At 40.9% G+C, this 282,516-nt stretch overlaps 14 protein-coding genes, 2 long non-coding RNA genes and 6 other non-coding genes across 28 annotated transcripts in view; 7 read left to right on the top strand and 15 right to left on the bottom strand.

Annotated features, from left to right (window-relative positions):
• Positions 1-8,376: 8,376 nt before the first annotated feature.
• hhex (hematopoietically expressed homeobox) lies at positions 8,377-20,980 on the bottom strand. Its single transcript, XM_088323508.1, has 4 exons — positions 20,340-20,980; positions 11,707-11,885; positions 10,531-10,581; positions 8,377-10,442 (listed from the first exon to the last, which is right to left on the bottom strand). The coding sequence occupies exons 1-4, from the start codon at positions 20,764-20,766 to the stop codon at positions 10,182-10,184; spliced, it is 918 nt and encodes a 305-aa protein (XP_088179634.1). The 5' UTR covers positions 20,767-20,980; the 3' UTR covers positions 8,377-10,181.
• A 10,487-nt stretch (positions 20,981-31,467) lies between these two features.
• Positions 31,468-37,633, bottom strand: trub1 (TruB pseudouridine (psi) synthase family member 1). The gene is made up of 8 exons (XM_088323681.1): positions 37,442-37,633; positions 37,269-37,373; positions 37,122-37,177; positions 34,838-34,919; positions 34,676-34,748; positions 32,081-32,220; positions 31,941-31,997; positions 31,468-31,876 (listed from the first exon to the last, which is right to left on the bottom strand). The coding sequence occupies exons 1-8, from the start codon at positions 37,584-37,586 to the stop codon at positions 31,713-31,715; spliced, it is 822 nt and encodes a 273-aa protein (XP_088179807.1). The 5' UTR covers positions 37,587-37,633; the 3' UTR covers positions 31,468-31,712.
• Positions 37,634-37,846: 213 nt separating this feature from the next.
• lrrc45 (leucine rich repeat containing 45) lies at positions 37,847-52,853 on the top strand. 3 transcript variants are annotated; one of them, XM_088323291.1, is made up of 19 exons: positions 37,847-37,956; positions 39,214-39,312; positions 39,400-39,486; positions 39,666-39,727; positions 39,811-39,881; positions 39,967-40,145; positions 40,356-40,484; positions 40,551-40,663; positions 40,844-40,902; positions 41,016-41,093; positions 41,177-41,312; positions 41,389-41,466; positions 41,552-41,663; positions 41,729-41,799; positions 43,872-43,964; positions 44,093-44,185; positions 48,176-48,349; positions 48,521-48,668; positions 52,155-52,853. In XM_088323291.1, exons 2-19 carry the CDS (start codon positions 39,267-39,269, stop codon positions 52,352-52,354), a joined length of 1,929 nt encoding a protein of 642 aa, XP_088179417.1. In that variant the 5' UTR covers positions 37,847-37,956; positions 39,214-39,266; the 3' UTR covers positions 52,355-52,853. The 3 variants fall into 3 exon arrangements, with proteins under 3 accessions (XP_088179417.1, XP_088179416.1, XP_088179415.1); XM_088323290.1 differs by having other exon boundaries at positions 39,214-39,486; positions 41,022-41,093; XM_088323289.1 differs by having other exon boundaries at positions 39,214-39,486.
• On the bottom strand, positions 45,390-46,391 carry LOC148347612 (uncharacterized). The gene has a single exon (XM_088324232.1). The coding sequence runs from the start codon at positions 46,389-46,391 to the stop codon at positions 45,390-45,392; it is 1,002 nt and encodes a 333-aa protein (XP_088180358.1).
• Positions 52,854-53,533: 680 nt separating the features above from the next.
• rac3b (Rac family small GTPase 3b) lies at positions 53,534-67,722 on the top strand. Its single transcript, XM_088324112.1, has 6 exons — positions 53,534-53,758; positions 59,712-59,783; positions 61,355-61,472; positions 62,892-62,954; positions 63,365-63,524; positions 65,145-67,722. Exons 1-6 carry the CDS (start codon positions 53,724-53,726, stop codon positions 65,273-65,275), a joined length of 579 nt encoding a protein of 192 aa, XP_088180238.1. The 5' UTR covers positions 53,534-53,723; the 3' UTR covers positions 65,276-67,722.
• Positions 67,723-70,658: 2,936 nt separating this feature from the next.
• dcxr (dicarbonyl/L-xylulose reductase) lies at positions 70,659-79,336 on the bottom strand. The gene is made up of 9 exons (XM_088323492.1): positions 79,313-79,336; positions 79,149-79,211; positions 78,211-78,308; positions 77,053-77,207; positions 74,981-75,023; positions 74,804-74,903; positions 74,662-74,726; positions 71,727-71,844; positions 70,659-71,646 (listed from the first exon to the last, which is right to left on the bottom strand). The coding sequence occupies exons 2-9, from the start codon at positions 79,198-79,200 to the stop codon at positions 71,543-71,545; spliced, it is 735 nt and encodes a 244-aa protein (XP_088179618.1). The 5' UTR covers positions 79,201-79,211; positions 79,313-79,336; the 3' UTR covers positions 70,659-71,542.
• Positions 79,337-80,725: 1,389 nt separating this feature from the next.
• Positions 80,726-96,117, bottom strand: rfng (RFNG O-fucosylpeptide 3-beta-N-acetylglucosaminyltransferase). The gene is made up of 9 exons (XM_088323965.1): positions 95,839-96,117; positions 90,857-91,432; positions 88,620-88,668; positions 88,447-88,549; positions 88,224-88,377; positions 86,016-86,101; positions 85,784-85,949; positions 82,838-82,923; positions 80,726-82,757 (listed from the first exon to the last, which is right to left on the bottom strand). The coding sequence occupies exons 2-9, from the start codon at positions 91,337-91,339 to the stop codon at positions 82,682-82,684; spliced, it is 1,203 nt and encodes a 400-aa protein (XP_088180091.1). The 5' UTR covers positions 91,340-91,432; positions 95,839-96,117; the 3' UTR covers positions 80,726-82,681.
• Positions 96,118-100,035: 3,918 nt separating this feature from the next.
• On the bottom strand, positions 100,036-131,025 carry LOC148347607 (V-type proton ATPase 116 kDa subunit a 1-like). Of its 2 annotated transcripts, none has more exons than XM_088323116.1 (22): positions 130,937-131,025; positions 129,273-129,402; positions 129,119-129,197; positions 128,912-129,009; positions 127,858-127,986; positions 127,704-127,786; positions 127,495-127,621; positions 127,333-127,415; positions 127,060-127,153; positions 125,419-125,631; positions 124,412-124,562; positions 123,160-123,299; positions 122,915-123,078; positions 122,690-122,780; positions 122,467-122,585; positions 121,841-122,057; positions 121,590-121,697; positions 119,197-119,397; positions 116,684-116,701; positions 114,236-114,353; positions 109,606-109,777; positions 100,036-101,370 (listed from the first exon to the last, which is right to left on the bottom strand). In XM_088323116.1, exons 2-22 carry the CDS (start codon positions 129,387-129,389, stop codon positions 101,277-101,279), a joined length of 2,616 nt encoding a protein of 871 aa, XP_088179242.1. In that variant the 5' UTR covers positions 129,390-129,402; positions 130,937-131,025; the 3' UTR covers positions 100,036-101,276. The 2 variants fall into 2 exon arrangements, with proteins under 2 accessions (XP_088179242.1, XP_088179243.1); XM_088323117.1 differs by having other exon boundaries at positions 119,197-119,304.
• Positions 131,026-132,590: 1,565 nt separating this feature from the next.
• On the top strand, positions 132,591-157,365 carry cavin1b (caveolae associated protein 1b). The gene is made up of 2 exons (XM_088323972.1): positions 132,591-133,319; positions 154,818-157,365. Exons 1-2 carry the CDS (start codon positions 132,810-132,812, stop codon positions 155,694-155,696), a joined length of 1,389 nt encoding a protein of 462 aa, XP_088180098.1. The 5' UTR covers positions 132,591-132,809; the 3' UTR covers positions 155,697-157,365.
• Positions 157,366-163,632: 6,267 nt separating this feature from the next.
• On the bottom strand, positions 163,633-163,705 carry trnar-ccu (transfer RNA arginine (anticodon CCU)). The gene has a single exon. It is a non-coding gene; the product is annotated as a tRNA-Arg (tRNA).
• Positions 163,706-166,235: 2,530 nt separating this feature from the next.
• trnar-ccu (transfer RNA arginine (anticodon CCU)) lies at positions 166,236-166,308 on the bottom strand. Its single transcript has one exon. It is a non-coding gene; the product is annotated as a tRNA-Arg (tRNA).
• Positions 166,309-170,429: 4,121 nt separating this feature from the next.
• trnar-ccu (transfer RNA arginine (anticodon CCU)) lies at positions 170,430-170,502 on the bottom strand. The gene has a single exon. It is a non-coding gene; the product is annotated as a tRNA-Arg (tRNA).
• Positions 170,503-171,127: 625 nt separating this feature from the next.
• Positions 171,128-171,200, bottom strand: trnar-ccu (transfer RNA arginine (anticodon CCU)). The gene has a single exon. It is a non-coding gene; the product is annotated as a tRNA-Arg (tRNA).
• A 3,017-nt stretch (positions 171,201-174,217) lies between these two features.
• LOC148347600 (uncharacterized) lies at positions 174,218-197,365 on the top strand. Of its 2 annotated transcripts, none has more exons than XR_015847949.1 (4): positions 174,218-174,467; positions 182,827-182,905; positions 193,449-193,508; positions 197,151-197,365. It is a non-coding gene; the product is annotated as an uncharacterized LOC148347600 (long non-coding RNA). The 2 variants fall into 2 exon arrangements; XR_015847948.1 differs by having other exon boundaries at positions 196,968-197,365.
• LOC148347601 (protein Tob1-like) lies at positions 180,955-186,137 on the bottom strand. Of its 2 annotated transcripts, none has more exons than XM_088323382.1 (2): positions 185,903-186,137; positions 180,955-182,882 (listed from the first exon to the last, which is right to left on the bottom strand). In XM_088323382.1, the coding sequence occupies exon 2, from the start codon at positions 182,768-182,770 to the stop codon at positions 181,808-181,810; it is 963 nt and encodes a 320-aa protein (XP_088179508.1). In that variant the 5' UTR covers positions 182,771-182,882; positions 185,903-186,137; the 3' UTR covers positions 180,955-181,807. The 2 variants fall into 2 exon arrangements, with proteins under 2 accessions (XP_088179508.1, XP_088179509.1); XM_088323383.1 differs by having other exon boundaries at positions 185,928-186,137.
• Positions 197,366-213,808: 16,443 nt separating the features above from the next.
• LOC148347599 (uncharacterized) lies at positions 213,809-231,645 on the top strand. Its single transcript, XR_015848170.1, has 3 exons — positions 213,809-213,840; positions 222,262-222,454; positions 225,734-231,645. It is a non-coding gene; the product is annotated as an uncharacterized LOC148347599 (long non-coding RNA).
• Positions 217,731-260,925, bottom strand: spag9b (sperm associated antigen 9b). Its single transcript, XM_088324289.1, has 29 exons — positions 260,356-260,925; positions 246,116-246,236; positions 241,626-241,696; positions 241,052-241,152; positions 238,134-238,281; positions 233,717-234,086; positions 233,554-233,647; positions 231,431-231,555; positions 230,925-230,982; positions 229,850-230,002; positions 229,713-229,770; positions 229,499-229,629; positions 229,355-229,411; positions 227,896-228,075; positions 227,660-227,792; positions 226,681-226,761; positions 226,349-226,510; positions 226,098-226,269; positions 225,855-226,034; positions 225,708-225,783; positions 223,618-223,746; positions 223,471-223,551; positions 223,330-223,397; positions 223,118-223,266; positions 222,810-222,981; positions 222,623-222,736; positions 222,294-222,470; positions 222,061-222,177; positions 217,731-219,652 (listed from the first exon to the last, which is right to left on the bottom strand). The coding sequence occupies exons 1-29, from the start codon at positions 260,653-260,655 to the stop codon at positions 219,531-219,533; spliced, it is 3,900 nt and encodes a 1,299-aa protein (XP_088180415.1). The 5' UTR covers positions 260,656-260,925; the 3' UTR covers positions 217,731-219,530.
• Positions 260,926-265,316: 4,391 nt separating this feature from the next.
• Positions 265,317-271,777, bottom strand: daglb (diacylglycerol lipase, beta). Of its 2 annotated transcripts, XM_088323860.1 has the most exons (16): positions 271,514-271,777; positions 271,160-271,384; positions 270,889-271,040; positions 270,591-270,765; positions 270,253-270,520; positions 270,066-270,188; positions 269,861-269,988; positions 269,662-269,788; positions 269,498-269,581; positions 269,176-269,253; positions 269,015-269,095; positions 268,757-268,884; positions 267,126-267,194; positions 266,880-266,952; positions 266,554-266,807; positions 265,317-266,475 (listed from the first exon to the last, which is right to left on the bottom strand). In XM_088323860.1, exons 2-16 carry the CDS (start codon positions 271,252-271,254, stop codon positions 266,280-266,282), a joined length of 2,031 nt encoding a protein of 676 aa, XP_088179986.1. In that variant the 5' UTR covers positions 271,255-271,384; positions 271,514-271,777; the 3' UTR covers positions 265,317-266,279. The 2 variants fall into 2 exon arrangements, with proteins under 2 accessions (XP_088179986.1, XP_088179985.1); XM_088323859.1 differs by having other exon boundaries at positions 271,160-271,777.
• A 165-nt stretch (positions 271,778-271,942) lies between these two features.
• trnaq-cug (transfer RNA glutamine (anticodon CUG)) lies at positions 271,943-272,014 on the top strand. Its single transcript has one exon. It is a non-coding gene; the product is annotated as a tRNA-Gln (tRNA).
• Positions 272,015-272,023: 9 nt separating this feature from the next.
• mrpl58 (mitochondrial ribosomal protein L58) lies at positions 272,024-275,802 on the top strand. The gene is made up of 6 exons (XM_088323858.1): positions 272,024-272,324; positions 272,653-272,680; positions 272,749-272,808; positions 272,884-272,966; positions 273,049-273,218; positions 275,642-275,802. Exons 1-6 carry the CDS (start codon positions 272,160-272,162, stop codon positions 275,724-275,726), a joined length of 591 nt encoding a protein of 196 aa, XP_088179984.1. The 5' UTR covers positions 272,024-272,159; the 3' UTR covers positions 275,727-275,802.
• A 1,206-nt stretch (positions 275,803-277,008) lies between these two features.
• trnar-ucg (transfer RNA arginine (anticodon UCG)) lies at positions 277,009-277,081 on the bottom strand. Its single transcript has one exon. It is a non-coding gene; the product is annotated as a tRNA-Arg (tRNA).
• Positions 277,082-279,945: 2,864 nt separating this feature from the next.
• LOC148347593 (cerebellar degeneration-related protein 2-like) overlaps positions 279,946-282,516 on the bottom strand; it is a 10,262-nt gene continuing 7,691 nt past the window's right edge. Inside the window, exon 6 of the mRNA XM_088323417.1 lies at positions 279,946-280,769. Within this exon, the coding sequence (XP_088179543.1) occupies positions 280,047-280,769 (723 nt within the window). The 3' untranslated portion in view covers positions 279,946-280,046. The remainder of the gene's footprint in view (positions 280,770-282,516) is intronic.

The following is a 282,516-nucleotide window of genomic DNA, read 5'->3' as shown; positions in this document are numbered from 1 at the left end:
TCTTTTGAATGAATTGACTCATGTACTATTGCAAAGGTTGTACGGCCTACAAACGTTGTTTGTTCTTACAATTCTTTCACAAGATACCCATTTCTTTTTATTTCCTGATATATTTTGTCGCATAATATTAACATTTTTGGGGGCTTATTTAGTCGGTTGTAAGATACAGAACTGTACTTAATCACATTTTTTTGTGGAAGTACAATGTTGGCAACAAGATTCACTTGATATAATTGGAAATTATTTGAATGCAACACAAACTTTTTCTTCTTTTTTCTGTGTTTTTTTCTCCTTTTTTTAAAAATTCTTTTAAAAAAAAATCTCATTGTGTTTATTTTTTCCGAGCTGTTACTTTTTTCTTTTTGTTCTCTATTTACTTTTTTATTTCTTTCTTTTCTTTTTTTCCGGGTCTTTTCTAAATTTTTCCTTCTTTTTTTTCTCTTCCTTTTTTTTTTTTTCTCAGCTTTTCACTACATTTTCATGTTGGTATTACTTTCTTTTTTGTTCTATTCCCCCCTTCCTTTAAGTCATTTTTTTGCATAATTTTACATAATATTTGGTCATGTTGGGATTAAAGAAGCAAAAACAACCTGAAGAGCCGTTTAGGACCCGAAAGAGCCGGTTCCTTTTAGTGAGCCGAGCCCAAGAAGCCGGTTCTCGACAAACTCTACTCACTTTACTCAACTTCGTTCTACTTCGACTCGACTTCAAAATACCGCATTTAGGACACAACGTCAGGGGAACCCGTGTATTTTTACCTACATGCACTTTAACTTTGACTTAAATCGCTTCTTAATTAGTAATTTTGAGCCCTCATTTTTGCGCACTGGCTAGATTTTCTTGTGCGCTGAGAATGTGCGAGCAGTGCGCAATTGCGCACGCGCGCAGCTTAGAGGGAACACTGCCTATCATTATTACAGATTTTGATTTGAATTCTAAACTAACTTCAGCCGGTGCTTCTTTGTTTGCCCCGATTGTATAAAGCACTCTGTAGGTGAGAATGGTTGCCTCATAAAAAAGGTCGAGTCAAGCCCTGCGACCCCTGCGGCAGCTTTTTGAGCCCCAAAGATTTATTATGATGATCCGGGCGCTGTTTGTGCAGCTAATTGCCCAAATGGACTCCACGTAAATTGAACGGTGAAGCAGAAAATCCGGCGCTCCTCTAATTGCCGGCTGAATAGGTTTAAAAGCCGGTCCTCTTCCATCTGGATGAGGCCTAATTGGAAAGTCAATAGCTGACGCGGTCGCATCCGCTGGCCCGTGACGCGAGTGACATCTCCTTAGCTGCCGTAGGAATGGCACGTGTGTCTTGTTTAGGTTGTCCATTTTGCAGAAACACATTTTGCCATTAATCCAGTCATTTGACCCACAGACATTTATAGCAAAAGTCATGTTTCTAGGAAGCGAGCATTCCAGTCGAGGTTAATGGGCCTTTTGTTTTTGAGTGTTATCTTTTCGGGATTACAATCAGGCAGCAACAACATTCATCAGAAGCTACTGTTTTGTCGGGCCTTCAAATTCGTTTGTTGGGGGGAAAGCGGATGAAGACTTTCAAACAATATTTGACTCTCATTTTCAAGCATTATCCCTAAAATTGCAACTTTCGGACCCCAGTAGGCCATGAAACACGATTTTTACAAACTCGATGGGTGTTCTGGTCAATCTGAGGTTTCCAACCTAACAAAAAAAAAACAATAGAAAAACATGAAAAATCCATTAAAAAGACGTTAAAGGAAATCCAAAGTTACATCCTAAAAAATCATTCATTTGGTTGTAAATGGATTGTTGAAAAAGGTCTTCATCAAGACTGACAACTTAACATTTCGGGGGATGAATTTAGACCACATTAGGGGAGGTAGACACAACAACTAATTTTGGAATCCAGTGGAACCTCGGTTCGCGACCATAATCCGTTCCAGAACCCTGTTCGAAAACCGATTTGTTCAATCACCGAAATCATTTTTCCCATTAAAAATAATGTAAATCGTTTTAATCCGTTCCAACACCCTGAATGTTTACCTTGAATGTTTAACGTAAACTTAAAGCTAACCCAGGCTAATCGTACGTTTGCGTTTTCGTAATCTTCCATACGAAAGATTACGCTAACATGAACGTGTAAAAATAAAAAAATCAGGTCGTTTACAAGTCATTTAGCACCCGGGTTTCCACAACAAGTGGTGAGCGGTTCATGGGAAAGGGGGCTCCGTTCCAACACCCTCAATGTTGGGCTCCGTTCCAACACCCTGAGTATTTACCTTCAATGTTCAACGTAAACATAAAGCTAACCCAGGCTAATCGTACGTTCGCGTTATCGTAATCTTCTGTACGAAAGATTACGCTAACATGAACGTGTAAAAATAAAAATAAAAAAGGATAAAGAAAAGAATTATGAATAGGCTTTCTTACCTTTGTGGTGGTCAGCAGAAGGCGCTCGCACACCTCCTTCATATTTTGTTATTATTACTTTCTTAAATGCAATAGTTGTACGCACTACTTTTCTTTTTTCACCTGTAGCAACTTTGCTGCTTGCACTGACTTTCTTCGGAGGCATAATTAGGAGCTAAAACACTTCGTACACCTATATTAAAAGCGAAAGCAAAACGAAGCACGTCCGCACGCGATAACAGTTGGTCACGAAAAGAGCGATCTACACCCGTACCCTAGCGTACGCACTCACGCATTACCGGCGTTCGAACTCCGATTTTTTTGACCGATCAGCGAAGCAAGAATTTCCCGAAATTTTTGTTCGGACTGAGAGGCGTTCGAAAACCGAGGTTCCACTGTATATCTAGTCCACTCTGTATGGGCTTAACACAACTCTTAAACACAGCTCGTAAAACATTGATTTTTTGAATAAATTGTGGCCTAAACAGAACAGAACCAGATTCAACCAAATTCCAACATCCAAAAGACAGGGCCTAGGGGTTGTTTCTCTTCCCTGTCAGTGGCTTTTCTCTTGTACCCCACCCCTGGTTCCTCCCCCCTACACTGTCTCTTTAACTGGTGGCGACACGATTATCGATGCAAACAGTGTTTTCTCTCATTAATTTATCAGCTCAGTGGAAAGGGTGGGAGATAATGTCTTTCATTTGGCCAAGGTCAACAATCAACGCATTCCTCAGTCGTTTAAATAGAAGCACACATTAACTCGTGTACTCCGACACACATACACACGCACTAACACACATAGCTTCTAGCTTTTCATTGCTCTGTGCCAACACTGTCCTGCAGCCATAGAGGGGTTTTTTCTTGTTTAAGAGGTAATACAGAGTAACTGATCCCTGCTGAATACATCAGTAAACCCCGAAACTGATTAAATAAAGCACCAGAAGAAAGGAATCAGACTTTAAAAGCATCAAGAGTTGTGTTTAAAATATTTATCTATCTTTCCTTAGTATAGAACAATTGCCACGACCAGCACACAGGGTAGACCCAATAAGGTTTTCTCACAATTTTATTGAAAAGAAAGAGGAAGGGCTGCGCCCGCGATGTTCGCTGGACGCGGGAAGCAAGTCGCTCTCGTACTTGGATTGTGATCCTAACACGGAAGTGTATCTTCCGTAGCGAGCGATGGCGGTGTCAGGGAAGGACAAACTGGTCGGTAGCCGGGACTGGGAGAGCAAGGCGTGGTCGGGGTCGGAAACGAGTCGTAAGACAGAACAGGAGAGACTTAGTCGGGGACAAAACAGGTCGTGGCCGGAGACAGACGGGAGCAAAAATGAGACAGGTGGGAGTCAGGGTCGAAAAGGGTTGCTTGGTATACACCAGGGGTGTCAAACTCAAGGTTTAACTCGGGGGGCCACACGATAGAACAAACATTCTGTCGGGGGTCGGACTACTAGATTGAAGAGAAAGAAAAAGAGGGATAAAAAAATTAGAGAAAGAGGGAGGGAAAAGGAGAGGGGGGGCAAAGAAAGAAGAGAGAGAGGGAGAGAGTGTGAGAAACAAAAGATAAAAAGTCTGTGAGAGAGGGGGAAAAGAAATGGAGAGGACGAAAGAAATCCAAAGAGAAGTAGAAAGACAGAAGGAGATAAGAGAGAAAAGAAAGCGCGGAGGGTATGAAGAGATAAAGAGAAAAGAGATTAAAGGAAAAAATTAAGTTAGAGCAAAAGAGGTTAAAAGACACAGAGAGAGAAAGAGACGAAGAGCAACAAAGGAAGAGAAAAAGAGAGACACAGAGAGTCAAAGAGACAGAGACGAAGTGTGAGAAAAGGGGTGGAAGAAAGAGAGAGAGAGAGAGAAAGAGAGAAAGAGAGAGAGATAGAAGTAAATACAAGTACAGTGTTTTTGTGAGAGATACCTTGCTTTGGCAACATCAAGTTGACATATTTCAACCGGCAGCTTGTTTTTCTCTTGCGCTTCTCTGAGTGTCGTCTCACGGGTCGGATTTAATCCCTTAGCGGGCCTGATCTGGCCCACGGGCCGCCTCTTTGACACCGTGCTATAAATGAAGATACATGCTGATAAGTCAAAGCTCTTTGTACTCGTTTGGGTCACTTTTAAGAATTCTATAAAGAAGAATTCTTATAAAATACACGTTATTTTTTTGGCGGGACGCCTGTTTGACACCGGTGGTATACACTGAGGTTCGCAGACGGACTGACAACAGGGCACAGACAGGACTGGGTTCAAATAGTAACAGGGAGCCAATCAGAACCCGCGGCGGTTGACGCCAAATAGGCGGGCACAGGTGATTCAACTCTGTAATCATGACAATAATAAAGTCAAACATGGAAAAGACCAAACTAGACAAAAAAACAACAACATTTTTACACTAGATTGGCAGATCACACAAAAGGCAATTAGCTACTCAACTGATTCGAAAAAAATGTCAAAAGCATATAAAAAATTATTCAATACTGTCAGCTTAAAAAATGGCCCCCAAATAGCATTCAAATATGTTGTAGTCACAGCAAAGATAGTGCCAACGTTTTTGGTGCTCGTGTACGAGTGTGTGTGCTATCTATCGAACGTTTCCCCGTCGACTTGTCCAATTGTTGACTTTACCCTGCGAAATTTGTGAAGGATTACACAATCCAGTGCAGCTCCACTGTTGGTTTTGGCCGGGTCGACTGCGTTTGGGGCCGTCGACCCTCTCGAACGCATCGTGTACATGCAATTATGACCTGGAAAGTAATGCTGAGCGGCCCTAAAAGCTCTCCATTTTTTGTGTGTCCCGAAGCTGGCCGGCAGCCGATCGATAAGCTCTTTTCTATTTCTTCGACAAGCATCATCTATCCATCTATCGTCTGCTGAGAAATATGAACAAATATCGTAGGATCAATGAGTAGGCCGGCTATCTGCTGCTGTGGTTGCTCTTCTGAGAGTTGGCTAAATTATTAACCTAATCTTCTTACTGCAAAAACTCCCACTCGCTTTGTTTGCATGAGGTCTCCGTGATAAGATGTTTGAAAAGTTGAATGTGGTGATGGGATGGTCGTCCGTATTGACATTTTGCTCATCTGCTTGAGAAAAAGCTCACTTGAGTTCACGGTTAAATTTCAGATTTTTTTTTACCCGATATCGTTCTTTGATAAGCTGAAGGCCGATAAGCTAGCTAACTGCTGGCGCTTTTCAAAGCCGAGTGCCTTCACTTCCATTTACTGACGTCACGTTGATGTTTAATACAGGGGTGGCAAACCAGGTCCTCAAAAGACGTATATCCTGCATGTTTTAGAGCAGGGGTCGGGAACCTATGGCTCGCGAGCTATATATGGCTCTTTCTATGAGTACCTATGGCTCAGAGACCAATTTGATTGCATGCAAAATTTCTCCATCTTGTTCAAAACCGAAATTGTTTATCCTATTTAGGCACACGTAAAGCCAAACCAAAGCTAATTGTATAGGAAACACTTCGCAGTTTATATAGGGCACGTTTTTCACTACAATTTACAGTCAAGGTGTCACACAAAAAAAGGGGGGGAAAAAAACTTGTTTTGGCTGTACAACGCTAAAGAATCCTTTATTTAAAAGTTCACTATATAATCTGTGTTCAGTGTTCAGATACTTTATGATGAATCCACAGAACTGTAAATACGCCAAAACACCGGAAGAGAACTTAGTCATTTGATTGGGTGAGTGGGAGGGATGGGTGGAGCTATGCAAAAAGTACAAGCGTTCCCTCCCATCTCTCGCCAAAGGTAAGCACACAAGGCTCCCTATTCTCAGAATGTTGTGACGTTTTTACAAAATAAATGCTTGCATCTGGTTTTGAAACCAATATGTATGAAAAAAAGGGTCAAAAGGAGTTTAACCGATCTTGAGTCATTGCAAGAAAGAGACAAGTTTAAAGTGGTCTGTTTGTTGAATTTGGGACAGGGGCTCTGGCATTATTCTCTTTTCATAATTTTGATCAAATCATCAAAAATAAATGTGCTGAAGACTAAGCTTTTGTCTGGGGCGCCGGTTTAGCAATTTAGTAAATTTGTCTCATAATATATGGTGTGGCTCTTTCCCAAAATAAAATTAATATTTTTTGCTTTTATGGCTCTTTGAGGCAAAAAGGTTCCCGACCCCTGTTTTAGAGGTTTCATCGCCAACTCCAAATTTTCAGCTTGATGATGATCAAGGCGATTGGAATCTCCAATGTTGGAGCGGAGAAACTCCAAAAATACGCAGGACACGGGGTTCTCGAGGACTGGCTTGGCCACCCGAGGTCTAATATAATTTCTTTGTGTATAAATTACAAATACAGTGGAACCTCGGTTTTCGAACGCCTCTCAGTTCGAACAAATCGGTGTCCGACCAAAAATTTCGAGGTGTGCGAGCGCCTTGCCTCCTCCGCCTTCCCTCCCTGCGTGGGATTTTCCTAATGATTTGATTCGATTTCGAAAAATTCTTGCTTCGCTGTTCGGTCAAAAAAATCGGAGTTTGAATGCCGGTAATACGTAAGCGCGTACGCTAGGGTGCGATGCTGAGCGGCGTACGGGTGTTTTAGCCTCTTATTATGCCTCCAAAGAAAGTCAGTGCAAGCAGCAAAGTATCTACAGGTGAAAAAAGAAAAGTAGTGCGTACAACTATTGCATTTAAGAAAGAAATAATAGCCAAATATGAAGGAGGTGTGCGAGCGCCTTCTGCTGACCACCACAAAGATAAGAAATCCTATATATAAGATTACGATAACGCAAACGTATGATTAGCCTGGGTTAGCTTTAAGTTTACGTTAAACATTCAGGGTGTTGGAACGGAGCCCAACATTGAGGGTGTTGGGACAGAGCCCCCTTTCCAATGAACCGCTCACCACTTGTTGTGGAGACCCGAGTGCTAAATGACTTGTAAACGACCTGATTTTTTTATTTTTACACGTTCGTGTTAGGGGAATCTTTCATAAGGAAGATTACGATAACGTGAACGTACGATTAGCCTGGGTTAGCTTTATGTTTACGTTAAACATTCAAGGTAAACATTCAGGGTGTTGGAACGGATTAAAACGATTTACATTATTTTTAATGGGAAAAATGATTTCGGTGATCGAACAAATCGGTTTTCGAACAGGGTTCTGAAACAGATTATGGTCGAGAACCGAGGTTCCACTGTAAATGAATGAATCGGCATTGCCTGGCATCTTGGGGAGGCTTTTTGGGTTACTTTGAATATTTGGGTAAAATCGAGGAATTGCGTTACCTTTTTTTTCATGATTACTCATTTCCCTCACCTGTGTCCGCTCGTTTGGTGCCAGCTGTTGCTTGTGGCCTGATTAATTCCCCTCCTATTTATACCCAGTACGCCAGTCTCTACCTGTCAGTCCGTCAGCGAACCTCTGCGTACGCAAGGCAAGCACTTTGACTCCCGTCGGTCCCGTTTTCATCCGTATACCACTCGTCTGTTCCCGACTCCCCGTTCGTCTACGGCATCGACCCGTTTTACCCTTTTGACCATGTTCTGATCTCCCGCTCCGGCTATCGACGCGTTTTGCCCGTTCGACCACGCTACGATCTCCCGCTCCGGGAGATCCACTTCCGCATTCTGCCGTTTATTTTTCTCTATATCTCAATAAACTCGTGAGTAAACGTTACGCATCTGGGTCCTCCTCCTGTTCTGGTTCTGACCTTTTTGTACATTGTCGAGTTCGGATGGAACACATTGAGGAAATCGAAATGAGTAAAATGTCAACGATTTACAAAGAAAATGACATTTATTTTATTTCATACATTTAATTTATTGTGACAAAACAGTCAAATGTTGCCTGTAGGCCTAATTGGAGTCTTTCAACCAGGAACAAATAAAAAGTGAAATATGGTTTACTCTGTATGCACATGTCGATGTCATTGTTTTTCTTGTGTTTGTGATGTTTTTTTTCTATTCAAGAGCACAAAGTTTATCCGTATCGTTTTTTATTTGTATAGCACTTTTCAGACATTGAAATGTAACTCAAAGTTCTGTATAAAGACATTTAATGTACAATAAGACAACACAGGTACATAAAGCCCCCCACCCCCTCAGCAAGAATGTCTGCTATTTTTGCATATTTTTTCTTTAAATAGAAAGAAATTAGTAGTAATTCAATATTACTCTGAATCCAGATTTATTACAGATGTTGTCACGTGGGCGGCATTAGCGCAGGAGCGCTCGTCTTGGGATCAAGCGGTCGCAGGTTCGATGCCTGGCTCCTCCGTGTTGTATGTCCAAGTGTCCTTGGGCAAGACACTGAATCCCTAATGCCCCCAATAAGCAGGTAGGCGCCTTGCATGGCTGACTCCCTATTGGTGTGTGAGTGTGTGTGTGAATGGGTAAGTGTGAAGCACATTGTAAAGCGCTTTGGGAGGTCTTCATTGACTTGAAAAGCGCTATAGAAATGCATTTTTATATTCTAAATACTGCAATATGTGAAAAATGTCCAAAATGGGAACGTCTGTATCAAACGAAAGCAACGATATCCAACTCTTAAGTAGTCTTCAATAGAATGATGATACCAGTACATAAAATTACTCAAAAGTGAAACCGGTCTTCTGTAGATGGCATGACACAGCCGTCAGCAATTCTAAATATTGAAAGTAAAGTGGAAGCAGTATGAAAACATCATTTTAAGAACAGTTTCCCGTCGTTCCTGATGATTTTAGTACAGTGGAACCTCGGTTTTCGAACGCCTCTCAGTTGGAACAAATCGGAGTCTGACCAAAAATTTAGAGAAATTCTTGCTTCGCTGTTCGGTCAAAAAATCGGAGTTCGAACACCGGTAATGCGTGAGTGCGTACGCTAGGGTGCGATGCTGAGCGGCGTACGGGCGTAGATGGCTCTTTTCCTGACCAACTGTTATCGCGTGCGCACGTGCTTCGTTTTGCTTTCGCTTTTAATATAGGTGTACGAAGTGTTTTAGCCCCTTATTATGCCTCCGAAGAAAGTCAGTGCAAGCAGCAAAGTTGCTACAGGTGAAAAAAGAAAAGTAGTGCGTACAACTATTGCATTTAAGAAAGAAATAATGGCGAAATATGAAGGAGGTGTGCGAGTGTCTGATCTTGCCTGCGCCTTCTGCTGACCACCACAAAAGTAAGAAATCCTATTCATAATTATTTTCTTTCTCCTTTTTTTTTTCATTTTTACACGTTCATGTTAGCGTAATCTTTCATACGGAAGATTACCATAACGCGAACGTACGATTAGCCTGGGTTAGCTTTATGTTTACGTTGAACATTCAAAGTAAACATTCAGGGTGTTGGAACGGAGCCCAACTTTCAGGGTGTTGGAACGGAGCCCCCTTTCCCATGAACCGCTCACCACTTGTTGTGGAGACCCGGGTGCTAAATGACTTGTAAACGACCTGATTTTTTAATTTTTACACGTTCATGTTAGCGTAATCTTTCGTACGGAAGATTACGCTAACGCGAACGTACGATTAGCCTGGGTTAGCTTTATGTTTACGTTAAACATTCGAGGTAAACATTCAGGGTGTTGGAACGGATTAAAACGATTTACATTATTTCTAATGGGAAAAACGGATTTCGGCGATCGAACAAATCGGTTTTCGAACAGGGTTCTGGAACCGATTATGGTCGAGAACCGAGGTTCCACTGTATTTTAAAAACGACACGCAACACATTTCAATGGTAGCCTATATGTCATCCCTTCACTGTAAACAATTGTATACAATTTGATGAGGTTTCCTCAGGTCATTAAGAGTTCAATTTTTATTTTTGCAGCGGTTTCTTCATGTTTAGTAGTCCACTTGAGTGCATCAACGTCCATCAAAGCTGCTGGCTCGAAACGAAACCTCCATGCTCGTCGTCAACGTCCAGATCTGTGTCGTCCCCCCCGTCGTCTTCCGAAAGACTCCACTGTGCGTCGGTGGCATTTTGCGTGGGGGACGTGGGTCCTTGCGCTCGTCGACCCGCTTGGAGCGCGCACGAGCGCGTATCCGGCGCACCAGCTTCACCTTCACCGCCGTCGTCGCTCCTCCCTGCGGCGCTGCTCGCCTCCTCCGCCTTCCCTCCCTGCGTGGGATTTTCCTAACGATTCGATTAATATCCAATTAACAATCCGGATCGAAACAATAGTCGCAATTTAGCATGGAAACAGTTGAATAAAGGGACAAACCTGCTTGAGTCGTCGCCACTTTGCTCGTCGATTCTGGAACCAGGTTTTCACCTAAAATGAATCAAAATATAGATAATTACTTTATTTATAATCGGGGCTTTCTGTCTTATAATTCATCGCTATTAAATTAAATTTTTATTTATTGTCATGGGTAAGAACGTATAGTGAACATTGTTTACAACAGAGGTGTCAAATTTATTTAAAAAAAAAAACATTCTCATCGGGCCAGAATAATAATGAATGGCATAAAAAATGTGTGTTAGGTGGAGGGCTGGGGGTCTTTTCGGAGGTTCACAATTAAATTATGATTCAGGGGTGTAAGATTTGATTATAAAACAAATATAGTTTCTTCTACTACGATGTAATCTCTCGTGGTGTTTATTAACACGTTATATTGGGTATTTTTGTATTCTACATCTTTTATTTTATTGTTTTATTGTTTTATTTTATTTTTCAACACAATGATACTGCTGGAAGTATGAATTTCCCTACGGGGATAAATAAGGTATCTATCTATCTATCTATCTATCTATCTATCTATCTATCTATCTATCTATCTATCTATCTATCTATCTATCTATCTATCTATCTATCTATCTATCTATCTATCTATCTATCTATCTAACTGTGTATTAAAAATACATTTTAAAAAGCAAGACGATAGAGTCGAGATCACATTTATTTTTTAGGTGTTAAATTAACATCGGTTATTTCGCTGTCCCCATTCCCTAAATATGAAATATAGTTTGTAGCGGGAAAAAAATACAATAATTACGCTTACAGGATGGGAGGTACATCAAATAAATCAATTGAATACCCATAAAATGTTCAACTTTTATTTGCTCAACTGCCTCATTCCCTAAAGCTATTTTTTACCGTTTTTCGTTAATTGATTTTCGTTGAGAATTCCGAGTATATATCATGAAGAAATGTTGAGTGCGTGGTGCACGGTTTCCTTGTGAATGTCTTTTGTTTGCTGCTATTTTGGCTAATAATAATCACTTTTTTTTGCATTGAGTTAAACAAATGATGAGTTCATCGAAATTTAAAAAAATACGATCGTTGCTTAGTTTATAGGAGCAGTAGCAAATTATTAGAAGCCATCAGGAGAAAAGAAAACGTGTTATGGATTCGACTCGTGTCTATATAAAATCGATTATCACTGATGATGTATACCTGTCGTTCACTGAGCTGCAGCATCTTGGCCAGCCTTTTCCTCTCCGGGGGCGAAAGGTACTTCTGGGTGTCGAACTTTTTCTCCAGTTCGATGGTTTGGTCGTTGGAGAAGCGGACCTGGCCCCCTTTCCGTTTGTGCAAGGGTCGCTGAATGAAAGGGCTCCATAGCAGAGGTTTGCCTTCATTTGCATAACATGTGAAAGAGTTTTCGTTAAGATAAAAAAATATATATGTATACTTGCACATTTCCGTATATTATTATTATTATTATTATTATAATTATCTTTTTCATGCATGACGCAATGTGTTGTTTTCAAATACGCGTCTTATTGTTTTCGTTATTGCTGTTTGATTTATGTCCACCTGTCACTTAATTCACAAAAAAACAATAGTGCACATTTCATCATAAATTGTTAACATAAAAAAACAAATTTATCTATAGAGTATACGATTTGCTTTTAATCGATTATAAAATCATCAAAAACTACCCAACTTCGGAGTGTTTTTTTCCTAAACACTATACATTCGTTTAAAATTACCTTCTAATTTTTATCTTTTATATATTTATTTACTATTTATTATTATTATTATTATTATGTTTTGTGATCGAAATACAAATGAACACACTTTTGCGTGGTTTGTTTTCTTTCAAAATGACAAATTTGTTTATAATAAAACTCATTTTTTATTTATTTGGTCATTTATGTGTGATCAAAAGACCAACTTTTGGTTGTTTCTGAATTTAAATGTATGTAAGTGCTTTTAAAAACCCTTTATCGATAAAGTTTACAAATTGCATCTAATCATTTTTTATTCATTCACTCAACTTTGGGGTGTTATTTTCTTTTCATTATTTTTTTAATTCTGTTTAAAAAACAAATTTTCTGCGTGTGTTTTTCTGATAGTAAACAATGATCCAATTTTGGGGTACTGTATTTTCTTTTCTTTCGTATTTTTTTTAAAAATTGTAAATGTTTGAAGAAATATCCCTCTATTTTTTAATCGAAAAATGAACCAAAAATTTGATGTTTTATTTATTTCACAACCATTAGAAAATTGTTCATTTGTTTATTCTTTGTAAATACCCCCGTTTGTCTTTATTAGTTTTCGGGTGTTTTTAAATTGACTGTAAATGTATATAAATACTTTAAACAACTTTAAATGTATCAACAGAGTCAAAAAATCGTGTTTAATCATTTTCTATCTATCTATCTATCTATCCATCTAAACACATACGAAACAAAGAAAATAAAAAAGGGGAAAAGTAGCAAAAAACACACACGAAATTTTTGGGGACCATGCCCAAACACCCAAACAAGTTAAGCACCTCGGCACCCAAGTTGGTCACGCTTTTGTCCCTCCAACACACTCTTCTGTTCTACAGCAGGGCCCGACAGCTTTCACCGGTTTACCCCTGCTGCATCATATAGGTGCCCTGCCCATCCCATTTTCTAATTATTATTTTAAAAAAATGCTCAACTTAGTGTTGTTATTCTTTCTTAAACACAAAATGAATGAATCAACGAAAGCATGGTGTTTTTGTCATCATACAAGTGTGATACATTTGGAAGGCTTCTCCTTTTAGTACAGGTAAAACAAATGAAAAAGGTAAAGTGGTGCAAAACGCATAAAAACGTTAATAACAATATATTTATGATACATAGTAAATATTTACACATTCAAATTTAATTTGTTTGAAGTTTAGGGTGTATTTTCCTTTTGTATTAAATATATAAAATGCAATTTAGTGTAAAATAACCCCCATTTTAAATGTATTTATTTATTTTTTATGGAGCCAACGTTTATTCGTTTTAAAATGTGATTGAAAAGTACATTTGTTTAAAAAATAAATCCCACATTCAACTGTTTTATAGAGTGTTGCACTTCATTTCAATTGCAAAATGCAAAACGGCCGTCAGCCTGCAAAGGAAAGGCAGTGGATCGAAATGTGCAAAAACGAAGTGGCTTCCTTCGAAATTTACTTTCCTGTCATTAATAGCAAAGACCAAACAATAGTTTTTGCAGCTGTGCTTGTGTCTGCCCGCCACGTTTTTTTTTTTTCGGGAAAGTCGTGACTGAGACTCAACTATGGGCAAATATCCGCTTCATGTGTTTCCTGCTTCGTGGCGTGATTACGGGCGACAGACAGACAAGCACGCATGTCCTCTTCTCATTTACACAATCAAAGTGCAGTGGGCGAAAGTGTAAGCCTGTTTTCTTTCATTTATGTTTTCATTATCTTGGAACCGAGCGCACATTTTAAGAACACTTGAGCCCTTAAACCTTCCAAATGGGATAAATAATGGACCGATCCTCTACTTACACTCTTAAAAACACTGAAAAATAGGACCAAATTTATATTTTTGTGTCACATGACTCATTTTCGGTGTCGTTTTACTCAAAGCAAGCCAATTATTTGGGTTATTACAAACAAAATGGTCCAGACTCTTTTGCACAATATGAAACCATTTTCGGGGGTGTTACTGTGGACAAAATGTTATTTTTAACAGATTTTTTTGTACCTTTACACAATTATTGTGGGTGGTTGTTTCTGCAAAAAAAAAACAGGACTTTGGGTTCAAACAGTGCTTAAGAATTATTTTCTATCACGCCTCCTCTCGAAATAAGAAATCCTCTCGCAAATCACAAAATATTGGTGGGTACAGAACAATGATTGCTCGATATTGATATTCAGTCCAAACTAAGCTTTTCGGCACAATTTCGCTGAGAAAGAAACTCAAATGTTATATCAGCGTGATTAAATTGTGATGTGTTTATGTAAGACCTTAAATTATTTGGTTTCGCGCTGTCCGCTACCAACATTTTTAACATTGCAAGGAGAACGATTTTTGCCTGTCTCCCTCCGTGGTCGCAGTGAAGTGCTACGTATGCTTAGTCAAACTTCCTCGTCTTAGCTTTCGGGAGGGGACTTTTGTTTGTCTCTTTACCCTGTATATTGCACCTTGTTTTCAAAATATTCCCGTGTTGTTGTTTTTCCACGAGAAGGCCTACTTTTCTAGTCATTCTACATACATTTTTTGTAAGTATTTAAAATAAATACGATTTGTTCGCTCCCGCTTGACCTATTGTTGATAAGGGCCTTAGAAAATGGATTTATGGATGGATTTGTTTGCTCTGTTTGATATAAAACAGTCGTTTTGTTTATCTATTTTAAGAAAAGAATGAAGTTTGGGCTGTTGTTTTGTACAATATGACCCAAACTTGGGTGTGTTTTTAACGAAACAAAAATTTAAAATAAATTGGAGGGTGTTGTTACTTTAATCAATTTGTCACTTTTGGATTAGTTGAAAAAAACAGAACCAACTAAGGTGTTTTGGCCAAATCAACCCAGGAACGGATTCGTTCATGATTCGTTCAACAATTCGATTATTGTTGACCTAAATGATTTCCGAGTATGTTTGGCTGAGAATTTGGTGAAATATTAATATGATTAATACGATATTTCGTATTGAAATTGACGTCAGTTAATATTTGCCAACTTTGGGGCTATTTTCCACTCTAAAAATACTTAACATTGGGTTAAAATACCCCAAGTTTGGATCAAAGATGAACCAACCCTTCAGTTGTTGAACCGTTTCACACAAAAAGACCAAATTGTTTGGCTATTTTTTATAAAACGAACTATTATTTTATTTAAACAAAAGCACACTTTTACAGAATTCCCTTGTCCCCAAAAACTAAAACATTACACAATTTTTAAGGGTGATGTTACAGCAAAACAACACAGGATGTTGGGTTAAATCAAATCAAATATAGGGTTGGTCCATTTTCGATCCAAACTGTAAAGTTTTTTTTTTTTTGCAATGGGTTCAAACAAAGGGGGAGCTTTTTGCAATCATAAAGCAAGTGAGTCACATCGTCAGCAACGGCCCCGCAGAGGAAGTGCAACAATATGCGAAAAAAAAACGGATCCCGGCCTATCGGAGGCCGAGTGTTTCCTGAATGCGTCTGTATTGAGGATGTCGATAAAATAATCAGCAGCGTGCAGCGGGCTGCCGAGGAAACGACACGGGAAAACCATTGGACAGCTCCCGAGAGCAAAGATTGACTCCTATCGACAAACGAGCACATTCTTCAACCCAACTTGATTGGGCTGCAAAGTCCCGGTCCACTTGAAAGCCCTTTATCGCGGCTGATATCGGAACCGGCCAGCTTCGAGTCCTTTTAACAATCATATCTGCATGTAATGGAGGAGACACGCTATAAAAAAACGTTGACACTTTAAAAAAAAAAAGGGGGGGGGGGCTCACTTTTGCAAACGTGCTCCTCTGATCTTTTGGAACAATAGAAAAGCAGGAAAACGAGTCAAGGTTGCCACATATAGCATAGAGCCGTCCACAAAAACAAACAGGCCTCGCTAGAACCCAAACTCCCTTCCAGGGGCGTGTCTAGCTGAAGAAGTTGAAGGGCTTTGAGCTTGTGCCAGGGAGGAGAAATGGAACTGTGTCTAAAATTTCTTGCCTGCATTTATTAAAACAGGATTTTAGCCCAATGGCAGAACGGCAGGGCAGTGGTTAGCGCATGTGCGGCACAGTTCTGAGGTCATTAGATCGAGCCTTTCTGTGTGGAGTTTGCATGTTCTCCCCGTTCCTCCCACATTCCAAAAACATGCGTGTTAGGTTAAGTGGCCGGTCCAAATTGTCCCTAGGTGTGAATGAGCGAGTGAGTGGTCTGTCTCTGAGTGCCCTGCAACTGGTTGGCAACCAGTTCAGGGTGTCCCCTGCCCACTGCCCGAAGACAGCTGGGATGAGCTCCAGCACCCCCGCGACCCTACTGAGGATAAGCGGTGCAGATAATGGATTTCGGCCCATCGCTAGCACCTTCAATATTGAACAAAACCACTTAATTTAGAGGTTGTTTTCATTGCAACGTGAGACCCTTTGCTTTATTCTAGGGGTCTCCAACGTGGTGCCCATGGGCGTCAGGTAGCCTCCTGAACACCTGACAAGCCTGCAAACTGGTTCTGAAATGAGCTCACCAGTGATGGGTCATTGTGACTTTCCGGGAAATGTGATTTCAACTGACATGGTGTTTTAATAGTCGAGTGAGCCTATATTTCAATTCGGCTTCCAATAACCTGGTAATGACTACATTAAACATGGTACATTAATAATTCTTCCAAAAGGATTTTCAAAACCATAGCCTCTCAAGGTCCCTTATTTCAGAGCCTATTTCAACCCTACTTCTAATTATTACAACATGGTAGTAACATAATAATAACATCGTAACAACATAGTAATAACATGATTAGTTGTCAGTTTAGAATTGCATTTCAGTTCTTTTGAACAAATCAACTGTTTTGGAGGGGCTTTCAAAAGAAAACACTGAATTGATGTTTTAAATACAATCCAACAATATATGACCCTTAAAAAATTGGGCTTTTTTAGAGATAAAAAAATAAACCCTACATCTTAGACCAGTATCCAAGCATCTAGTTAATATTTTTGCTTATTAATTTTGTTTTAATCCTATATATTTTCGCTTTTAAGACTTCAATGTGTGTTAATCAAGAGTGTCATGTCTAATTTTGTTATAAATAAGGTTAATGTCGTAATCAATGACCACAAAGTAAAATGTAATTGGAAGTTGGTTCAACACAACCCCAAAAATCGATTGCTTAACTGTTGACCCAAACCGGGTTATGTTTTTACCCGAATGTTTAAAATGCATAGGATTATTGGAAGTTTTTTTTTTTTCATTTTCCGATGAGAGTAAAGTGCCACCGTCTTTTGACGTTTGTGGGAGAAACTGTTGTTTTGTGAAACCCTTGAAAGTGAAACAGCGTCGAAGCACTTTTGTGTTCTCCAGACCACTTGATGTGCAACCATCATCGAGCAAGCGTGTCGTTCTTCAGTTAAAAAGCAGTCACGAGTGGTCAAGGAGGTACCCACTCCAATGACTGACTTCATTAGAGGTCTCCTGTTCAGGTAAAATCAACTTTTTACAGACTAAAAGGGAATTTGGGTCAAAAATAACCCAATTTTAATAAAGTGTGCATGGACAGATCCATTTCTTTATGACCCAACCTCCTGGTTTGCGCTAAAAACAAGTCAAAGTTGGTTATTATTTTGTTTTAAATGTTAAAAACATCATATATTCGTTTAAAAACATGGCCCAAAATAACACAGTTTGAGTTAAGCGTAGATCCATTAGGTTAACATAACCCAAACTCCTGGGTAGCAATGAAAAAAATCAAAGTTGATGAATGATGTATTTTTTTAAAGCAAACAATTGGGTTGTCTAGTTGTATTTTTGTATTTTTATATTTTCTCCAGAAAACCCTAAAAGATTGGGTTGTTTTTAAAAAGCAACTCAGAAACTTGGATTAAATTGATCCAATACATTGGTCCAATTTTAACCCCATTTTGGGTTAATCGGAAACGAAAAGTGTTTGTTGAGTGTCAGTGATAGGTTAAAGAAATTGTTAATAGAACTAAAATTGGTTTGCTTTAAGAAAACGGGATTATAGGTGTTTTTTCATCAAAAAAAAACAAGCAAGATTGGGTCGATTTGTAAAAAATAAATAACCCAGAAATTGGGATTAAATTGATAGACATATTGGTCCATTTTGGATCCCATGTTGGATCATTTTTCATTTGAACTCAGGTGTTTTAAGCGTCACGTCTTGTCCTTGATAGGTTCAAGAGATATTTGAACTAAAATTTGGTTATTTAAAAAAAAAAACTTTATAATTTGTGGAGTTTAAAAAGAAATCTCTATTATTTCTTAAGAACAAACGAGACTGAGTCCATCCACAAAAAATCAACCCAGAAACATGGATTCAATTATTTTCAGTGATGGTCATTTTTACCCCACCTTGGGTTATTTTTGACCCAAATATTTTTCAGCGCAACATTTGTTCAATGATAGGTTCAAGAGGCATCAAATACACATTAAAAAGAGCTAAGGTTTTGTTCAAAGGATGTCTTTATTTGGTAGAAAAGTCAACTTTGAGGAAAAAACGTCTCATTGAACCTGTTGAAAGGACAATCTTTAGGGGGTCAACTTGAGACCCTACACACATAAAAATAATAATTCCGTACTACATTTTGTGCTCACCTTTGATGGTCTAAGTATATTTCCAGCACTCTGAGAGTACCCTTTTCCATATGTATCTCAACCCTGAAGAACATTTATGATCTCGGGCAAAAAGAAAATATTTAAAGAAATAATTTTGGCTTTTTGTCTGAGGTGCTAGGTAAAAGTTGAGAAAACCCAGTGATTTATTAGCCGCAACATCGTAGTCCTGGATCTTTTACCCGGGGGCAATTGTGAACGTTGTTCCTTTGTATAACGGTTAAGTTGACTCACTTATGAATGACTTTAATACTGCTGTGGTTAGTGTTTATTTCCTAGAAAAGCATTCAGATGATTAACACGTTCAGAGAAACTATATTAAATGAACTAATTCCAGTATAGTGCAAATGAGATACATGGGAACTGATACTGATACTATTTCTGTTACCAGTGTGAAACATATACCACATGAACTCATATTGTTGGGATATGATATAACGAAATTGTGTGTGTAATTGCTGTTAAAAATGTCGAAAAAAATTGTTAAAACGTCATATTGTCAGATATAACGAAATTGTGAATAACAAAATTGTGAATATGCTTAATTGCTGTTAAGATTGTCGAGAAAAAATGTTCAAACCTCACATTGTTTATTTGCTGTTAATAGTGTCAATAAAATTGTTCAAACCAACAAAAATGTACCACATGAAGTATATCTGAAGTCCTGTACTGCTCTATAGAACACTAATTTTACTGCAAGTGTGGAAAAAACCAAGAAAAGTGCTCAAATAATTGTTTGTGTAGTTTATTATCTCCCTCCATTAGTGACTTCATGTCGTGGATGACAAACTGCTGAGGGAAAATACGATAGTCATTGTGAGTAAATGAACAGCATTATTTAAATGATTACCGCACTTTATTCAAACACATTGTATTTGTTCAAACTAGATTTTCTCACTTCAAGCTGGTATTGTGTCCCTGAAAGTAAGGAATGGGCAAATATTTTGATTTCTAGACTGCAACGGGTTAGAAATTTGGCAGAAGGAGCAAAAAATGTTCTCCTATCGCTGCACCTATTCCAAAAAGGCGAATTACATTTTTGGAAACCTTCCATTTGTGCAAAACATGATAAATAACCAAAAAATTATAGCATATGAATAACCTATTTTTTTTTTTTTTTGCAACATCCGTTACAGCCTGGTCATCCTGAAAGGGGGATTATGTGCAGTCCCTTCTCAAGGTTTCTTCATTTTCCTCATGTTGAGGTTTTTGAGTTTTCCCTTGCCCTCATGTTGGTTTCAGATCAGGGGATGGTGTAATAATAGTGTGCAATAACCTGTGCAGCCCTCTGAAACTCTTTGTGATTAAGGGCTATACAAATAAAAATGAGTTGACTTTATTTGTAAATACTATAATCTTGTTCACAAAAACTATATTTCTTTTTATTCGACATAGTCTGTCTTGCTGTGAGTAAATGGGTGCCGTGTTGCGTTTGTCATATTTAATTTTGGTTAAAAAGGGAAATTGCAATTATTAATAAGGTGAGTAATTTGGTGAGTATGACGGGTATGAGTTATTACCGGTCGGCAACTCACCGAGGGGCTCGTGTCTGAGTAAGGCGTGCGCGTAGTCCCCCCACGCCCGCTGCTGTTGTGGGTGTTGGAAGGCTGTGAAAGCCCCTGCAGGGGCGTAGGCCGCGGCTGCAAAAGCCGCAGCGGCGTGCACTTGCGCGTGCTGCTGGGAAAAGGGCATCGGCATCGGCAGGGCCCCGAGGATCGGCCTGGGTTCATATACGGGCGTCCGGTAGGCAGAGACGAAGTGGCTGAAGGAAGAGTTCGCTGACGGGAAGGTGGGCGTGGGGGCAACGGGAGTGGGTTGAGATACGGGCGTGAATGAAGACGACGGTGACGAGTGGCTGACACCGGGGTCCGAACGAGGCCTCCCGTGCAGGATGTCCTCGATGGAGAAGGGAGTGGGTTGAATTTGTTGGATAGCGGTCGGCGCGTAAAGAGGGGCGCTCATGATGGTCGCGCTGCCTTTCTGGCCCCGTGATCGATTTTGCAGCCGGAGCTTGGCGTTTTTGCTTCTTCTTTGCGTCCGTTAAGGGAAAAGGTTCGATTTGGGTCGTGTCATGTGGGTTGGTCGCTTCAGGAGGTCCCGATCCAACTGCTTGGGTGTTATCTGGCCGCAGGCAGGCGCATGAGGGAGGAGATAAAGACACGAGTCACTTCCTCCAGGTGGGCAGCCCCCGTTTGGGATTGGCCGCCCACCGGTTGCCTTGTCGTCTCGAGTCCCTCGAAGGAGACAAATTGCTCCGATTATTGCTTAAAACAGCTTACATATACGTGTCTGCTTGCATCAGGACAAATACATGTCGACCTCAGCCAACTGCATGTTCCCCATAGTGCTCTGAGTCCTAACTTGGGTGCTGTGTTCCAGCTTTTTTTCAAGAAAATTGCAGTATCTAGAATAGAATAGAATAGAATACACCTTTATTGTCATTGTTACAACATGGGATATATTGTGACAACGAAATTGGACGTGGCACTCCAGTTCCACGTTTTACAGTGAGGATAAGGAAACAAAGAGATAAAGGAACAAAGAAGATGTTTTGTTCTGTCCTTGTTGTATAGGCTTTGTTTTCCTCCGGAGGGGGGTGTATGAGGGGGTGAGGGACAGACAGAGATGGCCGGATCCAACTAGATGTTTGATCTTACTGTACACAAGGTCCAGTGGTTTTTTCACTAATTGCTATCTAGAGGGTTTGGAAAAAAATGCTAATTTCCAGGATATAACGCATGTATTTTAACAATAATTTATAGATCAATTAATATTTTCGGACACTTTCATGGAAAAATAACAGTTTATGCATCACTTTTCACTGAACTATTTATATTTGACCCCTTTGAGACCATTTATTTTATAATTAGGAGACATTATAAACTATAAACATATCACGTGATTGTAATAATTTTCTCAATGATTGCAATACAATTAATAAAAACGTGTCTTATTGAACGTTATTTCAAGTCAATGAGTTAAAGATTGCAATTCCCCCTTTTTAAGCATGACAACAAATGTGCATTGTGCAATGCGATACTCCACATTTCGGAACAAAATGCAGGGATTTATGGTCAAATTGTCATGATCGCCGATTGAGCGCAGCTGCAGCGGCTTAATTGGCGCCAACAGCCCGGACAGCTGATTGGCTGTCACTCTCTTTTTAAACCCCCGGCTTCCAAGAGGAAGCCGTCAGATCGTTATGGAAACTGTTGTCTTCAGCTCAGTTAGCCTTTTCGTCCGACTCTGTTTTTGCCCTGCATTTTTCTGCCTGATCTTTGTTGCCAACCTGTTTCTGGACCTGATTACGCCCCGTTCTGCCTGCCTGTTACCTGACCTGTTTTTCCCCGTTACCTGCCTGCCTCCTGCTGCCTTCCTTGCTTACGAACTCGACATCGCCTTTGATCTCCAGTCCCGGTCAACAACTTGCTATTCCCGCCTGTCTCCGATCCTCCTCGCCAGACACTGCTCGTTCCTTTTGTCCGTCAGCCATCGGATCGTGGAAGCAAGCCCTACTCTCCCTCTTTTTCAATAAAAACTGAGAAAACGAGCGCTATTGGGTCCCGTGTCCGTTTCTGGTCCATACTTACTTACTTACTTATTGCTCCAGCGAAGGTCGGGGGGTCCCGTCCCTGTGCGTTGAGCCGACCAGATGAACCAGGTTTTTCCAATGCTGGCGGTCTTGTGCCAGCTGTTCTGCATCCTCTACGGCAACTCCGTGTTGTTGGAGGTCGCCCGCAACGACGTCGAGCCATCGAGTGCGGGGTTTCCCTCGTGGTCGTCTCCAGCCTGCGGCCTTTGGGTCAAACTGGAGAATGGCTCGTGTCGGATGGTCTGGTGGTAGACGAAGGACATGGCCAAACCAGCGGGTGCGGCGTTGTGCGACCAAGGAAGATGCTTGGGGCTGGCACGTGCGGGCTCTGAGCTCTTTATTGGAGACTCGCTGGGGCCACCTGATGTTCTCGATGGTTCTGAGAGCCCTGCTATCAAAACCATCGATTCTTGTGGCCAGGGTGTCGTTCAGGGGCCATGTTTCTGAGCCATAAAGCAGGATAGGGAGTACGGCGAGGTTGTAAATGCGGAGCTTCGTCTTGCGTGCGATGGTCTGGTGCCGCCAGAGTGGTTTCCAGAGAGACTGCAGAGCAGATGCTGCCAGGGCTCTTCTGCGGAGAATCTCTGGTTTTAGGTCCCCATTGTCTGTCACCATGGACCCCAGATATACAAAGCTCTTGACAGGCTCTACGATGTCGCTACCAATTTGGATGGGAGGTGGATCTGGTCCATCACCGACATACATGAACTTGGTTTTCGTCCAACTCACTTGCAGGCCAAGCCGCGCTGCCTCTTCGCTGTAAATGCCCAGAGCGTCTCTCAGCTGGCTGTAGGAAGTGCTGAGAATGATGGTGTCGTCAGCATACTCCAGGTCAGTCAGGTGGTAGTTGCCGAAAGACACTCCGGGGATGCGCTCACTAACCCTGAACATCAGATGGTCGATGATGCAATTAAAAAGGTCGGGAGCAGCCACACAGCCTTGGCGAACGCCGCTGGAGATAGCAAACCAGTCGGAGTCAATGCCGTTGATACGGACACAGCTCTCTGTGTTGCTGTAGAGCAGCTTGAACAGGGCTATGATCTTGGGTGGTGCTCTGAGAGCTTGGAGGATGTTCCACAGTGAAGAGTGGCAGACGGTGTCAAAGGCGGCCTTCAGATCAATGAATCCGATATATAGATGGCGATCTTTACGGAATTCACGGGTCTTTTCTATCAGCAAACGGACGGCAGAGATGTGGTCCGTTGTGGAGCGGTTGGGCATAAAGCCAGCCTGCTGGGGACGGCGGCAGCTTCTGATTGCTGGAAGGGCACGGCTGAGCAAGATCCTGGTAAAGACCTTGCCCGGGATGGAGAGTAAGGTTATGCCTCTGTGGTTTCCACAGACAAGCCTGTCGCCCTTGCATTTCCAGAAGGGCAAGATGACTCCTCTGGTCCAGTCGGTGGGCAGCTGCTCCGATTCCCACACCTGGTTGAATAGGCGGGTTAGCCACTCCACCATGCCATCACCGCCGGCCTTGAGCATCTCGCCGGTAATGGCACAGATGCCGGGGGCTTTCTTGGTGTTCAACTTCTTCAGAGCAGCTCTCACTTCCTCGGGTGTTACGGGGTCTGTGCAGCAGGTGTCGTTAGGAGGTGCTGTGCTCGCAGCCCGTAGGAGGGTGGGATCAGCCGGGATGGTGCTGTGCTGCAAGAGGAGGCTAAAGTGCTCCTTCCAGCGCTCGAGGCAGTTGGCTTCTGTCATGATGAGGTTGCCGTCTGAGTCCTTTACCAGGGCTGTCTTTATGTGTGGGCCGCTACGGGCTTGGCGTAATAGACTGAATACGCGGCTCATGTTGTTGTTGTTGGCCGCGGACTCAAGCTGTTGGGCTTCTGCCTGCCAAAACCTCTCCCTATCTTCAGCAATGGCCACATTGCGCAGGCGATTCAGTCTCCGATACTCTGTGAGGTCGCCTCGGAGTCGGGCCTCACGCCGCTGGTCTATGATGTTTAGTGTCCTCTCTGATATCCAGGGCTTTCTCGGGGAGGATCGCGGGCGTCCGAGGACATTGTGAGCAGACTGGAGGACACTTTCCTTGAAGGCCGCCCAGTCTGTCAGCTTGTCAGGAGCCAGGGTATCAAGAGAGCGGCGGATGGAGCAACTGAAGTCTCTGGCGATGTTGGGGTCGCTGAGTCGGGAGGAGTCGGGGCGAGGCAGAGTCTTGTGCTGGTTGGCTCGGAGCTTTAGCTTGAGCTGGGCCACCAGCAGACGATGGTCTGTGTTGCCAAGCTGTGCTCCTCTGAACACCCGGCAGTTGGTTACAAACGACTTCCAGCGTCGTGATATCAGGATGTGGTCCAATCCCTTCCTGGTTCTGCCATCTGGGCTGTACCACGTCCAGTGATGGATGCATTTCCGGGGAAACCAGGTGTCAGCAACACAAAGGTTGTTTTGGTGGCAGAGGAGGAGGAGGCGGTTGCCATTGTCGTTTGTTGTGCTGTCAACGAAGGTGGTGCCGACAGGTGAGCCGGGGGACCGATCAATGCTGGATAGAGTGGCGTTGGCATCAGTGAGGATGATGGTGACGTCGTGTGGTGGGGCTTGGTTGACAGCCTGGTGGAGTTGGTCAAAGAACGCGTCCTTCGCATCCTCATCAGCGACATCGGTGGGGGCGTAGGCGACGATCACTGTCATCTTGCCGTGATGGTGGAGGAATCGAGCAGACAGTAGTCTGTCACTTATTGGTGTCCAGCTGATGAGGGACCTCCGGAGGGCTTTTGGAATGGCAAGAGCCACACCGTAAAGGCCGGTCCGACTCTCGGGGCCACTCCAGATGTAGCAATGGTTGCCAGCTGTTGTTTCACCATTGCCTTGCCATCGTACTTCACAGAGCCCTGCCATGGTGATGTTATAGCGACAGAGCTCTCGGGACAGCAGGGTGGCAGCTCCGGGGCGAAGGAGTGTCTGGACATTCCAGGTGGCGACACGGGTCTTATGACGAAGATCGATCCGTACTCGTTGGTCGGGGGCAGGCTGGGGTCCGTTACCGTGTTGGTCAGTCCGGCTTCTTTCTCTGGTCAGTTTCGTAACAAAGTGTGTTTCTCCTGGGTGAGTTGTTAGCCCTCCGCAGGATAGTCGGTTGGTGGGGCTGCCACCTCACAGCGTACTGACACGCTGGGGTCTTTGTTTGTCTGGAACCTACCCCGGAGACCGGCCCGCCATGGGTGACCCTACCAGGAGCAAGCTCCCGACGGTATCGCTCTCCAGGGTCACTGGAACACGCAAGCCCCCTCGCCGCATCAAGGCCAGACCCATCCGAGGGGCCACTCCAGATGTCCATAACACAAATATATTAGCCTGGAGCGGGATGAGCACCACCAGGTTGTACTTGCCCAAGAACCACTACAGGAAATGGTACCCCTATGACCGTAGAGGATCCAACCAACCATCAGCATTGTCGCCCAAACACCTGTCAGTGAGGTCCGGCTCATCTCTAATGCGTGAGATGACACTGTAAACTGGAAAAGATTGGCGACCAGGGGATGAAGGTGCTGTATCTGAGTCAGATAAGGAGGCTTTTCTTGCTAATGGTAAGCATTGGAAATTATCCGTTTCATTTGTGGTAGCATACTCCTACGCAAAAAAAACGGCCTGGAGAGGCCAGGCTGTACTTGCCCAAGGCACACCACAGGAACACCCTGCCGGTTAAGGGATCAGAGAGCCGTGAAACCTTACAAACGAGATCCAGATTAAAGCCCAATGGTCAAGACGAGCTCGGTCTAAAAGAAAGTATAGGAGGAAATTAAATCTGAAATATATGAGGGAGCAAGTCCATAGGGCTTCACTTGTACAAGGTTCCATCTGTGGGCTGCCTATCTTGAGCTGGACAGTGGACAACCGTAGTTACTGGGGGATCAGAGGCCTGATTTTTAATTTATTTTCATTTTATTTTTGTTATGTACATAGACAACATTTTTACATCTTGTTGCTGAGGTCTTCTTCCTCCTCCGACTGTCTAACCTTTAAGCCCCCCTTGGTAAATTGTGAATTGGAACGGTTAAAACTTGTATTCTATTTGTTTTTTCTGATAGACTGAAATTATAGTCGGTAAACGTGACTGATTACTACAGTAATCTTTAAAATTGGATGAGTAAAATTTTCCGCTGCACAACTGTTATTTAAGGTCAACAAAAACACAGTGCCAGAAAACATCCATGAAAGAGGGAAATTATAATTTAAGGAATTGTAGTAAATTCGTAATCCCAAAGGTGAGAACAACCAGGAAAAGTATGCATGCGTCAGCGTGTGGAGTCAAACTTTGGAACAATTTCCAAGACGAGATCAAACAATGTCCAACTATTCACTTGTTCAAATTTAAATACAAAAAAACATTAGTGGCGGAATACAGAGATCAAGAAAATTGGTATGAGTGATTGCGAAAAGTGCGTCTACAACTATGGTTAACTTTATTGTTATTATTGCTATTGTTATATCACAACTGTTATCATTAATATTATTACTATTGTTGTTATTATCATTGGTGTATTTAATAGGGAAGATGAAGGGGTAGGGGAAATAAGCGTCTGCTTCTGACTACCACTTTCGAACATGTTATATAACATTATTTTATTGTTGAGTTATTGTTTTTGTTCTGTTTTTATTTTAATGTTCGAAATAAAGTTTCCATTCATTCATTCATTCATTCAATTGAGCAGATGTCCGTTATTGAACGCGCATGGTGCAAATTGCTCTTTGGCTAATCAAACAAGCCTTTTAGTTTTATCTCGAAGCTGTAATAACCTCAAATTGTCCAGCGTGTTCGCGTGTGATTAACTCAGCGTTTCAAGATTAGCCGCAATCTACACCGTTATCTTTGGAAACCATCCTCGACTTCCAGCATTTTTGATAAGGATGACGTCCGTCATCGGGTCTTTGATTGAACGTTCAGTTTTGGATAAGGTTGGTCGCCGCGTCTTTGATTGAATAGCGTGGGCTCTGGTCACGTGACGCGGCGGTAAAAAAATAAATAAGAGACGCTTCTGGTCTCCTTTCATGGAGGAGCTTCACTTGCAGCTTAACTGCTGTAATTTAGATAAAGGTGAGCAAACAGCCTCCGAAGACATGAAAGAAAGCAGCCAATGGCTAATATTTGGACGGAGACTCCAATGACGGCTCGTCGATACCGTCGGCGGCCCGAAAACGCTTGATATTTGTTTCCAATAGGCGCAGCAGCTGGCGCCACAAAATGTTGTCCACCAAACGTAGACAAATTCTTTGAATGATTAAAGAAAAGACTGGGTCATTATAAAGCCTCCATAAAACAGAGTTGATTCGAAATGTTGTCTAAAATTAAAGGTGAGATGCGTCATTTTCAGGTGTCTAAGAAAATGGAAGAATAAATGTGTTACTGGTGAATTTGATTTATGTATCAATTTGGCACAGTAACGAGAGGTAAAGAGATCTAGTTGGATGTTTGGGTACATATATGTGTACTGTATGTATATATGTGTGTATGTGTATGCATATAGGATTGTATGAGTGTAAAAGCATGTGTAGCCAATGGTCGCTGGTTCGCGCCTCGGCCGAGTCATACCTAAGACTTATAACATTGGTAAAAATGGCGGCGCCCTCTGTTGGCTGCGGCTGCATCAGCTCGCTACAACGGGTCAGGTGTATCGACATTTCGTTCTGTGTACATTGTTACAAAGAATGACAATACAAAGGAAATTATTATTATTATTATTATTATTATATGTATGTATGTATGTATGTATGTCCGTGTATATTTGTAACTGTGGTGTACCTGTCCCACCAGATCCACATTCACGCTGGACTGGATGACGAGGTTTTTATCACAGTTGCTGCAAATGAATGAGTCACAACACAACACGTGGTAAGCTTCGCTGCTGGCTTTGATGTCGTTGGCAGCTCGTTGTAGACTGCCAAAAACATAAAAGAGCTTTCTTTTCAGTTTACATAAAATATATTTTAGAATATCAACCATCACAACAAATTTTTACATCCATTTTAACAAGATACTTTTAACAAGAAATCGTATGGTGTTTTTTTTTACGTTTAAAATGAATTCAACATATTTATCTTTAAACTGAATTTTAACCAACATCATCCTTTTTATATATATGAGAAAGTAGAAACAATAACAATAACGAGTATAAAAACAGGTACAATTTACCTGCAAATGAATGAGTCACAACACAACACGTGGTAAACTTCTCTGCTGGCTTTGATCTCTATAAGAGGAATTAGCATTTTAGCACAACATGCAACGTCCGGCAAAACTAACATAAAAGGCGACAGAAACAAAACGAAAATAAATCCAAACAGCTTGACAACATCAATCACATTCCTGTGCATGTTGAGAGATTTGTCAGCTGTGGTTTTAATGTTTAAAATTAACTTTTTTTGCGGGGCACCAAAAGTTCGTTTCTTACCGTTGGCAGCTCGTTGTAGGCTGCCAAAAAACCCCACCTTCCTGTCGCAAAGTCTAAAGCCAAACCAAACCTTACCACATACAAGCAGGTGGCACTGTTGGACTCATCATTGCAGGACACTTATACAGAAACTATACAACATATTTCAGCAGGAATTTCAGTAAAACAAACATTATTATTACACCCGTTACATATATGCACATGTGTATGTTGTATATGAATGTTTTTGTTTTGTAAAGGGATGAGAGCACTAGTATCAAATGCCATCTAGTGGCTATTGAACTGTCATGATAGGAATATTAAATCAACTAACAGCACGGCAGGGCAGTGGTTAGCGCGTGTGCAGCACAGTTCTGAGGTCATGGGTTAAAATCCAGCTACCAACCTTCCTGTGCGGAGTTTGCATGTTCTCCCTGTGCTTGCGTGGGTTACCTCCTGGCACCCCGGTTTCCTCCCATATTCCAAAAACATGCATGTCAGGTTAATTGGCCGGTCCCAATTGTTCCTAGGTGTGAAGGAGCGAGCGAATTGTCTGTCCCTGTGTGCCCTGCGTCTGGCTGGCAACCAGTTCAGGGTGTCCCGTGCCCACTGCCCGAAGATGGCTCGGATGGGCTCCAGCACCCCTGCGACCCTACTGAGGATAAGCGGTGCAGATAATGGATGGATGGATGGATAAATCAACTAATTTGAATACTAATGAAACATTGTTGTGTAATTCAACATCCATTAAAGCCTGGTCATCCTGGAGGGTGCTACCTCATGTGCGGCGCCTTCTCCAGGGTTCCTCATTTTCCTCATGCTAAGGTTTTGAGTTTTTCCTTGCCCTCATGTAGGTTTTAGATGAGGGGTGGGTGGAATAATAGTCTGTCGTTTGATATAAATAACACATGAAGATGTCTGCATAAATATTTTTTCATGGATGGAAAAAAATTGGGTAGGTCACCAGGATTGGCTCCATGGCCAAATTTTCTAAGCCTATGCGGCCAGAGTCTCCAAATAATTGCCCACCCCTGCTTTAAAGGGACAGTGTGTGTTATTTGACCACTAGTTTTTTTCTGTAGTGTTCTAAAAAGCACAAGCAAGAATGCAAACTCCAGAGACTCACGTGAGCAAAACGCATCATTTTCTTCTCATTTTTTTGCCCCGAATTTTTAAAGTTTAGGGGTACCTGTGGTGGCAAGATGGTCGATAATTATGTCAGACCTCTACGCTCGAAATTCAACCTTCAAGTCAAAAAACAATTACATGTTTATATCATAGTTCATGAAATGTGGCTTATTTCTTAAATCAAGATTTTTTAATGAATCCATTTGAACAAATTAATGATTTTCGTACCTCTAGGGGGCGCTCAATAATACACATGGTCCCTTTAACACAGTGGTCCCCAAACTACGGCCCGCCTCCACATTTGGTCCGGCCCCCTGAGAAATACCAGAAGGCATTTTGATTTTTTTTTTCTTATATGTGTATTTGTATTTGATAATAAAGTTGGACTTTTGCATTAAAATGTTCCTTAGTTATGAACTATTTTCATTATTAACTATTAGTAACTATTTTATACGGCGTAACAAGGGTTGCTGACTAGTTAAAATGTTATATTTTGGGATTTTGGTGTTTTGTGAAGCAGAAAAAGTGAAGTACCAGTATATCACCACTAGATGACATAGTCTCACAGGTCAGAGAAGGGTGTTTGGGGCAAGTCTCACGGTACCTCACGTTATTTTGTGAGACTTGCTCAATAAATCACTCTTAATGGCAACAAGTAAATGGTGTCGTGTGAGACTGACATTTACCATCTATTTTGCAGGTGAGATGTTTATACTGGTAACACACTTACTGTGAGGAGGATAATATGTGGAAATATGTTTGTAAAGGTTGTTTGTGATATCTGTAAAGTTTAAAAAAAGTGAAATACGAGTGAGTCGTCCGTTAGCATAAGCAACAGAGTGAGGTATGCTACGTTATGCGGGGCTGGGTTAAGAGTGTACTGTGATGTTAATATGTATATTTGGTTACCATATAACACAAAGTGAGTTGTTTTGGAAGGTACAGATATGGTGTTTTTTTTAAATGATTCTTGAAAAGTACCAATTGATGGCAATGTTATTTTGTATTTATATGTTAAAGGGGACCTCACTTAATTTAATGAGATTTGTTCAATAAATCACTCTTAATATTAACAAGTAAATGGTGTCGTGTGAGACTGACATTTACCATCTATTTTGCAGGTAAAACAACAAGAACAATATATATCTATATATATATATATATATATATATATATATATATATATATAAATAAAACAAATGAACCCAGAGACGGTTATGATTTATCTCATAAATAGTGTTATTTATTTCCTGGCTTTTTTCTGTGAAGAGCCTATAGAGAGTTATTTGGTTATTATTTATTTCATTAATAGTGTTATTTATTTTCTGACTTGTTATGTGAAGAATCCAGAAAGGGTTATTTGCTTTCTGGAAAACAATACATCTTTACATTTAGGCACTCCTGCAATCATCACACTTTTTCTGTTACAAACTGACTGCGGCCCCTCATCAGAGAAGGGAAAAGTTATGTGGCCCTCACAGGAAAACGTTTGGGGACTCCTGCTTTAACACTTTCAAGCTTCAAACCTGCCTCAATTTTAGATTGCAGATAAAGAAAACAGTCAAAATGCATGTGGATTTCTGTGCATTAAATAATAATTTCATTTTAAGGAAATGTTTACCTTCATAACAATGCCAGGAAATAAAAATATTCTCACTCAATGGTGTATTGAAGTGAAATATGATGAAGAACATGGAACAATGCAGTCCACCACACGTCATTAAGTAATACACTATTTTGGAATGCTGCAAAATGATGAGTCTGCAAAATACACAACAAAAAAAGGAAAAAAGCTGGAAAACGATGGGTTTTCTCCCCCCTCAAGTCGGGCCCGAGGGGGCGGGACCATCCTCGCCGCAGGTCTGCAGCGACGTGAGAACGTGCTCCAGCATCCAGCGGTCCTCATGTAAGGCGTGGTCCTCTAGCGTGAAGGGCCCCTGCTTGGTGCGGACCAGCTCCTTCACGTGAGCGCACGATTCCAGTGCTGCAAACAAAAAAAGGCCTTCTCAAAACAATGTCGGGCGGCGGCCGTTTTCAACGCTCGCCACCTTTTCCCAGGTCGTCCACCAAGCTCCTCACGTAGAATCCGCCGCCGCATTCTATATCTGCCGGGGAAGACGATAAGTCGGTCATCTTTGCTCTCTTTAAAGTAAGCAATGAAACAGCCTGATGTAAATTAGGAACCGACCTATAGTGACCAGGGGGGGCTTGAACTCCCGCAGAGTCAAGTTGTAGACCGTGACGGGTCGGGCAGGTTTGGCCTCCACCTTGTGACCCTTTTTCAGCAGGACAGACATTCGCTGGCCATCTTTTTTCAGTGCCGAGTATCTGAACGTTTCAAAATTTAGCACTCACACTTACTTTTGAAGAACATTTGAATCAACATTTTCTTAGCAGGAGGTCAACGTTTCCGGTCAGACTAAAGCAATGAGCCGAGACTTTGAGCACCCCCTGGTGGAGATTGTGATACTGTTTGGTTTTATTGCAGTGTTTTGGGGGCCCGAACAGCAAACTCGCAGCGACGACCTCTTGTTTTAAACGAGGGTTCTCCAAAGTGATGCCTGCTAACACCGGGGCGCCCTCTAAGGACAGCTGAAGTGCCTGCGGACCTGTTCTGAAAATAGTAATATTCTCGTAAAATTGTGTTTTTGGGGGGTTGTCTTAGTCTATTTGCCTCTACTTAAAAGAACTAACCTGGTAATAACCAATGTTGGGTAGGGTTACTTTAACTGGATTACTTTCAATTACTTTTGGATTACTCCAATACCAAATATGCTAATAAAAGACAAAAGAAACTAAATATGAATACAATTATGACTCACAACACGCGCTAAGCTTTCTCTCCTGGCTTTGATCTCTTTGATCTCCGGCAAAACGAACATAAAATGCGACAGAAACAAAATGAAAATAAATCCAAACAGCTTGCCAACATCATTTTTGCCGTTCCATGTGTTCCGTTACTCCCCAAGGCTGCACAAAATTTAGTCATTTCATTCATATTTAGTTTCTTTTGTCTTTTATTAGCATATTTGGTATTGGAGTAATCCAAAAGTGATTGAAAGTAATCCAGTTAAAGTAACCCTACCCAACCCTGGTAATAACATGATAAGCTGTTAATTTAGAAATGCATATAAACCTGAATACCCTTAGCGATAATTTTAAACAAAAAGTAGCTCTCAGTTTAGAAAAGGTCAGAGAACCCCTTTTGAACCCATAATATAGTTTTTAAGTTTTATTCATTTAAAGCGATTTCGAGTAGACATACTCAAAAACTATAGACTCCTCAGAACTGGTGATAATATACGTATTCTGAAGTAGACATGGAAAAGTGTGAAATAACGACTTAATAGCGCCTCCGGAGTAGTAAAACGAAAATCGTCACTCATGTTTAGAACCCTGAGAACTGCGAGAAATTCTATTCCTGATGCTCCCCTACTTACAATCAAGATATGTTCCCGACGACAGTTCGTATGTTGAATTTGTTCGGAAGTTGCTTCAGTGCTATATTTTGTATGTTATATGAATATGTTTAAGGCTTGCTTAAGTAACCTGTATTGTTTTGTACTGAAAAATAGGCATTTCATAAAATAATATGCTCTATAAGGATAAATGGGCTTCAAGAGTTAGGCGACTTCCTCCTCGGTGGTAGAAAGTGGCCAAAAAAAAGCGATCCGACTTTTTTCTCAACCGCATCAAGCTTTCTTATTCCACTTTCATTTAAAAAAAAAAAAAAAAAACAGCTCGCCTCTTCTTAACACTATACATCAACCATATTGAATGGATGCGCGAGATTACTATATTACGATACATAGTAATGTTTACACGCGAACTAGGAAGAAGAAGCGGATTTCTTCTTCGGGGTGGATGCTGGGTGATGTCTCACAGCGCCACACGCCGGTAGCGGCGGAAAGAAGCACTACAGTATTGTCCTGTACTCGGAAAAAGGTGCACACAATGCAAAATCTAACTTACAGCAATGTCCCGATATTTTTTGATATCCCGAATTTTTTTTTCTTATGTACTGTTGTTCGTAACTCCAATGTTCATAAGTAGGGGCGTCTGTAAAGTCATCTCCCAAATTGCACAAGAAGTTCATTATTACTTTTTGAACATCCAATTTGGGGTAAATATCGGACATTTACGTGAGTCACATTGTTTCCCCATTTTCATTAACGATTTACTGGATTGACTTCAAACTTGGGCTGTATTACTTCAAGGCTTGAGGCAACAACTGGGATTAAAGTCAGCAAATTTCATAATACTATGAAATGAAATGATCTGCATTTATATAGCACTTTTCAAGTCAAGACTTCCCAAAGCGCTTTACATTGTGCTTCACATTTCCCAATAGCGGCCGTGCAGCCATGTAAGGCGCTAACCTGCTTATTGGGGGTATTAGGGGTTCAGTGTCTTACCCAAGGACACTTCGACATGTAACACGGAGGAGCCGGGATTCGAACTGCGATCTCTTGATCCCAAGACGAGCGCTCTACCTCCTGAGCCACTGCCGCCCCCTAAATAGATACTAATACTACATGACAAGGCAGTGATCAGAATTTTGGATTTTATGTTTTCATGGCCACAAATGACAATATGCTTAATAATGGTTATAGTATGCTTAAAAACTCAGGTTCAAAGAAATCCTGAGATAATAGCCGGAGATGCATGGGACACAAGGCCCTTCCTAACCCTTTAACTCGGTTAGATTTTACCCCTGATGGAGCAGACGAACGCGACTATTCATATACAGAACATCAGCTGAAAGACAATGCTGTCAACTTACAGCGGGGGGACTTGCATGATATCACCAACAAAACTGTTGAGCTTCTCCTCTAAATCCGATTTGGTAATATGTTCTGGGGAAAAAAACAACAGGTATAAGACTTGATCAGAAACTTCGCAATATAAAATCAGAACTTGTCATTGCAAGTGAACTCATACTTACGAAAATCTTTCTCTTGGGTAATGCTGCCGGTAGCATCAAGAGTGTCCGTGGCTTTTCCAAACTCTGCTACAGCGAGGTATTTCTGACACACAGAGTAAAACTGCCTACTTTAATCTTGGAAATACGGTAGTTCCCGCTTAAAAGGATGCTACTTGGAGATGATTGCGGTTTTATTTGAAGGAATATTCAAAACGATATTTTATCGGGTAAATATATCAATACCAGTGATATAATGATAAGTCAAGTCATGTTTATTTGTGACGCCCTTAATCACAGAGTCTCAAAGGGCTGCACAGACCACAGATTATTGCAAACCACCGACTATTATGACACCATCCCCTGATCTAAAACCTACATGAGAGCAAATAGTACACAGATAGATCAGCAAAACATACTAAAACATTCAAATATGACAGGCCTTGTGTACAAAAATAATATTGTGGGTTGTCAAACAATAATATCCCTGAAATAATTGTATCACATCAGGATATGCAGCCTATCATGGCGTTATAGTTAACACCACAAATGTGAACATCCCAATTGACTACACATGGTGGTGTAAAAAAACTATCTGAACCTTTTGGAAATTCCAGAATTTTCACTGCCACAAAACAACTCAGGTGCGTGACTTAAATTGTTACACTAAATTTAAAGAGTTTAAAGACGAATATTTATTAAGTATGTGTAAACAATGCTCAACTGAGTTCAAACAGCCTTTAGATTTTTTTCCCACTGCGCCTATCTGCTTTCATCTTACTTTTACCAACGCTGTTCTGGGTCTTGCTACACATGAGGTAGGAGCAAAGAAAGGGGATATGGAGAGTGACTTGATGCTTATAATCGCAGTTTTTGTTAGTGCAGCAAGAAAAAGGTAAATGTAAGAACGCCTGTTTTAATAACAGTCCAAACGCCAACCAAAACCCCAAAAAAGATCAAAAAAGAAGAATGTATTCAAGCGCGTACTCAATGTCTGAAACTCGTGACAAAAAGTTAGCGGCCACCAGGGCAGACAACTCTTAAAAAGTTGCCTGCCCAGTCATAAAGTTGCCTGCCCAACTTTTCACAACTTGAAACACAATAAGACAACTAATCGCAAAACAACCCATTGTTGCAAAGTATTAAGGATTGATAATTAGAATATATAACAGAACAAAACTTTAAAATTAAGTTTATTATAAATCTACTACTATCAGTGTGTACCTGTATTTACTCATCTTCATTCATGCAATGTTTGTGTTGCGTCGTCTGCTACAAGCCACGTGAACTCCTCTTTCCACAATGCTTTTAATGTACGTTTACGTTTTGTATCGTCATCAATTTTGTTAACTTCTTTTGAATCTTTCTTCTGGGGCTGAGGTTTTGGCTTGATTCCTAACCACTTCTCAATTTTTCTTGTTATCTGTGCTTCTACTTTGGAAATTTATATGCAAATGCACGACCTTATAAGGCTCGGGAGAGTCCGGAAGAACAAAGTTATTCGATGCAGGCTTCTGATTGGCTGTCGAGTATGCAAATTGCCAAACGAACCGAAATTTCCAAACCCAACGAAGATTTCGAAATAGGAATAAAGCAAACGTTGGTTTTGAAAAAAAAAAAAAAATCTTTTTTTTTCCCATGAAAAAGTTGTCGGCCATCCGGGCGTAGACGTTTTGTAAGTTGTACGCCCGACGTATAATATGCACTCCCCGGGCGTCCGGGCAGACGTTATTTCAGACACTGGCGTGCTCATGAATGATCTAACTAAGGCTGCAATTCATGACTTTAAGCCAGGAGGTAAAATACTGAATAATGGCCTGATTTCTTTGGAAAGATAAAATTGGGCAAATTCCAGCGGCACACTAGACAAGGTCTCACGGCACACTGGTTGAAAAACACTGACCTACAAGACTAATCTTGTACAGGGTGTTCTTTTTTTGCTCTGTAATATGAGGTCTGAATTCTGAGTGTCTGAAATTCTGCATGTAGAACTTCTTCACTATAAGACAGGAGCCGAAACATTCTCGCAATGCCTTTTTAAGGGAGAACGCGTCTCCATAATTTGGTTCGGAGTGCTTTCAGATTTTGTCTTTATTTTGAAACTTTGTAATAAATGTCCTCAACTGAATTGCTTCTCTCTCGCTATATGTTTGACTTTTCATCTGTGTGATTTTGACAAGGGTCAGATAACATTTGATGGAGATTTTATGCATAACCACGAGACATACCAAAAGGTTCACTTTTTTTTCCAAATTTCACTCCATAATTTATTGTCCTGATGTGATTTTATCCTGTTAAGATAACTCACCTTGGAACCTGCTAACATCGTGCTGAGCATTTTTGTGCCATTTCCAACACCAACAACTACAAGAAGAGAATGACGCACATCGTCTCATATTATTTAAAAAAAATAATCCTGATAAATCTGTGGTGAAAATGAGGGAAATGGACATACCCAGCACACCACTTGCCGAACTGTCCAACGTTCCTCCGTGACCCATTTTCAGACTCTGTTTCTTTCTCTTCTTGGGGTTTGGGTCTGGGTTCTTCTCACCGGCTTCTGCGATAATGAATACAAGGCAATTGGGTTAGTGTCCGTAAACAAAGCGCACATGTGACGTGCTTTACCTTTGAGTAAGGTTTCCTTGAGTTTATTCAAAACATCCGCAGAGGTGGGCCCTTGCTTTTTATAAATAGCAAACAGCCCATTCAATGACTGCAGTTTTGTTAGAGAACTTTTGACGGGTGTTGCAACTGTGCTACTCGCAGCCATGCTTTCTGTTTAATCTTCTTCGTTGGTTTTAGAAAACCATAACCGGATGACTACCCTCTGCTGGTTGTAAAAGAAAAAAACATTTCACGTAATATTTGACGTAAACTACCTGAAATTTAATGAAATCGTATGAATTATTTCAAAGGAAAGCATATTAAAATTGAATTATTTACCAGAATATGCGCTTGTGGAAACAGAACCAAAAGGTGTGTATGTTTTAGTGAATTGATTATAAGACTACATTGACCATAATGCATCATGCCATCCTCCCAAACAATCACAATAGGACTTCCTTGTTACTTACTCCTCTTTCTGTTTCTTTTTCTTGTCAACGGTTTGGTGTTTAATATGCAGGAATCACGTTTCCAAGGTTTGTACTTATGTCGAGTTTTATAAAAGGTAGTGTGAACTCGTGTAATCACTAACGGGTCTATTTTTTTTTAAACTATTTCATAGGCATAACGTGTCTGGCCAGAGCGTAGTAGGGGAGCATTCAAATCAGTGGAAATGAAAATTGTGTTGGAAAAGGATTGTAATGACAGAGCCAGCGTCGATCCACTCTCACAATTTGAACAAAAAAACCTTATTTCTTAACAAAAAAACAACTTTTGTTTATGTCATGTGCAAGTGACAGTTAGGACCGTTAAAAACTCCTCTCTGAGAGCAGAAGTTAGCGTTAACAAGCCTTTTTTCATTCTTTCTTATGTTCAATATTTTACAACACCAGTACTAAATAAATAAGTATATTATTTAAAAATAATCTAACTCAATTGTCCTTTTGAATCTTTGCGTTTTATGGTGGATTTTATTATCTCATCTTATTAGCCGTACCGCTTATCCTCAATAGGGTCGCGGGGAGTGGGGGGGGCTGGAGCCCATTCCAGCCATCTCCGGGCAGTGGGCAGGGGACACCCTGAACTGGTTGCCAGCCAATCGTGGGCACACGGGGACAGACAACTCACTCGCTCATTCACACCTAGGGACAATTTGGACCGGCCAATTCACCTGAAACTCCGCACAGGAAGTCTGGAGCTGGATTTGAACCCACGCAGGAGGTTCCCATGACATGAACTGTGCCGCACAAGCGCTAACCACTGCGCTGCCGTGTTGCCCAGATTTTATTAGATCTCATCTCATCTCATTAGCTGCACCGCTTATCCTCAGTAGGGTCGCGGGGGTGCTGGAGCCCATCCCAGCAATCAGTGGGCAGGGGACACCCTGAACTGGTTGCCTGATTTTATTTTATATATATATATATATATATATATATTATATATACCAGAGCCATGCCCCCCTAGTGGGAGGTGGCTAGAGTCTTTTTCTGACTCTTTCTGGGAAATCGATACAGAGGAGGGGATTCCCAGCCCCCTCGCCTAACCCAACTGATGTGTTGAGAGTCATTAGGTGACCAAACCCCCCAATTCCAACCCTTAATGCCGAGCGCGAAGCAGGGAGGCAATGAGTACCAATGTTGTAAGTCTTAGGTATGACCCGGCCGAGGATTGAACCAGCGACCTCCCAGTCTCAGGGCGGGCTCTACCCCAAGGCCACCGAGCTGGATTTTATGATTCAAAGAAAACGTTTTCAGATTTACCCATCATCAACAAATCTTGTGTCTTTTTCTTAGTTTTGTTGAGGATATGAAGAAGTAGAGGGCCAAGCAGAAGAGTGCTCCCCAGGATGGAAGAATTCTGCCAGGCTTACTCAGACCTGTGCCAAGAAAGAGGTTTTGATCCCCAAGAGAGCGTCCTGCTCAAAATACAGCAATGTAGGTCTCCCCGACTAGACCTGAGCGGCCTGAGTCTCTCCACAGATACATGCGCACTCCTTGGCCGGGTTTTTCAAAAGGACACTTTCTTTACTGAGGTGTCACTCAGTGACTGCATGCTTGGTGACGAAGGTGAGTTAAAGACACTGAGCAAAGTTGCCTTATGTTTTTTTTCTCTTGCTAACAACACAGTCACTGCTAAAACAGTACGAGGGAAGTCAATTTCCAGACTTCAACCTTATTAAGCATGGATTTTACTGATCTCTAATGCTAAAATGTTTATTTTTCCCTCCTTGTGTCTTGACTCTTAGGGGCCAAAGTTTTCTTGAACGGTCTTTTTTACAATACAACTGTGAAAGTCTTGGATTTAAAGGTATCCCTTGTCAAATGAAAGTATTGACTCTTATTGCTGTGTTTGTTTAATTTTCAATTAATTTCCATGCAAAACCCGAGCAGGGAAATAACCTGAAATCTACAGGGGCTGAAGCTTTGGGAAAGTTATTGGCTCGTAATCATACGCTCATTCGGTGAGGACTGTTTTTAAAAACAGTAACATGTGTAAAACTGACTAATACAATGATCAATGTTGTCCCCTCAACATATTGCTTGCAGGCTAGTGCTAGATTGGAACGCTTTGGGAATTTGGGACGAAGCCTTCGCTGTTTTTTGCGAGGGTTTGGCTTCCAACACGACGCTGACGCATCTTGACCTGCGCAACAATCAGATCAACCATCAAGAAATGGCAGCGCTTGCTCAGACGCTCAGAAGAAACAGCAGCCTTAAAGTACTTGGTGAGTCCCGTGTTTTTACATCAATAAATACAAAGAATAATGACAATCTGGATAGCATTACAAGATCATAAAGAATGCAAAACAACACTAGGTCTGTGACAAACGCTTTACAAATAGTCAGATTGGGGAATATGTCCACGACAGTATTTATAGAAGCTATCCTCAAAAGGGGATTTGCCAACTCTATTGTTTTGGGTTGTCTGTTGTCAGATCTGAGGTGGAACAACGTGGGTCTCCTAGGGGGCAGGTGCCTGCTGGAAGCCCTGCAAAGCAACCAGAACCTTGAGCAGTTAGAGCTGGCCGGGAACAACATACCCAGCGATACACTCAAAGCGCTCGGTAATTGTGGGCGCCGTCCTTCTGTTTCTGGCATGTACCGCCTACATTGTGTCTGTTACACCTCAGAGCAAGTCGTCGGACGCAACACAGATCGTCAGTCCACCTTAAGAGAGAGCCACAGCAGAACCCAAGTCCTGACCAAGGAGATTCAGAACCTTAAGCAGGAGAAAGGACGGCAGGTAGCCGACCTCCTCTGAAACAACCAACATGTTAATTTTGCCTCTCATTTGCTGCTGTTAACGACTATAGACATCAAAGATTGGATTATTTAAGGGTGGTTGTGAATGAGTTACAGTGTCATTTTAATACTTTATCTTTAGACAGTAGTTTTTTAATAATTTGTCCTGCACTTTTTTCAGTTCCAGAATTTGATGGTGACCATCGACAGGCAGCGAGAGGAGATGGGAGTGTCAAACCGGTGAGAAGATCAGTTGGGCCTTATTTATTTTCACAGAACATTTCAGAAACGTTTTAAGTCATGTCTTGAAAATTAAACATGACAGCATAGTTCTCTCTTTTGTTTGACTTGAGGTCCAGTTCCATACAGATTGGTCAACTCCAGGAAGCTCTAAATGAAAGGAAGTCTGCAGTCAATTCTCTCACTGCCAAGTAAAGTGTCCTTTCATTCCAACATGACGAAACAAAACAAAAAATGCTGTTTATGTATCTGCCTTATTTGAATCGGTGCTCAGAGTACAAATGACGGAGGCCGCCCTCGCACTCTCCAACCAGAAGAACCACAGCTTGGCTGAGCTGATTGCGAGGCTTAAGGTCGAGAAGGAACAGCTACTCGAGAGCCACAGCAGAGATAAGAAAAAAGCGCAAGAGGTGCCAAGACGACAAAGCCGGACTGAATTGTGCTAGTAAAACTTTGGATTCTGATATTTTTTGTCTGATGCTCCAGGACTTAGTTTCCAGAGAAGGAAAGCTTCTTAGGGAGATCCAAAACATGACTGACACCAACGTCCTGCTAAAGAACAAGGTAATACAATTGTTTGTTTTTTAGAGAGACACGTCTCCGTTTTACCAGTAGGCAGACTTATATTGTTCTGATGATTTTGCGTTAGGTGGAGGAGGCGGAGCGCAAGTGCAAGTCACAGCAGCAGCAGCTTTTTGAGCTGAAGCAAGAATTGACCAATAGCACAGCAGAACTCAAGCTCAAATTAGCTCAAGCAGAAGGTAAACCATTCAACGGCTCCGCCGTCACATCACGAAAATATGGATTCTGTCTTGACCTCTCACAGACCGCCTGGAAATGGAGAAGCGCCGCTTCAAGCAAGGAATGGAGGATGTCAACCACTTGCGACAGAGAGAGGTGCGATTACAAATTGCTGTATTTTCTGCATTAAAAATACACTATTTGCTTGTTTTTTTTACAACGTTTAAGTGTAATGAATCGAGGGTGACAACATTTTACACTTATATAACTTTGCAGTTAAATACTGTAACATTTACTGCGGAGGCGTTAATGTATTTAGATTGTGGATCGCGGTTGGCAACCTTAAAAAAGGTCGGCTTATGTTGGTTAATGTAAATGTTTTTGAGATAAAGTGTTTGAGGAGTATGTTAGGAATGACAAGATTGGATAGATTAAGAGATGAAACTGTGAGAGACAGAACTGGAGTAGTAGTGGAACTGAGCAAGTGTGTGGATAAGAGAGTACTCGGTCGGTTTGGACACATGGAGAGGATGGATTAGGAGCTAATGTTGAAGAGGATCTACAGAGCAAAAGTAAATGGAAGGACACCAAGAGGAAGGCCGCGATTGACGTAGATGGATGGTGTTATGAGTGCACTGCAAGAAAGAGGTCGAAATCTAGTGGATGCTAGAGCTCTTGTTGGTGATAGGAATGAGTGGAGAGGTGTTGTAAAAGGATAGTGGGATGTTTGGACGCGTTCTAAGGGATGGGCAGGGCACCCGTATGATGCGGCAGGGGTAAACCAGTGAAAGCTGTCGGGCCCTGCTGTTGAACAGAATTGTTTTGTGTCACCCTGACCCGAGTGACATGGCCGTTTTCTCGTGTCCCGTTTCATCTGCAGGGACAAAAGCATGACCAACTTAGGTGCCGAGGTGCACAACTTGTTTGGGTGTTTGGGCTTTTGGGTTGGCCATGGTTTAAAAAAATGTGTGTGTGTTTTTTTTGCCTTTTTATTTTATTTTTATTTTATTTTATTTTCTTTATTATTGTATGTTTTGTCTTGTTGTCGGTCACCCCTCTTGAGAGATATGACCAATGTAGATAGATAGATAGAATGTTGGTTAAAACTCGCAAGAGGAGAGAAAATATGCCCTAAGAACCTACCTGGGCAAGGCTTGGAATTAAACAGACTGGTAGGATTTTCCGTAACTTTGGCTCAGACCGATTAAGAGTTGAGCGGTCTGCATCATCCTCACATTAGATTCCTTTACCGGCAATATGCAAAACTGTAATACAGGCTCTACTACATATCCCTGCTACAGAATGTTGAAACAATAACCTCGTTCTAACTGTACGAAACATGAAAGTGATAGAATGCTGGCTGTTTGGGAATACCATCCAGTTCAGTTAAAACACAAGAGACAAGGTCACAGGGTACATACTCAAACATAGATAAAACAACTACATGATGTTCTAACACAAACCAGCTCTCACGGAACAAAAAATGAAAGAGGATGGAACCAAAAAAATTCCCACACATTGTCAGAAAAACCGTGAGAGTGCCATGACGACGATACCGAGAAATATAACGCAGGCACATAAACTAGCGTTAAGTGAACAAAACACGAAAGGGAGAGAACACACAATGCATGGGAATACCAACTAGTTTTAACTGAACAGAACACAAATGGAAAGAAAATGGGGACATACTCACTTGTGCATAAAACTACTACATAATAAGAAATATTTCACAGATTGACAGAGCAACAATGACTGTGCCACGCCGACAAGACCAATAAATATAATGTGGGAACATTTTCTTAGCTTTAACTGTACTAAACAAGAAATAAATACCGCACAGAATATCTTGCAACAGTAACAAGCTCTTAATCAACAATACATGAAAGCGAGACAAGTAGGGTGTGTACTCACTTGTGGTTAGAACCATATCAAAAGAGCCAAGACGACAAGACCATGAACCTAAATGTTGGGATACTAACTGCCTCTAACTGAAAAAAATAAATAAATAAATTGAGACAGCACAGGACATAATGTATCATTATGAAAAACATTAACCTACTCGCGACGGTGATTGAGTAAAATACTGTCATTTTTTATCTTATTTGACATCTAACTTCTGTTACAAAGCACACAATGAGAGACACTAAATGTCAATTTCATTTAATTAAATGTATTATTATTTTTCTCCGCAATCATACATTACTGATTAAGGTTTCTCCCGTACTCAGGTAGACCATGTTCACCGTCACCTGGAGGAAAGTGAGAAAGCCTTGCAGGAACGCATCCTCAAACTCGAAGGTCAACGGATTCAACTAGAAGAGGTTTGACCTAATGCATTATCAAGCGTCCATGCAAAGCTTGCTGGTGTATGGAAGCCCATAAGTTGGAATCCAAGTCCCCTTGATTACTTTTCTAGTCCCGTGAGAGAGCTATGCCTCCTCTGCTTTAGGACCTGAGCAAGTCGAAAGCAGCGTGCGTGGCTGAGAGAACCCAGGCCGAGGAACAACTGAGTAAAGTTCGCGTTCAAATACGCCAGGAAGAGGTAACCTTTCGCCGCTACATTTTTTCAATATGAGCTTACAATCACGGGAGAAATAGGCGAGTCAAATCGATAAAATTTAAAATCACAATCCTTTTTTTTCATAATACAATAGACACCTGGGACAGGACATTGATCAGTTTTAAGCTAGAGATCCCCGTATAGTTCGGGATAGAAACCTATGGTAATTCGCTATGAACCGCTGGTAAAAAAAAAAATCAATTAAAACAACTAAATAGTCCAAAGTAAGTACTATCCATCCATTATCTGCACCGCTTATCCTCAGTAGGGTCGCGGGAGTGCTGGAGTCCATTTTCGGGCAGTGGGCAGGGGACACCCTGAACCGGTTGCCAGCCTGTCAGAGACGGACAACTCACTCGCTCATTCACACCTAGGGACAATTTGGACCGGCCAATTAATCTTACATGCATGTACGGGGATAATATGCAAACTCTACACAGGAAGTATGCATATGGGATTATATGACTGTAAGTTAGGGTGGTCCTTAATGGGGGTCGAAATTTTTTTGGGGGAAATATTGGGCTCTGACCCCCCGCATATGTTCTTATATTGATAAAAACACACTGTGTGCAATTTTGAACAATTTGGATAATATTTAGAGGTAGCTCAACGACTTTGAAATTTCCCAAAATGGTAAAATTTTGGCAATTTTCGAGAAAAAACGGAAATCTTAACCCTATGTGTACGGCGTTTTAGAACATCCAATTTCAGTCCATTGCTTATAATTGTAACACAAGAAAAGTTACAAGTAAATATAACAATATTGTATTTATTTTTACCTCAACAGCCACCACCCTTTCGAGGTGTCATTCACTGTGCGTGATCGGCATTTCCAAATAACATCCAAATTTGGGCGTCAATAAAATGAACTAAATTTGCAACTTCACCAACACAGATCATGTGCATTATGCAAAACAGTGTGAAAACAAATCTTACAGTTTGATGTGCATACAGTACAAAAACAATATGATAAGTGAAAATAGAACCAAGCCAACACCAAACAGTCTACCGAGTAATAGTCGAATAATAATTTCCAAATCACCAGTTCAGAGTTCACATAAAACAGGCCGATTGTCTTTGGAAAAACAATGCATTTGCTCTCAGTTCAGCAATTACCTCAACGAATCATTAAGTTTATCATTGTAACATAGCCTATCATCAAATGTTGTGTATGTTCACAAAGTGTTCATTTCTGATTCACGATGGTCTGTTTTTGAGTATTCGGGAACCTTTTGCGATGTTCTACAACCACCAGTAACAGGTACTGTAATTGTTCTTCATTGTGGGTGAGACGACCATTGAAGTTTTGAATCAGTGCGACGCCTCGCTCTGCGTGGTCATTGATGACAGACAATGCTTTCACCTTGTCACATGCCTCTCTATAATCAATGCGGCCATTCCATGTGGTCGGTTCTGCATCCAAGAAGCTGGTGGAGATCTCGAGAAGCTGCAGCAGCTTGATGGTATTAGTGGTTGCAAAATCTGCGAGTTTCTTGTCATTGACGCACTTCAGATCCACCTGGCCTTTAACTTCTGGTTCTTCCGCTCCTGGGTTTGACTTCATGGCACTCAAGATGTCAGTTTTCGTTTCATGCGATACGTCGGGATCAAAAAGGGACAAGCCAACAAGGACTTCAGAAAGATACCAGAGATGAGTTGCAAACTTTTTGCTTGTCGCTTGAGAGAGGGCTTCGTTGATGTTCCCATAGTTCACCAGGTCCTTTAGAAAAGCGAGATCATGGCGAGGAGCGCTGGCTGCCACAGGACACAGGAACCAAGCCCTAACATATATCCTAGCATAGAAAAGACACACGTCACGAAGACCTTTTTCCTCACGGGCAGTCAGTCGGAACTGGTGTCGAAACATCCACACCTTGAATGAATATATCACCTTGGCCATCCATCTCGCCTGATGCATCGCCCCTGGTGCCATAAACTTCACTTCTCGCTCAGGTATGCCTCCGAGATAGACAAGGACAAGCTCGAGCAACTCCCGGTAGTCGTCTCTTGGTTGGTTCGCTTGAAGGGTTTCAGAAATGAAACCGTTGAGGCTGTCTCTAACATCTGCGATGTTCTGTCTGGTGTACTCATCACTGTTTGCATTCTGAAAGTCACTGGAGTCGATGAAGCTCCATTGCGTTTTAAATCGCTTGAAGATTTGGATTTCTGGACTAGAAGACGATCCCATGCACGTCCAGTTTCTCAACTTTTTTCACCATGTCTTGTGTGTGACGTACAGGAATCCGTGCTCTGAGCCAGAAAGATGTCAATTTCTCTACACTGGCTGTTGCTGCAACTCTGATAGTCTCTTTGCATTCGATGTGTCGATACAAAAAATAACCCAAAACTTGTTGAATCGAAGGTAGTTTACACCCTGTTATATCCTCTTCATGAGGCAGAAGATATTTTTTTGATCTCTTCGATGAAGCCATCTTGATTTTTGTGACACGTTTGACAATCAGAACTCAGTGTGGTGAATATCTGAAACCACTAAGGCACTGTGATACTAATCGATAATAGAAAGCCAGTCAAAACGAATGCCACAATAATCCCAATCCATTTTGTGACAATTGTTCTCCTTGAAATCCGAAAGACAGTCAAAATTATTTACTGGTGTGGTCAGATAAGTATTTCGTTGACATGTATTTATGCAGTTTTATTATTGAACAATTATTTATTGTGCCAGTAACTTTGTACACTAGGTCTGATATAATGTGCGAAAAATCCTTATTTTTCATACCAAAATTTCAGAGGCCTTGAGCCACCTCTAAATATCCTTTGATTTTGATGAAACTTTGCCTAATTACGTTTTGTATATATTGGAACATATTCAAGGGGTCAGAGCATGAAATTTTAAAAGTCGAAAAATAAGGACCACCCTACTGTAAGTGCATGTATGTAGGTAGCCTATCTACTGCTAAGGCCGTGAAACACATTAGGTAGGAGGAAAACGAGGGGGTTTCATGGTGACTTTATGCTGGTCACCGCAGTTTTTGTTAGTGTAGCATGAAATTGGTGAAAGAATAAGAATAAAAACGAGAACAATAAGTGTACTTTTAATATGTCAATACATTGCAGATAATTTGCAGATCAATCAAGTAAAACGGAACTATGCACAATTGTTTCTTTTAAATCTCATGACCTCAGAACTGTGCCGCACACGCGCTAAACACTGCGCTGCCGTGCTGCCCATGAAATAACTTTAAATTAAAAAAAATGAAACACATTTACCTTAAGTGTGATCTGACTTGAGCTATTGAGTGGAGTAGGGTGGATGCAGTGGGGGAACAGATGGCAACAGCACATTAAACATGAGACTGATTTTAAAAACTTCCAATTGCGAGGATATTAATGGCTTATCTCCTCTCTATTTTGATAATTGTCCCAATCGCCGATTGATTATTAGAATTATAATTGTTTTTATTGTTATCAATGACAAAGTTGTGAACAGAGTTTACAAGATTAGACATGACACTCCGGAACCTGGCCATGCCATTTAGCGAGGGTATCGATTTTTGCACTTGTGTAATTATTTCTCGATAGTCGCAAGCTTTGTTTCCATGGTTATCATGTTTTTTTTCTCCCTTAAGCATGACTTCACGAAAATACAGTAGGAAGAGAGAGAATAAAGAAAAGGAAAGGCATTGTGGGTGGAAGTTTAGCCTATGGAGAAGATGTATTGATGCCATGACGCAAACCAAAATCTGACCAGCATTTGATTTAACATCGACCAATAGTAGACAGGCATCTTAAAGACATAACTCGTCATACACATGAACACAGAAAAGTTTATAGTGTGGAAAATGCTGCAAAGAGGGGCCAAAAAAACGGATTCCACATCATAAAGTGAAAACATTGTACTATTCGGATGCCGTATCCTAGGTATCTACTGCATACACAATATACAGCTTACTAATAGAAATGATTAATTTGTAATAAATTATACTTCATTTTTTTTTTTTTGTTGCACAGCATGAACGCGTGACAGCGTTGGAGGAGAAGCTTCGTGTGACCCGGACCTCCATGCAGGAGGTCCAGCTGCACGTTTCACAACAGAAGCAGATCATCTCGGAGCAACAGGCCAAGAACAGTCAACTGAGCATCGAGGCCGACTCCCTGCGTCGCAGAATTGAGGAGCTACAGCAGGTTTGCGCAACAAACAACTCTTAAATGGAGCTCAGTCGGTTTTAAAAAACAAAAGGTGGAACCATTTACGACAACAAAAAAACAGTCAAAACATCTTATCGATGCAATAAAGTGATTCAATGAAGCTCACCGTAAGATATGCAAAAATCTACTTGGAATTTCCTATTACAGGAACTGACGGGGAAAGACCAAGAGAAGGTGGCTGAGGTGAGCAGGGTGAGGGTGGAGCTCCAGGAACAGATCGGTCACCTGGAGGCTGAGAGGATTGCACAAGGAGGCCTCAAAGAGAAGATCTGTGCCCTGGAAAGAGAAATGAAAGGTTTCGGTTACTGCCCTTTTCTCTATAATTGAGAGTATAGTCAAATTTGATGACAATCCAATCACTCGTTACATTTACATGCAGGCGATTAGAAACCATCAATACCAACCTTTTGACATGAAATAGGGTTGGACGTTATCGCACACTCTATTTTTATGCACAAAACACGATCCGTCTCCAGAAGTGGCAAATTTTTACCAAAGCGGAAATCGGATGTGATCGTTGGAGCGATTTATTCACGCACAAATTCTTAGTCTTGCTTCAAATGAAGCAGCTGTAGACTTAATAAAATACTTCTCTCGAGTCAAGGTTTTTCTTATGGTGAAAAAATAAAAATAAAAAATCAGTCTGTGTTTTAAAGGGGCGAAAAGTGGTAGTCGAATGCGTAAAGCAGTAGTGTCTCTATGTATTGGAAACTGAATACAGACGCTGCCATACTTACGAACATGAAAGGTTCCGGACGATCGTTGAATTTGTTCTTAAGTTGCTTCAGTGCTATATTTTGCATGGAATGTATGTTTAAGGTTTGTATAAGTAACCTGTATTGTTTTGTACTTAAAAAAAGCATTTAATGAAATATTATGCTCTATAAAGACAGATAAAGTTGAGTTTAACTTAAATTTGGAAGATGGGCTTCAAAATGTTCTCCTCCGTGGTAGAGAGTGGACGAAAAAAAAAGCGATCCTACCATTTTCTCAACCGCATCAATCTTTCTTATTCCACTTTCATTTCAAATAAAACGTCTCGCCTCTTCTTTACACGTAACACCAACCATATTGAATGGATGCACGAGATATTAAACAATAAAAACGTCAAAGTTCTTAGCGCGCTGGAGATACAGTATAGAATGTTTACACACGAACTAGGAAAGGGAAGCTGGATTTCTTCTTCGGGGTGGATGCTGGGTGAGCTCTCACAGCGCCACACGCCGGTAGCGGCGGAAAGAAGCGCTACAGTACTGTCCTTTACTCGGAAAAAGGTGCACACAATACAAAATCTGGCTTACAGCAATGTCCGGATATTTTTCGACATCCCGAAAATAAATTTAGTATCTAATGTTTTTCGTACGGCGAATGGTCTGTATTGCCATTATTCCGATTATCTAAATGCACTAACGACTGGGAGTATTCCTATTGCTCTTGTGCGCGTTTAGTTTCTCTCAGCCTGGATATTTTTATACTCCGATGGATTTAGGACTTGATCCACTCAAAAACCTGGCTTACTTGCTAAAAAAAACCTTGTGTAATGATTGATTTCTCCTTTTATTTTTATTTTCCGCCCCCTACAGGGAAAATGCTACCGGTGTATCCATCTAGCCACCAATGATTACATTGTGTAAACACACTAGTCGCAGCACTTTCGGGGCACAGAGGGAAACCCGCTACTTTGTGGAATTTGGTGACATGAACAAAATCATTACATGCAGAAATAGCGTCTATTATGTATAGACGGGGTTATTCGTTTGTCACTAGACATGTAAAGCATTCATTTGGATTGCTCTAGAATTCTAATATTCCATTTCCAATCGGATTATTGCCTGCATGTGAATGCAAACATAGTCGCGTAATATAGAAAAATGTCAGATTTTTCTCTGTTTTCTTTAATGTTTCAAAATTATTAAAATATGTTATATTTGCAGATGATACTAACATTTTCTATTCCAATGATAATTATATTAGTTTAGTAACAAATAGTAATTGTTAATTAATTAACCTGCAAACATCCATCCTAAAGTGATAGTCTTTGGTTCTCACAAACCATATCTAGACCTAGCGGTGAAAACGGACGGTGCAGTCTAAAAGCAGTTAGATTATTAATGAAGCCCAATTATTTTAACCAATAATGCATTGTATTTATTATATTGTTCTCTAATTTCGCCATATTTAGCATTCTGTGTGGACCCCCTTTAGCAGCAAGATACTACACCACAAAACAGTCAATTGTCACCATGAGCACCAATGAAAATGCTCATTATTATAATAGATACTCTTATTATACAGTATGCTGAAATGGTATGGAGACAGCATTGATGATAATGGTGATGATAATGATGAAGTAACCTATGTAAATATGTATGTTCATAAAGTGTTTGTTACATGTGAATACACCAGAGATCTAGCCGTAAGACACAATTATTAAAAAGGTTGAGGGGGTTGGATTAAAAAAGAATATGCTTCTTCCTATTCCTTCATGGACATTTTATGTTAACACACGATTTTCCATTCCACCCTTCTAAGCAGACTCTCTTCACTTGGTCTGTCCCACACACCCCTCTAATGGTTTCACTCGTATCTCTCTGGCCGCACTCAATTCATTCAACTCAAGTCCCTCTTCGCTGACCTCTCTCTTCTCCTTAGGTGTTCCCCAGGGTGCTGTCCTGGGGCCCCTCCTCTTTATAATCTATCTTCCCCCCTAGGCCATATCTTCAGGAAATTCAATATTTCCTTCCACTGCTTCGCGGATGACACCCAGCTTTACCTTTCCTGCAAACCCAACTCGATACTCCCACCACCTGACCCTAACTCTTGCCTCTCTGAAATAGAATCATGGTTCACCGTCAACTTCCTAAAACTGTACACCAATAAAACGGAATTATTTCTCATTGGCACCAAATCCACCCTCTCTAAAGTTGACTCCTTCTCTCTTTCTGTTGACAATTCCTCAGTTTTTTCCTCCCCTCTGGTCAAGAGTCTGGATGTCATCCTCGTTGGCACACTTTCCTTTAACTCTCATATAAATAACATCAGAAGTTCAGCCTACTTCCACCTGCGCTCCATCAACCGTCTCCGCCCCTGCTTCTCCCCAAACACAACAGCCATCCTCGTCCATAGCCTTGTCACCTCACGCCTCGATTACTGCAATTCCCTCCTCTACGGTTTACCTCAAAAGTCCCTCCATAAACTTCAGCTGGTCCAAAACTCTGCTGCACGCATCATCACCAAAACCCCCTCTCGCCATTACATCACCCCTGTTCTTCAGCAACTCCACTGCCTCCCAATCAACCATAGATCAATTACACCCCCCACACACACACCTCTCTGACTTCCTTCACCCTGCCATGCCATCCCTCACCCTCAGATCATCTTCCTCCCTCCATCTCACTATACCCCCTGCCCGCCTCAGCTACATGGGGAGCAGAGCTTTCAGCCGTTCTGTCCCCCAGCTCTGGAACTCATTTCCTCCTTACTTCCAGAATTCTGCAACCCTGTCCGCGTTCAAATCTGGACCTCTTCAGATTTGCCTTTTCCTGACCATCAGCCTCACACACCACCCCTCTTATCTCTAATGTGTTTTAATGGCTCGTGATTACTTGCTTGCGTTACTCTTAGTTTATTGTTGTGTCCTACTCCTATGTACAGCGATGTTTGGTGTACTAAAAGGCGCTTTGAAAGGCGAAATATTATGTTTAATATTATTCTAACATTTTTTGGACTTGTTTTGTTTTTAATTTGGTTCTAATTTGTGATTTGATGCCCTGTCACGCAGTATTGAGCAGTAACCACCGAGAGGCGCTGCTGGACAAAGACAGCGAGATGTCTTCTTTGCTGGAAAAGCTCCGACTCAAAGAGGGGGAAATCAAAAGGATGAGGGACGACGAAGCTCAAAGAGCCACATATCTACACAACGCCATTCTCACCTACGTACAAGGATCCCCCCTGGCGAAGTACGGTAGCCCCCAAAAGTGACTTGGATGCAAAATCATGCAAGCATCTATTTGGAGCCTTGGTGGACCAAATCAAAAATGAAAACATGAGAAATTGAAACACTGTTGAGTGTTCCTACCCTTTAAATGTTTCATCTCAATGCCATCAAAGACCTTGGATGACTCCACCATAGCCTACTATTCCATGAAAACATCAAGGCTTTTATCCATGTGGAAGTCACAAGACGTTGAGATGTCTTTTGATGATAACGGGTGTGGTCGTACATCATTTTTAAACCAGTTTTCAACGCAAATAATATATTTTGGAGCAAGGAATATGTTCAGGGGTCGTTTTTCAAACTTTTATACTGTGCCAGCTTTATCATCGTGTCTGTTGAATTGCAAATCTGTTTAAAGTACGAACATGCATTGTATTTAAAATGTAGGTACTGTTCCGCGACCCTACTGAGGATAAGCGGTGCAGATAATGGATGGATGGATGTTTTAAGACCCTATTTCATAGTAAATGAATGTAAACCGAACTGCGTCTTTCTCTCCGTTGAGTGTGAAGTGGGTTTGATGCATTACGTCATTTGTTTCACGAACCAAATATCTTTGCTGGTATCAAGATAAGTCACTACAGATTCAAACTCGGATTAGCTGACGTATTTTATACTTGTTTTGATCATTTCATAGTGTACGCGATTAAGCAATATTTTGACGGGAGTTTATTTAAAAAAAAAAAGTACTCATACGTATAATAAGCAACAGTGGATATACTCGAAGTGGGGAAAGAAGAAAGATCGTTACATATTTGTATGTGATGATTATTTGGTAAATTAAACAGGAGTGTTTCCACAAACTATTTTTGGTTTTATTCTTAATGGTCTGTCTTTCCATGAATAAATAGGTGCCTCGTTGTGTTTGTAAGGGTTATCATCGCTCATTAAATGGGGATTGTAATCATTAAGGCAGGCAATTGGCTGGGATAACGTCATAGCATGCCTTTAACTTGTTAGCTACTTGAGTGACACGACAGTCTTTCAAGTATGTCGCTTTTAAGTTATGTATGTTTGAAAATTATTATTGATGTTAGTAAATGTCAATAATGTCACAAAACGATCGTTTAGGGAGTTCTAAGGTTCATGTTTGGCAACTTGAGCAAAACCGGAAGTTCCCGGTGGTTATTAACTTGCCCCGTACGAGAGAAAGGGGCTGCTTTCTGCTTTGTGCTCATCGTTCGGTACTTTCCGGAACCGCTCGGTTTCACTCGTCGCCTCTCCTTTCACTGCAGCGCCTTTCGCCTAGCGGACCGGCCCGCTGCTCTCATCCGAGTCCGAAGCGCAACCCTTTAGGATCTTGGAAAGACGAAAAGTGCCGGTTCCCCTAGACGCCCTCAGCTTCGTGCACAAATGCAAGCCATCAAATGCGTGGTGGTCGGCGACGGGTAAGATTACAGACAAACGGAACCGAAAACGAGACGGCTTTAAGCCGCTCTCCCCGCGATGTGTCTGGAGATTGATGATGGGAGGATGGATGCTATATTTCGAAAAAGGGGGCTAAGGCTCTCTTTGACTCTCTACTCCCGATTTTGGTCACATTTGTGCCCGTGTCTTTGTTATTTCGGCCTTCAAGGCGGCTTGTGGTTTCGGATCGTCGTCGGGGATGCGAACTGGACCAACCTCCACGCCTCGTAGGCCACCGGAGGCTGAAGTGCTGATGCACGCTTAGTGATGTGTTTACAGGCCCTGACCGAATCCTTTCCTTGTCTTGCACTTGTGTCGATCTAACACAAGATAGTGTAAGAAATCGTGGGCGAGTGTTTGTCAGCGTACTGTGCACTACTCCATGTTTTTAACCGACCAACGCCTCTCCCTATGACACAATAACATGCAGGGTTGTGTAGGGTTACTTTAACTGGATTACTTTCAATTACTTTTGGATGATTCCAATACCAAATATACTAATAAAAGACAAAAGAAACTAAATATAAATAAAATGATGACTCACAACACGTGGTAAGCTTTCTCTCCTGGCTTTGATCTCTTTGATCACCGGCAAAATGAACATAAAATGCGACAGAAACAAAATGAAAATAAATCCAAACAGCTTGCCAACATCATTTTTGCCCTTCCATGTATTAAACATAAATATTTTGTTTGTTTGTTTGTACATGATTCAATTGTTTGTTTGTTTGTACATGATTCAAATTGAATCGTTTCTTGTACATGATTCAATTGTTTGTTTGTTTGTTTGTACATGATTCAAATTGAATCGTTTCTCCGGCGCCGTCACGAATGGCAGCCACTCCAGCAGCTCCCGTGTTATTTTCGATTGTTCTCAGCTTAGGGATGCTGCTGGAAAAGTGAATTTCCCTTCGGGGATGAATAAAGTATCTATCTATCTATCTATCTATCTATTCCGTTACTCCCCAAGCCTGCACAAAATTTAGTAATTGTATTCATATTTAGTTTCTTTTGTCTTTTATTAGCATATTTGGTATTGGAGTAATCCAAAACTCATTGAAGGTAATCCAGTTAAAGTAACCCTACCCAACCCTGCGTGCCACTAGAGCACAGGTGTCAAACAGGCGGCCCGCGGGCCAGATCAGGCCCGCTAGGGATTGAATCCGGCCCGCGAGACAACACTCAGAGAAGCGCAAGAGAAAAACAAGCTGCAGGTTGAAATATGTCGACTTGATGTTGCCAAAGCCAGGTTCATCTCACAAAGACAATGTACTTGTATTTATTTCTCTCTCTCTCTCTCTCTCTCTCTCTCTCTCTCTCTCTCTCTTTCACCCCTTTTCTCCCACTCTGTCTCTCTCTCTCCCTCTCTCTTTTCCACACCTTTTCTCCCACTCTCTTCATCTCTCTCTCTCTCTTTTCCACCCTTTTCTCCCACTCTGTCTCTGCCTCTTTTTTTCCACCCCTTTTCTCTCTCTCTCTCTCTTTTCCACCCTGTTTCTCCCTCTCTCTGTCTCTGTCACTCTCTATATCTCTCTTTTTCTCTTCCTTTGTTGCTGTTTGTCTCTTTCTCTCTCTGTGTCTTTTTAACTTATTTTGCTCTAACTTCCTTTTTCATTTTCTCTCTTTATACCCTTCATAGTTTCTTTTCTCTTTTCTCTCCTTCTGTCTTTCTATTTTTCTTTGGATTTCTTTCTTCCTCTCCCTTTATTTTCCCCATCTCTCATGACTTTTTATCTTTTGTTTCTCACGCTCTCTCCCTCTTTGTCCTGCCCTCTCTCCTTTTCCCCTCCCTCTTTCTCTTATTTCTTGATCTCTCTTTTTCTTTCTCTTGAATCTACTAGTCCGACCCCCGACAGAATGTTTATTCTATCGTGTGGCCCCCGAGTTGAAATTAGTTTGACACCCCTGCACTAGAGTAACGATAACCAGAAAGCTTTTTATTTGGCACCTCTTCTGGAATTTGAATATCAGGCTGCTCTTTCAAAATTGTGGGTCAATCTCGAGAGATGCAATGGAGGACAATAATGAAAAAGCTCCATTTTCAATGGCCAGTATAACCTTAATATTGACTTCTTTTGGTTTAACCAATAGTTTAGATTATTTCTCATGGTTAAAATCCTCTCCTCAAGACATTTATTTTGAATTATTCAAATGTTCACCCTTTGCACACACGTGACCTAACCACGTGAGGACACCACGACGGACGGTAGTAAGTAGTGGACAAAAACAACAAAAAACAGCTAGACTATTTAACACCAATGTAATGGCTAGTCAAAGGAACATTGTGCAGGTGTCGGATGGAGTGGCTCACTTTATCGGAAAGCACAAAGGGCGCCATTTAGAGGAACTGAGGCTAGCATTAGCAATGCTAGCTAACGAGCAGTACGGTCTTCCTCTTGACATACTCACAAATGGTCCAGTCTGCCTGACTTCAGTCCACACAATCTGTACCACTATATCATGAATAGAGTATCCCCATACACCCGTGCTGATATAAAAGCTTATTAGATTCTGGATGCTTACCAGTTCTTTGTAGCTGGTACACGTTACTGTGGTTTGTTTTGCCGACAAATTTGCGCAGACATCTCTAAAACAACTCCGGATCTAAATTTTGGGGGAATGTAATAGAACAGTAAAGCACAGGGCGCATTTGCACCTTGCATAGAAATCACTTTTGAGCATGTTGAAAATATTTACTTTGGCGAAATGACGTTTTCTCTTCTGTTGATAATTTGGCAGTTCATTTCGGCGTAAGACTTTATGGTAGAGCACATAACAGTTATTTCAACACATGTGATATTCGAAAGAATACTGATTTGAGTCACGGGTAATCACAATAAAAGCAGCTCATTTATGCAGTAAGAAGTCGCAACTAATGTAGCTAGTTAGCACTAGCTAGCCTTTTATGATTAGTGTGTTTGACGTGACTCATACCCACTTAACAAAAGATTGCTCCGAAATACATCAAACATACCTTGTAACAAATGTTCGAAGCAAATCCTGGAATACTAGAGGTCTGCCAGCCTGCCCCTGTTGTGCCTCCTGCAGATAAACATTGCCGTCTTCTGTCTTCATCAAAAGGGATACAATTCAAAATGGGGCTAAGAAGCTTTCCCACCACACAGGAATTAATCACCATGGTAAAAAGTGGTGATTATATTCTTCTGTTGTGGTTTTTAGTCTTTTTTTTCAACTCAACTGCCTATTCAACTGCAGTGCGCCGAAGTGTTTCTTGCCGTCCGTCATGGTTTGCATTCTGCCAGAGAAGGCAACGTCAATTGGCTTCGGAGGGTCAAGTGTCTTTTTTAGAGGCCGCCATATTGGATTAAAAGCAACAGATAGAAGATGCAATTACAAATCGATCTGCATACTTTGTAAGTATAAATTAGGTCTCAAAAACTTGATTGAGAAAAAGTTGAAGGTAATTAACAACCAGGGTTGGGTAGGGTTACTTTAACTTGATTACTTTCAATTACTTTTGGATTACTCCAATGCTAATAAAAGACAAAAGAAACTAAATATGAATAAAATTACAAAATTTTGTGCAGGCTTGGGGAGTAACGGAATACATGGAACGGCAAAAATGATGTTGGCAAGCTGTTTGGATTTATTTTCATTTTGTTTCTGTCGCATTTGATGTTAGTTTTGCCGGAGATCAAAGCCAGGAGAGAAAGCTTACCACGTGTTGTGAGTCATCATTTTATTCATATTTAGTTTCTTTTGTCTTTTATTAGCATATTTGGTATTGGAGTAATCCAAAAGTAATTGAAAGTAATCCAGTTAAAGTAACCCTACCCAACCCTTTTAAAAACATAGTATAGAGACATGCAATGAAAATCGTGTCTGGTGAGGCACAGTCAGATTCACAGATAAATTAGCCGACCGGTACAGCTTATTTGTCATTTAATGGCCAAAGCAAGCATAGAAAAAATGTTTGATTGTCTTGTTTATAAATGAAGTATGTAATCCACCATGGGGAAAAATAGTCCATGCAACGGAAAAAATACTGAATGGCTTTACTTGCTGTTAGCTTGCTGATACTTCCGCTAATTCTATTGTTTGTGGCTAAGGTGTGCGCCAAATCGGAATCCTCGGTCTCACTATCGCCCTCTGCCATGAGGCAAAAGAATTGCGTACCTCACTTTGCATCTGCAGACCCTCAGCACAGTAACACATTACATACTAATTGTATATAATGTGAAATATCAGCGATTTAAAAAAAAAAAGGAAATCAAAAGATTGTAAAGTTAAATCAGAACGATCTTTAACAATGAATAAATATAACTATTTAATATATTTGCATTTCCAAGAAGACAGGTGAGGCACAGTTAAATCTGCCTCCCCTGACTGTAGGTTACTGACATAGAATTAGAATATACTGAACTGATCTGCATTTTATAGCGCTTTTCAAGTCAATGACTTCCCAAAGCGCTTTACAATGTGCTCCACATTTCCCAATAGCGGCCTTGCAGCCATGTAAGGCGCTAACCTGCTTATTGGGGATATTAGGGGTTCAGTGTCTTACCCAAGGACACTTCGACATGTAACACGGACAATCAGGGATTCGAACTGGGATCCCTTGATCCCAGGACGAGCGCTTTACCTCCTGAGCTACTGCCACAATATACCTTTTATTATCATTGTTACAAAATGGGTTGAACATATTGTGACAAAGAAATTGGACGTGGCACTCCAGTGTCACATTTTACAGTGAGGATGAAGGAAACAAAAAAGATAAAGGTTATAATTTACACAATATTGACACAAGAAAGTGTGGGCGTGTAGGGTGTTACATACAGTTTTGGGATCGTATTAGTGCAATATACGGTAGTGCAAAATAGGCATCGTTGTGCAAAGTGAGCATAGACTCGTGATTTATGAAAAACTACATGTTTGCATCGGATCTCGGTGTTTTACCTGCAATTTTATACCTGGATATCGTCAACCCAGTGTTAAAGTTAAACATTATAAAAACTCTTTGGCGGCTGTATTACTCAAATCTCATCTCATCTCATCAGCTGCACCGCTTATCCTCAGTAGGGTCGCGGGGATGCTGGAGCCCATCCCAGCAATCATCGGGCAGTGGGCAGGGGACACCCTGGACTGGTTGCCAGCCAATCGCAGGTATTACTCAAATAAAAACAGATATTAAGTTATAAAACTACTTCGTGGTAGCTGCTGCGCCATGCTCACCTGGCTGTGTCTCTCGGCGAACAGAGCTACCACTCCGAAGGCGTGGTTTATTATTCGTCAGCAGAAAACAGGAAAAGGAACACACATGAGCACAACTTCACAATAAAAGAATCTAAGATTGATAAACGTATAAAAGATGTAATTAGACTGATGATTGAAACGTTACTTTCTGTGTGTGTGTGTGTGTGTGTGTGAGAAAGATTGTTTTTATATTTAGGAATATAAAAACAAGTTATTTTCATTGCATTGAATTCTGAGAAATGCACATATCCAAAACGGCCAACTTTACACTGTGCCTCATTCAATGCCAGGCGGAAATTGGGTCATTAAACCTTACAAAACACCCATACCAAACAACAAGGCATTAATGTGAGCAAATAGTTTTTTTAGCCATTCACAAGACCCCCGCTTGTCACATGACCTAAAATGAGGGGCGTTTCCTGTGCTGGTATAAAGTCTCATTTTCTTCTTTCCATGAATGCAACATAACATGGACACTCAATGTTGACAGGATTGTGACTAAAATAGAATGTCTGGCAGCATCGCTACATCGATTATGCGTAAAAAGGTCAGAGTTGGGGTCGGTGGCGGGTGTGAGTGGGGGTTTTAATAAGGGGGCAACGGCATCCCTCAGGCAACTAGAATGTAGGCCAGCGAGGGTCTGCTGAAAGGCCCTCGTTCAATCAGGGACGCGCACAATGCACGCGATTGTGTGACATTGGTTTGTGCGTTGTCTTTCAGGGCCGTGGGTAAGACCTGTCTGCTGATCAGCTACACCACCAATGCCTTCCCCGGTGAATACATCCCCACCGTGTGAGTCACCTCAACGATGTATTACAAAACACATGGAAAAATTCGATACTGGACAATCAAAGTTGTTCGATGACTCAGAACAGCAAAACAGGAAAAGGAGTAGCAGTTTGTGTTTTATATTTACATGAAACTAAGTGTGCTTATTTAAAACAGAAAAAATATACACGTTTGTATCTACAGTGGAACCTCGGTTCTCGACCATAATCCGTTCCAGAACCCTGTTTGAAAACCGATTTGTTCGATCACCGAAATCATTTTTCCCATTAAAAGTAATGTAAATCGTTTTAATCTGTTCCAACACCCTGAATGTTTACCTTGAATGTTTAACGTAAACTTAAAGCTAACCCAAGCTAATCGTACGTTCGTGTTATCGTAATCTTCCGTACGAAAGATTACGCTAACATGAACGTGAAAAAATAAAAAAATCAGGTCGTTTACAAGTCATTTAGCACCCGGGTCTCCACAACAAGTGGTGAGCGGTCCATTGGAAAGGGGGCTGTGTCCCAACACCCTGAATGTTGGGCTCCGTTCCAACACCCTGAATGTTTACCGTAAACATAAAGCTAACCCAGGCTAATCGTACGTCCGCGTTAGCGTAATCTTCCGTACGAAAGATTACACTAACATGAACGTACGCACTCACGCATTACCGGCGTTTAAACTCCGATTTTTTGACCGAACAGCGAAGCAAGAATTTCTCGAAATTTTTGGTCGGACTCCGATTTGTTGTAACTGAGAGGCGTTCGAAAACTGAGGTTCCACTGTATATATTTTAATAAACTATAAACACATTTCACATTGGGAACAAAAAATAATAAATATAAAATAAAAAAAGATTACCTGTGGGCAGTTTGACATGACATTTCAGTCTTATTTCTTGTCCCTAAGGCGAAAATGTCATAATTCATATACAGTGGATGCCTCAATTGTATCCATCCATATGTAGTGTAAGTGCGAAGTCTACAGTTTATTAAAACACTTAATATAGGGAGAGAAGACATTAACGGATTTTGAACTTCCAAGGGGGAACAGGAAAGAGCTCAAACTTCAGATAAGAAATTCCAACCTGTTCTGAAGGCCCTCTCCTGAGCCTTTTTGTTTTTATCAAATCGTCTAGGTTACAAACACAGATCAGCAGAATGGCGAGGGAAAACTGCAATATATATATGGATTACCTGTGCGCAGTTTGACATGACACTTCAGTTTAATTTGTTTATCCCTAGGGCGAAAATGCCATAGTCTATATACAGTGGATGCCTCAATTGTATCCATCCATATGTAGTGTAAGTGCGAAGTTTACAGTCTATTAAAACACCCAACATAGGGAGAAAAGACATCAATGGAATTTGAACTTGCAAGGGGAACAGGAAAGAGCTCAAACTTCAGATAAGAAATTCCAACCTGTTCTAAAGTCCCTCTCCTGAAGCCTTTTCTTTTTATTAAATCTTCTAGGTCATAAAAACAGATCTGTGGTATGCCAAGGGAAAACTGTATCTATGTATATATAATTAAGCAAAATGTCCCTAACATACCAAATCTACAGGGTCTTTGGTCTTTTTTGCCTCCTACAGCTTTGACAACTACTCGGCCAATGTCATGGTCGACGGGAAGCCGGTCAATCTAGGTCTTTGGGACACGGCCGGACAGGAAGACTATGACAGGCTCAGACCGTTGTCGTACCCGCAAACGGTAATCGGACCAGCACTCAAACTTGACGACTATCCCCCCAGTTTGTCATTATTATCAACGCGATAGTATCAGCCAGTAGATGATGTGAAATAAGATAGATATTTCTGTAATTTCTAGACTATAGAACGAAGCTGTTTACAAACTCGTTGCAAGAGATATTTAAAATATATACAATATACATGAAGAGTTTTCAAGATTTTAATAACTCACCAAAAATTGCCTATACTGTAATCGGCCGTAACCAGGGTTGGGTAGGGTTACTTTAACTTGATTACTTTCAATTACTTTCGGATGACTCCAATACCAAATATGCTAATAAAAGACAAAAGAAACTAAATATGAATAAAATGATGACTCACAACACGTGTTAAGCTTTCTCTCCTGGCTTTGATCTCTTTGATCTCCGGCAAAACTTACATAAAATGCGACAGAAACAAAATGAAAATAAATCCAAACAGCTTGCCAACATCATTTTTGCCGTTCCATGTATTCTGTTACTCCCCAAGCCTGCACAAAATTGAGTCCTTTTATTCATATTTAGTTACTTTTGTCTTTTATTAGCATATTTGGTATTGGGGTAATCCAAAAGTAATTGAAAGTAATCCAGTTAAAGTAACCCTACCCAACCCTGGCCGTAACACAGCGGCAACAGCACATAAAGCTCAAGTTATTCATGGCTTTCTATTTGTAACAGGCATGTTTTCGAATACCCCAGCAGGTCATCGGGTGGGCGAAATTGTTACTAACAATGTCCAAATTCCCTACCAAATGATATTCCTTTGTTTTGTTTGCACTACCTTAATTTAAAGTAAAGTAGTAATTATACATGTTTATACTGTATATATTACATCTACATATATCGCCACCTATAAATCTTTCTCAAGACCTTTGAGAGTCAACCAGCAGATTATGTTGTTAGTGACGAAAAAAATATATCAATTTCTTTTTGTGTGAATCAGCTTGCTTACTTAGTAATTGGCTTAAGTATTATTAGTAATTATAAACGTACACAATGTATGTCTTCTGTTTAGTTAATGTTTCTGGAGCTATTTTAAACGTATACAAGGTAGAGCTATACTGTAGTCAGGAATATACAAAGAAACCTAGTCAGACCAAAATATAGCTTGCGCTAATACTTGAGCTGGCTGCGCCAGCCCAACTCATCACCAACAGTTTTTACAGCTAGCATGAGTAGGCATAGCATCAAGCTCTCTTTGCTAATACTTGTCATTTCATAATTGAATTATATATACTTTTTGATCTTCCATAAGTATGAAGTCCTTTGGTATTGACTTGGTGTGTATTACCAAAAAGGGAATAATCAATAAGTGTTTTTGGCAAGCTCCACCCATTTGAGTGGATCCAATCTCAATTTTCTGATGTTGCTCTCAACTAGTGGCGTGTTTGATTCTCTCCCAGGATGTGTTCTTGATATGCTTCTCCCTGGTCAGTCCGGCTTCCTTTGAGAACGTCCGAGCGAAGGTCAGTACGCTGGCCCCCCCGCCTCCCCTTGACCCGCCGAGTCTGACCACAACGAGGCACATCTTTGCTCCCCCTGGCTAATTTCGCGCTAGCGCCGACACTCGTCCAGACGTGGCCTTGCAACGGGCCGGATTGGCACCCCGTGGGCTTGTGAGACCAGGTCTGGACGAGTCTAATCGCGCCGCAGGGCAAGTGCGCCGGCCCTCGGAGGTTTCGTCCGCCAGCGTCACTAGACGCTCTCGGTCTGAAATGTCCCAGTTTATAGGGTTAAAGCTTGCAGTGCGGCACGTTGCCTGAGGATGATAAAGCGAGCGCCGTGCACGCTTCAGTCACAATTATACGAGTTTTATTAACTTGTCTTTCTTCCCTGTCAAACGTGACTGGGTGTTCCTGCTTCTGGGGCGCCTTAGTGGTACCCTGAAGTGCGACACCATTGCCCCAACACACCCATCATCCTGGTGGGCACCAAACTGGACCTTCGAGATGACAAGGACACCATCGAGAGACTGCGAGACAAGAAGCTGTCCCCTATCACTTATCCGCAGGGTCTGGCCATGGCAAGAGAGATTGGTGAGATTCAAATTATTTTCCTATGCTGTTATTCTGTCTAGACAACTCTTCCGTCATAGCAGTTTATGACTACAAATGTAAATTACAATTGTCTTTATTTGTATTGATAACAACGCAGTAAACATCTTGTATGTGACACTCAGTGCCGGCCCAAGATAAGTGGCTGCTTAGGGCTCCACAACCACTAGGGGGCCCCCAAGAGTGGTTAACTTTTTTGCTGCCACCATTGTCCTCATTGTCACTTTGTGCGTCCACTCAAAAATACCTCCAGAAATACAACCAAAAAAAACTACACAATAATTAAAAAACTAAATATCAAATATCGTGTTAAAAACAGGGACCTCATATATTATTTTGCTTTCATTCTGAAAATGAAAGAAAAGTATATAATTACAGCAAAAACACTATTACTGTAATACTACAAAATACTGCCACAGAATTATTTACTCCGAAAATACTACAAAAAGACAACAACAGTAATATTACAAAAATACTAAATAAATATAACAAAAATTATACAATGGAAATACCTCAGAAATTGTACAAAAATACTACCAAAATACTGCTTTAGAAATACACCAAGTATACTTCTACTGAAATACTAAATACATAATACTATAATATAAAAGACTACTTGAGAAATATTACTACAAAATACGACTACAAGAAGTTTACAACAGAAATACTGCAAACCACACCTAAGACTTATAACATTGGTAAAATGGCGGTGCCCTCTGTTGGCTGCGGCTGCATCGGCTCGCTACAACGGGTCAGGTGTATCGACATTTCGTTCTGTGTACATTGTTACAAAAAATGACAATACAAAGGAAATTATTATTATTATTATTATTATAGCGATACTACAAAAAAATCTATGGAAATATCACAAAAATAAAACTAAAGTGACACTGTACTACAAAAATACTACAGACAGACGTAATACAGATATAAGACACACATTATTATATGCAGATACTACAAAATACAACAGAGATAGTACCAAAATACAAAAAAATAATACTGCAGTAATACTAAAAAAATACTATAATCGTAAAACTACTGTAATAATACAAAAATACTACGAAAATACTACAGCTATATAAAAAAAGTACTACAGAAATACTAAAAAAATACTACGATGGAAATACTAAATAAAATTACTTTAGAAATACTACAAAAATAAAACTAAAGTAACACTACAAAAAACTACAGAACTTCAATAAAAATCAGACTTCAGAAATACTAAAAAAAAAACGAAAACAAATCCTACAGTAACACTGCAGTAAACACTCCTTAGGGCTGATCTGCTTTTTGTAAACTTTAACAAAAACAGAGGGTTCAGGAGAGGGCTTTAGTATGGGGAATGGAGAATTCCTTGTCTGAAGGCTTCTCTCTCTGTCCTCTTTGCAAGTTCCAAATCCATTGATGTCTTCTCTTATTTTGAGTGTCTACTAAAGTTTAGACTTAAGAATGACTCACATTGACTGGTGAGCTATTTTCAAAACCGGTCCATGAGCTACTCAGGTGGTCTTATGGGGCTACCTAGTGCTTTCAGGCACCAAGTTGGTGGCCCCTTTCTACATATTTTTTTTTTTTTAACTTTTTCCGTCGGGTCATCAGGGGCGGTGAAGTACCTGGAGTGTTCAGCCTTGACCCAGCGAGGCCTAAAAACGGTTTTCGACGAGGCCATCCGAGCCGTGCTCTGCCCCCCGCCCGTCAAGAAAAGGGGAAAGAGGTGCACCGTCTTCTGAAAAGAGAACACCTCGCTCAAGCTCCAGTGGGCGCGCACGGCTACGATCGCTTTCTTTATATTGATGTTTTTTCAACGCAATATCGGCCGCCGGGCCGGTATTTCTCTGATTGTGTTATCATTACTGAATATGGTCAAAAACGATGACTGTGTACCCTACGGTACTTTGTACTCATTCAACCACGCCGAGATCCCATGAGGGCTAACAAAAGGGTTTCTGTTACTCGTCGTCATACACTGATTTGTCTTTCCGGGTTTTTTTTTTTCCGTCATGCTAGCTTCGACAAACGTTGACCGATCGACAGAACGTGTGAACACGGACTTGGTTCTCAGAAGATCGACATGGGCGGCGACTCAGATTTAGATTTAAGCATGATAAAGTGTTTGTTAAACATAGCTCTGGGTCTTACTCTAAATTAGCCGAGGTATGAGACCTAAAACCGGATCCTTAGACCTGGAAGGAATCGTGGAAGTATTCACTTCGTTCCTTTCTGGTAGGTTCAGATAGATCTTTGACATCAACAGGCTTTTAACGGCAGAGGAAGTCCAAATAGGTTAAAGTACTAGTGCTCCATTCCCCAACCAAAATATTTAAAGTTCAGAATCATACAATGTTCCATGTTTACCACAGCCACGGACTTTGCAAATTTGCTCGAGGTTGCCAACTGAAAATGACAAGTTAATGTGGAAATGATTATGTCATTTTCTGTTGCTTACCCACTGGAGGGATAAGAAAATGTGTGTTTTGCTACTTAACTAGCCTAACTAAGAGCACATGACTTGAACAAATATCGGCTTGACTTCCCTTGACAAATGCGATGACTTGTGGAATGACAATGAAACCATTGGGGATCGTGGGCCAAGTGTAAGAACATTTTCTGTGATTCTTATTTTACTATCACTTGAAAGGTTTTTAAGGGACAGTGTGTATTATTTGACTACTAGATATCGCGGTATTGTGTCGTGCAACCGAAAACAAATGCTTAAAAGCACAAGGTAAAATACAAATTACGGAGAATCAGTGACCAAAATGCACCGTTTTTCTTCTCATTGTTTTTTCCTGTGCTTCATTTTGGGTACCCGTAGCAGCAAGATGGCCACAATTGGTCAGCTCTCTCTAGGTGAGGCTCTTGTAAGATGAATTCAAATTTCTTAACTTTAGAGTATTTAAAAATATGCATGTTTTGGATAAGAGTTATTGCATTTTCTCTCTTTTTTAAATCACAACAAACAATTTACCACTAGATGCGGCTTAATAATACACACTGGCCCTTTAATTATGTTTTTGACTGGGTTGGTGTTAGATTAAAATTGAATGCCAAGTAAAATTCTACCCAAAATATTCTGCTCCAACGTCTGCTGAAGCATTTTTCGGTATCATAAACCCTCAGATGTCACTGGAGATTTTTAGTAACTAACTGTGAACACGTGACAAAAAAAAACCTTGCTGCCTCTGGGGGTGGAGGACTTTGCATGAGTCTTCAAATATTCTGCCATCGATTGATGTTTTTTCTGTGAGTGCGCGCATGTGTGAGAGAGTACATACAAATGAAGCATCATGAAGCACTTGCGATACTTTTGACGGTTCGAAGGCTCGGTGGAACCTTCATCATCGTTAAAACAAAACGCAGCACCTAGAAGAATCAAATACAAATATTGCAAGTGTGTCATGAGGTGTCATTTCCCTATCTCTCATTCAGAATATTGTTTCAAGACAAAAACATTTTGTGTCTGTTTTTTTGTACTTTTTCATATTGTCCGCAGTAATCAACGCTGAAAATAAGAGCTTATGATGTACAGAATAATTGTTTGAAAAAAAGAATGCTTTATGAACACCTAAACAAAATATACCGGGATAGCTAGATCTTGTAACTCTAAAATGAAGCGATTTATGCTGAAGTGTTGCTACCATTGAAAAATAAAAGTGCCAATTGTTTTTGGGGTTTTGGTGTCAGTGACAAGTAAATGCAACTTTTCTTGTAAACTAATGCATTTATGATATAGGTGCTGGGCTGTGGTGTTTGTCGCCCCCTAACGGTGAGATTAGGCACACCCTGCGTTTTTGTCATGGTTGTTTCGTTCCATTTTTGGCTGGCATAGCAAAACAATGTGGTTGAATTATGTTGTGTCGTCCTGCCTAGAAAAAGTGTTGAAATGAAGCAGCGCCAAGTCCTAATCTTATACTGCATGGAAGTCGTTTACTCATTTGACACACACGAATTGAAATGCGTCGGCCATGTCATGTAAGACGAAAAATATACTCGTTTCAGCAGTGTCTCATTTTTTCTTACTTTACGTCTGCGTTGTTAAATATTTCAATTTTTTGGAATACTAAATACAAATGTTTATGTATGTGCAACTTTTTGGTCCTGATCTATTTGACACACGAGACAAGACATGTAAAAATCATCCAAGTGGAATAAAAGTAGTTTGAAATGGACAATTGTGGCAATGTGTTGTTTAAGTTGTCATTTCTGTCAAGTTTTTGTCTCACTACTGTTTAAGGTTGCATACTATCACTTACCTTACCCTCTGTTTTGATTCTTATACAGATCAAAATACTGTAAACAGTGTTCCCTCTCAACTGCTACTAATTAAGAAGCGACTTAAGTCAAAGTTACAGTGCATGAAGGTAAAAATACACGGGTTCCCCCGACGTTGTGTCCTAAATGCGGTATTTTGAAGTCAATGTCGAACGAAGTTGAAAAGTAAAGTTAGTAGAGTTTGTCGAGAACCGGCTTCTTCGGCTCGGCTCACTAAAAAGAACCGGCTCTTTCGGGTCCTAAACGGCTCTTCAGGTTGTTTTTGCTTCTTTAATCCCAACATGACCAAATATTATATAAAACTATGTACAAAATGACTTAAAAGAAGGGGGGGGGGAATAGAACAAAAAAGAAAAAAATACCTGATGAAATGAAAAAGTAGTGAAAAGCTGGGAAAAAAAGAAACAAAAGGAAGAGAAAAAAGAAGGAAAAATTTAGAAAAAAGCCAGAAAAATAGAAAAGAAAGAAACGTAGGAAAAAAGTAAATGGAGAACAAAAAGAAAAAAGTAACAGCCGGAAAAAAATAAACACAATGAGACTTTTTTTAAAGGAATTTAAAAAAAAAAAGTAGAAAAAAACACAGAAAAAAGAAGAAAAAGTTTGTGTTGCATTCAAATAATTTCCAATTGTATCAAGTGAATCTTGTTGCCAACATTGTACTTCCACTAAAAATGTCCTAAACGGCTCTTCAGGTTGTTTTTGCTTCTTTAATCCCAACATGACCAAATATTATGTAAAATTGTGCAAAAAAAATACTTAAAGGAAGGGGGGAATAGAACAAAAAAGAAAATAATACCAAAATGAAAATGTAGTGAAAAGCTGAGAAAAAAAGAAACAAAAGGAAGAGAAAAAAAGAAGGAAAAATTTAGAAAAGAGCCAGAAAAAAAGAAAAGAAAGAAATATAGACGTAAAACACGGAAAAAAGAAGAAAAAGTTTGTGTTGCATTCAAATAATTTCCAATTATATCTATATATATATTGAATCTTGTTGCCAACATTGTACTTCCACAAAAAATGTGATTAAGTATAGTTCTATATCTTGCAACCGACTAAATAAGCCCCCAAAATAGTTAATATTATGCGACAAAATATGTCAGGAAATAAAAAGAAATGGATATCTTGTGAAAGAATTGTAAGAACAAACGACGTTTGTAGGCCGTACAACCTTTGCAATAGTACATGAGTCAATTCATTCAAAAGAGAAAAATCATTTTGCATTGTCGGAAATTCAGCAAAATGTAACTTGATGTCAAATTTTGGACATATTTGATAATTATTTATCTTGCCATACTTGGGATTATGGTTGCTCACTGTTGTTTCAAGTGTTGCTCACCAACTTTGTGTGAACGCTCAGACCCGTGGAAAATTAGAGGGAACATTGACTGTAAACCAAACTGGAGTGCCTTAAAAAGAAAAGGCTCAATCCGATGACTTCCCCTTCCTGTCAATTTAACCCTTACTCTTGCAAAAAACATTCACAATGAGGGTGAGAGAGTCCCAATCCGCTGCAAAGCCTAGATAATGCATGTCACACTGTATAACAATTATTTTAGAGGTTTCCTTTTCTACACACACTCAATTAATCTGCAAGCTCTACAGATTAATGAGGGAACCCTCTAAAACAGGGGTGGCGAACACGCGGCTCTTGAGCCGCATGGGGCTCTTGGCCAATAAGAATGCGGCTCTTTGCTCATCATATTTTCTATATACTGTGGCTCTTTGCCTCGTTTCATGTTTAGTTTTTCTCCCCCTCTTAAAACACACTTGAATCCCTCAGAGTTAATAACAAAAAATAAATAATATTTTGAAATTAGTTTACATCTGAGTAGATTACGTCTGATGCGGGTCAGTTTGTGGAGTGGCTGTTTGACTCTCACGGTTAATAATTTCGGCTCTTTGTGTCAAACTTGTTCGCCACCCCTGCTCTAAAACTTGCAGACCTCCGATCCTCAAGGACTAGATTCTAAAAAATGTGGCCCAGAGTAAGGTGAAAGAGTGAGAGACACAAGCCCGAGTCAGACAGACAGCGTCCTAGTTTCCTCCATGCTGACACCTAGGCATTACTGGCTAGCTCGAAGCGATCCTCAAAGGGAACAAACCAATTACCGTAAATTCCGTACTATAAGCCGCTACTTTTTCCCCAAACTTTCAACCCTGCGGCTTATTCAGTGATGCGGCCAATTTACGTAACTTTTCTAACGACCGCCGGCGGCGCTCGAGTACAAAAGGTAAGATTTAGACCGGTGGAATATATGCGCCGAGGAAGATTGCAACTTCTTGGCTTGACTAGCGGCAAGAAATCTTTCACTAAAACTGGCCGCATGCGAAAGGCAACTTTTTCGCAAGTCTGCCAGTGGATCCTGACACCGTGGGGCAGCATAAAAAAATCCACCATCGCCAACGGGTTCCGAAAAGCTGTGACGGAGAGGAGGGCACACCAGCGACAGTGACAGCGCGAGTGAGGCTGCGGGACCGTGGGACGACGTCTATATGACACTGTTTCTTTCCGACACTGAGGAAGACGACTTTGATGGCTTCAGTTTTAAGCAGGAAGATGAGGACGGTATGTTTTTTTAAGAGACCCGTGTTTTTTTAACAGACTGTGTTGCGAGCGTGTTGCTAGCGTGTTGCTACCTGTCACAGGCACCGTTTGGGATGAAAGTTATATTATTATTATTATTAAAGCTTTGAAAACTCTCTCGGTGTACCGTCTTTTTGTAAATATGTGTAACCATGTATAATATGTATTTGCAACTGTATATTTTTGTAATGTATTTATTTTGGACACTTATTCTGATATGTTTTGGACCGGCGAATTAAAAAGAAGGGGCGTAACAAACGCGGGCTGACGGGAATTTGGGACCGGTAAAGGTGAGTAATTGCGGACACGGTGGACAATAGTGGATATATATTTTTCCCACCCTTACCTTTGGAAATATACACTTTTTTCTTTGGATTACTTTCAACGGGAACTGGACTCTGCCGGTCTGCATCAAACCTTAAGTATCGGTATCATTTCATGTTGATTTAGCCGGCTGTGATTTTTGGACTGTGTACTTTAATGAAGGATATTCAATTACAATCGCGAGACTTAAAGTCGGGTCTGGGTTAATTTTGTGTTACATTTTTTTTAATGTGGGCGCATGCGGCTTATATACAGGTGCGGCTTGTGTTAGTACAAAATCGGTTTTCCTCTTAAAATGTGGTGGGTGCGGCTTATAATCAGGTGCGCTCTATAGTCCGGAATTTACGGTAAACATGTTTATGTGGTGTTGTCTTATAGAACATACAGAAGGTGGTATGAGACAAGGATAAGCACAGTTGTGTAGGAGAGGTCTTTTCGGCAGACCAGGAAGAATAAACCAGAGTGAAGTGCAGTACTTGTCTAGCCACATACATATTTCTTTTGCAAGTTAAACACTACAGTTTATTGTTGTAACAAGTTCCAATGTTACTTTTTTTGATGCGATTGTAATGAGAAGAAACAAAATAATAATTAAAAAAAGAGGTATTGGGCAAATGTCACTTGAGTTTCAAGCAGCTACATGTGATGGTGTAGTAAGCAGAAAGTTCCCAATTCTTAAGAGAGGAATTATTCCCTTGCACTCACTAAAGAAGGAAGGGGAAGGAGATAGAAGAAGTAATGGGATTGGAAAGTTAAATAGAGAGGGGGATAAAGAAATCGTGGCACCGAGTAATGGTGATGTCTTGCTGATGCTGTTGATTCAACAGGCCAGGAAGCCTCCGTCTACTGGCAGGGAAACCCCGTTTGTCATTGCGCTTTTATCGCTCAGCAGGAATAAAATACTGCACACCACATCGTCCACCTCTGAAAACAAATGCAAAGGAAAGAAGTTATTTTTGTTATGAAGAAAAAGGAGCTGCTGGCTGGACGGGCAGGCTTCCCACCTGCAAAGCGGCCCAGAGGGATGCGGGACGTCATCCTCCCGGCTTTCTCGGGGTCGCTCCAACCTCGACGCCCCATTTCAGTCATCACCACTGTGGGATTGACGCTGTTAACACGGATCTGTCCCAAAACACGGAACAATCCATGAATTAGCATTCATTCATTCCAATTTGCCCAAGAGGGATAATTTACAATACCTATTTGCAGCATGCTTCCTGGCTTTGTGTAAACAGATGGCTAGTTCCATTATAATTATCAAACGGGGGAAAAAAATACAATAATTTTGACTCAGTCTGAAGCAAAATGGAAGTTAAGCACCTGGACCTGCACACTAATATACATAATTATCTAAAAAAAAATATACATGTATTAAAAAATGAATATACAAAATCATGATTTCAAAATAAAATGACACATCCAATTTTATCAAGATTCTTTGAAGAGACATTGTAAATTATTTGACCTCTTAATGTTGCCGTATTATGCAGTGCAACCAAAGAACAAATGCTAAAAAGCTCAAAGAATACAAACTATAGAGACTCAAAGTGACCATAAAGCACAACTTCTTCTATTTCTTTGCCCAGTCTTTAGAAAGTTTGTTTTGTTTTTGGGTACCTGTAGCAGCAAGAAAGTAGACAATCGGCGAGGCTTACGTTACGCAAAATAAATGTAAATTTCTCAACCTAAAAATATTTTTAAAATGCGCGCTTAGATGATGATTCATATACGTTGGCTTATTTTCTTTATTTGACATTAGGTATAATCAGGGTTGGGTAGGGTTACTTTAACTGGATTACTTTCAATTACTTTTGGATTACTCCAATACCAAATATGCTAATAAAAGACAAACGAAACTAAATATGAATAAAATGATGACTCACAACACGTGGTAAGCTTTCTCTCCTGGCTTTGATTTCTGGCAAAACTAACATAAAATGCGACAGAAACAAAATGAAAATAAATCCCAACAGCTAGCCAACGTCATTTTTGCCCTTCCATGTATTCCGTTACTCCCCAAGCCTGCACAAAATTGAGTCATTTTATTCATATTTAGTTTTGTTTGTCTTTTATTAGCATATTTGGTATTGGAGTAATCCAAAAGTAATTGAAAGTAATCCAGTTAAAGTAACCCTACCCAACCCTGGGTATTATGCAAAAACATCATTAGTGGCTAGGAGCCATGTCAACATTACAAGCTTTAGCATTAACAGTTGAAGTTTAAAAAACTAGCATTAGTTGCGAAATGATTTAGAATTAACTGCTATTGATGCCAGCGGCTAAAAGGAAGCTAGCCAACAAAGCCATTCTATCATCATTAAATGGATTGTTGGACTTGAATAATAAGCCTCAACGAAGGCACTTCTACAAATTTTAAAGAGTATAGTGGGTCTATCCTTTAACCACTAGGGTCGTAGGGGCACCATTTCCTGTGGCAAGTACGGCCTGGTGGCGCCCAACCCTCTCCCTGCCAACAAATGTTTCCACCTGGTCTATGTGACTTAAATAGAATTTGAGGAGTGGACCACAGACAAATATCTGAAATGGTAGGGGGCGCTGAGGCATCAAAGTGATAGATGGCAACCACTGTTAAACTCGCAGAAGAAGAAACAAATGTTAGCGGCTACATTAGCAAAAAGATGTGCTTAAATCAGGCCAGGGAGTACTGGAACAAAATACTACAGGCCACTGAGGAGTGTTACCTCTAAGCTGTGCGCGTGCGCAATTGCGCACTGCTCGCACATTCTCAGCGCACAAGAAAATCTAGCCAGCGCACAAAAATGAGGGCTTAAAATTACTAATTAAGAAGCGACTCAAGTCAAAGTTATAGTGCATGAAGGTAAAAATACACGGGTTTCCCTGATGTTGTGTCCTAAATGCGGTATTTTGAAGTCGAGTCGAAGTGGAACGAAGTTGAGTAAAGTTAGTAGAGTTTGTCGAGAACCGGCTTCTTCGGCTCGGCTCACTAAAAGGAACCGGCTCTTTCGGGTCCTAAACGGCTCTTCGGGTTGTTTTTGCTTCTTTAATCCCAACATGACCAAATATGATGTAAAATTATGCACAAAATGACTTAAAGGAAGGGGGGAATAGAACAAAAAAGAAAAAATACCAAAATGAAAAAGTAGTGAAAAGCTGAGAAAAAAAAGAAATAAAAGGAAGAGAAAAAAGAAGGTAAAGTTTAAAAAAAACCTGAAAAAAAAGAAAAGAAAGAAATGTAGGAAAAAAGTAAATAGAGAACAAAAAGAAAAAAGTAACAGCTCGGAAAAAATAAACATTTTTTTAAAGGAATTTTTAAAAAAGTAGAAAAAAAAACACGGAAAAAAGAAGAAAAAGTTTGTGTTGCATTCAAATAATTTCCAATTATATCAAGTGAATCTTGTTGTCAACATTGTACTTCCACTAAAAAATGTGATTAAGTACAGTTCTGTATCTTACAACCGACTAACCAAGCCCCCAAAAATGTTAATATTATGCGACAAAAAATATCAGGAAATAAAAAGAAATGGATATCTTGTGAAAGAATTGTAAGAACAAACGACGTTTGTAGGCCGTACAAGTTTGCAATCGTGCATTCGTCAATTCATTCAAAAGTGAAAAATCATTTTGCATTGCCGGAAACTCAGCAAAATGTAACGTGATGTCAAGTTTTGGACATGTTTGATAATGACTTAGTTGCCACACTTGGGATTGCTGTTGCTCACTGTTGTTTCAAGCGTTGCTCACCGACTTTGTGTGAACGCTCAGACCCGTGGAAAATTACAGGGAACATTGCCAGTGAGACAATCTGACAATCTTTACATTGTTTACAATCACAATCATGCTAAAATCCTTTATAATCTGGTATCATATTACCACCCATCCCTTCTCACAATCACATTTAAATTAGTATGCTTGGTCGCTTATATCGTGAATTGTTTCCATAATACTCTGATAACATACCTGATGGGCTCCCAGTTCCAGAGCCATAACTTTAGTTAACATGTCCAGAGCTCCTTTTGTGGTACCTCAAAGACATTCAATGTCACGGAATTGAATACAGACAAAGTCAGAGTTGCCTAAAATGGAACATGCGATTCCTCACAGTAGACAGCATGATATGGGAGGGCACGCTGTGATGCCTGGCTCGAAACATTGACGATGGAGCCTCCTGATCCTCGGGCGATCATCCCCCGGGCCACAATCTGAAGCATACGCAATGGCCTTCTTTCAAAGAAATGATAGCACTCAACATACTGTAGAAAAAGGGACAGTCCTTTACCTGGGATACGTGGAGCACTGCTTTGACGTTCACGTTGAAAGACCTACATTAAATTCAATTACCTTCAATTGAACAAATCGACTCATTTTGAATATATTTGCACATCTGTGAAGCTAAAATGAGAAAGGATCAATCAGTGGATCTGGCTTTATCACTTTTGGTATCTTGCAAGCAGGGTTGGGTAGGGTTACTTTAACTGGATTACTTTCAATTACTTTTGGATTACTCCAATACCAAATATGCGAATCAAAGACAAAAGAAACTAAATATGAATAAAATGATGACTCACAACACGTGGTAAGCTTTCTCTCCTGGCTTTGATCTCTTGGATCTCCGGCAAAACTAACATAAAATGTGACAGAAACTAAATGAAAATAAATCCAAACAGCTTGCCAACATCATTTTTGCCGTTCCATGTATTCCGTTATTCCCCGAGCCTGCACAAAATTTAGTCATTTTATTCATATTTAGTTTATTTTGTCTTTTATTAGCATATTTGACATTGGAGTAATACAAAAGTAATTGAAAGTAATCAGATTCAGATTCAGATCTACTTTATTGTCATTCCAGTACACGTGTATACAGAATGAAATGTCGATACATCTGACCCGCACAGTTTCCTTGAATGTACAGATATAAATAAAATGTTGTATTGATTTGGAGTATTGAGTACTAATAATATACTAAATAATTATGGCTATGTATAGTATTTTACAGTAGCGCAAATAGTGCAAGAGGAGCAGCTAAACAGATGTGCAAAAAGGGCAGTCAGGTAAACAAGTCAGGTAAACAGTAACAATAACACTGTAACAATAACGCTGTAAGTACAATAGTGCAGAGAAACAGATGTGCAAGGAGTGGCTAGCTATAAAGAACTGCCAGTAGTGCAAAAAGTCAAACAAAACCAACAGATGTACAGATTAGCAGCAGTTTAGATTTACTATGTGTTTGATTGACCATTTAACAGTCTAATGGCCAGGGGGACAAGACTATTGTGGAACCTGGTGGTCCTGCACCGCACACTGCAGTACCTCTTCCCAGAGGCTAGCAGAGTGAACAGTCCATGATGGGGGTGAGAGGGGTCCCTGATAATGTTCTTAGCTTGGGATAGGCAGCGCTTCTGGCCAATGTCCTGAATGGAGGGGAGAGAAGTCCCGATGATTTTCTCTGCTGTCCTCGTCACCTTCCTCACACTACCCCAGTCGGAAGCGCTGCAGCCTCCACACCACACAGAGATACAGCTGGTCAGGATACTCTCTATGGTGCCCCTGTAGAATGTGATGAGGGAGGGTGGGGGCAGGTGGGCTCTCCTCATCCTCCGCAGGAAGTAAAGGCGCTGCTGTGCCCTCTTAACCAGTGATGCAGTGTTCACGGACCAGTTAAAGTAACCCTACCCAACCCTGGTTCTATAACAGTTGTTGTAGTAAAGTTTTTTTTTTAACACATTTAAAGGTTTCACATCATATTGTTTATACTATTTGCACTCTGACTTTGTTTTGAAAATATTGTGCAATGGAAATTATTTTAGTCGTCTTGACATTATTATACAATACTGTATTCATATTTCCTCAATTTTTGGTTTGACTCCCTTGGAAACAGTTGCAATAGAAATATTTATTTATTCTACTATTAGTTTTGAATTCTAGTTATTTAAAAATAATACAACATTTATGTTGCCTTATATTTTTGTACTGTGTTTGTTGTACTTACAAAGTAACTCATTGAGGGAGGGGGGGCTTAAATTAATCAATGATCATGACATTGACAAGCAACAAGTATCGGTATTATATCGATTGAAACTATCCTGTATTTACTTGGAATAGATGGATACCTAAATTTCTAGTAACGTCCGCCTTCTTGCTGCTACGGGTACTCAAGAACAAAAAAAAACTTGTGACAAAAAAATAAGAAGACAAATGACAAAGTGGTCAAATAGTACAAACTGTCCCTTTAAGTAAGCTGCCATGGATTCCAGTTTCTACACTGACCCACAACAGAATAAAATAAATCCTACAGGAAAAACTCACTGGGTTCCCATTGGCAGCTAGCATGCGTTTTAGCAAAAGTCTTACTGGTCAAATTGGTCTGGTGTGACCTCGAGAAATGGCTGAAGTTTGGCACATGCCGCGTTATTGACCAGCAGATCAATAGGGCCGATGTTTTTAAGAGCCGCATCCGTGGCCCCCCAATCTGACAAGTCAACACACACGGGAATGATGGATGGACACTGTGGGAATCGATCAGAAACAAGGATTAAGGCAGTAGAATGGTTATGGCGGGGGTCTCAAAATCCATTGACCTGGGGAACGCCCGAGTTAGGGTCTAAGTAAGGTTGGGCTAAATAGGGTTCTCCCCAAAAAATTAAAACATTCCACTTTTCTTGAATATTGTTTAAAAACATTTAAAATAATCCATAACCAACTAGGACTGCTTTCAAAAGGGCAGTGTGTATTTAGCGCCTCCTAGTGCTAAAAAAATGTAGTTAATTTAAAAAAAATGAATATTCAAATACTATAATTAGCAAAATTACAAGAACTATTACATACATGTGCATTTTTTTACATACTAGTAGATTGATTTTTTTTTTATTTCTTCAATATAACATGAGGCTCACCTCGAGGGAGTTGATGTAATTGTTCGCGACAGGTTACCAAAAAAACCTGTCCTCATTTTAATTTATGTTCTTTCCCTTTTACTTTTTCACCAATTTTCTCTTTTTTCTTTTTATTATGTCTGCTTTTCTGCCGTTGTTTCCTATCTTTTTCCTCTTATTCTTTTATTTTTTCTTCTTTTTTCCCTTTTTCTTTCTTTCCATCCCTCATTACTTTCTTCTTTGTTTATTTCATTCCCTTTTTCTTTTTTTCAGGCTTTTTCCTTCTATCTTTTCCTTTAGCTTTCCTTATTTCTTTATTCACAAATGGCTGGGAGAAAATCAGTAGAAAACATTGCTTTATCGTCACTTTGAGTCTCCATCGTTTGTATTCTTTCTTGGGTTTCTTTAGCACTCGTTTTGGGTTGCACAGCAGAATACAGCGACATCTATCCAGACAGAGACAGACAACTTACTCGCTCATTCAGACCCAGCTGCCGTGCTGACAGCGATCGAATAATACACCCTGTTATTTTACCTTTCATATTAAAGAAGGGTCCTCAATCTATAGTCCTGGCCCCCCCGGGCAGTAAGTTTGACCCCCTGGGTAATGGTATCAAATGGAATGCTAATAATGTACCTCTTGCACTAGACTGTCCAGGTCAGACTGTGTCCGTGTGACCGCTGTGACAATTGCGCCATAGCGTGCCAGAGCAATGGCCGTGGCTCTGCCAATTCCTGAAAAAAAAGACATGACTGTAGATAATGTAAAATGAATGTGAATTATCCTTCTCATTTGCGGTATTATGTGACATTTTTACGAAAGAACTCTGCTCGCACCTTGTTTTTCGACAAAAATAACGGTCAAAATAAACCTCAAGGATCATAAGTAAGAATTTAAGTGGGTTACTTGTTGATATGGGACAGGCGCTGGCATTATTATTTAATGTATTTAAGGAAACCGTCAAACGTCACACAGTGAAATAAATGCACTGAATAATTAGCTTTTGTATGGAGAGTGGATAAGGTGCTTTTATTGAAATATATGGAGTGGCTGCCCCCCACAAATACACTTAAAATATTTTGCTTACATGACTCTTTGATTCGGGCAGCATGGCGGCGCAGTGGTTAGCGCGTGTACGGCACAGTTCTGTGGTCGTGGGAACCTCGTGCGTGGCTTCAAATCCAGCTACCGGCCTTACTGTGCGGAGTTTGTATGTTCTCCCCGTGCTTCCGTGGGTTTCCTCCGGGCACTCCGGTTTCCTCCCATATTCCAAAGACATGCATTTCAGGTGAATTGGCCGGTCCAAATTGTCCCTAGCGAGTGAGTTGTCTGTCCCCGTGTGCACTGCAATTGGCTGGCAACAGGTTCAGGGTGTCCCCTGCCCACTGCCTGGAGATGGCTGGGATGGGCCCCAGCCCCCTCGCGACCCTAATAAGTATAAGCGGTACAGCTAATGAGATGAGAGATGAGACTTTAATTCCAACCCCTGTACTAGGCCCCTAGTCCAGCCACTGGGAGGCGCTAAATGGCTCTCTCATGCAGCGAAGACAGTTAAGTTCATTGTTTGTGTTTACCTTTTCCTGCCCCGGTGACCAAAGCGTGTTTGCCTTGAAATGATATTTCCATGTCGAATAAATCTAAAGGAAGATGGCAAAAAATGAATACTAAACAATTTCCTCGACCAGGAAAGATGTGATTAGTCGGAGTTGTAACAGCAAAGAGTACAAAGTTTGCTCACCGAAGTAGTAAGCCAGGAAGAGGCGTCCCCTTACTTCCGGTTTGCTACCAGTTTAAAAGTTTATTATTATTTATTATTTTTTATATAAACTTTCAGCTTGACATATCGACGTAAACAAACTAGCTACGAGTGGTTAAATATTCCAAAATGTCACTTTACATTAATTAAAAGTTCCTTTTGGATTGGAAATACAAAGGTTTAAATAATAGTTTTAAAATTGTTATTTTTGTGTATAATGAATCAATAACACAGTATTAAACACTTAACAGCCATTAAGTAAAATCTAAAATGGCGCTAGGAGGAAAACAGCTGGGTTAAAGCAAAGAACCGAGGGAGTACAATAATATTTTTAGTGTTGTTAGGAATTTTATATTAAAAAATGGCCCCACCATCTTGCCTCGATGTCTGGAGCCCGAGAGTTTATCAAATCAGTGCCTGGCGTCCTGCGTCTGGCCTTCTCCGTCAGAGTCCTGTTATCAACAGAACTAAACAAAACATTCGTATTCGGAACAGCGTGACCTGTCATTGAACTTAAGCCTTCTCTGTGAAAATCTTCATTCCATTCAATAAATGTAACTTATATAAAATACTTTATAGTAAAATGTATAAAATCCTCCAGTGTCATTAAGTCAGATATGTGATTCATATGTTTAACAGTATAAGGGGTGCTTTAAGAAACCTTTAATGTTTCCTCAAAGTATTCAAGAACAGGAAAAAAAATAAAAATAAAATGATCAGTAATTAACTGCTAGGGTCAGACAGTGAAGGTTGCTTAGCCTCACGTGACCCAAGCTCGACGTCAAACGTTAATTTTCTAAAACATGTTTAACAGTTACAATTTGTGGAACACTTTTAAACTATATTACTAAATAGAATCACACACTTTGACTCCAACAAGTATCTTGTGAAATATTATTCAAAATGGTGGCATATTTCAGTTAGAACTAAACATAAATACAATGCTCCTAGATAGATACTTTATTCATTCCCGCAGGGAAATTCACATTTCCAGCAGCATCCCTGAGCTGAGAACAATACAATAATAAAGCAAAAGGAATACAATATACAAATACCCAATGTGACGTGCTAATACCCACTGTAGCGTGTTGTATAGAGTATTTAAATAGTGCTACATAAAATACACACTGCAATAAAAGTACGGTAATATGCAATGTAGGGGGTGTGGTTTAATGTGGGCCTTTACTCCGCCGGGTGGAGTTAAAGAGCCTCATGGCATGAGGAAGAAAAGATCTCTTCCATCTGTCTGTGGTACAAGACAGTGAAAGCAGTCTGTCGCTGAAGCTGCTCTTCTGTCTGGATATAATGCTGTGTAGTGGATGTCTATGTCATTTTGAGTTTTTAATATGCGATTTCAATAACTGTTAGCTTTTTAGGAAGATTAAAAATAGATGGTTGAATCATGACACATATTTGCGCTTTTATTAATCAACAAACTGCAACAATGATATCACATAGTCCCAAGCACTGGCCTGCAGTGGCACTTTAAATTCAAGGCATAATAATGACATTTTCCTTTTTTATCTTTACAGAAATAAAATCAAATACTGACTGACGACAAAGTGGAACAAAATACCTTACGAGAAGTGGAAAACCTCATCACTAAAAGATACAATGCCAGGTAGACTCACTCAATCAGAACATGCATATGAACTCAAAGTGGTTTAGCTTTAAACAGACATTTCTGAATTCAATCAAGCATCATGTTAACATCAGGATGGATTTTGACCGAGACGTATAAAATAACAGAAAAATGTCCAATAAAATACACACATTTTGTAACAAAGATACACAATTAAATCACTATAATACCACTTCAAGAATACTCACTGCATTCAATTTGTAAGAAAGTATCACATTTGTAGAAAAGAGGACTCCAATCTTCATTTTGTATTTACTACTTGACACAAATGTCCTCACTTTGGAAAATAATATTTAAACAATCACCATTACAGTGGTACAAAAAAACAAACTAAAGGAATAACTGGAACATTTACACGGATATGTAATAGAACACCAGATTTTAAAGAAATATGTGCATGTTTTACTGTCGTGAGTTGGCAGATTGAAAAATCCAATACAGTGGAACCTTGGTTTTCGAACGCCTCTCAGTTCAAACAAATCGGAGTCCGACCAAAGATTGAGAAATTCTTGCTTCGCTGTTCGGTCAAAAAAATCGGAGTTCGAACGCCGGTAATGCGTGAGTGTGTACGCTAGGGTGCGATGCTGAGCGGCGTACGGGTGTAGATGGCTCTTTTCGTGACCAACTGTTATCGCGTGCGGACGTGCTTCGTTTTGCTTTCGCTTTTAATATAGGTGTACGAAGTGTTTTAGCCCCTAATTATGCCTCCGAAGAAAGTCAGTGCAAGCAGCAAAGTTGCTACAGGTGAAAAAAGAAAAGTAGTGCGTACAACTATTGCATTTAAGGAAGAAATAATCGCAAAATATGAAGGAGGTGTGCGAGTGTCTGATCTTGCTAGGGAATACCCCACTGTCCACCTGCGCCTTCTGCTGACCACCACAAAGGTAAGAAATACTATTCATAATTCTTTTCTTTATCCTTTTTTTTTATTTTTACACGTTCATGTTAGCGTAATCTTTCGTACGTAAGATTACGATAACGCGAATGTACGATTAGCCTGGGTTAGCTTTATGTTTACGTTAAACATTCAAGGTAAACATTCAGGGTGTTGGAACGGAGCCCCCTTTCCAATGAACCGCTCACCACTTGTTGTGGAGAACCGGGTGCTAAATGACTTGTAAACAACCGAATTTTTTTATTTTTACACGTTCATGTTAGCGTAATCTTTCGTACGGAAGATTACGATAACGCGGGCGTACGATTAGCCTGGGTTAGCTTTATGTTTACGTTAAACATTCAAGGTAAACATTCAGGGTGCTGGAACGGATTAAAACGATTCACATAATTTTTAATGGGAAAAATGATTTCGGTGATCGAACAAATCGGTTTTCGAACAGGGTTCTGGAACGGATTATGGTCGAGAACCGAGGTTCCACTGTACTTCTTAAACCTATTCAGGAATTTCATGGGTAAAAGTATCTTATTGTCTTTATTCACAAAATAAGAATTACATTACATTTTGGGAATGGTCTTCAAGTGTCTCATGATTATCATTCATTTTCTGATTTCTCGTACGATAGATATGTGCACGACGACAACAAGACAGACCACTTTCAATACTGGTTACAGCATTCTGGGAGTGTATGGCTTAGTATGGCAATCGTTTCCAACACTCGTGAGGTAGTCGAAGAGCAAAGCTTCAGTTAAAGCATCGGTTTTGAAAATGTGCCCGTCATCCCAGCAGGAAAAATGCGAGACACAAAATCATGTCACTTTCCAAGCTGGGGTTTACGCTTTGGACACCAGTCGGTGTGTGGATAAAGGAGGCAGTGGACTGTTTTAAACCTGTGGGAAGGGAAAAGTGATATCTGTCAATGCGTTCTGTTTACTCATTGGAGAAACGCCGCTCATGCAGTTTTATCTACCTTGTCGGGTCTTCGAGCAGTGAAAATCCTCCAGCTATGCTGACAACGTTCCGTCTATTCTCGTACCCTCCGTAGCTCAGCGTCACCTAATGGAGAAAAAAACAGTCTCAAACTTATACATGGAAACAATTAGAAGCATTTGGACTGGTGAATGACATTTTGTTTCCTTGGATTACTTTCACCGGGACCCGGACTTTACAAGTCTGCATTATACGTTAATTACGGGTATCATTTTCCATTCATGATGCCAATTGTAATATTAAGATTGTCTACCATTTATTTAGTAACGATCGTGGAACTTACAGCCTGGTCTGGGTTAAGCTTGTGATTGTGTCACAAGTTTCAATGCGTGAGCACACGGCTTGTACAGAGGTGCGGCTTGTGTAAGTACAAAAGTGGTAAACCACTTAAAAGTGGTGGGTGCGGCTTATAATCAGGTGCGCTCTATAGTCTGGATTTTACGGTAATCCAACTAATAATTATTTGCACACCATCAAAACACCTTTTCCGGGTATCTGCAAAGTAGCTGTTATATTCTTTCATATCAGTAGATAGCAACAAATCATTACTATTAATAACTATCTGCTGATATAGCCAAACAAGTCATTTTGGTAAGTAATATTGATTTAACTTAAGATGTGATTTTCAGATTCTGTTGGTATCATCCAAAATCATGCATGGACTTGCTCCCTCATATCCTTCAAATTTAATTTCCCCCTATGTTCCGGTCTGGAGACTTCATTCTGAACATGCTGGTCCACTAGTGATCCCAAGAGCCAAGAAGAGATCCACAGGTTCGAGAACATTTTCCATTCGGGCCCCAATGTTGTGGAATGCTCTTCCCCCTGAGATTCGATCTGCAACCTCCGTGGAACTGTTTAAATCTAGGCTTAAAACACACTTGTATTCTATAGCTTATGAATGCTATATATTTCGTGTTGATGATATCTGTGTATTAATTGTTATTACAACATCCATTGCTGGAAGGGGAATTACCCCATGTCCGGTCCCTTTTCAAGGTTTCTTCATTTTCCTCATGTTGAGGTTTTTGAGTTTTTCCTTGCCCTCATGTAGGTATTAGATCAGGGGATGGTGTAATAATAGTCTGTGGTTTGCAAAAATCTGTGGTCTGTGCAGCCCTTTGAGTCTCCTTGTGATTAAGGGCATCATCAACCTTTTTGAAGCTAAGAGCGACATTTTTGTTACTGATAAGCACAAAGGGCAACCAGTTTGCTATGCATTTCTAAAATAACAAGCTATCATGTTATTACCATGTTATTTTTATGTTACCAGGTTGTGGTTATTATGAGTTTGGTTAAAACAGGCTCAGTCAACCAGTACAACATCATACCAGTTAGAAATCCAATTTCCTAGGAAATCGCAACCACCCATTACTGGTGAGCTATATTGAGAACCAGTTCATGGGCTACTCAGGTGTTCTAGGGGGGCTACCTAGTGCCCATGGGAACCAACGTTGGTGTAACTGGTTTAAAGATGATGATTTACTTTACCACCCAAGAAAAATCATCTTTTTCCATGGGAACATCATATTAGTAATTTTAAGTTCTGTTTTTCTTAAGCCAAAATTTATAAACATTTCTTTTTAAAATTGTTCCACAGGCGGACACTTTTATTTACCATTACAGTGGAACCTCGGTTTTCGAACGCCTCTCAGTTCGGACAAATCGGTGTTTGACCAAAAATGTCGAGAAATTCTTGCTTCGCTGTTCGGTCAAAAAATCGGAGTTCGAACGCCGGTACGCTAGGGTGGGATGCTGAGCGGCGTACGGGTGTTTTAGCCCCTAATTATGCCTCCAAAGAAGGTCGGTGCAAGCAGGACAGGTGAAAAAAGACAAGTTGTTCGTACAACTATTGCCTTTAAGAAAGACATAATAGCTAAATATGAAAGCGGTGTACGAATTTACTATCAGTACGATAGTAAAGAATAAGGAGGCTGTGAATTCGAATGATGCGGCTAAGGAAGTTAGCGCTATAAGCAAGCAACTGCCGCAAGTTTTGGAAGAGGTTGAAAAACTTTTGATGATTTTTCACTCCCCACCGTCCACCACAAAGGTAAGAAATCCCATTCATAATCCTTTTTTTAAATTTTTACACGTTCATGTTAGCGTAATCTTTCGTAGGGAAGATTACGCTAACGCGAACGTACGATTAGCCTGGGTTAGCTTCATGTTTACGTTCATGGTAAACATTCAGGGTGTTGGAACGGATTAAAACGATTTTACATTACTTTTAATGGGAAAAACGATTTCGGTGTTTGAACAAATCGGTTTTCGAACAGGGTTCTGAAACGGATTATGGTCGAGAACCGAGGTTCCACTGTATATTGAGGAGAAGTTTAATCATTTCAAACAAGTTAAAATTGTACATAACCACAACCAAATTAATCCTTATATTAAAAATTACCCCCATTACATTCTTAGCTACAGCCGCCACAAGAAATATCCCTATTCAAATCATAATAAGATCAATTTTATATTGTCAACTAAGGATACATTAAAGCTAGCCTTAACAGCTTAAACCTAGGGTCACCAGGCTTTTTGGAGCTGAGAGCTGCTTTATTTTGTTCCTGATTAAAGCAAAGGGCTACCAGCATCATATAAATTTCTAAAATAACACCTTATGTTATTACTATGTTATTTATATGCAAGTACTTGGATAATTTTGGGGGTACGGTTTGAATAGGTTCAATCAGCAAATAAAACCTAACTTTCCTAAAAAATAACAATGACATCACTGGTGAAGTATTTTCAGAACCTGAAGCTGGCTACCTGATGCCTTTGGGCAACCTGTTGGTGACCCCAGGTTTAAACTTTAAAGAATAACATCGGAGCTGAGATTTAATTTGAGGACTGTGCCTAGGGATTTTTTTAACAATGAAAAATGTTGAAAAAGACTGCTCCAAGCAGTAACCACACAGACACTAACCTGATCCAACACACTGTCAGTGGGCAACTTCTGCAGGTTCTCCAGGTGGGAGTGGAACAGGTGGGTGTGGAGTAAAGGCACCTCTAACAGAGCCTCGATAATGTAACCCACGGTGCAGTCGTCGGGTAGGCGAATCTTCTCTGCCGTGCTGATGAAATTGCCCAAACTGGAAAGCAAAAGAGTTTGAAAAGAAACAAAAACAATGTACCGAAGAAGAGGAAGGAAGACCTACCTGGCCCATGGACTCATCTTTAGTGCCAGACCTCGGCTGATACAAAAACCTGCACCGCCCGTTGCAAACCAGAACTTGACTGACACCTGAAACAGCAAACGGATTTTGATCCTAGTATCTTATAATATCAGCTCCACCAGGGGTGTCAAAGTCATTTTAGCTCAGGGGCCACATGGATACAAAACAACCCTTTACAGGGGCTGGACCAATAAACTAATGGCAAAAAAAGGTGCACCTTTGCTGTAGGACTGTGGATCTTTCATAGGCTCATAATTAAATGACTATTATGATTCAGGGGTGCAAGATTTGATTATGAAACCATTATTGAGTTAGTTTTATTTTTCAATATTTTTCTTCCCCAAAATTTAATTAAAGCTGAAATAAAAAATAGCACATTAACACTCATTTGAGTGTAAATACTCTAACCCTCGTGTGTCCATTTAAAGGATCATCTTTTTTGTACAGTTAGGAAAGGTGAAAAAGAAAATCTTTTTTTTTTTTTACAGTTGGGACCAATCTTATAAAAGTAATACAATTTAAAGTTAAAAAAAAAAAAGATTTTTCCTGGGGTTTAATCAACAGTGCGGTGGGTTATTTTGGCCCGGAGAAAACAGGAGGGTTAAATGATCGACTGTTAATTTCATATCTATTAAAAATAGGAGCTATAGCTTATTTAAACTTACGCAAAGACACCTCTGAGCTATTTCTTTTGATGTTTTTTTTAATCTACCTGCCAACTGATCATTTTCAATCACTGGGGATGCAAAGTGTACTTTAGTATCAATTGCTGTGGTTAAGAAGGACATCCATGCACTACACGCGAGTGCATTTCAAATTTCCTTAAACAGTGCGTCTGTGACTTCCATTTGAAATAAAAATAACATCGAGATGGGGTATTTCCTCTGATATTCTTTGTTTGATAAATCTTAGTCAGCAAACACAGCTAGAGTTAGCTTTGAGTAGCGCCTGGCTTTAGTGTCATCCAGTGGACGTATGCAAGACTGCTAGTCATTATGTGACGCAATGCAGTTAACTTTTCTCTTGTGCTTCTCTTAGTATTGTCTCGCAGGCGGATTAAGTTCATTGGCAAGCCTGATTCTGAGCTACACAGACCTAGAAACTCATGAGTGCCATATTTTGTGGCTCCCAAACGGTATGAAGGTGTAAGTTACTGTATTTACCACACTATAAGGCGCACCTAAAAGCCTTTATTTTTTTCAAAAGCTGACCATGCGCCTTATAATACAGTGCGCCTTATATATAGATCAATGTTGAGTCGCAAAGTCTTGCAACTAAGGCAAGCAGCTGCCGACTAGATTTTCCCCCGAAGGCGAAGTCGTCCGCGGTGTATGCTGGGATTTATATACCGGCGTTTCATTTCCTAACCAATGTGTCAATCATCATTTGAATCAGTCACTATTGGCTAAAGATATTCGGAGGTAATGGGGGCGGATCCTTTTTATCATTTACAGGCTCGCATAGGCTAAAGGGGCGAAACAAAGCCTGCAATTGGCCGAAAAAGATGAATGTGAATCACACGTTGGGTTGCACTACGGCATAGAGAAAACATTTTTTACTATTCTGTATTTGTAAATATTTTATTCTCCTGGATTGACTACACTCACGGTTGTAAGAAGACCATGGTTATGTATCATTATTGAACGTGATGGCTGCAAGAGAACTTAGGTGAGCTATGCGGATTTATATTTTCCCGGTATCTTGTTTTAGAACGATCTTGATGTTTCTGTGATGAGTCTATTTTTAAACTAAATTCAATTCAAAGTGTTTATTGTCATATGCACAGTAAAGAACCTTGTTTCCCAGCACAATAAAATTCTTACTTTGCTGTCCACACAGTTGCCAGCAAAAAATAAAATGTAAACTAAGAAATGTTGGGCATTTCTTGAATCCCAAGACTTTAACCTTCCGAATGATATTCGGAACGATGCATTTGAGTGATTGGTGACATCGTACAGACACTGTTTCCGTACATGTCTGAGACACGTATTTGGTTCTTTGCAAGCTTTCGGAATGTTAAGGGGGTAATAAGTTTGACTGAACTATCTGACTGTTTTGTCGACGTTCCCATTGTAGCGCCTTATAATCCGGTGCGCCTTATGTATGGAAAATATAGGACCAAAAACTATTTTTTGGGGGGTGCGCCCTATAACCCGGTGCGCCTTATAGTGCGGAAAATACGGTAAATACCAATCCATTGCTCTTGACCCTCTCTGCAGCTTGGATGGGATGGTCCAGGCTGGGTCGACCCAGGTAAACGTCCTGGCTGTGGTGGTAGGAAGACAGAAGCTCCAACAGGCTGGGAAGAATCACGTAGTTGTCGTCGTCCACGTGACAGAACCACCTCGAACGCAAAACACGACTTAGCACTTTGTTTGGGAAAGGTCTTACACACGCCCCCACTTTCGCTCACTTTTTCTGAGACTCGATGAATTTGTCATACTCCACAGACATCTTGCAGCACAGAGCCTGGCGGGTGTGAGCAGCTGAGCAGTTGGTGTTGATAATATTTGCACCTATTTAAAACCAGAGTGTACAAAGATGAAAAGTTCAAAGTGGTCTTTTCAAATCCGTTGTTTGATTTACCTGTTCGCAACTGCAGCTCTTTGTCTTCGCCGTCTGAGAATAAGTAGGTCTAGGACACACAAAGACACACTGTTACGCACACTTCTCAAACAATCAGCCTACTGTTGAGGCTGCATGATGAGAAGAAACGCTAATAAAAAAAAAAGCAGACTTAGTTAAAATGATGGACAAGGCAAACAAAGAAACACTGTTTTGACATGGACGAAGAAAAGCATGGAATGTTCATATAAATTGCTTATATAATCTTGGACAACAATTTTAACTGTATGCTATACACCGGGATACAGCCCCCCACCATACATATACATATAGATCAAAGCGGCGCTGCCACGAGCGGCTGCCTTTTCCAGCAGCTGCCCTATTGTTTTATTGTCTGCTCCTATCTTCGGTGTTTTTTCTTCCCGTTTTGACAACTACACTATGGATTACTTCTATCCTATGGGACATGGGTTTTAGCGCACAAAAATGCGTGTATTCAAGGAATTTCAACTCCTTGCCCTGAAGAATTCTCGTGCCGGCGTGACTAAGGGGCCTATCGTGGAAGAAGAGCCGGAGCTGGCGAAGCGGCTAGCGGCCTTATAAGTCTTCGGTACCATCCGTAATCATGGTTAATGCGAACTCACGAACAAATAAGATCATCGAGTGCTGGTGGAAAACATCGAAGCGCACAGGGAGCGCAGTTGCTGTGTTTTGCGGAAACGTGGCTCACGTTTAGCATTCCGGACGCTAACGTGTAGCCACCCGGAGCTATCCGGCTTCAACGCTGCTATACAGAGACAAGAAAGCCGGGGGGAATCGGAGAGGAGGCGGACTTGCTAACACGAGGTGGTGTATCCCTGGATTTTCACAAAGAAAAGATTTCCATCTGCCGCAGGGATGTCGAACTTTTGGACTGGCGTGACGTCATCCACTCCGCTACAAGCACCCCTAGGGCATCATGTTAATCTGTTAATAAACAACGGGGTAGACTGCTGGAAGTGTGAATTTCCCTACGGGGATGAATAAAGTATCTATCTATCTATCTATCATACGGCACTTTCACTTCAGTGTTTTATTCTGGCCCTTCTTTAAGGCATTTTCTTCATTATCCGATATCAATGCCTATTATTATTGTACATTCTTATGTAAAGTTACACATGTATGTAATTGGTTGACGTTATATCAAATGCTCGTCCCCTACGGGTTGGACTACCTTCCCTTTCCATTTCCCTTTCCTTTCGTTCACTTTAGAATTTGGGTGACTTTGTAATCTCGATAGAATACTGTATTTTTGTACTGTATTAGCTATCAATTAAAAAACTTGCAGTGATCCTGATGGGAGAAGGAACAACATAGTAACTAAAGCAAGCATGTCAAACATAAGGCCAGCAGGCCAGCCGTGGCCCGTTGGATTATTTAATCCAGCCCGCCATACATTAAAAAAAGAAGAAAGTCTCTTGGTCATTTCTATCAAAAAAGGTCAGGTTTTTTTTCAAATAAATGCAGACCAAATGTTCCTTAGAGGGCAGTAAAGGAAATACTCTCAGCTTTAGGCCCAGCCTAGTAGTTTGATCTGATGTAGTCTAATCTTACTGCCCATGCATTGCACAAATCTTTTTTTTTTTTTTTTTTTTTTTCAAACAGGTATGACAATTAAGGTAAAAATTATTACTTTTTTACAGCACCCACTTGAGTTTGTGTCACGTGGTGAGTTGGTTCAGGTGTAAAGCTGCATCCACTCAACTGTTAAAATTAACGTGTAACGTATTTAATGCCAAAAGTCGTTTTTTTTCTCATTGCTTGTGAAGAAATCTGTTGTGCTTAGAAAATATCCCTCGTCATCCATGATTATAATATGTAGGGGTAGGCTACTAAAGTATGCTGAATGATAAAGCATAATAGTGAAAAACTACAGAGAGCAAAACATTATAGGCTGAAGTCATAGGACCATGCTCTGTCCACTCCACGCATCGGCCCGGTATTGCAGTACCTCCGGGAACGGTGCATTCGCACTGATCGCTTCTTGGCCTTTTGGCTACGACCTTGGCTTAGCCTCTTGGCTAGGGGCAAGTGTCTCGGCCTGTTGGCTTTGAAGTGTATCATGATTTGACTGATAATCGATAGTGGATAATGAAAAATGGACAATAAACTTATAAAGAACCCCCCCCTTTTAATAATCGGGCCCGCCTGAGAACACAGTCTTCATCCGGCCCCAGAGCCAAACTGAGTTTGACATCCCTGGACAAGAGTACTCTCACCTGTTTTTTAGCTTGAGAAATCCAGGTTTGAATTAAAAGCTCCAGTCTGGACTTGTGGTATTTCCTAGTGGTTTTAACAGCAATAAAAATGTCCTTCAGTTCCAGCAGGTTTTGTGACGCATGACCAGGAAGGATTTGGCCTTGTCCTACAGGGCTTTTAAGCACTTCAGAGACCTTTTCTGAACTTGTCTCCTTGTAGTCTTCATTTCTAAAGAACTGAGTCTCCAGGGTAGCAGGATTCCCTTCTGAGCTTCTGTTCAAACCGGCTGTCTTTTCCGTGTCTGCAGAAGAATCCGACACTACGGGTAGTTCGCTCTTGTTCTGTAAATTGTAAGCCAAGAACTTGACTTGTGGTCTGGGCCGCGGGAGGTCCAGCTGGCGGGCCGCCGGGCGCAGGGCCGGAATGAGCAATAAGAGAAGGCCGCAAAAAAGGAGGGAGAAGAGGAAGCCGAGCTTGCTGACGCCGAGCGCCGCTACGTGCATCCTGGCGGGCCCGCGCCGTGCACGCGTTGGCCTCCAGGGCTGAAGTCGCTTTCACCTCCGCCTCGGCCCATTCTCACTCCATCACGATGAATTCTGCACAAGTAGACATTTCGAGTTGGGAAGGTGTTAACCCTTTTGCTTAAATCTCAGGGGTGGTTACAGCTTTATATGGGTGGTTTTCAAGTGGTCTGACTTGAGGACCCGCCATCCTACCCTAATTACCTGTACAAGCTGTAATCCGAATAATTCCACTTCTCAAAAGTATTTAAGTTTTTTTTAAGAAACAATAATCAGCTAAACCAAAACGACTTCAAGTAATAAAATCCCCTTCAAAGGGAAAGTGTGTCTTATTTAGCGACTCCCAGTGGTAAAAAAAAGATACAGTGGAACCTCGGTTTTCGAACGCCTCTCAGTTCGAACAAATCGGAGTCCGACCAAAAATTTCGAGAAATTCTTGCTTCGCTGTTCGGTCAAAAAAATCGGAGTTCGAACGCCGGTACACTAGGGTGCGATGCTGAGCGGCGTACGGGTGTTTTAGCCCCTTATTATGCCTCTAAGATTACGATAACGCGAACGTACGATTAGCCTGGGTTAGCTTTATGTTTACGTTAAACATTCAGGGTGTTGGAACGGAGCCAAACATTGAGGGTGTTGGAACGGAGCCCCCTTTCCAATGAACCGCTCACCACTTGTTGTGGAGACCCGGGTGCTAAATGACTTGTAAACGACCTGATTTTTTTATTTTTACACGTTCATGTTAGGGGAATCTTTCGTACGGAAGATTACGATAACGCGAACGTACGATTAGCCTGGGTTAGCTTTATGTTTACGTTAAACATTCAAGGTAAACATTTAGGGTGTTGGAACGGATTAAAACGATTTACATTATTTTTAATGGGAAAAATGATTTCAGTGATAGAACAAATCGGTTTTCGAACAGGGTTCTGGAACGGATTGTGGTCGAGAACCGAGGTTCCACTGTATTTTAAAACAAACAATAATGATTTAACTTATAAGCAAAAAATAGTAAAGGTAAGATCGGGCCTAATAAATCCAGCCCGACCGGACCCGGCACGCGGGTATAAAAGCCTGAACCAACCTGAACCCGACTGATTAACTTGATCTGAGAGACCGGGCCAGAAGTAAACCCAAAGCTGCATTTCGCTGCCGTGCGTACTTCGGCGCCTAAGTGTACCCATCTTCGGCTGATGGCCCTGGCCCAAAATCATACCTCTACAGTACAGTAAAAGATATAAACGTGCATTGTTTACTTGCAGGTTGTAAAATGTCTTGCTGCTACAGCTACCCGAACGAAAAGCATGTGAAAGTCTTGGCAAAAAATGAGTGGGGTTTGGTCACTTTGAAGCTCCTTAGTTTTTATTAGCCCTTGTGTTTTGTAGCACAGCTACCACTGGGAGGAGCTAAACGGCTCTGCATCTTTCTCTTACCCGTTTCTTTCTCCAAAACCTGCAAAATGTTTATAAAATGTAATTTCATATCTCAATTTAAGTGCTTGAGACCATTTAACCTTTAATAAAATGCAGTTCAAATATTATTTAGTGTTTTAAATACATTTTTCGTGACACACATGCTCAATTTTATTGTGTCTGCAGTGTAATCTAAACATCCTCAAGACAGAAAGGCAATAAAATTATAAAATATATACCAATATAATTGTTTTCATTAATAGTTTGATATACTACTCCAAATTTAATTTAATTATGCAATTAAATGTTGTGAATTTATATTTTACTTTCTATTTTGTTCAAATTCTACATGTCCCAGTAGTAGTAATCCATCCTATTAGAATATGCACAATTGCCCCCCAAAAGACTACATTTCCATAAAAGCCATTTACAGGAAGTGACATCATTAGATATTGGTGGGAGTTCAACTGTGGAAAAACAGATATACTTCAACTTTTACTTTCCATACTTTTTATTTTATTTTGAACATGTTATACTTTTAGGAGGATCTATAAAAGTTTTACCCTGTTACGGCAAATTACGGACAATGTTTACTGAGCACATTCTTTTAAAAATACATATTACATTTTTAATTATTAATGTTTTCTTAATCTGTTGAACGTTAGGTAGCTAAAAGTTGATCAGCTCAAGAGCCACAGCTATATTATGTTTATGAACAAAACATTAAAAAAAAAAGTATTTATTAGTGTTAAATATATTAGTTTTGTAGTAAAAATTGTAAAAATATGAAACCTAAGATTTTTTCCCCCCCAAAAAAATTATGACACTAAAATGTTGCTGGACAAAAACAATCTACTACATAATACAGAATGTCCCTTTAGTGGGCATTGATATTGGATGACAATTCTCCGATTGTAGTGTTACGTCACTCTTTTCCCCCACAAATTAAGAAACCTGCAACATCATAAACTAGTCAAGTCACATTTACCTATTTAGCCCTTAATCACAAAATGTCTCAAAGGACTACACGGGTTACAATGACACCATCCCATGATCTTAAACCAACATACGGGCAACGGAAAACTCAAAAACCTCAGCATGAGGAAACTAAACTTTGAGAAGGGGCCTCACAAGTGGTAATCCCTTACTATACAACTACAGCCATACAATTAAATTGACAAAATTTTACCTGAGGTTAATGTGTGTGATAAATATTTAAGGAAGAATGTAACATAGTGCACACTAAAAGACAAATTCAGACAGTTGTGAACCAAGGAAGTCTGCAAAAAAAGCAAGTTGTTTTCTTATCGCGTGAGGGGGGGGAAATTATTTAAAAGGTAATTCATCATCCCTACTTGAAAAGCACTTAATGCAGACCATTTATCATTTAGTTAAGTCCAATTTGTACCCAACTCTAAAATATTTATTATTACAGCTTTGATGTGCTGTGGAATGCTCTTCCTCCCGAGATTCGAACTGCAACCTCAGAGGAAATGTTTAAATCTAAGCTTAAAACACACTTCTATTCTATAGCATATGAATAACATAGATTTTGTGAATTGCAGGCCCACAGACTGTGTTTCTTTCTCAATAGCAGTTTTTCATGCGTTTTTTCTCGAAACTTTCTTTTGATTTTAGGTAATAAGCAAGTTGTACAGTGGCCTACACATTTGAAAAGACTTCTAAAGTGTTCCTATTCTTTTTGTCCATCTATTTGTTGTTTTTTCATGTTCTTGTTCTGCTTGTTTTTGACATTCTTTCTCCATTTATCACAAAGTTCTCTGTGAATTTGCAAATTAGGGTTTGTATAATCTTAATTTATTGAATAGTAAATTTATTTCAAGAACATAGTATTTCACATATGTTTTATTTTCCAAGGGGAAAGGGAATAAGTGCCTTTATTGTATTACCTTTATATGTAATTTCACTTTTGGCACAAGGTGGAAACCAATCAGAAACCCTGCAAATTTGATTTACAGCCAATTCAAACATTATTGCTACTGTCATTTTTGCTCCTTTAATGAAGTATTCTTTGGTTCTGTATCCAGAATTTGCTCAATAAAGTGTATGTAATGTTAAATTTGGTGGCTAGTGAACTGACTTCCAGTATATGGTATTTTGAAGAGGTTTTTTTCCATTGGACACAGGCACTACTTTGGCTTGATTTTATTAACTTTATAAAGTAATTCCGCTTTTGGCACTAGGTGGCAGCCAACAAAGTCAATGTAAATTTTAGAAAAAGGGGAGGAATGATGTGTTAAAAAAATGTCACAGATAAGAAACACTAACCTCCTTAAGTTACAACAGAGAGAAAAACAATTATCACTGTCAGTTTGAAACAGAAAGGGAAAACACAATAGTTCATCTTCATTATGGCAATTGAGATCCACGGTTCATGGTTCCCTTAGCTCCCTGGGTCGTCGGATCGCCACTGAGGACACAACTCTAGGAAGCTTTCTCCACTCATGAGGGTTCCTACTGAAACGGCTGCCGATCGAACAATACACCACAGACATGTTCAGCACTCTTGACAATATCCGTGTATAATTTGCCCTCATGTAGGTTTTAGATCAGGGGGTGGTGTCTTAATAGTGTGTGGTTTACAATAATCTGTGGTCTGTGCATCCCTTTGAGACTCTTTGTGATTAAGGACTATACAAATAAACATGACTTGACTTGATTAAATTCACAGTCTGTATTATCAAAGCATCCTTTTTAGGATGAACGTTTAATACAATGTAAAAATGAAGAATACCATCGTCAATTGTTCCTTTAATTATTTGGAGATGATACCACTTCCGTTTAATTGCCCTTTAATTATTAAACAGTGAATCTACTTCCGATTAAAAATTATATTACGAAACTTTTGCATCTATACAAAATGCGAAACTCAAGATTTCAGTAGTGATGATTCTTCGATTAGTATAACCCGATCCCCATTTTAAATCAGAACAGTTTTAATGACGTACAAATGCACGACGCCGCGGAAAATCAGCAGTGAAGCGAGCCTGAAAACTTTCAGCATAAATTAAAAGGCACAAAACTAAAACTTGGCATTTTGGAGCAACTTACCAAGACATCTTCGAAAACTCATGATCTTGATGAATCGAGTAAAACGGGAGAACAGAACCAATGGCAAAACTTGATCGCGGAGAAATAAAGCAAGTTAGCTTACAACAACAAAGTCGTGAACCCAACTTCGAGTAGACGTCTTCCAACGTACGCACTTTCATGTACTAAATTCGGGAATGTATTTCTATGATGAATTGTACAGCTAATCGTATATTTTTTCGAGAAAATAAATTTATTAAGGACGAATACCAAATTTATTTCTAAACCAGGTTTGCTCAATCCCGTTTCCGGGTCGAAAAGTGGTTTCCGGTTGACCTTTCAAAATAATATCTATGATGTGACACGTCACACGAGGGTTAAGTTTGGTTTTAGGCATGCACTTAAACTTGTTTTTTTTTAAACTAAATATGAATTAAAAACAAGGGTGGAAAAATGGTTAGCTGCACAGGTCTGTGGTCATGGGATTGAATCCTCCTGTGCGGAATTTGCATGTTCCCTAGGTGTGAATAAGCGATGAGTTGTCTGTCCCTGTGTGCCCTGTGACTGGCTAAAAACCAGTCAGGGTGTCCCCTGCCCACTGCCTGGAGATGGCTGGGATGGGCTCCAGCACCCCTGCGACCCTACTGAGGATAAACTTTGCAGATAAAAGAAGGAAGGTAGAATGGAAAACAGACGGGGATATTGCGCCAGGATAAAATACTTTGCTCCCCATAAAACATATCTCCCGTAACACCTAAAATAAAAAATAACGAAAATATAAATACAATTTGTGCTTTACACCAAAAAATATGTGCTTTTAACAAAATTCTGACCTAAAAAAAAGACAGGAATGTTATTCCAGAATAAACAAACCTAGACAATAAATAACTCTGCTCTCCATTAAAATACCTCCCGTAAAAACTATACAAATTCAAAATTTGAAAAAAATAGCAATATAAACAAAATTAGTACTTTTCACTTTGGGATTTTGTGTATCCTCACATTCTTCTTTAACTCTTCAACTTTCTGTATCTTCAGCTCTGCATTCCGGGTTTTCAGCTTACTCTGATGTTTCGTCTTTATCAAGACCAGAACGGAGACAGGACCCACTTGCGTCACGTTTCTCTCAGTTTTATTGGAAATAAAGGAATGGTTACACCCTCGATCCGGTGATCGCTAGGCACGGGAAGCAGGTCGCTCTGAACGCGGAAGTAGGACTTCCGTGGCGAGCGATGGCGGTGTCGGGAATGGAAAAACGGATCAGTAGCCAGGACAGGAGAGCAGAAACGTAATCGGGGTCGAAAACGAGTCTAAGCCAGGAGAGGAGAGAAGACGTGGTCAGGATCAAAAAACGTGTCGAAGCCGGGGAATAGATGGGAGCAAAAACAGGTGGGGGTCAGGGTCGAAAAAAGGCTTGCCGAGAGTAAACTGAGGTTCACAGACAGACTGACAAATGGGGACAGATAGGAGTGGGTTTGAATAAGGACAGAGAGCCAATCAGAGTCCGAGGCAGTTGGCGCCAAAGGAGCCAACACATCGACAATCATGACAGTCTTGTAGTGACGTTTTTCATTAAATTCCAAAATGAAGACACACGGGTTTACCAGCAACGTCAGTAAACATATATTCATCCTACAATCGGTTTTGAAAGCCTCTGTTTTCCAAATCGACTTTTTTTTTTCTCGGCCATTGTGAGATAATCCACAGCAACAGAAACATCACCCTGCTTTTTTCCATTTAGCCTTCCGTTACATGGTGATACATAGAACTTCGTCCCCTGGACGTCACCTCTCCACTTGCTGACACTGAAAATTCACTATGAATCCACTTGTCGGTCTTGCTTTTCAACAGCTTCAGATTCAGATTCAGATTCAGATCTACTTTATTGTCATTCTAGTACACGTGTATACAGAACGAAATGTCGATGCATCTGACCCCCACAGTTTCCTTGAATGTACAGATATAAATAAAGTTGTATTGTATTTTGGCTACGTATAGTATTTTACCATAGTGCCGATAGTGCAAGAAGAGTAGCTAACCAGATGTGCAAAATGGGCAGTCAGGTTAACAAGTCAGGTACACAGTAACATTAACACTGTAACAATAACGCTGTAATTACAATAGTGCAGAGAGCAATGTGCAAGGAGTGTCAAGCTATAAAAAAACTGCCAGTAGTGCAAAAAGTCAGATTAGCAGCCGTTTAGATTTAAGTTAACTATATGTTAGATTGACCATTTAACAGTCTAATGGCCAGGGGGACTAGACTATTGCGGAGCCTGTTGGTCCTGCACCGCACACTGCAGTACCTCTTCCCAGAGGCTAGCAGAGTGAACAGTCCATGATGGGGGTGAGAGGGGTCCCTGGTAATGTTCTTAGCATGGGATAGGCAGCGCTTCTGGCCAATGTCCTGAATGGAGGGAAGTGTAGTCCCGATTATTTTCTCTGCTGTCCTCGTTACCCTCCTCACACTACCCCAGTCGGTAGCGCTGCAGCCTCCACACCACACAGAGATACAGCTGGTCAGGATACTCTCTATGGTGCCCCTGTAGAATGTGATGAGGGAGGGTGGGGGCAGGTGGGCTCTCCTCATCCTCCGCAGGAAGTACAGGCGCTGCTGTGCCCTCTTAACCAGTGATGCAGTGTTCACGGACCAGGTGAGTTTGTTTGTAATGTGCACCCCTAGGAACTTGATACTGCTGACAACCTCCACAGCCTTGTTGTTGATGCAAAGTGGGGCATGGTTGGGCTGGTTTTTCCTAAAGTCGACAATGATCTCTTTAGTTTTGTCAACATTCAGGACCAGGCTGTTGTCCCTGCACCAGCCCACCAACTGCTGTTGTTTGTGAGTACATAGTTTTAAAAGTGCGCTTGTCAGGTTACAGCTAACTCGATTGATGCGGTAACATATTCGGGAAGTCTTGTTGCGGCAGCAGAGGCGCTGCATCGTAGGATCTGTAGTTTGAGAATTATCAGTGTTTTCATAGAGCCGGGTCATTATAGTAGATGTATATAAAATGATTTCACGGGCCAGAACTTGAACAGGAGGAGGACCCAGATGCATAACGTTTTCGAACAAGCTTTATTTTACGGGAATGGGGCAGTCATGCGCGAGAACACAAATGCCAGTGATTTGGCGATCGCTGAGCGGAAGAAGTAAGACAGAAGTCCGGCGTGGAAAAACAGAGGTAGACGAGATCGATACCAGATGCACGAACAGATACCGGACAGACGGGATCGATACCGGACACGACGGGACAGACAGGATCGATACCAGATACACGAACAGATACCAGACAAGTGGATGAGATTGATACCGGACAGGACTGGACAGACAAGATCAATACCAGAATCTGGAGTCAGATATCAGACAGGACGAGACAGACGGGAGCGATACCCGATACTGGAGACTGGAGTCAGATATCAAACAGGACGAGATAGACGGGATCGATACCGGATACTGGAGTCAGATATCAAACAGGACAAGATAGACGGTATCAAAACCAATACTGGAGACTAGAGACTGGAGTCAGATATCAGACAGGACGAGACAGACGGGACCGACACCATACACTGGAGACTGGAGTCAGATATCAAACAGGATGAGAGAGACGGGATCGAAACCGGACAGGATACACAAGCAGGACACCGGACAGAGTCAAAACCCACGTCTTGCGGGTGCAGAGGTTCGTTGACGGACTGACAAAGGGTGAGTGAGAGCACTGGGCTTAAAAAGGAGGGAAGCCAATCAAACGGGCGGGGCCAATTGGGCGCGATGGGCAACAGTGACAGTCGACTACGTATAGGGCTGAATATGTGCACGCAAACTTTTTTTTAATACTAAAAATATGACATAGATGCTTTAATTAATGTTTGGTCATTTTTAGAAAGTTGCCAAGAACAAAACAAAAACAAGTTTGTACGAAAGTGTCTTGAAAAGGCTAAATCAACTCGAAGTTTCTGAATTGACTAGATGTGGCACAACGAGATAAACATGTAATGAAAGACTCAAGGATAAAAATATGATGATTGGTAGGTAATATTTACAAGGTAGTAGTTGTACACTGTCCTAAATTGTATGTACATCAGAGAGTAGTACAGTACAGTACATAGTACTGATTTAGTGTAGAGTCCTTTTTAAGTTATTTGACAAGATAAGATGTAATTCACGTTTTATTGCATTTTCACTCATTCTTTATCAAAATAAGACAGCCCTAGAAATCTGGTTCCAATCTTTATTGATCACGTCACACGCTCACACCAAGCATTGACACGATTACAGCAAACCACTCAACACTCAATATTTTCTGAATCGAGGGAAGTTTTCTTTTTGTTTTGTCTGTACGTTCACAGAAAAATGACAAACTTTCTTCCACGGTTTACATTCAAGACATGCGGGAGATGACAGCAGGAGACACTCAAAATAATGATTTTCTTTTCTTAAAGTGACATTGCTGGGTGGTCATAAATACCGAACTTCATATTTATACACATTTTGGTAAGGAAATTATATTTAACCATCGCCTTTGACCTTTTTTTCATAGGCTTACTTTCAAAAGAAATAGGGAGGAACTGCAGCACGATGGCATAGTTCTGAGGTCTTGGGTTCAAATCCGGCGACCAGCCTTCTTGTGCGGAGTTTGCATGTCCTCCCTGTGTATGCGGGTACTCTGCTTTACTCCCACATTCCAAAAACATGCATACCAGGTTAAATGGCCGGTCCAAATTGTCCCTAGGTGTGAATGAGCCAGTGAGTTGTCCGCCTCTGACTGGCTGGCAACCAGTTCAGGGTCTCCCCTTCCCTCTGCCTGAAGATAACTGGGATGGGCTCCAGCACCCTCGGGACCCTACTGAGGATATGCGGTGCAGATAATGGATGGATGGGAAGAACTGATCGTTTATTTAAAGACACTAATCGTGTAAATGATTTCTCATGCCAGTTAGAAATACAATTTCCTGGAAATTCATAATGAGCCATCACTGGTGAGTTATTTTCAGAACTGGTCCAAGGGTGCTTTGGGTCTACCTCCTGACCCCTGAATAAAAACCTTTTTCATTTTTTTCAAACAATCAATGGCACGTGTTGGGTTTTCCCGGTGACTTTTGACATCTGTCCTTCCCCCTCACATTGCAAATGTCCTAGCTTCATTTCCAATTAAACAGCATAAGGGAATATTGCCCTTGTGGTTCTTTCCATGAAGGGAGTCAATCTGAGCAAGTTTTTCCAGAGCTCAGTTTTCCAAGTTGCACATGTTTCGGACAGTCTCACAACAGGAAATGATTTCACTAAGGGAATGTGCACGAATAAACGGAGGAAACGAAGGAAGGTCTTTAGAATACTTGGGAATGTTGGCAAATAGCACAAAAGAACACTTTAGGATTGCCACTAGAGGGACACATAGGTTCACACCAGGCTACTTGCACACAAAGGACATTTTTAGTGAAGCATCAAGAAAAGATCATCATTCGTCAAATCTTCCATCCAGGATGCTCTCAAATGAAAAGGGCACAAACTTGAAGCCTTGGCCCGAATAAAACTTGTTCTGGAACTCCACCCTGGAAACAAACAATTGAGAAGAACCGTCAATGTAACTCGACCATCTCCGTAATATGAATTCATTCATGTTTGTTGTTCTACTAATTCAAAAGCTGAAGAGCATTTAGCGCCTCTGTCTGAAAATGAACTTAATGGGACAGTTATTGAGTTCCTCTTAGTGGTTAAAAACAACCACAATCATAAAAAACGATATTGATACACCAAACATCATATGAACATACTTTTTCAAGTATTCATTGGTTGAGGAATTTGCATTTATTTTACTTTATTTGCCCAAGACACACCGCAGGAAATGGTGCCCCCACGACTTTAGTGGTTAAGTGATGCAACCGACCAACCAATCAACCAACCAATCAACCAACCAATCAAGCAAGCAAACAAGCAACCAACCAATCAGCCAACCAACCAACCAACCAATCAACCAACCAATCAAGCAAGCAAACAAGCAACCAACCAATCAGCCAACCAATCAACCAACCAATCAAGCAAGCAAGCAAACAAGCAACCAATCAACCAACCAAACAAGCAACCAACCCACCAACCAACCAACCAACCAACCAATCAAGCAAACAAGCAACCAAAACCCACCAACCAACCAACCAACCAAAACCCACCAACCAACCAACCAACCAACCAACCAATCAAGCAAGCAAACAAGCAACCATTCAACCAACCAACCAACCAACCAATCAATCAACCAACCAATCAACCAACCAATCAATCAAGCAAACAAGCAACCAACCCACCAACCCACCAACCAACCAACCAACCAACCACCCAACCAACCAGCCAACCAACATGAGCCTCACATAAAGGAAGCAGACATAACTGTATGCCGTCTACGTGTACCCCAAAAAAACTCAAAAAGGTTGTGTAAACAAATGAGCAAAAGCAAAAAAAAAAAACATGAACTATAATACAAACATGCATTAAAAAAACACAAGACCTAGAATTAGGTGTTATTGGACCAAATCTGCTATGGTTACACAAAATACTAAAAAAAAAAAGCTGGGCAAAAAATAAGTAATAAAATGGTGCCTTTTGGTTACTTTGAGTTTCCGGAGTTTGTATTCTTCCTTGAGGTTTTCAGCACTTGTTTTCTGTTGCACTACACCATACACAATTATTTAATGGTAAAATAATATGCACTGTTCTTTAGAGAAAAAATGTGGCTTAGATGTTGACGAGTACACTTTAAAGGGGTTGTCCGTAACTCGAAAATATTTAACTTCCTGACGCCATCTTCTGGTTGAAATTGTCATTGCAGCCTCTGTCAAGCCGCTTGGGTGATCTGTACTTGTACAGGTACATGTCATTCTTAGATATGCTCGAATAAACTCTTCTTAATTCATCTTTTTGGGGGTTTGGGTTAGCGTTTGGACTGTACTTGAAACAGTCCTTTTCTTACTTTCATCATTTTCATCCTAGAATAAAAGTAAACAACGAGCACAAGTGTGAAATCACTATATACCCCATCTGCCTCCTTTCTTTTAGCCAAATGCGCCCCGTGGAGGAAACACCAATGATAATAAAAGTATATAGGCGCGGTTAAAAAAAATATAGATAAAGGCTCTTTGAACTCAGTTGGGCATTGTTAACACATACTTAATAGATAAAATATTGATTTGAAACTTTTTAAGGGCACCTCAAACTACGAACCACACCTTTAAATACCATTGGAGTCACTTTATTTAAAATTTAACCGTTAAATAAAAAGGCGCATTCAGGTGGTAGAAAAAGATAATTCATTAAAATATGAATTGATTTAGATAAAAAGCAAAAATACCTGAACTATCATATTTATCTGCATTTAAAAAAAACAGAAAACATTGTCACAGACCAGAACGGACACAGGACTCAATTGCATGCATTTCTCAGATTTTATCGAAAAAGAGAGTGAGAGTAAGGCTTGCTTGATCCGAGGACTGGCGGAGAGCGGGAATGAGCAAGGCTGGAGTGACACTTCCGTGTCGGAAGAAGACAGTCAGGAATGGCAAGTCGTTTGACCAGGGCTGGAGATCAGAGGCGATGTTAAATTCGTAATAGTGGTTGTAGGCAGGCGGCAGGCAAAACAGGCGTAGTCAGGTTCGGAAACGGGTCGAAAAACGGGAATCAGGCAGGAAACAGGTTTTAACAGGGACAAAGTCGGACGGGAATGCTCACTGAGTGAAACACAACAGCTCGCAACGATCTGACAAAGTTTGAACTGAAGTCGGGGGCTTAAGAAGGGTGTGGCCACCAATCAGCTTGTCCGGGCTGTTGGCGCCAATCAAGCTGCCACAGGTGTTCCGAATAGGGCAATTATGACACCCATGGGTTGAGACATTTGCATTTATTTTACATAACATGAACCACACCTATCAGGAGCTGACATTGCTGCTATGAGTACCCAAAAATCCAAATTCTTGGGAAATGCCGGGCAAAAAAACTAAGAAGAAACCGTGCTTTTTAGTCACTTTAAGTTCCTTTAGCTTCTTAGCACCTGTTTTCAGTCACACATCTACTGGTCAAAAAACGTGCTGTCCCTTTAAACTACATCAGACCCAAACTGGACAACAGACGGGCTGTTGCTACTCGAAGCCACTTTGATGTCGTTGCTACGGTACTTGAAGCCTGTCGTATGCTCGCTGACCTCATAGAATGAGAAAGGAATGTCTGCAAGCCCTGGCAAATATTTATGCAGCCCTAACCATTAGAGGGCACCACTTGAAAAAGTGACAAGAAACGAGAATTCCTTTCACGGGTCGAATGGAAAAACTAGCACGGGATACTCTTCCTTTGCATATTACTCATCAGCACGCCTATGTGAAGAGAGGGCATCGAAGCGGAGGGTCCACGCCGGCGAGTGTCAATTGCCACTGTAACTATTTCCATTCGCTGGTATCCGCGAAAAACTCTTTTTAACCTTAGCGGCTACCTGTTGAGATGACAAGCTCGTGCTTTATTAGTTATGTGCCGTTGTTCTGCATTCTCCTGCTGGGAGTGTAATGTATGGACTGCCACGCATAGCCCGATTTAAAACGAGTGGAGATGATTTATTGGCTGATTCTTTAGTGCTGGGTGTTTATCTTGGTATCACTCGAAATCAGACATGTGTGTTTACGTGTCATCTCCGTGGTGGTTTGGGTTTGCGTTTGGACTGTACGTGAAACAGTCCTTTTCTTACTTTCACCATTTTCATCTTAGAATAAAAGTAAACAATGAGCAGGGTTGGGTAGGGTTACTTTAACTTGATTACTTTCAATAAGTTTTGGATTACTCCAATACCAAATATGCTAATAAAAGACAAAAGAAACTAAATATGAATAAAATGATGACTCACAACACGTGGTAAGCTTTCTCTCCTGGCTTTGATCTCTTTGATCTCCGGCAAAACTAACATAAAATGCGACAGAAACAAAATGAAAATAAATCCAAACAGCTTGCCAACATCATTTTTGCCGTTCCATGTGTTCCGTTACTCCCCAAGCCTGCACAATATTTTGTAATTTTATTCATATTTAGTTTATTTTGTCTTTTATTAGCATATTTGGTATTGGAGTAATCCAAAAGTAATTGAAAGTAATCAAGTTCAAGTAACCCTACCCAGCCCTGACAATGAGCACGAGCGTGAAATCACTTTACACCCTCACACCCCTCTGCCTTCTCCAAGCTTATACATGGTTCCCGTGCATCCTTGAAAAGTCTTAAAGGCCATTGAATTAATTATTCTTAAAGTAAGGCCTTCATTGGCATCAAAATTAAATCCACATTTTGAAAGTCTTAAAAATGTGAACACACTAATAAGAGTTATATTTGTTTGAACTAAAATATTTAATAACATGAATCAATTGTCTTTTTTAACAATTTACCGATTTACTTTCATGACCACAGTAACGGAGGTATCAAAACGGTGATGTGGTTTCAGTCGGGCCTTTCTGAGCAGACGCATATTTTAGGTCTACCCACAATACACAAGGTATCTTCGGACAGAAACGTTTACTTTGGACCTTGGGAAAGTGTAAATTTAATGAGAAATGGCTGTCCGAAAAATGTTTTTCGCTATGGCTAAAAGCTGTGCCGGTTAATGTGTACAAGGCATCATGTATGATGTGCAAGAAATATTTGTGTTTTTTTGTTTTGTTTGTTTTGATTGTGGCTTTTTTTGTTGACTTGGTCTTAAATTTGATACCAAAAGGCATTAATAAATCTGTCAGGACCAGAACGGAAACAGGACCCAATTGTGTCTCACAAGTTTTATTAAAGGAAAGAGGAAGGGCTTCGCCATCGATCCGGTGTTCGCTAGGCGCGGGAAGCAAGCCGCTCTCGTACTCGGATTGTGATCCGTACACGGAAGTGGATCTTCCGTAGCGAGCGATGGCGGTGTCAAGGACGGAAAAACAGGTCGATAGCCGGGACAGGAGGGCAAAAACGTGGTTGGGTCAGAAACAGGTTGTAAGCCGGGTCGGGAGAGCAGACGTGGTCGGGATCAAAAACGGGTCGTAAGTCGGGACGAGAGAGCAGACATGGTCAAATTGCGTCGTAGCCGGAGACAGACGGGAGCAAAAACGGGACAGGTAGGAGTCAGGGTCGAAAAAGGCTTGCCCAGTATACACAGAGGTTTGCAGACGGACTGACAACAGGGGACTGAAAGGACTGGGTTCAAATACTGACCCCCGCGGCAGTTGGCGCCAAATGAGCGGGCACACCTGAGTCACATCAGTAATCATGACAAAGTCTAGAAAAGTTTTGAATTGAACTTGCCTTAAGCTGTAGGAATCCTATTATATTTGGAGGAATACTTTGAGAAGATAATAACAGCTAGAATGTGGTCATATGCACTACGAACCCCTATTTTTTACAATGGCTTTGAACCTTGAGCCTTATACATTAATGCATCTCACTGTGAATATGTGAAACTGGAGTGACATGCCCTATTTTGTTACAATATGTTAAAACATTTTGTAACAATGACAATAAAGGTATATTCTATTCTATTCTATTCTATTCTATCTAATTTAACTTGTTTTTTTTCAAGTAATCAAGGTTTTTTTTCGAGTGGAAAAGGTGGGAGTAATATTGGTGGAATACATGTGTCAAGGAAGACGTTAGTTTGGACTATCAATCATAGAAATAGGAGATTAAAGGCATATATGGCGTAGTTTCTACTGCCCGATCAGTGCCAAATTACTGCAATGTTGCTGCTGTGCTACTGCCACGTTACTTCTCTTGGAAAGAGAAGTCAAAGGGACATTATGGGTATTATTTAGCATCTCAAAACGTAATTGATTTGAAACGATGTTGATTTGAATAATAAGCAAGAATACTCTTAACTATCATATAATCACGCATTTCTTTTTAAATACCGGTAGGTCAAGAAATTTGCAGTTATTTTACATAACACAAGGCTCATCCAGAGGGAGCGTACATGAATGTCCGCCATCTTGCTGCTACGGGTAGCCCCCAAAAAACAAAAACCTTGTGAAAAGCTGGGCATAAAAATAAGTAAAAATGTTTTTGTTATTTTAATTCTAACCTCTGTTGTTTATAGTCTTGCTTTGTAGCCGTGTTGCGGTGACACTACTACACGATACAGCGTCATCTAGTGATCAAGTATTACACACCCCTAAGATGTGTTTAGAGGTTGTTAGTGTACAGAATATATATTTAAACACTATAAACATTTATAGTTACAGTTCATTCTTTGAATAGGCTGATAGACGTATAAAAAAGAAATACCCTTTGGTAGGGAACTTGGAGCTTGTCACAAACAACTTTATCTACTCGTTGACGCGCAAGAGTCTCCAGAATTATTTATAGGTGGCTGAAAACATGCCTGTTCAAAAGGAAGGCGAAATGTAAATCAACCACCAGAGGGTGCATTACTACACAAAAAAAAAACCCAGATAGAGCAGCTGTCTTACTGCCACGTTACAGTCACTGAAAAAACAGTTATGGGATGTATTAAAACCTTGAGAACTCTTTTGGAGTACTCTCTTCATAATAAGGCTCAGAAGATGTCACTATATGTAATTTTCCTTCATAATGTCATCAAAATTTATATGTGCTTTGTCATGGGAATTGAAGAGCCGATTCCTGATTTGGCACGATAGGAATTATTGTCCTTCTTACCTCCTCACAATGACAACAGAGGAATTGACCGATGGTGTAAATGTAGCAACTGTAATTAAGCAATGGCAGAGGCAGCATCCAAATTACATTTTGCAGTTTGGTTCTGAATTAACACACACTGGCCGGGTGTTCTCATTACCACCGCGAGAAATTCACAAAACCTAGTGACATTGTGTCGGTTGCAATTTCATGTTTTTGGTTCCCGGGTCTTGCTGGAGGCTTTGACTTTCTTTCAACTGACAGGCTCCTTCTCTTCAAATTCATCATCGCGTGTTACATCATCATAAAAGATGAGTGAAGACAGATGGGTGCTTGTACGCAGGGCTCGGGAGGCTGAACAGACCCTTCTTCTTTCTGAGTTGTGAGCCTTTCCGTCACTATAACTTTTTAGAAAGGTTAGTTGTGGGCTGAGCAGCCTATAAAGCTTCCTTGCAGCTGTCACCTGCTGCAGTTTTCCACATCTGTGACTTATTACAGCAGATCTTTCTGTTGTACCAACAGGAGCAATGTTACCCTTGCTGCTCAATATTGTGATTGAAAGGTATATTGTGCATTAGACCCATGCTAAGCTTACAACATTTTCATGTTACGAGGTGCAATATAAAGGTTTCTCTTGTACGCCATAAAATGTACAATATTAGAACTTTACGGCGTTCATGCGTATGACGGTGAGTTAAGAGTTTTATACGTCTCTAAAATGCCGGACAACTAATGGTCAGTGTCATATTAGATGTTGGTCAACTATGCTTTTGCGTCACAGCATCATACTGATACTGATATACTATTTGCTCAACTCCATCCCACAATGCTCCCGTTCTCTCTTCGTTCAGTTCGGAATCTTGTGTACAGACGCTGCCCTACTTAGGAAACAAGATACGTTCCGGACGATTATTCGTAAGTTGAATTTGTTTGTAAGTTGCTTCAGTGCTATATTTTGTATGGAATGTATGTTAATGGCTTGTATAAGTAACCTGTATTGTTTCGTAGTAAAATATAAACATTTAATGAAATAATATGCTCAATAAAGATAAAAAAAGTTAAGTTAAACTTACTTTTGTAAGATTTAAGAGTTAGGCGACTTCCTCCTCATTGGTAGAAAGTGGCCGAAAAAAAGCCATCCAACCATTTTCTCAACCGCATTTTGCTTTCTTATTCCACTTTCATTTCAAAAGAAACGTCTCGCCTCTTCTTTACACTTTACACCAACCACATTGAATGGATGCACGAGATATTAAACAATAAAAATGTCCAAGTTCTGAGCGCTGGCGATACAGTATAGTATGTTTACACACGAACTAGGAAGAGGAAGCCGGATTTCTTCTTCGGGTGGATGCTGGGTGAGCTCTCACAGCGCCTCACGCTGGTAGCGGCGGAAAGAAGCACTACACTACTTTCCTGTACAAAATCTAACTTACAGCAATGTTAGAGTATTTTTTGACATCCCCAAAAGAATTGGTTGGAATCTACCGTTTTTCTTAACTCGAATGGACGTAAGTAGGGGAGCGTCGGTATTAAACTTTATTTTGTATAGCCATGGGTCCTAGGACTGGCAGTGGCGCTAAAGGGAGTAAAAAATGATAACCATGGAAACAAACCTTGCGTTTAGGAATAATATGGAGACGTCACATACTGTACATTGTTATCTTTAGTAAGTAATATGGCTGTAACTAAGTAACCATAGGGACATTTTTTAATGATAAGGGTTTTTGGAGCATTCATGTAAAAATGATGGAAGATTGAACGACAGTCATCCTAAAAAAATATAAAGCATTGCCCAACGGCTTAAAGAACATCACTGGGCTAATGTGGAATTGTGACGTCGCTCCTGGCAATCTTTCGCATTCCTGCAGCGTGGATAATGCACTCTTAATGTTTGGCGTGCGTGTTCTCTCTGGTGTGGGTTGTGTAGGCATGTCGGAGATAGTGCGAGGAGGCGATGGATCCGCAGGGGCTTTTCCCTTATTTTCAGACCTGCTCGGGTCAGGAATTTTTTCCGTTCATTCTTTATGCACTTGACAAGCTGCTTTTGGGCAGCGATAACAAGTTCAATAGGTGAAAAATGTATTTTTTGTTCTTTTTCTGTTCACGAAAAACTGGCATGGACGGCGCTTTGGGTTTCTCACCAGTGAAGTCGCAGGGCGTGCAGGAAGGCCGACAGCCCCTCCATGACGAGCAGGATGGCCACGGTGAGGGTGGCGAAGGCCGCAAAGATGATGGCGAGGCCGAAAAAGCCTCCGCCGCTCCGAGAGGACAAGCCCAAGTGCATGACCATGGACCACAGCACCTCCGACAGCTCTGAAGGCAAACAAACAAGCTGGCTTAGATTGGAGTGGAGTGCTACTGGAGTGTGCAAGCTTCTTGCAAACAGCTCAGTCTCTGTTAACCTTTCAAATTGACTGCAGTCCCAGTCATAATTGAAGTCAATATTTTGGTGGAAAACAGAGTGCGCTGTGTTGTCATCATTCTGTGCATGCGCAAACTAGGTCACGCTCGGAACCTTGAAATTTTGCATGTGGTGTACCCTCCACAACCCTGTACATGAAGCTCTTAAGACACATGTGTCAAACTCCCGGCCCGCGGGCCACCTCCGGCCCGCCGTGTAATCATATCCGGCCCGCAAGACCATTTTACATTATTGTTAATAATGGCCCGTCAATATGAACAACGCCGTCTCATCCCTGGACATCATATTCTGACGTTTTAGTCACTGTACCTATTCCTTCAAATATGACGTTTACTATACTAAATACCAGTGGGTCGGGAACCTATGGCTTGCGAGCCAGATATGGCTCTTTCTATGAGTACCTATGGCTCAGAGACAAATTTAATTGCATGCAAATTTTCTCCATCTCGTTCAAAACTTGAGCCGCTGATCCTGTCCAGATACACTCAAAAACAAACCAAAGCTTAATTGCAAAACAGTACTTTTCAGAATATATAGGGCACGTTTTCGCTACAATTTACAGTCAAGGTTTCACACAAGAAAAAACCCGTTTGGCTGTACAACGCTAAAGAATCCTTTATATAAAAGCTCACTATATAATCAGTGTTCAGTGTTCGGATACTTTTTGATGAATCCACGGAACAAATTGTAAATACGCCAAAACACCGGAAGAGAACTTAAAGTTATTTGATTGGGTGAGTGGGAGTTATGGGTGGAGCTATGCAAAAAGTGTAAGCACTCCCTCCCATCTCTCGCCCTACTCCGTCTGCGCCAAAGGTAAGCACACCAGGCTCCCTGTTCTCATAATATTGTGACGTTTTTACAAAATAATTTGTGTAACATTTTCATATGTCTACTTTTGACAAGAAATATATTAAGGAGAGCAAAATCTTTTGGGATATTTAAGTTTTTTTTAATATACACATTGACATAGGAGCAAAGGAATTTGAATGTTATTTTAATGTTAAGTTGTTTAAGTTAAGTTCTAAATTGTATAATTTAACAAGATATTTTTATTTACAGCAAAATAATAAATACTGTATAAGTGATTTAAGGTTTAAATTTAATATTCTTGTCTGTTTTTATTCATATTTATTTTCCAAAAACATTCAGTTTAAGTGTGTTCAATAAATGTTTATCCTGGTTGGCCGCGACCTTAAGTGTGTTTTGAATTTTGGCCCCTTGTGCAATTGAGTTTGACATCCCTGTCTTAGGACCTGGCTTATAATAATTTTGGGATTTAAAACAAATACCGTTACATTTTATTCAATTTAGGTTTAAGTTTATAAAGGTAAATGGAGGAATTATTACTATCTATCTATGTATCTGTCTACCCTGGTAATATCTCTCGAGAGGGGTGACCGAGAGCAAGACAAACACATACAAAAACAACGAAAATAAAAGGGAAAAAGTAGCAAAAAACACACACAAAATTTTGTGGACCATGGCCAACCCAAATGCCCAAACACCTAAACAAATTTTAAGCACCTCGGCACACAAGTTGGTCATGCTTTCGTCCCTCCAGTGTGATAATGACTGATTACTCTCACCTGTGCCCGCTCGTTTGGCGCCAGCTGCTGCTGTCCACCTGATTGGTTCCCCGTCCTATTTAAGCTCAGTCCTTTCACTCGCCTGTTGTCAGTCTATCAGCGAACCTCTGTTTTCACAAGGCAAGCATTTTTGACTCTGACTCCCGTCTGAGCCGTTTTTGCATCCGTTTTCCCCATGTCCGTTCCTGATTTCCCCGTTTGTCTCTGTCTACGACCCGTTTGTTGACCCCGACCACAATTTGATCTCCCGTTTCGGCTAACGACTCGTTTTTTGACCCCGACCATGTTTTGATCTCCCGTCCCGGCTAACGACCTGTTTTTCCGTCTACTACAGTACGATCTCCCGCTCCGGAAGATCAATTCCGCATTCGGGACACGTTCTGATTCTGTGAGCAGCTTGCTTCCCGCGTCCAGTGAGCACCGGATCGCGGTCGCTGCCTTTCTTCTATATCTTAATAAACTTGTGATTAACGTTACGCATCTGGGTCCTACTTCTGTTCTGGTCGTTACATCCAGATGAAACGGGACGCAAGAAAGCGGCCATCTCACTCAGGTCAAGGGTGACACAACACACTCTTCTGTTCAACAGCAGGGCCCGACAGTTTTCGCTGGTTTACCCCTGCCGCATCATACAGGTGCCCTGCCCATCCCTTAGAACGTGTCTAAACATCCCACTATCCTTTTACCAAATCTCTCCATGAATTATTAATTACTTATACAGTGAGTGTTTTTAGTTTTAGTATTTTCTTTCTTGAAAATATTTATAGTCGACTTATTTATCAGTCTATCAAGTCTCCTACTTGTCGCGTGCAAATTATAAATGAAAAACATATTAAATTAGGAAGCAATTCGCACATATTTGACCTTCCCTATACCACAAAGCATGTACATTTTATATGAGCATGCAACTGATCTGAATTACAAAATAAGAAATAAAAGACATGTTTGCAATATTTTTTGTTTGTCAGATATTTTTTTTTTAAGTATAATGTACTTTAAGTTATTTAGTTGAATGTCATGAATTAACAAAAAAAAAAAAGGACAATTTTATTATATTTCTTGTTATTCCGAGTCTTTTTTATAATATATTGTATTTTTAGATATTGTTTAAAAGAACAGTGTGTTGATTTTTGCCAACTCGTGGTAAAATTACTCATTAATTCAAACATTCCACTATTAGTTGAAAATAATGTGCAAATATGACAGCTAGCAGTGAGAAGCGGTCAAAGGAGGCAGAAGAGGCAGTCATCGTAGAATTGTAGAATCAAAAATATATTAAATGGTTCTATTTATTCAGTGCTCTTTTTCATTTAATTTCTTTAATGTTAGGCATTTTCTCTTTCAGATTGCTGAAATTACAGATTTTATGAGGAATACTATTAATGCAATTCGTCTGTATCATATTACTGCATGTGCAGATGCAGAGTGAGGCTTGCAATTCTCTTGCCTCATGGCAGAGGATGTTAGTGAGACTGTAAAGTTGACTGTTTTTGGTTGTGTATTTCTTAGACTTCCATGCTATGAAATTAACCTGTTTTTATATTCCTTATATAAAAACAATCATCACACATAGTCACGTTTCTTTATTTGTAATTACGTTTCTCAATTTTATTTTACTGTGAAGTCGTGCTTATGTGTGACTTCATTTCCTGTTTATGTGTGAAATCAATAAACCACGCCTACTGACCGGATGTTGTCAGCGCGGCCCGGGGAACCTGGGAAGATGGCAGCTCGGCCGTGCTCGCTCCATTCGCGATTTATTCGTTTTTATCTGAATAATTCTGCCAACAGAGAGTTTATATCTTGTATATCTCTCACAGAGACCAAGGACTCTGATGTGGTGGTCACCTCAGCCCCAAACAACAGAATTAGCGACCGTATAGGCAAGATAACAGCAAGTAAACATCCAGTAATTTATTTTCTTGTTGCATTGACTTTTTCATTTAATGGAAGATTACCTCTCCATTAATGCATTTATTCATGGGGGGGCGGCAGTGGCTCAGGAGGTAGAGCGCTCGTCTTGGGAATAAGAGATCGCAGTTCGAATCCCTGCTCCTCCGTGTTACATGTCGAAGTGTCCTTGGGTAAGACACTGAACCCCTAATACACCCAATAAGCAGGTTAGCGCCTTACATGGCTGCACGGCCGCTATTGGGAAATGTGAAGCACAATGTAAAACGTTTTGGGAAGTCTTGACCTGAAAAGCGCTATATAGATGCAGATCATTTCATTTAATTCAAAAGGAGCAGCACATACATTTCTTTATTGCTCAAATGATGGATAAGATGTTGGTTAATTTATTTGAAAAATCTGACGACGCCTCATCAGGCACAAACCTCATCAAGCGTCATACACAAGGCTCACTCTTCTACGGCAATTTTTCTACTGGGGAAACCCAATTACGCTTGTCATGTTTGCGTTTGTGCCAAATCCTATCCTCAAGACCACCAGCTCGGTGGCCTTGGGGGTATGGCGCCCGCCCCGAGACTGGGAGGTTGTGGTTCAAGCCTCGGCCGAGTCAAACCTAAGACTTAAACATTGGTACCCGTTGCCTCCCTGCTTGGCGTTCAGCATTAGGGGTTGGAATTGGGGGGTTTGGTCACCTAATGACTACCAACACCTCAGTTGGGTTGAGTGAGGGGGCTGGGAATCCCCTCCTCTGAATCAATCTCCCAAAAAGAGTCAGAAATGACTCTAGCCACCTCCCACTAGGGGGATATGGCTGTGGGATATATATATAATGTTTGCGTTTGGACTCACGTGCATGAGCCAGGCTGAGTGCCCAGAGACGCAGATAGGAGGCAGTGTTGGAGATGCATCCCAGACAGTACTCAATAGTGTGGATGGCCTGATGGACGGCCACGTCACCGAAGTCAAACTGAGGGAGAGTAAAACATATCCATTAGCGTGTTTTATTAGATTTCAATATCAAGTTTACCTCATAGAGTCAATCCATGTTTATGGTGGAACAGCATGGTTTTGTCTTTTTACCAGGATTGGGTAGGGTTACTTTAACTGGATTACTTTCAATTACTTTTGGATTACTCCAATACCGAATATGCTAATAAAAGACAAAAGAAACTAAATATGAATAAAATTACTAAATTTTGTGCAGGCTTGGGGAGTAACGGAACACATGGAACGGCAAAAATGATGTTGGCAAGCTGTTTGGATTTATTTTTATTTTGTGTCTGTCGCATTTTATGTTAGTTTTGCCGGAGATCAAAGAGATCAAATGTCATGTCCTGCACGGTTGTCATGGCGCCCAGCTTGCCTCGCCCCTTGACACCAACTGAGACGCATTGAACTGATTGCTAGTGGAGTACTTAAACGCTCCTTTTGGGACTGCCCGTTGCCAGACCATTGCTTTACCTTGTTGAATACCTGTTCATGCCTGTTTGATCTGGGTAATGCCTAGTTTGTAATTTTGATTGCCTTTAAACCTATTTTGTTTTGTCTTTGGTCCGTTTGTGTGTTGGACAACTTTTATTTCCTAATTAAAGTGACAGATCGTCTACGCATGAGTTCCGACTTCCTGCTTCCTGGTTCGTTTCCTGACATCAAAGCCAGGAGAGACAGCTTACCACGTGTTGTGAGTCATAATTTTATTCATATTTAGTTTCTTTTGTCTTTTATTAGCATATTTGGTATTGGAGTAATCCAAAAGTAATTGAAAGTAATCCAGTTAAAGTAACCCTACCCAACCCTGCTTTTTACGTTTGTCAACCTGTCAACTACATAAACATGATGTAAGTTTTCCATGCACACAAAATATAGCCTGTCACCGTCCAATTGGATTAAGAGTGCAAATAAATCACTCGTAGACGTGCGCTTAAGTCAACTGCAATGATATGAACCACTGTACAGAAGGAATATAGGACGCACAAGACCCCTTAGTATGTACCAGTGTGTATTTTAAGCACTAGTACGTCTAGAATTTTCAGGGACAGGCCAGCGTCTTTTAGACAAACCAAAGCAAAAAGGTGCAGATTCAGCGTTTTTCACAGGAAAATACATGCAGATCAAAAAAGCACTTACAATCAAGGTCATCGATTTTTGCAAAAGTGAGTCTGTCATTTTCTGATTACAAATAATTACTGTACATTTTTAACGAACATGTTCAGGTACTGAAGATACTAAGCAACCCTGGACGATCAATACTGCATGTGTGGCATTTATGCCAATTGGAATGACTCGTTGAGAAGACCTGATTTAAAACAGATTTGTCTGTAATTTCATATTTTTTGAAGGGTTTGAGTTTGGTCTATGCTAATGGTTGAAGGTCAAATGTATATTGTAGTAAAATACACACATCAATAGAGATAGAAAACAGAAAAGGTTTTGTGACTAACTTCTCTGAGTTTGTCTGTTCCCCAAGATCATAGAACTGTACATGTTTGTATATTGTCGGTCCATTCACACCATCCTGGAACAAGACAAACCTTTCCGGTATAAAATGGGTGGGGCTAGGCCTGCGTTGGTGCCATTGCTGAAATTTGCTCCGCGCAGGTTAGGTTTCCGCTTTCCATGCTTGTCTTTTGTTCTTGCACGCATGGAATGGACTTTATGGAAGTGGCTTCATTGTTCCCATTCAAAGAGTCTTGGCTTGAGAAAACAAAAAACGGCGGCCACGTTGATGTCATGGCAAAACACATTAGGCTCGACGGCCTCTCAGATACCAGACGATATGTTCCAACGTTTACACTTGGTCGGCCAAGAACAAGAAACTGGATTTTTGATTGATAGAAAATTGGGATGTTTTTCCTTAAATGGGATCAGTAAGGGGATTTGGCTTGTTGTTTTTATTTATTTTTTGTTCCTGTAGCTTTTACAAAACAAATCAATCAAGATGACTTATGTAGGCGATAATAAACCCACCACACGACAATTATAAGTAATTGACTAAAAATGTAAATTCATTATCGCCCTGATTTGGTTTCTGACCTGCAACCACATTAAGTCTTCAATTAGGGTTAAAAAAATTTGGGCGACGCTACACAGAGAAACACAATCAGAGATTTCAATGAATGGCTAACAACTCTTTTACCAAACTTGAAAATAACACATTCAATTATTAATATTAATCACGGAGCAGCAATCTATGTTGAATCCCTTTCAAGTGTTTGAAAACAAATTGAAAAAAGGAAAAATGCATCGCACAAAAACACCAATGGGCAAACATGCTAAAGTAACCACTCGGTCTCTTACCGGCTCTTCCTCTGCATGCTTGAAAATAAGCAAAGGTCAAACGTTAGTGTTACTGCACTTCATCATTCTGAATAATCCCTGAATTCTGTCAAAAGATATAATTACTTCTTCATTTTTATTCTTGCTGCATATGTCATAGCTTATTTTTCATTGGGCTATTTTCGGATGCATGTACAATTTAGACTGGCCATGCATGTATTGCTTATGTCTCCTACCAGTTACTGTAATCCCTTGTTTATCATGGTTAATGAGCAATATGCGATAACTCAGAAGAAGCCCCACTCACCCATTTTTCATATTTAAGCGGAAAGAACAGAAAAAAAGAGCCACCATGCATGAAACAAATGTGCTCTCTTTGTCCTCGCTCTCAGCAAATGTTGTCTAGAGATTATGGATCGCGGCCAAAACAGTGTAGTTCATTTAAGGTGGGGCAAAATGGCATGCCCCAGTGTCCTGAACTGAAAAAAAGTGCCCTGCAAGCCCCCTACCCTCAGAAATAGTGAGCCAGGGATAAGACAAAACAGTGAATTTCATTTTTGAGCCCATCTCAGCTGTCCTCAGGCAGTGGGCAAGGGACACCCTGAACTGGTTGCCAGCCAGTCGCAAGGCACACAGAGACAGACAACTCACTCACTCATTCTCACCTGGGGACAATTTGGACTGGCCAATTAACCTGACATGCATGTTTTTGGAAATATGGGAGACAACCGGAGTGCCTGGAGGAAACCCACGCAAGCACAGGGAGAACATGCAAACTCCACACAGGAAGGTTTGATCCCGTGACCTCAATACTGTGCCACAGACGTGCCAACCACTCATCCGCCGTGCTGCCCTATATATATATATATATATACATATATATATATATATACAGTATATACACTACATCATTTAATCAATGAGAATAAAGACTGTTCTATTCTATTCTATTCTATTCTATAATACAGCTGTTATCTAAGGCAATATGAAATGACTTCATCATCGTGCCTTTGCCGGAATATCACGGCCTTGGAAAAATTGTGATGAATGTGCGCTTGTTGAATTACAGTTATGCACTAAGTTATCGCAAGGCAAACACTGCGATGGATCAGAGCCGAGTGGACGGCAACCTTCTGAGCCAACTGGGTGGGATTTGCAGGAATTCCTTTCCCTGGTTCTCATGAAAAACACCTCAGTGTTTATGATTCTGAAATGGAAAATCCGACTCTTATCTGTGCTGGTCCATCACAGGCCTCCCTTTGTATTTGAAAGCAGGCATTGCACCGTCTCCTCCTGCTACCAGGAGAGACCAAAACGCTACATTCTACTGTAGAAACATGGCCAGCCGTGCGTAAACAGAAAAAGGAGTTCCACTTGACAGGAAATTGTGCGATCGGCGCTAGCAGCAAGACTACTTCAAAATCAAACATATTTCGGTTTTATGTTTGATTTTTTTTTTTTTTTATGTGAACGAAGTGAGTAAAGTAGACTCCCAGGATACAGTGTCCCTGGCTTACGACGTAATTACTTTAAAGTGTGGATTAAGATTATTTATAAGCCCCTCTTTACATTATTTTCCCCCACCATACAACATCAGCAACAAATTGATATAAAATGTACACGTTCATGCGCTCATGTGCATGACGAGTTATGTCTTTTGGATGCCTTTCTGCTAGTGGTTGATTTCATATAAAATGCCAATCTGCTATAAGTTAACTTTATGGCATCATAATAATGCAGATATGGAATTGGTTGAATTACCTCCCACAATGCCTTTCTTTTAATTCAGTTTAGAATTACATGTGTTTCATAAAGACTGAGTCAGCGATACAATACTGTATGTTTTTGTATTGTATTTATCTGCTATGGTTCCCAAGACTTGTAGTAATGATAAAGGGGAAAGCAAAAACCACAGGAAAAAAGCTTGCCTTTACTAAGCAATACAAAGAAGGCACAGGAAAAGCTGCCATCGCTTAGTTGCATGGCCTTAACCAATCGACGACCGGGACTGTTATTAAAATTAAGGAGGCGATTAAAGGAAGGAATCTTTGCAAGTGAAGGTCATTAAATATATTTCATTTTTCATCCATTGCTGTTTCCTCCCCCTCTGCATTCACCCGCTACTGTACTGTACCAGCTCAAGTAACGTCAAACCGCCGGTTATAGGATTTAATTTTTCCTTTACATGTATGTTAAATTAAATGTTATTTAATCATATGCACGTATATTAGACACAAGTAGAACCAAGGGTTAAGCTTTTATTACTAAAGGTTTATATCCCCCACTATATGCCAATTTCATCTCGTGATCTTCATCTCAAAACAGATTCATGTTGTATCCTGGGGGTCGAGTATAGTGTTTATTTAACTCTCAGTGATTAAACGAAGGAAATTGAGGTGTTTTTCACTCTCAATAATCGTTGTTAGCCTGTGGTTGCTAAACAACGGGCACATCCATCCAAATTCATCGGCAGATGTTAAAACGATACAAACGTGCAGCATGCAAGTGTGAAACAAGCAATATAATCCACTGACCTCCTCTCCCTCCTCTGAGTGTTGTGAGAGTTGGTCGTGGTCCATGATGCCAGCCTCATCCTCCGTGGGCCCGTTGCCCACCCGCACCCCTCCGAACTTCTGCGTGCCCTGTTGGGTGAGCCCGGTGCATGATGAGGACGCGCCTGTTCGCTCTAAAGATTGCTCTAGATTCTCAGCAGGGGTTTCTTGCATCTTCTGTGACTAGATACAAAAGTCACAAGAGCTTTGTCGGGCTTAAAGCCAGCCTCGGTTTGCACTTTATACAACAGCATCAAAAACCCTCAACAGATTCTATTGAACATGATTTGAAACACAAAAAGTTGAGCCAGTATTTTGGGAATATGTCTACCGTAAATTCCGGACTATAAGCCGCTACTTTTTCCCCAAACTTTCAACCCTGCGGCTTATTCAGTGATGCACTCGAGTACAAAAGGTAAGATTTAGACCGGTGGAATATATGCGCCGAGGAAGACTGCAACTCCTTAGCTTTTGCACAATTTAAATTAGCGTAGACATATCCTCATCATGCTAATTGCAAAAAGAAAGGCACATGACGCAACTTTCAAGCTAAACGCAATCGAGCAGTCTGACAAAGAAGGAAACAGAGCTACTGCACGTAAGCTTTACTCTGCGAGCGTGTTGCTAGCGTGTGACAAAGTCTCTTTCCCATACTGAAGGAGGTCGACTTTGACGACTCCAGTTATGAGGAGGAAGATGAGGACGGTTTACTGTGGTTCCTACATGCACGGTATGTTTTTTTTTAACAGACCCGCCTACTGCGTCGCGAGCGTGTTGCTAGTAGCGTTTTGCTACCCTTCACAGGCACGGTTTGGGATGAAAGTTATGATATTATTATTAAAGCTTTGAAAACTCTCTCGGTGTACCATCTTTCTTTGTAAATATGTGTAACCATGTATAATATGTATTTTTTTGTAAATTTTTGTCATGTATTTATTTTATAAACTCATTCTGATATGTTTTGCACGAGCAAATGAGAAAGAAGGGGCGGGGCAAACACGGGCTGACGGGAAGTGGAGTAAAGGTGAGACGTGTTTGTGGACGCGGCCGACAATAGTGGACATATATTTTTCCCACCCTTACTTTTGGAAATATACACTTTTTTCCTTGGATTACTTTCAACGGGCACCCGGACTCTGCAGGTCTGCATCAAACCTTAAGTACCGGTATCATTTTCCGTTCATTTTGCCGGCTATGATTTTTGGACTGTGTCGGGTATGGGTTAATTTTGTGTATGTGTTGCTTTTTTTCAATGTGGGCGCATGCGGCTAATATACAGGTGCGGCTTGTGTATGTACAAAATCGGTTTTCGTCCCGAAATGTGGTGGGTGCGGCTTTTAATCAGGTGCGCTCTATAGTACGGAATTTATGGTAATTGCAATAATTGCTGATTTCTTATTTTAAAACGGCAATTATATTCAAAACAAGCCACACATGGACATAATATGAGCTGTATTAAAATTGTAAGTCATAATACTGGCCATTATGGAATTTTATTTGGGGAGGTTTATGATACAATGATATTGTATCGTTATGAATTGAATGATATATTAACGGGACAGTGTGTATTATTTGACTACAGTATGCTGTCGTATTGTGTATTGCAAACAAAAACGAGTGCTATAAAGCACAATGAAATATACTAAGTTCGACTCAAAGTGACCCAACCACACCATTTTTCTTATAATTTTCTACCCCCAATATTTTGCAAGGTTTTTTATTTATGGGGACCCTTAACAGCAAGATGACTCATTTTGTGTAAAATAAGTGCAATTATGTATTATTGACTTACAAATGTTTTGAAAAAATACAGGTTCATATGATGTTCATGTATTTTTGCTTATTATTTAACTAGAGGTATTTTACCACTTCCTGGCGCTAAATAATACACTGTCCCTTAAAAAAAAGCAAGATTGTTATTGCTAATCCTCGCACACATTTGATACAAATTAGCATTTTTTTACAATTCTAAACATTTTTAAAAGGCGATTTTGGCTTAAAATATCAGTTTTTTTCCTTACATTAAAATTGTAACATTATAAAATAAATTGTTAGCAATAATTAAAAAAAAGGATGATGATAAAATCAAGATTGTAATTTTTTTTTTTAACAAATCGCAATACCATGGGTTAAATCTGAATTTCTATAGTGAATTATTAACTATTATCTTAACATCGTCTGTTGTTTAGGGTGTCATCAGATATTTAGAGTGCTTCCAAGGCAAGCTTTAAGCCATCATTTAAGGGCAAAACAACCAGGCTCATTAATCAACACAATATCAAAATAGAGGATAGAAGCAAAAAACAACTTTATGATGCAAATGAGAATAGACTGATGGGAGCCTAATAACGGTAGGGACAGTAAAATAGACATACCAGGTGCTGTTTCCACAGGTGCTGACGTCGGAGCACCATCGTTTTCACAACCAGCATACAGGGGACGCATGCAAGAGCAATGAGAACCAACAAAACCTGGATCCCCGTCTAAAGATTCAAACACATAAAGATTAACTTGGGCTAACGCTCACTTGGTCATTTTGGGCGGTGAGAGAGTTTGCAAGAGTGCTTATGTTTTTTTTGGGCAGACTGCAAAAGCAAAGACAAGATGAGAATGGAAAAAGGAGCACCTGTCCTGCATATAGAGATTTGGTGGTGGGATCGCTGTAATTGAAAAGGCACATGTTGATGAAGTGGATGAGCAAGCTGGGAGCATCTTTGGATGTGAGCGCGTCGTAAGCCGTCCACTTGTAGAAGACCAGTAGGACCAGGTAACCGAATAGGCTGGACATGAACACAATCTCGGGAATGAAGCCCAGGAAGATGTTCAGAGGCTTTTTGAAGTACCTGCCATCAAAACATTCCAGGAATGTTAAGAATCAAGTGTAAAATCCCTTTGGAAAAATGATCCGGTTCTTTTTTTTTTTCATCAAACTTGGGTCAACGCTTATCCCAACTATCAGGAGCAAGCTCTCTGGCAAAAACTAGAAAGAAGTAAGAAGATCTTGTACAGGTCTTTTCAACCCAAAGGAGTACAAGAATCTGTGTTTCAAACTTCAAAAGAGAACAAATGTGGGGTATTCAGCCATAACTTTTGTTGTAGAAATGTTTAAAAAAGACTTAGTCCTTATAACTCAAAGAAGTCTGGTGAAAATGTACTAGTTCTCAGGCAATTTTTTGTGATGTTTTATGAGCTACGCTAAAGGCTAGCTAAGCTAAATACATGACAGGAAAACAAGATTCCTTTGTGACTTACAAATGGTTGAAAAGACTGAGGGTGACTCCAAACAGCATGTGAATGACGCCAAGGATAACCGACATTTTCATCTTGAAGGAGTTGAGGAACGTTAACTTGTTGGTGGCCACGTTCCAGATCTACACACAAGGGAGAACAACAATAGCATCATCTTACTTGCTCATCTCAACGTCAAGGAAACTAAAAAAGAATATGTATGGTTTTATTCTTATCGGTGATTTACCGGGTCGATTCCCAATGGATAAGGCCCGTTGAACACACCGGGAATTGCTGGGTCCAACTGGAGAACCCCGTTTGATTCAAGAGTTTCAAACCTTGATGACATCAGTAACTGATTAGGGTTAGATTTTTGAGACTTCCCCAAATTGCCCATGAGAAAAACTATGATGACAGGTTTGATGAGAAGAAAATTGCAAGATAATGTTGCACAAAATCAGGGAGAACTTACGACCAGTTAGCCCCTTTGGGCCCAAACATGGGCCTAACGCTCCATCCCGAGCCAAACATGTTGAGCGATTTGGAGAAGCAATCGTTGTAAATGATGCCCGTGTACACGGAGAAGATCCCCATTAGCAAGATGATGTAGCGGCCGGCAAACACCATGTTGAACATCTGTCGTCAACATTGACATCTTTAGCTCAAGGAATAGACAAAAACAGTAAAAAGTGGGATGCTGGTCTTATTTTTTGGCACCTCGTTGTCACTCTTCTGGGACAGAAGGCGACTCTCTCGAACGACTAAATAGAGAGCGGCGCACGTCATGAGGAGGCCGTGACCCATGTCTCCAAACATGACAGCAAACAAGAAAGGGAAGGTGATGATGGTGTATTGAGCTGCAACCGGAGAGAAAAACAAATGAGATTAATTCAAGTATATTCATTCTTTCTCATTTAAAAAAAAAACTACAGTAAATTCCGGACTATAGAGCGCACCTGATTATAAGCCGCACCCACCACATTTAAAGAGGATAACCGCTTTTGTACTTACACAAGCCGCACCTGTATATAAGCCGTATGCGCCCGCATTAAAACATGTAACATAATCGCAAAATTAACCCAAACCCTACTTTGAGTACCGCGATTTTAACTAAACATAATGTACACAGTTCAAAAACCACAGCCGGAAAATGATACCGGTACTTAAAATTTGTTGCAGACAAGCAGAGTTCGGGTCCCGTTAAAAGTAATCCAAGGAAAAAAAGGGGACATTTCCAAAGGTAAGGGTGGGAAAAATATATATCCACTATTGTCTGCCGTGTCCACAAACACTCACCTTTACCGGTCCCCACTTCCCGTCATCCCCCGCGTCTGTTACGCCCCTTCTTTTTAATTGGTCAGTGCAAGACTTATCAGAATAAGTGTCCAAAATAAATACAAATAAATACATTACAAAAATATACAGTTGCAAATACATATTATACATGGTTACACATATTTACAAAGAAAGACGGTACACCGAGAGAGTTTTCAAAGCTTTGATAATAATATTATAACTTTCATCCCAAACCGTGCCTGTGAAGGGTAGCAAAACGCTACTAACAACACGCTCGCAATACAGTTAATGAGTCTGTTAAAAAAAAATACCGTACATGTAGAAACCACGGTAAAACGTTCTCTTCTTCCTCTCATAACTGACATCTTTAAAGTTGTACTCCTTTAGTATGGTAAAGAGACTTAGTCAATTGGACGTCGTCCCACGCTCCCTTACTCAAAAACACGCTAGCAACTCGCTCGCAAGGTAAAGTTTGCGTGCAGTAGCTCTTTTTCCTTCTTTATCGGACTGCTCTATTGCGTTTAGCTTGTAAGCTGCGTCATGTGCCTTGAACTCGAGCGCCGCTGGCGGCTGTTAGAAAAATGACATAAATTGGCCGCATCACTGAATAAGCCGCAGGGTTGAACGTTTGGGAAAAAAGTAGCAGCTTATAGTCCGGAATTTACGGTACTACCTGGATTGATTTCCCTGTAGTTGCCAATGCCATACGCATCCACAATGTTCTGAAAACCGGATGTGAACTTGTTGGTCTTGTTAAAAGTGGGAGGGGTCTGCTTGGTCTGCATTCGGTTGAGAATCGACGGCACTGTGGAGCCGCTTCGTTCCTGTGCAATAATGCATAATGTTAACGTTTCATCTGTAAGCATTGAACTGAACCACCCAAAATATTTGACACGTATAGTACGCCTTTTTAACTGATGCCACAGGCATGCTAACAATTAGGAAGGATCATCTTAATGACAATTATCATCGACAGTTGTGCTGCAATCGAACTAAATGAACTTATGGAGCTATATGTATATATATATATATATATATATATATATATATATATATATATATATATATATATATGTAGATATATAAGATCATGTATTGACAGACATGTAGTTATCATTGGCTTTATAAAAATACAAAAAATAGGGCAGTTTTTTTTAGGTTCTGAGGGTAGTGTTGACTCGTCGCTTTCCAGTAGCCATCCATCCATCCATAATCTCCACCACTTATCCTCAGTAGGGTCGCGGGGGTGCTGGAGCCCATCCCAGCTATCTTCGGGCAGTGGGCAGGGGACACCCTGAACTGGTTGCCAGCCAGTCGCAGGGCACACAGGACAGACAACTCATTCGCTCATTCACACCTAGGGACAATTCGGACCGGCCAATTAACCTGACACGCATTTTTTGGGAATGTGGGAGGGAACCCACGAAAGCACGGGGAGAACATGCAAACTCCACACAGGAAGGTTCGATCTCATGACCTCAGAACTGTGCCGCACACGCGCTAACCACTGCGTCCCCGTGCTGCCCGCTTTCCAGTATCATTTCAAAACTGTTCACCGATACCCAAGCTGGTGAGTCCAAAACTACTCTTTACAATGGATTTCATTATTACAATAATCAGCGGAGCACTGTTAAGGAATGGCTCATTGAGAGAAGACTACCGTGTGTGCAAAAAACTCACGGTTCCTCGCCGTAGCGCAAACTGGATGGAGTCCAAATCGGACACCGGACACCACACTTCAGCGATGAGACATTTCTGGGTGACGTCGATGTTGCACAGGTTGAGGGTGTGGTAAATGGCTTTCATCTTGCGAACCTTGATGAACCAGACTCGCATTGTTTTGGAGGCGGCCTGCAACACCCGCTGACGGTGGTCCTCAGTCTGGTTCAGCACCTGGGTTGGGATAGTCAAAAAGTGAGCTCAACGTGGCGGTTAAAGGGATTTTTTTCCTTCACTACACTGTTGTTTAAAACAGATTTCTAACACCCAACTTTATTGCCCCTTACTGTATAATAAAGCAAGTGATTCATTCTGCATATTTTGACAGTTTGGCTGAAGAACAACATCTGCATGTGTTTCACAACTTCTCAAATGTAGTCTTCAAAGGCTCTTCCTGTTTTGAACCCCTGCATTTTTCCAACCTTCTCACTAAATGTCTTGACTCGTTTTAGCCAATGATTAGTTGTCCCCTACAACCTGAGCCAAATGTTCTATTGTATGCGCATAATAAGTTCTGTTGTTTGACAGGGCTAGTATTAGCGCCGACAAGCAGAATAGGTGCTTTTTCCTTTGCGTAGTAATCTCTGGACTGCACAACTTTTGATCAAGGACAACAGTCTGTTGCAGATAAGAATAATACACAGAAAAAGCCTGCTAGCACTCACAGTTTTGAGGCTAAAACTTTTATGGTGACGATAATAAACGCTATTCCATATTGGATTTTCACCAAATGAAAAAAATATATTGTTGGTGCTCTAACTAAACCTGAACTGACTGCCTTTTTATTACTTTAAAGAACCCTTTAGAGCCAGCCAGTCAGATATATAAATACAGTAGATAGATAGGTCAACAGACTAATTTGTCAGAACCCGAACAGACAGAGGACCCAGACGCGTAACGTTTTCACACAAGCAGTCATGCGCGTGAACACAAACGCCAGTGATGCGGCGATCGTTGGGCGGAAGAAGTGAGACAGAGAAGTCAGAGGCCGACGAGATCGAAACCGGACAGGACAGATGGGATCGATACAGGACACACGTTAGATACCGGAACAGTCGGGATCGATACACGAGCAAGATACCGGACAGGACGGGACAAACGGGACCGATACCAGATACTGGAGCAAGATTCCAGACAGGACGAGACCGACGGGATCGATACCGGATACTGGAGACTGGAGAAAGATACCGGACAGGATGAGACAGGCGGGATCGATACAGAATACTGGAGCAAGATAGCGGACAGGACGAGACAGGCGGGATCGATACCGGATACTGGAGACTGGAGCACGATACCAGACAGGACGGGACAGGCAGGATCGATACCGAATACTGGATACACGAGCAGGATACCGGACAGAGTCAAAATGCATCCCTTGCGAGTGCAGAGGTTCGTTGATGGACTGACAAGGAGTGAATGAGAACACTGAGTTTAAATAGGAGGGAAGCCAATCAGGCAACGAGCGGGCGAACGGGCGGACCCAAGTGAGGGCAATGGGCAACCGTGACATAATTCATTAGTAAGCTATCTTTGCAAATGGGCAGCAAATAAGTCAAGCAAGAAGAAAAATAGATAAAAATAAGGAAAACCCTCAAAATTTACCATTTGGAGGTCGTCAATGCGGCTGTTGACTCCGGCCAACATCTCTTTCCTTTCTTGTGGAGTCTCCGGACAAGGATACAGAGAAGCACGGAATCTGGAAAAAAACAATAAACATTTCATATAATCAAGGTTAAAGGAGACAGAAGGAAATGCCCCTTTAAATTGTTGGGCAAAGTCAATTGGATATTGAAAGTTTCTGCATACAAAACTTAATAACCAAGTCAAATGTTTTGCATATAGATTAAAATCACAAATAGCAGGATGAGCACACACCCCTCGCAGATCTTCTTCACTCTGTTCTTCAACTGGTCACCTTGGAAGAAAATGATGAAGACGGACTTGTGGACCTGGTCTCCCTGTCAGAAAAAAAGGAATCTATCAATCTAATAATCGAAGGAAACAGGCCTTGTTCCCTCTCTGGGTTTTTGCACTGACTGTGGTTGGGTCCTCAAGCGGGTCCTCAATCTCCGCTTTGCGTAAGAAAACGTTACCGCGACACACCCGCCACAGCATTCGCTCGAAAGTTGGGATCCTCTCTCGGCTGATCACGCCGGCCACAAAGCTGTAAGACGGCGATACATCACCAAACGTTTTTGGGGGATTGATATTTGACATTTGAACGTTTTTATATCAAAAACTATCACCCTAATCGGAGTGGAGCCCCTCTCCCTCCCTCGTTGCCCTCCATCAGGGCTGATGACTCCTCCAGCAAGTTGGGATCCTCCATCTATGTAACAGATAAGATTATTCCAATCCTCTGATAATGTGATTCAAATGTGACGAGGAACTCTACGAGACCTCATCGAAGAACTGCTGCGCGCAACGAAGAATGTGTTTGAGTTCCGTCAGCTCAAGGAAGTTTTTCTTCAGGGCTTCTTGGTTGGTGTTGATCTCCTTTAATTCGTTCTCCAACTTTTCAAAGGTAGCCTGCAAAGCAACATCCCAGACTCTCAACACTTGGGCAGAGGTACTTGAAACGAAATGCTTGATGGCTGGATAATAAATCGAATAGGATGGAAACATTTCAAACCTGGAAAAAACAGATTAATTATCACAATTTAGCGACTTTATTTGTTTTATACTCAATACATTTGACCAGGGTTCATCAACCTTTTTTAAGTTGAGAGCTACTTTTGTTAGTGATTAGCGCGAAGGGCTAACGCCAACTCCCTCGGACTCTAATTGGCCCTATTTAAACCCACTCCTTTCTGTCACCTGTTGTCAGTCCGTCTGCAAACCTCAGTGTACTCTAGGCAAGCTTTTTCGACCCTGACTCCCACCTGCTTTTGCTCCCGTCTGTTTCCCGGCTTCGACCCCTTTTGTGATATTGACCACGACTCGTTTCTGATCCCGACCATGTTTTTTGCTCTCCTGCCTCAGCTACTGACCCGTTTTTTCCCGTTCCTGACACCGCCATTGCTCGCCACGAAAGTCCCACTTCCGCGTTCAGAGCGACCTGCTTCCCGCGTCCAGCGATCACCGGATCTTGGGTACAATCCTTTCCTTTCTTCTAATAAAATTGAGAGAAACGTAACGCAAGTGGGTCCTGTCTCCGTTCTGGTCCTGACAGAGTGACCCAAAACACTTTTTAACGAAACATTTGATACTAACAATAAGGGCAAAACGATATACTATTTACAATTTAACAATTAAATGAAATAGAAATAACTTCTAAACCCGATGCCTGCATACTGATAGCTTTTTATTTTTACTGTGCTAAATTAATGTTTCCCATTTTTTCCAATTGCTTCCTTAGGTAAAGCATATTGTTATTATATTCTTAAGTCAACTGTTGGATATTGTTTAAAAATCAACATTCATGCTATACCAGAATTTTTTAAAGTATCTTTACCTCCAAATCAATCATATCCCTGGGAAAAGGGACCTCGGGATTCTCCCCCGTGTCAACAGTTGGGATGCTGGCTTTCTTGATCTCCTTCTCCACAAACCCTATTGAACAAAGTTGGAACATGGCGGACTTTTTCTTTTTCTTGGGGCCAAAGAAAACAGATGAAACCGCCCACCGAAATTACATGAAGAAGCCGCCTCAAGCACTCACTTAATTTCCTGTCCATCTCCTCGCATCGCCGCACCTCGTTGACAAACTTCCGCTGGAACACGTTCACGTCCGGGTTGAGCTGTCAATGCAAAAAGCGATTGTTCCGTGAGAATAACTCAAGAAATATTATGATATCAAAAAGGACATTTCTTACATCTCTGAATTGGACCATGCCCAGCTCTCCCAGTTCACTGACGCAACAGTAAGCTGCCTCGGACTGGAGAAACAGCTGGGCCAGGGTCATCTCCTCACTTCTGAAGAGCTCCCCCATGATGATCGTTTGGCTGCGGGACACACCACAAATAAGACTAGATTACAATAAGATTGTAAATTCTCATAAGGATTGCTCACTGGTTGATGCAAATACAGGTACCGTATTTCCTGCACTATAAGGCGCACCTAAAAGCCTTTATTTTTTTCAAAAGCTGACCATGCGCCTTATGATACAGTGCACCTTATATATGGATCAATATTAAGTTACAAAGTCTTGCAACTAAAGCAAGCGGCCGCCGACTAGATTTTCCCCCGAAGGCGAATTAGTCCGCGATGTATGCTGGGATTTATATACCGGCGTTTCATTTCCTAACCAATGTGTCACTCATCATTTGAATCAGTCACTATTGGCTAAAGTTATTTGGAAGTAAAGGGGGCGGATCCTTTTTATCATTTACAGGCTCGCATAGGCTAAAGGGGCAAAACAAAGCCTGCAATTGGCCGAAAAAGATGAATATGAATCACACGTTGGGTTGCACTACGGCATAGAGAAAACATTTTTTACTATTCTGTATTTGTAAATACTTTACTCTTCTGGATTTACTACACTCACGGTTGTAAGAAGACCATGGTTACGTATCATTATTGAACGTGATGGCTGCAAGAGAACTTAGGTGAGCTATGCGGCTTTATATTTTCCTGGTATGTTGTTTTAGAACGATCTTGATGTTTCTGTGATGAGTCTATTTTTAATCTAAATTCAATTCAAAGTGTTTGTCATATGCACAGTAAAGAACCCCGTTTACCTGCACAATCAAATTCTTACTTTGCTGTCCACACAGTTGCCAGCAAAAAATAAAATAGAAACTAAGGAATGGTTGGCATTTCTTGAATCCCAAGACTTTAACCTTCCGAATGATATTTGGAACGATGCATTTGAGTGGCATCGTACAGACACTGTTTCCGTACATATCTGAGACACGTATTTGCTTCTTTGCAAGCTTTCGGAATGTTAAGGGGGTAATAAGTTTTACTGAACTATCTGACTGTTTTGTCAACGTTCCCATTGTAGAGCCTTATTATCCGGTGCGCCTTATGTATGGAAAATATAGGACCAAAAACTATTTTTTGGGGGTGCGCCCTATAACCCGTTGCGCCTTATAGTGCGGAAAATATGGTAAATCATATTCCTATGAAATATTGTGAGGGTGAATTCAGATTTTGATCTGGTCATTATAACTTGTTAGCTTGGTGGACTATAGCGCAGCTGAAAGAGAATTGGAGGCCATGTCTATGAGCATCCTCCCTTTCCCTGTGCCCTTGAGCTCAAGGACGCAGCTGCCGTCCATCTCTGTGACAGCATCTATAGCGTCTAGAGTTTGCGTGGTCCCCATCCTCCTGCCTGACAGTTATTAAACCACCATCTTGTGGCGCTAAGCTAAAAGCTGCAGGTGTCAAAATGGAGCCGCGGGAAACATCCCTCATCCACCTTGTCACGTTGTCGCCGTTAACGCCCACACGTCAAATATAATACGGCAAAAATGACAGCTTTAACAACCAATAATGTGTTAAAACTGTTGGTGTGCGGTTTTTTAATAGACTTACCGTCAAAACGTAAAAGTGGTGAAATCTGTGGACGGTCAAGGATGCGGGATGCTACGGTACCAAGCTCTGCGTCAAGTGTGATTTACGACAGTATAAACCGGAAATCCGTTGTCAAAGTCAAAATAAGAGCACAAAGACGCTGCCTATCGAGCACGGGTTTTATTAAAAAAAGCATTTCATAAAATTAAATTATGCACCAATTCAAATATTTTGTTACGTCTTTTGAAGTGTAGTGAAAATTTGTATTCAAATCAATTTATGGTGTTAACTTTTATTTTAAAAGTCAAACGCTGAGACGTTCACAAAATGATGTAGATAGATAGATAGATAGATAGATAGATAGATAGATAGATAGATAGATAGATAGATAGATAGATAGATAGATAGATAGATAGATAGATAGATAGATAGATAGATAGATAGATAGATAGATAGATAGATAGATAGATAGATAGATAGATAGATAGATAGATAGATAGATAGATAGATAGATAGATAGATAGATAGATAGATAGATAGATAGATAGATAGATAGATAGATAGATAGATAGATAGATAGATAGATAGATAGATAGATAGATAGAATACACCTTTATTGTCATTGTTACAAAATGGGTTAACATATTGTGACAACGAAATGACACTCCAGTTTCACACATTCACAGTGAGGTAAAAAAAAAGCCAAGACGATAAAGGAACAGAGAAGATAAGGTTATAAAACAAGGAGGATAAGGTTATAGTTATAATTTACACAATATTTACACAAGTATTGATATCGTAAGGGTTTGTGTAATTATACATTTGGTGCAAAAATAGTCATCATAGTGCAAAAAAAAATAGTCGAACACTGTGCAAGGTAGGCGGTAAACATAATGCAGTCAACATGTGCAAGAAACATAGACATGTTTGACAGATAGATGGATGGATGGATGGATGTTAGATGTTCTCAGTGGATGTCACAGGTGTCAAATACAAGACTTTTTAGGCTAAAGGGAAAACATAAAATGATTTGGGATCATGAAGGACCAAAAAGCACGAAGTAAATCGTTGAGTAGAAGTGGGAGGTTCAGGTCCAGGATGTCCGAATCCTGGTCCAGGTGCTTTCTATCAAAAGAAAGGTAAACCCAACCTTAGATCTTAAACACCTGTTGGAAAAGCTCAAGTGTGGCTGGGTTTCCAGTTGCTTGGAATTTTCTCCCCTGACAGTGAGCAACATCTGGAAAAGACCCGAGTGGCTGAGGGAAACGACTGGTCCAGGTAGACAAGCCTATAGAAACACAAAACTTTGCATTTTATTTGTTTTGTCATGTTGGAAATTGAAAAAAATCGTGAAATAGATTTAACAGCAAATGGTCTAATGTTAGGTTGGTTCCTTTTTGGGATAAACTCCTAAGTGTGACATATATCCAAGTCTGTTTTCCAAAAACACTAACATTACAAGTTGGAACAGATTGGTGATTCCTCGCATTCCTTATTCAGCATTTGATACGCAAATCCGTTCGGACTCTTCTAAGTGCACCAACGGGGAGGCCTGGCATATCCCAACGCGGAATCTTCTTTTTTTTCTTTTCCCCTCCAGCATGTGTGTGCATCCCAAATGTGTGCATGGGAGGAGAAAGGGAGGGCTTTGATGACAGGGGAGCGCCGGGTGGAAAAAAAAAAGAGAGCGAGCAAGAGAAAACACTGTTGCTTGTGACTCAATTGCCCCGCTGAGGCATTCCCGTCCCGGAGCTCATGTGCGAAAGTCCAACTTTGCTCAGCGCCGCCTGACCACCACACGGACTCACGCACGTTTATGCCCGAGACGCAAAAGGATCTCCTTGAGCACGAAAGCAGGTGATCCCCCTTTGGTCCGTCCCGCCCACTGAGCAACATGGCAGCAATGGAAGCGCTGGAGTGCTCGAGCGCTCAGCTGGAGCCCAATTCCCTAACCGAGATCTCCGACGAGGATGTCCCCCGCTGCCTTGATGAGGACGATGTCCTAGCGGCGGTCAAGAAGGAGCTGTCTGAAGCGGGTGAGGCGGAGGAGGAAAAAGATGGGGAGTCGGAGCTGCAGGCCAACGGGGTGCTGGTGCTGTCCATGTTGGACAAGATCATCGGCGCGGTGGACCGCATCCAGCAGACTCAGAGCGGGCTGGAATCCCGGCAGCAGGAGATGGAGCGCTCGGTGGGAAGCATCCAGGGCGAGCTGGCCCGCCTCAGCAAGAACCACGGAACCACCGCCAACAGCGTCAACAAGATGATGGAGAAGGTGCGCAAGGTCAGCGTCAATGTCAAGACTGTTCGGGCCAACCTGGAGAGGCAGGGCGGGCAGATCAAGAAGCTGGAGACCAACGAGGCCGAGCTGCTCAAGAGACGTAACTTCAAAGTCATGATCTACCAGGTGGGTGCTGGTAGATAGATGGATGTACGAATGGATGCATAGATGGATCGATTGATAGATGGAATGATACATAGATACAGTACATAGATACAGTACATAGATACAGTACATAGATACAGTACATAGATACGTAGATAGGTGGGTGGATAAATGGATATGTGGGTGTGGCCCTCCCAAGAACCAATTAGGAAAAGCTTGACACCACACGGCAATGTCCACTAAACGCAGTATTTGAAACAATTGCATTTATTCATACTCAGCAGCATTAAGATCGGCGATACTGAAATTTAGTAAAAAAATATGTTGATTCTGTTTCTGGTTATGATGAAATTCTTTTTATGGGGACACAGACTGATTTGAATCGGTTGCAAAATGTTAGTAGATTGTTCTTATCCTGGAATATTGAAATCAGGGGTCTCCAATGTTGTTCCTGTTACCTGGAAAACCCCCTATGATCACTTGAGTAGGCTGTGGGAATGTTCTGAAAATAGCTAATCAGTGATTGGTCATTGGGATTTTCCAGGAAATTTGATTTCTTACTGGCATGATTGTTTAGTGGTTGACTAAGCCTATTTTAACTCAACTTCTAATCATTAAAACCTGGTGAAATACGGTAACAACATACTATCACAAGTTGTCATTTTAGAAATGCAAATCAGACTGGTGGGGGACCCAAGTGAGGATAGGAAAAGCTCAAAATGGATGGATGAATATCAAACTTGTAGCCCTTGGTGCTTATCAGTAACAAAACGTGCTCTCAGCTTCAAAAAGGTTGGTGACCCTTGATCTAAATGCATTCTAAGGGGAAAAAAATCACTTGAGATTTGCTAAATTTTGAGTAATGCAATTATATATTCATAGCCTTGCTTATAAATTATTGCTTTTGGGTGAAACAGTCAGTAAAATCATTGTTTCATACTGTACCAAAGACTACTTGATAGTTGACATTTTGTTTCATACCAAACAATGTAGATGAAAAAAAACTCTTAAAATGATAATTCAGAAGTCTATGTAGAAAAAAAAGCTAGCTAGTCCTTGATTTTTTTTAAGCCTTGCCCCTCCCGACCGCCCCACCCTTGGGCGTACGGAGCACTTGACATCCAGCCCAGGTGCTTGGTAGATATTTTCCTTCAGTGGCTCATAACGGATGGAGACTACAGAACAATAAAAGCCTTCACATGTGGGATCCGTTTTGCAAGTTAACTCATACGCAATCGTTTTTTTAGTTTACAAACGAAAAATTGGAAAAAAAAAAACCTCCAGTAAAGGCACATCCGACAGCATTTTTGTGCTTTGAAGAACGTGGAGGGGAGCCCGCTGTTCTTTTTATAGCCCGTGAGGCAGCAGTGGGACGCGTGAGATGTGTAATAGCTTGCAGCTTTTTTGCACAGTGGCGCAAGAACATTCAGAGTTTCCACCCTTGACTCTTGGAGCTAGCCAGTGTTTTTTTCAGGCATTCATTTCAGGCTTACTGTCTTCTTTTGATTTATTTGGGGGGAGGAGAGAAATATAGTAAGCCCTAAAACTGTCAGCAGTTCTGGGGAAACAATGATCAATTTTTGAGATTGATGAATTGGAATATGTCACAACTGATTGTCTTTCAAAGATCCTATCCAGAATGTTCTTTACATTTGGCCTCCTACATATTTTGCCAACTTGCTTAGGTTTACGTCATTGTCAAGACTACCTTTCTCTCCTTCTCTGGTGAAGATAGCTGTATTATAAAATCTGCTATCTAGTGGTAAATACTTTTAGTACAACTTCAAGATACTCCATGGTGTTTTCAAAATTAATAAAAGACCTTTATGGCTGTAATATTAAGAGTGACTTTAGGTATATTTGGGCAACTTTCTTATTTCGTAATATTTTTGATACATTTTCTTATTTTACCAAATATTTAAAAATACTATTTAAAATGTTGCAGCTTGGAGCTATTATTATTCTTTATTAATTTGTCTTTGTATTGAAAAAAAATGTTTTGATATAATGTCATTGCTGTCATGTGCCAAAAAAATAATCAATATCCATGTATTTGTAATATTGAACTGGTAATTTTGCAGGGGACTTGCAGTTTTCCACTCCAAATTGTCCACTTTAAATAAGAAAAATACTGAAAAAATAAATACCAATATAATTGCGATATATATAAAATATTTTTACATTTTATCATTATTTTTTGACATATTTTTCAGTGCCTCAAAAAAATGTATTACCTCAACATGAACTCTAAACTGACACCTAATTTTGTAATCCAAAAACAAGTAGCTTGCACAAGTTTTTTCCCCCTTGTGGCGCATTCCTACCGAATGGCAAAACACCTCAGGGAGCAAGCATGCACCTTTGTCCCAAACATGGTATGCAAGACGGACACTGTCCAGTAGACACCGATAACAACCAGATAAAGACAATAATGCTCATGGGAAGAATTTAGAGGCAGATATTCCCCTTGCTGTGGAGTCACCATGGGTCAGAATGCTGAAATGTGGAAGGTCGGCGTGAAGGTGCAGCCGGTAGGAATGCATCCCCACTGTGAGCTTGGGCGTGTTCCGATGAGACACATATTGAGACAGCTGATTCTGCGCACAGGCGGCCATTGTTCTGTATGCTCTGACTTTTCATCTAGTTCTGGAGCAAGTATGCTTCCAGCAAAAATGATCTACCCCCCTTTACGCCCTGCCCATGCCTCCAACAGTTGCACATCTTTTCCACCTCATGCAGCCACGCCCGAACCCGTCCCAGGGCCTTCTTGCTCCTCTTTTCATCTATGGTGACTTGCTTTTTAGAGTCTGAGGGTTTTTTATGTGCCTTTCCCAATCCGGTAACCAATTGAGCACATCTATTCTGAAAAAGAAAAAAAACCTTTAGATTTATAAGATTTGACAAGAAACCAAAAGTCTTCTTAACTGCCCAATGACTTGAGCACTACACTCTAAAAACTATCTATCTAGTAAGTGGCAAAAAACACAAAATATGTGACCATGGCCAACCCAAATGCCCAAATACCCAAACGAGTTAAGCACCCAAGTCGGTCATGCTTTCGTCCCTCCAACACACTCTTCTGTTCAACAGCAGGGCCCGACAGCTTTCACTGGTTTACCCCTGCTGTATCATACAGGTGCCCTGCCCATCCCTTGGAACACGTCTAAACATCCCACTATCCTTTTACAACACCTCTCCACTCACTCCTATCACCAACAAGAGCTCTAGCTTCCACTACGTTTAGACCTCTTTCCTGCAGTGCACTCATAACACCATCCATCCACGTCAATCGCGGCCTTCCTCTTGGTCTCCTTCCATTTACTTCTTGATCCTCTTCAACATTCGCTCCTCATCCATCCTCTCCATGTGTCCAAACCAACCGAGTACTCTCTTATCCACACGCTTGCTCAGTTCCACTACTACTCCAGTTCTATCTCTCACAATTTCATTTCTCAATCTATCCAATCTTGTCACTCCTAACATACTCTTCAAACACTTCATCTCAAAAACATTTAATTTCCTTCTCAAATCTGCGTTCAGGCTCCAAGTCTCTGCACCATACAACACAGTCGGCACAATCACGCTCTCATACAGTCCCCTCTTAACATACATACTCATACTCTTGTTGCTCATCACTCTCCTCAGAGCACCCAAAACCTTGCTTGCTTGATTCATCAAAAACACCTGGGTCAAAAATGGGACCATGCCATTGCTTGGATCAATTTGACCCTTTTTTCTGGTTCGTTAAGCACAGAACAACTCAGTTCTGGCGACCCATATTGTTTAATATAAAAAGAAGCGATTTTCAGATGTTTTAATCCAAACAATATATTACTTATTTGCAGAATTTTCTTGTACAAAAACCGAGCTGTTTTTTTTTGACCCAACTGTTTGTAGGGCAAAAACTCAAGCCATTATACACTTGGCAGAAAAAAATGGAGTTTATTGTCAAAAATATTATTTTTTTGTAGATTTAATGGCAGCCTTGAGATATTTTACGGTTTCATGATCTTAATCTAAAAATAAAATGGACCAACAACATAAAGGAAGGCACTGGTGCCAAGTTTGCCACAACCCAAAAGCAGGCCAGGAAATTCAAATTGGCTATTGTTATATGCACAGTAAAGAACCACGATTCCCTGCACAATGAAATTCTTACTTTGATGTCCACACAGTTGCCAGCGTAAAAATACTAAGAAACTATATACATGTATACATAAAAGAATATTACGAATATCAAAAATATAAAAATACAAAATTAACTCAAGATAAGTAAAGAAAATAAAATGAAAATAAGATAAAACACAGTTGAAAGTGACTGTAGTGCAAGAATAGTCCAAGTATGGTCCGGTTTAAAGTGTCTGTAGTGTAATAAAGTGTCCGTAGTGTGTCAAGTCAAGTCAAGTCATGTTTATTTGTATAGCCCTGAATCACAAAGAGTCTCAAAGGGCTGCACGGACCACAGGTTATTGCAAACCACGGAATATTATGACACCATCCCCTGATCTAAAACCTACATGAGGGCAAATAATAAACATATACTGTCAAGAGTGCTGAACATGTCTGTGGTGTATTGTTCGATCGGCAGCCGTTTCAGTAGGAACAATCCAGTAGTGGAGAAAGCTTCCTAGAGTTGTGTCCTCAGTGGAGATCCGACGGCCCAGGGAGCTAAGGGATCCATGAATCATGAACCGTGGATCTCAATTGCCATAATGAAGATGAACTATTGTGTTTTCCCTTTCTGTTTCAAACTGACAGTGATAATTGTTTTTCTCTCTGTTTAACTTAAGGAGGTTAGTGTTTCTTATCTGTGACATTTTTTAACACATCATTCCTCCCCCTTTTTCTCAAATTTACATTGACACCTAGTGCCAAAAGCGGAATTATTTTATAAAGTTAAATCAAGCCAAATTAGTGCCTATGTCCCAAGAAAGAAAACACCCGCAAAATACTATATACTGGAAGTCAGTTCTCTAGCCACTAAATTTAAGATTACATACACTTTATTTGGCAAATTCTGGATACAGAACAAAAGAATACTTCATTAAAGGAGCAAATATTACAGTAACAATAATGTTAGAAATGGCTGTAAATCAAATTTGCAGGGTTTCTGATTGGTTTCCACCTAGTGCCAAAAGTGAAATTACATCATAAAAGTAATACAATGAAGGCACTTATTCCCTTTCCCCTTGGAAAATAAAACATATATGAAATACTATGTTCTTGAAATAATTTTACTATTCAATAAATTAAGATTATACAAACCCTAATTTGCAAATTCGCTGAGAACCCTGTGATTAATGGAGAAAGAATGACATTAACAAGAAGAACAAGAACATGTGTCACGAACAGAACAGAATCAGGACCCAATTGCGTAACGTTAACAACAAGTTTTATTAAAAGAAAGGAGGGGCTGCGCCCACGATCCGGTGCTCGCTGGACGCGGGAAACAAGTCGCTCTCGCAATCGGATTGTGATCCGAATACGGAAGTGGATCTTCCGTAGCGGGCGATGGCGGTGTCAGGGACGGAAAAACAGGTCGATAGCCGGGACAGGAGAGCAAAAACGTGGTCGGGGTCAGAAACTGGTCGTAAGCCGGGTTGGGAGAGCAGACGTGGTTGGGATCAAAAACGGGTCATAAACCGGGACTAGAGAGCAGACATTGTCAGGATTGAAAACAGGTCTCAGCTGGAGACAAACGGGGAGATCAGGAACGGGCAGGTGAAAAAACGGGTGCGAAAACGGGACAGGCAGGAGTCAGAGTTAAAAAGGCTTGCCTTGTAACAACAGAGGTTTGCTGACGGACTGACAAAAGGAGAGTGACAGGACCAAGCTTAAAAAGGGACAGGGAGCCAATCAGATAGCCCGCAGCGGCTGGAGCCAAATGAGTGGTAATCATGACAACATGAAGAAAAATATATGAAGAAAAACACAAAAATAATAACAACAAAAAGATGGACAAGAAGAATAGGAACACTTTAGACGTATTTTCAAAGGTGTAGGCCACTGTACAACTTGCTTATTACCTAATATAAAAAGAAAGTTTGGAGGAAAAGAAAAAACAAGAAAAATTGTGCTGTTTGGAAAGAAACACAGCCTGTGGGCTTGCAATTCACAGTGCATGACAACCAAATTCCCACTCCGTCCCCTCTTTCACAGGTCCACCTAGGCCCAAATATGGAGATTGTGGTGGAAAATCTCTGGTCTAACTTTACAAGCAAGGTTGTGTGAAACACAGATCATGGCTGCGGCTCCCCCAGAGTGTTTGTTCCAAAAGTCATTGGGTACAAAGCCAGCAGACAGACGGTGGAATGGTGAAGTCATGGCGCAAGAGAACTAATCAGAGTGTGTCTTTAAGACAGATGTCCCAAAATCGCATCTATAACATACTTGTTTAATTGGGTGGAGGAAAAGGCCATCTAGTTGGTGTTCCTGTTTCGGTGAGAAACTCTGAACCAGAAATTGTATCTCGTGTTAATGTCTACGCATGGGATTGTGTACAGAAACGAATTCCTGCCATGACCAGGAAAAGGGAACTCAACGTTAACAAAAAGGTGCGTCCAAATCATCCTGCCCTCAAAAAAGCCTTAGCTAATTCACCAGTAGTCTGGTTAACATACATTGTTGACGTAAATAGTCACCAATGGTATAGAGCAAGTTCTTATTCTTTCAGTTGGGCAAAATCAGGAAAAATATGTGTCAGAAGGACCAGAACAGAACAGGAAACCCCAGAGCGTTCGTTACAGTTCTTTATTTAGGGAAGCGTACAGGGCTAGCGGGAGACGCGATGGCTGTCGGACAGCAGCAGCAAAGCTGGGAAGGTAGCTTCGGAACACATAGCCAATCGGAGAGCGGAAGGTTAGCAGGTCAAGTTTGCCGGGGCTGGAGAGAAGATCGTAGCGTGGGACGGAAGCAGGTCGGATCGGAGGCAGGCAGAATCAGGTAAACAGATCAAGACGGAACAGGTAATCAGGAGAGTCATACAGGGTACAAATGTAATCCTCAGACGAAGAGGTCTGGGCGTAGCGTGCCTAAGAAGGGAAAATTAGCCAATCACAGGGCGTCCACGTGATTGCTCCAGGTGACTCGAGTTAGCAATCACGACAATATGAAAGGTTTTCCTTTGGCTAGGTGACATTTGTGCAAAGGTTCTTGAGAAAAACCCTAAATGGCACACTTGGACTGGCTGAAAAAACACCTACTTGAGGATCAAAAACGTTTATCACACAAATAAATTGTTAAAAAATGTCACGAAGCGGAGCGGGAAACAGGAAAAAAGGACCCATTCGCGTAGACGTACTCACAATTTATTGGGGGAAGGATGAGGAGGGTGCGCAGACTCGATCCGGGGATCGATGGTCGCGGAGTGGATTAGAAATCCAAACAAAAGAAAAGTTGTCAAAAACAAACAAACGCATCAGACCAAAAACAAAACAGGATCAAATACGGGCAGATTCACAGAACTAGGCATTTGACAGGTTTTAACAGAAGTCTCACAGAAGTCTCACAGAGTTTAACCAGGTTTAACCAATGTTCCAGCAAGGCACAATACAAAGGAGCGCGCTTAAGTATTCCAAGAGCAATCAGTCCAATGCGTCTCAGCCGGTGTCAAGGGGCGGGGCCAGCTGGGCGCCATGACAACCGTGCAGGACATGACAAAAAAATCATGGATTGTAATTTCTGGATTTTTCTTTTTAGTTTATCTCTCTCACAGTGGACATGCACCTACGATGAAAATTTCAGACCCCTCCATGATTTCTAAGTGGGAGAAATAGCAAAATAGCAGGGTGTTCCAATACTTATTTTCGGCAGTAGCTTAGGAGGTCTTCAGTGATTTGAAAAGCGCTATATAAAATCACAAAAAACTTTTTTACTTCACGTCTTTCGCAAACAAGTCAGATGCAGATGAGTCATCTTCCCGAGTCACGCTTGAAGTCCGACATAATCACAATTAGTCTCCTCCTCATATGATTCCATTGTACATGTGACTTTGGTGATAAAAGGGGACACTGGTTTGTTATTCATGAAGCAAAACATTAATATTTTTTGGATCACGATGGATAAAATCGCGTGTTCCTCATGAAATGGTTTAGATCGTTTGACATTTGGTCCTCTTGAGTCACTTCTCAAACAAAGACTCCTGAGTTTTGCGTCTTTATTGTTTGGGGTGTTGCCATGTGACTCTTTATCCCTTAATTTATTAATCGATTAATTGCTTTTCCATTAGTCCTTGATCTCCTATTGTTTGCCTTTGTGAATTGTATGAGCAGCAACACCGAGGGGCGCATTGATAGGTGGTGAGGCACAGTCAGATTTAAAAATATTCTCCAGTCGGTCCCCGATGCTGTGGAATGCTCTGCCCCCTGAGATTTGATCTGCAACCTCAATGGAACTGTTTAAATCTAGTCCAAAACACACTTATATTTTATAGCTTATGAATGGCCTGTCATGGTCGCCTTGGTGACCAGTCTGCCCCGCCCTCTGGGCAACAGCTGAAGCAGTTCAACTAATTGTGTCTGCTATTTAAGGCTGGATTCTGGGCTTTGCGGGTGCTGGCTCATTATACATATCTACATATTCCCCGGTCTGTTATGCCTTGTCCTGTTTTAGTTTTAAACATTGTCCGTTCTGTTATGCCTTGTCTTGTTTAGTTGAGTTGGAAGAAACTTGTTTGTTTTGTCATGTCCCAGAGTTATGGACAACTATTATTTTGTTAAATAAAACCTATGGATCGTCAACGCATTTGAGTTCTCCCTTCCTGCCTCCTGCTTCCGTTCTGGTCCGGTCACTCCTTCGACCCCACCACGCCTCGTGACATGGCCTGTATTTTCTGTTGAAAATATCTGTGTATTATTTGTTATTGTAACATCTATTGCAGCCTGGTCACCCTTCTCAAGGTTTCCTCGTTTTACTTATGAGGTTTTTGAGTTTTTCCTTGCCCTCATGTAGGTTTCAGATCAGGGGATGGTGTAATACTAGTCTGTAATTTGCAATAATCAGTGGTCTGTGCTGCCCTTTGAGACTGCTTGTGATTAAGGGCGTCACATATAAACATGACTTGACTTGACTCATCCTGAGGTTTTTTTGAGTTTTTCCTTGCCCTCATGTAGGTTTGAGATCAGGGGATGGTGTAATAATAGTCTGTAATTTGCAATAACCAGTGGTCTGTGCAGCCCTTTGAGACTCCTTGTGATTAAGGGCGTCACATATAAACATGACTTGACATTTCTTGAGGTTTTTGAGTTTTTCCTTGCCCTCATGTAGGTTTTAGATCAGGGGATGAAATAAAAGTATGTAGTTTGCAATAGTCTGTGCAGCCTTTGACACTCCTTGTGGTCAAGAGCTATACAAATAAACAAGACTTGACTCGACTTGGCATATTTTTCATAATTTGTTTGGCAGTGCTCTAAATCAATCTATAGAATAGAATAGAATAGAATATACCTTTATTGTCATTGTTGCAACATGGGTTGAATATATTGTGACAACGAAATTGGACGTGGCACTCCAGGTCCACGTTTTACAGTGAGGATAAGGAAAACAAAGAAGATAAAGGAACAAAGAAGATGTTTGTAGTGTCCTTGTTGCAGGCTTTGTTAGTTTGTTTAGTGAAGCACTAAGAAAATAGTTTATTGTCTTACCTCAATTTATTAATGATGCCTATGTGCTGCTTCTTTTGGATAGAAGCATCGATAGATAGTCAATTCTCCATGCAAACAAAGCAAAATAAATACTAGTCGGCTTAGCTTGCTGTTAGCTTGCTGACGCTATCACGAATTATTTTGTTGGAGGCTAATTTGTGCGCTAAATCTAAATCTTTAGTCTAACTATTGCCCTCTGTCATGAGGCAAGAGAATTGCAGGCCTCAACCTGCATCTCCAGATGCTAAGCAGAGTAATAAGTTATGTGGTAAATTACAAGTAATATAAAATGTAAAAAATCAGCGAGTTAAATGAGAAACTACTTTAACACTGAATAAATATAACTGTTTCATTTATTTCAAACATTATATTTCTACCAGCTCGGCTCGGTGGCCTTGGGGGTATGGCGCCCGCCCCGAGACTGGGAGGTTGTGGTTCAAGCCTCGGCCGAGTCATACCTAAGACTTAAACATTGGTACCCGTTGCCTCCCTGCTTGGCGTTCAGCATTAATGTTTGGAATTGGGGGGTTTGGTCACCTAATGACTCCCAACACCTCAGTTGGGTGGAGCGAGGGGGCTGGGAATCCCCTCCTCTAAATCAATCTCCCAAAAAGAGTCAGAAATGACTCTAGCCACCTCCCACTAGGGGGATATGGCTGTGGTATATATATGAATGACTCGGCCGGGGCGCGAACCCTGGGAGGTTCGGGTTCGCGCCCCGGCCGAGTCATTCCTAAGACTTAAAAGTGGTCGGCGGCGCCCTCTGTTGGCTGCGGCTGCATCGGCTCGCTACAACGGGTCAGGTGCAATCGACATTTCGTTCTGTGTACATTGTTACACAGAATGACAATACAAGGAAATTATTATTATTATTATTATTATTATTATTATTATTATTATTATTATTATTATTATTATTATTATTATTATTATTATTATTATTATTATTATTATTATTATTATTATTATTATTATTATTATTATTATTATTATTATTATTATTATTATTATTATTATTATTATTATTATTATATATATATATATATATATATATATATATATATATATATATATATATATATATATATATATATATATATATATATATATATATATATATATATATATATATATATATATATATATATATATATATATATATATAACATATTTCTATGCCTCCTCTGACTGCACCTCACTGCCTCTATCAATAGGAAACAAATGAAAAGGACAAAAAACCTCCGTAAAACCCTTTTTTGCCACAGGTGTCTCGGTCCGTGGTCGAAAACCAACGTCGGCTCCCTAAACGGCTCTCGATTTCGTACTTCTGCTGAGGGAGCGAGCATTCCAGCGATTCTGACATTCCTGCAACGTTGAAAGCGTTGGGCCGCAGGGCGCGAATACAAACAGCAGTGTGCGAAGCTGCTTTCTTTTCCAGCTTCGTAACTCTCACCATAAATGTCAAGCTACTCTATTGTTATTTAAAATACTAACATGGGGTTGCTATGGTAATGCCAGGCCTCATATATTTCTGGTTCCAAGTTACTGATAGTTGAATGCAGGGGGAATGTACCGGTACGTACATTATATAGGCAGAATCAGGGTTTGATGCTTAGGGTTAAAGTTAGAGGTTCAAGTTATTATTCAAGGTTGGGTAGGGTTACTTTAACTGGATTAACTAATAAAATGATAACTCACAACACGTGGTAAGCTTTCTCTCCTGGCTTTGATCTCTTTGATCTCCGGCAAAACGAACATAAAATGCGACAGACACAAAATGAAAATAAATCCAAACAGCTTGCCAACATCATTTTTGCCGTTCCATGTATTCCGTTACTCCCCAAGCCTGCACAAAATGTAGTCATTTTATTCATATATAGTTTCTTTTGTCTTTTATTAGCATATTTGGTATTGGAGTAATCCAAAAGTAATTGAAAGTAATCCAGTTAAAGTAACCCTACCCAACCCGGTTATTATTCCAGTGTATCAAGCAAGAGTGAATATGTCTTTTTTCCCTATTTGACATGAAAATGTTCAAAAGTAAGTTCCGGGAAAAACTAACCATGACAAGCTCCGTCTTGCAGGCAGCGCCACAAGGGAAAAAAAAGCAAATGCTTCTCGACTTCTTCACTTTCCCATGTTTGTAACCCAGGAAACGCTTCACCAAATCTCAATCTTGGGTTCCGGGCACCGTCTCCCCGGACAAGTGCTGCAAAAACACAGCGTGGCCGGAGAGAACGCAGAAATATTTGTTACGTTGCCATGGCGCCCATGCTGACCTGTCTTAGAATCGCTCTCATTTTCCGACAAGGTAACCACAAAGGAATTGGAGCTCAAGCAGGTGTGTGAACTGAGGAATGAAGAACATTTTTGCTTATGGAAGGAAATGAATAAAAAAACAAAACAATAAAATATAATAATAGAGGAATAAAGAGGGAGCAGCCATGTTCCAGTGCTTGAGCAGCCGGGCCGGGTGACTCATCCCTGACTCTCCCCCCGCGGGTGCAGAGTTGTGGCATGCCATCACTTTATATAGAAATCTTCAGCTTCCATTGAAGGCAAGCGCTGGAAAGAGACCGAGGCTTGCTTTTCTCTCAAGGTTTCAAGCATGTGTGTTCTTTCCCATGCTGCTTTTTCCCAAAACGTTTCCCCACGATACTCAGTCCCAGCTATAAAAAATAAATTAAAAAAAGAAATTCCCTTGTTACACTCGCATTACAGAGATAAAAATATCTTCTGGCTTCTTGCCAAAGAATACGAATCAGAAAAAACGGGTCCCGGGTTAAAAAGGCTTGCCTTGTAACAACAGAGGTTTGCTGACGGACTGACAAAAGGAGAGTGACAGGACCAGGCTTAAAAAGGGACAGAGAGCCAATCAGATAGCCCGCAGCGGCTGGTGCCAAATGAGTGGTAATCATGACAACATGAAGAAAAATATATGAAGAAAAACACAAAAATAAAAACAACAAAAATATGGACAAGAAGAATAGGAACACTTTAGAAGTCTTTTCAAAGGTGTAGAATAAGAAAGAAATGAAGAGCAAAAAATAAAAAAGTCAAGTTATTTTGAGTTGTAATGTCACCTTTGGTCACTAGATGGCAGACATGTTGCACTTAAGTTACATTTGAGCTGGTTTTACTACAGTAAAGATTGGCCTAAATATTTTTGTTGGGTATTTGTAACACAAGTCTAACTTAAAAACACCAAAAATTAAGGTTAGTTGGTTTTTGAGGAAAACTGTCACGTCCAGAACAGAGGGTAGACCAAAACACGTAACGTTTATCACAAGTTTATAGAGATAGAGAGAGGAAGGGCAGCGCCCACGATCCGGTGCTCGCTAGACGTGGGAAGCAAGTCGCTCTCGCACTCGGATTGTGATCCGAATATGGAAGTGGATCTTCCGTAGCGAGCGATGGCGGTGTCAGGGACGGAAAAACAGGTCGGTAACAGGTGGGCAAGCAAGGTGTGGTTGGGGTCGGAAACGAGTCGTAAGCCAGAACGGGAAAGTAGACGTAGTCGGGATAAAAAATGGGTCGTAACCCGGGACGGGAGATCAGACGTGGTCGGGATCAAAACAGGTCGTAGCCGGAGACGAACGGGAGCAAAAACGGGACAGGCGGGAGTCAGGGTCAAAAAAGGCTCGCCTTGTAAAAACAGAGGTTTGCAGACGGACTGACAACAGGGGATTGACAGGACTGGGTTTAAATAGGGAAAGGAAGCCAATCAGAGCCCTCAGCGGTTGGCGCAAGATGCATTCACATCGGTAATCATGACAAAAACAAATTATTAAATGAATTTCCTTAAATGTTTTTTTGTTATCCAGCGGTTTAGTGTCTATTTTTTGATGCAACACCTCCTTACTGTTTTTTGTAACATTTACTTTTTGTCGTTCAGTCAATTTTTGGTGCATATCACTGCACAAGTAATGCATTACGAACATGTTTTTCGCTCACATATAAAACAACATTCTGTGATACATTTGATTTGGAATGGTGCAGTATTTTTTGGGCCCCCGGGTAAACACAAAAACCAAAGAGGTGGCACTTTTTCAGCCTTTACAGTTCAATCCAGGCCAAAAATGTGTAGTTTAAAGTTTAGGCAGTACGCTAAATCCATGTTTGATACATTCAAGCTAAAATCCAACCTAATCCAGTCCAGACAAGACGGCATCCTACAAACACAAGCTGGGTTTGTCCTCAAGAACCTTGCTTGTTTTCATTGAGTAACGACAATTCGGTTCTATGAGCACATGGCAAAATGTGGATGAAGTCATTGCAGTGAAAGAAACCCAAAGGAGTGCATTGATGTGGGTGATTTAGAGGGCCCGTGTCAAATAGAATGTCGGTGTTTCCCTGTCTACTACTTGAAGCGCTAGTTCATCCTGACATCACTGCTGAAGTCACAACCGCTTCGTTTTATCCGGAAATGACTGGAAAATTCCTCTGTGGGCGCATGTGCGTATGAGAGGCTGTTTTTGTGAGTTAGGTAGGCCGTGTCATGGAACGTGTACTACTGTACTTCCACAATGGATGAGTGTTGCTCACGTAGGCGCAAAGAATACCCTGAAAATTTGACCATCTTAGCTCAAGTCTTATCAGGAAGCATGGTTGAAATAATGATATAATCCGCTGGTTATTATCAAATTATTTCACAATGTCACGACCAGCACAAAGGGTAAACCTAATCGCGTAACGTTTCTCACAAGTTTATTGAGATATAGAGGAAAGGTGCTCGCTGGACGCGGGAGGCAAACCGCTCACGGAGTCGGAGCGTGTTTCGAATGCGGAAGTGGATCTTCCGGAGCGGGAGATCGTAGTGTCATAGACGGAAAAAACAGGTCGATAGCCGGGGCAGAAGAGAAAAACGTGGTCGGGGTAGCCAGGACTGGAGAGCAAACGCGGTCGGGGTCAAAAAACAGGTAGTAGCCGGAGACAAACGGGGAGATCAGGAACGGACAGGTGGAAAAACGGGTGCAAAAAGCGGGACCGACGGGAGTCAGAGTCAAAATGCTTGCCTTGTAGAAACAGAAGTTTGCTGACGGACTGACAAGTGGCAGGCGAAAGGACTGGGCTTAAATAGGACGGAACCAATCAGGTAGCTAGCAGAAGCTGGCGCCAAACAAGCGGGCACAGGTGAAAGTCATCATGATTCACAACTATTTTAATCATCGAAACAAATTTTTGAACTTTTTAGGATAACACTGCCGATGCGAACTGGAGAGATCAAACATATTTAATTACCCAGCATTGGTCACCAGATGTTGGCTTTTGTCACAAGCCAGAAACGGAGACAGGACCCAATAGCGTTCGTTTTTACTCAGTTTTATTGAGTAAGAGAGCAGTGCTTGCTTCCACGATCCGATGATTGTCGGAAACGGGTAGCTGATGGCAGGAAAGCGGCTGTGGCACTCCCGTGTCGAGCGAAGATAGTCGTGGACGGCAGGAAAGCTGGTCGATAGCCGGGACGGGGGAGCAAGGGCGGAATCGAGTCCAGAAAAAAAGGTCAGCAAGAAGTATCAGGCAGGAAGCAGGGCAAAACAGGTCGATGGCCGGGACGTAAGAGCAGGGCAGAAACGGGTCCAGAAACAGGTCGGCAACACGTATCAGGCAGGAGAAAACAGGGCAGGAGATTGTCGGAGGGTACAGAGCTTGCCTAGCTGAAAGCGTAGCTTTTCAGGACGGTAACAGGGAGCCGGGGGGTTTAAAAAGTGGCAGGGAGCCAATCAGCGACCAGGGCTCCCCGAATCAGTAATCATGACAGCTTTGGCCTGATCTGGTCTAGTCTGTTTTGGACATGATGTAATATACATAGAAAATTGGCTTGTGTTTAGCCCATCACACTTGGGCCAGATTTAGTCCAAAAATAATTGTTGTATTCATCTTATGTTGTCCAAATTTAGCCCCCTCAAAAGTCTTAAATAGACACTGTGTGTCACGAACCAGGACAGGAAACAGGAATGAGAACCCAATCGCGTAACGTTACTCACAATTTATTGGGGAGAAGAGGAATGCGCGCACACTTGATCCGGGGATCGATGGTCGTGGGAGTAGATTAAAATCAAACGGATTGGGCCAAAAATAAAACAGGGTCAAAACATAGGTAAAAACGGAGCTTCACAGGACTAGGCATATCACACAGAGTTTCCCAGAAGTTTCACAGTCGCTCTGACACCAAGCAACTCGCAAGACCGCGTTTAAGTAGTACGGCAGTAATCTGTCAACGCGTTTCAGCTGGTGTCGGTGGGTGGGGACCAATTGGGCGCCATGGCAACCATGACACTGTGTATCTTTGACCACTAGATGCCACTGTATGGTCTAATGCAACCAGAAAAGAGTGCTAAAAATCACAAGGAAGTATTCAATCTAAGAAGACTTTAAGTGCCCAAAACACACCATTTTACTTCTCATTTTTTGCTCAGCCTTTGTGAGATTTTTGGTTACATGTAGCAGCTCTAGATGAGCATTATGGTATGTCAAATAAATGCTCCTTGCCCAACTTATGAGTATTTTAAAATGCGTGTTTATATGAAAGTTTGTGTGTTTGTGCATGTTATTTAAATACATGTTTTTATTTAATGAAAGATTTATTATACCACTAGGAGGCACAAAATAATGCATATCCTCACTTTTCAACCAAATTACAACTCATTTTTAATGTCTTTTCAACTAGTTTTGGTGTGTTATTAGCTTGGACATCTGTGATATGTTTTATGCCTTTATAATGAAAAGTTATTTTCCCAGTGTCTGATCACATCAAACAACAAAAACAAACTACTTCATCCGAATACTGTATGTGGCTTCCAACTGGAAAGGCTTCTTTTTCTTGATGGTTACTGCCATGGTGCAGACGCGGTGAAAGAGAAATGCTGCAGAGTGTGCAGCCTGTGGATCCTGTCAGCTGGCTGAGCTCAGCAACTGGCACACAAACTTTGTTGTGCACACAAAACATGCTATCAAATGTCCGCTACAGGTTCAAGAATTCGGCTTTTGTTTCACATCTGTAAGGAAAATTAACATGAATACTTCCATTTGATCAGAATATTCTGTAATCTGAATAATATCATAATATTCGGAAGAGTAGTAAGAACCTTAGGAATATTTCTAAGAATGTTCAGAAGAAGAAAAATGCGTAACAACACACTCTATAATGAAATATAACGTATACAAATGACCAGGGTTGGGTAGGGTTACTTTAACTTGATTACTTTCAATTACTTTTGGATTACTCTAATACCAAATATGCTAATAAAAGACAAAAGAAACTAAATAGGAATCAAATTACGACTCACAACACGTGGTAAGCTTTCTCTCCTGGCTTTGATCTCTTTGATCTCCGGCAAAACTAACATAAAATGCGACAGAAACAAAATTAAAATAAATCCAAACAGCTTGCCTGTCACAATCACCGGGATCTGGAACACCTGTGCTCAGGATTTGGCGCCAACAGCCAGGACAGCTGATTGGCGCACCCTGTCCATTTAAATCCTCAGCTTCCGGAAACAAGCTGTCTGATTGTACTATGCTACCTGTTGCCATCTGCTCAGAAAGCCCGTACCTCCGACTCTTTGCCTGCCTCCTGTTTTCCTACTTGATCTCCGTTGCCGACCCGTTTCCGAATTTGCCTACGACCTGCCCTGCCCGTCTGATTCCTGATCACATTTCCGAACACTACGACGTCCTTCTTCTCCAGCCCCGACCAACAACACGACGATTACGCCTGTCCAAGACAATTCCCGCCAAGCCTTCGCCCGCCTGTCAAGCTTCATCAATCCGTCAAACAACGGATCGAAGAATCACCCCTTGTCTTTCCTTCTTTCCAATAAAAACCAAGAAACGAGTGCAAGTGATCTCAGTTTTCCTTCTGTCCCGCCTGACATTGCCAACATCATTTTTGCCGTTCCATGTATTCCGTTACTCCCCAAGCCTGCACAAAATTTAGTAATTTTATTCATATTTAGTTTCTTTTATTGGCATATTTGGTATTGGAGTAATCCAAAAGTAATTGAAAGTAATCAAGTTAAAGTAACCCTACCCAACCCTGCAAATGACCTGTCTGTTCCGAGTTTACGAATCTTGGCGGTGGCCTTGACCTTGTAAGGACTGCCCGATTCACATGAAAAGGAATTCCCTTTCGGAAAAACGTCGACTCTATAACCTCTAATTAGAAACTTCATACATTTTCAGCATGTGTGTGACTATTAGTTTGTTCAAAAGACTTTCCGAGCGGAAAAAAACGGAAATGATACAGAATGAATTGATCATAGCTTTCAGAAAGTTGCACTGCGAGAAAAAAAACCCACACAACTAACCACAATCATGTGTTTGATTAAATATGACTCACACAACCTCTTTGTTAGTTTGTAGGCAGAGAAAGAATCATGAAAGTGAAACATTAAAAGCGTATTCCTCTCTGTTTTTATTGACCATGGTTTTTCTTCGTTATGGAAATAATTCTCCTCAGTCTTGCATGCAAAGCCTATGGAAATGACTTTCCTGATTTGCAAGAGCAAAACAGAAAGAGGCGTCGCAGCAGCAATCCGCTAAGCAGGCGTTCTCGCCAAAGCTTATTTATCTATTTTCCGAGGCCACCTTCCTGCCTTTGGCGCAGCCGCAAATGGTCTACAACAATGAGCCATTAGCTGGAGATGGAGGAAGTAAACACTTCTGCGGAAATTTGGGGCGGTTTTGAATACACTTGTGGGCATTTTGAAACGAACAAAATAGTCAACCAAATTTTCGCATAGCAAGGATGGGAATGCTACTCTCAATTCTAGGTAGAAATCTTAATTCTATTATTATTTAATAAGAAGTGTTAAAAGGTTTCAAGGCCAATACATTTTGAACGATTTTGTGTGTCCGACAGCCAATGTTCCCTCTAATTTTCCACGGGTCTGAGCGTTCACATAAAGTCGGTGAGCAACGCTTGAAACAACAGTGAGCGACCATAATCCCAAGTGTGGCAAGATAATTCATTATCAAACATGTCCAAAACTTGACATCAAGTTACATTTTGCTGAGTTTCTGGCAATACAAAATTTTTCTCTTTTGAATGAACTGACTCATGTACTATTGCAAAGGTTGTACGGCCTACAAACGTCATATGTTCTTACAATTCTTTTTATTTCCTGATATATTTTGTCGCATAATATTAACATTTTTGGGGGCTTATTCAGTCGGTTGTAAGATACAGAACTGTACTTAATCACATTTTTTGGTGGAAGTACAATGTTGGCAACAAGATACACTTGATATAATTGGAAATTATTTGAATGCAACGCAAACTTTTTCTTCTTTTTTCCGTGTTTTCTTCTACTTTTTTGTTACTTTTTTCTTTTTTGTTCTCTATTTACTAGTTTCCTACATTTCTTTCTTTTTTTTCTGGCTTTTTTTTCCTTCTTTTTTCTCTTCTTTTTGTTTCTTTTTTTCTCAGCTTTTCACTACTTTTTCATTTTGGTATTTTTTTCTTTTTTGTTCTTTTCCCCCCTTCCTTTAAGTCATTTTGTGCATACTTTTACATAATATTTGGTCATGTTGGGATTAAAGAAGCAAAAACAACCTGAAGAGCCGTTTAGGACCCGAAAAAGCCGGTTCCTTTTAGTGAGCCGAGCCGAAGAAGCCGGTTCTCGACAAACTCTACTAACTTTACTCAACTTCGTTTTACTTCGACTCGACTTCAAAATACCGCATTTAGGACACAACGTCAGGGGAACCCGTGTATTTTTACCTTCATGCACTGTAACTTTGACTTAAATCGCTTCTTAACTAGTAATTTTGAGCCCTCATTTTTGTGCGCTGGCTAGATTTTCTTGTGCGCTGAGAATGTGCGAGAAGTGCGCAATTGCGCACGCGCGCAGCTTAGAGGGAACACTGCCGACAGCTGTTTAACCCCAGATACGAGAACATCAACAAAAATCCAATAAAAACTATAATAGAAAGAACGCCTGAAAACCAACCACATTTAATAGTGTTTTCACAAAATAAAATCGAAACCAAACAGGCTTTGAGTAAACACACAAAAAAATACAAACATTTATCAGGTTCACAACTACATTTGACTAGTGCTACCATGCTAAGCAAGCTAAATAGAAGCTCCAAGTAGTTTGCTTGTGTTACCTGTCATGACTGTGATCCAGGCCAAAACCACGTCAGTGACTGCGAGTGAGAACACACAAGACAAACACACTCGTAAACAGTGAGAAAAGAAGGAAATGTTGTGACTATTCTGGCATCTAAAGTCGAATGACGTCTATTAATTGCTGTATAAATATTGTATTTGTCAGGACCAGAAGGGAGACAGGACCTACTTGCGTTACATTTCTCTCAGTTTTATTGGAAGAAAGGAAAGGGTTGCACCCACGATTCGGTGATCGCTGGACGCCGGAAGCAGGTCGCTCTAAACGCAGAAGTGGGTGAGCGATTGCAGAGTCGGGAACAGAAAAATGGGTCAGTAGCAAGGACAGGAGAGCAAAAAACGTGGTCGGGATCGGAAACAATTTGAAAGCCAGGAGAGGAGAGTAGACATGGTCAGGATCAAAAAATGGGTCGAAGCCAGGAAACAGACAGGAACACGAAACAGGTGGGAGTCAGGGTCGGAAAAGCTTGCCTAAAGTACACTGAGGTTTGCAGACGGACTGACAACAGGTGAAAGAAAGGACTGGGTTCGAATAGGGCGAGGGAGCCAATCAGAGTCCGAGGCAGTTGGCGCCAAAGGAGCGGGCACAGGTGCTTCACATCAGTAATCATGACAGTATTTCTGTCTTTTGATTATCTTTTTTGTCTCAAACTGAGTATCTACATAATTTTATTTTAACTTGGTGGTTTTGTTTTAGATAAATTGATGGCGGAATGAAAATGGCCTTACCAATTGAATCCTCCACACCATTCACATTTTTAGTTAATAACAGGGGTAATTTTAGAGCAATTGTGTTTGACTCTTTTGCATACATAACTTGAAATTACACGTTTTTTTCCTTTCTAAATTGAATGTGGAAAAAAAAGACATCTGGAATTTGGCAATTTGGAAAATAAAGCGAGAATTTGACAAGTATTTGGAGTTTTCCTTTGGAAACAGCTGCTCAGGAAAGCCGGGATCCCTCTTCCAAGGTCAAGTTTACCCAAGACGCCGCCGTACAATACGGTCATAAAACACCCATCGAGCCGAGACGTAAAACAATAGAACGGAGACCCCGCCGACCCCCTGCGTGCCCCTCCCTCATTCCCCTTCGCCTTTGATGCTATCACCATTCTTTCCACTCGGGCATCATCCCAATTTGTGCTGGGACTCGCCTCACGCGCGTCTTCCTGCGTTTTTGTTCGCATGGTGTTGTCTTCCTGTTTTGTTCGCGCAAATGGAAAATAATGAAGCACGACACGCTCAAGTGTAATTTAGTCGTGTTCATCCAGCTTCGACATGGTGGAAAAAGGAAGTCCTGACTCCCTCCCCTTTACGTCTTTTCCATCCCTTTGTGAACAATCAATGAGGCGTTGTATTACAAAAGTCAAGGGTCGCCGAAGAGGAAAATGTTTTTGGAAAGGTCTGTTGATTGACGGAAGCGGGCAAAAAACTCATTTGCGCATTTTTCAGCGGCATTCTTCCCTACGGCAGTAGCAAAACGTCGAGTCTTGTCATCGAAAGCTCCGTTTAGGCTAGTCTCTAATTGCACAAGTTACTTTGTATTTGCTTGTGGGACCTCAAAACAACGTTCAATGAAGATTCTTTAAAACATCAAGTGGTCCACCAAAGTAAACGTGGGCCGACCCAAATTGTTTGAGCGTGATATAAACAAAACTAAATTTAGATTTCAAGCAGTGCATTTTATGGCGAGCTGGAGTTTCTCAGAACCGTATGACATTTCCATTGCTTTTCTCTTCCCCTCAGGATGAAGTCAAAGTTCCCTCCAAACTCAACGTGTCCAAGTCCATGCGGGCCTCTGAGTCTGTATCGGGAAGCCGAGGTGGAAGCATGCTGGAGCTGAAGGAAGCGACGGACCAGCCCGTCGAGGAGGGCGAGGAGGGCGAGAAGGAGAACAAGCCAGTCGTGGACCTATCTTCCGATGAGGAAGCCGGGGAGATGGATGGTGTCCTCTACGAGACCCGCGCCGAGAGGATCAAGCGAAGCAGCCTTCAACGCGTGCAGACCCTCAAGACCGTCTTCTCCAAGGAGAAAATGGACAAGACCAGGGCCAAGACCAAGGAGAACTTTGAGAAGACCCGGCAGAAAACCAAGGAGAACCTGGAGAAGACCAGGCAGAAGACAAAAGAAAATCTGGAGAAAACCAAGCAGAAAACCAAGGAGAACATGGAGACCACCAAGCAAAAAGCCAAGGAAAACTTGGAGAAGACCCGTCATAACATAGAGAAGAAGATGGGAAAGCTGGGAACACGCATGAGCGTCAACCCAGAGCGCAAGCAAAAGCTGCAAACGTCCCGTAACAAAATGCAAAAGGCCTTCACCCCCGACCATGTTGTGTATGCCCGCTCCAAGACCGCCGTCTACAAGGTGCCCCCCTTCACCTTCCACGTCAAGAAAGTCCGCGATGGCGAAGTGGAAGTAATCCAGGGCACCGAGATGCTTGAGGTCTCCCAGGAAGCCGAGCCCTTCAGTGACGTGGACCAGGAGTTGGCCGACGCGGGCGACGTAGAGCTGGAGATGATGAACGGCGGAGGGGAAGACGAGGACGAAGACCAGGACCTGGACGAGGACGAGCGACGCCGCTACCTTGAGGACAACGAGGACAAAGACAGAGACAGCGACTAGATCCACCAACGCAAACGTGCAAGAGTCTTTCACCCTGACCCAAAGCTTCTTTTGGAAAGACGGAATGTGGTGGAGGGACACTGTGTTGTTTCTATTCTCCTTCAACCGTTGTGACTTTCATTCGCTCAGCTAGAGTCAGATTTGACCTTGAGAATTCTATTCACAAGCCTTTCGTGACATTCTTTTCAGCTGTCCTTGGTCAGAATACAATACTACAAAAAATATAGAATAATTGGGTCAAACATTATACCCGAACTGGGTTATAAATGGACTACTCAACATTATACAACAAACCCATCGTACAAAACAAGCCAACTCAAACAAAGAACCCAAATGAAAAGAACCCAAATACAAAATATTTTACGGGTTTCTTCTTAAATCCAACTCTTTTACTCAAATACATAACCCAAGTCAAGTCAAGTCAATCACAAAGAGTCTCAAAGGGCTTCACAGGTTATTACACAGACTATTTTTTTCAGACTATTATGACACCATCCCCTGATCTGGAACCAACATGAGGGCAAGGAAAAACTCAAAAACCTCAACATGAGGAAAATGAAGAAACCTTGAGAAGAGTCTATGCAGTAATCCAAAATGTTTGCTTTGGTCTCTTTTACGGTCACTTTGGTCCAAATGATATTGATAAGAGTTAGCAGAGCCAATGGAAAATATTAGTCATAAAACAAGCCTTGATGGGTTAGCCATTTACTTCAAGCTCCGCAAACTTGTTTAGCTAACTAGCCTAGCTAACTAGCATTCCTTTAAAGGTGCCACAACAGTATTTTTTTCGTTGTTTTCCTATTCTAAAGGTCATCAAGTTACTAACTAATAGAAACAAAAGGATAATGATGGCAGATACCACAGACAAAACGGACTAGTTTACGCCACGAGTGGGTAATAGGCCACATTCCAATTCTGGATCTGCATATGCATTGCTGACGTTGGACAGATGTTTTTTTTTTGTATTGTTTAGAGTATTATTGTTATGATGGGAAACTAGTTAAGACGTAAAAAACAACAACCAAATAAAATAAAAAATAAGCAGCTTACTCATTCACCATGTTTGTTCATGTTACCATTTGACAGGCTTGGGTAGGGTTACTTTAACTGGATTACTTTCAATTACTTTTGGATTACTCCGATACCAAATTTGCTAATAAAAGACAAAAGAAACTAAATATGAATAAAATTACTTAATTTTGTGCAGGCTTGGGGAGTAACAGATTACATGGAACGGCAAAAATGATGTTGGCAAGCTGTTTGGATTTATTTTCATTTTGTTTCTGTCGCATTGTATGTTCGTTTTGCCGGAGATCAAAGAGATCAAAGCCAGGAGAGAAAGCTTACCACGTGTTGTGAGTCATCATTTTATTCATTTTTAATTTATTTTGTCTTCTATTAGCATATTTGGTATTGGAGTCATCCAAAAGTAATTGAAAGTAATCCATTTAAAGTAACCCTACCCAACCCTGCCATTTGACGATAATCATATTAATTATCGATTATCACGTCATTTATGATCACTTCCAATTTATTTAGGTTGTTTTGCCTGAAAATGTTACACCTGCTCTCTCTTTTTTTGTTTTTAATTAATAATGTGAGCTAAGGACCAATGTATATCGAGTGAGCATCGGTAAAAGTCTGCCTGTTGAGTAAAAAAAGGCGACCACAGCTTTCTAAGTCTAAGTCTAAGTCATAAAATTTCAATATTTGTGTCACTCGTGTGCATCCCGGTCTTTAGTTTTGTTATTCTGTCGTTGCGGGTGCTAACAAGTCACTTTCAACGATTGTATGTTTCCGGATTGTTGATTTTTCCGAAATTCTCAAGCAAGGATGCTATGTTAGCCAAATCATATCCAGGGTTGGGTAGGGTTACTTTAACTGGATTACTTTCAATTACTTTTGGATGACTCCAATACCCAATATGGCCAATAAAAGACAAAAGAAACTAAATATGAATCAAATGATGACTCACAACACGTGGTAAGCTTTCTCTCCTGGCTTTGATCTCTTTGATCTCCGGCAAAACTAACATAAAATGCGACGGAAACAAAAGGAAAATAAATCCAAACAGCTTGCCAACATCATTTTTGCCGTTCCATGTATTCCGTTACTCCCCAAGCCTGCACAAAATTTAGTCATTTTATTCATATTTACTGTAAATTCCGGACTATAGAGCGCACCTGACTATAAGCCGCACCCACCCATTTTTGAGTGATCTCGCACTTTTGTACTTATACAAGCCGCACTTTTGTACTTATACAAGCCGCACCCTTGTACAAGCCGCGGGCGCCCGCAGTAAATCCTGCGACACAGTCACAGGTTTTGTCCGGGCCACGCTGCGAGATCCTCAATTAATGCTAACAAGTCACTTTGAACGATTGTATGTTTCCGGCTTGTTGATTTTTCCGAATTTCTCAAGCAGGGATGCTACGTTAGCCAAATCATATCCAGGGTTGGGTAGGGTTACTTTAACTTGATTACTTTCAATTACTTTTGGATTACTCCAATACCAAATGTGCTAATAAAAGACAAAAGAAACTAAATATGACTAAAATTGCTAAATTTTGTGCAGGCTTGGGGAGTAACGGAATACACGGAACGGCAAAAATGATGTTGGCAAGCTGTTTGGGTTTCTTTTCATTTCGTTTCTGTCGCATTTGATGTTCGTTTTGCCAGAGATCAAAGAGATCAAAGCCAGGAGAGAAAGCTTACCACGTGTTGTGAGTCATCATTTTATTCATATTTAGTTTCTTTTGTCTTTCAATAGCATATTTGGTATTGGAGTAATCCAAAATTGAAAGTAATCCAGCGACTGGGAGGTCGCTGGTTCGCGCCTCGACCGACACATACCTAATTGGTATAATGGCGGCGCCCTCTGGCTGCGGCTGCACCGACTCGCTACAACGGGTCAGGTGTATCGACATTTCGTTCTGTGTACATTGTTACAAAGAATGACAATACAAAGGAAATTATTATTATTATTATTATTATTATTATTATTATTAAAGTAACCCTACCCAACCCTGATCATATCATAGCAAAAACACTCATAAAGGTTCATTTCTGCGTTACTTTCTAGGTCAAATTTCTAGAGTTAGCACATAAAGATGCTGAAATAATCACAAAGCAGTTGGTAATATGTCACTGATTATCAGCACGAAGTGAAAGTTTCTTGAAGCCAACACAGACACGCTTAAAACGCAACAAGGAAAAGATTCTCGCTTTCGTAAGGCACACTTTACCGGAGTGGTTCGACACTCGGAAGTCCATTAACATCTTTGTAACCGATTATTGTACAATTTTTTTCATTATTTAACCACTAATAATGAATGAATAAAAGCTCTTTAGCTGGCTGTTGCTTTTTGTGTTTCTTTAGTTTGGTTCAAATGTCGACTGCTTATCAATTGGAGTTCAAAATCAAATCACAAAGAAATATTTAGAAAACAATGATATGTTTTTTTTAACTGAAACGTTTAAGCGCCATTTTCTTTCAAAAAGGCTAATTTTCTTTTGGTCTTTGAACGCACCGGGATTCCCGCGCATATGGGAGAAAATAGCCAAAAAAATAACGTGTATTTTATAAGAATTCTTCTTTATAGAATTCTTAAAAGTGACCCAAACGAGTACAAAGAGCTTTGATTTATCAGCATGTATCTTTATTTATAGCACAGGTGTCAAACAGGCGGCCCGTGGGCCAGATTAGGCCCGCTAAGGGATTGAATCCGGCCCGCGAGACAACACTCAGAGAAGCGCAAGAGAAAAACAAGCTGCCAGTTGAAATATGTCCACTTGATGTTGCCAAAGCCAGGTGCCTCGAACAAAGACACTGTACTTGTATTTATTTCTCTCTCTCTCTCTCTCTTTTCCACCCCTTTTCTCCCGCTCTGTCTCTGTCTCTTTCACTCTCTGTGTCTCTATTTTTCTCTTCCTTTGTTGCTCTTTGTCTCTTTCTCTCTCTGCGTCTTTTAACCTGTTTTGCTCTAACTTTTTTTCCTTTTCTCTCTTTTCTCTTTTTCTCTTCCTACCCTTTGCGCTTCCTTTTCTCTTTTCTCTCCTTCTGTCTTTCTATTTCTCTGTGGATTTCTTTCTTCCTCTCCCTTTCTTTTCCCCCTCTCTCATGACTTTTTATCTTTTGTTTCTCACACTCTCTCCCTCTGTCTCTTTTTCTTTCTTTGTTCCTCCCTCTCTCCTTTTCCCTCCCTCTTTCTCTTTTATTTATCCCTCTTTTTCTTTCTCTTTAATCTACTAGTCCGGCCCCCGACGGGATGTTTGTTCTATCGTGTGGCCCCTGAGTTTAAATGAGTTTGACACCCCTATAAATTTTATAGGGACAATTAAGTCAAGTCAGTCCATTTTTTTTACATCAGTAGCCATCGATGGGAGGACAGTGTGTATTATTCGACCACTAGGTGTCGCTCTGTTGTGTAGTGTGTAGTGATCGCCCGGAACCTAACTAGTTCGTACTGCTTTTTAACACTATTTGCTTTCGCATCTATTTATTCAAGGCTCATTTTGCCCATCATAGATAAAGGAAATTGAAGAAGAGAGAGAATTAGAGAAAAAAATTGCAAGAGAAAGAGAGAGGGAACAAGAGAAAAAAAATAGAGAAATAAAGGGAAAAAGAGAGAGAGGGGCAGATAAAGAACAGGATAAAGAAATATAGAAAGAAATATAGAAAGAATGAGACAAGAGAAAGAGAGAGAACAAAAGAGAGAAATAAAGGGAGAAAGAGGCAGAGAAATAACTTGCAAGATGAATAGAGAATAAGATAGAGAAAGAGAGAAATAAAGGTAGGAAGAGAAAGAGAAGAGAGAAAAATCTTTTATTAGCATATTTGGCATTGGAGTAATCCAAAAGTAATTGAAAGTAATCCAGTTAAAGTAACCCTACCCAACCCTGTCTTTGTGTATTGTGATGATAGATAGCGTCAAGTTATCAAGTTGAAAGGCAGTATAACGTGAACTTGCGTTAAGGATCCGCTAGAGAGCGCTACGCAACAATAAGAAGAACGACTGCAAACGACATCTCGTCGGGTGAGTGATGCCCCACAGTTCAGAGGATCCGGGTTCGAATCCAGCTACCAGCTTACCCCGGTAACTCCAGTTTCATCACATATTTCAAAGACGTGCACGAAAGTAGGTTAGAGTAAGTGGTTGTCTTATCTTCAGTTTTTCAGCCCAGTAGTTTGTACCTCCACTCTTCTTTTCCCCTTTTTATTATTCCCTCAATTTTTCTGTTTTCTTTCGTTGTTTATCTTCTCCTTTCCCCTCTCTCTTCTCCCCCTCTATTTCTTTATCTTGTTATTCCTTTCCCTCATGTTCATATTTTCATTTCTTTTACTTCCCGATTGTTCTTTTTTTCCTTCTCTCTTTACGATTGATTTCTTGTTTATATTCCCATTTTATTCCACTCTGCTACAATTATCTCACTATTCTTCTGTTTATTTACACTACTTAATTTATGTATTTTTTATTTTCCTCCCTTCCTTTCTTTAAAACTTTTTATTCATTTTTACTTCTTTTTTCACTTCTCTTTCTATTGTTATCTTCCTCTGTCCGTCTAATTTTCAGTTTCCTTTCATTTTTTTATTGTCTTGGGTTCATTTTCTTTTTCCTTTGCTTATTCTGTTATTACTGCCCTTTATCCATTTATCCTCTCCCTCTAATTTTCTGTTTACTATCATTTTAGTGTGTTCTCCCCCACTCATTCTTCACTTTTTTTCTTTTTCCTTTACTTATTCGTTTTTACTGCTTTTTGTTTTTATATCGTTTTTATTCCCCCCTCATTTTTCACTTAATTCTTTTTTTAATACCTTTCCTCTCCCTCTAATTTTTGTTTACACTCATTTTTATTATTTTGTTTTTTCCACCCACATTTTTTTTTTTCATGCTGTCCTTATTTTGCCGACTTAATTTTCACCCTCATTTCTTACTTTATTCTTTTACTTATTCCTTTTTACTCTCTCTCCATTTATTCTGATTTTCTTTTCTTCACTTGTTTTTGTCATGGCCAGCATGGTCGCCGTGGGGACCGGTCTGCCCCGCCCCCTGGGCACCAGCTGAAGCAGATCAGCTAATTGCGTGTGTGCTAATTAAGGTTGGGTTGTGGGTATTGCGGGTGTTGGCTCATTACACATTGTCCGTTCTGTTATGCCCTGTCCTGTTTAGTTTGAGTCGGAGGAAACCTGTACTTGACCATTCTGAGTGTAAGAATGTTTTTGTTCTGTTTCGTCCCGGAGTTTTGGACGACTTTTATTTTGTTAAATAAAAGTTATGATTGTCAACGCAATTGAGTTCTCCCTTCCCGCCTCCTGCCTCCGTTCTGGTCCGGTCTCCACCTCGTGACGGTTTTACACCCCTTATTTATTTAACTTTCTCTTTCTCTATCATTTATCTTTACTTATTATATTTTTACTGCCCTTTATTTATCCATTTTTTCCTGTCTTTTTCCCCCTTATTCTTTACATTTTTCTTCTTCCTTATTCTATTTTTACTGCCCTTTGACCTTCTCCCTCCAATTTTTATTTCCTCTTTTTCCCCTACGCATGCTTCACTTTTTTCTTTACTTATTCTTTTTATACTGCTATTTATATTTTTTTCCTCTCCCTCCATTTTTCTGTTTACACTCGTGTTTATTGCTTTGATTTCCCCCCTCTGCCTTTACTTTTTTGCTGTCCTTTATCCTTTTTGCCTCTCCCTCCATATTTTTGTATTTTCCGTTATATTTTCTTGTTTTTCACATTCATTTATTACTTTATTCTTTTACTTATTCCATTTTCCTGATTGATTTTTCATCCACAGTCTTTACTTTTTTCTTTTTCTATTTTTTGCTGTCCTTTATCCTTTTTTGCCTCTCCCTCCATATTCATGTTTTCTTTCATTTTCTTACTTTACTTTTTTACTTATTGCATTTCTCACTGTTATTTTTTCCTCTCCTTTTTTCAGTTCTGTCACATTTTATTATATAATGTACTTTTCCTCCCTTTTAATTACATTAGTTTTTTATCTTTCACTTTCATTGTTAATTGTAACTTATTGTCATTACTTGCCCCACTGTTGTTTACTTTTCCAGTATTGTCACACATTATATTTATTGCTTTTCTTCCCCTTTTTTTTCGCATTAATTTAATTTCCACGTTCATTTTCAGTTGGTATTGGTATAGTATAGACCTTTTTTCTTTTTTTCTTTTTTTTTTCATTATTAGTCTTCAATGTAGAGTCATTTTTCTTCCTATATCCACTCATGTCCTTGCTTTTGACTGACTGTTTCAAAGGTACCACCCCAGCAGGGTTGGGTAGGGTTACTTTAACTGGATTACTTTCAATTACTTTTGGATTACTCCAATACCAAATATGCTAGTAAAAGACAAAAGAAACTAAATATGAATAAAATGACTGAATTTTGTGCAGGCTTGGGGAGTAACGGAATACATGGAACGGCAAAAATGATGTTGGCAAGCTGTTTGGATTTATTTTCATTTTGTTTCCGTCGCATTTTATGTTAGTTTTGCCGGCGATCAAAGAGATCAAAGCCAGGAGAGAAAGCTTACCACGTGTTGTGAGTCATCATTTGATTCATATTTAGTTTCTTCTGTCTTTTATTAGCATAATTTGTATTGGAGTAATCCAAAAGTAATCCAGTTAAAGTAGCCCTACCCAACCCTGCACCCCAGATGGGACTTGAACCCATTAGGCCACTGGGGGTTAGGAAAACTAAGAAACATAAAGTCTCCTGGTGTGTAATCACACATGAATGGCTGCGTATATCTTCATTGCTGAATCAAGTAGTCCGGAAAGTAGCTGAGGTGAAAAGCAGATGTATCAGTGAGATACATCCAGACATCTTAAAAAATATATCACCCATAGAACTCATTAAACCGTCTACTATGGCAAATGTATGGTGGACTGGTTTTACAGTATATGACCGAGGCTTTCACCCCAGATGGGACTTGAACCCACAATCCCTGGCTTAGGAGGCCAGTGCCTTGTCCATTAGGCCACTGGGGCTGATGGCATACACCTAAGTCGGAAGGGTAACAGACCTGAAAAATAGACGTCGCGGTAAGCTACTTCCAGACATCGTTAAAAAACATTGTTCATAGAATTAATTTCATGGAAGACGCCAGCCATTGTATTATTTGAAGTCATAAATTTATAACATGATGGGATATAACAAAAGGGTCCATTCCAGATGGGACCTGAACCCACAATGCCTGACCTAGGAGGCTAGTGCCTTATCTATTACCACTACCTGAGGGCCACTCTGATGAGCTCCAGCACCCCTGGAGCCCATGGATGGATGCAGGATGTTGCTGGGTTTGTTTTTCAGTTATTTGCAGGATTCCAAGCAGTTGATCTCCAGCAAACAAGTTTCTTGTTGCTCGTATTGTCTCCACGCTGCGTTTATCTGCTGTGACAAGAACCGAGCACCGGTTGGCCCATAATGCCTGCTTGCGTCACTCCCGGAGTCACCGTAACCCAAATCGACCCCCCTCCTCCTCTTACGCAACCTCGATTGCTACTCTCCGTTTCCGTTGGATCCGTTATGCAATCGGCTTGCTGCTTTTGTTGCTGTGGAGCATGACCCCTAAGATGCTGGTGACACCGAAATACTCACAACACACAGACACACATGTGTTTTATCCTCTAGTTCAGTAGTAGCTTAACACACAAGATTAACTAATACCAAAATAGACAATGCTCTTCTACAGACGTAGTGAAAACAAATTGTAATTTCTTGCTGCGAGATGTTGCAACTCCCTCCATTGGACCACTTTTTGATTTTTTTCCCACCATGCACCAGACGTCTTTTGGACGTCGTCTTTTGGTGCATTTTAGAAATGAGTTAGTCCATAAATAGACAGTTGCTTGTGTTTATTCACAAAAAAAATAGTAGTTGATGTGTATACGTTGTGCTACAGTAGAGTGCACTGAATGAGGCATCCTTAAGAAGTGGAATTTTAAATATTTTTTCTAGTACGTATGTGTTAACAATGCCCGTCTGAGTTCAAAGAGCATTTATGCTTTATTTCCCACCGCTCCATTTTGCTTTTATCTTACTTTTTATTAGGTTTAAGGAAAGGGGGGCAGGAGGAAGTGACATCAAGCCCTTCCCTGCGTTATTTTCTTCTGTTAGTATAGCATGGAAATGGTGAAAGTCAAGTCATGTTTATTTGTATAGCCCTTTATCACGAGGAGTCTCAAAGGGCTGTACAGACCAAACATTATTGCAAACCATAGACTATGATTACACCATCACCTGATCTAAAACCTACATGAGGGCAAGGAAAAACTCAAAACCTCAACATGAGGTAAATGAAGAAACCTTGAGAAGGGACCACACATGAGGTAAGCCCCGTTCCAGGATGACCAGGCTGCAACGGAGGTTGCAATAAGAAATAAAACACAGATATTGTCGACAGGAAATATAGGTCATTCATAAGCTATAGAACAGAAGTGTGTTTTAAGCCTAGATTCAAACAGTTCCACCGAGGTTGCAGATCTAATCTCAGGGGGCAGAGCATTCCACAACACCGGGCCCAAATGGAGAACGCTCTCGAACCTGCAGTTCTCTTCTTGGCTCTTGGGACCTGGACCTGGGTTCAAATCCAGCTACCAGCTTTCCCCGGTGACCCGGTGACTCCAGTTTCCTCACACCTTTACAAAAAATGTGCATGAAAATAGGTAAGAGTAAGTATTGTTTGTTTTATCTCAGTGTGCTGGCAATCACTTTACAGTCCAGGAGTTTATACTTTCTATTCAGTTGTGTTGTTTGTATTATTCTTTCCCCTTTGTTTCCCCTTTTTATTATTTTCTCTATTTTTTATATTCTCTTTCATTGTTACTCTTCTTTTTCCTCCCCATTCTTCTCTCTTCTTCTCATTTGTCATTTTTTATATTGTCTTTAATTATAGTATCCCGTTATTCCTTTTCCCCACATTTATTTTTTTACCAACTTTTCCTCATATTCATTTCTTTTACCAATCATGTTTTTTTCCGACGCCTTTTGCTGTTTTGTATCCACACGCTGCCTTGTCTTTTTGATATTTTGTTTACTCACTTGTTATCCCATGTCATATTACTCTTCTATTCCACTTTGCTACAATTATCCCACTATTTATCTGTTTACTTGGACCACCTAATCTATGTATTTTATTTTATTTTATCATTAGTATTTTTTTTCCAGAGAATATTCTATATTATCTACTGTCTTCAGTTTTGACTGACTGTTTCCAAGGTATCACCTCAGATTGGACTCGAACCCACGACCCCTAGTTTAGGAGGCCAGTGCCTTATCCATTGGGCCACTGGGGCTGATGAAAGTAGCTGGACAAGATGAATCCCTGTGTATGTTTTCATTTCTTACTTGAGTAGTCAGGATGGCAGCAGAGGTGAAAAGCATATGTATCAGTGAGATACTTCCAGACATAATTTAAAAATATTGTTAATAGAATTAATTTCACAGAATACCCCAAGGCATTATAATTATAATTTGAAGCACTGGATCTATGACACATTAAGATACAAAGAGAGCATCCACCCCAGATGGGACTTGAACCCACAAACCCTGGCTTAGGAGGCCAGTGCCTTATCCATTAGGCCACTGGGGCTAATGAAAGTACCTGAGTAGTCAGGATGGCAGCAGAGATGATAGGCAGATGTATTACTGAGATACTTCCAGACATCATAAAAAAGCATTGTTCATAGAATTCAAACTTAACCCCCCCAAAAATTTTAACTTTAACATTTCAACCCACTGAAGAAATCATTTGGATAGAATTTTGGCCTCTTGTTAACGCCTTTAAAACAATTTCAACTAGTTTTTGGTGGGTGATTAGTTTGGACATTTTCAACATCTTTTAGCCAAATAAAATCAGGACCATGGTGTTTTTTCACATTGTTGGGAATTTAATATCAAAATGTACCATTTACCAAATTGTTCGAATTAGTTATATGACTCCATTAACTAAATACAACCTAGATTCACCCAACAATTTATGCGCGCTCATTTCTTGATGGAAAGGAGGAACAGGAAAGCCGACATTTTCACACGGGGCAGATTTAATTTCATTAACAATTTAACTAAGTGTACTCCATCGAAAAACGGCTGAATTAGTGACGCTGGAGTCTCTGGGAAGCCTTCTTCTGAACTCCTTTAGCTCTCTCCCTATTGGCCCACGTCTCCCCGCAAGATGGTGTGCCGGCTCCTCCCATGGGCATGCCAAGGATGTTTGGAATGTTCAAAACAACACCGAGCGTTTCTACGTCATCAGGGCCCCTCTGCGTCTGGATCTGCTGATTATCTCATCAGCCTTTCGTCCCGTTCCCGCCATTCCTGTAAACAACCTTTTCTACTAGGGTGCCCTGACCTCACACCACAGCCCAGCCTGTGAATATCTTTTGCATTAAATGCAATTTGTATTCGATCGTATAAAATAAAATCCTTCAACGTATTTTCAAACAATATTTGCTGGGCTTAGTTTCTCCTTCTTGCCATACTTTGAGAGTCTCAGGCAGGTGATTCGGCTTTTATATCAAAGACCCGGTATTGTTTGCATGATGCTAACATGCTCTACTAAAAAGTCTTCAAAGACTTGTGCGGGACTGATGCATCACACGTAAAGGGGGCCAAAAAATGGCTGATTTGTTCGCCCATGATCCCTGTTAACTTCCACTACAACGCAGACCCCCTTTTAAAATCATGATACAGTGGAACCTCTGTTTTCGAACGCCTCTCAGTTCGAACAAATCAGTTCTCGACCCAAAATTTCAAGAAATTCTTCCTTCGCTTTTCGTTCAAAAAATCAGAGTTCGAACGCCGGTACGCTAGGGTGCGATGCTGAGCGGTGTACGGGTGTAGATCGTGTAGATTGCCCCCACCCCTCGTGAAGAACTGTTATGACGTGCGCGCACACTTCTTTTCGCTTTCGCTTTTAATATCGGTGAACGGAGTGTTTTAGCCCCGAATTATGCCTGCGAAGAAGGTACCGAAGCAGAAAAGTTGCTACAGGTGAAAAAAGAAGAGTAGTGCGTACAACTATTGCATTTAAGAAAGAAATAATAGCAAAATGAAGAAGGTGTGTGAGTTTCCCTTCTTTCGAGGGAATAGAGCATGGCTTCTGCAGACCACCACAAAGGTAAGAAATCCTATTCATAATTCTTTTCTTTATCCTTTAACCGCTCACCACTTTTTGTGGAGACCCGGGTGCTAAATGACGTGTAAACGGCCTGATTTTTTTATTTTTACACGTTCGTGTTAGCGTAATCTTTCGCACGGAAGATTACGCTAACGCGAACGTACGATTAGCCTGGGTTAACTTCATGTTTACGTTCATGGTAAACATTCAGGGTGTTGGAACGAATTAAAACGATTTTACATTACTTTTAATGGGAAAAACGATTTTCGGTGATCGAACAAATCGGTTTTCGAACAGCGTTCTGGAACGGATTATGGTCGAGAACCGAGGTTCCACTGTACTACAATCCTGCTGTGTAGTCAGTTCTTTGCCGCTCACTTTGGTTATGTTTTCAGAGTAAATAAAGAACCTAAGGGGATTTAAAGGATCTGAAGGTGTTTGTGTGTGGGGAGGTGAGGCGTGGGGGCGCTCTTTTCAAGGTCACGTCCCCGCCCCCTCCGGTCTGGGCAGAACCCGTAGCGTATAGACCCGTTATGGGCCTGCCGTCTGGCTTGAGTGGGCAAAAGAAACATGATTGCACGGACCGTACCGGTCCAAAAGGGGATAACATGTGCAGCCACCATTTTTTTCGAGCCCGAAGGCAAACATAACAGCTGAGTTAGCCGGAGCAAATTTAGTGGTGATGCAACAACTATGAGTCACCGTTTGGTGTGGGAGGATACTTAAAGCGTCCACTACCAGCAGCAGGTTCCTCCGAGGAAACAAAGTGCATTTTCCTCTTGGTCTTGACTCAATATAATCAACAAACACTACCTCATACGAACGTAAATTGGTACTCATGCCTATGTTTCTTGCACATGTTGACTGCACTATGTTTACTGCTCACCTTGCACAATGTTGACTATTTTTTTGCACTATGATGACTATTTTTTTGCACCAAATGCATAATTGCACAAACCCTTACGATACCAAACTGTATTACGATATCAAACTGTATGTAACATTCTACATGCCGACATTTCTTGTGTAAATATTGTGTAGATTATAACTATAACCTTATCCTCCTTGTTTTATAACCTTATCTTCTCTGTTCCTTTATCTTCTTGGCTTTTTTACCTCACTGTGAATGTGTGAAACTGGAGTGTCATGCCCAATTTTGTTGTCACAATATGTGAACCCATTATGTAACAATGACAATAAAGGTATATTCTATTCTATTCTATTCTATTCTTCTATTTTTATTCTATTCTGCTGTTTTTTTTTCTTTCCCCCTTTAATTTTTTCTTTTTTCCCTTTTTATTATTCCCTCCCTCTATTTTTCTGTTTTCTTTCATTTCCTTGTTTTTCTTCCCCCCTCTTCATTTTTTACTTTTTTCTTTTGCCATTTTTCATACTTTTTCCTCTGCCTCCATCTTTTGTTTTTTCATTATTACTCTATCACCTTGTTTTTCTTCTCCTTCCCCCCTCTTCTCTCCCTCCATTTGTAATTATTCTTTTTTTCTCTTTTGTATTTATTTTCTTTCATTTTTTAGCTTGTTTTTCCTTCCCCTTTTTTTTCATTCTCTCAATCTATTTATCATTTTACTCTCATTTTTCCATTTCTTTTACTGTCCAATTGATCTTCTGTTACTGTCTTTCTCAGTTCCATTGTTTTACTCCCATTTTATTCCACATTGCCACAATAGTTTTACTATTCTTCTGGTTCACTAGTTAATTAATCCACTTTTCTTCTCCTCCGTCCTGCCTTTAGTTTTTATTTGAATAACTTCATCGGCCGCATCTTTTAATTGACTAACTTTAGCTTCTTTGTACTACATCTGTAATGTTACTGTCAAATTTTCCCTCTCTTATTTTTACCACCCATATTGTCACCATATGCTGTGTAGCTAGGTGACTCCTCCTCATTCTTTACTTCTTTCTTCACTTTTCTTTCCATTTTTATATTCTTATGTCCATCTAATTTTCAGTTTTTCTTCATTTTTAACTTTCTCCCTTTTTAACAGCTATTTTTCCCTTCTGTTTACTATCATTTTTATTGTTTTTTCCCTTTGTCTTTACTTTATTGTTTTTCCTTTACTTATTATATTTTGCTGTCATTTATCCCATTTTCCTCTCCCTCCATGTAACTGTTAACTTACATATTTTCTCTTTTCACCCGCTTTACTATTTTTTTCACTCCCTCCATCTTTCAGTTTTACCCTATTTCATTGTATTGTGAAGTTGTCTTTTTTTTGTTTTAATATTTACTCCACTGTAGTATTCAACCTCCTCTTTCACTGTTAGTTGCGCCAATTTCCTTTATCCATCCTTATTTTTGTTCACATTTAGATATTATCCCCCTTTAATTTTTGTTCACACATTTTCTTCTCCTCTATGTAGTATTTATTAGTGTCTCTTCTTTCAACTGTTTTTTCCCTATGTTTCTTATTTCCCTGTCTATTTCAGATGATATTGTATATTGTTCACTATCTATCCACCCTATCATCTTAACATTTAATTGCTTAGTTTTGTGAGATTTTCTTCGTATATCGATTCCTGTCTTGCTTTTCCAGGTAACATCTGACTTACAAGGTCAGTGACTGTTCTAAAGTTACCACCCCAGATGGGACTTGAACCCACAATCCCTGGCTTAGGAGGCCAGTGCCTTGTCCATTAGGCCACTGGGGCTGATGCAGGTAGTGAAACATAAAGTCTCTTGGTGTGTAATCACAGATGAACGGCTGCGTATATTTCCATTGCTGACTCAAGTAGTCGGGAAATCCGCAGAGGTGAAAAGCAGATGTATCAGTGAGATACTTCCAGACATAATTAAAAAAACATTGTTAATAGAATTAATTTCATGGAAGACCCCAGGCATTATAATGATTTTTTGATTCAGATTCAGATATACTTTATTGTCATTCTTGTACACATGTATACAGAACGAAATGTCGATACATCTGACCCGCACAGTTTCCTTGAATGTAAAGATATACATAAAATGTTGAATTGAATTGGAGTATTGAAGTAGTAATAATATACTAAATAATTAATTCTACGAGTATTATACAGTAGTGCCAAGAGTGCAAGAGGAGTAGCTAACCAGATGTGCAAAATGGGCAGTCAAGTAAACAAGTCACTATACAATAACAATAACACTGGAGTACGATAGTGCAGGGGAGAACAGATCTGCAAAGGAGTGGCTAGGTATAAGAGAACTGCCAGTAGTGCAAAGACAAAAAAAAAAAAGATAAGCAGCTAATGATTATTTGACGTACTGGTATATAACACAGTAACATACAAGGAAAGCATCCACCCCAGATGGGACTTGAACCCATAATCTCTGGCTTAGGAGGCCAGTGCCTTATCCATTAGGCCACTGGGGCTGTGACAACTAAGAAACATAAAGTCTCCTGGTGTGTAATCACAGCTGAACGGCTGCGTATATTTCCATTGCTGACTCAAGTAGTCGGGAAAGCAGCAGAGGTGAAAAGCAGATGTATCAGGGTGATACTTCCAGACATAATTAAAAACCGTGAAACACACGGGCGGGGCCAATTGGACACCATGGCAACGGTGACACACACGGGCGGGGCCGATTGGGCACCATGGCAACCGTGACACACATGGGCGGAGCCAATTGGACACCATGGCAACCATGACATATACTGTAATTTGACAGGATTTCGATGTCAATCATTATGAACAAAACTTAAAACAATGAATACAAAATATTCAGTCGCCAAAAAGTATTACATTTAAAGTTCCGACTAAGATTCTAGATTTTGAACGCACGTGAATCCAGCTTAGAAATCTTGTTCTTTATTGTTCATTCCCCAAAGGTGAGAAATGTTTTCACCAAATTATCTTTATTTTAGAAAAAAGAATCTCCGATTCTTTTATTACGTGTCAGATTTTGCTTGACGTTGTTGCCAGTCACCCCACAACTCGCATCCCGGCGGCGTCACCGGTTACCGTGGGAGGAACAATGCTGACATCACGCTCATGATGCAGTTCCATCAGCGTTGCTTTTTTTAGCCGAGGCTCGTTCATGCGTGGGCAGATGCCCACTGGGGACTGCATCTGCCTCTCTATTTGTTCAGCTGGCAGAGAAAGAGGGGAACACAACCGGAGACTGTATTGAACACACTATGTCACATCTCTGTGTGTAAGCAAATTTTTAACAAAAAAAAAACAAAAAGAAGGGATACACACAAACAGAATAGGTCCACAGACATACAGGTAAATAAGGCAAAAATCTCCTCAAAATGATCCAATTGTTTCGCTACAAGAGAACTAATCTTTCTTACTGGTAAACTGGTGAGGAAAACGAGCTCTGTTGTGGACACAGCGCTGGACAGCCTGACAACAGTAGCTGAGAGACGGGCACTGAAAAAGCTGCGGTCAATCATGGACAATTCATCACATCCACTACACAGCATCATCTCCAAACGGAAGAGCAGCTTCAGCGACACACTGCTGTCACAGTCTTGTTCCACGGACAGACTGAGGAGATCATTTCTCCCTCATGCCATGAGGCTCTTTAACTCCACCCGGGGGAGTAAAAGCCCACATTAAACCATGAACCCAATTTGCATGTTACCGTATTTTTATTACAGTGTGTATTTTATGTAGCACTATCTAAATACTCTACATCAACACGTTACATTGGGTATTTATGTATTACATTCCTTTTCCTTTATTATTGTTTTATTTTCAACACAAGGATACTGCTGGAAGTGTGAATTTCCCTACGGGGATGAATAAAGTAACTATCTATCTATGTATCTATCTAAACATAAGTGTGCCGTGTGTCCCGGGTGCTAAGAGAGTCCCCGGCTTCGAGAGTTCCCTGCCTCGGCTGCGAGGAGGGCCCCGGCTGCTTCAGGTCTTGGCCCCGGCTGCAAAAAGAGTCCCCGGTACTTTTGGCTCCATGCCCCGGCTGCAAGGAGAGTCCCTGGCCGTTTCGGTTCCCTGCCCCAGCTGCGTGGATAGGCCCCGGTCATTTTGGCTCCCTGCAACCGTATGCGAAGAGAGTCCCAAGCAATGTTCCCTGTAATTTTCCACGGGTCTGAGCGTTCACACAAAGTCGGTGAGCAACGCTTGAAACAACAGTGAGCAACCATAATCCCAAGTGTGGCAACTAAGTCATTATCACATGTCCAAAACTTGACATCACGTTACATTTTGCTGAGTTTCTGGCAATGCAAAAAAAATGTTCACTTTTGAATGAATTGACTAATGTATTATTGCAAAAGTTGTACGGCCTACAAACGTCATTTGTTTTTACAACAATTCCTTCACAAGATTTCCATTCCTTTTTTTTTTCCTTGTATCTTTTGTCGCATAATACTAACATTTTTGGGGGCTTATTTATTCGGGTGCACGATACACAACTGTATTAAATCACATTTTTGAGTGGAAGTACAATGTTGGCAACAAGATTGACTTGGTATAATTGGAAATTATTTGAATGCAACACAAACTCTTTCTTCTTTTTCCCTGTTTTTTTCTATTTTTTAAAATTCCTTTGAAAAAAAATCTCATTGTGTTTATGTTTTCCTAGCTGTTACTTTTTTCTTTTTGTTCTCTATTTCCTTTTTTTCGTTTGTTTCTTTCTTTTTTTTCTGGCTTTTTTCTGAATTTTTCCTTCTTTTTTCTCTTCCTTTTGTTTCTTTTTTTCTCAGCCTTTCACTACTTTTCTATTTTGGTATTTTTTTCTCTTTTGTTGTATTCCCCCTCCTTTCAGTCATTTTGTGCATAATTTTACTTAACATGTGGTCATGTTGGGATGAAAGAAGCAAAAACAACCTGAAGAGCCGTTTAGGACCCGAAATAGTACCTTTTAGTGAGCCGAGCCAAAGTAGCCGGTTTCTCGAAAAACTCTACTGACTTTACTCAGCTTTGTTCTACTTCGACCTTGACTTCCAAATACCGCATTTAGAACACAGCGTCAGGGGAACCCTTGTATTTTTACCTTTATGCACTGTAACTATGACTTAATTCGCTTCTTAATTAGCAATTTCGAACCCTGATTTTTGTGAACTGGCTAATTTTTCTTGTGCGCGGAAAAGCTCTGGGTAGTGCGCGATTGCGCACGCACGCAGCTTAGAGGGAACATTGGTCCCAAGCCACTTTGGCTCCCTGTTCCAGCTGCAAGCCCCAAGTTGCTTAGTCCCAGTGAGTATCTTCAGCTGTCCCATTGCTGCAGCCTCCGTAATTGTATTTGATTTTTTCTTTTGAGTAGCCTGGTATCCGGTCCTTGAGGGGGAGGCTATGTTCGGTTCTAATACGCCTCTGCTAACCAGAGGGTACCTAATCAGTTTGTAATTGGGACAGGTGTGTCAAATCACCCCACACCTGTCACCAATTAGCCAAACCCTTTATTAGGACATTTGGACATCACTCAGTGTCTAGAGATTTTTATTTTCCACTTTAATTTTCCACCTTTGTTTTTCACCATTGTCTTGTGTCTTTGATTTGTGTTTTCTGGTTCAGGCAGTTTTGATTTTGTTTTGGAGCATTTGTTTAGTACTTTGTCTGTGTTTGTATTATTTTATTTTTTATTTTTGGATTTTTAGCACCTTTCCATAATCCTGCTTCCTTGTGTTTGGGTTCATCGCAATCCACAACAGATACATTCTGTTGGAGCGGTAAGTACTTAAAATATTTGTTTTTTTAGTCTGATTTTATTCTTTGACTGCTTAAAAATAATGATTCTGGCGTGGCTTTTAAAGCCTACTGTGTTTTTATGTGGTGGCTCTTTAGCATGGTGTTTGTTGACTACGGTAATCCTGCAGTACATGTACATGCCAACCCTCGTTTTAGATCAAGTAATAGAGTAAAAGTTTGGAATAATTGTTGGTTTCAGTGAAGCTGGTTCTACTTGATTATTAAGAAAACAAAATTGCTGTCGGATCAGCCTACAGTAGGACGTCTCGACACGGCAGAACAAAAAAAAAAGGAATGGTAAAAGTATGATAACATATATTATAGTGAAAAAAATACTCCTGATTAAAATGTCCCCGGTATCCCCCTTAGCAGAAAAGTCTTTCTATCCCTTTATCTATCTTTATCCATCAACTGATTGAGAAGGAAAAGATGAACATGAGCAAACCTGACCTCCTGGCTGGGTTATGTCAGCATAGTCACCAGGGAGACTATGCCGTGGATTCTGGCCTCCTTTGTCTCATTTGTCCCAAGGGGGCAAAGGCTGGTCAAGGTCTCCCCTTGGAGCGTTCGCGCCTCTTTTAAAGGCTATTGATGTCAGTCACTACTTTTCAAAATCAAGTGCTTCATTTGGTAATTAAGTGATAATAGGCAAAGTTTCACCCTGACATGCAATTAAATGAATCATCTGGCATGAAACTTGACACATATGCAAATAATTAATCTTTTGATTACAAATGAACACTTTGGGGTTTCAAATCTATATTATACAACTGAATAGTCTACCTGTAAATGAATTGTGGGTCTTTGTGGTGTTGGCAGATTCAGTGGTTGGAAAAGGTTAGGGGAAATGGATTTGTGGCAGTATAGTTCCTCTACAACCATTAGGAAAAAAGTGACAGTTATTGCCACCGGTATGTGTACATTATTCAAAAACGCTCCACCCGGGCATCGATTAGATGGAAGACTTTATGAACTGCCACAAATGAAAGTCAGTTACTATACACGGAAGCAATCATTTCTTTGCCTGTTTCTCCTCATTGAGAATAGGACGCTTGATTGGAAATCTTCAAAGGGCCGGATATCGCCACAATTGGACTTCCTTCCCTTTCCGTAGGTGCTCTTTGAACCTCAAAGGCCTCTGTGTAGCGCTAATAGCAAATGATTCATGGCCTTACAGAGGAACGAACAATACGTAAAAACAGGAGTTCTTACCAAAAGCAAGGTTTGCCCTCAGAGGGTATAGAAAGAAGGAAGCCGACACCTCCAGACACTCAGCTCTTTGAATATCCTCAAAAACAAACGAGAGAGCGCACACTCCAACACTGATCAAAAGATGAAATGATATCCGTCATGTGGTTTTGAAAGAAAGCAGCAGCTGCTGATCATCACAAGCGCAAAATATCTCTGGCTGAGAAACGATAGCATTAAATAAAAAATCTGGTGAAATGGAAAATGTTGGTAGATCAGGGGGCGAAAACCTCTTTGAAGCTGAGCTACTTTTTTGGGACAGTTTAGCACGAAGGACTACCAGTTTGATATGTCAAGTCAAATTACAATTATTTGTATAGCCCTTCATCACAAGAAGTATCAAAGAGATGCACAGATTACTTTTACACCATCAATAATAATATTTACTACACAAAAAAGGGGAAAAAAATCGAAATACTACTACAGTGATACGGTAATTTAAAAATACTACTACAAAAATATTACATAAAAATTAAAGAAATACTACAAAAATTATTGGATGGAAATACTACAAAAAGACTACAGAAATACTACTTCAGTAATAGTATAAAACAAAAATACTACTACAGTAATGTTACAAAACCACTACAGAATACTAAAAAAAATACCCCTACGGTAATACTATGATACAAAAATACAACTCCACACATTTTATGGCAGAAATACTCTAAAAACTACTATGGAAATATTACAATACTATGAAAATACTCCAATAAAAACACTTCAAAATTACTTCAACAGAAATATATAAATACTACTACAGTCATACTGTTGTACAAAAATACTTCGATGGAAATACTTCAAAAATACTCTTACAGAAATACCACAAGTCAAGTCATTATACAAAAGTAGTACTACATTGAAATGACAGAAATACTAAAAAAACAGTACTACATTGATTCTAAGAAAATGCTAGAGATATACTACAAGTGTTTCTGCAAATTACTACTAAAATGAAACCACAGTAATAATCAAAAATACTAAAAAAATACAACTATAGATCTGGTCATATTCCATGGAGGACGAATATGTATTTCTATGATATTATGTTTTTACCAGGTTGCTGTCATCAGAGGTAGGGGTTTCAAATAGGCTCTGACAACTAACTGCATTGTATAAGGGTACTGAGTTATTTACACATACTGTAATCCTTCACTACTTCTCGGAAAATATCACGTCATTCATTATCTCCAATTGCATTTTGCTGGCCTGAAGTCACTTTTTTAGAAATGCATGGTTGTGGCTGCAATCAATTATCCCCTGGTCAACAATTGCAGAGAACAGGGGGCGGCAGAGCGCCTTTTTCCTCTCGTATCCCCAGTCGACTCTTGGTTGAGAGCGCGGACCATGCGACCAAATTTGTGTCGTGCGTGGCAGCTGTTTTTTTTGTTCTGTCAGCCAAAAAGTTAACTGCACTTAAGCGGCCGCGATCCATTGTTTATGATCGCATAATGCTAAGAGTGGGGAGCGGAAAAGCGCTCTTTTGTTAGACTATTTTTATTTATTTATTATTATTTTTTTTTTCTTCGTGACTAGATTTCCACCTAAAATGAAGTGCATGCGTGCAGATGTGATCCATTATCTTCAATCCCACATTGCTGCAAGTGGGGACTGGCAGAGGGCACCTTTGTGAGGTGTGTGGTTTTCTGGGCTGCCTAAAATCAAATGCACGATTGTAACCGCGATCCATTATCCCTGATCGCATGATGCTGCGACTTAGGGACCGACAAAAGGCACTTTTATCAGGAAGCCGTAAAACGAAAATGCATGGTTGTGGCAATAATCGATTATCCCTGGTCAATGTAATGGTCTTATTGCAGAGAGCAGAGGCCAGCAGAGTGAATTTATTTCCGTTTTCGGGTCACTGAAATGTGCCATTGTGGCCTGCCTAAAATAAACTCCATTATCCCCAGTCGAGTATTGGAGAGAGCACAGGCCAAGAGACCAAATTTGTGTCATGTGGAGGCTCTTTATTTCCGTTCTTCCCGCCTAAAAAGAACGACACGAATTTGGCCGCAATCCATTATCCCTGGTAGTGGATTTTCGCACGGGGCAGGGGTCCTGATCCCCAATATTTGCGATGAATGAGGGATACAATATATGAATGATAGGCTAACTTTCAAAACAATTTAGGAAGATATGCTCATGTATTTAAAGACAGTGATCTTGCCAATACCACCTAAAAATCCAATTTTCTAGAAAATTACAATGACTGGTGAGCTATTTTCAGAGCCAGTTCGGAAACTGCATTAGAATCATCCCTTAGTAGTCCCTTACAAAACCAAAAAGCGATCGCCCAGAAAGGAAAATATCCTTGTTTACTTTTAGTGAGTGGCTAGCCACCTTCTTCCCTCAGAGCAGCCAACATCCAAGTGAGAAATACCATAAAGAAGTGGTTGCCATGGTTACAAGGTCAGCCCGAATGCCTTTTATAAAAACGTCTGCGTGGGCGATGCGTGCATGCGCGCCTGACTTTGGAGTCCTTTTTTTTTTTTTTTCCACGGGTGACGTCAGCAGCCACGCGTGGGAACAAAAGTTCCCCGTGGCGGAGCCAGTGAGGATTCTCCTCGGATGACGCATGCTAGACTATTTTGAAAACTGTCGTAGCCTGCAACTAGAACCTTCGATCCGATCCAAAGTCCACAGTCATGATGAGAGAGCTATTTCTAGAGGCAGTCCCTGGCGGTGAAATATTAATCCACAATGAAGGAACGCCGTGTTTTCAAGCACACTGGCCAGGTAGCTAACGGCTAACTTGCTAAACTATCTTAAATTTAGCCAGCTAGGATCATTTGTTTGAATGGAGACGGATGGATGCCACCAGGCTGTACTTGCCCAAGACCCACCACAGGAATGATGACCCTACGACCCATGTGGTTAAGGATCCAACCATACAACTAACCAGTTATCGTCTAGCTAATTAGCTAGCTAAGTGTCAGATTCTCATTTGTCTCATTATACAAGTTACCGTAGCTTGCCAGCGAATGTCTCTCAAACCAGTGTTGTAAATCGACTTGTTCTTCCTTCGTGTGTTTGTATGATCCTTGGTAGGTAAGTTATCAAAATAAAGGGGTGGGATGACGAGCAGTTCCTTCGAAGGGTGTAATTTACAGAATATTCTGGGCACGAATGGCTGTAGCAATTCACAAGTGTGAAGACTAAGCGCTTATTACGTTATTATAATAACAGAAGGGGTGGTGCCAGAACCAAAAATTAGGCTAAGAAACTGAAAGTACTCAAGCGGTGAGTTTTAGTCTTGACCAGGTATAAAAAGTAGCGTTATGATTGCGCTCTTGGCTACTTCTGGCTACAAAGTAATTATCAGAAAAATAATCTCATCTCATCAGCTGCACCGCTTATCATCAGTAAGGTCGCGGGGGTGCTGGAGCCCATCCCAGCAATCATCGGGCAGTGGGCAGGGGACCCCCTGAACTGGTTGCCAGCCAATCACTGAGCAGAGACAGACAATTCGCAAGCTCATTCACACCTAGGGACAATTTGGACCGGCCAATTCACCCGAAATGCATGTTTTTGGAACGTGGGAGGAAACCGGAGTGCCCGGAGGAAACCCACGCAAGCACGGGGAGAACATACAAACTCCGCACAGGAAGTCTGGAGCTGGATTTGAACCCACGCAGGAGGTTCCCATGACATGAACTGTGCCGCACATGCGCTAACCACTGTGCCGCCGTGCTGCCCCATAAAAATAATCAAACAATCTAATTCAACGCACCTTTTAGGACACCCAAGGTCATCGTAGATGGAGTACCAAACATTAAATCAAGAATAAAACAAGCAAGTGATAAATAGCAAATAAAAACACTGTAGAGTTAAAAGGGGCCAGTATGTGAGGCAGATGATCATGAAAAGGCAAGTCTGTAGAGGTGGGTTTCGAGTGCAGATTTGAAGGTGGACAGGGTGTGGGAATTTCGGAGGTCAGGTGGCTATGAGTTCCAGAGCTGGGAAGCAGAGTGGCTGAAAGCTCTGCTCCACATGTAGCCGAGACCGGCAGCGGGTATTATGAGATGGAGGGAGGAGGATGGTCTGAGGTTGCGGGATGGTGTGGCAATGTGAAGGTGGTCAAAGAGGTAGAGAGGGGTAAGGTTGTGAATGGCTAAGACTCAACAAAAAAAAAAATGGAAAAGCTGAATAATCACGATTGATGGATAGTATTAAAAAAGGAGTGAAATTTTGTCTTATTATACAAGCTAACTAGCTCTGTCACAATTATACCCTGGTGTAATAAATCAAACACAAAATAATCATAAATAAAAATGACACGAGTCGGGGCTTAAAAAGTTAAGTGTGTGGAGGAAATGCCGTTTTTATTTGTGTACAACGCGTAACCCTAATTCTTTTTACATTGGTAATCTGTATAAAATTGTGTTTGACTTTTTTTTTAGCTCAAACTAAGCATTGAAAAGTAAAAATGCTGAATAAATGTGGCCATGATTGAAACTATGAACAAAATATCAACATAAAATTAACAATGTATTTCATTTCCTTTGAAGTCCAATTCATCATCAGATACTCTAAAGAGTTGTTTGCTTCGTCATGCTTTTTTTGCGTTTTAGCATCTCCATTTTCGAACATTGGTATCTGGTACTGTTAATAAGCGTGATAATGAGATGGAGTACACAAATACAGTACCCTTGCCTGCGCAAACTACACTGATTTTAATCCAAACACACCACCTCGAACGCACAGTTCACTCTGAGAAATCCTACAATATGCTTCTCCCCACCTCAAAACATTTTCTTCTTGGATCCATACAATTCTTGACTTCAAAACGAATATCACTTAAAGATGAGAGATTTTTATGCCTTCAATAGCAATTATCAGATACAATTACTCAGGTGGACATCTATAGGCACCATTTTGCACATTTCAGTGGCTCCCTCCTCCTACACAACTGCAGCTTTTGCTGAAAAACTGCTTTATCTTTTTAACATCCGTGCATTTTTTTGTATGGGGCCTAAAAACGTGATCTTGTTTAGCCTTTGCAATTTGATGGTTTTCCTTTTTCTGAGGGTACAAAGCTTGCATCCTGCGGGATCAACACGACACAGCTGAGTAATCTGAAAGCTCCTCGGCAACCTAAACACGTGACTGGGCCTCACACTATTATTAACTTGTTAAACAGTTAAAGTGTGCCAACAGGTGAAGATTCGACAGCTTTCTATTGATGCAGCGAAGAAAAGGAATTAATTTCCAGCCAAGCTTTTTCAACTGCGATTTATTAAAAAAGACCAAAGTGCAAATATGAAAATAAAAAAAATAAAGACAAGCATATCATTTTTAAGCATTTAATACAAACTTAATATAAACTATTCAGTCCCTCTTGACATTTAAGACACTGACTTAAAATACTTTGATACCGTATTTTTTCTTCATCAAGTATTGCACAATGTAGGTACAAAAATGTCATATCTATACGTTTACATTTGTCATCCATAGTTTAGCAAAATTTTAACAGAAAATACATTTCATCTTTCAGAAATAGCAAATATTCCGACATCAAGTTCCGCCACTAAAGGAATACGCTGTACACAATCTTTAGAATAACTTTTTTTTTCTTTTTTTCCAAGATTTCTATAGCATTTCTTAAAAAAAATAAGGAAAAGCTGCTGCAGCCATCACAGATCACTGGAGTTGTAAAAAGATAAAAATGCAACACCATGTCATAGAAACAATATATATATATACTCTGATATATCTTACAAACTGTGTACTTAATTAAATTATACCATTAGAAAAAGAGCAAGTAACCCCTCCTAGTCGTGCCAATTCATTAAGAAAAAAAGCCTCGTCTTACCAAGAGTAAAATATCGTAAGACCATAAACTCAGCTAGTAGTTATTCATTATTTTGGGAGTCTTTTCCTCAGTTTGGGAAGAGGGAAACAAATTGTGCTTGGTTGGCAAAAACTGAGAAAATGAAAACAAGCCAAAAGGAGAGGAATCGGACAAGGCCCAGGTCGGCGGGCCTCGGGCGCATATGCTGGCCTGGAGCTGTCACCAGTCGCCCAGTATCCAAAGTGTGCGCTTGGTTTTTGCTATATAGGTCGGGATTTCTCAGTTGGCCATGACAGGCTGGAACTGCTGGTTGGAATATTGCATGGCACCCAGGCTGAAGTTGAGGCCATCCACCAGGGACTTATCGTTGAGGCTCCCGTAGGCGGCAAAGACGTCCAAGGCGCCGCCGTACGGCAGAGGTCCGAGTCCCGGGGACGCCTCGGCGGGGCTGGCCTGACCCCCGAGACTTGGGAAAACAAACTCCTTGGCGTTGGGGGAAAGAGCTGAAGCTTTGGGCTGCTGCTGACTGAGGCCCAACCCGTAGAGGGAGTGCACGGAGACCGCTTTCTGCTTCAGGAGGCTGTTGACATTCATCGGCGGGTTCCCGACAGGCGACGCACGCGACGCCTTGCTACTAGCGCCGTTCCTGCCGCCGCTTTTCATCTTTGTGGAGCCGAACTTTGTGGCGGCGAAGGCGGCGGTTGTGAAAGTGAGCGGCTGGGCCGAGCGCGGCACGAAAGACGGGCTGGTGGCGGCGGACTGTTCGAAAGGAGGCGAGGGCGAGCAGGACTCCGGCGAGGCACCGGCGGGCTCGGCGATGGGCATGAAGACCCGGGCCTCGGGATTAAAGCTGTTCTTGATCTCCTTATCCAGCTCGGAGCCGTTCTCGCCGCTATCGTCCACGTAGAGCACTTTGACGGCTCCCTTCTCGCCGATCTGGTAGGAGACCTCGAAGGGGTCGATCCACACGCTCAGGTCCTGAGGGAGGTTATTGCGCACGTCTTGGATGGCCAGCCCGCTTTCTTGGGCCGCCCGCTCCACAACCGGGTCCACCTTCTCCCCCACGTGGATGCAGCGGAACCCTGAGCCTTTGTACGGCTTGTCGGGATACCAATGACCTTCATACTTTTTCCTCAACAGGCTCCCTAGCTCCTCGCCAAAGATGTTGACACGTCGTCGGGGCAGTTTGTTGTATAAATAAGAAATAATAAAGTTAAGCGCTACTTGGATTTCAAGCTGCATAGCTGCTTCAACGGTGATGAGTTGTTTTGAGTTGCTTTTGTTTCTCCCCAATGCAGCAGAAAACACAGAAGTTCTTTGGATTGTCCTTCCAGAAACGGTGAACTTTTGGAGCCTGGAAACACAAGACATTGTGTCGTGAGTATTGTTCCTAACACATTTACATTTGTCCAGGTTCTGGTTGACTTTCATTGTACAATGTCCACTACACTAGGGGTGTCAAACTAATTTTAGCTTAGGGTGCACATGGTACTTCCAAATTAAACACAAAATTGTGCCTTATTTGTAGGGCTGGGGCTCTTTCAGAGGCTCACGGTTAAATTTGGATTATGATTCAGACGTACAAGATTCGGTTACGGAGGTTTTTTTTCCTTCACTAAGCCAGGAGATGATGATGATCCACCCACCAGTGTTCATTAACTGTGAATTCATTCATTTTTTTAAAAAGTAAGAATTGACTTCATTCCGAATACTGCTTTATCTAACATGGGGAAACTCGTGCACTGGAAACAGCCAAAATAGCACGTAAAACCTTAATTTAGGTGCAAATAATTTAAATGATTGCTTTAATAGGTAGAGGGCTCAACTTTGGGATAGTGTTTTTTTTTTTCAGGCAGACAAGAGCTGACTCACTTTTGTTTAAGGCTGATGACCTCAGCAGATTCCACACAGGAGCAAAACTAACACAAATAAACCTGTTGCAATGTCAGAAAATGATCAATTTTTTTCAAAACATGTGAATTGAATAGTGTGTTTTAATTCAATTACGTTGATTTAGTTCTGGCAGATACTGGGTGAATGTGGGTTTGGTGGGACTTAATTACGCAGGCACACAAAGGTCGCAGAGACAAAACCCTCCCACGGGCCAGCCACACCGGAGCTGTGAACCAGGGTGCCTGAGAAACTGCAATTCGGTTTGAAACAAGCCAGCGAGCTGATAAAAGCAAAAAGAGTTCTCCTTAGCCAGTTAACAAGACAGCACAATCTTTCTAAGCCAGCGACCTCAAAAGGAAGCCTCCAGTCTACGACGGCCTCAACACACTGCATTCCGTGGTACTTGTCCCAACCGGGTCTCTAGCTTTCAGGATCCGTCACCACTCAACTGTAGAGGACATCCAAGCTAAGCTTTCACCTTCATCGAACAAGAACCATTATCTCATGGTGTTAGGTATCGGTATGACGTTAAGGGGGAATTCTATCAAGTTCAAATAACGTAATAAATTAAGCCTACGTTATTTTCTATCATAATGGTGCCAATTCAAGATCCCAACTTCTATCTTCGTTTTATTTCCTTATTCTTGTTTTGTGTTCTATTCTAATTTCTTCTGCAGATGAATAGTAAAAGAAAACTATAAATCTGAGATTGTGAGTGCCGTAAAAAAATATATTGAACTTTTAAAAAATGAATCCAAATAAAATTGAGTGTAGCCACCCTTCAGAATAACTAAAGCTTTTCATCAGGTTTCCTGATATAATCTAAAAACACATGTGATCCAAGTTTGAAAAGAATAAAATCTGCATTTTATCTTAATTGGCCAATCGATTATTTGTTGAAACAATTTATTGATCACCCAAATTTTGCTACAAATTATATACTCTTTTCTGCTTTTAATGTAGTTATTTTAATGAAAATGTTGACCTAAATTTGGGATTTTATCTCCATTATAGAAACGAGTTAAATCTTTAAACTTTATATTTTAATCCAGGTGATAACTAATTATTCTCAATCACTAGGGATAAAAAAAAAGCATAGTTAAGTAGCAAATGTTGCAGTTAAGAAACATCCATGCACCACACAAGTACAATCGTTATCTCTTAAACAGCACCCCAGTGACTTAGACTGGATATAGAAGACTAATATATAAATCCCGATTTGTGTGCGTGTTCATAGGCTCTGAAAAGGCTGAAAAGATTTTCCCGAAAATTTACAGTGGTACTTTAGGCCTCTTGAAGTGTCTTTAGGTTTTAGGTCAAAGCACCCCAAATAAATGACAACAAAATTTAATATACACCTGCTTTTGTGTACAAGCCGCTCTGGAGTTGCATCTGGTTCTACTGCTATTCGGCACTCCCTAGTGGCTTCCTGGCGCTTTTTCAGCAAACCGCAGCCCCAACAACCTCGCTCAAGTAGAATGCCCGGCCACTTGAGGCCATTATTCTTGTTTTAAGTTAAATAACATTGGAATGTGTGTTTCCTCAAATATTTCCAGTTTGATAAATGGTAGTCAGCAACTATAGCTACATTGGGTGAATTGGAGTGGTGCCCAGCTTTGGTGACACCCGGTAGACATATTTAAAACTGCAGGTCATTGATGTGACGCCACTCATTCTTCTCTTGGGCTTCTCTCAGCGTAGTCTCGCAGGTCGGATTAAATCCGTTGACAGGTCTGATCCGGCCCGCAGTCCATATGCCCCATGCATTTCCTATAAAAATCCTTCTCCAAATGCGTTTAAAGACCAGCAGCCCCTATCTAGTCTTGCATGAGCAACAGTCGGCTCGACAGCTGCTAAAAATAAGCCAACTGTGTGCTTTTGTTCCTCAATGGCCTCGTGTGGCAAGCTTGAGGTTAGGCTTTGTTGACCTCCACGGACAAACTCAAAATGTGCAAGTGTCACGGGGTGTGGTTTGGAAGACGTGTTGAAACCTGGAGCTTTTTCGATTTTATTCTAGCACTCGAGCGAGCGCCCACGAGCGTGAAATCTGTCGTTACATAATCGACGGATTCGGTGGGAGTCGTTTAATTTGAAGATGCGTGCGGAACGTGACGTCATAGGAGCGTAATGAACATTAGCTTGACAATTTTTTTTTTGCATTCTTTTGGTCATTTTGTGCGTGGGTTTTTACTTTCATTATAATTGCTTTCTTATACCGGCAAAATAAGTGAGTAATTGCTAGAAACAGCAACAATTAGGTAAAAATTAATAAAAACATCGAATTAAGTAGAGTCACGTACACAGGCGCTTACTCCCCATGCTAGCTTGTAGCTACTAGAATATTCGACAAATGCTACGTGATCGACACCGAACAAAGCGATGACACTCGATCGAAATGCGAGGAAACGTTAAAATAAAACATCGACATTATTCGCCAAACGATTTTCGAAAGTTTTGCTTCTGGAAAAGGGGGCAACCTACGTGCAAAGAAAAATGACAGCAGGACCTCTTTGCGCTCGGACGCTTCCGCTTGAAAGACGTTCAAAGTAGAAAAATGGACGTGTCGTTAGTCCCCAGACGAGTTTCTTTCTGGAAGAGTTTCTGATAGTCGAGTCTTATAGCCAATTTTGAAGCCCAAATTCGGATCGGATGATTCGTGGGCATTCGCCGTCTGGGACTTGGAACAACTCTCGCCTTCACTGTCAGATGGTGACTTGTATATAAGGTATCCCTCCGCCGTGGTCATGGAGGAGGTGGCGATGCGGCTCACAGTGGGCGTTAACCAAATGAGGGATTCCATTGGCTGTGAGCGTTTACGTCATTGGCAAATCAACCAAACGATGGCTTCTCATAGGATAAGGTTTCACCTAGTCGATGCAGAAAGGTTCTATTTACGGTAGTGCTCTATTGTACGTCTATGGAACTATATTGGTTTAGTCATTAAAAAGCTTCGAATCGATCAAAACTAATATATGGAACATATAACATCACACTAGTTACATTGTCAAGTCAATAATATGACTTAAATGTAACATGGTTTAAAATGAAAGATCGTTTGAGATTTTACTGTGAATATTTTCTCCTTTTTTATAAATATGCAGCAAAACCTTGCAAGGAAGGTATAAAAATACATTTTAAAATGGCGGCACATCTAAATCGTAAACAACGTCCGCTATTTTTGGAACAAATCACTCCTGCCTAATATAACCTAATTCACCGGTGGATTCCAATCACAATGTGTACAATCGGGCTTCCTGCTTTTTCACAGCAGCCGAAAGAACCGTGCACAGGGCTTAAGTTCTCCTCTGTCAGGCCAAGAGTGTGTGACGTGACGCCAAAGCCTATTCTTACCTAACATGGGCGCCCGCACGCTCGTGTTTGCACAATAAATACAGGACGATGCTGGGTGGCTGCAAAGACCAGGGGCAGGAGACGAGAACTGAAAGAAATATGACACTAGACCCCCGGGGTACGTATACAGGGCGATGCTGGGTGGCTGGCAAAGACCAGGGGCAGGAGACAAGAACTGAAAGAAAATATGACACTAGACCCCTGGGATGCGATATTAATCCGTTCTGAGGTAGGGATCGCAAAGTGAAATTGCAGTATAGCGGGGCTAGATTCATATGGGTATTATCTTCAAACCCCAGGACCTCCAAATCGTACATAGTAAGTCCTTTTTGTGTGTAATATCCATACATATGATCAAATAACAATCTAAAGACATATACATGTAAAGGAAAAATGAAATGTTATTTACCTTTGGTGTGACATAACTGGAGCTGGTCCAGTGGAGTTAGAGGGTGGATGCAAAGGAGGGAAATAGACTGCAATGTAGGACTTAAAATGAAACGGATTTGAAAACTTCAACTTGCGTGAATTCTCAAGCCCTTAAGAAATTTCTCTGTTTTAATCGCTTTTCTTTTTAATAATAGCCTAATTTGATGATTGGTTACAGTGAAACAACTTAGTGGAATTGCTTTTCTTGCGTCCTCTTTGCATTTCTTGATAATCACAAGTTTTGTTTCCATTCTTGTCATGTTTTGCTTCTGCCTCTAGCATCAAGCATTGGGACCCATAACTCGTAAATACAGTACAAAACTACACTATTGTATCGCTCTAAATCGCAAATTCTCTACAAAAAACACGACATTCTTAACTGAATAAAGAGAGAAAGGCATTGTTAGAAGATATTGCATACTATAGCAATGCGGCTTTTTATACGACATCAACCGATAAAATCAGGAAAAACATACCAATGTTAGTCAACACACCCCAAAATATCATCGGCTGCCCTCTGCCCAGTCTTGAGGACATTGTTGCCTTGCGATACCGTAGCAGAGCCATCAACATTATAAAAGACACTTCCCATTCCAGCATTGCCTTTTTGACCTGTTGTCCTCTGGTAGGCGCTGCAGAAAACAAGGACAAAAAGGCTCAGGCCATCACCACCCTAAAGGAGTGCACAAAACTGTGAAAGCACATCTTGCATGTGATTAGACTAAACTTTTAAAACTTCTTTTGTTTTTTTGTTGCCGCTAAGTGTTATTGAACTTCTTTGCATTGCACTGTTCTTTTTCATTCACGAACATTGCACTATTGATATAAATTGGGCCAATCTCTACGCACTGTGTTGTGAATATTTTTTCTGCCTTTTATCCTGATAGTCTTTTATTTATCTTTTTTTTTCAACTTAAGTCTTTATTACATGTTTACCCTTGAGTGCCATGTCTAAACTCGGTGCATAGTCAAGTCATGTTTATTTGTGACGCCCTTAATCACAGGGAGTCTCCAAGGGCTCCACAGACTATCATTACACCATCCCCTGATCTAAAACCTACACGAGGGCAAGGAAAAACTCAAAAACCTCAACATGAGGATAATGAATAAACCTTGAGAGCCGTAAATGAGGTAATCCCCCTTCTAGGACGCTTGAGTAGTGTTTTTTTTGAGAGGAGCTTTACTCTTTACTCAATATTTTAGTCAGTTATACTCCATAGCCATAGCCTGCAACCAAGGTGCTAACACGAGTGTCTAGAGAAGGAAACTGACCTTTAACTCAGGCACTCTGTGACATTAGCTCGACTACCTGTGGAAGGTGAGTGAAGGGTAAAGAGGAATCGGCAAGCAATAACAATAACTGCTAGCCAATGCCTGCAGTCAAGTGGCTAAAAAGAATGGCTCGAGACAGAAACGGTGGCAAAAAGTGTAAGATGCCTGAATCACAGACCTTTGTGACATTCAGTGCGTGGCACTGAAAGAAAGCTGGAGCACCTAACTATAACAGCAAGCCATAACCAGCAGCCAAGTTAATAATGTGAGAGGCTAGAGAAGGAAACAGTGGGAAAAGGGGGAGGACACTAGGATGATGGGATTTGTCCATTGACCATCTTATTTGGGGCTCAACTGTGTGCAATAAGTGACAGTTTGATGCTAAAAGCACCATAATGACAAGTTAGCTAGGCAAAATGGTCAATTGGGGTTCCAAAGTAGTAAGACGGCAGCCATACTTGAAATGATTTATTGTTATTGTAATTACTATTAACGTATACAATGTTAACAAAAAAGACAGTATCTTAGAGACATAACTCGCACAAACACCGCAAAGTTTGAAGTATTTGGGCATGCAAAGTAATTTGTGGATAATAATAATAATAAGAATAATACTTTGTACTTCGAAGCGCCTTTTAGGAAACCCAAGGTCGCTGTACATATGGTAGGACACAACAAAAAATGAAGAATAAAACATGAGTAATAAAATCTGAAGAGGTAAGTTTTGAGTCCCGATTTGAAGGTGGACAGGGTGGCAGAATTTCGGAGGTCAGGCGGCAATGAGTTCCAGAGCTGGGGGGCAGAGCGGCTGAAAGCTCTGCTCCCCTAGATGTCATATAGTGGGGAAAAATGACGTAAAGAGAAGCCGGAAAAATGATCTTAATCGCAAAAAGTCCGTGGTTCGAGAGAGGGTGGAAACATTTGTTGGCCTGGAGAGGGATGGGCGCTGCCAGGCTGTACTTGCCAGAGTCACACTACAGGAATAGGTGTCTTTATGACCCTGATGGTTAAGGGATCCAAAACCAAAATGAAATCATTGTGAGACGGGATTGCTGTAGCTCAGGGGTGTCGAACTCATTTTAACTCTGGGGCCACACGATAGAACAAACATTCTGTCGGGGGCCAGACTTGTAGACAAAAGAGAAAGGAAAAGAGATAAGTAAATAAAAGAAAGAGGGAGGGAAAAGGAAAGAGGGCGGGACAAAGAAAGAAAAAGAGAGAGAGGAAGAGACCGTGAGAAACAAAAGATAAAAAGTCGTGAGAGAGGGGGAAAAGAAAGGGAGAGGGAGAAAGAAATCCATGGAGAAATAGAGAGACAGAAGGAGAGAAAAGAGAAAAGAAAGTGCAAATGGTATGAAAAGAGAGAAAAGGAAGTTAGAGCAAAAGAGGTTAAAAGACACAGAGAGAGAAAGAGACCAAGAGCAACAAAGGAAGAGAAAAAGAGACACAGAGAGTGAAAGAGACAGAGAGTGGGAGAAAAGAGGTGGAAAACAAAGAGAGAGAGAGAGAAATAAATACAGTCTCTTTGTAAGTACAGTGTCTTTGTGAGAGGCACCAGGCTTTGGCAACATCAAGTTGACATTTCAACCTGCAGCTTGTTTTTCTCCTGCGCTTCTCTGAGTGTTGTCTCGCAGGCCGGATTCAATCCCTTAGCGGGCCTAATCTGGCCCGCGGGTCGCCTGTTTGCTGTTGCTGTTCTTCACCCTGTCAATTCCTTCCTACCTAACTTTGCTCTCTTGCAACCTCTAAATGCCTTCAGCAAATATTTCTTCTTTCACAATGTCAGTCTATGACTCCCCACAACAGCGCACATACACAGTTTGACTACGCAATACACTAGACATGTCCTGGGCAGGAAAACAGCCTACACAGGCCAGTGTGATAAGAACGTTAGCGAGTCCATGACATCATAGCATGCACTCCGCCCCTGGTTGTCAGGGTAGAAAAAGAAAACACACTTTATAGCACTGACATTGATACCGTTTAAGCGATTATGTCTGAGCTTGTTGTGAATTATGGAAACCAAAATGCATTCGTTGGTTGACTCTATGCCACACGGATGTGAAGCAGTTGTCAAAAATTGTGGTCATGCAACTAAATACCGTAAATTCCGGACTATAAGCCGCTACTTTTCCCCCTAACTTTCAACCCTGCGGCTTATTCAGCGATGCGGCCAATTTATGTCATTTTTCTAACGGCCGCAAGCGGCGCTCGAGTGTTGCTACCATTAACTGCCCTGTCAAAGCTACATTATTATTATTAAAGCTTTGAAAACTCTCTCGGTGTACCGTCTTTCCTTGTAAATATGTGTAACCCATGCATAATATGTATTTGCAACTGTATATTTTTGTAATGTATTTATTTGTATTTATTTTAGACACTTATTCTGATATGTTTTGCACGAGGGAACGAAAAATGAGGGGCGGAACAAACGCGGGGTGCCGAGTTTAAGTGGGGACCGCTAAAGGTGAGGGACAGACAAGGAAAGAAGAGGGGGTAAAAAATTGGTTTAAGAAAAAGGAGTTGCGTGAGTAAATGTGTTCATCTGATATATTTTTCCCACCCTTACCTTTGGAAATATACACTTTTTTCCTTGGATTACTTTCAATGGGACCCGGACTCTGCAGGTCTGCATCAAACCTTAAGTACCGGTATCATTTTCCATTCATTTTGCCGGCTGTGATTTTTGGACTGTGGACTTTAATGAAGGATGTCAATTGTGGTTCTAGATTTGTGTACTATCTATGAAGTTGCTTCAATGAAGGACATTTAGTTTCAATCGATTTTTGCAATCTGGAGATGGAATAAGAGCTTGCTCTGTCCACTCCACGCATCGGCCCGGTGCATTCGCACTAATCGCTGCTTGGCTCTGTGGCTAGGACCTTGACTCAGCCTCTTGGCTGAGAGCAAGTGTCTCGGCCCCTTGGCTTTGTAGCGTATTATGATTTGACCGATAATGGATAATTGATAAAGAATATAGAACAATAAACCTTACAAAACCCCCACCTTGACTCAGCCTCTTGGCTGGGAACAAGTGTCTCGGCCTTGGCTTTGTAGTGTATTATGATTTGACCGATAACGGATAATTGATAAAGAATATAGTAACAATAAACCTCTACAAAATCCCCCCCCCCCCCAATTTAGTTTCAATCACGGGACTTGAAGTTGGGTTTGGGTTAATTTTGTGTTTGTGTTACATGTTTAAATGTGGGCGCATGCGGCTTATATACAGGTGCGGCTTGTGTATGTACCAAATCGGTTTTCCTCTTAAAATGTGGTGGGTTCGGCTTATAATCAGGTGCGCTCTATAGTCCGGAATTTACGGTAATAGATTCCTAAATCCTACCTTTTTTGGACACGCAAAATAGTTTTGGGTTTGTACAGTCAACAGCAGACACTGTATAGGTTTTTAACACACATCTTTGGACCATTTGCCCAATTGCACCGCCTTCGAAGCATGCCTATTATGAATGCTGGGTCTTGTTTGTTTTCTGAGAATCTACTGCACCGACTGCTAACTTGTCTGGCATGCAATAATAAAAATACACTAAAACCTGAAATATTCTGGTTAGTCAAATCACACTCCTATTATTTTGAACAGCACTGTATGTTTGCTCTCGAAGACCTGTTTTCAGACTTGTAAAACATGTTCCAATTCGCGTTGGCTCCCGAGGCCGCTTTTTCAATCAGCAAGCAGGAGAACAGAAGGAGGCCCACAATCATTTGGCTCATTCTTCCACCACCTTATATTTGTCTTGGCAGTATGCAGGTGGAACAAGCGTCCCCAGCATGAAGAACAAAGGTGGATTTGTGTTTTTGTCAGCCAGGTGAAAGTTTCCTTCTGTCGCGACTGGCAGCTACTCGGAAATATACAAAATGTTGGCTAGGACCAATGTTCCCTGTAATTTTCCACGGGTCTGAGCGTTCACACAAAGTTGGTGAGCAACGCTTGAAACAACAGTGAGCAACCATAATCCCAAGTGTGGCAAGATAATTCATTATCAAACATGTCCAAAACTTGACATTTTGCTGAGTTTCCGGCAATGCAAAATTATTTTTCTCTTTTGAATGAATTGACTCGTGTACTATTGCAAAGGTTGTACGGCCTACAAACGTCATTTGTTCTTACAATTCTTTTTATTTCCTGATATATTTTGTCGCATAATAATATCACTTTTGGGGGCTTATTTAGTCAGTTGCAAGATACAGAACTGTACTTAATGACATATTTAGTGTAAGTACAATGTTGGCAACACGATTCACTTGATATCATTGGAAATTATTTGAATGCAACACAAACTTTTTCTTCTTTTTTTCCGTGGTTTTTTTCTACTTTTTTTAAATTCCTTTAAAAAAAAATCTCATTGTGTTTATTTTTTCCGAGCTGTTACTTTTTTCTTTTTGTTCTCTATTTACTTTTTTTTCCTAAATTTCCTTCTTTTCTTTTTTTCTGGCTTTTTTCTAAATTTTTCCTTCTTTTTTTTCTCAGCTTATCACTATTTTTTCATTTTGGTATTTTTGTCTTTTTGGTTCTATTCCCCCCTTCCTTTAAGTCATTTTGTGCATAATTTTACATAATATTTGGTCATGTTGGGATTAAAGAAGCAAAAACAACCTGAAGAGCCGTTTAGGACCCGAAAGAGCCAGTTCCTTTTAGTGAGCCGAGCCGAAGAAGCCGGTTCTCGACCAACTCTACTAACTTTACTCAACTTTGTTCTACTTCGACTCGACTTCAAAATGCCGCATTTAGGACACAACGTCAGGGGAACCCGTGTATTTTTACCTTCATGCACTGTAACTTTGACTTAAGTCGCTTCTTGTTTAGTAATTTTGAGCCCTCATTTTTGTGCGCTGGCTAGATTTTCTTGTGCGCTGAGAATGTGCGAGCAGTGCGCAATTGCTCACGCGCGCAGCTTAGAGGGAACACTAGCTAGGACCTGTGTACATTTTTCACTGGACTGTGCTTTTCTTGCAGGCGACGGCCTGTGAAGCCCCGCATGAGCTTGTGGACCAAATCAGAACTTCAAAGATGAAGGTACGAGGATTTGGATGAGATCATCCGGTCACATATGAGTAGAAGTCAACAGCTTAAACAAAACAAACAAAAAAAAAGTATATATTTTAATATATTTATTTATATTTTTAAATTAGGACAAAAATAAATAAAGGGAATTTTATAAATGTTACATTTATTATTTAATACCTTCCAAATAAAAATGAAATCAACGTTTTTAAAAAAAGTTCCTTTCAAAATTATTTTTTTAATTGTACTTGTAAAAGCAAAAGTTAAAAAAGGACCGTACAATTTCATTTTTTAAACTGTTTTATTCTTTGAACAAGTACGATAAAATCAATAAGCTTTAAATTAAAAAATAGCTTTTAAAATGTTGTTTTTTTATATTTAGAAAAACAGATTAGAGGACAATTTTACCTTTTTTTTAAATGTCTGAAAATAATAATAAATAATAAGTAAATGAGTAAAAAATTAAAAAATACTACTAATAATAATGTTACTAATATTTAAAAAAAAATAGAAACCTAAAATTTAAAAAAAGGATTTTTACAATTCTATCTTTGTATTTTTATTTTTTTTTAAATAATTGTACAAATAATTAATGAAGAAAAAATGAAAAAAAGGTATTTTTTTTAAACATTTATTTTGTATATATCATATATGTTTCAAAAAGTAAATAATAAAATGGCTTATTTTCAAATAGAAATCACTGAGTCAAACACCAAAAAATATTCTTATTTTGTAATTTTTTTACATAATATTTTTCAAAATATTTACAATAAAAATAAAAACAACTTTTTGCAATTTTAATTGTATTATTGTCTATTTTTAAATAAATACAAATGATAATAGTTTAGGAAAAGGACCATTTAAACTTGTATTTGTCATGAACCAGAACAGGATCAGGACCCAAACGCGTGACATTTCTCACACAAGCCTTTTATTTTACGGGAAATGGGGAGTCATGCACGCTAGGCAGCAGTCTGGCGTGAAATGATAGGAAGCCAGAGGCCGACGAGATCGATACCAATTGCCCCAGTAGATATCGGACAGATGGGGTCGATACCGGACAGGACGGCACAGACCGGATTGATAATGAAACAGGATATCGTAAAATAAACAGGACAAACAAGACGGGAATGAAAACCGGAGAGATTAATAAACAGGACAAAAATAGACTGGAGTAAAACTGGAATTCGATATTAAACAGGACAAAAATAAATGGGAACAATACCGGACAGGAAATGCTTACAGGAAACCGGACCGAGTCAAAACCCACGTCTTGCGGGGCAGAGGTTCGTTGACGGACTGACAAACTAAGAGTGAGAGCACTGAGCTTAAATGGACGGAAAGCCAATCTGTCAATGATCAGGGTTGGGTAGGGTTACTTTAACCGGATTAATTTCAATGACTTTTGGATTACTCCAATACCAAATATGCTAATAAAAGACAAAAGAAACTAAATATGCATAAAATTATGACTCAAAACACGTAAGCTTTCTCTCCTGGCTTTGATTTCTTTGATCTCCGGCAAAACTTACATAAAATGCGGCAGAAACAAAATAAAAATAAATCCAAACAGCTTGCCAACATCATTTTTGCCCATGTATTCCGAGCCTGCACAAAATTTAGTAATTGTATTCATATTTTGTTTCTTTTGTCTTTTATTAGCATATTTGGTATTGGAGTAATCCAAAAGTAATTGAAAGTAATCCAGTTAAAGTAACCCTACCCAACCCTGTCAATGATATATAAATATATAAATGAAAATACTTTTAACAATTTTACCTTTATTTTTATTTATTTATCTTATAAATTAAAGTGAAATCACTGAGTGGAAAAAATAAATCAGAAAAGGACAAAAAGACCTGTATCCGTTACTCATGCATTAATCATGCAATACTCATAACGAATATGAAAAAAATCGCGTGTCTTTGTGTGCGTTCCCGTTTGCGTTCTTGCACCATTGCTGACCTCCAAATGTCATCATCATTGCACAAGTCGGTAAAGCTCAGAAACGGGCCAGATAAGTTTGCCTACATGCAAACTTGCGGCCTCTCCATCGGCAAGGACGGCATCGGCCGTTGCTGACGTGGCGCCGTCGGTGTAACCGGAGAGGCCCGAGCCATATTTCGCTGATGAAAGTGTCCTTTGATACAAAAAAAAGACAAAGGTGATGGATGGACCAAAACAAAAGGGCTGAGAATGGATGAAAAAACAGCCACGCTGCAAAAAACACTGTTTTTCTAGACTGCTTGTGTGCATCTACCTCATTTCATCATCATCTCTAAGGAGGGATAATGGAGGAGCCGGATTGTGACGGCGTCAGGCTGACAAAATATAACCCCTGGCAGTAATAAGTTACAGTTACTAGTTACTAGAGCTGCACAATCATCATCGAAATCTAATCGATAGTGCGATGTAGTGCATGTCATGATTACCGGTGTGATCCACCTTCTGGCGCCAACTGCCTCGGACTCTGATTGGCTCCCGATCAGTACTTGTACCCACTCCTGTCTGTCCCCTTTTGTCAGTCCGTCTGCGAACCTCAGTGAACACTCGGCAAGCCTTTTTTCGACCCTGACTCCCACCTGTTTTTGCTCCCGTCTGTTCCCCGGCTTCGACCAGTTTTGGATCCTGACCACGTCTACTCTCCCGTCCCGACTTTCCACCTCTTTTTGTCCCCGACCACGTCTACTCTCTTTTGCTGGCTTACCACTCGCTTCCGACCCCGTTTTTGCCCTCCTGTCCTCTACTGACCGGTTTTTCTGTTCCCGACAACGCCATCGCTCGCCACGGAAGATCGACCTCCGCGTTCAGAGCATCCAGCAATCACCGGGTCGTGGGCGCAATCCTTTCTCTTTCTTCTAATAAAACTTGTGAGAAACGCAACGCAAGTGGGTTCTGTCCCCGTTCTGGTCCTGACCGTGCAAGACACTTTCCCGAGAATTTATAGTTCAATGATTGTGTTTTTTTTCCCTTTGTTATTCGAGTGATGGAGTGTTTGGACAACCAGAATTGTCACGGTTTGGGTTTTAACGGTGCGGCCAATCAGAGGATGGTTTAAAGGGCACTAGCCAATAAGGGCGGAGCAAAGTTTGCAATCAGCACGCTATGCATCACACTTGCGTGTGAGCAGACAGCGACCCTAGCAAGCTCTCCAGAAGAGGGCACTGTTTTCTGAAAGTTAAAGCATGTCAACAAACTAGTACCGAAAATGCACTTTTCTTTTCATTGAAATTGCAATACCGGTCTGTAAAATCACAATTCGATTTTTTTCCAAAATCATCCAGCCCTACTTTTTACTTCATTTTAAAAGTATTTCAGTTACGCTCAGATTACCGTCACCAAAAAGTAGCACAGTGTCATGATTTGCCCTTTCCTCTCACCTTCACTCACTCGTTTAGCCCCAGCTGCCGCTCGTTTCCTGATTTGTTCCCCTCCTATTTAAACACGTCGGTGTCATTCACTCCTTGTCAGTCCGTCAGCAAGGCAAGCACTTTTTGACTCAGGCTCCCGTCTGTCCCGTCCCGTCCTGTCCTGTTTCCTGCTCGTCCGTCCCTGGCTTCCCGATCGTCTCCAATTGCCTGACTTGTTCCGTCCTCCGACCACGTTCTGTTCTCCCGTCCCGGCTGCCTGACTTTCTTCCGTCCTCCGACCAAGCTCCGATCTCTCTTTCCGGCTGCCCGACTTGCTTCCGTCCTCCGACCACGTTCTGTTCTCCCGTCCCGGCTGCCCGACTTGCTTCCGATCTGCGACCACGCTTCGTTCACCAGGGCTTCCTACTCCTCCTGCTCAGCGAGCACCGGAGCGCTGTTGTTTGTTTCCCCAGCGCCTGACTTCCTCGATCCTCCAATAAAGCTTTGTGTGAAACGTTACGTGTTTGGGTCTATTGCCTGTTCTGGTTCTGACACACGGTACACTAAAAGTGACTACCTAGTTATAAATCACCGTATATTGTATACTTGCATAGAAGCCTCCACCGTCAAACTGCTTTAAAAAAAGCCACATAATAAAAGAAATACACTGTTCTTAAACAGGTAACATCTAATGGACTTTTAAACTGTGGGGGGAAAAAAACATCTCTCATTTCGTCAGTGGTGACGCTGGTGTTCCTGTCTGAGGGTTGGATAGCTGGGATCCGTGGCGACGACCTGAGCCTTCAGATTTTTTGAGAGCTTGCAAACAAGCACTTAGCCGAGACACTCCATATCCATTTTGTCTCCTTGCTTCTAACCACCCCAAGATCTCCCTGTCCATTCCTGGGCACTCTCCTGTCACGACCAGAACAAAGGGTAGACCCAATTGCGTAACGTTAACCACAAGTTTATTGAGATAGAGAGGGAGGCAGCGCGCGCAATCCGGTGCTCGCTGGACGTGGGAAGCAAGCCGCTCACGGAATCGGAATGCGTTCCGAATGCCAGAGTGGATCTTCTAGAGCAGGAGATTGTGGTGTCAAGGACGGAAAAAAAAGGTCGATAGCCGGAGACAAACGAGGAAATCGGGAACGGGCAGGTGGAAAAACGGGTGCAAAAACGGGACAGGCGGGAGTCAGGGTCAAAAAAGCTTGCCTTGTATCAACAGAGGTTCGCAGACGGACTGACAACCGGAGAGTGAAAGCACTGGGTTTAAAAAGAGACTGGGAGCCAATCAGGGTCCGAGGCAGTTGGCGCCAAAGGAGCGGACACAGGTGATTCACATCGGTAATCATGCAAGAAGCGGGACAGACAGGACTCAGAGGCAAAGTGCTTGCCTTGTAGAAACAGAGGTTTGCTGACGGACTGACAACAGGCCAGTGAAATGACGGAGCTTAATTAGGACCGGGAACCAATCAGGAAGCCAGCAACGACTGGCGCCAAACGAGCGGGCACAGGTGAAATTAATCACTCATCACCACATCTCCAATATATTTGTTTTTTTTCATGACATATTGCAAAAATGATTTTACAAATAAACAGACCAAAATTCAGCACATTTTTACTATAAATTTTGCTCTCACGTAGTTTATTGTTCCTGTATAAGCTACGCCCCTCTCCTCACTCGCTGCCTACCATTCGCTACTGGGGACACACAACCAAATATGCGCATTTAAAATTACCCTCTCATTTAAGTATTCGATTTCAGAGTTGTGAATTCGGATTGGATGTGAGTGTATACATGTTAGGGAGAATATCTACATGAGCAGAAATTCAGCGTTCTCTGTGCTTGAGACGGCATCACCATAACTGTTCAGTTGTATTTTGTGAGCACACCCTCAATGTCCGAATTCAGAGCAGTAATTTGAACCTCCATTTGAATAGAATAAAGGAATAGCATAATCAAGGTACCATAGGAATCTGCTGCAGAATTTGCACAGCTTTGCCTGGCAAAAGGCTTCCTGCTGTAATACGAAACAAGCGCCCCCTTTTAGTTTCCACTCAGTGTTGCCTTTCCTAGCAGGCTGCTGAATCATGCATGATGGAGGAGCACAATCGGTTACAACCCAAAAAAAGACGGCTAGGTGGTGCATTCAAGGTCAATGGGGTGCAATTAGTTTGAATAACAAAAAATACAGTCCCCCTAAATCAGTGGTTCTCAACTGGTGTGACCCCAGGAACCACCGTAGCACCTTATTTACAAGTCTCGACCAAAATCAAGAAAAAAGTCCAGTTCTCGAATATATCGAATAAAATGATGGAGCAGCTTAAATAAGAAATTGTCACGACCAGAACGGAATCAGGACCCAATTGCGTAACGTCTATTGAAAGAAATAGGAAGGTCTGCGCCCACGATCTGGTGTTCGCAGGACGTGGGAAGCAAGTCCCTCTCGCATTCGGATTGTGAATACGGAAGTGGATCTTCCGTAGCGGGTGATGGCAGTATCAGGGACGGAAAAACAGGTCGGCAGCCAGGACAGGAGAGCAAAAACATGGTCGGGATCAGAAACGGGTCGTAGCCGGAGACAAACTGGGAGATCAGGAACGGGCAGGTGGAAAAACGGCAAAAACGGAAGTCAGGGTCAAAAAAGCTTGCCTTGCATCAACAGAAGTTCGCAGACGGACTGACAACTGGAGAGTGACGGCACTGGGTTTAAAAAGGGACAGGGAGCCAATCAGAGCCCGCAGCGGCTGCTGCGAAATGAGCGGGCACAGGTGATTCAAATCGGTAATCATGATAGAAATAGCAGAGTTTATTCACTGAATATCGAGTAAAACCGATAGAACTTTAAGTACCGTATATACTCTCATACAAGCTTACATCGCATATAAGTCAGCCCGTAAAACTCCTTTAAGATAGCCACCTGCTAAAAGTTTTTCACAATATTAATAAAGTGTGTACCTGAACAATGCTAATCATCTGATTATATAATTATTAAAGATGGTAAAAATCGAAAAATGTAACATTTTTAAACCACGTCCTAGCAGTGCTACAAAGGCAGACACTCCCATATTGCAATCATTTCCTTCTTCGACTCGATCGCTGTCTTCACTGTTTTTAACTTTTCCTTCCCCTTATCACTACATTTCTTGGGACCCATTATTATGGGCAGAAAAAGGAAATAAAACCTACAAAATCACAATAGAATGAGATGGGGTCCCTCTCAAACACAACTGGGACAGTGTCGAATGGCTGAACAGGGATCAAGCAGGGCATTATCTCCATCTACTGTTAGGGAGTGTACTTGACCCTCAGGTGTTTTCTTCATTTTTAGCATTATTTTGCTAAGGTGTTAGGAATTAAATATAAAAATGTGCCGTTTACCAAATTGTTCAAATTAGTTATCCGACTCCATTAACCAGACATAACCTTCATTCTCCGAACTATGCGCGCTCATTTCTTGATGGGAAAAGATGGAAAAGAATAGCCGGCATTTCCACACGGGGGCAGATTTAATTTCTTAAACTATTTAACTAAGTGAACTCCATCGAATTAGTCGAATTAGTGTCGCTTGACTCTCCGTCAAGCCTTCTCTCTCGATCTTCCCCGATCTTCCGCCTTTTCCCTCCGCCCTCGTTTTTTCCGCAAGTTGGTGTGCCGGCTCCTCCCATGGGCTTGCCCGTAAAGCCCCCCACGTGGGCTCCATCATCTGTGAGAAGAGCGTCGCGATGTCTGTCCTTGTGCGTCTGGCCTTCTCCGTCAGAGTCCTGTTATCAAAATTCCCCAGCCAAAACATTCCGCATTTGGAACGGCGTGACCTGAAGCTCACTCAGTGAAAATCTTCATGGCACTCAATAAATGTAACTTGTATTCAATCGTATAAAATCTTTTACATTCAAATGTATAAAATCCTTCAAAGGCGAAGGCCCTTCACCTACTGAAAACGGGTCAGCGGGAGTATCAAATAATTGAGTATCAAAACAAGCAACAAAGGATGAGCAGTGTTTTAATAAATGATAATTTCATTAGCTTGTTTCTATGTTGTGTTGCTACTGTTTTAAATGACAACCAGGGTTGGGTAGGGTTACTTTAACTTGATTACTTTCAATTACTTTTGGATTACTCCAATACCAAATATGCTAATAAAAGACAAAAGAAACTAAATATGAATCAAATGACTAAATTTTGTGCAGGCTTGGGGAGTAACGGAATACATGGAACGGCAAAAATGATATTGGCAAGCTGTTTGGATTTATTTTCATTTTGTTTCTGTCGCATTTTATGTTCGTTGTGCCGGAGATCAAAGAGATCAAAGCCAGGAGAGAAAGCTTACCACGTGTTGTGAGTCATCATTGTATTCATACTTAGTTTCTTTTGTCTTTTATTAGCATATTTGGTATTGGAGTAATCCAAAAGTAATTGAAAGTAATCCAGTTAAAGTAACCCTACCCAACCCTGATGACAACCATAATGAGCATTCAAGCGTAACCCTGAAAATGATATTGTTCGTTATTTAGATGCTTTAATTAGTTCGATTTGGTTCGGACTAATGGCTTGAATTAAATTTGTATAGTAGTCGTTAAAGTTTCTCGAGGCCGTAAAGAAAGTTTGATCTCATTATAAGGAGTTAAGTGCCTGCGACTTTATGTTAACTTTTGCTACTTCGTGGACAGAAAAAAACAGAATTCTGAATGCAAACCCATCCTTTAATAGATACGGCTTCCCCTTCGACTTATTGGACTTTGGCATAGTGATTTAATTGTTATCGTTACTGATAGCGACACGCACGTTGAGTTAATATTAAACGACGGTCGTAATAAATGAAAATTATAGCAGGTTGTTGACTATCAGGGTGTCACAAACCAGGAACGGAAACAGGACCCAAAAGTGTTCGTTGTACTCAGTTTTTATTAAGAAAGAGAGCAGTGCTTGCATCCACGATCCGATGATCGTCCATCATGGGTAGCAGATGGCCAGGGCGGGGAAGCAAAACAGAAACGGGTCCAGAAAAGAGCTTGGCCATAGGTATCAGGCGGGAAACAGGACAAAACAGGTCGATGGCCGGGACGGAGGAGCAAAAGCAGAAACGGGTCCAGAAAAACGTCGGCAACTGGTATCAGGCAGGAAAACAGGGCAGGATAATGTTGGAGAGTACGAAAGCTTGCCTAGCTGAGAGCATAGGTTCGCAGACGGTCTGACGGCTTCCTTTTGGAAGACGGGAGATTAAAAAGAGTCCTACAGCCAATCAGGTCCCGCGGGTTTTGGCACCAACGGGGTAGCCGCAGGTGCCCCGAATCAGTAATCATGACACAGGGTCTGGTTTTGGTCTTTACATTAAAATGAGGTACCGTACAACGAAAAATCATTGTGTTGCCCGTTTGCATGGATTAGTAAATAGTTTCAAGACCAGAACAGAAAGAGGACCCAGATGTGTAACGTTACTCAAAAGTTTATTGAAATATAGAGGAAAGTCAGCGCCAGCGATCCGGTGCTCGCTGGACGCGGGAAGCAAGCCACTCACGGGACCGGAGCGTGTTCTGAATGCGGAAGTGGATCTTCCTGAGCGGGAGATCGCAGCATAGTTAGACGGAAAAACTGGTCGTTAGCCGGGACGGGAGATCAGAATGTGGTCGGGGTCAAAAAAACGGGTCGTTAGCCAAGACGGGAGATCAAAACATGGTCGAAGTCAAACGGGGAAATCAGTAACGGACAAGTGGAAAACGGGTGACAAAACAGGACCGAGGGGAGTCAGAGTCAAAAATGCTTGCCTTGTGAAAACAGAGGTTCGCTGACGGACTGACAACAGGCGAGTGAAAGGACTGAGCTTAAATTGGACGGAGAACCAATCAGGTAAACAGCAGCAGCTGGTGCCAAACGAGCGGGCACAGGTGAGTTTAATGAGTAATCATTACAAAAAGTGGCCAATGTGTTGCCATTATGGAAATTTTCTTCTTAAATAAATGTGTTTTTGTGTTTAAAATATCGCACAAACCTAAAAAAAGGATTTAATTTTTTGTTTTTTTAAATTATTTTATTTTATTATTATTATTTCTTAGACCTGCGAAGCTCTGAACCCGCGAACGTGGAACCGCGAAGTAGCGAGGTCCCACTGTATGTAGTGTTTGATTGAGCTTCAAGTTGAAAAGTGTAGCGAGTTCATACTACTTCCGGGTTAACAGTGTCACTTCCGGTTCCTTCTCTTCAACGTAAACAGAGACTCAAACAATGGCTGACATGACAGTTGCATGTCCAATCCATCCTCATTCATGTTGAAGAATTACCAAAGCAATGCTGTAAGTTACTAAAAGTGTTTATTTTGTAATAGTTCAAGCTGTCAAGTGCTGATTATTTTTGTGAACTTATTGGCACATGGTCTCATTGTATTGTACTTTTGTGGAAGGGAATCTAAGTTTGTGTTACACGTCCCTTGTTGTCCCTCGGTGGTTTAACTTTAATGTTTTTCAATTATTTGTATTTAAGTCGTTTAATCAAGTGTTTTTCAATTAGTGTGCCGGGGTACACTCCTCTGCTGTGAAATCTAGTGTAGTGTAACCCCATTTTATCTTTCCAACGAAGCATGCTATTGTTCAGTATCTTTGCTCTCTTCCAGCGATCAATGGAGTAAGTGTAACATTCATCCATATCTGTAGGTGGCAGTAGATTACAATTTTTATTTACTAAATATCTGCTTATGAGGTAGTGCAGGGAGGTATATTTAATGACTTATTTGTTTGATAAAGGCTGTTTAAGATTGAACTTAAAAAAGCAATAAAATAAAGCCCCCAAAAAAAGAAAATGAATGCACATGATTTTGATATTTTTGTTTATTACATTATAAAAAAAATACTATTAAAAGTAGGAACTTATTAAAACTGTTTTTTTTCCCACAAATAGTATTTACTTATTATTTTTCAAATATTATTATTATTAGTATTATTTTGCATTTTATTATTATCAACAAAACATTATTATCATTATTAATATTATTATAATAGATAATATTATTTATTTATTTGTTATTATTTTGTAAAAGTCTAAGATGGCACTAAAAATGTTTTTATTAATTAAAAAAATAAAATAAAAGTCTTGAATAATATTTTACAATATTTAATTATATTTTTCCTGAAAAGTAATGTAAAATGTTTAAACATTGTGAAACGTTTTTTCTTTGTTCCACAAATAATTTTCACTCATTTTAAAAATATTTTTCTAGAGCATTCTAAGATGGCACTGAAAGAAGTTATTAAGTAAAAGTCTTGCATGATATTTTGCCATTTTAATTATTATTTTGTAAAAATAAATATCAAAAGGTAGAACTCAGTAAAACACTTTTTTCATTCCGCTGACAATTTTCCCTCATTTTAAGTATGTATTTTTTTAAAACTTTTTAAATAAGATTCTAAGATGAAAATGAATAAAATAAACTAATCAAAGTAAAGTTCTTGCACACTATTTTGCTGGTTTTAATTATTATTTTACTACAAAATAGTTATGAAGTAGAAAAACAGTTTTTTGTTCGACTGTTAATATTTATTCATTTTAAGTATTGTTATTTTTCTAGTAGATTCCAACAGGGCACTGAAAAAAAGTAATAAAATATAGCGAATGAAGTACAATTCTTGCACATTATTTAGCTTTTTCTAATTATACTAAAAAAAATAAAATAAAAATTATTTGTTTCCCAGATCATTTTTGCTTATATTGTCACGGTTGCCACGGCGCCCAATTGGCCCTGCCTGTGTTGCGCCAGCTGAGGCTCGTTGACAGATTGGCTTTCCGTCTATTTAAGCTCAGTGCTCTCACTCTTCCTTTGTCAGTCCGTCAAAGAACCCCTGCCCCGCTAGACGTGGGTTTTGACTCAGTCCTGATCCTGTTGGTATTTCCTGTCCTTTCCTGTTCCTGTTTTTTTTGTCCTGTTTAATATCGGTTTCCAGTTTCGTTCCCGTCTAGTTTGTCCTGTTTAATTTCGATATCCTGTTTTGATATCAATCCTGTCCGTTCCGTTGTTTAACATTGGTTTCCAGTTTCGTTCCCGTCTTGTCTGTCCCGTTTAATTTCGATACCCTGTTTTAATATCAATCCTGTCTGTCCCATCCTGTTCGGTACCATCTGTCCAATATCTGCTCGGGCAATTGGTATCGGTCTCGTCGGCCTCTGGCTTCCTATCAATCCATGCCAGACCGCTGCCTAACGTGCATGACTCCCCATTTCCCGTAAAATAAAAGGCTTGTATGAGAAACGTCACGCATTTGGGTCCTGATCCTGTTCCGTTTCATGACACATGTATTATTTCTGTTCTTTCCTCCAAAACAGAATGCAAATGTAAAACTTGAAGTTAACCAGGTTAAAAATACTATAAAATGCAAAAACACAGCAACATTATTAACTTGTATTAGCCACAATGACTGCAGTTGATGAGAAAATATTTACTCTGTGAATTTTGGCCACATTTTAAGAATGTGAGAAAAACCGTGCAAATTAATTTATTTTTCAACATTTCAGACAGAAGGTGTAACCAGTGTTCCCTCTAAGCTGCGCGCGTGCGCAATTGCGCACTGCTCGTACATTCTCAGAGCACAAGAAAATCTAGCCAGCGCACAAAAATCAGGGCTCAAAATTACTAATTAAGAAGTGACTTAAATCAAAGTTACAGTGCATGAAGGTAAAAATACATGGGTTCCCCTGACGTTGTGTCCTGTATTTTGAAGTCGAGTCGAAGTAGAACGAAGTTGAGTAAAGTTAGTAGAGTTTGTCGAGAACCTGCTTCGTCGGCTCGGCTCACGAAAAGGAACCGGCTCTTTCGGGTCCTAAACGGCTCTTCAGGTTGTTTTTGCTTCTTTAACCCCAACATGGCCAAATATTTAAAATTATGCACAAAATGACTTAAGGGAAGGAGGAAATAGAACAAAAAAGAAAAAAACACCAAAATGAAAAAGCAGTGAAAAGTTGAGAAAAAAAAACAAAAGGAAGAGAAAAAAGAAGGAAATTTTTTTTAAAAGCCAGAAAAAAAGAAATAAAGAAACATAGGAAAAAAGTAAATAGAGAACAAAAAGAAAAAAAAGTAACAGCTCGGAAAAAAATAAACACAATGAGATTTTTTTAAAGGAATTTAAAAAAAAAAGTAAAAAAAAAAAGTTGTGTCAAGTCAATCTTGTTGCCAACATTGCACTTCCACTAAGAAATGTGATTACGTACAGTTCTGTATCTTACAACCGACTCAATAAGCCCCCAAAATGTTAAAATTATGCGACAAAATATATCAGGAAATAAAAAGAAATAGATATCTTGTGAAAGAATTGTAAGAACAAACGACGTTTGTAGGCCGTACAACCTTTGCAGTAGTACATGAGTCGATTCATTCAAAAGAGAAAAATAATTTTGCATTGCCGGAAACTCAGCAAAACGTAACTTGATTTCAAATTTTGGACATGTTTGATAATGAATTATCTTGCCACACTTGGGATTATGGTTGCTCACTGTTGTTTCAAGCGCTGCTCACAGACTTTGTGTGAACGCTCAGACCCGTAAGGAAAAATACAGGGAACATTGGGTGTAACTCCTATGTAACATACGGGTTAAAGGAGATCAATGTCAGTGAATAGGAGCCTCAATTAGCAGATACTCGGCTAATCTGCTTAACTTTCCAAGATGTTCTCTAGTGGACACAAACACACAACTTGACCTGAATCTTCCCTCGTGTGCTTCACGTTACGACATCAAGTGGGCTATTCGGATTTTGTCACCGATAATGGTACGACTGACTGACAAATAATCACTTTTTTGCCATTAAGAAGGTCATGTCATCCACTGGTTCCCAACTGGTGTGACTTCAGGACCAATGTTCCCTGTAATTTTCCACGGGTCTGAGCGTTCACACAAAGTCGGTGAGCAACGCTTGAAACATCAGTGAGCAACAGCAATCCCAAGTGTGGCAAGATAATTCATTATCAAACATGTCCAAAACTTGACATTTTGCTGAGTTTCCAGCAATGCAAAATGATTTTTCCCTTTTGAATGAATTGACTCATGTACTATTGCAAAGGTTATACGGCCCACAAACGTTGTTTGTTCTTACAATTCTTTTTATTTCCTGATATATTTTGTCGCATATATTAACATTTTTGGGGGCTTATTTAGTCGGTTGCAAGACACAGAACTGTACTTAATCACATTTTTTAGTGGAAGTACAATGTTGGCAACAAGATTCACTTGATATAATTGGAAACTTTTTCTTTTTTTTTCTCAGTGTTTTTTCTACTTATTTTTTTTAATTCCTTTTAAAAAATCTAATTGTGTTTATTTTTTCCGTGCTGTTACTTTTTTCTTTTTGTTCTTTATTTACTTTTTCCCTACATTTCTTTCTTTTCTTTTTTTCTGGCTTTTTTTCTAAATTTTTCCCTCTTTTTTCTCTTCCTTTTGTTTCTTTTTTCTCAGCTTTTCACGACTTTTTAATTTTGGTATTTTTTTCTTTTTGTTCTATTCCCCCCTTCCTTTAAGTTATTTTGTGCATAATTTTACTTAATATTTGGTCATGTTGGGATTAAAGAAGCAAAAACAACCTGAAGAGCCGTTTAGGACCCGAAAGAGCCGGTTCCTTTTAGTGAGCCGAGCCGAAGAAGCCGGTTCCCGAAAACTCTACTAACTTTACTCAACTTCATTCTACTTCGACTTGACTTAAAAATACCGCATTTAGGACACAACGTCAGGGGACCCCATGTATTCTTACCTTTATGCACTGTAACTTTGACTTAAGTCGCTTCTTAATAAGCAATTTTGAGCCCTCATTTTTGTGCGCTGGCTCGATTTTCTTGTGCGCTGAGAATGTGCGAGCAGTGCGCAATTGCGCACGCGCGCAGCTTAGAGGGAACACTGTTCAGGACCCACCACTCCACCCTTATGACAAGCTACAACCCAAACAAGAAAAACATTCCACTTCTCAAATGTATCCAATTAAAGGATTGTGCAGTTTAAAGCAGAGGTAGTAGGATATATTCGCTATGTAAAAAATAAAAAACTCAAAATGACTAGCAAAACCAATGTAAGGCTTCCTCGCATTTAAGCAACCTCCTAAAGTTTTAATCAGGTAGCTAATAAAGATTCATATACTGGTAAAAACTGAAAAATATAAAAATTTTAAACCATTTACTGAATCTCCTAGCAGTGCTACAATGGCAGACACTCGTAATTCGCAATTATTTCCTTCTTTGACTTGATCGTTGTAGTCACTGATATCCACATTCCCCCCCTTATCACCCAATTTTCTTGGGACCAACTATTATGGGCAGAAAAAGGAAATAAAACCAACAAAGCACAATTAAATGAGATGTGGTCCCTCCTAAACATGCTGATTGACTGAACAGGAAGAATAGATTGAGCAGGGGATTATCGGCATCTACTATTAAGGATCGTGATTAACTGTGTTATTTTCTTCTTTTTAACATTATTTTGTCAAGAAAAAGGCCCGCGACCCACTTAAAAACCACTAGTTGAGAACAACTGATCTAATCTATCTGTTGCAAATGAACCTATTGTTCCATTACATTATCAAAATCTTTAGTCAAATTAGCCCGAATTATATAGAAGTATGTATATTCATATTTACCGTAAATTCCGGACTATAAGCCGCTACTTTTTCCCCTAACTTTCAACCCTGCGGCTTATTCAGTGATGCGGCCAATTTAGGTAATTTTTATAACGGCCGCTAGCGGCGCTCGAGTGTTGCTACCATTAACTGCCCTGTCAAAGCTACATTATTATTATTAAAGCTTTGAAAACTCTCTCGGTGTACCGTCTTTCCTTGTAAATATATGTAACCCATGCATAATATGTATTTGCAACTGTATATTTTTGTAGTGTATTTATTTGTATTTATTTTAGACACTTATTGTGATATGTTTTGCACGAGTGAACGAAAAATGAGGGGCGGAACAAACGCGGGGTGCTGAGTTTAAGTGGGGACCGCTAAAGGTGAGGGACAGACAAGGAAAGAAGAGGGGGTAAAAAGTTTGTTAAAGAAAAAGGAATTGCGTGAGTAAATGTGTTCATCTGATATATTTTTCCCACCCTTACCTTTGGAAATATACACTTTTTTCCTTGGATTACTTTCAACGGGACCTTTCACAAGCACACAGATAGGTAAGGCGCCCACCATCTTATCAGGAGCGTTTTAAAAATGTAGTTATAAAGACGTTTTTAAACGTCAAATATCCGGAATATAACGGAAATCGTAATTCAAAATTTTTGGAAGTTCCGACTCCAAGTCCGGTCTTTGAATGCACCTCAAGTCCAGTGCAGTGTTCCTTCCGGGTGAGAATCGTCTATCACCAATATATAAGAAAATCTATTGTTATTGTGTCAAACCTAAGATATTTTCATAATACCTGTAGTTTGGAGTGAAATTATAAGAATGATAATCATAAAAAACTTCAACATTTTTCTCCTGAAGTGGAAACCCCTAAAAAGGCCACAAGATGGCGGTCAAGTAAGTCAGGTCTCCTATTCAGGTAAACACGCGACCAGAAATGGCTTCCTCATTGCTCGTGGAACATACACGTACACCGAAAAGATACCGCTTTTCAAATCTTATTTTTATCCAGACGAGAATTGTGCCCAAGCATGTAGTCAAACTATACACCAAATATGTTAATTTTGGCTCATTAACCTCCAGTATGTTGCTTGAAACTGGAGCATGTGCTGAAGCTAATTGCTACTAGCATGACTTAAGCTAGCAACCTGCAGCCACAGTTTGCAAATGTCACTTTTGTCCTCCAACTGCTGCAAATCCTGAGTTGACAAGATGGTAGCTGCGGGAAGGTGAAATTGTTCTTTTTTTATTCCAGCCATCACACCGAAGGATTTTATACATTTGACTATAAAGGATTTTACACGATTGAATACAAATTACATTTAATGCCAAAGATATTCACTGACTGGGCTGTGGTGCGAGGTCGGGGCACCCTGGTGGAAAATGTTGTTTACAGCAACGGCGGGAACGGGACGTACGGCTGATAAGATAATCAGCACATCCAGACGCTGTTGACGCGGAAAGGCCCTGTAGATGTAGAAACGCTCGGTGTTGTTTTGAGTACCCCAGACATCAGGAGATGGTGAAGCCCAGGGGGCTTCCTTGGCGCACCCATGGGAGGAGTCGGCATGCCATTATGCGGGGAGAAGATGGCCAATAGGAGAAAGCTAAAGGACTTCAGAAGAAGGCTTCTCACAGACTCAAACGTCACTAATTTGTCCGTTTTCGATGGAGTACACTTAGTTAAATTTTTAGGGAAAATAAATCTGCCTCCCGTGTGGAAATGTCGGCTTCCTGTTCATCTTTTCCCTCAAGAAACGAGCGCGCATAAACTGTTGGGTGAATGTAGGTTGTGTTTGGTCAATAGACTCAGATAACTAATTCGAACAATTTGGTAAACGCTACATTTTGATATTTAATTCCAACAATTCATTGCTTGAACCTGGAACATGTGCTGTAGCTAATTGCTCCTAGCATGACTTAAGCTAGCAACCTGCAGCCACAGTTTGCAAACGTCACTTTTGTCCTCCAACTGCTGCAAATCCCGAGTTGACATGACGGTAGCTGCGGGGAAGGTGAAATTGTTCTTTTTTTTTTTCAATCCTCACACATACTCAACACACGTTTTTGTCTCATCGCCATGGCAACTGCTCCTATTTGCACGCAATCTATGGTTTTCCGACTCATTGAACCCAATCAGGACTGCTGCCCTTTGCTTTTGGCGACTCAGGCTCAATTCGCTCTCAGTTTTCCTCCTTTTTCTCCCTTCCCATCTTTGTCGAATGTATTTGGTCTGTTTAAGTATGATATAAAAAAGATATACGAGGAATTCAACTGTCCTAGTATCAATCTGTTATCATTCTTATTAGGTTCAAAGTATAATGTACTCCTTTGTTTACAGTGCTTATTAGAGTCCTGAACCATCACACGAAAATCCGCAAAGTAACTCCGGGCCCCCACTCAGAGCAGTAGTCGACCAGGGATAATGGAGGTAATTTTTGTTTTAGGTGGAAAGAACAGGGAAAGAAAGAGCTGTCACACATAATACAAATGTGCTCTTTCAGCTCCTGCTTTCAACAATAATTGACTGGGGATAGTGGATCACAAACAAAACAGTGCTGTTCATTTAAGGCTGGCCACATTGGCAAGCTACAGCTGACCCAACTGCACAAAATATGTGCCAGCACCCTGTTCTTATTTATAGTCGGGCAGGGATAATGGATCGCAGCCACAACTGTGCAGTCCATTTTAGGCGAGCCAGAATAGCATGCCCCCTGACACAAGTGCATTCTGCCAGGTCCCCGATCACAGCATTATGGCATTGGGGTTAATGGATCTCGGCCACACGAGTGCAGTTCATTTTCGGCAGAAATATAGTAACACCAAAAAAAAAGGTCGGCCATTATGACAAAAATGCACTGTGCCGTTCTCTGCTCCCAGCAATATGTGATTAGGGATAATAGAATGCGGCCGCTCAATTTTAAGGGTTTTGTTCAGGAACAGTTACATGTTGACAACGTTGGTTGCAGCTCGTTGCTTTTTGCAAAGTTAGGTTTCAATTTTCCATGTGTTTGTGTAAATTTGTGGGGTTGCCACAGTAGCAAACTACTCTATTACACAAATTACACTGGGTATTGTCCTTTTCTGTTGTTGAAAAAAGTCCTTGCAGCGCTGCGCTTCCTGTTTGGGTTGGGGTTGACATGTAGATTTAGCCCTCTCTTTTTCCTGCCTGCCAGGCAGGATGCAGCAGAAGGCCTGGTAGGGAAAGGTGCTAAAAGTGTACCTGTCAGTCACTACTCGGGCATAAATTTAGCGAGTGCCCAATGGCGCTGGGTGAGAGAGAGAAGGGCTGCGCTATGTACATAGAGAAGCGCCGCTTTGAGAAAATTGGTGGGGAAGTGAAGTATCCATCCCAGGACATTCGTATCGATCTTATATTAGTATTTTCTTAGTATTTGGATTGATCCACCCACCCCACTATTAGTCTTTTAGACAAAATTTTAGCGTCTTCTCCACCAGAATGATGATAAATCACAAAAAGCTTCAGTTTTTTTCTGTCACTGCACTCAAACCTTTAGCACAGACAATGGACGACAGGTCACGGCACTCCATCCTAATGAGGGACGGCCTTGAGATGGCATCATGCCCGTGGGCGTGCAGGTGCCATGTTGTAAAAAGCAATTTTCCTGCAATTTCACCGCTCTTAACAGCTTCGACAGCTGTTGAGGGCATCAGGTTTGCGTTACACAATTTGCAGCCCAAGGATTATTCCACGTCATCTAATAACATTCAGAATTCAATCGGGCCGAGCGAGAAGGCTTAGAGGGCTCATTTTCGACGAACAAAGGACGCTTGGTGACGTGGCGCCGCGCATTGGCAGAGTGTTATTGAATGACTTTAGTTCTGTGGACCGAGCATTAGTGCCGAAACGCAGCTGACAGTTTGAGAGCCTCTCAAGTGTTGAATTGCGCACATGGCGGCTCGCATGGGAACCAGTACAAAGGAGCAAGGATGCTGGACGGGTGGGCTGATGCCGGTCTTTTCTGCAAGCTATCTCAAAAAGTCCAAGTGCATACCTGTTGTTAGGAATGAAATATTAAAATGTACCGTTTACCAAATTGTTCGAATTAGTTATCTGACTCCATTGACCAAACACAACCTACAATCACCCAACAATGCGCGCTCGTTTCTTGATGGAAAAGATGAACAGGAAGCCGACATTTTCACACGGGGCCAGTTTTCATTTCTTTAACAATAGAACTAAGTGAATTCCATCGGAATCGGCCGAATGAGTGTCGTTCGAGTCTCTGGGAAGTCTCTCTCAAGTCCTCTAGCCTTCTTCTCTCAGCCCACGTCTTTTCGCAAGATGGTGAGCTGGCTCCTCCCATGGGCGTGCCAATGAAGCCCAACGTGAGCTCCACCACCTCGCCGCATTGTCTGGAGAACTCAAAACAGTGGAGAGCGTTTTTCAAAACGATGCCTGCCGTCCTCCGTCATCAGAGCCTTTTTGCGTCGTCGGATGTGCTGATTATCTTATCAGCCTTACGTCCCGTTCCTGCCATTCCTGTAAACAATATTTCCTACCAAGGTGCCCTGAACTTTCACTGCTCATCGAATAAAGGCACCGTCAGTAAATAACTACAGCATTAAACTCAATAAATGTAACTTGTATTCAATCGTACAAAATCCTTTATAGTCAAATGTATAAAATCCCTCACTGTTAACCCCAGCCACTTGCTCTTCCTATTAATAAGTGCAATTCCCTTTCATTCAGTGATAATAAACCTAATAAATACAACGTGGCACCTATTTTCCCCACAGCAAGACAGACAATGTAAAATACTATGATAATATCAGCAGTCAACGATGATGTTGTCGTCTGCTACCAGTGACTGAGACGATCCGGGTTAAAGCCAAAATGGGCAAGGCGAGATCGGTCTAGCAAAAATGTTGTTTTTCAATTTATTGTACAAAAAAATGCATGAAAATTTGAATTGATCAAAAATCGTATATGATACAAGGAAATGGATCAATTGACAGGTATGAAAGTGGAATGAGCTTGGCTCATCTAACTTTGACTGATGCATTTTTTGTGTTGCAAATGGCGTCCGAGGCACAGTTCTGAGGTCATGATCATAGCCAGCTACCAGCTTTCCTGTGCGGAGTTTGCATGTTATCCCCGTGCCTGCGTGGGTTTCCTCCCACATTCCAAAAACATGCATGTCAGGTTAATTGGCCGGTTCAAATTGTCCCTAGGCGTGAATTAGCGAGCAAATTGTCTGTCCCCGTGTGCTCTGGGACTGGCTGGCATCCAGTTCAGGGTGTCCCCTGCCCACTGCCTGAATATAGCTGCGATGGGCTCCAGCACCCCCGTGACCCTACTGAGGATAAGCGGTGCAGCTAATCCATGTTTTTCTTGCTTTTCAGGGGGAAAACAGAGAAGAAGCTGACAAACGGACACAGAAGTTGCTGGTAAGGAGAACCAAGGACATGTAGTATCAAAATGTGTCACTGCATACATAATCGTGTTTATATGAGTTGTCAGATATAACCCTATTATTATTTCAGTCATTTATAGCTCCTTCGTTTATTTATTAGTAATTAACGCATCTTATGATTATCCATATCTTTTGAATATAGTTATTCACTCATTTCATTCACTTGATGTCTCGAGGTATCCCTTCTTCTAGTAGTTATACAATCTCTACATTGTCCTAAGGGGTGTTCTGATCTACTGTTGAGGAGTCTTTAAGTCTTATCAAACCACATGCAGGATTCAGTCTAGACAAAGGACTGGTGTGAAGCTTTTGGGAGTTCTCCACAGACTTATGTTTGATCGTTAGCTTACTGTGTTCCATCCAGTGATTCCTCTAAGCTGCGCACGTGCGCAATTGCGCACTGCTCGCACATTCTCAGCGCACAAGGAAATCTAGCCAGCGCACAAAAATGAGGGCTCAAAATTACTCATTAAGAAGCGACTTAAGTCAAAGTTACAGTGCATGAAGGTCAAAATACACTGATGTTGTGTACTAAATGCGGTATTTTGAAGTAGAACGAAGTTGAGTAGAGTTTGTCGAGAACCGGCTTCTTCGGCTCGGCTCACTAAAAGGCTTTCGGGTCCTAAACGGCTCTTCAGGTTGTTTATGCTTCTTTAATCCCAACATGACCAAATATTATGTAAAATTATGCACAAAATAGATAGATAGATAGATACTTTATTCATCCCCTAAGGGAAATTCACATTTCCAGCAGCATCCCTGAGCTGAGAACAGTACAATAATAAAGCCAAAAGAATACAATATACAAATACCCAGTGTGACGTGCAAATGCCCACTGTAGCGTGTTATATAGAGTAACTAAATAGTGCTACACAGAATACATATTGCAGTAAGATTCGGTAATATCCAATGTAGGTGGTGTGATTTAATGTGGGCCTTTACTCTGCCGGGTGGAGTTAAAGAGCCTTATGGCATGAGGAAGAAAAGATCTCTTTAGTCTGTCCGTAGTACAAGACAGTGACAGCAGTCTGTCGCTGAAACTGCTCTTCTGTCTGGAGATAATGCTGTGTAGTGGATGCGATGGATTGTCCATGATTGACCTCAGCTTTTTCAGTGCTCTTCTCTCAGCTACTGTTGTTAGGCTGTCCAGCTCTTTGCCCACAACAGAGCTCGCTTTCCTAGCCAGTTTATTGAGACGAGAGGCATCCTTCTTCTTGACGCTGCCTCCCCAACACGCTGCCGCATAGAAGAGGGCGCTTGCCACTACTGTCTCATAGAATATTTTCAGGAGCTTTTTGCAGATGTTGAAGGAGGCCAGCCTTCTGAGGAAGTAAAGTCGGCTTTGCCCTTTCCTACATAGAGCTTCTGTGTTGGCAGTGCAGTCCAGTTTGTTGTCCAGCTGCACACCCAGGTATTTGTAGGTCTGGACAAATTCTACACATTCTCCCTTGATGGTTACAGGAACCGGGTGAGTTCTGGTTCTCCTGAAGTCCACCACCATCTCTCTGGTCTTGGTGGTGTTTAGGTGCAGGTGGTTTGCGTCGCTCCATCGGACAAAGTCCTGAATCAATGTCCTGTACTCCTCCTCCTGCCCGTTTCTGATGCATCCCACGATCGCAGTGTCGTCGGCAAACTTTTGCACATGGCAGGACTCAGAGTTGTACTTAAAGTCCGATGTATATAGAGTGAATAGGAACGGAGAGAGAACAGTCCCCTGCGGAGATCCTGTGCTGCTAACCACAGTGTCCGATGTACAGCCCCCCTGTTTCACATACTGGGGTCTGCCTGTCAGGTAGTCCGTAATCCATTCTACAAGGTGTGAGCTAACTCCCATCTCTGTCAGTTTCCTACTCAGTAGCAGAGGCTGTATGGTATTGAAGGCACTGGAGAAGTCCAAAAATGTAATCCTCACAGTCCCCTTCGCCCTATCCAGGTGAGAGAGGGATCGGTGTAACATGTATACTATAGCATCCTCCACTCCCACCTTCTCCTGGTAAGCAAATTGCAGTGGGTCGATGGCGTGACGGACCTGTAGCCTCAGGTGGTGCAGCAGCAGCCGCTCCATGGTCTTGCTGTTAGCCTCGATTTTTTTACAGGTTCTTTAATAAAACGAGGTTTTATTTACCACTTATATAGTCATGTACTATTTACTTGTCCTGATTGTTTTATTGAATAAATTGTTGCTTCGTCCTTATTGATTTAAACTTTCGACAAACTACTGAGTATTGTGTGTTGGTTGATCGAGTGGGATACGAGCTTATTTCCACTTGTGTTTGAGCGAGGACATACTTCCTCCGAGCTTTTGTTAACATCAATGTTGAGTGTGAAACAAGCGCTGGAGTGAAGCCGCTCTGTTGTGATTTGTTTTTTCTGAGCTTGTGAGTACAGAACAAGGCCGTAATGGTCTCCAAGTGCTCTTTCCAAATGTCTGAAAATTATTCATATGCCAAAAGGGATGGGGTTGTACATCGGACACTGTGGTTAGCAGCACAGGATCTCCGCAGGGGACCGTTCTCTCTCCGTTCCTATTCACTCTATATACATCGGACTTTAAGTACAACTCTGAGTCCTGCCATGTGCAAAAGTTTGCCGACGACATTTCGATCGTGGGATGTATCAGAAACGGACAGGAGGAGGAGTACAGGAAATTGATTCAGGACTTTGTCCGATGGAGCGACGCAAACCACCTGCACCTAAACACCACCAAGACCAGAGAGATGGTGGTGGACTCACCCGGTTCCTGTAACCATCAAAGGAGAATGTGTAGAATTTGTCCAGACCTGCAAATACCTGGGTGTGCAGCTGGACAACAAACTGGACTGCACTGCCAACAGAGAAGCTCTATGTAGGAAAGGGCAAAGCCGACTTTACTTCCTCAGAAGGCTGGCCTCCTTCAACATCTGCAAAAAGCTCCTGAAAATATTCTATGAGACAGTAGTGGCAAGCGCCCTCTTCTATGCGGCAGCGTGTTGGGGAGGCAGCGTCAAGAAGAAGGATGCCTCTCGTCTCAATAAACTGGCTAGGAAAGCGAGCTCTGTTGTGGGCAAAGAGCTGGACAGCCTAACAACAGTAGCTGAGAGACGAGCACTGAAAAAGCTGAGGTCAATCATGGACAATCCATCGCATCCACTACACAGCATTATCTCCAGACAGAAGAGCAGTTTCAGCGACAGACTGCTGTCACTGTCTTGTACTACGGACAGACTGAAGAGATCTTTTCTTCCTCATGCCATGAGGCTCTTTAACTCCACCCGGCAGAGTAAAGGCCCACATTAAACCACACCACCTACATTGGATATTACCGATTCTTACTGCAATATGTATTCTGTGTAGCACTATTTAGTTACTCTATATAACACGCTACAGTGGGCATTTGCACGTCACACTGGGTATTTGTATATTGTATTCTTTTGGCTTTTTTATTGTACTGTTCTCAGCTCAGGGATGCTGCTGGAAATGTGAATCTCCCTTAGATCGATACTTTATTCATCCCCTATCTATCTAACATTTATTGTACATCTCAATGGGAGGCAACGTAAGATGGCCGCCGCGATTAGCAAACCATTTTACATGCGACACCACACTGCCCTCTAAAGGCTAAATCGTGCACTGCAGTAAAAGTTCGATTTTCTTTTTTTTGTTCGGACTAGGCTTTGCATTGCGCGTTTTTGGTTTAATGAAACTATAAAAAGTGTGTTCGCTGTCCAAACGACAGATTAAAAGTGAAAAATAGATCAAACAAACCTAGTTTGTATCGATGCTTCTTAATATAGAAACGTAGCATGACCGCAGCAGTTGATCAATGTCCTTAAATTGGCATTGCGATACATCATTCTGAACACAATAAAAAACACCAAAGCCAAGTCCATGTGCACACAAAATATCCTTTTATTGATTGTTCCAAGTAAGGCGAGAGATGCTTTTACTCCCTGGGGAACAGTCCCTGGCAAGTTTCTGCAGTGGTCAGCAGTGTCTGGACAAAGTGCCTACTTTCACAATGTGATCGGACGAATGCACTTACTTTAAACATTCGTTTATTTTTAGAAAACCTATTGCCGGAGTAACACCACATATCAAACTTTTGATATCTGAGGATATTTTGCATAGCTCAGTCAAGTCTTAAAGTAACCCAAGCACTAACAGTAACTTTTTTCAGAAGTATACATTCGGAAATGCGACGGCGTAATCCATCAAATAAATACTGAAGTGGCGAAACCGCATTGTTGAGGTCGGGCCTCCTCTTAAATACAAAGCGTCGCAGCAAGCGTTTGGCGGCCATTCGCGCATAAAAGCAGACGTTAAAAACTTCATTCGAATACAAGCAAATCTTTAGTGCGGGATCTTTTCGTAAAAGCTTGCCGGGTTTCATCCGCTCAAACTATGAAAATAGTTCTCCTTTATAGCAAAGAGTTTAAAAATACATCTTATGTACAAAATATGCAAAGCAAAGGCAGGATTTTGTGGCATTCTGGTGCGTGGCGAGTGTCCTTTGGTAGTAGAGGGAACATTCAATTAAGCCCAAACCGCTAAGAAACGAAGGAAAGCTTCGGCCAAGAGTGGAATATCATCGTTTGCTTCTGTTGTCTGTCCGGCACAAAATCCACAGCAGTTCTTAAAAGTCCATTCTTATCTATTTGGTTCCATCCGTGCTGTACGACATTCACATTTGGAATCTGCGGTGCGAATGTCAGACAAAAGGCACAAAGTAGGGCTAGCTGCTGCAGATACAGTGGAAGCTCGGTTCTCGACCATAATCCGTTCCAGAACCCTGTTCGAAAACCGATTTGTTCAATCACCGAAAATCGTTTTTCCTATTTAACGTAATGTAAAATCGTTTTAATTCGTTCCAACACCCCGAATGTTTACCATGAACGTAAACATGAAGCTAACCCAGGCTAATCGTACGTTCGCGTTAGCGTAATCTTCCGTACGAAAGATTACGCTAACATGAACGTGTAAAAATAAAAAAATCAGGTCGTTTATACGTCATTTAGCACCCGGGTCTCCACAAAAAGTGGTGAGCGGTTAAAGGATAAAGTGAAGAATTATGAATAGGATTTCTTACCTTTGTGGTGGTCTGCAGAAGCCATGCTCTATTCCCTCGAAAGGAGGGAAACTCGCACACCTTCATTTTGCTATTATTTCTTTCTTAAATGCAATAGTTGTACGCACTACTCTTCTTTTTTTATCCTGTAGCAACTTTGCTGCTTGCACCGACCCTCTTCAGAGGCATAATTAGGGGCTAAAACACTGCGTTCACCGATATTAAAAGCGAAAAGAAATGCGCGCGCACGTGATAACAGTTCTTCACGAGGGGTGGGGGCAATCTACACCCGTACGCCGCTCAGCATCGCACCCTAACGTACCGGCGTTCAAACTCCGATTTTTTGAACGAAAAGCAAAGCAAGAATTTCTCTAAATTTTTGGTCAGAACCGATTTGTTCGAACTGAGGGGCGTTCGAAAACCGAGGTTCCACTGTATTTTGTTTCCCGCTGTACATTATTGCCCGTAGACTGAACACGCTGGTTCACATCTAATTTGCGAGTAAAACAAATATGCTGGATCAATAAATAGTGTCCCCTCCTCCCCCTATCAACACAGTCGGGCGACAGCATGTTTGGCTTCGGAAACAAAGTGCTTAAAGGCAGGCGTGGGGAGGGCGCTCATTTGTCGTAATCCAGGACCTGCCAGACAATGAGGTGGCTGCGCTCGGCCATGGAAAGCGCCGACTGCAGTTTCCGGGGGCCGTCCTCCCCTTCGGCCCCTTCGCCCTCCTCGTCATCTCCTGGACACACATAGAAACAACTTCACTTTCTTTTGCACTTAATTACCGTATTTTCTCACTATAAGGCGCACCTATATAAAGCAGACTTTCTATGAGGAAATGACAAGAAATTTAAGTAGTGATTTTATCTGAAATTTGGGCTCAATACAAATAATCATTGCTTATGAAGGATTTTATACATTTGACTATAAAAGATTTTATACGATTGAATACAAGTTACATTTATTGAGTGCAATGAAGATTTTCATTGAGTAGGCTTAAGTTCAATGAGCAGTGAAAGTTAAGATAATCAGCACATCCGACGACGCAGAAAGGCCCTGGTGACGGTGGAAGGCAGGCATTGTTTTGATAAACGCTTTCTACTGTTTTGAGGAACCACAGACATCGGGACGCTCGTCTCTGAGGTGGTGAGGCTCAGGTTGGGCTTCATCCTGGGTTTCGGCAGATTTGCACGATTTTGGGCGGCAATAGCTCAGGAGGTAGAGCGCACGTCTTGGGATCAAGAGATCGCAGTTCGAATCCCGGCTCCTCCGTGTTACATGACGAAGTGTCCTTGGGTAAGACACTGAACCCCTAATGCCCCCAATAAGCAGGTTAGCGCCTTGCATGGCTGCACCGCCACTATTGGGAAATGTGAAGCACATTGTAAAGCGCTTTGGGAAGTCTTCATTGACTTGAAACGCGCTATATAAATGCATATCATTTCATTTTATTTCATTGGCACGCCCATGGGAGGAGCTGGCACACCATCTTGCGGAAAGACGTGGGCCGAGAGAAAAAAGGCTGAAGACTTCAGACGAGGCTTGACAGAGACTCGAGCGACACTAATTCAGCTAATTCGGCCATTTTCGATAGAGTTCACTTAGTTCTATTGTTAAAGAAATGAAATCTGCCCCCGTGTGAAAATGTCGGCTTTCTTTTTTTCATCTTTTCCATCAAGAATGGAGCGCACATTGTTAGGTGAATGTAGGTTGTGTTTGGTTAATGGAGTCAGATAACTAATTCGAACAATTTGGTAAACGGTACATTTTAATATTTAATTCCTAACACTTAGTACTTTTTTTATTTTTTACTTTGTTGCTTTTACTAAATTTGGGGACTTTTTAATAGAATGACCACATTTTAGGGGTTGTTTTAAATAAAACAAACCTTTTGGGGGATGTTTTGTACAACATGACCTAATTTACATTCTAGATACAGTGGGACCTCGCTACTTCGCACTTCGACGTTCGCGGGTTCAGAGCTTCGCGGCCTGTAATAGTTTAAAAATAAATAAATAATAATAATAATAATATCAATTAAAAAAAATTATAATAATGAAAAATATTACATTAAAATTAAAAATTACATTATTTTACAAAATTTGAAAACAAAATATTCAATTAGAATTAGTAATTGCCTCATTTTACAAAGAAATGCACGTATACGCTAAGCGTCACGGCCATTAACGCAAGCTCATTGGTCAGCACTCGCTGAATACTCGACTCCCCATTGGCCCATTCACTACAGTAGACCACGCTTACCTCGTATACAGTACAGTACGCTTCTCGCCATAGCTCGCAGTGAGTTAGCCTTTTTTTCGCGGTGAATTTTTAAGTCTAAAAGTTTTTTGAAGCCCTTCGTGATGCCTCCCAAACGCTCTTTATCCCTTGGTGGATCTAGTGAACCGAAGAAAAATCGAAAGATGTTAACGATTAACGAAAAAGTGAGTTTATTGGACAAGTTGAAAGCAGGAAATAGCTACGCGAGCGTAGCCCGACAATATGGCCTGAATGAATCCACGGTACGGTATATAAAGAAGGAAGAGAAGAACATCCGCAAAACTGCTGCAATATCTTTCACGAAAGATGCCAAAAGGGTCGTAAACACCCAGAATAAGACCATGGTGCGAATGGAAAATACACTGGTTATTTGGATCCACCATTGTAGGGCAAAGAAAATCAGCCTGGATGCAAACCTAATCCGAGGTTAAAAGAACTTTTTGAAAGAGTTAAGTTAAATTTTGTTTTATTGTTTGATTGTTTAACAAGAATCTCTCTCTCTAACCGTATTCCATATGGTGTACTGTATACAGGGGGGGTGTACTGCAAAGGTTTTTTTTTTGAAGGGGCGTCGCTACTTCGCAGATTTTCACTTTTCGCGGGTGGTTTTGGTCCCCATTAACCGGGTCTAAAAAATAATAATAATAAAATAAAATAATTTTTAATATATATATATATATATATATATATATATATTGTAGTATTTTTGAAGGGGCGTCACTACTTCGCGGATTTTTACTTTTCGTGGGTGGTTTTGGTCCCCATTAACCGCGATAACCGAGGTCCCACTGTATTCCATGAAGGGACAAAAATGACAGATCTATATATTTGGCATAGTACTCCATTACAAGGAGTGGGCAAACGTACCCATCCTGAAGTCAATGTAGCCTTCTCCGCCGCTCATCACCAACATCGACTTGGTTTCTTGGTGAGAGGAGGAGGCATCCGATGCCTTGTCGTCACCTGTCGCCGGAAAGGATTGACCTGAAAACATCGGCACATGACGACTGAATTTGAATTGTTGGGACTTTGAGTCGGATCATTCATCTAATTCAAGGTTTTGACCAGCTCTCTCAAAGACGCCGGCTGATTTTGTTCACCTGGGACGGCGGTGAAGAACTTGACGGCATCGCGGTGTCCATGGAAACAGAGCTGGGCGTGTGCCATGGAGCAATATGGAACAAAAGTCCCTGCTGCTACTTTGTCGCTGCTCTCATCGCCGTAGACACGGATTGCGCTACCTGGACTGCCTTCTCCCTTGGTGAGCTTGTTAGCCGCTAAAATCAACAAAAGGTTGAAACCGAAGAAAATCTCATCTCGCGTCTTAACTCAATATTGACCGGTCGAAGTGAAAATTCGACAGGATTCGATATCGACATAACAAATGTAACATAAAGAAGATGCGTGAATCTTTTGAGTATATTCTCACTCTCTGCTAGCGGGATGGAAATGATGACTCCGTTTCCGGTACCGATCCATAGACGACTGCACGAGACCATGAGCGCCGTGATGCGCACAAAAGAGAATCCCAGTTTCCCCGTTCCTGAAACGACACCTTTGTCACTAATGGCGAGCCCGCTCGGGCTCTTGTGGCGGACGGAAGACGGCAAACCCACCTAACATCTTGCTGACGTATGGTTCGATGTCCACGTCCTGGAGATGCTGGAAAGTGTGGGCGTGGAAGAGCCTGAGGGTGGAGTCCAGCCGGATGGACACCCAGATGCCGTCACCGTCCCATGCCAGCTGACGCACCTGGCTTTCCTTTCGGGGGTGCGCGTCGAAGGACTTCTGCCGGGGAAAACCGAGACATGCCATCAAACTATTGATCTGAAGCACTGAGGATAGCATCCAAAAGAGTCAAGCAGCTAAAGTGACTCCAGAGATGCTTGAACTAGTCTGAAATGCAACCATCGTGCGGCTTTACCTCAATTTTCATAGCTTTGGGCTGCACCACATAGATCTTGTTTCTGAAGCCACACCAGACCTTGTCGTGCACAACAGTCATGCAACGGATGGAGTGGTGAGGTTTCCCCAAATCCAGCAGGTGGTAATTGTTCAGATCCCACTGGCCATCTGGGCGGAAGAGAACACAAGTGACGACCTGAACTTCGCTTGAGCGATTTTGTGTCCACTCACCAGCTCCCCGTTGGAAGACGGCAAGCGTGCCGTCAGACTGGCCTACCAGGACACGCCCTTTCACGTGTCTGTCGCAGAAAAAGCAGTCATTTCTGTAGTCAAGTCTGCAGACTTTTCAGTCTAATTGTTAAATTAGCTTACACAATGCCGAGAACAGAGTCCTTCAGCTTGACAGAATGGAGACACTTCTTCCACTCCGCCACAGATGAGTGGACGTAAACACTGGGGGGTGAAACGCAAGGTTGTGCTCACTAAACAAAAGCTGACGTCGTTCTCAATGGTTCTCACCATCCGTTCTGTGCCCCGAGCCACATAGTGGGCAGGACACTGCTCATCTTTGGAGCCTCTTCTTTCATCTGGTCCTGCTCAGTAGTCGCTTTTGGATTCGCACCATCTTTCACTTGTTCACACGCTTCTCTAAACATGAAAATGAAAATCACAATAAGAACATGTTATGCCATGCCCCTGGCAAGATCTCGGTCCTCCTCCTCACTCCTGGGCCAACCTTCTACTCCGGCCAGCACAATGTGGGGAAAATCATTATCCGCACAACAGCAGTCGCTTTTAATCAAGACAGTGGTCTTCAGAAGCTGCTGGAGAAAATCAACCGGTAGTGGAACGTTGACCATTGTGGTATTTAAAGCCAAACCACACTTATACTCAAGTTTTGAAGTTCTATTCTTTGAATTTCTTTTCTTGGTGAATGCGTGTTACTCCCGCTAACCCCGTGCTTCTCTTTGTTTCTTTATTCCCTTTGCTCTGAAAGCCAGAGTCTCCAGCCCCACGCTTGCCACCATATTCACCACCCTTTCATCAAATTCAGCAAGACTCCCTTCAGATTCTGACCTCCCATACCTTCACTTCAATCATTTTAATCAAGCCTGTCCTGTGACATTGTGGTCTTTTAGCTGGGTCCTTGGGTACCTGGCACATTTGGGTAATTATTCCGGCCATGCCCAAACAGAATAAGCAGAAATTTCCTCAAAGAGACGCTTATAAATGTGGCTAGAGGCAGTCCTTTTCTCTCTCACCTAGGGCCCTTGGCATAGATACTGAAAAGGAGGGGACCAAGTACTAAGCCCTGTGGAACGCCACAGTTAACACTAAAAGGCTCAGAGGTCATATTACTGTATATCTTGCACAATGCATCCTATCTGAGAGGTAGGGTTGAAGCAATGAGAAACCAATCCATTTTTCCAGCCCCTTTTCGAGTTTTCTTCAATTTCCTCAAGCTGAGGTTTTTGAGTTTTTACTTGCTCCGTTGTAGGTTTCAGATCAGGGAATGCTGTTATGGTGTTCTGTGCAGCCCTTTGAGACTTTTTGTAATAAAGGGCAATACAAATAAGCATGACTTGACTTGACTTGAAAAGAGAGTGGAGGAACAACAAGAGGAATATATGAACCAGGATCAATGTCACGGCAAAGGATCTGCTACTCTGCACTTCTCTACATCAAAATTTGAATTACGTCAAACAGCATTTCGACACATGTATCTCAAAGGGGTGGCCTTCAGTCAGTCAGACAATACATAGGCAGCATGGATGTCATCAATTGAGTGAAAAACTAAGAACAGAATCTGCAACAGAATTGATTGCAGCATACCCGATAGACGCAGTGATGACGAGTTGTTGCTATTAAAGGATTTCATACATTTGACTATAAAGGATTTTATACGATTGACCACAAGTTACACGTATTCAGTTTAAAGCAATAACGATATTCACTGACTGTGCTTTAGTTCAGTGTACAACAAAAGGTGCAGGCAGGCTGTGTGAAATGCAAAATGTTTTGTCTAGGACTTTTGATAACGGACGCGTAAGTGTGCTGACGCAGAATGATCCAGACATCAAGGCGCTGTGGTGTGGGATTGTTGAGGGCAAGCAACTGCTTGACACGCTCATGGGAGGCGCCAAGACGCCATCATACGGGGAGAGGATAGCCAATAAGAGAAAGCTAAAGCTAGTTGCAGATGACGCATAGCAAATTGGGGAATAGTGGGATATCTTTGATTTGTTTGTTGAAATGTATAAATGATCCTGGTCATATCGGGGGGGTGTAGCCGTCTCCTGTTTACACTTAAATCCGCTGTTAGGAATAATAAACATCCCCCCGTGTGGAAATGTCGCCCTAATTGGTAATTTCTCTCTCAAAAAACGAGCGCACATATTTGTTGGATGAAACTAGGTCGTGTTTGGTTAATGGAGTCAGATAACTAATTCGAACCATTTGATAAATGGTACATTTTGATAGTTAAATCCCAAATCTATTTACACTTCTGAATTATGTAGAACGGGAATTCTGAAAGTGACCAACAGGTGGGAGCGATGTGAAGATTTTCCGAATTTATGCTACTACTGACATCACTAAAGGATACTTACTTTTGAGTCTCTTCTGTCTGTTGCAGCCCCAGTGGATCAGTGAAGACATGTTGACTAGCAGAGCTCACAACAGTCTCTACAACAGTCAAGACAGTTGCGTTAATAAAAGGGAGCAGCCTGGGAAGATTAGTGCAAGATGAGGCTGACCTATGTCTCCATTTTCTTGGCCTCCTTCTGCAGCACAACGAACGACGGTGATTCCTCCGAGCATGCCGTCGCTTCCCCCAGCGCTGTTGATGCTGTCCGACAGACTCGGCTTCTCCACTGGCGCAGCCTCAGAACTGGAGTCGAGTTCCTCCCCTGCCGGATAGTCGGTTTCTCTCGCGCCTAAGAAAAATACCAATCTTGATCCCAGTGGCCCTTAAGTGCAGAAGAGGTTTGTCGACTAACCTGGTACACTGGTGATGCAGAGGACATGTGCATCGCACACAAAGAAGCTGTCCAGGATGACTCCGGGCTGGTTGGCATCAATGACGACAGCTTTTGTGGTGGACTGGGTGCTCGTACAGATCCAGACCATCGACGAGAACTTGTCCTGCTGTCGCAGCTCTTTTTGCTGTTCCTGTCAATGAAGTGAAGAGATGAGCATATTTCAGTCTGATGACAGTTGTTCTTCACGTTAACAAAACACGAACGGTAACCTTGAGTTCTTGATCCAGTTTTTCTAGGCTGTTCTGAGTTCCTATTTTCTTTTTGGGGCTTTGTGGTCCTGACACGTTGCTGTAGAAGACGCTGGCTCCAACGATGGAACCCCCGTCTCTGGTTTTCCCTCCGGATAAGTGCACGCCAGCCGCACACCACAGCTGAAGCACAAGTTTGGACAAAGACTAGTACCATCCCCTCCCAAAGTAATGTTAAGGAGCCGTGAGTATTTTCACTATTGCACAATTCACCAGACAGCGTTGGACTCAGTCAGAAACCTCTCCAAGTATGATACTTTTCTAATTTTGCCATTAGACTGTAAATGCGGTACCTTCATTGATGCATCCTTCTCATCCAAAGGCCTAAGGAAAACCGGAACAGGTAGATCTTTCACCTCTTGCCCGCCATTCTTCTGTGACATAAAAGTGACACTGTTGTGCACATGATCCATTTCAATTGGGCTGGTAGTGAGTACATCTCAAATCAACTCTTCTTGAACACATAGGGACATGATGTAGGATCGGGCCCTAATTGCTAATGTTTGCTTTTTACTTCAATGATCATCTAGCTCAGTGGTCAGGAACCTTTTTTGACAAAAGAGCCATAAAAGCAAAAAATGTTTTAAAAAGAAATTGAGAGAGCCACATCATATATTTTCAGACAAAATAGAAAAAAAGTGCCAAACACACTCTCTCGACAAAAGCTAATTCTTCAGCACATTTGATTTCACTGTGTGTCATTTGATGATTTAATCAAATGTATGAAATGATAATCATGCCAAATCCTGTGTCCCAAATCAATGTAAATATGCCATTTACAATTTGTCTTCCACCTTCCGTTAAGAGTGTTGAGGCAATTTTTTTCCATGAAATTTGTCCTCAATAACGGTTTCAAAACAATGTGCATGCAAAGTTCTTTTGTAAAAATGTCACAAATGACTGCAAACGATAAGCATATCGTCATATTTACTTTCGGTGTAGACTGCACTGAGCGAGAGAGAGAAGGAAGTGCCTTGCGCTGTGTACAGAGATCCGCCCACCTGTACTGCTCACCCAATCAAAGTCGTTTGCCAGCGTTTTTATTTATCAGTTTAAATGGTTTCTTATCCAACTTTTGCATTAAGTTGCTTCGGCTTTATATGGACCAAAATTGGGATGGCACATCTCGCCACAGAGAGATGTGCAATAGTTACATTTTATTTCGGAGCCATAGGTTCCCTACCCTTGATCTAGCTCACAATTTAAATGAATAAACCGATCAATTTGAAATTGTGTGTTAGGTTTATCGTGGCCTTAAAGATTTTGTCTTACTTTCTGCTTCTTAGGCAGGCTCCAACCGTATGCCTGCAATCTGCTCTCCTCTTCCTTCTGAACGTGGGCTTTGACTTGTTGATATTGCGCTCGCTTCTGCTCACGCCTGGACACCACATTTTCTACTGCCGTTCTGTAGGAAAAATGATCAAATGTCCTGCAAAAGTGCCTAAAAAGCCTAAAAGTGTAAAGCTTTTACACTGAGGACGACCGGTATATCGTTCTGACAGACTCACTCCTCATTGAGAAAATCAAAGGCTTTGCTCTTGTCGCTGGGGAGTTGCTGAAGGGCGCTACTCCTCTTCTTGACGGAAGGTTGGATTTGCGAGGTGGGCGCGTTGTACTTGACGTTGACCGGGGCTTCGGCGGCCGGCTTCTTGGAAGCGCTTCCCGACGAACTGAACAAACGGCTGAAACTGGAGTTGTAAGGGAAGGGAAGGGATGGGACAGGACAGGAGAGCACACAGACAAACATATAGACGGGTGGACACAAGCAGTGGCTCCAGCAGAGGGAGGGTTTGAGCAATTAGATGATGATGATGCCAGCCTCAATTAATGAGACTGTTACATATGTATGTGTATATCTAATATATACATATAAAATGTCAAAACATCAGTTTGCTCTTTGGGCATGTACAAGCACAAAACGCATGCAGCAATTGCAATAAAGTTGGGGAGCGTGGGGAGCAATGTTAGTCTTGTGCACAGAGTTGGACATTAAAGGCACAAAGCAACACTGAACGGGAACACATTCCCCTCACCCTCATTTGTTAGCGTCCCCATTGTCTCTATAATCCCAGTTAAATATAGCATCTCATGACCAGAGCCGGTTATAACTGCCGCTAGGAAGCCATGGCAGGTTAATTGTGTCTGTGTAAAAGCCCGAACCATTCACTTAGCACAGAAGAGGCAGCTTCTGACCACGACAAACCATAAAGTTCTCTCTAAACCGATTGCGCCCTTTGCCACTATTTCAAGCAAAAGCTGACGTGCACTCGTCTGACATGCATACAGCCATAAAATGTTAGCTTGATCGCGTTCACAAATTCGCACGGAATGTGTGATAGTTTCCGACGACTCAAGCAAAGATTTGACATGAAATAGAATAGAAGTTTGGCCTCGCTGCTATGTTAGTGCTCTTAAGCTCTATGAAGATCTCCGGCTAGCTTCGCAACATACCGCCTGTACACAGACACGCCACATCAAATTGTAGAGGGAAATGGGAAGAAGAAATAGTGACACCATCAGAAGCCATTCCTTTTCTATGTTAGATTGCCTCAAATCGACTCCAAAACAAACCAAACGCGTGCCCGCAATGACCAAACAAAGAAGAGACTCCATCAGTCGCTCATTCACAGATTGTGATTGTTTTGACTGTGTCAAGAAAGTTTTTTTGTATTTGTTATGACTCCTAACCTCTAACAAACCCTTACTCAAGAAAAAAAACTACACGTTGAACATATTTACTGCTTCAAGACAGTCATCTTCTTTTGATTTGGATATGAAGCCGAACACATCAGAAATAAAGCACCGTTGCGCACATTTACCTACATCCTGGAGCAGCCCCCAGACAACATGTCGTACAAAGGGAGAGTAACAAAGACAACGTCAACAAAAGATCCCCCTCCCCAAAAAAACACAGAAAGAACCACATATTGGCTGGTTTTGGAGCAAACACAAACAGGATGAACTCACAACTGCCAGAGGCTGGATTTCTTCTTCTCCGGAAGGACGGGGTTTTCTTTGGATGCCCTTAGACAGAAAACAACAATCGCCGTCTCATCGGTTGAACAACTATCTTGTTATAATCGGAAATGTATTCAGACGAATTTGGCATACCTGATCATCTCGGTCCATCTGACGGCTTCCTGCAGCTCCATCAGCCTCTCCTTGTACTGGTTCCTCTCCATCAGGACTCGGGCCATTTCCACTCTGGTGAAACGTTTCCTTTGTGCCGTGGGCACGTCGCTCTGCACAACGGAAGGCCACAAAAGATGAAAAAAGGCTTTGCTGGATTAAAACTGTACAGTATGGTATCACGTCAATGACTCACGTCATCCTCGTTGTCAGTCTTGGACATGTTCAGGCTGTTCCCAAGTTCAGCTCGAACTCTAGAGACAAGAAATGGCCGCCATCAAAAATGTTGCATTTGTATACAAGATCATCGTAAACCGTTGCAAAATGAGGCACTTTTTGAGTTCGTCTTCGAGGTCCTTGTTCTTTTCCTCGAGTCTGATCTTGGCCTGATTAACGGCATCAAGCTCCCCTTTGAGGACCTCCTTCTCACAGGACAGCTCGTCCGTGCGAGCAATCAGGTCATTTTTGACCACGTTTAGGGCATTTCTGAAAACAAATAGGAATAAAATAGTGTCAGGATTTGCCTGTAGGCATGTTTTATAAAATAGCTGATCATTGAAAAGTAAACATTTGCATTGATTTGATGACCTCAAATGATTCAGATTTGTATATACAGAGGCTCCCCTACTTACGACCATTCGACTTACGAAAAACGGTAGATACCACCATTTTTTTCGGGATGTCAAAAAATATCCAGACATTGCTGCAGGTTAGATTTTGTATTGTGTGCACTTTTCTCCGAGTACTGGACAGTACGGTAGTGCTTCTTTCCGCCACTACCGGCGTGTGGCGCTGTGAGAGGTCACCCAGCATCCACCTCAAAGAGGAAATCCGCTTCCTCTTCCTAGTTTGTGTGTAAACATACTGTACTGTATCTACAGCACGCTAAGAACTTTGACAATTTTATAGTTTAATATCTCTTGCATCCATTCAGTATAGTTAGTGTAAAGTGTCAAGAAGAGGCGAGCCTTTTCTTTTGAAATGATAGTGGAATAAGAAAGCTTGATGTAGTTTAGAAAATGGTCAGAACGTTTTTATCTGCCACTTCTTACCACAGTGGAGGAAGTCGCCTAACTCTTGAAGCTCATCTTCTAAAATTAAGTTAAACTTAACTTTATTATTTTTTATAGAGCATATTATTTTATGAAATGTGTATTTTTAGTACAAAACATTACAGGTTACTTAAACAAATCTTAAACATACAAAATATAGCACTGAACCAACTTACCAACAAATTCAACGATCTCGTTCGCAAGTAGGGCAGCGACTGTATTTAATCAAATAATTGCTAACATATTATCAGAAGTCAAAAATGATCAATGCCTTTAACATACAATATGAATAGAAACATATAGTTAATAAGTTAAAAGGAAACAGGGAAATCACACAACTCATTAAATGTACTAACTTTGTCTCCAGAAGTTGTGCATTTTCTTGGATAAGATGCTCGACTTCACGACCCATGCCTAAAAATCAGTGACACATATTATATTGAGTTGGGGGAAAATGTAACAATCCGAAAAAACAGGTTCTGCCATATTAGCCACCGTCTTACCTAAAAAGCTGTAGTCTGAGTTTCATGCAAGAATATTTGATCATCAAAATCAGCAAGGGTTAGCAGTTCAGACAATGACTAAACTAATTACTAAATTTATCGCTTGTTGTAAAAGGATCTGGATATTTCTATCCTAAGAACACAATAACAGCAATCACAAAATAAACCTATCACATTTTTAAAGGACGAACAGAAAAATGAAATTAAAAAAAATCATAAAAAAAATATACAGACCAGAAAAGTCACCTGTCAGGTTGGTTAAGCACAGCAGCCGACAAAAGACAGTTTATAAAAACTCAAGGAGATCGTAACGGCGAGCGTTGCCGAAAATGAAAGGGTGAAGCGGCGCAGGTCACTACCTAGAAGGTCCGCTCCTTCGTCGACATCCCCGATGTATTCGTTTCCGGCAGACGAAAGCTCCTCGAACAGAGAGTCTGTGTTGCGGTCAAATGCTAAATTCTCGATGCCTCCTTTGGTGGGGGTGCTGGACACATTCCGAAGCAACGATGCGGTCAAAAACGAATCTGACCTGGTACCGTATTTTTCGCACTAGAAGGCGCACCTAAAAGCCTTTTTTTTTCAAAAGCTGACCATGCGCCTTATAATACAGTGCGCCTTATATATGGATCAATATTAAGTCGCAAAGTCTTGCAACTAAGGCAAGCAGCCGCCGAATCGATTTCCCCCCGAAGGCGAAGTCGTCCGCGGTGTATGCTGGGATTTATATACCGGCGTTTCATTTCCTAACCAATGTGTCAATCATCATTTGAATCAGTCACTATTGGCTAAAGTTTTTTTCGGAGGTAATTGGGGCGGACCCTTTTTATCATTTACAGGCTCGCATAGGCTAAAGGGGCGAAACAAAGCCTGCAATTGGCTGAAAAAGATGAATGTGAATCACACGTTGGGTTGCACTACGGCAGAGAAAACATGCTTTACTATTCTATATTTGTAAATGTTTTACTCTCCTGGATTTACTACACTCATGGTATTAAGAAGACCATGGTTACGCGAAGGCTGCAAGAGAACTAAGGTGAGCTATGGGGATTTATATTGTTTTCTGTGATGAGTCTATTAAACTAAATTCAATTTAAAGTGTTTATTGTCATATGCACCGTAAAGAACCTCGTTTCCCTGCACAATAAAATTCTTACTTTGCTGTCCACACAGTTTCCAGCAAAAAATAAAATGGAAACTAAGAAATGTTTGTTTGGTGACATCGTACGGACACCGCATCCGCACGTGTCTACGACACGTATTTGCTTCTTTTCAAGCTTTGGGAATGTTAAGGGGGTAATAAGTTGGACTGAACTATCTGACTGTTTTGTCGACATTCCCATTGTAGCGCCTTATAATCCGGTGCGCCTTATGTATGGAAAATATAGGACCAAAAACTATTTTTTGGGGGTGCGCCCTATAACCCGGTGCGCCTTATAGTGCGGAAAATACGGTAATAGCATTTACAATACTACCGTATTTTCCGGACTATAAGTCGCAGTTTTTTCAAAGCTTGGCCTTGACTTATACTCCGTGAGACTTATCAGTGGAATTATTGACACATGTTTACCGGGTATATCATTTCACATTTTATTTTCACACTCAACGTCAAGAGGGCGCTCTAGGCCTGTGTTGATCAGTTGAACCAGGCCCTGATGTGGCGAAAAATCTGGTTAGCAGTAACACTATTACTGCGCCATATCAAGTTTAATTCTCATTTATTTCTAAAAGAGTAGGCCTTCACATACACATGCAGGTAATAAGGTAATAATATTGGGTAATATTCGAGAGCGTTCTCCATTCGGGCCCCGGTGCTGTGGGTCGCTTTGCCCCTGAGATTCGATCTGCAACCTCAGTGGAACTGTTTAAATCTGGGCTTAAAACACACTTCTATTCTAAAGCTTATGAATAACCTAAATTTGATGTTGACAATATCTGTGTATTATTTGTTATTACAACATCCAATGCAGCCTGGTCATCCTGGAAGGGGGATTACCTCATGTGCCTTCTCAAGGTTTCTTCATTTTCCTCATGTTGAGGTTTTTCCTTACCCTCATGTAGGTTTTGGATCAGGGGATGTTGTCAAAATAGTCAAGACAATTATCAAATATAAGATGGCAATTAAAGCGAGGGAGTCTTCTAAGGTCCTGAAAATCAGTTATAATATGGATCCGTTGTCTCCTCCCTTCTCAGCATCCACCCACTTCTCCACTGTACCAGCTGGAGTCACGTAACACCAAAAATAAATTAAATTTCATTTTTTCCGTTACAGATATGTGAACTTATGTTTTTTAATGATTTCAAAATGTATTAGACATATTATTTTGTTATTTGGATGTTTTTTGTCTGATGAACCTGAATTACATTAGCTAATTACCATAAATACCTTTCCAATTTTTGGTGTGACTTATAAATGTCCCTTCTTTATTTTGCCTTTTTGGGGGTGAGACTTATACTCCGGGGCGATTTATAGTCTGGAAAATACCTTGTTCCTTGAAAGCCCTCCAGGTCCATGTCCAACTCGGGGGTGGACTCTATGATGGCCATCACCGCGGATGTTTCCAGGTTGTTTTCACCATCTAGAATAAAGATGAGAGATGGTTCTTCTTAACTCTTTGTGCATGTGTCATTTTTGTCGAAGTGCTGACCATTGCTTTGAAGATTCTCACTGTCCCGATTCTCCTGCCCGAGTGGACCTCGTCCACTAAAACCGTTTTTTTCGTTTGCTTGACTGACGTCGCAGTCCAAATTGTTGTGGTGTTTCTGAGGCATTGCCACAGAATCGGCCGGGCCGACCGAGGCGACGAGGAGACGGGCGTTGCCGCGTGGCGATGTCGGCACTGAGGTTTGATGGTCGCCGCTTTTGGTCAATGAGGTAGAGTTTGCCGTCTGAGACGCAGCGCCGCTGCTGTTGGACGTCTCTCCTTGAGATGCTGGCAGAAGCTGTTTGGAGACGCTTTTATGCTTGGTCGGAGAGCTGGAGTTCGAACCTTCCTTGTTGGTGCTTTCTAGCTCGTCCTAAAGTGCGTAGAAACCACACAGATATGATTTTCATTTGTCAAATGAAAGCAAAGGGACATTCATTAATCCAGTGTTTTTCAACCAGTGTGCCGGGGCACACGAGTGTGCCGTGAGACCTTGTCTAGTGTGTCGCTGGAATTTGCCCAATTTTATCTTTCCAAAAAATCAGGCCATTATTCAGTATTTTTGCATACATGTTACGTTTCAGAAATGGGAAATCGGGAGATTTTTTTTTCTCATTAGCTGCACCGCTTATCCTCAGTAGGGTCGCGGGGGTGCTGGAGCCCATCCCAGCAATCAGTGGGCAGGGGACACACTGAACTGGTTGCCAGCCAATCACAGGGCACACAGGGACAGACAACTCGCTCGCTCGTTCACACCTAGGGACAATTTGGACTGGTCAATCCACCTGAAATGCATGTCTTTGGAATCTGGGAGGAAACCGGAGTGCCCGGAGGAAACCCACGCAAGTACGGGGAGAACATACAAACTGCGCACAGTAAGTCCGGTAGCTGGATTTGAACCCACACAGGAGGTTCCCAAGACCTTAGAACTGTGCCGCACACGCGCTAACCACTGCGCCGCCGTATTATTCCAAATGTTCTGGTGTTCTTTAACATAGTCATATGTAGCACTCTTATTCGTCTGCCGCTCTCGAAGGAATGAGATCACGTGGAGTTCGAGATTATGATTGCCGAGTCTCGATCAAAGCTTTTTCCGGTGCTGAGTGGCGAAAAAGACGATGATAAAGACTATGGATAATTCGCCTACATTTTAATCAGCAAAACTTTGTTCACATAAAAAATTCGGCGACCAAAAAAGAAAAAAAATTTTAGAAATCGGTAGATGTTGCTCTCAGATCGGTAGGCGGGAGAATCGTAGCCAAAGCGGTAGTCTCCCGACCAAATCGGGAGACTTAACATGTGTGATTTTTGCTATCTTCAGACGAGGAACCGTAATAGTCATCTTTATCAGTAAGTGGCAGTAGATTTTTTTACATTTTATATACTAATTATCTGCTCATGAGGTAGCACAGTACATTTAATAACTTAATTTGTTCAACAAAGAAGTTCAAGATTGCACTGTAAGAAATAAAAACAAAAATAAGTAATAAGCATTATTTTGATCTTTTTATATACTAATTATCTGCTCATGAGGTAGTACAGTGAAATATTTGACATAACTTTCAAACATTTTCGACGGACGGTGTGCCTCGGAACTTTTTCATAAATAAAAGTGTATCTTGGTTCAAAAAGGGTTGGAAAACACTGCATTCAAATTTTCAATAAACCTATAAAAAATGCACTCACCAACTCAAAAGTAGCTTCGTTTTACAAAATATATAGAAATAGAAAAACCAAATACATTTTTTGGGGGGCTAATTGCTTTATCGCATACGTTTGTAATCATAATCCATGTCACCCTCACACAGGAGAAAAAAATATATAAAAACACATGGTTATACGACAGTTAGTACGTTAATATCCATTCTAGTGCTGCAACAATTAATCGATTAAAATCGATGATTTAAAGCGAATAATTAGATAATCGATTCTTTTATGAGCCACCGAGAAAGTTTAATCAATGCAAAGTCTGCAGAGTGTACACCATTTCGTTGAGACGCTTGGAATTGTAGTACCGCTTTGATCCGGCAGAGGGCGCCAAGACAGTTTAGTTTTTATAAAAAAGCTATGTTGCATTTTTTATACGCTACATTTTGAACATTGCATCATTTGCAAACAAAATTGACACGAAAGTTTCAACTTTGGAGTGTTTGACTGTTTTATCATGAAACAAATTTAACATTTTTTTAAGGGAACAGAGAAAAACAGTAATAGAAAAAGTATAGAATAAAGTAAAAAGAAAAATAATAATGACACGATGAACTCTACCCAAGGGGAAAATTGTTGAGCATATATCATTTTCATATTAAAATTGTTTATCTTATTTTATTTGTTGACAACATTTTGAAAAGTGGGTTTGTTCACATTTTTTATTTTATATATTTTTTTAGTCAAAATATAATAATATCTTTGTATAAGGTGGAAGGAAAAGAGTATCTTAAATATTTGCAGGTGTATAGCATACATTTCTATGCATTTCTTTTTATAATCTAGTTAATTGACAAACACTTGTTATTTTTTTGTTTCCTATCATAGAATATTTTGTTTTGGGCACTATCGTCCAAAACTTCAATATTTGTAGCAAGAAATTCGAAATCCGGTTCACAGATGAACCGTAAAAATAATCGACCGATTCATTGATTAAGAAATCAATCGCTTGTTGCAGCCCTAATCCATACATGTTTTTTTTCAATACAAGTAGTTTGTATTGTAAGTTAGATGAATCACACACTGTTGCACCATCACTGCACACTTTGCCTGTCAGCGGGTCTACCTGATCCGATTTCCGATTGGGTAATTTGAGTTTTCCACTTCGGAGATCAAACTACACAACAGAAAAATGGCATATTAGATCAAGTTCACACTTGTTGATACTAGAAGTAAGATTTAAAACCCGAACACTCCCCCAACCTGAAATTCGGGTCAGAAAAGTAGATCATTAGTTTGGGTTTTTGGCAGGGCTGCTTTTTTTATTTCTTTCTTTTTCAAATCGACCGCTTCTCCCGCTTTCCTAAAATCCGCGCAAGGAGAATAAATTATATACCCCAATCTCGCCATGTTAGCAAAATCCGTGCTGTTCACACCCGCAACCAGCAGCGAATGAGTTTCTAGCGCAGCATGTCGCACAACAGATTAGAACCGGTATATGCGATCGTGCTCCTGCGTGTCGACCTAAAGAACATGTATAATATCGTGCTTTTGAAATTGCCTTTTTAATTATTGACTCATTCCTAGAGCTCTTGTTGGTGATAGGAATGAGTGGAGAGGTGTTGTAAAAGGATATTGGGATGTTTGGAAGCGTTCTAAGGGATGGGCAGGGCACCCGTATGATGCGGCAGGGGTAAACCAGTGAAAGCTGTCGGGCCCTGCTGTTGAACAGAAGAGTGTGTTGCGTCACCCTGACCCGAGTGACATGGCCGTGTCCCGTTTCATCTGGAGGGACGAAAGCATGACCGACTTGGGTGCCGAGGTGCTTAACTTGTTTGGGTGTTTGGGCAATTGGGTTGGCCATGGTCCAAAAAATTTTGTGTGTGTTTTTTGCTATTTTTTTCCCTTTTTTATTTTCTTTGTTATTATATGTGTTTGTCTTGCTGAGGGGTATGACCAGGGTAGCTAGATAGATAGAATTATTGTCTGAGGCTTTATTAATTCCTTTAAGTCGCGGAATAAAGACCAGGAAATGAGGCCGCAATTCGCAAACCATCTGCAAGGTCAGGCAGCAGAGTCAAAGCTTTTTTTTTTTCTATTTATGTTTCGCACAATTTGAAAACTTTATTGGTTTGTTCGTGTTTGAACATTATTGTATTACACTGAGCTATTACTTTTTATTTAAACACGATAGTTTTTTTTTCTAGTTTTGTTTTTTGTTTGCGTCATATGTAAATTTGAGCATGTTCATCTTTGGTTATTTTTTTTAATGGTGATCTTAACACCTTTCGGGCTTGTCCTGCAAACAAGTTATTTCGTCTGTTCGGGTCAGGTTACAATACTTGCGGGTCGGGTCGGGCTGAATTTCCTTAGGCCCACCTTACCTTTAGTTGATACCAATTACTTAACATCGATATCTCTTCCCATTAGATTGCAGGAGGCTAAATAAAGCAACCAAAATATGCCCAAGATCTTTCAGCACTGGCCATTATGTTAAACCCAGTTGTTGTAAGGAAGTCATTAATATTAATGATGCAAGCCGTGAGGTTTCTAACAGCAACAATGTGAAGACTGTCCTTTCTTCCCTCCTTGCATGGCACCATTGACTCCACTTACTGCTATCCAGAAGACCCATTTGAGGAGTTCGAAATAAAAGAGAATTCAAACAAATACTTTAAAACCGACTGGTATCACAAACTTGTTTTAAGAACTCCCATTACGTGACGCGTTTTACCTTGACTGAACTAACAAATATCTAGTGACGGTTGCATACCTTGAGACTGGTGTTGGACCTTGGATGGCCAAGGTTATTGGGTCTCCACGGTTCAGCCTGGATGTCAGCGGGCTCCCTGTGGAGATCTGTGCTCATGTCATCAATCCTGGGGACCTGAAAGATGCCCATAGAGATGGGACGTTCCTTCCTGGGCACACAATTGCAAGAGGGAGAACACAACACTAAATCAGATCAAAAGCAGGAAAAAAAAAGTATGTAAGTTAGGGTTCCAGGTTATTAAAAACAAACAAGAGCCTGTAGCTTTTTGACCCAAATACCAATTTGTATAAGATGGACATTTTTGATGATGTTGACAAATTCGAAATGATAGCTCCTACAAAAATTCCACAAGACTTGCATTGGGCCAACCTTTTGGCAGAATTTTGAAAGGAAGACATTGGCTTGGTTGCATGAACACAATACAGCTCTTGCTTTCCTCATTTGGCATCAGATGGAGACTGGGGTGAAGATTAGGTGCAGTAGCTCGAAAGAAAGTTAAAGATGTTCAACCATTATTTCTATTTTGGATTCCCATTTTATGCTAAACGCACAGTGCGGTCAGGAAAAGCATACAGTTATCACTACTTTTCATTGCACTATTACGAAAGGCCAGTGTCCAAGCACTACCTAGTAAACATTTTTACCTATTCATACAGACATTCTTTTATCTTCATTTTCTCTTTTCGGTCTTCATACTGTGTTTATCCTGGAGTTCCAAATCTAATCACTAAGCAAACAATGTTCACTATGTTTTTATAAATGACAATAAAGAAGTTCTAGCCAGGCCTTACTGTGCTTCTTTAAATGTCTGTAAGAACTGGTCCTCTTGTTACAGCCATTAATTTTAAAGAGCTTTTTGTTGTCTCTTCCAAAAATGCATTATCTTACAGTTTGACATTTTCACAACTCTGCGCATACTCCTCTAAAAAAAAAACAGACTGTGTTTGTTTAGCAAACAAAAAGCAGGCTGCAACTTCTCACATACCACTTGGACAAAATACTCCAGTTCAATGAGACTTCGGCATGTACCTGCTGGGATGAAGTGCAGTGCTACAAGAGGACAGGGCAGGTAATCTGCCAGTGGCAACAGAGTAATGCACCAGCAGCAGCACTGACAAAGACATCAACACAGTCGAGTTGATGAGCACTGCTCCACCTACAAAGCCAAAAACAAAGAGCACCACATGCCCGGGGCTCATGGCCCCGCTGAAGCGCCCGGTACCACTCGGGAATTAAGCAATCGTTGAACCCTGCTAGCAGCGTATCACTTTAGTCAATGGGAACAAGAGATAAATTGAAGAGCTGTGACCAGGCAAGGTAGAGCAAAGATGAAAATGGTCCACAAGTAAGCAAAAGCTGCCTAATAACTTCCTCCGTTCAATACGCCGTCCCTCTGGCTTGTCGTGGCTGCAATGTGACACGGGCAACACAGGCAAACTGAGGCAGTGTGGTGCTGCAAACATGATGACATTTCCTCCCCCACCCCTCTCCATTTCTCAATGGGATGCGTTGCCGAGGCTGCTTCAGGGCAGGTAAAAAAAAAAATCAAATTTATTTGATTAATTATAAGAATTGAAAATATTAAAATTTGTTTGTGAAACTTAGGGCTAGGTTTAATCTGAATTGCTCAAAAACTGTTGATTATTAGGAAATGGTTACTAACAAGTGTATCATGTCCAGAGTTGGGTAGGGTTACTCTAACTTGATTACTTTCTATTACTTTTGGATTACTCCAATGCCAAATATGCTAATAAAAGACAAAAGAAACTAAATATGAATAAAATGACTAAATTTTGCGAAGGCTTGGGGAGTAACGGAATACGTGGAACGGCAAAAATGATGTTGGCAAGCTGTTTGGATTTCTTTTCATTTTGTTTCTGTCGTATTTTATGTTCGTTTTGCCGGGGATCAAAGAGGTCAAAGCCAGGAGAGAAAGCTTACCACGTGTTGTGAGTCATCATTTTATTCATATCTAGTTTATTTTGTCTTTTATTAGCATATTTTCTATTGGAGTCATCCAAAAGTAATTGAAAGTAATCCAGTTAAAGTAACCCTACCCAACCCTGATCATGTCATTAAAATCAAAATAGGCACAACATAGAAGTAGCAAAGTTGTTGTTGAACTGAATAATAATCATAATTTGGTCTAAAAATATTTCACAGGATGTAATTTGGTTTAAGATCAGGTAATTGTGTCATTGTAATCCTGTGCAGTCCTTTGAGACATTTTTGTGATTAGGAGCTATATAAATAAATTTGACTTGACTTGAATTTTAATTTACAACCAATAAAACATTCTTTATATAAATGTGTGTTGTTTGGGTTTGACCGACTAGAACCCTTTTTTATTTTTTCTTCATATTGCTCCATGCTCTAATTTTCTTTTCAAATGACACACGACTAAAATTGATGCTCCAGAAGAAAAGCCTATGAGCCCCACCCAGAAGTATGTGTGCCGGTTTTTATGCCAAACCTCAACAAGGGTTGAAAAGGCCCTTTTGATTTCATGTAGTCGTGATCAGAAGTAAGTGAATACACAAATATTGACTCAACACTTAGATTGTTTAGAGACCTACCTCATCCCTTATGAAATGATAAAATGTTGCTGCAATTGCAAAACAATTGCATTGCAAGTTTTGACATTAATGCAAAATCAGGAGCAATGGCAGAGATTTATGGGGGACTGAGGCTCCTTCTAATCCTGCATCCAGCCAGGTCCTAGTTTGCGGTCAACCACAAGGTCCAGCGTTCCATGAAAGCAGATTAGCGTAGTCCCAACTGGGCGACCGAATCCATCAGATATCCTTTAATCAACTATGTTTGGACAACATCCCACTACATTCATTTGACGAGCTTTCTTCCCCGAACTAACACCGTTGCTGACCAGAGTATCTTCCGAGTCGTTACCACCACCTTACCGTATTCTAGCAGACGTGCCTGTGCCCGAATCGGCGGGCTCGGCTGCCACGGTATGCTGATGTTTAGTTCGCTCCAGGTGCTCCATGTAGCTGTGAATCATCTGCAAAGAAAGGTTAAATAAATAGTGTGTTAAATATCAAGAGGCTTGGATATGTTAAAATTAAAATATTCCATTTTGTAAAGAAGGGAGGTGTCATGTCTTTCTATTTACCCTTGCATGACATGGCAGTCAATACACTCTTCCATGAGTGGGGTCAAAAATTAGTGGGAAAGAATAAAAATACTAACGGCATCATGTCAAAAACATGAGGAATGATGAATACCTGGAATATGACTATTACAACTTTTTTTAAAAAAGATGTTGAAGAATAACAACCCACAGGGTCATTTTTGACCCCACTTATGCATCCAAAGGTTAAAGAATATATTAGAATAACAAACCCATGGTTGAGTAAACTTCCATCTTAATTGAATCAAATGTCAATTCAAAACACAGAAATTGCTTAGGTCGTGACCATGATTAGCATGCTTGTATGTTAAAACCCTAGTGCCGATTGAGAAACAATTCAGTACCTCCGTATGTCTCTGATGGAGCGCATGGTACTCTTTCTTTAGTTCTGCTTCTCTCTCCTCAAATCTGCTGACTAGAAAACAGAGTGAGAAAATTCAATCCAACTGAAGAAAAAAAAGACAAAGGAAGTATGGAAGTTCCATTGAATTTGACACAGAAGCTGTTGGGTCTATCACCTTACATCTCTGAATAAAACACACAATGAGAGACAAGAGACATTACCGTAAATTCCGGACTATAAGCCGCTACTTTTTTTCCAAATGTTCAGCCCACCAGCAGCGCTGGAGTATGAAAAGGTAAGATTAAGACCAGTAGAATATGTGCGCCAAGAAAGACTGCAACCTCCAAGCTTAAGCATACATTGTCTGTAAAGTTAAAGTACGTTCCGATAATGAGGAAGACACCCTTGATGGCGATAGTTGTAAGGAGGAAGTTGAAGACGATCGTCCATGAATGGGGTTTTTAAGGGTTATTGTTCTATCTTCGTTATTCATTATCCATTATCCGTGAATCTTGCAATTACGGTATGCTTTTTTTTTAACAGGCACGTTTGATACATTGCGAGCGTGATCCTACTAGCGTGTTGGTACCTTTCAAAGGCACGGTTTGGGATGAAAGTTTTATTATTATTAAAGCTTTGAAAACTCTCTCGGTGTACCATCTTTCTTCGTAAATATGTGTAACCATGTATAATATGTATTTGCAACTGTATATTTTTGTAACGTATTTATTTTAGAGATTTATTCTGTTATGTGTTCTACGGACGAATCAAAAAGAAGGGGCGGAGCAAACGCGGGCTGATGGGAAATGGGGTAAAGCTGAGTTACCGGTAGATCTGTCTGTTGTCGCAGCGAACAATAGTGGATGGATATTTTTCCCACCCTTAACTTTGGAAATATACATTTTGTTTCTTTGGATTACTTTTAACGGGACCCGGACTTTACGAGTCTGCATCATACGTTAATTACGGGTATCATTTTCCATTTATGATGCAAACTGTGGCTCTAGATTGTGGAGATGGAATAAGGGCTTGCTCTGTCCACTCCTCGCACCGGCTTGGTATTGCGGTATCTCCGAAAACGGTGCATTCGCACTAATCACTGCCTGGCCCTGTGGTCAGTTCCTTGACTCAGCCTCTTGGCTGAGAGCAAGTGTCTCAGCCTTTTGGCTTTGTAGTGTATTATGATTTGACCAATAATTGATAGAGAATATAGAACAATAAACTTCTACAAAATCCCCGTCGGCTTTGTAGTGTATTATGATCATCTTTGTAGTGTATTATGATATGGCTTTGTAGTGTATTATGATCATCTTTGTAGTGTATTATGATATGATCGATAATTGACAAAGACTATAGAACAATTAACCTCTACAAAATCTTCCCCCGTCGTTACAATCGTGGAACTTACAGCCTGGTCTGGGTTAAACTTGTGATTGTGTCACAAATTTTGATGCGGGCGCATGCGGCTTATACATGGGTGCGGCTTGTGTAAGAACAAAAGTAGCAAATCACCTAAAAGTGGTGGGTGCGGCTTATAATCAGGTGCACTCTATATTCCGGAATTTACGGTAATTTGAGTTTATGAGGTGATCTAGTCAGTTTTAGGCCTGATTCTCATCTGACTAAATCTTCAACACCCCCCTTTTTCGTTACAGCTCAGTATGTTGGTATGTTTGAAGAGCTCACCTCCCCAAAGGGTGACAAAACTTTTTGAAGCAAGGAAAATACTACTCAACTGCAAAAGTCTCTGTAATGTTCGATATTTGTAGCATTGCATTGTAAATTCACAATAATCCTATTAGTAACATGCTGCATTGAAAGTTTAGAACCAGAAGAAAGCTTTCCAGAACATTCAAACGTGTATGGCTCGCCATAACTCAAGTCAGAACATAATTTGCAAAGCAATGTTGCATACATTTTGATGGAGATATGGAATATATGCAAACATACAAAAAAATAATATGAATTTAAGGGTAAATCTAATTAAAGGGTTATAATGAATGAATTTAAATATTTGAGTTTTTGGAGGGCAGCACGTCGACGCAGTGGTTAGCGCGTGTGTGGCACAGTTCTGAGGTCATGGGATCAAACATCCTGTGCGGAGTTTGCATGTTCTCCCTGTGTTTGAGTGGGTTTCCTCCGGGCACTCGAGTTTCCTCCCACATTCCAAAAACATGCATGTCAGGTTAATTGGCCGGTCCGAATTCTCCCTAGGTGTGAATAAGCAAGTGAATTGTCTGTCCCTCTGTGCCCTGCGACAGGCTGGCAACCGGTTCAGGGTGTCCCCTGACCACTGCCCGAAGATAGCTGGGATGGGCTCCAGCACCCCCGTGACCCTACTGAGGATAAGCGGTGCAGATAATGGATGGATGGAGTTTTTGGATTGGTTGCTTAGCTGTCACATACCAAATCAATATCTTTAAAGCCCTGATGCTTAATATTTGCCCACTAGAAGGCACTGTTGTCTAATGTGAACATAAACCAGTGCCACTTTGGAAAAGAATACACTTTTTTTGACCAATTATTTTTTTTAATAAAAATTAACATCAGCATGATAGTTTGTGTATTTTTGCCTTTGTTCAAATCAATGCTTTTTTACTGAATGGAATTTTATTGTGCCCACTAGGAAGCACTCAAATTTTCACGCTGTCCCTTTAAATGGATGCATTTATGGTTCTTTTTTTTCAAAATGAACTTATCATACGAAGAATTTTGATATCTGGAATAAATAATGTTATCTTAACTGTGCCCCAAGACCCTTGCTGTTCAAGAAATGGATGGATAAATATTTTCTGTGTACAGTTATAAAGTACAAAATCAAACTAGAAAAATAATCCTTAACACTTCAAATATGTTTGGCAAAGAAATGTTGGACATGTTATAGCATCAAGAGAAGTTGAATGCATTCGGATGGCGCTTAATAAGATCTAGATGAAATCAATTCCACTCTAACAGTATCCTGCTCCCGATTCTGCCAGCCACACAAAATATATGACAAGTGAAACTCCAAACGTGAAACCAAAAGGAAAAAGAAGAAGTGTCAGGATGCAATATGCGCAGCAAAATGATACGGCCAGTTCTCAAGGTCTGCCTTTATATGAAAGCTTCACGGTAACTGCTTGCAGCAAACAAGTGGTCACGCGCTGTCAACAAGGCAGTCATGCACGCATCATGAGGGCTTTTTTTTGAAAGCCTGAGAAGGAAGAGGACCTCTCTTAGGCTATTCACACAGAAACTAACCAGGCGCAGTACATTTCCTTAGTCGTCTTTTAGAATTACGGCCTAGAAAATAACATCCATTTGAAAATCTCCTTTGGGTTCCTTGCTTCTGTGAAAGTTGTTTTTTTTGTTTTAAACTACGACTACGGTCAAAGTTTCCGAGACGGTTCTGACAGGATCATTGACAACCACCAACTGTCTCTCTGGCGTAGAATACGTCGTCATTGGTCAGCAGATTTTATAGCTTCCTGATAGAGGTAAGATCAGGCTTAAAAAATTAAGCCCGACCCGACCCGCGGGTATTAAAACCCAGCCCGGCCCGAAAAAATAACTTGATATGAGCGACCAAGCCTGAAGAAAACCCGAATATGCATTTTTTTATTTGAGAACAATCGGGAATGGTGATTTTGGCCAAATACGCACACACGCGCACGCACCCACTCAGGGATAGGAATGGTCAGTGTCTTTTTTAATGAAATTGAAGTTCACGCCGCTGTTGGATCGGTTGGTTGTCAGTGAGAATATGGTACCGTGAGCTTCTGGCCACTAACTTTGTCTGATGTGTCGTCGGTCACTTCATAGTTGTGGCGTACACAGTGGATCCCAGTATTTAATGTTTAACCTGTATGAATAATAATGTCTAATGTGTTTAAAATTAATGGATAACTTCATTGTATCTGTTTTGCAGGAATTAGATAAATATCCAGGGTAACAAATGTGATCTACATTTACTGGTGGGAAGTTTGTAAGTAACTGCGGCCACTTTACTTACACTTTATAAGCAAAGGTAGCGTTTCGTAATTAAATAAAAATGGAAAATTATTAAATGAATAGGATATGAAATTTGTGATCCAGTAGGGCCAATTTTGAATTTATAAAACGAGTGGTGTAATTTCCATTTATTTTTTGAGTCTCTGGCGAGGAACATATGGAAATTACATCACTCAATGTATATCCTCTACATACCATTATCCCTCACAAATCTGAATCTATTTCAATGTGTATTTGGTACTAAGATTCTGACTTCATCATAGATCGCCAACGTCTTGCATTCACCCTTCCAAGGTTAGTGCCATTGGACACCTTGATGCCATGAATGTAATTCTGTATACAATAATGGAGACCTTTTTCTACTGACTTTTAAGTTACATTTTCATAATCCGGAAGAAATTATACGGCTATGCTATGGGGAATATCGACTAAAGAGTCGCTCACCGGCTGGCAACCGGTTCAAGGTGTCCCCTGCCCACTGCCCAAAGTTGCCCGACTTACCTTGATCGGCATAGTTTCTGGTTTTGAGCTCCAGCTGTCGTGAATTTGACTCCAGCATTGCCACTCTACCCTGGAGTTCCTTTCTTTCGCCTTCCAAGGAGTCTTCATTTGCAATGTACCTCTGTAATGAATGAAGGAAGAAAAACACGGATCAAAAAGCGGTGAATTTTAGATTTAACTCGCTCAACGCTATAACAGTTCATATTACACATCCATATGTATTCTTCATCAAAGTTATAGTTGAGCTGCCTTTGCGGCATACCCTAGCCTGGTCACCAGCCATTTAACAAGGTACAAAAATTCGAGAAAAAAAACACTCATGATAACGAATTACACAAAAGAAAATGTCTTCAAGGAACCAATACATTAGTGTTTGGCAGATTGTGGAGAAACAGAGAAAACCGCTTTAAATCCAGGGTGAAGTTTCAAAAAACCAGACCGGTAAACCACTATGACATTTGAAATCATAACCTCAAAATCGAAAGAGTGGAGCGACGAACCACTAGAAAAACATACTGATTGTTCATTTACTTCTTATAATTGACGAGAAACTATTAATGCCATGTGCCTGGTATTTAGTTACTGTAGTGTATAAATCAATGAAAAGTCTGTAATGTTTTTGGCTTGCACAACCGCTTTGAAAAATAAGTGTGTAGCCATTGCAGGGCAAAATGTATCCTTGGAAGTTCGAAATGAGAAAATAGACCCCACACCACCTGTCCTTGGTTAATACAATTAATCTGTAGGTACAGCAGTTTGGTGAATCCACTTATTTTGTTGTAGAAGGCTTGAATAATCTTAATGAGTGAGGTTTTTATTTGCACCTATTTACATTTCTTCAATCCCACTGAACAGGTTAAGGCCTGGGGCGATTTATAGAGCCGACAGTCCCTGTTCTCAGCCTAACATTTGTGAATTTCCCTGCGGGGATGAATAAAGTATCTATCTGTCTATCTATCTAACAGAATGAGAGGATGACGACAGCCAATGGCTGCCGATTTACGTCGTCCATCTTTGCATCACATGTGATCCACACGCTTGTACAGTGGTACCTCTACTGACAAATGTGTTCGTTCTGGGAGTAGCTTTGTAACCTCAAAGATTTCTAAGTAGAGTGTTTTGTATATCAAAAAGGGTTCGACGATGTGTCTGGGGCACTTGTAACGTTGATCAGAGGTATCCAGAACTACTGGTAGGGGTGAGGTTTGTCCCCTTTCCTCAGCCAAAAACTAATTCGGAGAAGTGTTTGAGGTGGATAAAGGCATGCTGTCACCCTCACTTTCATCTCAACATGAAGATGATTTTTTGGAACCGGAACAACGTTGTTTGTTCTACATTAAGTGTTTTATTTTTATTAAATTAAAGTTTATGCTGCCTTTGTTTCAGTTATAACACAGCACTCTATCAGCCTCACAGCATGATGTGTAGCTCCTCCCTGCCAAGCTAAAATGGTATATTACCATGCAGTAGAAACCTGGACACGCCTTGAAAATTGCAGAATGGGTTCCTTCTGTCATAGGTTATGAACTCATAAAATGATCTGCAAAAACAGCCAAAAGAAAACTTTGCTTCTTTTGTACGTTCAGATGCACCAAGAAATAAAAGTGAGGTGACATATCTAAAACCCATTAGGGTCTGTTAGAAGGAAAAACAACAAAGTGTACATACATTTCATTACATTTGCAGTGCGAATCCGTCAAAGCTGACAAATCTGAAGTAATTTCTATGTGAAGTTGGTATGGAGCAGACGACTTCCTCATACATCACCAACATTACAAGGTTATTAGCGTCTTTGGACACCTTGGTGCCATAAATATAACTCTGTAAATAATAATTGAGACCCTTCTCTACTGATTTTTGAGAAGTTTGCATAATAACGAAGAAAGGATACGGCTATGCTATCAGGAATAGCGACTACAGAGTCGTTCGCTGTTGTTTTGGCTGCCCTATTTGCTCCGCGTGTGATACATGGACACCATAACTATGGTGGGCGTGGCTTAGCGCTCTCTGTCGAATCAATTAATTCAGGTCACGCATGCGGCTCATCGTAAACATGAAACATTGTGATGTGGGCCCTTCAATGCATGAAGCTCCGACCCAGGGGAGGATGTCATCTGTAAACAGATGAGGATCAGCAGCTTCGTGTAAATATCAAACCACTGACGTCCCTAAAGTGTTCCTTCAACAAGTCGGATGCTCTTTTCTTGTGCCTGCTATCAACTTCACACGCGATTTTGCTTATGTTGCTCATCAGTTATGGGGTTAGTCTGAATTTACAGTGGCACACCCCATGTGTCATTCTTGAAAATAGAAAGTTATAGCTCATCATATGATTTAGACATTAAAGAATGGGTCTTTCCAGCATTTTTGTGGTATGCACTTTCCCAGTGCATGAATAATGCTTCTTTTGTACCAATACATGAACAGATACGGCCTGAGTGCAAGTGTATGAACGCAAGAAAAGGCACAAGGCGCCACTGTATCGCTGCTCAATCCACAGGCCCAGCTGAACTGGTTTTGTTTCCACATACGTCTCTTAGGCTGCCAGGTCTGTGGGCAAAGAACGAAGAAGGACGCACGTCCAGACCAGAGAAACTTAGTCCTGTGAGTCCACAGAAACGGCCCCGAGTTCTACTAGCATAACTTGGATAAGCGTTTCAAGTCATGACTAACTCATGACCAGGTTATGAAGCTACGTTTGGAGAACATCACATGCTGATCATTTGCAACTTAAGCCAACCAAGTAAATATGACGAAAAGTTGTTGCACAACCGCTATAAAATTATTATAAGATTCCCAGATTTGACGAGTCAGGGTTCTTCTTATCTTGCTTTATTTTGAGAATCTGATCTCCATATAACACCATCATATTCATCATTTCAGTCACACATTTGTCTGTATTTTTGTAACGTTCACAATTTTACGCATGATATCGTTTATATTTTTAAATAGTCCACAGTCTTATGATAACTTCATGCCCTGGATTGAAAGTTGACGACCTAGAGTCACATGGGGAAATACAATGAGCGACCCAATTACAAATTCTCCTGTGAAAATATGTGAACATGTTGGTCCACAGTCCCTCACATTCTGTCATATCACAAGACTACAAACTGAACAGCAAACAGAAGCCGTTTTGCACAAAAACCCGGTCTGTCTTACATGAACCAAGACTTAAAAAAAGAAAGGCACCTTAGGACAGAAGGGCACTGTGTTCATAAAAATAGCTTTTTTTCAAATAAATTTGTCCAACAAACAAAAAAATCAGATGTTCAATTAGCTTGAGCTTTAATTTCAGTTGATAAATGATTGGTTAGTCCAGGGCAGTGAAAGGCAGACTACACTCAGGAGGATAAGTCAAGATTAAAAAGTCAATCACAGGATGCTTAGGTGGGAACCAATAAAATTCCTGGCAACTGGTAATCAGTTCTGTAGTAAGTACATGTACTATGTGTGGCTCGGAATGCACCAAGAGCAACGTTTTGGGCATTAACCAAAATTGAGGAAATCGTCAAATTCCAATGCAAATGGCTATTCTGTCAATCAATCATTGACACATATCATGTATGCATACAACCAGAAAAGTTGGATATCAACCAAGGTTTGCTTGCTTTTTTCTTATTTTATTTTTATATAAAAGAGCTGGCATCACAATCCAAAGGTCCTACGGCAAACAAAACAAGGCACGTGCTCAAATACACATGCACATCTTTGATCCTGATTTTATAATGTAATTACAAAGCACGATTTGCACTCTGCACTAATTGTCTGTCTCTCGTACGTCAGCAGACCCCACGGACTGGACAAAAGAAGGGAGGGAAGTCCATGTTTTCCCAAAGTTATTTCCTGCCTTGCCTTTTCCGCCACAGTTGAAATAAAACTTAAGCTAGGGTTGGTCCATTAGGCTGCAAAGCGGCACAGCAGATTTTGCCTCAATAAATTGGAAAGTTCCTTCAAACTCCATTTTGACACACTGTCAATTGTCACAATAATAATAAAATTGCTAACAAGCTTGTGCTGTTTGCTTCCTTCGATTAGATCTAGTGTTGACCACGAATACACAAGCATTCCCATTTTCAGTCCTAGCGACAGAATAAAATCTAGATAAAGGAAAGATGACAAAGTTGAGGAGATTGCATTTTCCAAAGAGGGAGCTTTCCACAGGTTCACTTCATACCAGCTTATGTGGCATTAATTTCTATATGATCCCCTCAACCTCTCCCAATATCAATCATCTCAAAATTACATAGTTGGAAAACTACAACTTTGCACAACACGACAGCTAAAGTGAGACGTAAGTGAGAGCTGTTTCCCAGGCATGAGTTATTTCACAACGAGGTCACAAGAACGAGAAGAACGTCACCCTGTCATTCTTACCTGACAATCTGGGTGCAAAGGTTGGCCTACAAGCTTAAGGAACATGTTCACACAAGACAAATGACCAGGAGACTCCTTTGTAACCTGCTGCACCTGCCGTTCAATATTTAACAGCAATCTAAATCCAACTAAGAGAACAGACTAGGGTGTGAGAGACTCCTACAGAAGAAAAAATATGTTAAAAGGCACACATCTGACGTCAAGACTTTAAAACCCAATCTTTATTCCCCTGAAAAAGCAAGATGGTTTTCCCAAGGATTAAGTACAACGGGTTTGGAAAAATACTAAACCAGATTAAGTGTAATAACACCTGCCAGCAGTGGATCAGGGTTGTTAGAAATGCCTTCCTTCTGTTTGTATGTTTGGTTCTCAAACACTAGGAGCAAAGACCACTCAGGATTTTAGGCAGGAGATATAAAAGAGTACAAGTTTGGGAATGGTATTTGTTCTCCAACCCCAACCATTCACATTTTACTAGGTACTGTAGGTGACTTCAAATACATAACAAAGAGCAGCCTGTGCATGGTCAATGGTGGGGAAATAAAACGCAAAGAAAGTGCAGCAGTCTGCAAGTTTTCAATGCGTCGTGTGCTGCCATGGCTTCGGCACAGGACCTACCCAAGCCAACGTCTTATGTAATTGCGACACAGTTGCAGGCATGACCGTAAAGAATTTCTTTAAGTTGGAAAATCACAAGACTTCACGACAGAACAGCAGTCAGCTGAATGCATCATACAACGCTGTGGATTCCATTTGCAATGTAGGAAATGCCTTTTGCGCCGCTCTTTTTAGATCTGACAAAACTCTTCTTATTTAAAAAAAAATCTCAAACCAACATAGAGGAAATTTGCAAAGCACAGTGAATGCAGTCATCGTCCTGAAACAAAGCATTGCTACAGTCTGAAGATTCAAAGCTGCAACTGAAGGTGTGAATGTCAGTTTGGAAGGATCTACTAGACCAGGTGTCACCAACACGGTGCCCGCGGGCACCCGGTCGCCCGCAAGGACCACATGAGTCGCCCGCGGGCCTGTTCCAAAAATAGCACATCTCATAGAGAGCTGCGTCTAAAAATTAATTTTGTTCTGTTGCTATTATTTTTTTAATCACACTTGTATGTATATAGATTTAAAAAATACTATCTTAAAAATACTTTAAGGTTAACGCGCACAATATTTACCTATGGGCAGTAAAGTAGAGCTTGTGGGATGTGGAGAGTAAGCTAGCGGGCGCTGTATGCACTTTCGTACCCCAAAAACATGGCAGAAAAAAGAAAGAAAACGTATCTCTTTCACAGTGAATGGGAAGAGGAGTTCTTTTTTACGACTGTAAAAGAAACCTGCGTGTGTCTGATTTGCGGGACGACCGTGGCGACAGCAAAACGGCACAATGTGGAGAGACATTTCAATACGTGTCACAAAAGCTACCATGATAAATATCCACCTGCAAGCGCCCTACGGGCAGAAAAAGCCCGTGAGCTAAAGACCGCTCTGGGTAAGCAACAGTCTTTTTTTACGAGGCCGGCCAAAAACTCACAAAAAGCAACCGAAGCCTCGTTTAGAGCTACACATTTTCTGATCAAGAAAAAAAAGGCATTTACAGATGGAGAAGTTGTCAAAGAAGCGATGTTATTAATTGCTAACACTGTATTTAAAGACGAGAAAAATGGAAGCGACCTAATCTCCACTCTTTCCGACGTCCAACTGGGGGCATCTACGATGGCAAGACGAGTATCAGCTATGTCCAGTAACTTGGTCGATCAGTTGGAGCAGGATCTGGCGAAGTGCAAGTGGTTTAGCCTCCAGTGCGATGAGTCCGTGGACAGCAGCAGTACAGCGCAGTTATTGGTTTTTATCCGGATGGTGTTTAATGATTTCTCCACAAAAGAAGAACTCCTGACACTACTGCCCTTAAAGACAACTACGAGAGGAGTTGACATTTATAACACGGTGAAGGAGTTTTTCGTGCAGAAGAAGGTGCCATTGGAAAAGCTGGTAGCGGTGACAACAGACGGGGCTCCTGCTATGGTCGGCCGACAGACAGGTTTCATCGCTCACTGTAAACGTGACCCAGACTTCCCCAAATTTCTGCATTACCATTGCATCATTCACCAGCAGGCGTTGTGTGCGAAAGTGATCGGCTTTGGGCACGTGATGACTCCCGTTGTGAAAATCATAAACAACATCCGCTCCAAAGCAAAGCAGCACAGGATTTTCAAGGTACTATTAGAGGAGATGTCAGCAGAATATGGGGACCTACTGCTACACACAGAAATCAGATGGCTCAGCAGAGGACGAGTTTTGCATCGTTTTTTGTCTCTTTTGCGTGAAATCAAAGAGTTCATGCAGTCCAAAGGCGAAGATGTCTCACTGCTAGAGGACACAGAGTGGACACTTGACCTTGCATTTTTGGTGGACATTACTGGGAAATAAAACCTCCTGAACTGCCAGCTGCAAGGCAAAGGTAAGACTGTTGTCGATATGATAAGTGCTTTAAATGCATTTAAAGCCAAAATGAATGCATTCTCTGCAGATTTACAGAGAAAAAAAGTTCTGCACTTTCCCTCTGTGCAGTCAGTGCTGAAAGACAATGCTTCTGCATCTGAGACATTTGAAAAAGTGGCAGAAAAGTACATTGAAGTAATAAACAGACTTGGGCAAGAGTTTGAGAATAGGTTTTGTGACCTTCATCAGCTTGAACCATGTGTGTTCTTCATTTCCAACCCTTTCATGAATGGGGACACAACATGCTTTGCTGAGCAGTTAAGTGCAACGTTCAACTTGGATGCTGGACAGGTGGAGATTGAAATTATAACATTGCAAAATGATCTCCATCTCAAAGCCTACCAGGCTGCACCAAACTTTTGGCGCCTTGTTGACACAGAGAAGTACAGTGGAGTATGCACAGCAGCCATGAAGGTTGCCAGCCTGTTTGGCTCAACCTATCTCTGTGAATCAGCATTTTCTGACATGAACTTCATCAAAAACAAACACAGAACACGCCTCACTGATGCACATCTGAGAGACTCACTCACAGTTGCAGTGTCAAGTTACACACCAGATTACAACACACTGGTGAACAGCATGCAATGCCAGTCTTCCCACTAACCAAGGACGGATACCAGATGTAGTCAGTGACAACATGGTAGTGCCATGGCAAAGTTGAATTAAAATATTGAAGAATTGTGTTCAATTTAAAAGTGTGTTCATGACATTTAAAAGTTATAATTTTGTTAAACATAACACAGACTTGGCCATTAGTTCAAAATGTGAAATAAAAAATGTATTACATATTTAAAAATATGTAAGTTGATTTTGTTTAACATTACATAATTGTTAACTTTTTGAAACATGTTGCAACATAGTTCATGATTTGTTAACAGGGCATGTCAGTGGCTTGTGCAAATGGGATATTTTTTGCTAAAATGTAGTGATGTAAGTGATCATCTGAAAATGTAACAAATACTGTGATTAATAGAGATAAAGTGTTGAATATTGATATCTGTTTCCCACCTTGTTGTCATTTTTGATAATCATTGTTAGAAATCATTAACATGATCAGTGTCTTTACATAGGTGAGTATTACTAATCATTATAAATAATGTATAACTAAAGGCAAACTGAGCAAATTTGTTATTTCAGAAGAGCGTATCAAACTGGTAGCCCTTCGTATGATTCAGTAACCGTGAAGTAGCTCTCAGTTTCAAAAAGGTTGGTGACCCCTGTACTAGACTAAGGAAAGTGGTTCATGAATGCTGAACTTGTGTATCAGCCACAAAGAGATTTAACAGATATTAAGACCACAATGCTGTTCAATTCCTTAAATAGAGGAGTGCCAGAAATGCTAACACTTCAAAACCTTCGTCACTGATTCTGTCACCCAGATTGTCATTAAATACTGTACAAGCCCTGATTTCTGGGTAAAGATAATTGTGGCTGAATTCACTTGATAATGGGTTCAAGTACGGCATTAAAACTTTAAACATTTTGTTTACGTTGATTACCCTTTGGAAAAATAAACAGAAAGTGCACTTCTTTCTTTTGATTTTAGACACACACAACCCGTTTTCCCAAAATCAACAGATGAACACTAGTTTGAGGACAGAAATAAATTGGTTAGTCTTGTCAATACACGTTAACTTCTTCATTAATTAATGGAATTAAGAAAATCTACGAGACCTTTGGTGTGCTAAAAGGCTCTCTTGTAGCATATATTTTTTTCTGTAGCTTTAAAAAAGAATTTAAGTATTTGATCAATCTGTCTTTTATTTTGATAATTGATCAATAATTAATTTTAAATTTCTTGTTTGCATTTAAAAACGACAGAACATATTTCAAATTGACGTTATAGAAAATACAATTCAAATTGTAGTTACTGTCCAACAAAATTGTTACCCGTATTTCTCCAAGGTTAAAGCATCAAAGCATGAAACCCAACTCCAAAGTAATTAACCAGATCCCAAAGAGAAACTACAAGTTCTTAATGATTTAGATTGCTCAACATTTTATAAATAACTACCACAGAAGTAGGCTGACATAGTTCTTAGAAGAATAACGAGTTTTCTTTTAATTGGACAAGAAAGATAGTGTTAGATATTTACAGTTGATAACATGGATTTTTTCATCATTTATTAAAACAAAATAAGAGATTAGTGACGTCTGAGGTTTGATTCAACTAGAAAGAGTGTTCAATTGAAGTTTTATGTTAAAGTCACATTTTTGTTTTTATAGAAGAGATGAATTAAAAAACTGTTCTCAGTTATAATACCGGTAGTCGGCAAGGGATTTTATAAAGTTATTAGTTACCTGCACCTTCAATTCAAAATCCAGGAAATTAGAATATTTGGAAGAAGTATTTTCTGTAATGCAATTTAAAACATTTTAATAAATATGGATTCATCAAAAATTAACTGAAACATTGCATGCTTTTTATTATTTTATTATTGATGGTTTATAGCAGACTAGTATATATTTTCTACTGATACTCTGAAATTTTGAGACAGGATATTAGAGTTTGGGCCATAATCAGGATATCCAAATCATAAAACACTTGCAATATTTTAATTTTTTTTTAATTAAACCAGAATGTGTGACATTTTTTTGGTTCATTATGGAAAATAAAGAACTTTATCACAATATCATACCGGTCAGCTTATACGATTTTTTTGTATTTTATACATTTTGATCATTTTAAATTGTGAATGATATGAGAAAATTTGTTTTGGATTTTTTTTAAGTCAAGTCCTGTTTATTTGTAAGGCCCTTAATCACAAAGAGTCTCAAAGGGCTGCACAGACCAAATTATTGCAAACCACAGACTATAATTACACCATCCCCTGATCTAAAACCTACAAGAGGGCAAGGTAAAACTCAAAAACCTCAAGTTAAGTCATGCTTATTTGTTTGGCTCTTAATCACCAAGAGTCTCAAAGGGATGCACAGACCACAGATTATTGCACACCACAGACTATTATTACACCATCCCCTGATCCAAAACCTACATGAGGGCAAGGAAAAACTCAAAAACCTCAACATGAGGGAAATGAAGAAATACATTTACTTATAATAAGCAACACTGAATTTGCTTCAAGTCAGGAGAGAACAACAAAATATCCTGAATTGTTCGTGTTATATTGTAGATAAAATGATTTTTGTTTCACACATTTTCTTCCTTTTAATTCAAAATAGTCCGTCTGACTGCAAGTAAATAGGAGCTGCGTGGTCGTTTAACTCTGATGTTGTGTTCATGTCGACAATATCTGTGTATTATTTGTTATTGCAACATCCATTGCAGCCTGGTCATCCTGGAAGGGGGATTAGCTCATGTTCGGTCCTTTCACAAGGTTTCTTTAATTTCCTCATGTTGAGTTTTTCCTTGCCCTCATGTAGGTTTTAGATCAGGGGATGGTGTCATAATAGTCTGTGGTTTGCAATAATCTGTGGTCTGTGCAGCCCTTTGCGACACTTTGTGATTAAGGGCTAAACAAATAAACATGACTTGACTTAGGAATTGGCACCATTGTTAGAGGGCCATATTTTGACCCAGGGTCTAACTCAATCCTTGGCCACCAAATAGAAATATAGTTAATACAAGGTCTTAACAAACATGCATCCATAACTATATATTTTCAAAGTAACTTCATTTCATAGGGCCTGAGACACCTCAGTTATTACATTTTATAGACTTAAATTGGGACACTGATGATCCTAACACAACAAAAGGGTGAAAAGGGGGAATTTCAATCATTAATATTGCCTGAGGTCTAAATCTAGTGGAAGCTAGAGCTCTTGTTGGTGAGAGGAATGAGTGGAGAGGTGTTGTAAAAGGATAGTGCAATGTTTAGACATGTTCTTGGGGATGGGCAGGGCACCTGTATGATGCGGCAGGGGTAAACCAGTGAAAGCTGTCGGGCCCTGCTGTTGCCATGGTCCAAAACATTTTGTGTGTTTTTTTTGCTATCTTGTCCTTTTTATCTTCTTTGTTATTGTATGTGTTTGTCTTGCTGTCGGTCACCCCTCTTGAGGGATATGACAAAGGTAGATAGATGGAGATAGATAGATAGATAGATAGATGAATATTGGCTGAGGTTGACAGGTATGCAATATTCTTTTCTAAATGGTCATGTCGTGAATATAATAGTTTGGACGGGATTTTATGAAGTTATTGGTCGCGTTACATTAAATTAGAAATAAAAACGAATTCCAGTGAAAAGTAAGTTGTCGGTTTGCAAAATGCGTTAAACAAATCACTTTTTTTGACTGTCAAGTTGTTATCTATGGGAGTTTTGTTTTCGTATGAAGGATCACCCAAACTGATTTAGTTTTTTTTTGTGCAGAAGCGATCTGAACCTGCACTGCACTTGTGTCTTATATGTTCTAGTTCCCGGGTCAGGAGCCTATGGCTATATATGGCTCTTTTCATGAGTATATATGGCTCGGAGATAGAATTACACAAGTTTTATTCTTTTTATGTTGCTTCATGCTAAGCCAAGACAATACTGATTTTAAAGGGGTTCGGTCCAGTACATAAAGGACACAATTTAAACCACAATTTAGTCAGGGTGTCCCACCGGCAGACCCTGTTTTGGTTGCAATTGTCTGAATAAACCTTTATACGGACGCTCATTAAACAATCCATGTTCATTGTTGAGACACTTTATGATGAAAAGACACAGAACAAACTAACCCAGAAGCTCTTGCAAAGCACATAGAGAAATTAAAATAGGTTAGAGATCTACACAGGACAGGATGAGCGCACTCTTTCTCCTTTGCCCAGCGTCGTCTGCACCGAAGGTAAATACGTTGGTATACACGTTTGGAGTATTTTGTGACATATTTACAAAAGAACTTTGCTTGCATCTTGGTGTTTAACCTATTATTTAGGACAGAAATGTCAAAATGAGCTTCAACGCCCTTGAGTGACTGCAGGAGGAAGTAAAGTTTTAAGTGGTATATTGATATGGGACACAACTTGGATTATTATACATTTGATGAAAAAAAATGCGTCCAACAGTTCACTTGTGTCTGGGGAGCAGGTTTTGCGGAGTTTGTTGAATTTTGTCTTAAAATATATGGTGTGGCTCTCGAAAATAAATCCAAATATTTTTTGCTTTTGTGGCTCTTTGGATTGAAAATGTCCCCGACCCCTGTTCCAGTGTTCTCGTTTGCGCGTCCCTGCGTCCTAGACGCATCATTTTTGCTGGGGACGCATTGTGTCAAATCAACGTGCGTCCCCGGGACGCAACTTTTTTGACACCAAATTGTCATTATTACCCGATTACTTTTTTTTTTAACAAAGATTTACGGCACCCCAAACTTTTCGTCAGGCAAATCCGCCATTATTGTTTTGGTCTCGCGCCGATCTCCGCAAACGAGATCTCGGCAAACGAGATCTCGCTGTTTCGACAAGACGTCATTCTTTTGGTGGTTGTCGAGTGAACGGGAAGTATTCCTCCGTAAAAACAGTTGGTGTTAGGTGCAAATCAACAAAAAATTGGTAATTTCTTCAGTGTCTGTAATAAGTCGAACATAATACAGAAAGTGGTAACAACGGCAATAATTCCGGCACGAAAAAACGGCGGAGAAATTCTTCAGAAGACCGCGAAGGCAAGAAAAACACGTGTTTTGAAGCGAACGATTCGATGAAAGATAAAAGAATACTCCTAGCAAGAAAATGACTTTTCTGCCAAAATGGACTCAATTATATTCCTGGTTACGCTATGAGGAGGATGATAATGGAGGCTACATGTTCTGCGATGCGTGCACCCAGTGTGACAAAATAAAACTGGATTGTATAAATTATTTCGCAATACAAACTTTCAGAAAAGCACATTGGATCGGCGCAACGACAATGAAACCCACAAATTAGCTATGGAAATTCTGTTGCTGCAATTGGACCTTGAGAAGGCATTACAACTGTGGTGGGACAGCAAACCACGAAGAATATATGAACTGAAAAATCTGAAGTGACTAAAACTGCATGAATATATAGACTAATATTTCAGCAATATTATTTTGTATAATGTACAATATTTTTGTGAACTGAAAAATCCGAAGTGATAACTGCTTTGTATTACCAATTACCGAGAATTCTGGACTATAAGCCGCTACTTTTTCCCCCCAAACTTTCAACCCTGCGGCTTATTCAGTGATGCGGCCAATTTATGTAATTTTTCTAACGGCCGCTAGCGGCGATCGAGTGTTGCTTCCATTAACTGCCCTTTAAAAGCTATATTATTATTATTAAAGCTTTGAAAACTCTCTCGGTGTACCGTCTTTCTTTGTAAATATGTGTAACCCATGTATAATATGTATTTGCAACTGTATATTTTTGTGATGTATTTATTTGTATTTATTTTAGACACTTATTCTGTTTTGCACGGGTGAACGAAAAATGAGGGACGGAACAAACGCAGGGTGCCGAGTTTAAGTGGGGACCGCTAAAGGTGAGGGACAGACAAGGAAAGAAGAGGGGGTAAAAAGTTGGTTAAAGAAAATGGAGTTGCGTGAGTAAATGTGTTCATCTGATATATTTTTCCCACCCTTACCTTTGGAAATATACACTTTTTTCCTTGGATTACTTTCAACGGGACCCAGACTCTGCAGGTCTGCATCAAACCTTAAGTAGTCAAGTCAAGTCATTTTTATTTGTATAGCCCTTAATCACAATAAGTCTCTAAGGGCTTCACAGATTAGTACACTATGTTACAGAGACTATTTTTCAGCTGACAAGAAGAGTAGGTTATTATTCATATGCAATGGAGTAGAAGTGAGTTTTAAGTTTAGATTTAAACATTTCCACTGAGGTTGCAGATCGGATCTCAGGGGGAAGAGCATTCCACAGCACCGGTGCCCGGATGGAGAACGCTCTCGAACCAGCAGAACACTTCTACCGGTATCATTTTCCGTTCATTTTGCCGGCTGTGATTTTTGGACTGTGGACTTTAATGAAGGACATTTAGTTTCAATCGCGGGACTTGAAGTCGAGTTCGGGTTAATTTTCCGTACGTGTTTGTGTTACATGTTTAAATGTGGGCGCATGCGGCTTATATACAGGTGCGGCTTGTGTATATACAAAATCGGTTTTCCTCTTAAAATGTGGTGGGTGCGGCTTATAATCAGGTGCGCTCTATGGTCCGGAATTTACGGTTTAAACCTCAATAACACTAAATTTTGGGGACCCATAGATCTCTGTTGGGACCCATAGATTTTTGAGCATGCGATTCCCCGGGACTCATCACTTTTCAGAGGTAAAATGAACACTGCTGTTTGAGTTGATGGTGCAGAAGCAATCGACACTTGCACGTGCAAGTAAAAGGCAGGAAACCAGTAAAGCGAGAGGAAAGAAAGGCAATTCATCCACGTACTTCTTCGATATGCTTCCTGAGCGACTTTTCTCGCTCGTACTGCGTAACAAGTTGCTCGTTGTCCTCCTTGAGCAACTCGAGCTCCACCTCGCGTTCCTGGTTAACTGCGAACACCGAGTCCAAGTTCTCTAAGACGGCTACGACGAGCGGCATGAGCTCCTTCACCACGTCCTCGTCGTACTTGGCGATGAGACGCTCGAACTCTCGGTAGATGGAGCCGGCCAGTCCTGAAACTCGTTCCGAGATAACGCTAGAATCACAGGAGTCGTCCTGGTACAAAACCGCGTCGTCCAGCTCCATTTTTTTGGGGTCCTTCTTCTCGGGTTCGACGTCCGGGTTTGGCTGGAGCGCAGCGGGGCTGTTCGCTTGCTGACACTCGGGGGTTATAACATAGTGGGGTTTTATTTGCCGCTGGGAGGTAGGGGGAATCTTTTCGCTTACTTTAGTACTTCCCACAAACTTTGCTAGCCTCCCCGTCGTCGTCCTTGTTGTTTTTGTTGTTAGCAGCCGCGAAGAGACTTTACTTGGCTCCTGATTAGTTGCACTCGCCAACAGATGAGCTCCTGATGCTGCGTTCACTTGCAATCGGAAAGACTACAGTCGAGTCAACTTTCCCGAAACCGTTCATGGTGCACGGGGGTTGGGAGGATTACTTTAAACATGTAATCTGTTTGCGTTACTGATTACCTGTTGAAAAATGTAATCAGTAATCCCCATACCATATTACAGTGCTACCTCTGCTTACGATTTTAATTTAGTCTGGGAGTAGCTGAAACATTTGTAAGTAGAGACGCCTTTTGATTGAAAATAGGGTAATCCGTTCCAAGGCTCGGAAAAATATCTATTCATCCATTATCTGCACCGCTTATCCTCAGTAGGCTCACGGGGTGCTGGAGCCCATCCCAGCTATCTTCGGGCAGTGGGCAGAGGACACCCTGATCTGGTCGCAGGGCACACAGGGACAGACAATTCGCTCGCTCATTCACACTTAGGGACCAACTAACCGGAGTGCCTGGAGGAATACCCATGCATGCACGGGGAGAACATGCAAACTCCACACAGGAGGTTCGATCTCATGACCTCAGAACTGTGCCGCACACGCGCTAACCACTGCGCCGCTGTGCTGTCCTGGAAAAACATGTTTTCTAATAATTCATACATGAGCATCAGAACATGAAATAAATACGTATTAAAACATAAAACAAAGGCACATAATGTAAAAAATGGAAATAGTGAAAATATCAATTTCTTTTTTAATTGGCCTTTTTCTGTACTGGTCCTCAGCAGCGTTTTTTGCATCACATTTCCCCCCAAAACTGATCCAATGACGTCTGCTTTTGTGGGCTTTCGACAATTCGTCGCAAATACGCGAGGCGATATCATCATAATGAGCGATAGGCGGACCTGAATACACTTTTTCTGAGTGATTCCTTTCCACAAAATCTGAGACTTTATGTTATTTTGCCAACATGTCTTCACTCTGGGCTGATGGAATGTTGGCTGCATCCTCCCCCTTTGTCATCTCTGAACTCCTCCGGCACGGCGATGTGTGTTTTCATGACCAGAAAAATTCTCTTCCTCTTCTTTTCTCCTTGTCCACTTATCTGTCTGTCTTTCACGGGGTCCATGGTAAATGATATGGGGGTGCCATACAGTTAACTGTTTACAGAGCGGGAAGGGGACACGAAGAGCATGCTGGGATTCACGCGTACGCATCGGGGAACCCGGTACAACTCTGGGACCGGCGAATTGCAGCGTGTACTGTACTGTATTTTTGACTTTGTAGCAAGAGGCAATATTTTCTCGTTCACGTACTTTGTAACCTGAAACTTTTGTATATAGAAAGTACCTGTACTGCAGTAATGTAACTTGATTACATTTGATTACTTTTGGATTAATCCAACAGCAAACATGTTAATAAAAGACCCCAAAACATGAATACATTTTCTAAATTGTGTTTAAGATCAATGAACAATGTAACCATAAGAATAAAAATGGCGGAAAACAAGGTCAAGTAGTTGCTTGTAGTCCTAAAAAGTGCTTACATTTTAACCACGTAGTATAGTTTATTGAGCAGTGACGTCACCGGAAATGAGGTTTGTTCCCCTCCTGTGATTGGTCAATAGGCTTTTTTTTCATGGATTTTGTGACGGTGACTTTAAATATGCATATAAAAGATTACAATTATGTTTATTTTATTAATCTTTTCTTTTTGGATTTGTAAACATTTTAATTTATGTTTCCAGTGTTTTCGATGTGTTTTGACGAATAGCTTTTGTAAAAAAAAAAAAAAAAAACTTGTTTTGTTTATTCTTGTATTTTGATATGTATTTGGTGTTAAACTGAAAAGTCGATTTTTTAAATTGATTGTTGCATCACGGAGGGATTGCAGATGCTTGACGGTTTAAGTTACCCTTTTTACAATAGTTTCAAAGTTTAAACGAGTTAAAAGTTCACTGGCGAGTGAAAAGGGGTGCTATTCTAATTTAGTAGAACAATGGTTTAAAAAATATCAATTCGTTTTTTTGCATAAGATTACATGATTATTGAAAATATACTCATCAAATCTACTCAAAGGGACTCCCCCAAACTTTTTTTCTTGCATTTTTCTTTTTTTTTTCTCTTCTTATTTTATTTCTTTTTTCCTTTTCTTTTGTTCTTTTGTTTCTTTTCCCCTGGGTTTTTACTTCTTTTTATACTTTTTTCCTTTATGGTGTTTTCTTGTTTCTTTTTCCTAGCTTTATACTTCTTTTTTTTGCTTTTTCTCCTTTTCTTGTTTACTGCTTTTTCTTTTCTCACCTGTTTCTTTTTTTTTTCTTATATTTCAAGCTTTCTACTTCTTCTCTCTTTTCTTTTCTTTTCTTTTGTTGCTTTTCTCTCTTTCTCTCTCTCTCGCTTTATTTCCCCCCCTTTTCAACTATTTTGTGCATGATGTCACATAGTAATTGATAAGAAATGGATTAAGAAACAAAAACAATCCGGGGAGCCGAAAGAGCTGGCTTTTTTATTGAGCTGGGACGAAAGAGGAGCCCAAGGAACCCTATACCACCCCCACCCCGGTAACGCCCCTGTTGTTAAGAAAAAACTTTTTCTTTCACATAGCAGACAAGATATGCTCTGATTTAGTACAATTTAATAGCACATTTAGAAACAAATGTTATAAACACACAGCCGTTATTCACCTTCTACATTTCCAATAAACTCTAGTATGCATTATGTCCATATTCACGTTTGACATGTCTCACTGTGAGACTACATCAAAAGTACATTTGTGGACTCGGTTTTGTCTCGAAACTGGCAAAAACTTAGAATTAGGAGATGAGATAGCAAATTGTAAGTTTGAATGAAGAAAGTTTGATACTCAAGTTCGTAAAGCCAAAATGGTAGAATTCCCGAGAACGTGAACGCCTCACGGACAGGGGAAGGTTCATTGTTGTGACGTCAATCTAACGCGGGACGGGAGGATCGAGTCAGAATTGCAGTTAATCCCTGAACCTTTTGGAAACATTTCAGGGTTTGTGCATACACCCCACTGACTCACTTATATAAAAAGACTTTCTGAACTAACATTGACACACTTTTGTTTCCAAAACAATTACGTTCTGAAGGATTTTACACATTTTACTATAAAGGATTTTGTACGATCAAATGCAAATTACATTTAATGCAAAAGATATTCACTGGCTGGGCTGTGGGGCAGGTCAATGCAACCTAGTGGAGAATGATGCTTACAGGAACAGCGGGGAACTGGGACAAAGGGCTGATAAGATAATCAGCACTTCTCGACGCATGACGTAGAAGCGCTCGGGGATGTTTAGACCATTTCAGACATCAAGGCGAGGTGGTGGACCTGAGGTGGGGGCTTTCCTGGCACGCCCATGGGAGGAGTCGGCACACTAGCTTGGGGGAAAAAACCTGGGCGGAGTCGAGAAGTAGAGGATCGAGAAAGGCTTGACGGAGAATCGAGCGACACTAATTTGGCCATGTAGTTCACTTAGCCAAATTATTTGAGAAATTAAATCTGCCCCCGTGTGGTCTCTTGTTCATTTTTCCATCAAGAAACGAGCGTGCATTGTTAAGTGAATGTAGGTTGTGTTTGGTTAATGGAGTCAGATAACTAATTCAAACAATTTGGTATTTAAATTCCTAACAGTTCCTAAAGCGATTTAAGATAGGAGTCAGTAAAGGGATGCTAGTACATTCCACCTGTTTTTATTAGCATGATGTAATTCAATGCCATATATTTGGAAGGCGAATGCATCAGGTATTTCAAACCTCAATTTTGTGTTCACTTGCTGCTTATTTCGAAATGAAAAATGCACAAATCTGAAGTCTTTCTTTGCACCAGTAGTATACTGAACATCAGTTTGAGAAGTCCTGAGCGAAACCCAGAAAATGTTGCCTTTCTTCTGTCAAAGCAGACTGGTTTCACTGTAAAGCATAGGCACTGTTCAGCTTACCCTGACGTTTTAAGACAGGTAAACACCAATTACAATGAGCAACGTTTACACAATCAGAAAAAAACTCAATTGACAGGTTGATCATTCCAACCAGCGATGAAGACAACTGGTCAAGTTAGGCCGGGGCAGTGTCAAGCATTACACAAAAACATAGTTCTTCAACAGTACAGTGGCTACAAACCTGTCCAATATAGTACACAAAGCACATCTTAGGATCATGCCATGACGACACACAGTAGCAAAAAATAGCTTAAAATGATTACCGTAAAATCCGGACTATAAGCCGCTACTTTTTTCCCCAAACTTTCAACCCTGCGGCTTATTCAGTGATGCGGCCAATTTATGTAATTTTTCTGACGGCCGCCAGCGGCGCTTGAGTACAAAAGGTAAGATTTAGACTGCAACTTCTCATCTTGTGCACAAGTTAAATTAGCGTGGACATATCCTCATCATGCAAATAGCAAAAAGAAAGGCACATGACGCAACTTTCAAGCCAGCGAGCGTGATGCTAGCGTGCTCTTGTATAAGGGAGCGTGGGTCGATGTCAATGTAAGGTCTCTTTCCCATATTGTAGGAAAACGGCCTTGATGACGTCAGTTATAAGGAGGATGATAAGGACGGTTCACTGTGCCTATTACAATTACGGTATGTTTTTTTAACAGGGCTGGTTACTGTGGTGCGAGCGTGTTGCTAGTAGCGTTTTGCTACCCTTCACAGGCACGGTTTGGGATGAAAGTTATAATATTATTATTAAAGCTTTGAAAACTCTCTCGGTGTACCGTCTTTCTTGGTGAATATGTGTAACCATGTAGAATATGTATTTGCAACTATATATTTTTGTAATGTATTTATTTTAGAAACTTATTCTGATATGTTTTGTACCAAATGAGAAAGAAGGGGCGGGGCAAACGCGGGCTGGCGGGAAGTGGAGTAAAGGTGAGACGTGTTTGTGGACGCGGCCGACAATAGTGGATATATATTTTTCCCACCCTTACCTTTGGAAATATACACTTTTTTCCTTGGATTACTTTCAACGGGCACCCGGACTCTGCAGGTCTGCATTAAATTTTAAGTACCGGTATCATTTTCCGTTCCATTTGCCGGCTGTGTTTTTTGGACTTTATCGGGTATGGGCTAATTTCGTGTTTGAATCGCCTTTTTTCAATGTGGGCGCATGCGGCTAAAATACAGGTGCGGCTTGTGTGTGGACAAAATCGGTTTTCCCCCCGAAATGTGGTGGGTGCGGCTTATAATCAGGTGCGCTCTATAGTCCGGAATTTACGGTAAAAGTGCAAACAAAAGAAAATGTGCCTCACTTAAAAAAAAAAAAAAAAAACAATCTTGAGGGTAAAAGTGCAATGAAATAAAGTTTATAGTACACAAGTGGAGAAATCCAACTACCTTATTTACATACAAAATCGGAATTTTGTTTGGCGGTCGATAAAGGCGACGAGTGCCATACATTCAAACAAAATTGTGCTGGTCGTGGCTTGAAGACGAAGGACAAAGCGAGTAGGACTTGTCAGCGCTCAGGCTTTGGAGCGCCCGCAGCACGGCATCTGGCATGTGATCCGACAGCATCCTGGGGCTGATCAGAATGCTCTTGAATGACATTTCGTTCGACCACTCGGCCTGGTAGCGCACCTGTGACATGCAAGATCTGGGAGAAGAGGGAAATGAATGACCCTTCCTCGTGTGGTGCTTATTGGGGGTGGAATACAAATCTCTGAAGACAAACCTGCGTGTGGGTCCGTCTTCTACAATATGCAGAACCCGTCCGGGCAGGAAGAGAGGCATGTGTGGCACGGTGTGGACGGGTGAGTCGTCGGACGCCAGGCTCTGATAGGACGACGATTGGCGGATCAGAAGCGATTCTTGGCCCAGCAGGGGCTGACTCAACTGCTCCTCCCTCCGGTTCTCCATTTCTGAGGGAAAGTCATCCGGGTCCCCGCCGAACAGTTCGTACCAGCATCCCTGCAAAAGGATGCGGTACTGACGCACACGTACACAGTTCAAAATTAGGACCCAATTGTAACAACTGATTATACTTGAATGGAATCTTACTTTGGGTTTATTGCAATTTGACACTATCTTGAGTATTTTCCGTTTCAGATCCTCCATATTGGGAATGCTCAATCTGTGAAAGGGATGGAAAATGTGATCGGTGTTTAATCATTGTCTCTGCATGTCAGAGCAGGACAGTGCTAACTATAGCCTGCATTACACATGAGTCTATTAAAACACAACAGCACATTTGATTTGGATATTTAGGGAAAAGTACAACACATGAGGCTATTTTGAAGCACATACCGTGGAACTAGGTCTTTGCCCAGTATGACAGAAACCACAAAGTCCTTGGAGTAATCAGATAAGGCTTTGCTGTAAGTAAAAAAAAATACAGAGCAATTATTAGTTACCCGCATCATCAATTGTCATATTTCCATGCGTTTTGGGTAGATAATTGACCCTTTTGTTACTTGAATTTATTCACTTGAAATATATAGAGCAATTAACTGTTATAAATATATATAATCTCTCAAGTGCACTGTAATTACATAAAAATGACAGATATAATGATATTTCCCGTTTTTCCTCTAAAGGTGGGGTGCGTTATTTGAAAACTTAAGCTTGCAGTCATGACTTTATGCCAGGAGATGGCAGCAGAGTAATACAAAAAACGTCTTTTTTCCATCTGATTGGTTGTTTGTCTCGCCCTGAACAGGCCTGATAAAAGTTTAATAAAAGCATATATGCGCAATGGAAAATGAAACATAAGAGCTATTTGAACTATGTTTGGCATTGATAACACATCCTGAATAGATTATTGAACTTTCAACTTTTAAGGACAGCTCAAGCTACGCACCCCACATTTAGGGACCTTAAAAAACATGAATAATTGTTTTGATTAGGTGCCTTAACCAGAGTGTTATTAAAAATGATAAATCGAATACTGGCCTAGGAAAGAACACAAACAACAAAAAGCTACAGATTCCATGCTGTTGATATGAGATGCAGGGACGCAATTTGGACACACTTGGCAAGATTTTGACAAAGGAAATAACTTTGGGGCTCAATGGCAATCAAGCAAAGTGTGGTATACAGACGCTCCCCTACTTACGACCATTCGACTTAGGTAAAACGGTAGATACGAAAAAAAATTTCGGGATGTCAAAAAATATCCGGACATTGCTCTAAGTAAGATTTTGTATTGTGTGCACCTTTTTCAGAGTACAGGAAATTACTGTAGTGCTTCTTTCCACTGCCATCGGCGTGTGGCGCTGTGAGAGCTCACCCAGCATCCACCCCAAAGAAGAAATCCAGCCTCCTCTTCCTAGTTCGTGTGTAAACATTCTATACTCTATCTCCAGTGCGCGAAGAACTTTGACATTTTTAATGTTTAATATCTTGTGCATCCATTCAATATAATTGGTGTAAAGTGTAAAGAAGAGGCAAGTTGTTTCTTTTGAAAGGAAAGTGGAATAAGAAAGCTTGATGTGCTTGAGAAAATGGTCGGAATGCTTTCTTTCGGCCACTTTTAACCACAAAGGAGGAAGTCACCGAACTCTTGAAGCGCATCTTCCAAAAGTAAGTTAAACTCATCTTTATGAATCTTTTTAGAGCATATTATTTTATGAAATGATGATTTTTTTCTTAATACAAAACAATTCAGGTTACTTATACAACCCCTACACATACTTATATAAACCTTAAACATACAAAATAAAGCACTGAAGCAACCTATGAACAAATTAGACTTAAGAACGGTCATCTCGTTCGTAAGTAGGGCAGCGTTTGTATGAATTTAGTCAGCCAAAAGACACTAGAAAACAAAGAAGCGACCTCATTTCGATTTTATCTTCTTTTGTCAAGCTGACCTCAATGACCCAAAGCTACTCGATACTTTCACCATTAAGCACTTTAATGTTGGGTGCCTTTGTTACCTGAGGAGTCCCCCTGGTGGAGAAAAAGCGTAGCATTTGAGGGTGGGGAAGGAGTTGCGCAATAGGACAGCAAGCATCGCGGCTGCGCCAGCGCCCAGGCTGTGGCCAGTAATTACCAGTTTGTACTCCTGAGAAAAGAAAGAAACCAGGCACGAAAGTAAAGTCAGTTTGGGACAGACACTCAGAAAGTTTTGTATTTACGTAAGTAGTTGATTATCAGGAAAGCGGGATATATTTTTTACACGGCACTCCACTTACTGGGGCAATGGAGAAGGCTTGGTTGAGGATTCCATCGTTGACCAGCTTCCTGTAAATGTAACCTGCAGCCTGGCTGATACCCTGCAAGAATGATGCATTTCAAGCTGTGCAACTAATACCTGGTATAGAAAAGGAAAAAGTTTGCTTTATTTAAAACATGCCTTATGAGCGTAGCAGGCGCCGGCCACACCGGCGATGGGCACGTTTTCACATTCGGCGGAAAGGTCTGTCAACACATCCTTTGGGGAAGACAAAGGAACATTCAAAATGGTGTGATGACAAATCTAAATATGAAATGTGACAAATACATTTACGCTGTCAAATTTAAACTTTTACAGGGATTTGTAAGTCAAGACACAAAGAAGACATCAAGTGGAGATTTTCTGCTTTCTGATCCTTCAAAATAATCACCCAAGATCAGATATGCTGGTTAAAAGAGCTTCTTAAAAAGTACTTGGTTGATGAAAGTGAAAAACATATCACCTTGAGTGACAATGTCCCTCTGACTGCCACAAGAATGGACTCTCGCTTATGATCCAGGGCCACAAAAAAGGGAATTTCATAGATCTGCAGCACCGTATTTATGAATAAAAAGATGATGTCTTGTTAGCTTTGAATAAATAAGCAGTTATTAAAGTCATCTTTACCTGGTTGTGGAAGCTGACGTGAATAAAATCTCTGTATTGCAACCCGGTGCGTTGCAAGATGGAAGAAAAATGACAGCCGAGGTGGTCTCCCCCAACCACGTCGTACTCTGCAGCACGACTTCGACAACTGACACAAAACAAATACTTTCTCAATACCAAATAGTATGGCAGAGACTTTTAACAGAAGCCAAAATCTTACCAGTCTCCGCTAAGTTTGCAGGGCCCAGTGAGAAGGTTAGAGTAAATGTACAAAGGCCAGCCGTATGCCGCCGCCGCAAAGTGCATACAGTGGACAGCTTTCTCCAACTCGTCATCCAGATCTTCTTCCTTTCAATTTTCAGCAATATTGTATAAACAGATTCTTAGTATTGGCACATGGAACATGATATTTAAGAGGTTTTTACAATGGGAGAGGATGGACTATGATCGATGCTGATGTCTGGATCTCGGCTTCTCTCCAATTTGTCCTGTTCCTGATGCAGCAGAGCCAAACCTGCTGCGATGTCACTAGGAACCAAGTCCGTGTCCTAAAACGCACCCCGCAGTTAAACACAGGTTTACTCAAACGCATCGAAGATATGTGAGCCCTACGGAGAAAAATCCGCTGACGAGCTGCGAGATGCTGGAGAACGCAGCCCTGTTGCTTTCGTCCTGCGGCAGGCAGCAGCACAGGAGCCGCAGCCGACTCTCCCACACCTTAACGGCGAGCGAGCGCGCCGTGGAAAGGAACTGAGTCCTCCCGCCGCTCTCCAAATGTCGCACTCCCAGGGGCTCCATGGTGGCGGCGGAAGGCCGAGGGTCACCCAGTGGGTCAAAGACGAATATGACACCCAGAATTGTGAAGATCAGGATGATCCAACTGCAAGCAGAGTCAACTGGTCAAACATGATTTGATGATGCGCATGAATGTGGAAGACTAGAGATCCAACCTGGCAACCACCGCTGCGATGACCGAACCCACGGTTGCCGGGTCGCAACCTTTGCTGTCATCGGACACCCACACAGCCCCCAGGCAGGCCCACACCAGCTCAGGAAGATAAAGAAGAGCTCGCAGGTACACCAGCGTAGGCATGGAGCGTCTTGATCCGGGATTGGTAATAGTACCTAAAGACAACATTGCAAGTAACAGAAGCAAAGGTCAGGTCGTCTCATTTAGATTTGTGTATTTTAATCAGACTATTAGGAAACACACAGCAGAACTCGCTTATCTCTTGATACGAGTTTTACCTTGAGCACTGACGTATACGATTGCAAATAGTGAAAGGATGATGAGTGCCAGCACAGTTATGAGTCCGATCAGGTAGATGTGAAGAACGCCTTTGCCATTACAATCAAAATTCCCCTTGTGATAAGAGTACAGGATGATAGTGCCAATCCACCTATATGAAAACAAAGCGGGGCGTAATCATCAGACACAGAAATACGTGCAACAAAGAGTCACACGAACGACTCTACAACACGATAGATCATTTGAATCCGTATTTAGACTCGTACATACCAAAGCGTGCGGATGAATAATTCGAACGCCCCGGGGAAAACTAGATCATCACTGGCGATTCCCCAGCGTCGACCGAAAACCACCATTCCAGGCATTTTGGAATCAAATTAAAGACACGTCGACTAGGAGAGTTATATTAAAAGAAATTATTCTGAACGATCGTTCAGGACCGTTCATGACTCCACTTCCTGATGGCGAATCAGTGTTTCCACATAGTAGCTTCTCCTACGTTGCAACACAAACTCCATCAGATTCCTCCTTTTGTACGCCAATTTACGCTAAAAGGCTGCGATCGTGTTTGTTTACCAGCGTGGTAATGATCAACACGACCTGCTATTCTTACCATCAACTTACATTAAATAATGTCATTAAGCTGATTAAAGGGAGTCAATCAAGTTGTTTGTCTTGCGTGACAAGCTTCTTATCCTCCAATGTTAGCTACAAGATACTAAAAATAAACTCTTAAGATGACGACGTCGGTAGAAAAAACATTATTAGTTTTGACGTTTTTAAAAAGTAATCCTGCGTAGAACAGCCAACAAAAATGTTTACGGAAATTAAAGACATGGGAAAAAAGGGTGTTGTTTTCTTTAGTCTTTGTCCGTCGTCATTTAGAACCCCCCACACAACAGGGAATCATATGTTAGTTCCGGTTCTGAATATATAGGTATCCCTTAGCAACACATAGCATAATAATCATTGTGCATGTCCAGGTATCCTAACATATCGAATTATGAAATAACAGGACATGAAATCAAGTTACAGGGCGATCACCGGCACCGGGGTTCCATGGTGTAATGGTTAGCACTCTGGACTCTGAATCCAGCGATCCGAGTTCAAATCTCGGTGGAACCTGTCTTTTGATTAATTCAGTACAATGATCTTACAATTTGGTCCACTCATATCAACACTTCTCATGTTGCTTATTCGAGAAATTTTCATTCCCGTTTGTCATTTAGCTCACGTCTAATATCATCATCTCCCGTGACGTCATAGCATCATGGCGGCGCCCATAACCAGACACTGCATTTTTCTTTGCAGTCTTGCTAGAGCTCGTTTTATCGTAAATCTGAAGCCAGTCCGAGATTGGCGTGTTCATACTTGCGAATTCAACAATAATCTGCAGCCGAATGTTGGCTTTTCAAACCAAGGGCCGAACGACGAGGTTTGTCAAATATTGCATTGAAATCAATAGACAAGGCAGTAAATGCACATACAGTACTCTTTATCATGCTTTCTTTTAATTTTCTGTTTGTTTTTTCTGATTCTATGTATTTATTTACAGTATATTGATTGTTGTCGTTATAAGTGCAGATGTCACACGTTTTTACTCCTTTCTTTTAAAGAGTGAAATGAACAAAGACATTTAACAGATTAACTTAAAGTCAACTTCCTTATTATGTTCCTATGGTTACACATTCATGTATGATAATAACACGAGATTGTCAATTTTCAATGCCGTGACAAACCTCTATTTCTTTTGAGCTTTTTAGGATATTCACCAAGTACACGTTCCAGTAGGTAAATATTGGCCAAGCGAATGACAAAACTATAATATTATGTGAGTCTTACCACTTGTTTTTCCTTAGACCGTCTCAGCATATCTTACAGTAGAAGCGGCGGTCCTGGTGGGCAGCATGTCAACAAAGGTCTTCAAACTGGCAAACTGATAATGTTTAATTCCGGTTGTTTCTTAAGTCAACAATGCCGATTTCACCCAACAGTCAACACCAAAACAGAGATCAGGTTCCATGTGTTAACTGCAGACTGGATCCCAAAAGACGTGAGGCACAAAATCTTGGAGGAGGTCAGCAGGAGCACCTTCACCTGGCTTCTCGTTCTGTATTCTGATGTTAATTTGATAGCAACGGTTCCGCTTTGCCGTGCAGAACAAAAACCGAATCAATAAGGCCGGTGAGTTGCTGGTGACTTCGGAGCTGAGCAGGAGCCAGCAAAGAAACTTGAGCGACTGCGTTCAGAAGATCACGGCCATCGTGGCTCAAGCTAGCCGGAAGCCACACCAGGCTTCGCCGGAAGATGTCGCCCTGAGAAAATCCAGGTAACACCATATCTCAATAGACATTTTTATGTTATTTATTATGTAATCTCAAGATTCAGGTATAAAAGAAGAGCACCCGTAATCGAAATAGTAGAAGTACTTTTCCTCTTATATATAAGATAAGAGGAAGCACTGGCTAAGCTGCTTATTGGCTCCCTGTCCCTATTTAAACCCAGTCCTGTCTATCCCCTGTTGTCAGTCCGTCTGCGAACCTCTGTTGATACATGGCAAGCCTTTTTTGACCCTGACTCCCGCCTGTCCTGTTTTTGCTCCCGTTGGTCTCCGGCTACGACCTGTTTTGATCCCGACCACGTCTACTCCCCCGTCCTGACTTACGACCCATTTTTAATCCCGACTACGTCTACTCTCCCGTCCTGGCTTACGACTCCTTTCCGATCCCGACGCTTTGCTCTACCGATTAGTTTTTCCGTCCTTGACACCGCCATCGCTCGCTACGGAAGATCCACTTCCGTGTTCGGATCGCAATCCGAGTGCGAGAGTGACTTGCTTCCCGTGTCCAGCAAACACCGGATCGTGGGCGCAGCCCTTCCTCTTTCTTTCCAAAAAACTTGTGGTAAACGTTCTGGCCGTGACAACTACCTTGTCGCCATTTGGAATAAAATAAACATGCCCGTGAAGAAAGAATCGATTTACAACTAAGGTAAACGTAATCACTCTGGAGAACAACATAGGGCAAAATGTAACATGGTGGCGGCAGTGTAAGATACCAGGACGCCGACAGAATAGAAAAATACACAAATTATTCCAAGCGTTTGATTGCAATGATACCGGTCTTTTGGGCAGAAAATACCAGCCAAAAGGTACATTACATGGGACGGGAAAAAAAGATGAAATCACATGTCACTCCAAAGGTGTGTAAACTGTACCATAATGCTCATATTAAGGTATTATTATTTTTATTATTTTATATATGAGTATTATATACAGTAGTTCTAAATGTTTAGGACTAAATGGCAGGTTGGATACTAATTATAACATTGGTAAAATGGCGGCGCCCTCTGTTGGCTGCATCGGCTCGCTACAACGGGTCAGGTGTATCGACATTTCGTTCTTACAAAGAATGACAATACAAAGGAAATTATTATTATTATTATTAATTTTATGGAAAACAAGTATACTTCTCATGTGGGTCAGAACAGTGTTCTCTCTCAGCTGCGCGCGTGCGTAATTGCGCACTGCTCGCACATTCTCAGCGCACAAGAAAATCGAGCCAGCGCACAAAAATGAGGGCTCAAAATTACTAATTAAGAAGCGACTTAAGTCAAAGTTACAGTGCATGAAGGTAAAAATACACTGATGTTGTGTACTAAATGCGGTATTTTGAAGTCGAGTCGAAGTAGAACGAAGTTGAGTAAAGTTGGTAGAGTTTGTCGAGAACCGGCTTCTTCGGTTCGGCTCACTAAAAGAAACCGGCTCTTTCGGGTCCTAAACGACTCTTCGGGTTGTTTTGCTTCTTTAATCCCAACATGACCAAATATTATGTAAAACTATGCACAAAATGACTTAAAAGAAGGGGGGAATAGAACAAAAAATGAAAAAAATACCAAAATGAAAAAGTAGTGAAAAGCTGAGGAAAAAAAGAAACAAAAGGAAGAGGAAAAAAAGAAGGAAAAATTTAGAAAAAAGCCAGAAAAAAAGAAAAGAAAGAAACTTAGGAAAAAAGTAAATAGAGAACAAAAAGAAAAAAGTAACAGCTCGGAAAAAATAAACACAATGAGATTTTTTAAATAGAATAAAAAAAAAAAAAGTAGAAAAAAAACCACGGAAAAAAGAAGAAAAAGTTTGTGTTGCATTCAAATAATTTCCAATGATATCAAGTGAATCTTGTTGCCAACATTATACTTCCACTAAAAATGTAATTAAATACAGTTCTGTATCTTGCAACCGACTAAATAAGCCCCCAAAAATGTTAATATTATGCGAAATATATCAGGAAATAAAAAGAAATGGATATCTTGTGAAAGAATTGTAATAACAAATGACGTTTGTAGGCCGTACAACCTATGCAATGGTACATGAGTCAATTCATTCAAAAGAGAAAAGTAATTTTGCATTGCCGGAAACTCAGCAAAATGTAACTTGATGTCAAGTTTTGGACATGTTTAATAACTAACTATCTTGCCACACTTGGGATTATGGTTGCCCACTGTTGTTTCAAGTGTTGCTCACCGACTTTGTGTGAACGCTCAGACCCGTGGAAAATTACAGGGAACATTGGGTCAGAACGGATTAATGAGTTTACCGTTATTTCTTATAGAAAGAATTGATTCAGACACTGGACGAATCGGAATTTCCCAGCCAACTACAAACTGATTCATTTCAAAAGCTAAAGCAACATCATTAAATTGAATGGAATTAAGAACCAGCCACTGTTTAACTCAGATTATTTTTCTCCCCCTCAGGTTAGACAAGAGAAACACAGAAAGACTCAGAAGGAAGAAGATCCATTCTGCTACCAAACAGGGCAGGCGACTAGATTTTGACTAATCATCAAGCCTGCCTTGCAACAGCTCTCAATTTGTTGTTTTCTTTGGAATAAAATCGTTGCACGTACCCGCGTGAATATTGTCTCAGCGTTCTGTGAAAATCGGCCTAATAATGATTCCAAAATACTATTAAACACTGATGATTACAACACACCAATCAGTTCCCTTAAACCAGGGGTGTCAAACTCTTTTTAACTTGGGGGCCACACGATAGAACAAGCATTCTCTCGGGGGCCGGACAAGTAGATAAAAGAAAAAGAGAGATAAAGAAATAAGAGAAAGAGGGATGGAAAAGAAGAGAGGGCGGACAAAGAAAGAGAGAGAAGGAGAGAGCGTGATAAACAAAAGAGATAAAAAGAGAAGTCGTAAGGGGGGGGGGAAGAGAGGGAGAGGAAAGAAATCCAAAGAGAAACAGAAAGACAGAAGGAGAGAGAAAAGAAAGCGCGAAGGGTAGGAAGAGAGAAAGAGAGAAGGAAAAAATGAATGTAGAGCAAAAGAAGTTAAAAAGACAGAGAGAAAGAGACAAAGCGCAACAAAGGAAGAGAAAAAGAGAGACACAGAGAGTGAAAGAGACAGAGAGTGGGAGAAAAGGGGTGGAAGTGAGACAGAGAGAGAGAAATTAATACAAGTACAGTGTCTTTGTTTGAGGCACCTGGCTTTGGGTACATCAAGTTGACATATTTCAACCTGCAGCTTGTTTTTCTCTTGTGCTTCTCTGGGTGTTGTCTCGCGAGGCCGGATTCAATCCCTTAGCGAGCCTGATCTGGCCCGCGGGCCGCCTGATTGACACCTCTGCCTTAAACGTTTGATTAGAACGTTTGACTTTTATCATCTAATGAAATAAATTATTTGTGTATTTATTGGATCAGTTGTTGCATATCGGTATGGGTCATGTTTAATTTACGCAAACTAAATGAATTTATCTTCAGCAATAACAAAATATACAAAAACCTTGGTAATGGGGTCGTGTTAATATCGTTTTTAAAAGGCAATAGTATTCCTGCGTTTAACGAAAGTGACCTGCAAGTGAAACAAAATTAGCAGAGGATGGTTTCGATCCATCGACCTCTGGGTTATGGGCCCAGCACGCTTCCGCTGCGCCACTCTGCTTCTGTAGAGATTGCGGTCGGATTTGCGATTCTATCGATTACAACTGGGTTGTGGGAACATGGTTGGGATGTATTTCCGTCGCTAAAGGATTGCTCAACGGGCATCAAAAAATAGACGTAGTCGTGCCTCGCTCCTACATAAGTTGGCGTTTGGACAAATCGGAAGCAAAAGAACGACCACGAAGGGACTCGAACCCTCAATCTTCTGATCCGAAGTCAGACGCCTTATCCATTAGGCCACGCGGTCACATAGCAAAACCCGAGATGTTTAGCGATATACATAGTATTTATCTCTACTCGACCCGAAAGCCTGAATACAGTAAGTTAGTGTAGAGCGATAAAATACTCTTCTGCACTCTAATCCACATAAAATGATTTACAGATGTATTTAGATGTTTTTTGTTGCTCTTTACTCTATTAAACGTTCAACGCGTGTTCATGGACCTGCAAAAAGCAACTGAAAATAGTTAAGTCAAATAGTTAATTATCGATTCATTTTACGTGTCTAATGTGTGTAAATGAGATAAGCCTCACCAGGATACGATTGATGAGATGAAATAATAAACACTTTGACCCAGATGGATAATCGTATATGCAAAATATGAGATAAATATGCTATGCTATACATCCCACCATTAAAATGGCGGCGCCCTCTGTTGGCTGCGGCTGCATCGGCTCGCTACAACGGGTCAGGTGTATCGACATTTCGTTCTGTGTACATTGTTACAAAGAATGACAATACAAAGGAAATTATTATTATTATTATCTGCACCGCTTATCCTCAGTAGGGTCGCGGGGGTGCTGGAGCCCATCCCAGCTATCTTTGGGCAGTGGACAAGGGACACCTTGAACTGGTTGCTAGCCAGTTGCGAACACTTTATTTTAATTGACGGTTATTCAAGAGTAATCGTTTTCTTGCTAACATACCTGTCAACCTCCCTGACTCCATGCCCTTACAAACTGTCGTATTATCCCTTACTAAATAATCTTACACCATATTTTTTTTAAACATGTTTATTTATGTAGTTTAACATGTTATATTGTACATCTGTTTCGTTATATCGTATATATTGTTAATTAAAATTTTGTTGTGAGTTCCTGAGTCGCTCGACATGAATGAGGTTTAATATTAAAAAAAAATTCAAAAATGAAGTCGCTTGGACCTTCACTGTAGAAGGAAAAAATACATGCAAATATAATGAAGTAGAATAATACATTTTCGTATTCAAATTATGAATTCATTTTCTGCGTTAAATTATTTTTGGTAATATACTGATTAAAGGGATAACCACAAACATGTCTTTTTTTCATTTTCTCCTTTTATACTTCCTTTTTTCTTAACTTCTTTATACAACATCATAATTCGTAATATAATGCATTGAAGCAAGTGAGCTGTTTGAGAGCCGGCTCTCTTGAATGAGTTGAGCCGAAAAAGCCGGTTCTCTGTAAAGAGACGGACTTCCTTTCACTACACAACTACCACGGAATGATGCATGATGGGAAATCCCCAGGCGGCACACACATACGCACAGTAGCATCAAACCGCTCGCTTCTTTTGAAATGGAAAAAAACGATACAGAGATAGAGGCTACCGCGGCGAACTCGTTTGACTTGATTGATATGCCGTTTGGTGATAGTCGGTGTATACCGGCTGGTACCCATAACTGACAAATTTGCGTTTTTCCTTACAGATTTTCTTGTACGTTGTACACGTCTTAAAATGCATAATAAACGTACTTTGTACGGCAGAAACGTACAGATTGACAGGTATGTGCCAAAGTCAAATGCTGTAATCCAGTCTTTAAACATCAAACGGGGTGAGATTAACCAATTTTAGAATGCATTTATATATAAATTACAAATTGCAACAAATAAAACAACCAGGAATGCAGTTTAAGGCTTTATTATCACACGTCTTTGGGTAATACTAAGATGACAAGATGAATATTTTTTCGTTTAAAAAAGGATGAGTCCAAATAATGATAGCGCAGTTCAATTGAATAGTACAATTTTGGGGTTTTACATAGTGTTAGTATAAATACAGAGATAAAGCATACAACGTGCATATGAAAATAAATAAATCACAGTTTTATCGTCTGCTTGGCGCACCGGGACTTTTGTCCGGGTTCTAATGTCACTTGTTAGCTTTTTAGTGTTTTTGTGTGTTCAAAGAGGTCAGAACATTCATTTAGGACAAAGGCAAGCACCATCCCGAAATAGCATTTCGTCTTAAAACGATTTTTGAGGCGCTGAGGCTGCAAGTGTCGACAAGTCAGTCAAGAAAGCTTGTTCAAACAGGGAAGTGCAGATGCATGCTTTTATCTCCTCTCGTTTGGATAAGTGTAATTCCCTGCTCTCCGAACACCCTGTTGCAAATTTCTTATTGTTTTCATAAAGCACTTTAAGTTGCATTGAATTATCTAAAGCACAGGTGTCAAACAGGCGGCCCGCAGGCCAGATCAGGCCCACCAGTGGTTTAAATCCGGCCCGCAAGACAACAGTGAGAGAAGCGCAAGAGGAAAATGAGCTGTAGTTTTAAATATTTCCACCGGATGCCAACAAAGCCAGGTAACACTTGCAAAAGAATTGTGGTAGTATTTCTCCATTTCTCTCTGACCCACTTCTTTTTTATTTCTCCCTCTTTTTCTTTCTCCTGTTCACTCTCTTTCTCTCTTTTTCTCTTTTCTCTATTTCTCTCTCTCTTTGTTTTTCTCTGTCTTGCTCGCTTTCTATTTTCTCTCTCTAATTTACACTTTTTCTCTTTCATTCTATTTTTCTCTTTCTTTCTTACCCTCTTTTTTTCCCTTTTTCGACCCCCTCCCTCTCTCTCTCCCTCTTCATCTCACTGTCTCTTTTTCTCCTGCCGACTCTTTTTCTTTCTGTTGTTTCCCTTCTCTTATTCTTTTTATCTTTCTCTTTTGTCACTTTATTTTTCTCCCTGTGTTCATTTCCCCCTTCTCCATTCATATCTCTATTCTGCTCTCCCTTGTTCTCCCTGTCTGTTTATCACTCTCTCTTTCCCTCCCTCTCTTTTTCCTCCCTCTCTTTTTCCTCCCTCTCTCTCTCTCTTAAACTTACTAGACCACCCCCCCGTGAGATTTTTTGTTTAGCATTTGTGGCCCCCAGCTAAAACGAGTTTGACACCCCTGATCTAAAGAGTGGTCTACAATTACCTTTTAACCTGATTCAGTCATTAAACAGGAAACCGATTACTATTTACAGGGTTTGCCCGATTTGCTGGACTTGCTAGATTTTGCCGCCTTGGATGCTTTGATGTCCGTTTTGGTCTTTTGGATCCTGGAGAAAATCTCCTTGAAGAGGGCCTTGTACTCGGGCGCGCTGTGGCCCAGTCGCTTGTCTGCCGCCTCGATCTGCTTTCCGATGGCCTCCACGGCTTCGGGCGTGGAAGGGGTGGGTGGCGACGCGGGGGGGTCGCTTATGACGGAAGGATTTCGGGAAAGAGGCCGCGAGGTCTGCACGGCGGTGTGGCAGAGGCTTTCTTCGTGGCGCCGGCACTTGCCGAGAAGCTCCTCGTACTTCTCCAGCAGGGCGTGGTACTGCTCATCCACCTCTCTGAGGATGGACATGCCGCGTTTCCTCACGCTATTGGCGTGAAAGGCGTAGCCGCCCCGACGCCGGCCGCAGGCGTCCAGGCCCGTCATGGCGTTGAGCGCCGTGTCGCTGGAGCTTTTCCTTACCGGGTTGGATTCTGGCAGCGCCTCTCCTCCCGCGCCCTCTCGGACGCCACCTCCAGTTTCTTCCTCCTCCCCCTCGGGGAAGGCGTCGGTCTCCGGGGTGCTGTTGAGGACGTTCTCGGCCAGAGCTACACCATCGTCCTCGTTGCCCAGGAGGAAGGTGCGAGCGCGGCGGAGCTGCTGCAGCTCCTGAAGCTCCGCTTCCAGCTCCTGCACCCTGGCCTGGCAGCTCTCGGCATCCTTGAAAAAAAGTCAGGCGCTTAAGATTAGGGAAAAGGTACCGAAAACCATACTTTTGGGGTGGGGTCCCGATTGGGGTCGTTACTTCAGAGTCGAGGTCAGAGCCTGACCCAAAAATGTCAATCATGGCGTTCGGGTCAAGCCGGGCCTCTCTCTTGCTGACTTTTTTTTATAGAATAGAATACACCTTTATTGTCTCATCTCATCTCATTAGCTGCACCGCTTATCCTCAGTAGGGTCGCGGGGGTGCTGGAGCCCATCCCAGCAATCATCGGACAGTGGGCAGGGGACACCCTGAACTGGTTGCCAGCCAATCGCAGGGCACACGGGGACAGACAACTCACTCGCTCATTCACGCCTAGGGACAATTTGGACCGGCCAATTCACCTGAAATGCATGTTTTTGGAATGTGAGAGGAAACCGGAGTGCCCGGAGGAAACCCACGCAAGCACGGGGAGAACATACAAACTCTGCACAGGAAGTCTGGAGCTGAATTTGAACCCACGCAGGAGGTTGCCATGACTTGAACTGTGCCGCACATGCGCTAACCACTGCGCCGCCGTACTGCCACCTTTATTGTCATTGTTACAAAATGGGTTGAACATATTGTGACAACTAAATTGGACACGGCACTCCAGTTTCACATTTGACAGTGAGGATACAAGAAAACAAAGAAGATAAAGGTTATAATTTACACAATATTTACCCAAGAAAGTGTGGGCATGTAGGATGTTACAAACAGTTTTGGGATCGTATTAGTGCAATATGCGGTAGTGCAAAATAGGCAACATTGTGCAAAGTGAGCATAGACATCAATACAATTTAACATCTGTATGAGGTAGTGTGTTTGCAAGAGTTTCAGTTTTTGGTGCGGTGTGTGTTAAGGGTGGTAATGGCTCTGGGGAAGAAACTGTCTGAGTCCGTTTGTTTTTGTTTTGTGTGACCTGTAGCGTCTGCCTGGAAGGTCAAAGAGGTGGTGGCCGGGGTGAGAAAAGTCCTTGATGATGTTGTCTGCTCTGCTGAGGTAGCGAGAGCAGGCAATGTCCTCCAGACTGGGTAAAGAGCAACCAACGATTCTCTGGGCTGTGTTGATGACCCTCTGAAGTGTTTTCCTGTCTGCTGCCGTGCACCCAGCATGCCACACCGTAATGCAGTAATAATCCACCTGTCATTGTTTTTCTTTACATAGCTCTGCCTCTTTCTCTCTCTCAGTGCTGCGCTAAATGCTTAAGGGTGCTGTAGAGAAGTTGGAACTTTTCCACTCGCTGATGCCATCTTCTGGCTTAAGTCATCATTGCTGTCTGTCAAGCTCCTTATATGGGGCAGGCAAGTATGTTTTTTTAGACCTGCTCAAATAAACGCTCCTCTTTTGTCTTTTTTGGTATTTAAAACTGGCCTTTTCTTACTTTCACCATTTTCATGCTATACTAAAAAAAACGCAGGGACAAGCATGAAATCACTCTCCACCTGCTCTCTCCCTTTTCTACTTCCTAATGTGATTGCGCGTCCCGAACAGCGTTGCTAAAAGTAAGATAAAATCAGATGGGCGCGGTGGAAAAACTTATAAAGGTTCCTTGAATACGTGTTTGACAAAATATTCTACTTTGAACTTTTCTAGGACTCCTTAAATCACTTTGAAAATATGCACTACTGTGTGTTTTCACCAATTCCACGACCTAAACGAAGCCCTTGCCGCTTTTCCCAAAATGTCAGGGTTTTTTTTGTTATTTTTTAGGAAAACATGAAA

The sequence above is a fragment of the Urocampus carinirostris genome, chromosome 19, assembly GCF_059441175.1.
Source record: "Urocampus carinirostris isolate Australia breed hairy pipefish chromosome 19, RoL_Ucar_1.0, whole genome shotgun sequence".
Classification (NCBI taxonomy): Eukaryota; Metazoa; Chordata; class Actinopteri; order Syngnathiformes; family Syngnathidae; genus Urocampus; species Urocampus carinirostris.
Note: the sequence above shows the minus strand (reverse complement) of the source record. Positions and strands in the feature narration are given on the sequence as shown.

Coding starts and splice junctions, on each gene's coding strand:
- dcxr (XM_088323492.1), bottom strand. CDS start 79,200: ATGGAAATATCATTTCAAGGCAAACACGCTTTGGTCACCGGGGCAGGA. Junction 74,727..74,803: donor CCCATATCATGCTGTCTACT/GTGAGGAATCGC, acceptor AATGTCTTTGAG/GTACCACAAAAGGAGCTCTG. Junction 71,647..71,726: donor CCCTCTGGGCCGCTTTGCAG/GTGGGAAGCCTG, acceptor ATTTGTTTTCAG/AGGTGGACGATGTGGTGTGC.
- trub1 (XM_088323681.1), bottom strand. CDS start 37,586: ATGGCTGCGAGTAGCACAGTTGCAACACCCGTCAAAAGTTCTCTAACA. Junction 37,374..37,441: donor CAAGGAAACCTTACTCAAAG/GTAAAGCACGTC, acceptor TCATTATCGCAG/AAGCCGGTGAGAAGAACCCA. Junction 31,877..31,940: donor GGTGGACGACCTGGGAAAAG/GTGGCGAGCGTT, acceptor TTTTGTTTGCAG/CACTGGAATCGTGCGCTCAC.
- hhex (XM_088323508.1), bottom strand. CDS start 20,766: ATGAGCGCCCCTCTTTACGCGCCGACCGCTATCCAACAAATTCAACCC. Junction 11,886..20,339: donor ACTCAGACACGAGCCCCTCG/GTGAGTTGCCGA, acceptor ATGCAAATGAAG/GCAAACCTCTGCTATGGAGC. Junction 10,582..11,706: donor TGCAGCTCAGTGAACGACAG/GTATACATCATC, acceptor GATTCATTTTAG/GTGAAAACCTGGTTCCAGAA.
- daglb (XM_088323859.1), bottom strand. CDS start 271,254: ATGCCTGGAATGGTGGTTTTCGGTCGACGCTGGGGAATCGCCAGTGAT. Junction 269,789..269,860: donor TGCAAACTTAGCGGAGACTG/GTAAGATTTTGG, acceptor GTTTTGTGTCAG/TTGTCGAAGTCGTGCTGCAG. Junction 269,096..269,175: donor GCGCCTGCTACGCTCATAAG/GCATGTTTTAAA, acceptor TCATTCTTGCAG/GGTATCAGCCAGGCTGCAGG.
- rac3b (XM_088324112.1), top strand. CDS start 53,724: ATGCAAGCCATCAAATGCGTGGTGGTCGGCGACGG. Junction 59,784..61,354: donor GGTGAATACATCCCCACCGT/GTGAGTCACCTC, acceptor TGCCTCCTACAG/CTTTGACAACTACTCGGCCA. Junction 63,525..65,144: donor GGCCATGGCAAGAGAGATTG/GTGAGATTCAAA, acceptor TCGGGTCATCAG/GGGCGGTGAAGTACCTGGAG.
- mrpl58 (XM_088323858.1), top strand. CDS start 272,160: ATGGCGGCGCCCATAACCAGACACTGCATTTTTCTTTGCAGTCTTGCT. Junction 272,325..272,652: donor ACCAAGGGCCGAACGACGAG/GTTTGTCAAATA, acceptor TGAGCTTTTTAG/GATATTCACCAAGTACACGT. Junction 272,809..272,883: donor TGGGCAGCATGTCAACAAAG/GTCTTCAAACTG, acceptor TTCACCCAACAG/TCAACACCAAAACAGAGATC.
- rfng (XM_088323965.1), bottom strand. CDS start 91,339: ATGCACGTAGCGGCGCTCGGCGTCAGCAAGCTCGGCTTCCTCTTCTCC. Junction 88,669..90,856: donor TTTCTCAAGCTAAAAAACAG/GTGAGAGTACTC, acceptor TGTGTGTCCTAG/ACCTACTTATTCTCAGACGG. Junction 82,924..85,783: donor CTGACAGTGTGTTGGATCAG/GTTAGTGTCTGT, acceptor TTTCTCCATTAG/GTGACGCTGAGCTACGGAGG.
- cavin1b (XM_088323972.1), top strand. CDS start 132,810: ATGGCAGCAATGGAAGCGCTGGAGTGCTCGAGCGCTCAGCTGGAGCCC. Junction 133,320..154,817: donor TCAAAGTCATGATCTACCAG/GTGGGTGCTGGT, acceptor TCTTCCCCTCAG/GATGAAGTCAAAGTTCCCTC.
- lrrc45 (XM_088323289.1), top strand. CDS start 39,267: ATGGAAGAATTCTGCCAGGCTTACTCAGACCTGTGCCAAGAAAGAGGT. Junction 41,800..43,871: donor ACCACTTGCGACAGAGAGAG/GTGCGATTACAA, acceptor TCCCGTACTCAG/GTAGACCATGTTCACCGTCA. Junction 43,965..44,092: donor AACGGATTCAACTAGAAGAG/GTTTGACCTAAT, acceptor CCTCTGCTTTAG/GACCTGAGCAAGTCGAAAGC.
- LOC148347601 (XM_088323382.1), bottom strand. CDS start 182,770: ATGCAGCTTGAAATCCAAGTAGCGCTTAACTTTATTATTTCTTATTTA.
- LOC148347607 (XM_088323116.1), bottom strand. CDS start 129,389: ATGGGGGAGCTCTTCAGAAGTGAGGAGATGACCCTGGCCCAGCTGTTT. Junction 127,787..127,857: donor CGCAGCAGTTCTTCGATGAG/GTCTCGTAGAGT, acceptor TCTGTTACATAG/ATGGAGGATCCCAACTTGCT. Junction 123,079..123,159: donor CCCAGAAGAGTGACAACGAG/GTGCCAAAAAAT, acceptor TGTTGACGACAG/ATGTTCAACATGGTGTTTGC.
- LOC148347612 (XM_088324232.1), bottom strand. CDS start 46,391: ATGGGATCGTCTTCTAGTCCAGAAATCCAAATCTTCAAGCGATTTAAA.
- spag9b (XM_088324289.1), bottom strand. CDS start 260,655: ATGGAGCTGGACGACGCGGTTTTGTACCAGGACGACTCCTGTGATTCT. Junction 226,762..227,659: donor GCCTGCCTAAGAAGCAGAAA/GTAAGACAAAAT, acceptor TTTATGTCACAG/AAGAATGGCGGGCAAGAGGT. Junction 226,270..226,348: donor AACTGGATCAAGAACTCAAG/GTTACCGTTCGT, acceptor CTTCATTGACAG/GAACAGCAAAAAGAGCTGCG.